This window comes from Malaclemys terrapin, chromosome 7 (genome assembly GCF_027887155.1).
Source record: "Malaclemys terrapin pileata isolate rMalTer1 chromosome 7, rMalTer1.hap1, whole genome shotgun sequence".
Taxonomy (NCBI): Eukaryota; Metazoa; Chordata; order Testudines; family Emydidae; genus Malaclemys; species Malaclemys terrapin.
The window spans coordinates 79,725,580-79,941,942 of record NC_071511.1 but is presented as its reverse complement, the minus strand read 5'-3'; the positions used below and the strand labels follow the sequence as shown (position 1 = coordinate 79,941,942).

At 40.9% G+C, this 216,363-nt stretch overlaps 1 protein-coding gene across 3 annotated transcripts; it reads right to left on the bottom strand.

Moving 5' to 3' along the window:
• Positions 1-48,306: 48,306 nt before the first annotated feature.
• Positions 48,307-197,158, bottom strand: ARID5B (AT-rich interaction domain 5B). Of its 3 annotated transcripts, none has more exons than XM_054035073.1 (10): positions 197,115-197,158; positions 196,483-196,737; positions 178,287-178,512; positions 128,554-128,784; positions 91,986-92,098; positions 84,415-84,619; positions 81,811-81,863; positions 72,269-72,366; positions 58,687-58,885; positions 48,307-54,304 (listed from the first exon to the last, which is right to left on the bottom strand). In XM_054035073.1, exons 1-10 carry the CDS (start codon positions 197,133-197,135, stop codon positions 52,142-52,144), a joined length of 3,564 nt encoding a protein of 1,187 aa, XP_053891048.1. In that variant the 5' UTR covers positions 197,136-197,158; the 3' UTR covers positions 48,307-52,141. The 3 variants fall into 3 exon arrangements, with proteins under 3 accessions (XP_053891048.1, XP_053891049.1, XP_053891050.1); XM_054035074.1 differs by lacking the exon at positions 197,115-197,158 and adding an exon at positions 196,869-196,895; XM_054035075.1 differs by lacking the exons at positions 128,554-128,784; positions 178,287-178,512; positions 196,483-196,737; positions 197,115-197,158 and adding an exon at positions 93,484-93,585.
• Positions 197,159-216,363: the final 19,205 nt, after the last annotated feature.

The window sequence follows — 216,363 nt, the reverse complement described above, 5'->3', positions numbered from 1 at the left end:
TCTAGTAATCAGAAGAGATGATAAAAATATCCACTAGCTAATGTTAATTGCAGTACTAATACCCTGGTATATCCATTATGTAGATACTTATAAACTAAGTTGGACATCATAACCTGACATTCATCTTGTTTGTACAGGCATGTGCTAGTGCTATATTTCCCATGATGTCCTACTGCTTTCTTTATTCTGAGGGTATCCTGTAAATAACACTGAGCAAACAAAGATTTAAAATAAGTATGCTTCTGAACCTGGCCTTCGAGACTTGTTTGATGACTTTATTAGTGAACCACTGTCTTTATTAAAACTGTTACATTGTTTTCTTGGATGGAAAGTAAAAAATTACAGTTCTGTTCACTAAATGAAACCCTTCATGTAGCTCTGCTAATTTAAAGCAAAGTGCACTATGCAAATAGGGTGTACTTTTTTCCTATTATAAAAGAAATGTAAAACTGTTACAAGGAGTTAAATATTTTAAAATTAAAATGTCTGAGTGATTTGAGTTAATGGAGAAAAAAGCCCATCATTCTCTCTCTCTCTCTCTCTCTCTCTCATATGAAGAAGCAGTGTTTTCCAGAAATTGCCATATTTTTTCCCGAAATGACTTTATTTCCAGAATCGCTGATCAGAGGGTGGGTGGGGCATACAGGGTCACACCTCTAAGATTTCCTCTTGTAGACACCTGACTACTCCCCATAGCATAGGGCAGAGGTGATGCATGGGTGGGGCATGCAGGGTTATATGACCTCCCAGATTTCTGTCTGGAGACACCTGACTCCTCCCCAGGGTGCAAGGCAGAGGCTCGCTGCTGTTGAGACTTGCCACCAACTTCTCCCCTCCTCACACAGACCTTGGCTCAGCAAAACCACCACCAAGCTTCCCTTGGGCAGATAGGGCACTTGGCAGAGGGGCACCAGGCTCCCTCGCCACACTGCAGAGCAGACAACACTCACGCCTGTTCTCGCAGCATCCATAGCACTTCTCCACTGCTCACCTCCCCTACACACAGCTGCCTCCTGCCCCCTCCTTCCAGCACACAGCTGGCTCTAGGCTCTCAGTGCCCAGCATCTGTCCTCCACCTCCCCTGCACAGCTGGCTCCTGCCCCAGCACACAGCTGTCCTGGTTCTAGCCCTCAGGGCCTAGCATCTGTCCCCCATCCCCTGCACACAGCTGGCTCTAAAACTGACAATTTCCATTGTAAAAAGAAAATGTTAAGTGTCTATAAACATTGTAATGTAGGCTACTGCATTTTCGTGCTGTAAAGGATTCATATTGCTCATGTTTGTCAATACATGAATTTTTTGTATTAATGTAATACATATCCGAAATACCCAAAATATACAGCTTTGAAAATCCAAAATTCTTCAAGTGATTGTTCATGTCCATTCCAAGCAGATGTGTGCACACCGCGCACATGCCAGCCAGAAGATTTTCCCTTAGCAGCGTCCGTAGGGTCGGCCTGGGCGCCCCCTAGAGTGACGCCTCGGCGCCCAATATAGGGGCCTGGTGACCCCACAACCCCTCAGTTCCTTTTTACCACCAGTGATGGCTGGCTGGAACTTTGCTGCGCTCTTGCAGCAAGCCTAGCCGTGTCTCAGTTCGTGTATATAGTTCTGATTCTCAGTTTTATAGTTAGTGTTAGTGTAAGTTAGTTAGTTAGCAGTTGGGGGGGCTTCCCCCTCCCTCCAAACTCAACCCCTGTCCCCTCCTAGGGCATGCCCGGGTCCCCAGGGTTTAAACTCTGTGCGGTCTGCAGGAAGTTTATGCCGAAGAGTGACCCACACTCTTCCTGCTTGAGGTGCCTCAGAGAGAGCCACCAGAGAGACCGGTGCCATATCTGTAAGGGATTCCATCCCAGGACTCTCAAAGATAGAGAGCAGAGACTTAGAGTTCTCTTGATGGAGGTGGCCCTGCGGCCGCACGTGAACCCCGAACCCACCGACTCGGCACTGAGCACCTCATCTTTGGTGCTCAGTGCTCCAGCACCGCTAGTAAGAGAGAAGGCCCAATCTAAGGATTCCATGCCCCAGCATCGGAGAGACTCGGGACATAGGAAGTCGGCCTCCATGCAGCACCGCTCACCATCCCCGGTGCCCACAAAAAAGAGGAGGCTGATAAGGGGCCGGTCACCCCACCAGGACCTTAAAAGGCTGGCGGTGTCCACAAGTGTGGTTGGACAAGTTGCACCACTGGCACCTCCTCCCAAGGTCACGCTGACTCCTGCCCCGTTGGGGTCCAGTCAAGTCCGGACCGATCCAGGTCCCCGGACCATTGCGAGGATGTGCGCCTCCCATCGACGTTGGAGGCATTCGAGGCAGCTTCAGACCTGATGAGCCTGCCGGTGCCGGCCTCCCTGGGTAGGAGGGAAGAGCCGCCAGTAACTTCCCGACCCCCGATCCAATCAAGGGGCAAGCCGACCATGATGGCACCACAGACCCCGCCTCGCGCCGTTCCAGCACTGCTGGCGCAGAAGGAAGTGCCTCCCTGGCCTCGTGGTACCACTCGCCGGTGACCATGGGTACTGCCCCCCCTTAGTCTTCATACTCAGAGACCTTGGAGTCGGAAGGGGAATCCTATCGCTCCAGTAAATCAAGGAGCTGGCGGTCAGCTTCACAGAGAAGTCAACAACCTTACCCGGCACCATGGCAGCAGTAGTGGCAGCCGCCTTCCCAGTGGTCTTTCTGGACTCCCAGGGCGTATCATGAGACCCAAGAGTAGGTGCACGGTCCATGCTCCAGGTCCGCGTCGGTAGCTCCGGCGCAATAGCCTCTACCAGCGGCACCACCATCCGAGAGGGGTGTGCCACCTATTCAACAGGATCTGGCACTGCCTCGTCAGATGCCAGCACCGATGGGGGCCACGTCTTCGATGCCGCAGGCACCGCCCCGCACGCCTCATTCGGCGTCGACCCCGGTACCGGTCGTGGTGCCACTCCTTCCATCTGCACTGGCCACGCAGATGTCACAGGACCCACATTTTCTCCCATCCTCCTCCTCTGAACCACACCTCATAACACAAGGTGAACTGAATGACCTTGTCAGGGATTTGGAACTACCCAAGAGTAAGGCAGAGCTGTTGGGCTCCAGACTACAGCAGTGGAATCTCCTAGCAGGTGATGTTAGCGTTTCCATGTTCCGTGAAGGTCAAAAGGATCTTGTCCCATTCTTCTTCATGGAAGGTGATCTTGTAGCCTGCAACAACATTGATGGTGTGATGGCAGCCCTCAACATCGTTCACGATCCAGATGAGTGGAGACTGTTCGTTGATTCATCCAAGATGAGTCTTAAAGCTGTTTTACTGCATAATGGCAATGTTTTGCCATCAATTCCAGTTGGTCATGCAGTCCATATGAAGGAAACCTATGACAACATGAAACAACTTTTGAGGTGCATAAACTATGACCAACATCAGTGGCAGCTTTGTGGCGATTTGAAGGTTGTTGCTCTCTTGCTTGGTCTGCAGACTGGATACACAACGTACTGCTGTTTTCTCTGCGAATGGGATAGTCGTGCGAGAGATTCCCACTACATCAAGAAAGATTGGCCACTCCAACAGTCATTGGAGACTGGGAGGAAAAGTGTTCAGCATCCACTACTTGTTGAATCAAGGAAGATTTTGTTACCACCCTTACACATCAAGCTGGGTCTGATGAAGAACTTTGTCAAGGCCATTGACAAAACACAAGCAGCTTTCAAGTACCTCCATGGAAAATTTCCAAGGTTAAGTGAAGCTAAGATAAAGGAAGGTGTCTTTGTTGCTCCTCAGATTCGTGAACTTCTTTGAGATGATGGATTTGACCATGCACTGCGTGGCAAGGAAAAGACTGCATGGAAAGCCTTCCAGTTAGTGGCAATAAATTTTCTCGGAAACAACAAGGCAGACAACTACAGGTTGTTAGTGGAAAACCTCCTCAAGGCATACAAAAGCCTTGGTTCTTCTTCGAGTGCTTGCTCATATCCATTCCATTAGGTGTGTGCGCGCCGCGTGCACGATCGTCGGAAGATTTTCTACCCTAGCAACACCGGTGGGTCGGCTGTGGAGCCCCCTAGAGTGGCGCCTTCATGGCGCTGAATATATACCCCAGCCGACCCGGCGCCCCTCAGTTCCTTCTTACCGCCCCTGACGGTCGTTGGAACTGTGGAGCGCTGCTTAGCTGTTCTCCACTCTCCCTAGCTTAGTTTGTTGTATCACAGTTATAGTTATAGTTCTAGTGTTTATAGTTAAATAGTTAAATAGTTTAAAAGTTGTTCTAGTTGTTCTAAGTAGTTCAGGGGATTAAGGGGGTCGTCTCCCCCTTTCTCCCCCGGCCGCGGGGCCGGGCTCATGCCCAACGCTCCCGGCTTCAAGCAGTGCGCCTCCTGCGCTAAGCCTATGCCCACGAGCGACCCGCACGACTCCTGTCTGAAGTGCCTGGGAGAGTCCCATCAAACAGACAAGTGCAAGATCTGTAAGGCCTTCAGACCAAGGACCAAGAAGGAGCGGGACTTTCGGCTCCGGCAACTCCTGATGGAGGCGGCACTTAGTCCGGACGCTCCATCTACAAGTCAGGCCCCGGCACCTAGCACCTCGGTGCGCAGTGCCCCGGCGGCACCGGCTATGACGACCACGCGAGTGGCGTCAGACAAGCCTCCCCGGCACCGGACCTCGTCGGCACCGCAAGCAGTGCCTCGGCGCCGGTCATTATCCCCGGGGCATAAAAAAGCCCATAAGACGGGGACATCCGTGCCGAAGACGCCGGCTCCCCCAGTGCCGGGGGTAGAGCCGCGTCCGCCGGTGGAGCACCGGAAACAGGTGCCTCCAGCACCGTCGACTCCGGCGCCGAGGCCGTTGAGTCCGGTGCAGATAGCGTCTCCACCGAGACCGGCGGTGATACAGTGCCTCCCGTCGACTCCAGAGACCTTCGCGGCGGCGAGAGACTTAATAGCTCTCACGGAGCCGGCACCGCCTCAACCACCGGCACCGACTGCACCGTTGACTCGCCCGGTCCAGTCGAGGGGGAAACCTGCCTTGATGCGCCCTCCATCGCAAGGGCTGGAACCTCGGCACCGATCCAGGTCCCGAAGCAGGTCCCCACGCCGCTCGCAGTCCCGGCACCAAATATCGCCTCGGCACCGGTCGTACTCGCGGCCAAGATCATCTTCGCGGCACCGCTCTACGTCTCGGCACCGCTATGATCGTCGGCACCGATCAACGTCGAGACGTAGTTCTCGGCACCGCTACGGTCGACGCTCGACATCGAGAGGCCGCTCCCGGCACCGGGCATACTCCAGGTCCTCGTCGAGGTCCAGATCCGACTCCCGGCACCGACGAGGTCATCGGCACCGGTCGCGGTCCCGGCACCGATCGCCGGCACCGCGTAGAGATAGATCATCTCCGGACCGGCACCGTGCGGCACCGCAGCCAATGGGAATCGTCTCGACGCTCTCGGCACCGCCGTGGCCATCGAGATCGGTGTCCCACTCCTCGGAGGACCTCTCGAGATCGGCATACCCCCCTCAGGGGCAAGCCGAGGAACAGGACTTGGGACATTGGCAGGACACGACAGGGGACCATTCTCATGGCCCATCTCACTGGTCGTTTTGGACCCCGTGGGCGTACCATCAGGCAGTGGCGGGCACATCGTGCACAGGCCCACCTCCAATAGATCTTCGGGCTCACCAGGATCTTCTGCGCAGGATGGCCCGTAACATGGACCTGCAGGCGGAGGAGATAGTGGAGGTGCACGACCCGATCGTGAATATCCTTGGAGCGGATGCCCCATCGAGGGTGGCGTTACCCCTGATCCGCACGATTCAAACGAATGCGGATACGATATGGCAAGCTCCTGCCTCTATCCCACCCACAGCGAGAGGGGTGGAAAAGGAAATACTTTGTCCCGTCTAAGGACTACGGGTACTTGTATACCCACCCCCAACCGTGTTCACTGGTGGTGGAATCAGTGAACGCACGAGAGCGCCACGGCCAGCAGGCTGCAGCGCCTAAATCAAAAGAGGCTAAGCGGCTCGATTTGTTTGGCCGTAAGGTTTACTCAGCCGGAGGGCTGCAACTTAGAGCGGCGAACCAACAGGCGCTACTGAGCCGCTACAATTTTAACTCCTGGAACTCTATGGCGAAGTTTAAGGAGTTGATTCCCCAGGAGTCCAGGGAAGAGTTTGGAGCCATGGTAGAGGAGGGCAAGAAGGTGGCTCGGACCTCCTTGCAGGCCTCCTTGGACATAGCAGACTCAGCTGCGAGGACCCTGGCTTCGGGTATCGCTATGCGCAGGATCTCCTGGCTTCAGGTTTCGGGTTTGCCTCCGGAGCTGCAGCAAACCCTACAGGATCTGCCCTTTGAGGGACATGGATTGTTCTCAGACAAGACGGACTCTCGCCTGCAGAGCCTCAAGGACTCGAGAACAATCATGCGCTCCCTGGGGATGCATGTTGTGGGCCCTCAGCGCAGACCATTTAGGCCGCAGCCTCAGCGCTTCTACCCCCCCCGCCTCGTCAGAGACAAGACTCGGCCCGGAGGCGAGGGCGAGGTGGTAGGAGAAGATGGGCTGGCCCTCAACCCGGTCAGAACCAGGGGCCACCAAGACCACCTTCAGGTCCTAGACAGAACTTTTGAAGGTGCGGTCGAGGACGGCGCCCCAGTCATCCCCCAGGATCCAGCCCCCTCCTTTCAGGATCGTCTCTCCCACTTCCACCGCGCTTGGTCCCTTATAACTTCGGACTGTTGGGTCCTCCGCACGGTGGAGAGGGGATACGCTATCCAGTTTTCTTCTATCCCCCCCTCCCACCCCCCTTCCCCGTCCCTCTTCAGGGACCCTTCTCACGAGCAACTTCTTATACAGGAGGTTTCTACGCTCCTGGCCATGGGGGCCATAGAGGAGGTTCCAATAGAGTTAAGGGGCAGGGGATTTTATTCCCGTTACTTCCTGATCCCCAAGTCCAAAGGAGGTCTGCGGCCCATCTTGGACTTGCGCGGACTCAACAAATTCGTAGTAAAGTTGAAGTTCCGCATGGTCTCTTTGGGGGCCATTATCCCTTCCCTCGATCCTGGAGACTGGTTCGCCGCCCTCGACATGAAAGACGCATACTTTCACATCTCAATTTACCCACCTCACAGACGCTTCCTGCGATTCGTGGTAAACGCGGTGCACTACCAATTTGCAGTCCTTCCCTTCGGCCTATCCTCGGCCCCAAGAGTGTTCACGAAATGTATGGCTGTCGTGGCAGCGTACCTTCGTCGGCAAGGGATACAGGTGTTCCCGTACCTAGACGACTGGCTGGTACGCGGTCGCACCAAGGAGCAAGTTCAAGCTCACGTCCACATAATAGTGCACACATTCAACGAGTTGGGCATCCTACTCAACAAGGACAAATCCACTCTAGAACCTACCCAGAGAATAGAATTCATAGGCGCAGTTCTAGACTCCAGACGTGCACAAGCCATCCTGCCAGACAACCGCTTTGGCACCATCACGAGCCTCATTCAAGGGCTCCAGGCGTTCCCAACTACCACGGTGAGGTCGTGCCTTACCCTGCTGGGTCACATGGCTTCCTGCACGTACGTAACCAGGCATGCCAGACTTCGGCTTCGCCCACTCCAGACCTGGGTGTCGTCAATATATCGACCACATCGGGACAGCCTGAACATGGTGGTCACGGTCCCGATCTCGGTCCTGACCTCCCTCACCTGGTGGCTAGATCACAATGTGGTCTGCGAGGGGATGCCATTTCACGCCCCACAACCCTCTCTGCATCTGGTCACAGACGCTTCATCTCTGGGTTGGGGCGCCCATCTCAACGAACACCATACCCAGGGCCTGTGGACTGCACCCCAGCTAGCCCTGCACATCAATGTTCGGGAACTGATGGCGGTGCGTCTGGCGTGCCAGGCATTTCTCAACCTCCTACGTGGCCGATGTGTGTTAGTTCTCATCGACAACACCACGGCCATGTTTTACATCAACAAGCAAGGAGGAGCACGTTCGTCAATTCTATGCCAAGAGGCCATTCGCCTGTGGGACTTCTGCATCGCCCACTCAATCCATCTCACGGCATCGTTCCTCCCTGGAGTCCAGAACACTCTAGCGGACCGACTCAGCAGGTCCTTCCAGAAGCACGAGTGGTCTATCCGTCCGGACATCATACATTCCATCTTCCAAAAGTGGGGGTTTCCCCAGATAGACCTGTTTGCATCTCGAGACAACAGGAAGTGCCACGTGTTCTGCTCCCTACAAGGTCGAGCTCCGGGCTCCCTCTCGGATGCGTTTCTCCTTCCCTGGAAAGACCACCTGTTTTATGCCTTCCCTCCATTTCCTCTGGTCCACAAGGTACTGCTCAAATTGCGCAGAGACCAGGCACAGGTAATTCTGGTCGCTCCAGCGTGGCCGAGACAACATTGGTACACCACACTGTTGGAACTCTCGGTTCAGACACCGATCCCGCTTCCGTTGTGTCCGGATCTCATCTCTCAGGACCACGGCCGCCTGCGTCACCCCGACCTGCAATCACTCCACCTCACGGCGTGGCTGCTCCATGGTTCACCCAGGCAGAGCAGCAATGCTCGCACTCTGTCCAACAGATTCTGCTGAGCAGTAGGAAGCCCTCAACACGCACCACGTACCTGGCCAAGTGGAAGCGGTTCTCCTGTTGGTGCGAACAACGAGCCATGTCCCCGTTGCAGGCACCCATTCCTCTCATTTTGGAATATCTCCTCTCCCTAAAACAGCAGGGGTTGGCGATATCTTCAATTAGAGTTCACCTGGCCGCTATATCGGCCTTTCACCCAGGGGAACTCGCGTCCTCGGTATTCTCTAACCCGATGGTCGTTAGATTCCTCAAGGGCTTAGACCGGATGTACCCACAACAACGTCAGCCCGTTCAGACGTGGGACCTCAACCTGGTTCTCTCCAAGCTCACAGGTCCTCCATTCGAGCCACTGGCCACCTGTTCACTTTTGTACCTATCCTGGAAGACAGCCTTCCTTGTAGCCATCACCTCAGCAAGGCGCGTTTCTGAACTCAGGGCGCTTACATCCGAGCCCCCTTATACAGTTTTCCATAAGGATAAAGTGCAGCTTCGTCCACATCCTGCCTTTCTCCCTAAGGTGGTTTCTCCTTTTCATATCAACCAGGACATCTTTCTCCCGGTCTTTCATCCCAAACCACATGCCACTCGCCAGGATCAACGTTTGCATTCCCTGGACGTACGAAGGGCCCTGGCCTTCTATATTGACCGCACAAAGCACTTTAGAAAGACGACGCAACTCTTCGTTGCAGTGGCCGACCGAATGAAAGGCTCACCGGTCTCCTCACAACGCCTATCCTCCTGGATTACGTCTTGCATCCGGACTTGCTATGACCTGGCAGGTGTCTCAGCACCGCACCTCACCGCTCACTCCACGAGGGCCCAGGCTTCCTCGACGGCTTTCCTGGCACAAGTTCCGATCCAGGACATTTGTAGAGCAGCGGTTTGGTCATCAGTCCACACATTTACAGCTCACTATGCACTAGTGCAGCAGTCCAGAGACGATGATGCTTTCGGATCAGCGGTTTTGCACACAGCAATGTCTCACTCCGACCCCACCACCTAAGTTGGGCTTGGGAGTCACCTAATGGAATGGATATGAGCAAGCACTCGAAGAAGAAAAGACGGTTACTCACCGTTGTAACTGTTGTTCTTCGAGATGTGTTGCTCATATCCATTCCAAACCCGCCCCCCGTCCCCACTGTCGGAGTAGCCGGCAAGAAGGAACTGAGGGGGCGCCGGGTCGGCTGGGGTATATATTCAGCGCCATGAAGGCGCCACTCTAGGGGGCTCCACAGCCGACCCACCGGTGTTGCTAGGGTAGAAAATCTTCCGACGATCGTGCACGTGGCGCGCACACACCTAATGGAATGGATATGAGCAACACATCTCGAAGAACAACAGTTACAACGGTGAGTAACCGTCTTTTTCAACATGTCACTAAAGATACATTTTTTGCACTCTCATCTAGATTTTTTTTCCATCGAACTGCGGAGCAGTGAGCGACGAGCACGGCGAGCGATTTCACCAGGACATTGCAACAATGGAGAAACGCTATCAGGGCAAATGGAGCCCATCAATGCTTGCAGACTATTGCTGGACAGTGACAAGAGATGCTCCATTTATTGAATACAAGAGACAAGCCAAGAAGCGCCGAGTAGACACTGAATAGGACTAAACTATGTACATAATAGTTTTTTGCCTTTTGTTTCATAATAAATTTGATTTATATAACCCTTTTGCTGATTTTTCAAGTGTTACATAAACAGGACAGGTGAAATATTATCATGTAAAGCAACCATAAACACATGAAAAGACCTAGGTTTACAATTTATGATTAAAACTCTACTATCTACACAATATACATAGTTAAGTTTTTACATTTTATGTCTATCTTAGAAACAGTAGCCAATCAGTTGTTTTAATTGTCATATTTGAATTCAGCACATCAAAATACATAATAAATAGCACATTTTCTCTCTGAAGCAGATGACTTCTCAAAAATTGTAGACCAGTGAAATCAGTCCAATTCTTTGTGGCTGTGGCTGACAGGATGAAGGGACTCCCTGTCTCGTCTCAGCGTATCTTCTCATGGATCACATCCATGAGTGCTACGATCGGGCGAGGGTGCCCGCCCTGCCGATTACAGCCCACTCCACCAGGGCGCAGACCTCTTCTATGGCATTCCTGGCTCAGATCCCGACCCAAGAGATATGCAGGGCGGCCAGGTGGTCCTCAATTCCAGGGCCAGCTCCAGGCACCAGCTTGCCAAGCAGGAGCCTGGGGCAGCCTCTCCGGCGAAGGGCGGCACGTCCAACTATTCGGCGGCAATTCAGCGGACGGTCCTGCTCGGAGTGAAGGACCTCCCATCGAATTGCCGCCACAGATCGCGATTGCGGCTTTTTTTTGCACGCTTGGGGTGGCAAAAACCCTAGAACCGGTCCTGCTTAATTCATACATTCACGTCGCACTATGCCATCACGCACCAGGCCAGAGCTGACTCAGCCTTCGGTCGTGCAGTGCTTCAATCTGTAGTGGACTCTGACCCCACCGCCTGAACTCAGTCTTGGGAGTCACCTTCTTGGAATGGACATGAACAACACATCTCGAAGAACAACAGTTATGAGAAGGTGCATAACCGTTTTTTACTCTGTTTCCATTGCTGGAAAACACTGGCCCTATTCATATGGCATCGGCATCATATTCTATGGATGCAGTTGTAGGTCCATAAGCCATTTCAAGGCCTCCTCTGTGATGTGAATATCATCTAGTTGAGCTGGGGCTCTGCATTTTGATGGTTTGGACGGTCTTACCACAGTTGCACAAAGGGGAGTCTTTGATTTTCCATTTACGCAGCAAGTAGCTGCATCTTCCGTGGTTTGTTCAGATGCAGTTCAATGTGGTCCAAAGTCTGAGTGGCTAAAACTGGATGGATGGCTTGCTGGGTCAGTAACAATGTGCTTATTTGGAATGGTAGATGTGGTCCAGACACTTTGCGTTTCCCTGGCCTGATCCAGACACATGACGAGGTCCCATGTGGTCCATAGTGGTTTGTGATTTCAGGTGGCATTGGGGTATGTTATCCATAACCTGCTGAGAAGCTCTGAGTAGTCTTCAGCGTGTTTAAGTTCATGCTATATCTCGATGGGTAGCTGGAGGTTTGATGTTTGCTAATCCAGAAAGTCATGGGACAGGTATTGATTTTTAAAGTTCCCATGATGATTTATATGGTCTGATGCAGCTGCCTATCCACAGTTGAGTACGGCAGCTTCTTCTCCACACTGGTGCACTGTACCGAATACACCAGGGCCAAGGCTGATGTTCATAGCACCAAAGCAGTTGATCCCTAGCTTGTTCCTGCTCAGTTTTGAATAATGTTGTACTCCTGGGGGAATTCTGCGCCAAAAAATCAAAAATTCTGCAACAAAAAATTGAATATTCTCCACACGATATTATCAAATTCTGCATATTTTATTTGTCAAAATAATACAATATATTCACAGCAGTTTCAATTATTATTGGTCATTTATTTCACAATACAGTAACTCCCCCCTTAACGTCCTCTCTCACTTAACATTGTTTCGATCTCATGTCCCTGCTCAATTACAGAATATGCTCCATTTAAAGTTGTGCAATGCTTCATTATAACATTTGGCTTCCTGCTTTGTCCACAGCTGGCAGCCCCCCCCACACACACACACACACAGTGCTCCCACCTGCCGGCAGACCCCACAGATCAGCACCTTCGACCCACGGCAATCAATTGGCTTGCGGCATTCAGGGGGGAGGACTCGGCATGCCTCCCCCCTCCCTCCCCTGCCTCCTGCCTGTGGCAATCAGCTGGCTTGCAGTGTTCAGGAGGCTGGGGGAGCCTGCGCACCATGTCCTCCCCCATCCCCTCCTGAATGCTGCAAGCCAGCTGAGGACATGGCATACGGAGTAAAGGGGGAGGGGAGGAAGAAGAGGCGGGTTAAGGGTGGGGGCTTGGGGGAAGGGGTGGAGTGGGCGGGCTGAGGATTGAGCCCCCAGCCCCTGGTGCTTACAGAGTAGGGGAAGCTGCCGCTGCTGCAGCACAATGTGCGTTTCCTAGCCTATAGGACCTTCAGCCTCCTTGCCTGCCTCATTGTCTCCAGTGCCAGTGGGCTGTGCCTGTGTGGGGTAAGGCAGGGGCACCTCCCAACTATAGTACTGTACTGTATGGCAAAAAAAAAAATGTCCCTGGAACCTAACTCCCCCCCGCCCCCCATTTACATTCATTCTTATAGGGAAATTGGATTCGCTTACATCGTTTCACTTAGTCGCATTTTTCAGGAACACAACTACAACGTTAAGTGAGGAGTTACTGTACTTGTCAGCAAATATGTCTGTAACAATACAGACGACAAAGATTCCGGAATTTTTTTTTTACAAATAGATCCCTTACTAGGCATATTAATACATAACTCTGAGTAATAATTCATTTAAACTACACTAAAGAACCGTATTTCCCGCACCCCTCAGAAGTAGTGCAAAGGCTTAGGAGAGTCAGGGGTAATGGAGGAGCTGAGGGAGAGGGAAGTAATTGCTGGGAAGAAGCCTGGGTGTGAACAGTATGGAACATGTTTTTTGAGGGGTGGGGAGGGATTCTTAGGGAGCTTTCCCCGTGCAGACCCTGGCTGACCCCTAGCCTCTCTCATTCAGTGAGGCACATCTTCCCCGTCACCATGTGTCTTTGCACCCCCAGTCCACATGTGTCCCTCTACACCCACTCAGACATCCACTTCCCCCATCCCCATGTGGCCCTGCATCCCCTCCCACTGTATCCATATGTCTCTGTGCCCCCACTCAGCCACACCCTGTTCCTATGTGGTCCTGCACTCCTGCCCCATCGCCAGGTGGCCCTGCACCTCCCTCTTGCGGCCCGCAATCAGATTACCCTGATGGGCCGCAGGTTGCCCACCACTGCTTTAGAGGCTACTTTTTGGAGGCGGTCATGAAAGATTAGTGTGCCTTCAAGAATGAGACCGAGATATGTTGTCTTTGGGTCATAATGCACAGTTTCACCACAAAACTTGACGGCGTGTTTTGTATCATTTCTGTTGTCAAGGCAGAAAGTGAAGACTACCTATTTGCTCAGATTTGGTCTCAGCTGCCTCTTTTGGAAGGCACTCCTCCATGATTTTAAGATCAGATGTAAGGGTCACTTCAAGTTCTTTAAAGCTATGGGCCTGAGTTGCCAAATCATCTACATATGCAAACTTCTGCTCTAGAATATCATTAATAATTGCAAAGTAAGGCAATACAATTGAGTGATTTAATGAATCATGTTGCAACTAAAGTTGCTGCAGTTTGCTTTAAGGGAACATATCAAAATAAGATGATCACTTACTATAACCATTACCAAAATTGTTATATTGAGTTCTCCCATCTGTGTATTGTATAGTCACATAATCTGTCTGCAAGACATCAAAATAAATTGCTTCTCAAGGAGAAAACATCTTTCAATATTTTTATGTATAGATAGTTTTCTACATGTTCTTTATGTACATCCCGAAGACACCACCATAGTAACTTGTGAAATGTCTTTTATACTGTAAATGCAGTGTAGTTGTAGCTGTGTTGGTATTAGAGGATATTAGAGAGACAAGGTGGGTGAGAAAATATCTTTTATTGGACCAACTTCTATTGGTGAGAGAGAAGCAGCAGGTTTCGACTTAGTGGGTCTAGTGAAGACCCACTAAATTGACGGCAGAGCACTCTCTGATTGACTCCAGTACTCCAGCTTCATGAGAAGAGTAAGGTAAATTGACAGGAGAGCGTCTCCCGTCGACGCAGCACTGTGAAGATGCCGTCATAAGTCGGCCTAAGCTATGTCAATTCCAGCTACGTTGTTCACATAGCTGGAGTAGCGTAACTTAGGTTGACTTACCCCGGTAGTGAAGACAAGCCCTAAGTTTGGAGTTTATTAATACAAACTTGAAAGCAATTTAATTGCCAGACGTACATAATGCAAATCCATCAACTTTGAGATTTGATTGCCAATGTACTCAAATGCCAGTTTCTTTTTCTTACTGAACAATGAAGACATTGGACATTTTTCCCTATAAGACCAATTTCTTTCCTTTCCCTCTTTAAAAAAAAAATTGTAAGGCCAGTCCCTCAGCTAGTATAAAGTGTGTAGCTCCACCAAAATTAATAGAACTAAACTGATTTTTGTTAGTTGAGAATCTGTCCCATAAGTTCTTCAAGTGCTTACTCATGTCCATTCTATGCTGGGTGTGAGTATGTGCATGCACCATTGCCGAAGATTTTTCCCTTAGTGGGAAATCCCACCAGGCGCTTCTAAAGAGAATTGCAACTAACCTGGGTCTAGAAGTTGAGGAGCTCAAGGAATCATTGACATTCTGGCTGCAGGAGCACCATCTAAGGTAGGCCTACCCATTAATGAAGCTGTAATGGGTCCAGTCAGAGCCCTGTGGCAGACCCCATCTTCTCTCCCTCCCACTTTGAAGAGGGGTGAAAAGAAATATTATGTACCAGCCAAAGGGTACCTATCCTCTCATCCTGCTCTTGGGTCCCTAGTTGTATTGACAGCCAGTGAGTGGGATAGCCAGGGCCAAGCAAGTGCTACCCCAAAACAAAAGGACACATAAACTTGATCTGTTTGGGAGAAAAAATTATTCAACGGGTAGACTACAGCTGCATATCTCAAACCAGCAAACCCTTCTGGGGAGATACGATTACAACTTGTAGGACTCCCTGTCAAAATTTAAAGACTTGTTGCCTCAGGACTTCTCTGCCCTTTTAGAGGAGGGAAAGAATATTGCCAGAGCCTGAACGATGGCCTCTGCATTGGCCATGAGGCGATGCTCTTGGCTGCAGTCCTCTGGACTACCTCAGGAGATCCAGCAGTCGATTCAGGACATCCCCTTTGAAGGTTCCTCATTGTTTTTGGAGAAAATGGACACACAGCTTCATGGCCTGAAGGACTCAAGGGCTACCCTCCAGTCCCTTTGAGGAAGCATTTCAGGCCTCAACAGCTGGCCTGCTGCTCGGCTCCACCACCAAGGAGGACCTATTCAAGAGAAGGAACAGAGGTTATAAACACCATCAACTGCTTACATTCACCTCAGCCTCCCTGCTGGGGTCATATAGGTAGAGCCCTGCAAATCCATGGATATCCATGGACCATTTTTGCAGACCATTTTGAATCCGTGCAGGCCTCTAAATATAGGATCTCAAAGGTGGGGAAGCAGCAATTTCATCGTTCCATCCCCACAGTGGGCGGTAGGTCAGTTTTCTCTCATGAGATGACAATTCGCTTTCTTAAAGGGTTAGAGAGGCTTTACCATCAGGTTCGCAAACTGATTCCACCGTGGGATTTAAACTCAGTCCTACTGAAACTCACAAGCGCTCCCTTTGAGATGCTAGCTTTGTGCCCTCTGTTGCTTCTCTTCTGGAAGGTCGTCTTCCTGATAGTGATTACCTCAGCTAGAAGGGTCTCTGAAATCAGCATCCTTAAGTCAGAACACAGTACACGGTGTTCTTCAATGACAAGGTTCACCTGCGCCCCCATCTGGCCTTCCTGCCAAAGGTGGTCTTGCAGTTCCATAGCAACCAAGCCATTTTCCTGCCAGTTTTCTTCCCGAAGCCACACAAGAATTCAGAAGAGCGGCGGCTTGACTCATTGGATGTTAGGCACACACTCACCTTCTACATTGAGAGGACTAAACCGTTCTGCAGGTCCACGCAACTCTTTGTGGCAATAGCAGACAAGATGAAAGGCCTCCTGGTTTCAGCCCAGAGAAGCTCATCCTGGATAACCTCCTGCATTCAGGCATGCTATGCGCAGGCAAACATTCCACCTCTGGCCATCTTGACCACTCATTCCACAAGAGCCCAGGTCTCTCTTCAGCAGCGTTTCTGGCCCAGGTCCGGATCCAAGACATCTGCAGGGCCGCAACCTGGTCGTCAGTACATTCCTTCTCCTCTCACTATGCCTTCACTAAGGCTACGAGTCTGTCACAGAGGTCACGTATTCTGCGACTTTCTGGGACCTCCGTGACTTCTGCAGTGACCAGTGGAGCTGGACCAGGGGCCACCTGAGCAGCTTGGGCAGCCCGTGGGCCAGCTGCACTGGCCACTGCTGAGGCAGTGTCAGGTGACCTTGCCACCCTCCCACCCCCAGCAGCAGCAAGAGTTTGGGTGTGGGAGGGGGCTCAGGGCTGGGGTAGGGGGTTGGGGTGCGGGAGGGGGTGAGGGATCTGAGCGGCGACATGTCCCTCCCTTGGCTCCTAGGTGAAGGTGTGGCCAGGTAGCCCTGTACACTGCCTCCACCTACAGGCGCCACCCCCGCAGCTCTCATTGGCCATGGTTCGTGGCCAATGGGAGCTGTGGAGCCAGCACTCAGGGCGGAGGCAGCGTGCAGAGCCTTCCTGGACGTGCCTCCACCTAGGAGGCGATGGACATGTTACCACTTCCAGGGAGCCACGCGGAGCAAGGTAGGGAGCCTGCCAGCCCCACCAACCCTCCCCCCACAGCAGCAGCGGGAGTCCTGGGCTGTGTGCCACCATCCACCCCACCCCCTTGAGCACCTGTGGCACCTCTGGGCCGCCCCCCTCCAGAGCACCCAAGATTTAGTCAGGGGTATGTCATGGACAGGTCACGAGGCCATGAATTTTTGAATAGGCTTGATATGATGTCCGCTTTAAGACAGCTGGGTTGCAAACCATGTGTCCATGAACTCTGAGCCCCTTATACCGGCACATAAGCACACAGCACCAGAGGGTGCTAGAGCAGCCCGACAGATACCAGTGAGGGAAAAATTCTGGGCAACGGATCATGCAATGCGTGCACACCTAATGCAGAATGGACATGAGCAATACATCTTGAAAAACAACAGTTATGGAAAGATTAGTAACTGTTTGTTTTTTTTCCCCCTTATTTGTGGAGGTCTGGTATCTTCTTTTCCTTTGCTTGTTAATTCTGTTTATCTGGAGATGCTAAACACTGCCGTTGTAGGAGTTTCCTTTTTAAATGGCAAAGTATCAGTTCTGTGCAAACTATATTTTTTTTGTGTGCTGCTTCAGAGGGTTAAATTGTTGCTGACTGCTAGCTTTAAGATATTGCTACAAGGAGTTATGTCCCTGGTGAGCATGGGAAATTGTTTTTCTGGCCTTACTTGAGGTTTCCATTAAGTATGATTCATTGGCATGGAATGTCTTGGAGCTGTGGAGAAGAACCAGTAAGATGAGGAAATCAGTACTCTTAGGTTTGAACTAGCCTCAGTAGGCTCTGTAAACAACTGGTGCTTTGATAGTCATAAGGCAACAGTAGCCAATTGGAGTTATAGGGCATCTGTTCCTCTGTGTAGTTCATCTGGGGCATGAGTGAAGAGCCAGCTTCTCATGATCAAGCAAAAGCAATACAGTAGAACCTCAGAGTTAAACACCAGAGTCACGAACTGACTGGTCAACCACACACCTCATTTGGAACTGGAAGCATGCAATCAGGCAGCAAAAAAAGCAAATTCAGTACAGTACTGGGTTAAACGTAAACTACTAAAAAATATACAGGGAAGGTTTAAAAAAAAAAGATTCGACAAGGTAAGGAAACTGTTTCTGTACTTGTTTCATTTAAATTAAGATGTTTAAAAGCAGCATTTTTCTTCTGCATAATAAATTTCAAAGCTGTATTAAGTCAATATTCAGTTGTAAACTTCTGAAAGAACAACCATAACTTTTTGTTCAGAGTTCCGAATAACCTCCATTCTCGAGGTGTTTGTAACTCTGAGGTTCTACTGTACACAATATTCATGAAGGACTTCTAGATTCTTGTAACAGGATCAAACTCTTTGTGTGTGGGGGAGGGGAAATAAAGTCTGAACCAGTAGCTCATCAAGGATTATTTTTTGTAGGGGGGCATCATTGTGGTACGTGCTGTACAAATGCATAGCAAGAGACAGTCCCTGCCTTGAAAAACTTACCACAGAATCTGCTTTCAGTCTTGAAACTAGCTCATTGCCCATCTTGCTATATTGGACTCAGTGTTGTGGCACTTTACCTTTGCATTACTTCATGCAATTGAAGACCCCTAGTTCTGGAACCTGACCACAGGAGTCAGGTCTCAAATTAATTTAAAGTAGGATTGGTGTACAGGATTAAAACATGAGTTCCTGCTGGCTGCAAAATTTGCCTGTGCACCAGTAATGACAGTTCTGTGCATCCACCACAAGTCGGTCCTAAAAACTATTCAAATCTAGTCTGTAGCATAAGGATTAATTAGAATGGGAATAAAAAGGTGTGAAAATACTGGACAACCGAGTATTTTGATCCATCTACTATAATGAACTAAATTAGGAAGGGATTTAAAATATATGCACACTACTCCCTTATCTCTTATAACATAAAGTGGGTTAGCCATTAGATCAGGTATTGCTCCTTCATCAGCAAAATAAAAGCCATATTAATGTCCCATAACAAGGGGTTTCCAAACTCTGATCCTTGGTGTTGTGATGGTCTGCAGAGAGCTAGCTAGTCATAGGATATTTGCTCCTTACTTCCAGCTGCTAAAGTGCTTTAAAAGACAACTAAAAATGCGGTAAATATATTGGTATTACTTTTCCATAACTGGTTGAGTTGCCACAAGGATGTTAGGTGATGGTGAGCAGGAAAGAAGATAGTACACAGAATCACAATTGAGAGGGGAGGAAGCCTAAGAAAAGCTCAGCAGTAAAATTAGTGCAAATTCTGATTATTGAAGAACGCCTAACAAACTTAAGATCTTCCAAAATCTAAGCACCAAGAACTGAGTGACAGCATGTCTGATTTAATTCTGGAAAGCTGAAAATTCTAGTAGGTAGGAGGACTTGAAATAACTCTTATTTCTCTGTAGGACACAGTAAGTGGAGGCAAGAGTCTGAAGATAACTGTCGATCAACCTCACCACCCTCTTCTGTGACAAGCACATCTATCCTTGATCCATTCCCTTTACACTTTGGCCATTATTGTTAAGTCTAACTTGGCCCATTGTAGCCGACAGTGCTGGTCATCCGTCTCTGAAAGGCCACCCAATTTGTCTGACAACAACATTTACCTTTAAGAGAAACATGACTGAGTGCACGTCATGCTGGAACAGGGGTGGGCAAACAGGCCTGTGGGCCAGATCCAGCATGCCAGCCATTTTAATCTGGCCCTTGAGCTCCCACTGGGGAGTGGGGCCTGGGGCTTGCCCCGCTCCGGCGCTCCAGCCAGGGAGCAGGGTCAGGGGCCACTCCACACGGCTCCCAGAAGCAGTGGCATGACCCCCCTCCAGTTCCTACATGTTGGGGCAGCCGGGGGCTCTGCTCTGCATGCTGTCCCCACCCCATGTGCCACCCCTACCGCCCCCATTGGCCGGCAACTTCAGCCAATGGGAGCTGCAGGGGCGGTTTCTGCGGACAGGGCAGCGTGCAAAGCCGCCTGGCCTCACCTCCATGTGGGAGCCGGAGAAGGGACATGCCGCTGCTTCCAGGAGACGTTTTAAGTAAGTGTCCCCCGGAGCCTGCACTCCTGAGCCTCTCCCCCTGCCCCAGCCCTGATCCCCCTCTTGCCCTCCAAACCCCTTGATCCCAGCCCAGAGCACCCTCCTGCACCCCAAATACCCAGGGCTGGTGCAAGGAAGTTTCGCGCCCTAGGCAAAACTTCCACCTTGCGCCCCCCCCCAGTGGCAGCTAACCCAACCCCCCGCCCAGGGAGCCCGCCCCCGCCCCCCCTGCAGCAGCTACCCCCCCTCTGCGGCAGCTAACCCCACCCGGGGAGCCCCCCTCTGCAGCAGCTAACCCCACCTGGGGAGACCCCCGCCGAGGCAGCTAACCCCGCCTGGGGAGTCTCACCCCGCCTGGGGAGTCCGCCCCAGCTCACCTCTGCTCCGCCTGCTCCGCTGAGCATGCCAGCGCTGCTCTAGTGCGGGGGGCTGTGTGCTCAGCAGAGGAGGCAGAGTGGAGGTGATCTGGGGCGGGGAGCAGTTCCCCTGTGCACCCCCCCCTTACTGCGGGTGGCCCTCCCCCGCCCCCCCGGCCCAGCTCAGCTCACCTCCACTCCACCTCCTCGCCTGAGCGGGCTTTTAGGCGCCCCCAACCACTAGGCAGCTGCCTAGTTTGCCTAAATGGTTGCACCGGCCCTGCAAACACCTCATCCCCAGCCCCATGCCATAGCCCGCACTCCCAGCCGGAGCCCTCACCCCACCACACCCCACTCCCTCGCCCCAGCCCAGAGCCCCCTCCCGCACCCTGAACTCCTCAGTTCTGACCCTGCCCCGGAGCCCGCACCTCCAACCAACCTCTCACCCCCTCCCACCCCCCAACCCCAATTTTGTGAGCATTCGTGGCCCGCCATACACTTTCTATACCCAGATGTTGCCCTCTGGCTAAAAAAATTGCCCACCCCTATACTGGAGGTTAATGGATAATAATGGTATGGACCCTAATTCTCAAAATGGCCTCACTGTCCCCTTTTTACAGGTCTAATTTTGCTCTCACAATTAATTGTGGGCACAAGTGATACCACAGACCTCTAGCATTTCGATTTTTTAAGTACTGGCAGTTGCATGTACTATGAACAGTGGGTGCAAAATTTTGTCTTTGGAAGCAGAGACTGCTTTTAAAAATCAGGGCACAGTTAAGTCCTATTGCTTGGGTCTGCTCAAACTGGGAGTGATTAGACAACGACAACTTAGAATGTCATCAGAGTTTGTTGCAATATTTTTTTCCATGCAAGAGATGTAAAATAGTAATTCTACTCAATAAACAAGTTGTCAAATGTGATTAGTTAATGGACTATAATCATGTAATAGTATAAAGGTAAGGAATTGGTAAATACTAAGTGAAAAATATATATTTAAATAAAAGCCATAGGGAAGGGAGGAATTGAAATGTCACTTTAAAAATTCCCATGGCAGGAGAGATCTCACTATTGATGCTGAAAACGGGCTATTTACAATTTGTATGATTAGCTGTAGATCATGAATTAAAAGAAAACATGATTAATTTAAAAAGCATGATTATTAAAGATGCATTGATTATTAATATGATACACTTAGATCCGTCTGGGCATCAGGTTAACACACGGTTCCTTAACCATAAGTAGGGCTTCCCATGTAAACTGATATTTAGTGGTAAAAGCCTGTCAAAATTAAGGTCAAGATTTACTGGCAAGTATTAAGCTCCAAAAGCCTGAAATTTTATCTCCATATTTCTAGCCATCAGCTTTGTAATTCTCCATATCATTCTTAGTCAATTTCATATTAAGAAACAGGACAGGGCTGAGGGACAGAAATGGGGCTCTTCAGTTAAATATTTATTTGCCAAAAGCCTAATTTTTTTGGCCAGTAAATACTAACAAGGCCTAAATGTAATTAGTGTGAATGTTTATTATAGTTCAAAGAGTTAATTAGCTTGTTTCTTTTATCAAATAATAAACATATCTTCCTCATAGTACAACCAGGCCTTGTGGTTTCTGAGAAACCTCAAGCAATCCTGCAGTGGCATCTGCTGAAAGTTGAAATCCCTGCAGAGAGAAGTCTTATAAAATATTGCAGGGAAACTTACATCAGAATGTATCATTTCTGGCAAGGAATAATTTCTCAAGAAACTCCACACTTTTTAGCTGCCCCAACTATAGAAGTTTAATTCTCCATTTGGGAGTTACAGGGGGGGAAAAAACTTTAAAAAGGGTTATTGGCTGCCACACAGTCATAAAGAATTACCATGACTTAAACACATTTTCGTTTATGTAAATCCAGGACATTACTTGGCTGCATCTGGAAGTATTCTAAGCTGCTTCATTCTTCTTTCTGTGTAGCCTCATTTAGTTAGTATTAGGCTCCAAAATAAGATGAGATTAAAAAGTAAAGTTTAACAGGAAATAGGGCCGAAATTTTTAAAGATATCTAGGCATCATTCTGCTGAGTGTTGCAAGGCCTAGGTGACGTAGGTGCTTAAATCACTTCTGAAAATAAAACTTAGGCTTTGCAACACTGAACAGAGTAATACTTGAGATACTATGGTGACTGGCATCATGGAACGCCGTACACACATAAAACATAGAGATTTAGGTTCAAAATCTGTTCAGCCACTTCCACTTGTAGAACCAAATCTTGCAGTCTCTAGGCAAAACTCTTACAGATATCTTAAAGATCATCTCCCCAAACCCTATGGAAGAGTACTCTTCACTTTCCCCAGGGTGCATGCATTTCAGTGCTTCAGAGCACATGATAGAATTTGTGGGTAAGCTCTGTCTTAATCAGTAAGTGCTATTTAGGGAAACAATGTATGGACTCAAAATTATTTGACCTCAAATTACATCTCGACCAATCCAGTTGTAAAAGTAGTTAAAAGCTGGCTCTAAATGAAAAACAGATGCTGTTTCAGAGTAGAACTATCAACCGTCAATAAATAGAAAACAAAACAGAACAAAACCTCAAGATGAAGCCACTAGAAAGTAGGACCTATAGTTCAGTTTTATCTGAATAACTTCTGTCTCCTACAGTGAACAGAAGCCGAAGTTTGAGGAAAATGCAAGAATTGCCAGTCCAGTGACTTTGAGATTCATTTTATGGTGGTGCACATGGGGGCCATAGGGTGCAAGTAAGTGCTAGGAATGCTATATAGAACTTGAACTGCTTTTGCATATGTGGGTGTAGTAAAATGAAAAGTGATCATCTGTGTGCATCTCACTCCATCATTCTTAGTTTCCAAAAACAAAGCCCACTGCTGAGAAACATTTAATATCCTTTTATTGAGTAGGTTTGTACAACACCCTGATCCCACACTCCTACCTTAGAGGTCCATTCCTTTACCACTGAAGTGGATGGGACTTTGGACTTTTAGACAGCCACACGTGAAGAGGGTGGTTGTGGTGGCCGTTTTAGACTGGCTTTGCAGATCAGATCTGGTCTGATTTTGTCGACAAGTTAAATGGATTTGGCTGATCTCAATGTGTTTGCTAAAGAAAAAACATCTCACAATTTATAATTGGTAAAACTTATTTTGGGGAGACCCACCTGTGGGATAGCACTTGACTGAGTCACTATATCGGACTGTGTGGGAAAACTTTCTATCCATTGCTCTATCTAATATTGTTGACTTCATGCTTTCTTAAAAAGTAAATTGAAGCAAATTGGCTGATCTGCTTTCACTAATTTTTTCCTCCCCACTTATTATTCAACTGAGAGCATATTTTTATAATCAAGTTATAAAATCCTTCAACCAAGGGTTTATAATGGAAAAGCAGACTGACCCTTAGCTATAGTGGAACTCAACAGTGCCTGCTCTTTAAATTTGGCTATTGTGTGATGCTTTCTTGAAAGAATTAAAATATGAAGTGTTTTAGAAAACACTTCATGAAATATTTTTCCAAAGGCTTTTTGTTTGTTCAAGGAAGGCCGATGTACACAATGCCATCTTGTGGCCAAATGGTTCTGTGTGTCTGCTGTTCAGAAAGGGAGCGAAAACATTTCAGGCTGTTCCCATGGAAGTGGAGTATGTATACTTTAACGCTGCACAATGTGAGTGCGTGCCAGACAAGATTAGAAACAAATGTTTATAGTCTTTATATTTGAAGCGCTGTACATAAGAGGACAGATTTCATGTTCATCATTATGCAAAAATTAGACAAACCTAGAACCTTTTATCACCATTAGCAGGCCTCAACTTTGGCTATTTGGAACTGTAGATCTCAGGCACAAACCTCCCCAGCTATTGACTTTGAAAATCCAAAACCAGAATGAGCTCCCCTCCCCCGCCCCTCTGAAAATCAAAAGCCCTGCCATTTCTGTAGCTTTATCTAGCCTCTAGATTAATTTCTCAGAATTTAAAGTGATGTGAGTTTAGGACTAGATTAAGGGGGAAATACAAATGCAAACCATGCTCGCTTGCGTCATTTTTGCGACATCCAACATTAAGGTATCTTAAAGCAGCCTGATTTTCAGAAGTTGCTGTGTACCCACTCGTGGAAAAACAGAAACCTCTCAGCTGTCTTAGATTGGGCTCCCAAAAACAGAGGCATCCAAAATCATTAACCACTTTTGAAAATTGATGCCTCCAATCTACAAATGAGACCTCAAAAGGCCTGTGGAGATCAGCTAGAACAAAACCTCTAAATCCAGTTCAGGTTTTGATACCAAATTAATTCTAAGCAATCATCTCTGTAGTGCTCTAAACAAAAATCCTGCATCCGGCTATCCCTGGATTTTGGAGAAGTTGAGATGCACACCTGAAACTTTGGCCATGTTCATTTTACTGTGCAGATGATGGAACGAAACTGTGCATGTCCACCATCAGCTGAGCTGAGACATATGGTCATATCTCTTCACTTGAAATTTGGGAATGTTAATATGTCTTTTTAAGAAAATAATTGCTGAAAGAGTGACATGCTTTATACATTGGAGAACAACCAGACGCTTGGCAAGTCATATAAACGTTTGAGAAGGGTTAGAAAACACATCGCTGCATTTCTACTTCCATCTCTTGTGGCTAAACACTTCAGTACAGACGAACATGCACTAATGACATCTCAGTCTGTGAAAAGTAACACTGCTGTGGAACAGATGCTTAGAGAAGCAAAAAAAAAAAAAAAAAAAACCACACACACACAAAAAACCCCAAAACAAAATACAGTTTTAGATCTGGAATCTCTGGGAATTACTATTCTGCATTTAAAACCAAAATACACTTTGCTTCCCAAGAAATCTGTGCAGCACATTTTAAAAACCTATTGGTGATGAGCACCAGCACAAGGTGCTGACCTCCTGTAGCACCCATTGAAGTCAGTGGCATTGGGTTCGCACTGACTTAGCTAAAAAAAGAACAGAAGCTTCTTACATATTACAGTACAGCTTTTAAAATGTTGTGTTTTTTAAATGTGTGTGTTAAGTCATACGGGCCTGCTGCAGATCTACAGCATGAGTGTCATTGACTGACAACTGTCAGTCAAAGGTGTGATTCCCCAGTCTTCAACATTCAATTCCGGCAGATCTTTCGGGATTTCTTTCACCTGTTCCATCCCATGCTGGGATGGGCGTGTGCTATCTCTTCTTCTTCAAACTACTCTGCAGCTATGGGTGGACAGCACAGCCTCATCGCAGGTCTGATCCAAAGCCTATCAGAGTCAGTGGAGAGACTCCCATTGCTTTCAGTGGGCTCTGGATCAGAGTCTGTTACTTTCCTGGCTACTGCTGGGAATGAAAACTAAGCAGGAGATAGTAGAGTGCAGCCAACTAAGGATTCATGGCTGACTCACCAAAGCTTTTCCAATGCCTTTGCTGCTGGAAGCTGAAATGGTTTAAACTCTCTAGATGGAGATCTCCACTGATCTGAGGGAGGGAGCAGGAGTGGGCATAGAGGACGCCCTCTTGCTGGGCAGCAGAAGGACTAGAATATGGGGACATCTATAGCTGTTCTCATTGCTCTAAGGATTAAAATGACTCGCATTCTGCCATGCTGTATAGTATTGTTCTCACTTCCTTGCTTGTAATGTATCCCTAAAGGTAGTTGTGCAACTACTGGCAATATATACTCTTGGAAACCTACCATAGGTGCCATTTAAAAATATCAACATTTGCCACTCGGTAGTGATTGTTTTTTACATTAGAAATTCAAATCTTGTCTAGGCTGCTTTTCCTCCAAGACTGTAGATGTCTGGAAAATAAGTAAGATTATGACTTCAACAAGGGAATAAAACCTGAGCAATTGAGAAGAGAAACAATATTTATGCAGGATGCTTAGTACTCGTTTAGGTTTTTTTTACTGGCTTAACTCAAACACCTAACAAACTGTTGAGAGAAAAACGTTTCTAGTGAAAGATTCAACTCCCCACCCTTTTAGCTGAGGACTAACAACTTCCACTCCATTTTTCTGGTCTTCTAAGGAAAGACCTTCTAAGGTCTGCAGCAAAAACAGAGAAGACAAGATTTGATACTTGCAGTTAAAGTAAAAACCAAGCCGCATCTCCAGCTGTTCTCCATATATATATATAGCTTTTTTGGGGGGAGGGGGCGAAGGGATGAAAGGAAGAGAAGGTTTAACTTATTTCAGGTTCTCTCTATACATCAGATGGAATGAAAAAACGGCACACAGAATTTTTCCTGCTTTGCAGGTAATCTTTAACAAAAAATGTTAATAGCTGTTGTTATCTATGTAACTGAACTCTTATATTGTAGCTCTGTAATTTGGTGTCTATCAGCCTTCTTTAATGTATAATTTAATGCTTATATAACTACTCTGTTTTGGTACAACACTCAAAATTACAACTAGAAAAATTTGTATGCTACTTTAACTACTTTTTATGGAAAGTATTACTTTCATCTTACTTTAAAGTCTTGGAGCCTGGGGAAGAACGTTATGGACCACAAAATCTTGCAGGGTAGTTAATTTCTGTCTGAGATGGTTTCTCTGCTATTTTAAAAAGTGCCATCAAGAGCATTACTATTTCCTTTGGTTAGCTGCCAGCTGAATAGTATGTGATTGAAACACATTCTTGTGCTTTCATTAACGCAACCAAAATAGCAAACATTGGAGCTAAAAGTTGAACTAACTCTACAGTACATGTAAATGAGGTCACATCATAACCCTGTCTCCTTATGCATTAAGTTAATATCATGATTTGAATGAGTGATTCAGTCAATCAGTGTAAGGAAAATTTGATCTATATTTAAAAAAATGCATTGGGCTGATTTTACATTCCTATGCCACTGAGCAACTCACGGCAGGGTAAAAAAATACCAACAGTTCTCATGAACACATTCTATCACATTAACCAGCTTTGACAAGCTTGTTGATACATCTGTCTATATCCCATCTTTTGTGTTCTAATGCTCCTCATTTGCTCTGCTAATTTCATCTGCCTTCATTCTCCCTTTGTCGCCTCCCATTCATGATTGTCCCTTTTTCACTCCACTTCCGAGGACTAGAACAGCCCAATCTCTCATAGGGCACTTAGCCACTCATGTACCTCCTTCATGTTCCTTATGAAAATTCACTGCGTTTGGCCTAGTTTTCCACCACTCAACTCCATTGTGGCACTCCCAGTGGCTGACCAAAATCAAGCAAACATCCAAGAATTCAATTAAAACCTTAGCAATTTCCCCCTCGCTGGTCTGCTTTTGAAATGCCCTTGGCGACAGGCAACTATTGGGGCTACAAATTGTTTCTTGTGGCCAAATCTGGGCAATTCAGACAGTCCATGTCCCTTTGCTGCCACCTGGTGGCCTTTCAAATGAGTAGACACAGAGGCACATGCACACCTGGACCAATCCTCCTTTGCTGGCCAGCCGAAGCCACACAGCACATGCACCCTTGAAACCAGAGCCCCCCCTGGCCAGGGCAAAGTGGGGCTTCCCTTGGCTCTGATATGTATGTAGTCAGGCAGGGAGAATGACAACGGACATCTTGGTGTTGGATATAAACCCAGAAGTGGCCCACTTGTGAGTGAGTAGCTGCTGCCACCATGATGCCTCCCTGGGGTGTACAGGTACAGCAGCTCCCAGCGCCTGCTGTATCCAGCCAGTACCTTTTCTCCCCTCCCCCTGGAGATACTACTGCTGCTGCCACCAATCTGTGCCCTCCCTACCCCCACTGCATGTCTGGCTGGCAGAACCTCACCCCCTCAACCCCTACCCCTGGCTGCCCCATGTGGTGATGGCTGTGGATAGTTTTGGCAAGCTCCAGATTGGGTCTGGTGTAAAAACCAAGCACAGCTATGGTGAGTGAGGGAGAGAGGCTGCAGCCCCTAGCCCTGGGGATGCCTTCTCCTCTGTGATCTGGGGGGCAGGGAGGCAGTGCAGAGGGCCTGGGGAGGGACCGGGCTTGGTATTTGCTGCGGTGAAGTGATGGCAGCCTAAAATCAGCATGTGCATGCATACGCTCTCTCTCTCTCTCACAAACAGCTTTCCAATAATTCTTCACTACACACATTACTTTGTCACCGCATTAATTCCCCCTTCCCCCAGACACACACATTGCCCTTATTCATTGTAATGTCGGTATCAACTAAATTGTGACTTCTTCAGGGCTAGGGACCTTACTATTACAAGTATGACATCAGTGGTTTTCAACCAGGGGTCGGGGGCACCCTGGGCAGGGTGCGGGGGCAGCAAGCAAGTTTCAGTCGATCCGCCCGGCATGGCCAGTGTTAGACTCTCTACAGCCCAGGAAAGGAAGCCGAAGCCCCACCATACAGGACTGCAGCCTGGGGCCCTGAGCCCTACCACCCCGGGCTGAAGTTGAAGCTTGAGCAACTTAGCATTGTGGGGGCCCCTGTGGGGTGGGGCCCCAGGCAGTTGCCCAGCTTGCTACCCCTTAATGCCAGCCCTGGCTTTTATATTCAGTTGTGACCCAGCTGGGCCATGGAGTTTTTATAGCATGTTGCGGGAGCCTCAGAAAGCAAAAGGTTGAGAACCCCTGCATTACATCATAGACAGTGCATGGTTCAGGCTAGGTGAGTGCTCATAAATGCCTCTTGATGCCTTGAAAAGCACTGACTGGCTTCCTTCCTAGAAAAGAAATCTTTATACAGTGACTGTAATAATCAATCTTGCTGCATTTATATCAGCCCCAAAAGGTGGCACGGAAGCAAATATGTGCTGGCGAGATGCCCCTGGGGAAATCCACCCAGTGCAGAAGGCTGGCATGAGGTCCCTGCATCACTTCAGTTCTCAAAATGAAGCATTTCTGGGCCACAAACGGTGCGTAGACCTTGTGCTGGTCCACAACACAGGGGTGAATCTCACCCTCAAGTTGTTCCTGCTCTGAACATCATCTTTTTATCATGGCACTGTTTATTTTAAATGATCTGTGTTGAAAAATATTTCCCTGCATTCAGGAAAAGTAAGCAGTGTGCAAATCAGCAAAAATGTCTTTCATTTCTACTCTGTAGCAACCTGCATGGAACTTGGAGGCAGGAACACAGGTTGCAAGAGAGAAGCGTTTGGAGGCGGCACAGGCGTCAGGAGGAAGTCAGTCTGTTTGCACTGAATGCTAGCTGCAGTTCCAGCACCTCTGTAAATAGGTCTCTTACTAAAGAACCAGTTTAGTTTTAGAAACATGGTGTCCTCATGGTATTACCCAGCAAGTGGTACAAGAAACATGGTGGCACTGGTTAATCTAGTGAAAGCCACAGCAAGGAGAGAATGGTCATCAGGAAAACAAAGCATCACCTAGAAAGAGAGAAAATAGGCAGTATGGAAGGAATCACACCACCAGGAATGCTAACAATGGATTTCCAGACACACAGAAACCTTGCACAAGCATGGAGGAGGAGGAAGGAAGAATTGATTCTGTATACAGAGCTGATCATGGGGATAAAGATGAAAAAAATGAAGGTAAAGCTTTTTTCACTATCTCGCTGGGGAAAAGGATGAGTGAGAGAGACATTGTTGTCAGGAATAATGCCTGAAACACTGGGACAGCTGACAAGGGTGTTTGAGTATAGTGACCCCAGACAGAAAGAGACTTCAGAGAGCTGCTGTTAGTTTTACCCAAAATGAAGAAAAAGAAGAGGGAATAGATAAATTAGAGCTGAGAATTCCGGTAACTTTGGAGACATCAAAGATTTCTAATTAGAGACAGCATAATTTGTGAGACATGTGGTTACAGGAGAGAGCAAGAGCAATAGATCTAGCCCTAGAGAAATGCCTCTAAATAGCAAGGGCAGCTGAACCATCATGGGAAAGCTTCAGAACAATGATACCCAGTGCACTTCAGTTTACCTGTGAAATTAACCTGCCTGCCTGCATAGAATTAAATCAAAAGGAGGCTGTGGGGAGGGGGCGCAAACAGGAAATGAAACTGACCAGGATAAAGTGTAGTCCATAGGGGTCCTTGAAGAAACAGTGGGGAAGCTATTGATTGGGGAATAATTCCTACTTGGCTTCAACTAGTAGAACAAGGTTTACTTTTCCTGTCCTTGAGCCCAGGATCAAAGGAGATACTAAAACCTAAAGCGATGTTGGCCTAGGGAAGAAGTGGGTGATGGTTGAGTGAGTTGCTGGGGGCTACCCAGAGAGTGTAACTGTGCCCTGGCAGGGATGCAAGGAGACCCAGAGAGCATGCTGCAGCAGAGCAGGTGCTCTCGCCCAACGCAGAGGTGGAGGTAACTGGGCTGACTAGAACTCACCAAAGCTTGCAAGGAAAGGTTAAGATTTAGGTTAGCAGAAATATGCATATGGGCCTGTTGTTTTGTTTTTCCATCATAGCTGCAGGGCCTGCTGCACAGCAGCCCATTCACTGGCTTTCATTTGGGGGAGCTGCATTTCACTTCTCCAACAGCTCTGCATTCCCTCTACTGCTGTACATAGTCCAGTTACTCAGGTCTAATGCAGATGGAGTATGTCTACCTGTTAGGGCTGTCGATTAAGCGCAGTTAACTCACGCAATTAACCCAAAAAAATTAATCGCGATTAATCGCAGTTTTAATCGCACTGTTAATCAACTGAAATTTATGAAATATTTTTGGATGTTTTTCTATATTTTCAAATATATTGGTTTTAATTACAACACAGAATACAGAGTATACAGTGCTCACTTTATATTATTATTTTAGTACAAATAGTGCACTGTAAAAATGATAAAATAAATAGTATTTTTCAATTCATCTCATACAAGTACCGTAGTGCAATCTCTTTATTGTAAAAGTGCAACTTACAAATGTAGATTTTTGTTGTTACATAACTGCACTCAAAAACAAAACAATGTAAAACTTTAGAGCCTGCAAGTCCACTCAGTCCTACTTCTTGTTCAGCCAATCTCCAAGACAAACAAGTTTGTTTACATTTACAGGAGATAATGCTGCCCATTTCTTATTTATGTAAGGGGACTATTGTCCCCCTTACTAAAACTCAGTGGGGGTGTTTTGGTTGGCTAGCTCCCAGTACTAAAAGGGGAGGGGTCGGTGGGTAATCAGGACCCTGAGACTGACAGTCCCCAGGAACAATGGGGAGAGGCCAATGCTCCAGGTCAGCCTGATTGACAGGGCGGGCAGGCTAATCAGGGAGTCAGGAAGCTGGTGGGGGTCCTGTCCTCCGTGTGAGCTGGAACTGCCTGGGTCAGACAGAGTGGGGCCGAGCTAAGGAGAAAGCAGGGGCCCAAGCTGAGCTGGGGAGCAGAGCTGTGCCAGATCCAGAGGGCAAGAGGCACAGCCCAGAGAGAGCAGACCCTGTGCTTGGAGCAGGGCTGGAGCAACCAGAGGCAGCAGGACCAGAGAAGCAGCCCAGGGAGCTGGAGGCAGAGCAGCAGCAGCAGCAGTGCTGAGGCAGAGTGAAGCTGGAGCTGAGTCAGAGTGGTGGAGCTGGGGCTGGAGCAGTCTGGAGCCAGGGGTGGTGAGCAGCTGGGGAGAGCCAAGGGGGGACCCTGGGCAAAGGGTCCAGTGCAGAAAGACACCCCCAGCCAAGGGTCCTTGCAGGCCAGACTGGGAGGGGGATCTTAACCTGATGGGGGGCTGACGCTGGGAAGAAGGGTTCCACCACCCAAAGCCGGAGGTGTGTGGCCACCACCAGAGCAAGTGTCCAACCCGCAGCATCCCTGCAGCACAGCCAGGGCCTGACAAGGAGCCTGGGACCTACAAGGAACAGCCTGTGAACTGCACTGATGTTCCAGAGACACTGTTTGTAATGTTCCCTGCCACAGAGTGGGGTGATGTGTTTTCCTTTAACCTTTCCCATTTTTCCTTATTCCTTTTTAAACTAATTGCTGATTAAATAAATTATATTTGCTTTAAATCGTATGTAATGATCAGTGGATCAGGGAAGTGTCCAGTGCAGAGAGAGTACCCTGGAGTGGGGACAGCCTAGCCCCTGTCCTAGGTGACCACAGCAAGGTTGGGGGTCGAGCCCCCCCAGGAATCCTGGGCCCAGCCCTGTTGGAGTTACAAGGACTCTGCCAGACAGGAGAGTGGAAGGGAAGTCCTCAAGGGCAGGGAGGCCTCTGGGTAAAGGAAGTGGGAGCGAGGACTCAGATCCTTCCGCTAGCCCATTTCACCAGGGCAGTGCAGAAGCCAGGAAAGTTCCGCACAATAGTGGGACCATTCCCCCACTTATATTTACAATGCCACCAGAAAGTGAGAACAGGCATTCACATGGGACTTTTGTAGCCAGCATTGTAAGGTATTTACATGCCAGATATGCTAAACATTCGTATGCCCCTTCATGCTTCGGCCACCATTCCAGAGGTTATGCTTCCATGCTGATGATGCTCATTAAAAAACGAATGCACTAATTAAATTTCTGACTGAACTCCTTGGGGGAGAATTGTATGTCTCTGGCTCTATTTTACCCACATTCTGCCATATATTTCATGTTGTAGCAGTCTTGGATGATGACTCAGCACATGTTGTTCATTTTAAGAACACTTCCGGTGCAGATTTGACAAAATGCAAAGAAGGTACCAATGTGAGATTTCGAAAAATAGCTAAAGCACTTGACCTGAGGTTTAAGAATCTGAAGTGTCTTCCAAAATCTGAGCGGGACGACGTATGGAGCTTGCTTTCAGAAGTCTTAAAAGAGCAACACTCTGATGTGGAAACTACAGAACCCGAACCACCAAAAAAGAAAATCCTCCTTCTGCTGGTGGCATCTGACTCAGATGATGAAAATGAACATGCGTCGGTCTGCACTGCTTTGGACTGTTATCGAGCAGAACCCGTCATCAGCATGGACTCATGTCCTCTGGAATGGTAGTTGAAGCAGGAAGGGGCATATTAATCTTTAGCGCATCTGGCATGTAAATATCTTGCGACGCCAGCTATAACAGTGCCATGCAAACACCTGTTCTCTCAGACATGGTGAACAAGAAGTGGACAGCATTATCTCCTGAAAATGTAAACAAACTTGTTTGTCTGAGCGATTGGCTGAACAAGAAATAGGACTAAGTGGACTTGTAGTCTCAAGTTTTATATTGTTTTATTTTTGAATGCAGTTATTTTTTTTGTACATAATTCTACATTTGTAAGTTCAACTTTCATGATAAAGAGATTGCACTACAGTACTTGTATTAGGTGAATCGAAAAATACTATTTCTTTTGTGTTTTACAGTGCAAATATTTGTAATAAAAATAAATATAAAGTGAGCACTGTACACTTTGTATTCTGTATTATAATTGAAAGAATATATTTGAACATGTAGAAAACATCCAAAAATATTTAAATAAATGGTATTCTATTATTGTCTAACAGGGCGATTAATCACAATTAATATTTTAATAGCGCGATTAATTTTTTTAATTGCTTGACAGCCCTACTATCTATCTATCTATCTACATTTAACTAAAACAAAATATTATTCATAATGAAAAACATTCAGAACTACCAATGGAAATGGATGCTATGCATCAACAGTGTTTCTTTAGGCTACTTTCTTTGGTGGTAGGAGACTTGCTTATTTGTTTAATTTAAAACTGGTCTGAAATTTGGCATATAAATGACGATTGGCTTAACTAGCTTTAATTTGGGACCAGAGCCTCAGCAGGTGTAAATTGACATAGGATCATTGATCTCAAAGACCTCTGTGTATCTACTACTATTGACCTCAATGAGGCCATGCCAATTTAGGCCAGCTGAGTATCTGGGCCTTGGTGTTTTTAGAATGTTTTGTTGTTATGCATTAAGCAAGAAAAGTATTGATTTTGATGATACCTGTCCCGTGAACTGAATTGAACCTCCAACTCATTTCACATAGATAGGCTAGGAGGTGGTAAAGACTTCCAGTCACTATTGACCTGGGCCAAGGTTAGCCTTGTGACCTATGCTTGCAGCTTGCTCCATGCATGTCAATTTCATGAAGTCAATGGCTCCACAGAGCACCTGGGACTACCTATGTCACGGGTCAGCAATGTTCGGCACGCGGCTCTTTCCCTCACTCTACCTCTATGGAACACACATAATGTAGTGAATGTACTGTGGTAAGCTTCCCCACGCTGTCCCACTGTTAAACTTCAGCTCTCATGGATACGGGCTGGTTTTTGAGGCAAGAGGCTAGTCTGCCTCATATTCCTTGGCCTCTCTGTAGAGCCTGTCACCAAGGCTGCCAGTGTGGGAGGACAGCTGGGGAACAGGTTGCTCAAGGGATTGAGTCCCACATTGAGAACCACATAGGTCAGGGCTCAGCAGCGTTCGGCACGCGGCTCGCTAGGGTAAGCACCCTGGCGGGCCGGGCCAGTTTTATTTACCTGCTGACGCGGCAGGTTCGGCCGATCGCGGCCCCCACTGGCTGCGTTTCGCTGTCCTGGGCCAATGGGGGCGGTGAGAAGCCGCGGCCAGCATATCGCTCGCCCGCGCCGCTTCTCGCCACCCCCACTGGCCCGGGATTAACCGCGGCCAGTGGGGGCCGCAATCGGCCAAACCTACCGCGTCAGCAGGTAAATAAAACTGGCCCGGCCCGCCAGGGTGCTTACCCTAGCGAGCCGCGTGCCGAACGTTGCTGAGCCCTGAACTATGTGGTTCTCAATGTGGGACTCAATCCCTTGAGCAACCTGTTCCCCAGCTGTCCTCCCACACTGGCAGCCTTGGTGACAGGCTCTACAGAGAGGCCAAGGAATATGAGGCAGACTAGCCTCTTGCCTCAAAAACCAGCCCGTATCCATGAGAGCTGAAGTTTAACAGTGGGACAGCGTGGGGAAGCTTACCACAGTACATTCACTACATTATGTGTGTTCCATAGAGGTAGAGTGAGGGAAATCTGGCACCTTTCACAAAGAGCTAAGTTAAATTGAAAGAAACAATGTTGAAACAGCAACCCAGTAAAAACCATGTAGATTTGTGTGTGTCTTTGTGTTCTGATGAGCATTAAAACTCCCTTGTAGAGAGAATATTGCAATACAAATGACTCACATGCATCACCTGACACTGTAAACACATCATAACTGTTCTATTAACATTGTGTGGTGGCCAATAGACCTGACACAAACCAGTGGAAGGTACTTTGGTTTTCTAGGTAATGACTGGATCTCAGTCACATGGGCCATTGTGAATTCAGTGGACATTATGGGTCTGTTGTTTTGTTTGTATTAGACCAGATTACATGCTATACATTTTAAAACAAGGCATTGGCCTTGTTTGGCCAGCCCTAGGCAAGCCTAAGTCATCCACTAAATATTCTGCCTCTTGTTTTGTAACCAAATATTTTGTAAATCTGAGCAGAAGATTTACAAAATCTTTTTGTGCTGTTTGTTCTGGCCTACTTGGAATGGGGGGAAGGGGTGTATTGAAACCCTTGCCTCTTACTTATGAGGTCAAGTGTTTTAATCACGAGCAAAAAATCGCCTGCTGTAGTCCTCAGCTCTGTGTGTGTGTGTGTGTGTGTGTGTGTGAGTGTCTGCCAAATATAATTAGAAACAAATGGCTTTATTTCTCATTTTACAGCTCTGTGGACATTTATAAAAGCAGCTTTTTTGCAAGCCAAAGAAGCCCCCCAAAACTGTAATCAGTGTGTACTGTCTGTCACCACATACGGTTATAGGTGCCAGGCTGCTGATTTCATGGCATTAGGTGGCACTAGTGCTGAGCACCCCATTCCCTGTGCTAGAGCTGCTGCAGGCACAAGGCAAGGAGCAGCCGAATCTTGCCCCTGGCGAAGTCAACAGCAGGACTCCTGCTGATGCCAGTGGTGTAGGATCAGCCCTCAGAGCAACGCTAGTCCTGCTATTAGAGTTGCAAGTAACAAATTAATTCACTTATTTATTTTCTGTCCCTGTGACCAGAAATAGCTGGGGGCAAAAGATGTTCTCCTACCCCCATGCCAGAGATCGCTGCTGGTGGAGGGTGTTCCCTCCTGTCCTCTGACAGGAGATAGATGTGGAAGGGTGTTCGCTCCAGCCCTAGGACAGGGGGAGGAGGAAGAAGCCATGCTCAGGCCTGAGAGGTTGTGTGGAGCACAGTTGGGTTGGTGAACAGAGGCGAAGAAGAAGGAACACACCCTCTACATGCAGGGAACAGCAGCAGGAGGAACAGGGGCAGAGGGGGAGGGAGATAGCAGTTGCTGGGTTTATGATGGCCAAAATTCTCCATGCCCAGGGATAACTTCTTATAGTTAAATATTGCAAGAGCACCTAGCGGCCTTAATCGGGCCAGGTCTCCATTGTGCTAGGTGCTGTACAGATAAATAGCAAGTGGAAGTCCCTGCCCTGGAGCATTTAGAACTGGTGAGACAAACTAGTTGGCCAGACGAGAAGGGGAGGGATGTGGTGAGGGTTAACACAAAGTAGCAAAACTGCAATTCTGAGCTGATGGAGTGCTGCACTGCAGACAAAAGACATCTTCCCACACAATGCAGCTACTGCAGATATTAAGAGCCTTCCTGCCTTTGGGAGGAACAACAATCTAAGCCCTAATCTGGTCTGTAACACACTGCTACTGACTCTGGCGCATCCTGGTTAATGGTGCAGAGCCTCTTGCTTTAATGCACTGCTCATTCATTGTTGGGTTGTACTCTAAAATGTCACTGTCAAGTACTTGATTGTTTTTCCTTACACCACTGTGTTTGTAATCCCCTGGTGGAATAAAGAATGCTTCACTCTACAAAGAATGTCCATTCCCAATTTACTCACATTGATTTCCCCCATCCCTTGTGCTTGTATTTCTAAAAACGCTTGAGGCAATATCATCCAGTGGAATATGGTCTATGACGACTCCGAGAGACAGGAACTCCATTGTTCTCATCCCATTTCCATATACGAGACACGGTTTGACTATAGACAAGTCACCTAATGCACCCATGCCTCAATTTCCCCATCTACAGCCTGGGAACAGTGCTGTAATGCTGGTTGCTGTGCCTCACAGTGTCTCATTAATGTTTCTAGAATGCTAAACTTCATTGAAATTCATTGGGTTTGGGTGTTTACTAGAGCTCTAATTAGCTGCCAAGTTATTTCAGCTGCCAGGCCCTTTCATGCACTAACCATAACGAAGTTGACTAGTTTCAGAGTAGCAGTCATGTTAGTCTGTATCAACAAAAACAACGCGGAATCCTTGTGGCACCTTAGAGACTAACAAATGTATTTGGGCATAAGCTTTCATGGACTAGAACCCACTTCATCAGATCTATGGAGTGGAAAATACAGGAGCAGGTACAAATACATGAAAAGATGGGAGTTGCCTTACCAAGTGGCCTGTCTCCTAGTTGACTAGTTTTCTTACCCTGATGAGGAACGATCCAAGAGGAGAAGGGAATGGGTAACTTTGTAAATGTTCTCACCAAGTACTGTATTGGGTATGGAAAGCAGAGCAGAAGGGCACTAGGCTGGGACTCAGAAGTCATAGGGTCAATTCCAAACTCCACCACGGAGTTCCAAGTTACTTAATCCCAGACTTCTAAAGGTATTTGAGCACCTGCAAATCTGGTTGTTAGCTGCCTGAATACCTGTGATGATCTTACTCCTTGTGCCTCAGTTCTCCATCCCCAAAATGGGGATAATGGTACTTCTCTACTTTACAAGGGTGTGGAAAGACTGACCACATAAAGACTGAGTGGTGCTCAGATGCTATGGTAAAAGGCAGCAGCAAGAGAGTCCAGGTGAGGAAAATGCACAGGAATGGGGAAGGTGACAGCACTGGAAAGGAGTGACTTAGTGGGAGGCTTGCACAGAGAAATGGGAAGGGAAAGTGCTAGTGGTAGAGAAAGCTGGAAGGAGACTCAAAGAGGGAGAAGAATCTGTCTGTTGTCCACAGAAGGGGAGTGAAGATATAAAGAGACACAGTAAGAAGAAAGTTGATTAAGTAGGTGGCAGTACCTGTGCCTAATATCAGTCCTGTGAAGGGTTAATGTATCTTTGTGGTTTCCTTTCTTAGTGGTGTATCTGTATGTGCTCCAAACCGGCCTCCTTTCTTCATGTCAGAGTCTGAAATACACAACTGATATGCGTTCTTAGCCAAAAGAAATGTTTAAGCTAAATTGTTGTTTCAACGCAGCTTACTTTCCTTACACAGCCAAGAAGGTTTTTTTTTTTATATAGTTTTAGGGCAAGATACTCAGCTGATGTAAAGATGATGCAACTCTCTTGGAGCTATGCTGACTTTGATTTCTTTTCATTCCTTTTTTCATATTTATTTAGGAAAATAAAAACAAGATTTCACTTCCTTCCACCTGTGGCCTCTCCTCCCAGTTGCAAACTTTAATAGTTTCCCTTCTTGTGTTATGGACGGCACTCAACTCATCCTCACTCTGTTTAATTTACATTCTTACTGATGCACTAGCAACATTAGTGTCCATGCTTCTCTGGGAATAGGTTCATTAATCACTCTTCGTTAGTGCTGTGGCAGCAGAGCACTAAACACTGGAGGCCCTAAATAAATAGGTGGTATTGTTTGCTTTTCCATCTCACGGGGATAGAGTAATAAAAAATATTTCAAATTCCCAACCTTGCTATTTTTAGACAGAATAAATTTGGCACTTAAGTACTGAACATCATCCCTTTTATTGACTTGATACCAGACATCAGGTTTCACTGTATAAATATCAGTACAAAATGCATTTGATGGGTGGGATTAGTTTCAGACCATCACTGCCAAGTGACTTAGTTTAGTCACAGAAACCTCATTGCCATCTGTGGTATTTGAGGAATTTCAAAGAAAAGTGGGAACAATTTCCAAAAATGCTCCCAGAGAGGTGCTCCATGAGTCAGAGGACTGGAGGCAGTGGAGAAATGAACATCAGCTCACTAGTCAGAAGGTCTGCCTGTGATTTGCTGGGTGAATGGGGGCTAGTCAGTTCACCTCTCAGCCTCAGTTTCCCTATTTGTAAATAGAGATAATGATCTCCCTCTACCTTATAGGTAAGATTAATTCATTTGTATTTATAAGGCCCTATATAAATTCCAACATAAAATGCTGTTAATTTTGCACAGTCATATAAGTGGTCTGAGGGGATATTACTTTAAGAACATTAGTTTTAAGTAAACCTTAGAAAAGCAGAATAAAATCTGCACTTTTCCGAAAAGGCACCCAAGTAGCTGAGCCCCACAGAGAGCCTGGCATCTTCCCTTTGCACGCATTCTCAGATGTGCACCACAGAATATCATCATTTGTTTCATACATCGACGTCTCTGATGCCACATGTGATTTGTCATGGCATGGACTTTTACTTTTTTCAAGCTAGTGCTCAGACTTCAGGCTGTGGGTGGATGAGATATGTCTGGGGACCATACTAAGGCAGCATCTAAGGGCACTGAGCTAGCTGGCTGGCACGTGCAATCAGACCCTGAGCATTGTACGTGGGTGCAAGGATCTGAGAGCTGGCAGTACCTTGGCAGTACCTTGCAGGATGGGACCCTTTGTAAAGACAGAGGAATGATTGCCTTGAGTCTGCTAAGTGCCTAATCAAGGATTTGTAAAATTCATGTGTAAATGGCCATAAAGGCAGCTGGAAAGCAGCCCAGCCACTGTGTGATTAAGAGGAAGATATTCTAGTTTTGCAGTAATTGATAAAATGAAACGGTTATGGATGGATAACAAATGTTATATTTTTCTTATTTTCTCTGTGTGGGAAAAACAAAGGTGGTTTGGCAGTTGCTTCATTAATTTTTTAGCACTAGTATTGTTGTATCGTCACCTACCTCTTACGTACTTTTCACCCATAGATCTCAGAGTCTACACAGGAGATTAAGTATTATCACCATTCCATAGATAGGGAAACCAAAGCACAGATGCGAGGTGACTTGGCCAAAGTAACACAGCAATGTCATCAGCAGAGACAGGTCTCTTGATTCCCAGTCTAGTGCCCTATTATCTGGACCACACTGCCAGAACAATGTGAAATCTTCAAGTTGGACTTCTTGGGTTTCTCAGGACCCTTTAGAGGGGATCCCATCACCACCAGGTGCACATGGTAAGGGAAGTGCATCTATCTACCAAGGAATCTCATGAGGCTTGCAGGGGCATCCCTCCTGTAGGCCCTATGCTTGTGAGACCATAGGAGATTGGGCATTATGTGGAAGAACACATCTCACGGGTGTTGCTGCAGTCAAATGCCTGAAGAGAACCTGGGGCAGGGTTAGTTGGATAGCTCAGTGGTTTGAGCATTGGCCTGCTAAACCCAGGGTTGTGAGCTCAATCCTTGAGGAGGCCACTTGGGGATCTGGGGCAAAATCAGTACTTGGTCCTGCTAGTGAAGGCAGGGGGCTGGACACAATGACCTTTCAAGGTCCCTTCCAGTTCTAGGAGATGGGATATCTCCTATAATTATTATACTACTGGTGAGGTGTCACAGGGCTGGAGTACTAGCCCTTCTCCAGCTTCTGCAGCTAACAGCCTATATGGTTTGCTACAGTGGGACTCCCCTTTGATAATCTCCAGCAGGTGCATCAGGTGGAGATGACAGACAGAAGACTTCAACCTTCACAGAGGCCAGGCACCTTGTTTAAAAGGCACTTCAGCTCAGCTGAATGAAATGCTTTTGATAGCTAGTGGAAAATGCATGGCCTGTTACTGCAGCTCTATTTTAGTGTAGTTTGACTAGATTGTAAGCTATTTGGGACAGGGACCATCTCTTTGTGTGTCTGTACAGCACCTAGCACAATAGGCCTGATCCTGAGTGCAGTCTGGGATTGTCCTTGTTCTTCTGAACCAGTTTAAAAAAACTTTACTGCAGGGAGGAGCGTTTAACTTAATTTCCAATTAACTTCTGAAATGGCTAATTCTTTTTCAAGATGTCTATAAAAAGATCATCAGCCAAAGCAGTTGCAGGCCCAGTCCTTTTATATGCCAGAAAGAAGGGTCAAATTATTCAGCCAAAAAATATATATATATAGCCAAGGGACACTGGTTATAATAGCATTGAGCTCCCCATACAGGGGCTTTCCCACCACATTTCCAAGTCTCATTCCTCAGGTAAAACACTAGATGGAGTATGTAACATTTTTAACATTAAAAATACTTCCATTAATGCAGGATAAACAGAGCTAGGAGAAAACAAGCACTAGGGGAATGCATATAAAAGTCAGGTATTATGATATCATAGGCCTAATTTTCACTGGCATTCATTTTGAGTCAGCTCTAAGGTATGTGGGAAGGTATCTTTGCCTCTCAGCTACTGAATGGGAGCAAAGCTACTCTGCAGCAGATTCTTCAGCCTCAGTGGATGTGCGTAGTCACAGACCCAAGAATATATTAGAAAACAGTAGGGAGAGTTTGTTCTCATCATTTGGGTAGCATCCTCATTGTTCTTAAAAATTCAGCACCTAAGGTGCTCTTCAGAGCAGAGGGACAATATCAAGGCTACACATAGTGACATTGACTGGCTCATAATACAAGTGCTGTTAGTGTCTCTTCCCCCCAGCATTCCATTCTTTGATACCTCTGATTCAGTTTCCCAAAAGCTGTCTAAGAACTCTCCCCCTGTAAAGGTTCTCAGTCCCTCCCCACTATGCAAAGGTAAAAGTGGAGCATGGAAAGGGGCAAAAAAGGGCCTTCAGCCAGGGATGGCCTGGAATTTACTGGAGGTGGTTTTTACGGGCCCAATATAAGGCATTTTCCATTTTTGAAAATGGTTTTGTTAATGGACACCACATTACAGTTTGTTTTATTAACATATTCATTTACATATTGTGGTTACATAAAGCCAGAGCTTAATTTAGGGTTGTACAAATACAAAGTAAAACTGCAGTGGGAATAATATGAGTATATGTAATTATAATACTGAAGATCAGAATGTCTGCATACATTTTGGTGCAGTATTTTCTCAAGGAAGTTATACATGTCATGACTCATATTTCAGTGTTCAACATTATATAAACAAAAGTTGAAAACATCTGATTATAGGCAAATGACAATAATGCAAAGCTGTGGGCTTGAAGCATTAAGCAATAAAAGCATGCGGAGTTGCAGACTACCAGTCCAGGTCCATCTGGGCATGCAGCAGTCTGTAGCAGAAGACCAACTCCGATGTAGTGGATAGATCAAGGCTATTCCTCAGTTTTGAATGGATATATCCAAAGTTTGAAAAGATTTATTCTATGCTTGCTGCAATTGCTGGACTCTGATGCAAGTACTTTTCCCAGTTTAAACCAGGTTTAAGCTGATATTTACCAATGCCCTATCCTAAACTAGTTTTTCCTGGGAAATTGCCAACCCTACCTTCAACAAAGGAAATTTTTAAAAACTCACCTTTTCATTTGCTCTTTTTCTTTCTTTGCATTTTGCTTGCTTGAGGCTCCTCACACTCTAAGAATTAGAAACTGGGAATTAGCTAGTAGTTTCTTAAAGTAACTAAAGGGACAACAAAGATTGCATGTGATAAAATGACTGGGCATAGCAGGGTCTTACCAGTAGTGTTCTCACACATTTTTTGGATACTATTGCAATGTTCATAGGCACAAACTACCAGATGCTTTGTTAAAAAGGAAGAACCTGAGAGCTCTTAGAAATAGACTCTGATGCTATTCCAGGCAGTACTTTGGCCTATGCTGGAAACTGCAACTAGTGGTATAAGACCCTCCTATCCCAGGATCTCACCCCATACCTGGCAGGGTGTTGGTACTGGCTCATGGGGTAGAACTCTGCAGGACCAGTGCATGGCAGAGCATTTGTGCCTCTAGAAACTTACCCAGTTCCAGGTTGGGGGGGGGGGGGGATCATCAATGTGCGCTGGTCATTGATGCACTGAATAGACAATAATAAGGTTTCTAACACAATTATTCTTTATGTAAGATATCAAGCAGAAAGCCCACATCATTTAGAAAACAACCACCTCCCTGAATGCAATGCCCCTCATTCTAGCTCACCCTTCTGTGTGTGTGTGTGTGTTTTATCTGTGATTAGGTAGACAGCATCCTTCCCCGCAGCTTCTCTCTGGTGGGGCTGTTGAAAATGTCTAACCATTGCAGAGCCTTTTTATAACCTTCCAGTCTCCTCTGCCATGTGACCTCCTGATCAGCCTCAATAGCTGAGCACAGATCCCGATCAGCTGACTTCATTGCCAGGTAACCTCTCCCCTTGTAAACCAGTTCTTCTGAGTAGGTGCCCGCTTTCTGGCTTGGGTGTTTGTGTTTGAATAGAGGCCCACCACCAATATTTAACAACACTTGCTAACCTCGTGCCAATCTATGGAGGCAAAAGTACAAGAGAAAAGGCAAACAAACCCACATTCATAATGGAGTTTGCAGGCTGATAAAGCTACATACAGAGAGTTTAGTAGCTGAAACAGAATTCTTAAGCTGTACATAGGCAAAGTCCCTAGATAGTCACACTGTGCTGTCATGTCTGCATTAACTGGAAAATCCTGTTGCCACATGGATGTCCCTAACTGGGCCAGGCAGCCACAGGTCCGGGCAGTTAGACTTGTAGGTCAAGATTTTCAAAAATGAGAGTCTAATCGTAGGCTCCAAGGTAAGCCCCAGTTCTAAATATGTTCGACCTCGTTTGCTAAAGTGCTGAGTACCCATAACTCCCACTAATGCTGTGCAAGCAGCACATTAAAAAGCAAGCCAACGTACTTAGGAGTCTAAAGATGTATTCAGGAGCCTGACGTTGTACCCACATTTTTGAAAAGCTTTGGTAACATTTTCAAAAGCACCCAAGTCATTTAGGTGCTACACACCTTTGAGGCTCTTTTGAAAATGGGCCTTAAGAGCCTACGTCCGATTGATTTCAATGTGAAAAATCCCTTAGGCACTTAGGGCCAGGTTTTTAAAGGCATTTAGGTGCCTAAAGATGCAGATCGGTGCGTAAGAGCGTTTTCAAAAGCAGTTCGGTACCTAACGCCCATTGAAATGCAATGGGAAAGGAGCTCCAATGGCTCAGATGCTCAAAGGTTTATGTGCCTAAGGCTCACTGAGCGGTAAGTGCTCCAGTACCTTTAAGGAGCTGGGCCTAAGTGCATAATTTAGATTTGAAAATGGGACTTATGCTCCTAGATTATGTAGGTATTTTTTAAACTGCTACCCTATGACCATATGTCCTTAGGGAAATGTGCTTGAGTTAGACAATCCTGTGTAGGCACATGGGGAGCTAACACTGAGCAACCACCTGAAAACTTGGCGCCAAGTAAAGGTGAGAAAAAGTGCTGTGCCCTTGCAGTTTGAAACAGCTTTTAAAAACTTTTTTGTGTTGCATAACCAGCCCTAGTAGTAGCGCCTCCTGTCTGCCACTGAAGGTGAAATGGTGGCACCACAAGGGCCCATTCAGTCTGCCAACAGCCCAGTACAGTGATAGTTACAGTGGAGACGCTCTGTTTTAACTTCAGAAGGGTTGGGTTATTCTGTCAGCAGAATGCAGCAACTTCAAGGGGAAAAACGAAAAGGAGCAAACCAGAACCTGTGCCTGCTTTTGTCATTGTTCACTGTTAGCTGCAGTATGGAAACATTGTGCAGGAACCTTGAATAGTTCCTCTTGCTCTTTTTTTTCTAATCTCCTGCTAAATTTTAACCCTGTCATTACAGCAATCCAGAACAACATTAAGCACATTCTACAAAAAGTACTGACCCCGAAGAGAAGAATTAAAGCACCCTAATATTAATCCTCTTGTGTTCAATAGCACCTTCCATTTTTAGATTCACAAAGCAATTACCCATTAGTTACAGATGGGGAAACTGAAGCACAGCATGGTGAAGGGGCTGGCCCGTTATAATGCAACAAGTGGCGGAGTCCAGCTTTGTGCTGAAATCTCCTGCTGCCCAGTCTGCTCAAAGACGAGACATGCTGCCTTCAGTTTGAACATAAATATACATGGTTTTGCATCATTTACAAAGAAAAGATTTTGTTTTTCAAACTAAACTGCATCATTTAATTTGTAAGCCCTATGTAAACACATGCCTTGGCTGCACACAAGCTTGTGCCAGTTTACTTGAAGCAGTGTCTGCCCCTGCATGGGTGCTCTGATTGCATTTGCATTAATGTTCCGCTTAAACCTGTTCCTTAAATTACGTAAACTGGCCACACAGCCTTTTGCATTGGTTTAACGACATTGATACAAAAGTGCAACATTGTATGTAGACACGCCTTTAGTAATGCTCAGCTACTAACCCCTTGGTCCTGCTGGCTCCCTCAGCCTTCTGAATCAAGCCTGCATATTTTACTGATAAAAAAGGGTTCTAATAGTGTCAGCACTGCCTCGGCACCATAGTGGCAAAAATTCAAACTGCAGTCTATTATGCCGCAGGTACCACCAACAGCAGTGCCATAGACACCTGCACAGGTGTGCGCCTGTCCTGGCCAGTAGCGACAACGTATTTGAATATATAGCCATAGCAGTTGTGTGTATCCCAGCCATATACAGCATGTGACAAGTTCTACCTTTAGGCCAGATGGGCTACCCCAGTGATATAGTTTCAGTACATTTGAAACCCTTTCTATAAGGTCCCAGCACGGCACAGAAATGGGTCCATAGACTCACTGGGGGGAAGGGGAACCCCTCACTAATTGCACTGATGCATAAATTACCATATGTAACTGACTAAAAAGGGTTAAAAAAGATGAAAAAGGGACCTACGGCACATTGGACAGCCTGCTACATGATAGCTGTGGTGTGCAAACTGTTCCAGTCCTGCTCCCCAATCCACGGACTCTCTCCCCCTCCCCCAATTACTCCAGTGCCAAGGCTTCCTCAGCAGCAGAGTGTGGGCTGAAGGCAGAGCTGGGGGCACAGCACTGGGGATGGGGGAGGAGCTGAGGGCTAGAGGCTGAGTTGGACTGGGGGGGGGGGGCGTGGAGAGGGTAGTAGGCAGGTAGAGCTGGCCTGGGGAGGGCCAGAGAATGATGGGGGTGGCTGAATGGGATTGGGGTGGAGTTGATCGGGGGGGGGGGGAGAGCCTGGGTCACACTCTACTCCCCCACCCCCTCCATGGGGGCTGGCCCAGGCCCCACTACACCCCCCCACACACACTATTCCTCTGTGCTCCACAGTTTGGGGATGTGTGCTGCACTACAGTATCCACATACATCCCATTTTAACATTTGACGTGTAGCTGGTCAAATTACCCCATGCTCTCATTCTGCCCCAAGAGAGGTGATGGGCATCGAGCTAAAACACGACTGGGAGGCCTGCATTGTGTTCCCAGCACTACAGCAGCTTTACTATATGCTCTGGGACCAATCACCTAGACCCAGCATTTTCAATAGCACCTAAAGAAGTTAATGGGATTTGGATGCCTAATGCGTTTAGGCAGCTTTGACAATCCCAGACATTACGCCCACTGTGCCTCAGTTTCTCCAGCTACATAGCTAATCCATCTTTGTGTCTGTGTCATTCCTTAATATCTAAGCGATTTGCCAGGTGCTGTACAAGAGTGAAATTCACCCCCTCTGTGCAGGAGGCCTGAGTTGGCTTTGTGTGGGGGGGTGGGGGTGGGGAAGGAATGGAATGCCGTAAATCTGCAGGCAGGCCATAGGGCTGAACTGCAGCATTTACATGAGCCCCTTTAGTGCTGCGCCACGCACACCTCCTGTGGGGCTTATGGAGTGTGGAGCGCTTTGAAAAAGCCTTTGCAGCTCAGTCCAGCTCACCCCATATGTAAAAGACAAATGCTGCCTATATAAAACATTTCTCTGCATTGATGTCAGCTGTTAACGGTGCCTAGGAACTGATGCCTTGAGCCAGACCCTCACTTAGTAGCTACCAGGATAGTTCCATTGAGTTCAGTGCAACTGCACTGATCATCCAGACCCTCAGCCTTTCTGGTATTGTCTCTCATTTCCCTAATGGTTTTGGTTATTTTCCTTTAACCGCGAGGTATGTCTGGCAGCCTCATCTGGTGCTGCTATCAATGTAATCAGTATTTGTTCTGTTGTACTGATGATTGATGAGATACCATTCTCTCACTTTCTGTGCTGTACACGGAACTAGTTCCTTTGGGTGGGAGCTTATTTTGTTCAGATTGTCAGTAACTAACTCAGTGTTTGCAGCATGCTTTGCGCTCCTCAGCTGGAAGATGGCACATGAGTGCAATGCGTCATCATCATAATTGCCAATAGCTTTACCCTATCATACTGTAGGGAAGCCCTAGCATAAAGTGGCATCAGCTCTTGGGAATTCTGATGAGGTCACGCACACTTTTGCTTGGTGCTGGGAATTTATGGGTGTGGGGGGAGTTTCAGTGTAGTCTATGCATAGGCTGACATGCATCCTAGTTCTGAGGGCCCATGGAATCACTTAAGCTATTAATTGGGACTATGCACTGGCCCTAAGCATTGTGGTGAATTTGCCCTTAATGCTGAGGAGGTCTGGTATATGGCTGCAATGTAAATACATGCTGAAAATACACAGAAGTAAATGATGTTCCCCAGCTAGACAGGTTGGGAATGTAACAGGGTACTGGAATATTTGATTGAAAGGCAGTTTTCTTAAAGGGCCACCATGATTTTTGGAACCAGCTGGGAATATAACTAATGTGAGTTTTAGTTAGAGGTTGTTTACTGTCAGCTAAATTGCTAGCTAACATCTGACTCCAGAATCTTTATTGTTGGTTGAGCCAGAAAGAAGAGAGATTGATTTTCAAATGCCACCCTGAATCTGCAGTGCTAGCAGTTAGAAAAATCCCCTTCTAAAATGCAAATGTAATAAATGTATTATGGAAGTCACTGACTGAGCCTGAATGTTATCCAGTGAAGGACTATTTTTACAGGCAGTCTTCTGGCCATAGCCCCACTTTAATGAGAGAGAAGTGCAGCCATGGAGGAACATTGAAGATGCCTGTCTCTACCTCCTTTAGTAAACTGTAAACTTCCAGTTCTTTAATCTAATCATTAGCGGGAGGGGATATTTTTTTGAGAGAAGCCAATATAAAAGGGTTGAAAGGTCGGCTGGGATAATACGTAATCCGTTGTGATAAGAACTGTTTACAGAATTATTAATCAAACACAAACGGGAACAGATAGTAGCATTTTTTATTAAATATTACAGTGGATCAAAAAGTACAAAATATCTTTTGCCTGCTATGTGATTGGGAAACTATTGGCACATAATACAGTATCAAAAGCATTAATAAGTACAATTTGGAAAACATACAAAAATTGTGTGTTTATAGTTGGCTCAGCTTTATTTCTGGTAGTGTTTAAACTAATGCAAAGGTTACTCAATAACCTTTTAAATGGGATACTATATAATATTACTGGGCCATTTTGCTATATACAGATAATCACCTTACAGAGCATATAGGCTACATAACTTGAATCACAAAAAGTATACAATATTTACAACAAATGAAAGTTAAAAAAGTATAAACAGCTAGTAGATTATGCTGCCATTATTAGAACATATTTAAAACTGGGGGAGAGGGGAACAAGTGAAATATCAAACACATTTACAGCAAACACCTAGTAAGTGCTCATGATAATAGTTTCAATGTTGTCGGCCTCACATAAGTGAAATAATTCCCATTTCTCATTAAAATCATGACAATGGTAAAAGAAGACCAGCTGTGACCTGACTGACCACCACCACCACCACCACACACACACACACACACACACACAAAGTGACTATGCGGAACAATGAATTAAAGAAATTAACCGTTCTCTTTGAAGGCATACTGCACAAAATGTTTAATGACCTCATAGAAACTTCCATTAGATGCATAACATAGTAAGATACAGTACTTAAGGACTCATGCACCAATTCAATAAGTTGTAAAGTAAATACTTAGTTGCAACAAACTACTTTGTATGCCCTGATACAAATGGGAACTTATCTTGTCCAGTAACTAAATAAATAAGACAGATCTATTGTGAAATGCAATCATTACAGATTTTGACCCTTACTAGAAACATATTTTGTTGCAAAAGTCAGTTAGGTTCTGTTTTCATTTCTGTTTCCTAAAGTCAAACTCAGTCTGTAACTAGAAGTTACACGAATATTGTTTTTGTTGGGCTTTTATAGTTAATTGAATCTCACAACCTTCAGAATCTGTAATGAATCTTGAACATAGTGTATTTGAATTGCAACATTTCTTGGCACTGGTTCTTGGTAAATATATTTATGACTCTATTGCCAATTAGATTCCGCAGTTTCCCTTACAACCCTACCAATAACAATGGTTTTGATTGCACAAAGAAAGGCTTGTGCAATTTCATTCAATAATAAGGCCCCTTGAACTCAAACAATGCAAACAAAGCCCCATTTAAGACATTAAAAAAAAAAAAGTAGTTCTCAGCCAATGGAGAATTCAATGGTCTTTCTGAAAGATTTCCCAGATTTCTGGTAAGAGTTTTTAAACAAATAATGTACTACTTCTGTTGGGGAGTTATGCCACCATTTCTTTTTATTTGTCCTGATGTTTTGCCCAGTATATTATGAGCTTCCTCAGACTGAAACAGCGAGTCTCCTCATGGAATAAATGAAGGAAAAAAATCCCCCCTCCCCAACTCTGCACTGTGTTAACATTGTTTTAAAATGCTGTGATCAAATTCCAACATGTCATCAAAAGTGAAATAAGAGACTTGTTGTAAACAAATCCATGAATCCAGGATGTACAGAATATCATAAACAAGTAAGAGAAATGTTCAATTTTCTGATTAAATGGCAGGCACATACATATTTGTGTTTGCTGTAGGTTTATACATTTCCTCCCAACCCTCGATTCTTACATGATTTAGGCCTCATGCAACTTCACTAGAGATGCCTTCTCTACTATGGCCTGTGACCAAATGAGCTTGTGATTTTGTTTTCTGTACAGTATGTGGAATAGCAGAATAATCTGTATTGGCACATTTATGTTCTAGATTCTACTAGTCTGTTTACTGATCAATTAAATCTTGTTTTGCCACAGAAATATAAAGTATTTAATTGAAGAAAGTGGATCTTTAACAGTAGATAACTTCATAATTCTGGTTTCCACCTTTGGATATTAAATATGTCCCATTATATATTGTATTTGGCATTATATCCTGGGAAGGTCTAATAAGATGTGTGGCATGCAAGGTGTTTCTATTTTTATTTTTAACAGTTTTGATCATGCTGTATTTGAATAATAACTGAGATGGTTTAAATCATAACCCATTTTCACATTGTAAAATACCTCCAAGTTTAACCTCTGTCTCAATTTCTATATTTAGCTGCAGAGTGGTGATGGCTCTCAAGTGACCATATGCTTTGGAAGGTTCTTTCATTATGGAAACTCAAAACCTGTACTCATAGGCTTTTTATACTTACAAATTATTCCCAATGATTGGGGTTAGTTGTTCAGCATGAGTGCAGAGGGCTATCACAAAAGGTGTGCAGGCTTTAAGTCCCAGCTATGCAAATCACCACAGCTCCTTTGACTTCAGTGTAGCCATGCAGATTTTTGCCAGCTGAGAACCTAGCTCTCTGAATAGGGTTCACCTGATGTGCTAGCTGGGGTGAGTTTCACTTGATGTGAACTAGGAAGAAGGGGCTGGGTAAGTGAGCATCACCGCTTAACCCACTATTCAGACTACTGAACCTTGGGCTACTATTTAGTGGTATTCTTCTTTGTGGGGGGAGGCGCCTGTCCCCAACCCATCCCCATTTCGAGGCACAGGACTCTTAAAACCTTTTGATTAAAAAATAAAGGTTGGCTCCTGTTCTAATTTTTGACATTCTTGACATATTCTTATAACCCACAAATCCGTCTTCTGGACTCCATTGTTATTCAGCAGCTTGTTGCCAGTAAGATTTTGTTCTTTATTTCTCTGGTATGCAGGAGGGTTTCACAGCCTAGATAAGGTAGGTACAATTGTTAACAAATTCACAGACCAAAAGCTTCTGTGGCCAGTAAAGCAGTGTATGAGCCATTGTGACAACACCAGTGGGAGCGACAGGTGCTCAGCACCTATCAGGAACAGACCATAGAAAAAAAGAACTTTGTTTGCATCAATTGCATTGTTGTATAATCTACAGTATGTTTATAGCCTGAACCAATTGCTTCAGTTTGTAAACAATAATGTCACCACCAAAAAAGCTGCTCAAAAGTATAAGAACTGGAAAAATTACAAACACACACACACACACACACAGACAAAAATTAGGACAGCCACAGCTTTTAAAATAAGTTGCAGATAAAATGATACTGTTTAATTTAAAAAAAAAGAGCACAGGATATACTGGACAAATGAAACTATATAAATTATGTGACCAAATGTGACACTGATAGTTTTCAAAGCGGATATGTACAGTCAAATTAAACAGTGTTTACCTTTCTGTTCTGATAGTGTTAAAATGAAGAATCTATTGCAGTTTTACTATACATTGCATTGATTGAACCTTTGAAAATCAGGAAAGTTATCCCAAAAAAAGCACATCTATTGATTGTATGTATTCCCTGCCTCCTCCTCTTTTTCAGATTCATCGAGTCCTTGACTGAATGGAACTATCTAAGGACCCTAATCCTCCACTCCCTGAAAAAAAAAAAAAAAAAAAAAAAAAGCAAGTTTTTCCACTGGCTTCAAAGAGATCAGGATCTGTCCCTAAACTTCCATTGGTTTGCTCTGATCTTTGCTCTTGATATATGTAAGACCTTTCAAAAAACTAATATGCAAATGAAATGATTTGAGGAGTAGGTGTGGGAGCTGGAATTACAAACTGTAAAGTAGTTTTGTCTCAATCAGATTTGAAGCATTCAGCTACATGGGATGAGATTACTTACTGGTTAACAAAAATATTGATTTCTAATTCTGCAAGACATTATCACAGGGAAAGGAATGTAGCTAACAACATTTTTTCTCAGATACTTTAAAAAAAAGGGATTTACAGTTTTGTGCTCGGATGTACAGAAGACAGCTGGGAAGGTGGAAAGGCAGCTTGAGGATTTATAGCAGCTAAAGGATAAATGCTATTGTGCAAAAGGTCACCATATGAACTTCCTACAGGTGTTGCTGCAGCTAAGTGTCTATAGAGCTGCTGAGAATTTGCAGGGGATGTAAGAAATTGTCTTTGCACCATGAAGGAATGAAGAGCCAAAGGCTGCATTAGTGGAGAAAGCACAGTCTGATTTTTCAAGTACTGCAAAGGATGAGAGTATCCAGCTGGGATGCGATTGTTCAACCCCGCACACAGAGTTCCTGGGTACAAGCCTGTGAAGATAGGAGTTGAGAGGGGAAATTTGTGGCTTTCCAACGTGTTGCCAGAATGTAGACCATGAACTGATTTGCTGCCTTCACCCTCTCGGTCGGGAACTTTTTCCTTTGCAGGCGTCTCCTTTGGTAAGTGCAGAGGAGAGACAGCTCGGATTTTTTTTTCAGAAATGACTTTGTCCAAATCCTCTAGGTTCCGTTTCAAAGGCCGAGCTGCCCCAATGTTTTGGGGACTACTTTTGCGGCTTATAATTGGATGGACCATTCCTTCCATCTTTCTTAAATTCTCAAGTCTCTGATTCTGCTGTTTTCCGGACCTGTGAAGGGATTCACCATGTTTTTTAGGTGCTGACATGGTCATTGGAGAAACACGGCAAGCTTTGGGATTACAGTTTATGCTCAACCCCTGGCCGCCTGATGTATGGAACTGGGAAATACTTTTGCTTTCTTGCGGCACCATTGATGAATGCAGGAGACTGGACCCTGGAGTCTTTGCAGTCTGTTTGTGTACGCTCTTTGGGAGACTCAAATCCGTAGGCTGATCATCTGAAGAGGCTTCCACTGCAGTCTTTTTTTCTTGCTGATGCAAAGATGGGTGATAATTTAAATTAAGTTTTTCTTGGTGTTTGTGTTGAGTAAAAGTAGAAATATTTTCTGAATCTCTGAACATGTCTCGAGGGAGGTACTTTGATGTCTGTTCATTATTAAGATGGTGTTCTGTGTGCCTATAAAGGCTGTGCAGATGAGGAGATGAGTAAAAGTCTGCCAAGAAACTGGGCACATGGGAATGCTGCAGTGCCCTTTTCTCATTCATTTTATCTTTGCAGTCCTGGATATCTGGCTTCAGTACATAAGATTCAGCAAGAGAGTTAAGGTGATGTTTTGAAAAATCACAACGCTTGGGATCTGGTTTACTTAACGTGTCAGGCTTAAAAGCTTCATTAATAGATTTCCTTTCCTCTGAATTCTTGGTTTTAAAACTCTGCACATGTTGTATTACAGATGGTCTATTAACTGCCACAGAATCAGAATTGGGGGCATGGGGAGCCTGAGATATGCTTGCAGACAGTTCATCTCTGCTGTTTAATTTCTTTTTGCTAATCAAAGGTGGAGGTGACCCATAAGGATAACTACATGACAGAGTTGCCCCACTGACCTGTGATAGAAGTTTTTTCTTTGCCAGTGGTGACATGATGCCTGGATTACCCTTTGAATAGATTAGTGGTGTGTAACTAAAACTGGGATCATCATTAATGGAACCTGGCAGTTCCTTTTCTTTGAACATGTCAAAATTCTGTACCACAAGAACTTTGGGCGTTTGCTTTAGTGCGTTGTGTATGTCTTCGTTACCTAACTGATCCAATTTCACTGTGCAGTTTGCAATATAATCAGCCATCTCTGGCAATTTATCGTCTTCCATGTCGGTTTGACTTGGTAACTGTACTTGGATTGCAGGGAAATTATTAAAAGGCAGTTCTTGGGGTTCACTTTCTAAACTGCCTGTAAAACTGTGTCCTCTTTGTTCTTGCTTTGTGTCATCAAGGGCATCTGTTGGGGTGTGCAAGTGTTTGTTGACTTTTGGCTCCAACATGGCATCCTCTTCAGGAGGCACTGAAGCACTTGAAAAAGAGACCGAGTGCTGTACTTCCTCCTTGGGCTTTTCACTGTTGGAGCTGCTTTCCATCAAGTCTATCTTTTCCAGAGATACTGGCCCTGTTGCCTCTGGCAGAAGAGGCTGGGACCCTTCCAGGGGCTTCTTCATCTCCTCCACTGCAGGATGCTCAGATAAACTTTTCTGGTCTGAAGAGTCTTGATCCTTCTCTTGTTCTGATGAAACCTAATAAAATGTTTCAATAGACAGTAATAAGAATGCAGTGTATGTTGACAGATTGCTTATAAAAGCAAATACAGTACACAGAAGCGACTTTTGGAAATATTCTTGTCAATCATCTTGTTGAAATCTGAAAGCTTTAATACGACGTATCAGATTTTAAACAAAGCAATCGAAGTCCCCAAAATACTGGGAAATATACTCATACCCACATTAATGACACAATTAAAATAGCAAAGGCTTGTAACCAGACTATAAATAATTGGATCATCTGATGATTTGACCAGATAGTTTAATACTAAGGTTGTCCTCTTTCTAAATCATTTTCCTAAATAGATAATTACACTTTTCCCAACACAATTGAGAAGAATATAAAATATTCTCAGTATTCAATCCCACCTATGAAAAATATAGACCAGTCCAAGTTGGCTTTCCTTATTGTGTCTATATTGTAGATATAATTCCTCCAGTTTGGCTATCTTGAAATTCAGTGATTGCAGAACAGATGAGCCACATTTGGTTCTACTTTAAAATGTTAAAAATTCAAGAAACAGAATATTAGAAATCAATGCTATAGACTGAGAAATCACTGGTATAGCTTAACTGGGGCATGCTTTTTTTATTAATGGATTAAAATGAAGTTGTCAACATTCAGTGAGTGTGTGTGTGCGCCATTATAAATATAGCTTTTATAAGTTATAGTCAATGAGACTGCAGCTCTTTATGCTTCTCCATTAATAAAGCTTGTGTGCACAATTCACACTATTCATTCCATTATGTAGACGAATGAACTGTGACCCTGAAGGTCATTATAACGTTCCATCTGTGATACAGCTGACTGACAACCCTTTTCAAAATTGCTGTCATTCTCCTCTGACATGCCTTGGTAGAAGAGAGTCAGAAAACAGCAGCATTGTGTGAGCCTATTCTTCTTATTATTTTTTCCTTCTTTCTTAGTTGTAAAGATAAGCGGAATCAAGAAAGTTATTATCCAAATGCTGCATTATGGTCTATCATGTCAGGGAGGGATATAAAAGTATGTAATGAATCACAACCATCTTAAAGATTTATTTCTTCACAGCTGCTTTTAAATATTCCTCTGTGTTGGGTTTTCCTATTAGTTACAGTGTCTGTTAGTCTTCATAAGTACTATTTTTTTTTAAAAACTAATAGCTGCCTTTTTCAGTTCAAATACCATCATTAGTCCTTCACAAAGTACTATCACTGGTCTCCTGAGATTATACAATTACAGGAAAATACCAGACAGATGAGCAAAGCAAGGGGGAAAGGCAAATCAAATGTAATAATTGTACATTCTGCTCTTTGTTTTTGTTAAGCAACAGTTTGAATGAAGTTTTAGCTATTTTAAAGACATGCACAGTGTAAGCTAATAACAGTTTTTTCTAGTTCGTTACATTGAGCAATGTCATTCTGACTCCAATAGAATAAAGGAGTACAAAACTGAGTAATCAACTAAAGACTCTACTCTCCCAGTGACATCCCTGTTCATGTTTATATCTGGGTGAGTGGTGAATGTGTATTAGGAAGGACTGTATTCTTACATCTCTTCTTTACTTTTATAACTAATCCTGGCACAGATCATCCCCTTCTATGGAAAGCCAGCTTCCTTGGTGGTGGGTTTTGACCCCAAACCCCAGATGTGTTGGATCCTTGAGGATTTTCAGATGGCCAGAGCCATTTAGTCAGAGGCCATGTGCTTCTGCACCTGTTCAAGCTCCAATGACCTCTGACTGCCTAGCAGTGAGGTTCCTTTGCAGACATGCTACCAGGGCCTTTCCTGGCTGTGACTGCCCCCACAGGTGGGTTCACTGGAACCAATATAGCCTTCAGCTGTACTCTATTTTCTGATTAATGTTCCTGGGGACCGAGAGAGAGATGGTGTGCATATTCTCACCCCAGCTCTTGCCCAATCCTCCCATCCCAGCCTGGACTCTAATCCCACCACACTCAAATGTAGCTCCTCAGGAGCTGAACATACAGCTGAGCTCCTCTTTCTCATGGACACTGTAAAGTGCTGCAGCTGTGGATACTTCCATGCTAGAAAGCCCCCCAATGTAGGTGGTTATATAGTGCTTGTGCAGCTGTCCTGACCCTGCACCAATCCCAGGAGCACAGTCCATTATGTCATCAACCCAGAAGGCCCAGTATAGCGGCTGGTCCCTGGGTAATGTTTTCAGGGGAGGAAGAGTTCCCCCTGCATCGCTCAAGGTGGATGGATGGTTTATTGACAACTAGGGAAGCTAAGTGGGCTGTACAGGCTTGGCGTTCCAGATCTGAATAGAGAGCTTCTTTAGGGGAGTTCAATTCCATGAGCTATTGCCATCACTGAACACCCACCCATAGAACAGGTGCATATACCCTCCACTCCAAGTTACGCACTGGGCCCAGCCATCCTGTGGATAACTTGGCCCAGTAACATAGCCATTGCCTCATAAAGAGGGACAGGATTTGGCCCTTAGTATTAAAAATATCCACGTTACAGTCAGACAGCAGAGAATAATTCTGATACAGGAGGTAAAAGTTTACTGTAGGAAACCACTAACATTGTGCATTACAGTGTCTATGGCTCTAATTCTTACACATTTCCGATAAACACTGCTAAGAACTCTTCCTGAAACTCGCATACAGAAATAACTGCAGTTTAAGCAGCAGGAAGTTTGAGATACAAAACAACAAAAGCAAGGAAATTCAAAGTTAAGACTGACACTCCATCCCTGGCTCGTTATGTTGTGCTTAGCTGCTGCAGTACATATGGTATGTAACATAACTCACTGATCTGAGACCACGGCAATAAATAACCAGGCACAAAGGGATGACTGAGGAAAGGAATGCTAGCCTTAACTTCGCATTTCCTTGCTTTTGGCAATTTGTGTCGCAACCTTGCAGTTACTTAAGCAGGTTTTTGTGTGCTCTTTTCTTTATATATTTGTAATTAGTAGTGGAGATTTTTACAATGTTTCTTCCTTTAAAATTGAAATTCAAGGAAAAGTCACTGTGAAGTGTCAACTTTAAAGACTCTGTTGATCAAGTCAGTATAAAACACATAATCAGGCAGTCTCTTATGGGTCCATTGTAAACCTGACTTTGGGGTTTTTTGACAGGATTATAAAAATTCACTATACTTGAAACTTAGCATACAAGGCCTCAGCCGGGTACATATTTAGCTGCTTTGCTATTTTTAAGCCATAGAAAGAAGGATTTTTGGTAGTCATGTCAAACTAGATTTTCAGACTGGTCTAAATCCAGTACATCTGTACATGCCAGACAGCAATTGCATCAAAGGGACTGCTGAGCTGTGTTGGCTACACAATGCATGTCTTAAAAATTCTTTAAATACTTATTTCCAAGAAGGGTTGTAATGGCTCCAAATGTAGCAATTGTGATTTCCAAATAAAGGAGGACACAGTATAGTTTGTATGCCATAGACAACAACAGCTTGATTAGGTCAATGGCATAGGGTGTACAATATTGTATGTGAGAGGGGGAGTAGGATTTTCAAAATGTCTAAGTGATGTCAATGGGACTTGTGCTCCTATGTCACTTACATACTTTTGAAAATCTCACCCACCGTGTGCAATACTAAAAACTCTTATGTATATGACTTAAAACAGATGAAAGTGTGTTCTACTGACTCCTGGGGGCTGGCCTGTTGCAGGCTCTGGTCCTGTAGGCTACTCCATGAGGGCTGATCTCTGGGTCTGCATGGAGCCCTACTTAAGTGAATAGGGCTCTGCATAGGTGTAGGGGTCAGTCCTTTTCAGAGAGCTTGCAGGACAGGGGACTATGGCAAAACTCCCATTGACTTCACTGGGAAATCTGTCAAGAGTAAGGACTGTGACCCTTGAATTTTAGATTTCAACCCAAAGGGGATATTTAGTCTTGTTAATAATCCAGGAAAAATGAGTTTTTGATGGAAATGTGAATACATCCATAAGTGTGGAAGTGCCATTACAAAGTCTGCATTTGCCAAAAGTTACCACAATATTACCAGAGGTATTTCAGTTCCCCCTACCCTATATTTAGAGTAGGAAATCACTGTGGAAACTGCGTGGTTTCCTGTTGGCTAGTGTTGACTTTTTAATGGTGACCACTGTATAATACAATGAGCAGAAACTGTATTTCCTACATCCAGTCTTGGTATTTTGCCATCATTTCTATGCAACATGGAACTTGCTGGTTGCTGTTTATAGCCCAGCACAATCATAACACTCAGAATGCCATCACAATTGGATTTCAGCTACTGAGCAAAGGAAGGCCAACTAATTTTGGAATTGTCAGGTTTAAATGATTTATTTTATCATTGGGTTTTATGTTATTAAAGCAGTACATTGTTAATTGAAAAGTTAAAAAGCAGGAAATTAACTAACCTCAGATGCATCGTGGGGTTTCTGTGCATTATCTTTTTCTTTCTTGCTCTTTTGGTTTTCATTTTTGATGCGTTTTGTTCCAGACACTTTTGTTTTAGTTTCGCTCTCCTGGGAACTGTTATCCTGTTTTCGAGGTTTCACTGGAGGCAATGGCTTATCTTCCTCTCCTTTAATAAATCTTTCATATGGCAGGATTAATCTAAAGGATTAAGGAACAAATAATTGATCAGTTTTTGCAGTTCTAATAAAGAAAAAATGTAGCGGCTCTGAGCAGTTTATTTAATAAACCTAATTTTTCTACAGCATAAACACAATTCTGTAACCTTGCCCTCAATATTTATCCCACATATGATAAAGCAACGTATTTGGCAAGATTCTCAGCTGGTGCCAATCTGGTTCCCCTGATGCTCACAGAGCATGTTGGTTATGGAGCTGAGGATCTGTCCCACAGTGTTTTCAACTAGTTTAAAAGTCAATCATATCTTTCTTTTGGCGGCCTACTCCTAAACACATATGCCAGTAAATTGGTACAGAGCTAAGGCAACCTAATATATTTCCAGCCTGGTGGTGAACATAAAAGTTGTAAATTTGCGTTTAGACTGAAAACTTGGTAGAGAGCAGAGGAGACATTATTTCACCCAACCTCCAACGGAGAGTGTAGAACAATTTGACTAGCACAGAGCTGCCTTTTCTGGCAAATCCATGAAGGGAAAGGTAGGTTGGTCCCTGGTCTGGAGGATGTTCCTTTGCTCTTCTGTCAAAGGGCAAGAGGGGTGGGGTTGCTGCTAGGAGAAGAGTGGCCGGGGGAGCATGGCAAAGAAAATCACAAGGGATTTAAAAAATAAAGAATTTTAATTGCAGAACTTTCTTCAACAAAGTGTGTGAATTCACTTTTTAAAAAAGAAAAACCTCAAACAGTTTGAGTTTTCCTTTCACAGTGTAGCTCTTGATCTAAAAGGAAAAATAACTGATGTAATTAAAAGGGATGGATTGCATTACAATCTCAGTTTCAACTTCAGTGATTAAAGTTTCTATAATGCATTTGGTATGATTAATGACTCACTGTGGGATTAATACAAGACTCAGACTTTAAAAATATGAACTTTAATACAGTAAACATAATTTGTTTAAAAAAAAGACAAGTTGACTCAATGAAGAAAATGTACTTTGCTTATAAACAACATAAATCTGTACAAATGCTGGGAATCCTTAATTATCTTTAATCTAAGACTCCAAGGCAGAAAACTCTTTGGTTCAGATATATGTTTGTTATCCTACAATCAGTTTCTAACCATGCAATTTTGATTTAAATACTTAGATGCTGAAACACAGTTTGGGCTTAAGAGAGCAGAAATTAGATTGTGATCTTAACGTTTCACATTTTAATAAAATACAACATAATTTGTTAAAATATAAACCTAATTTATGCCATATTAGAAACAAAATTTAGTAACTGAGCATGCTCTGACATGGTATGTGCAAAGAGGCGTGAATAATATTTTCTAGCCCTGAATTTGGCAGTGCTCCAGTAATGAAGCTAAGCAGAGCCCACAGGGAATATTCATCTTCAGATCCCATTACAAACTGAGTTTAAACATGTTCCAGCTGCTAAAACTGGAAACTGCTCCTTATATGCAGCCTTAGCAAAATAATATATTGTTGCCAAATACCTGCTTCCCACTGTAATATTACAGTTAATGTTTATATAATAAAAAGCATAACTAAGCAGAATAAGAAAAAATAATCTTGTTCATACTTGAGGCTGGTAAATTTCATTTGTAAAGCACAAATATTCATGAAACACTTAATATCTCCCTCTGCTGCATGCAGTATTTGGGACTTTACTATAGAGACAAGTTTTGGTTTCATACTGGGCAATATTTATATCTTGCTGCCATGTGTTAAATATTTAAAGTCACTTTTAATAAAAACACATTTTATTGCTATAATTGTTCGCACTGAGATAGGATTGTTTGACTTTGTTTTGTTTCCATGGGAACATGTCGTCCATTTGCAATCTACATATACCATCAGTAAATGTTTCAATAGCTGTTCATTGCTCTAAATGAGATGAAGATGATACTGTACCACTAGTGGTCCTTTTAATAAAAGATACTATGTGATTAACCTTCTGGTTAAGGCAGAAATCAGCACAAGGATGGGCCTGACAAGATTAATCACTGTTAGCATTCTTTCCATTGAGTCTTTTGTGGCACTTTCTGACAAAGGTTCCTCCTCTTTGTTGCCATATAGAGCACCAGGACTCATTAGGTTTGGTGCTAATTAGGAACCACAGCTTAAATTTCCTTTTCTAATCTTAAGAGTTCATGTGGGAGGACAACATTTTCATTTCAGTTATTTTTCACTGAGTTCAGCAGTTGGCACTAAGACAGCAGTAAAAAATACATTTCACATAGCTGGTCAAAGGCCTAGAGCCAGCAGCAGGAAATCTGGAATTAAATGTTTCTTGTATCGGGAAAGAGGCATGACTAAGGTAAAACTGAATCAAAACACAAGGATGGCTTATTCTAGAGGTCCCCCTCCCACTTTTTTAAATAAAGCCCAATGTGCTGCTGTTTCTCTATCGCACAGAGATCATTTTTAAGCGCGCACATACATTCACATAGACACAAAGCAAAAAGGAAGCATACATGAATATGCACTGTGAGGCTCTAGAGAAGCCTAACACCATGAACAATTGCTGCTTCGTATAGAGATTTCCGTTTGTTACAATTTGCACTGAATGTTTTTTCAGTTATCCTGTCATGGTACAACACGATTACCCACAGGATATGATCTTATCATTTGATTATTAGAAGTTTTTATAGTACCAGAGTAATAAAGCTAATACAGCTTTCAGAACATTTAAACAACCAGCTAATATACCATTAAAATACACTCTACTTATCCAATTTAAGGTCAACGTTGCCCAACACAGGAAAAATGTGGTTATCTATTATACAAATAGTTTAGCAGAATGCAACATGCCTGGAACTAGCTCAAGATTTTTGTCAAATATTTGCAGCACAGCTAAGATTTAATCAATCTTTAAGCATGTAAAGGTAAAGACATATTAAAAATATGGCTACCTAGAATGCATTAAACTTTGAAAACAACAGCTAAATTTTCAGCTGCTTTGAAATGTAGCCCTTTCTCCCATGACAGGGCTAGGGGAACGTAACAATGTATTCATAAGAAAAATTAAAAGAATATTTTGTGGTCTAAAGAATATTTACTCCTAAAGACTGCAAACAGCCCAAATAAAAGGGCCTTTATCATGATCAAGATTCCAATATTAAGATTAATAAAATGTATTATTTATAAGGCAATTAACATAAATAGAATATGTAAGCAGTAGTGTATTAAAAAAATCTTTCCAAAGGCAGCAGATTTTTAGCAGCATGAGTTTTTTTTCCCTTGGAATAATACAAGAATAACATTTTCCAGCCAAGAGCAGAAACAGTAGGGGAGTCTTTGCTATCACAGAGCTTCTTATTAAATTCAGTCACTGTGAAAACCGAGACTTTAAAAAATAATAATAATAAAGACAACTTAAAATCAATACAAGTTAGATTAACAAATCAGTGCTATACTAATCCTGATTTATTACAATCAGCAATATTAAGTTTAATCACGTATAAACTGCTAGTCTAAAAATATTCTGCTTTACTGAGTCTTGAATTAAATAATGGTGCAGAGTGTACCAAGTTTTTAGATCTGCATCATCTGATATTATGAAAAATTCAATGTACTGCTCTGCAGCAGATGTCAGAGGTCAGCAAATCTATTACAGTAATGTAAGTAATCTGGCTTTCTGCCAACTATAAAAAAAAAACCCGAAAAGAAACACAGAGGCAGATAATTTTATATTTATAAATTCTAAAATCCTCCAGGGACTGCATCTTTTTCCCAACAAAAAGCAGAATTCACATCAGAGAAATGTATTTCACAGTATAACAAACATGTCTTCATCACTGGCATTTCATAAAAAGAAAAAAGAAAGAAAAAGCCCTTAATCTTTATAAATCAACATTTTTTCCAGCTACAGGAAAAAACAATGCAAAATTTAATCTGAACCAGTAACCACTAATGTTTCATGTATTGATTAATGCACACACAGAATGAATGAGCTTTTTAGCTAAACTCTGCTTCATAGGACATGAGAGAGTGTCTATTTATAGGAATAGTAATAATAATTAATAAAATGGTTAGAATAATGTAAAGGGTCTGACAAACCCAGGAAGAGGAGGAAAATTAAAAGTTAAGGCTGCCAATTCTTTCTTTAACTCTCCCCACTGTGCTGGGGTACTACAGGGCTCTCTGATTAGGAAGTGACCATATGTACAGTACATGACGCTCTGTCCACAGGCTCCATAAGGTGAGTTATGGGCACAAAGGCAGCTTGGATGCGGAAGTCTAAACCCTTTCACTATTTTAACATAGCTCATGGCTGTGTTTAATTCTTTCATTTCTTTCTTTGTGAATGGCAGTACAGAAATTCCCCAATGTGTCTCCCTTTCATATCCTATTCTCTTCTCTAGTGCTCCAGACTCAACACAATGCAAAATGGAAACTCTGGATGTTTCTAGGGATGATTTAAAGGTCTGGTGACCAGGTTTTTTCCATTCTCAGCTAAGGGTTCAGAAGACTGACTGAAATTGAAAGGCAGAATATTTCAATCTGATAAATGAAACAACTTTTTTTTGACACAATGCATAATTAAACTGTGGAACTCATTGCCACTGAATATCATTGAGGCCAAGAGCTTAGTATGATTAAAAAAGGATTAGCCATTTATATGGATAGTGGCAATGTCTACAGTTACAGCAGATAAGGTTTAAAAATACAGTGAAGGGATATAAACCCTTGTATTTCATTCAAGGAATAAAGAAACTCACACTGACAGGGGTTTGGAAGAAACTTCTATTTCCATCATTGTCCACTATGGAGTTTCTTGCATCTCCCTCTGAAGCACCTGATCCTAGCCATGCCTAGAGACCAAATAAACTGGACCACCTGTTTGATTCAATGTAGCAATTGCTATGTTCCTAAAATAACAGCCCCATCACATAAACAACAGCAGCTGGGTAGGGCCACCTGACACCTCTTGGGCAAGAACCTGAGATTGGAGTTCAGAAGGTAGATTAAAAATGGGAGGAGTGAGTCTTACCCACTCACGGTTCTCTACAATAAATTCAGTACATTTATGCTATGGTGATAGGCAGGAGCGCCGCCAGCTTTTCTGCTGCCCTAGGCAGCAGAAGGTCCTTCCCCGAAATGCCGCCCCCAACAGAGGCGGCGGAAGGTCCCGCTGCCGAAATACTGCCGAGGTCGCCACCTCCCAAATTGTAGCACCTGAGGTGACCGCCTAGGTCGCCTACTGGGTTGCGCCGGCCCTGGTGATAGGCATATTAGAAATGCCAAAATTTATATTACAGCCCCTGAATCACCCTGGCCTGATTTTGTTCCCTAGGAAGTTCATGGCAAAACTTGAAGGGGAGCAGGAATGAGCCACTGTGATCTCAATGGGACGTGTTTCTTGCTTTTTTAATACGCTGCTGTTGAAATGAAAACCCATAATTTCTCAAAGCCATATGGCCTGACTTTAGAAGCAGCACTATCACTAAAGGCATAAGATCATGCCACCACTTTCGCTAGAGGCTTTGTCATGGGATATAGTGCTCAGCTGTTTGAATGGGTAGGAAAACTGGACCAAGAACACAGCTCCTAATGACCAAGGCAAATATACAGTAGAGGAAGGGGCAGAAGAGAAGTTCAAAACCAGAGGCCTGAGCTCTGAATCCAAAAGAGGAAAATGAAGTGTGCTGGGGAACCAATAATGTATTCCAAAAAGCTAATTTCATTTGTACTGTCCAGGGGTTCCAAAAGCAAGCGTTGCACTCTTTTGTGTAGAATACAATAGCAATCGCATCATTTGCATTTGTCTGAAGTACGAAATGGACATGTATTTTATCAGTACAGACAAAATTTGTTTGAGTTCAGTTTTGTTCCCAGAGAACTTTCCTGCCTTACAGAAATGGATCTTTCATCTTTTCATCAACAACTTGCCTTACAGCCCACTGTGAGTTCTGAGAGCTCTCACACCATTGAGAGGTGGGAACTGCCTGTGTGTAAGAGAGTTCAAAAACACTTTGCTTTAAATAAACTGGAAATTAGTGATATTACAAACACAGCTGTTGATTTAGCTGAGCAGTCTGAGGATGAAAGCTTAGGAACTCTCCATCCTATAAAGCAATAGGGAAAGATAAAGGACCAAATCCTCTCCCCAGTGACCAGCCCAACTAGATGGGCTGGAGGCAGGGGATGGGCACTGGGCCAGGGATGGGGAGAGAATCCTCCAGGCCATTCCAGAGAAGCTTCTTTAGTCTTTGCCTCTGTTGCAAACATCATCTTCTCCACCAAAAGCAGTAGTAGTAGTAGTGGATCCACACAATTGCTCACCCACCAGCCCTTTCTGAGCAACGCCTCCCCACCAAGGTGCAAGGAGCTTTGCAGAGGACAGCTTTGCGATGTGAGGTCTTTCCCCCCCGATGTGTTCAGTCCACAGCAAAGTCGGGTGCAGAAGAGGGGTGGCACTCAGAGGGAGTTGTTTCTGTATAGGGACTGCAGTGGGCCCTCACCCTTGTTTGGGGTGCCCAAGGGATTGGGAGAACAGCTCTTTGTGATCTCTCCTCACCATGCAAGTGACAAAGACAATCTGTCCTTAAGCATTGGAAGAGAATGTCCTACTATCAAAATACATTTACATGTAAACTGGCCAATAAGTCTCTAAAACTGCAAAACAAGTCTTGAGTAAGTTCTGCAAAAACACAATGTTCTGAGATATTTTGAATGGGCAGCTAAGAATCTGTTTTAATGGTAAACAATTACATTCTTCTGTCATCTGATACTTTATTTTTAAAAAATTTTGTGGAGGGGGGGGGACTATGCTTTCTGAATTTTCAATAGTTCCTTTGTTAAAGCATCTGTTACTCACATAATTGAAAAGATGTTTGTTCAGTGGCATGCTTGAGAGTACAGTTATTTAATCTTAATGATAAAGCCCCGAGGACAGAAAATCATAAGTAGAAACCTCTTGTTATTTATCAAAAAAGAAAAAGGGCTAACACACCTAATCTATCCTCAAATTTAAATTCATGCTTGATGGAAAACTATTGATACAATTCGCAACTTGCAAAGTTTTCTTAGAAGCTATGAACAGTTAGGGATAAAGAGCAGGGTGAAAAGCAAAATAAAACAACAAAGCTAGTATGACAAAGAAAAACTGCTGTTTGGCAAGGTTTTTGGGTCAAACAAAGAACTAGCTGTAGTTTACAGAATGACATAACACTTAATTAATTTTTGCCTGAGGATGTTTTCACACTCAGTGTAAACCAAAACCTTTTATTAATTACAACTTGTATTAAAGACAACCATAAGCATTTTTATATAGATGTTATAATAGGCTCCTATTTTTCTATCTAGGAGACTGGCTGCTGTTTCATACAGAACACTGTTGAAATGCCCACACTTTACAAAGTTATCTAAACGCTTTAAGAAAACCAAACAGTATTTGTGTGAAATGCTAGACTCTCTTGCATATTGAATTACTTTACAGTATCCTTAGGGTAGAAAGTCTTTATAGCTGTTAAAGAAAAACCTTTTAAGGGCCTTTTTTTGACCTGGCTTATGTTTTCATAACACAATGATGAGGTTTTTTACATTTTTATTTTATATAAGAGCTGCCATACTGGGTCAGACCATAGTCCATCTTGCCCAGTATCCTCTCTCTGGTAGTGGCCCATAGCCTTTTTGACCACTGCTGCATGTTGAGTGGGAGTTTTCCGAGAACTATCCATGGTGACTCCAAGATCTCGTTCTTCGGTTGGTAATAGCTAATTTAGAACCCACCATTGTATATGTATGCTGGGGAGAGGGGGGAAAGAGAAACGTACATGGAAAAATCAGTAGAATGGAGCTCTCCTACTTAGCTTTTGCAAACTTCTTTTGTCACCTAGATTTTTTGTTGTGCATAAGGATATATATTTAGTATGTGCTGCAGATCTCAGATATTATAGAGCCAAGTATGGTTTAAAAAACCAGATAAACTAACAGACTGTTTCTCAAAGTATGGGGCACACCTTCCCTGGTGGGTCAAGAAGAACTACCCAAAGGTGTACGAACAGACCTCTCAGTTGTTCTCCAATGTTTAAGCGTTCATTTCTTAAAAAAAGTTGTCACTAACTGTTATGGTTGTGCAGAAAACTTTCCAAATATGAAGCAACAATAGCTGATACCTGAGTTTGCGGAAAGTCTGAAACAATGACTCTGAGGTATGAATTGCCCCATTCATTTCAATGGGTGCTAATTCAGATGCCAATGAAATACTTGCAATGTCAACATTGTTAACTATTTCACTGCTCATCAAAGCATGTAAGGCAGAAGTATCGTATTACAAATATCAACTGCAGCATTTCCCAAGTTGTATGTGTGAACACTCTGTGGAGAGACTGCTATGGGGAAAACCTAAGGGCTGGCAGTCAGAACAAGGCCCTTACATTTTATTGCTCATATTTTACTTTTTTATTACCTTTTGTTTTGGGCTTTTAAATATATCAAAAAGTGCTTTTCTTTTAATCCTTATGAAAAATCCCTAATGCAACATCATGAGCACTGTAGAAACGGAGCCTCTTGTTTACCCAGGACAATGAAAGCTGTCAATCGTTCATTTTGTGCGAAAGCAAAAGAAACCCCAAACCCTATGTGTGAAAACCGCATCTGCGTTATTACTAATATCTGAGAACACACTGTGAAGAATATTGCTTTGCAGAAAAGTAGCCATTTCTGATTGTTCCATGTACCAATGATAAAAGATACAGATCCTGACAGTGAGCTGTGAGAAGTGTAAAGTTGTGTAGGTTGGGGAAGAAAGGCTCAATTTGAACCAGATAGTGTTAATAACACACTCAGACTGAGCATCTTTCTGTTATCACCCAAAGTAACTGCATTAAAGAATTCAAGAAAAAAAGTAATGACCAAAATAACAACAACTCGTAAGCTTTGTACAGTTCAAGTCATCTACATAGTAACAGCCCCACAATGGGAAAACATTAATGCTTTTTATATTGGTAATCATCATCTGTAACATGAGCAATTAAGAACAGTACTAATGGACTATGGCCAAGAGCCTGGTACTAATATTAAAAACTGACAGAGATGAATAGGTTTGGAAGCAAAACTAGGCTGACAAAGACATTTTTATGAAGTACTTGGGCCTATTTGATTTAAACCAATCAGAGGCAGGTTCAGACCAGTCAGGCCTACAGCGACAATAATGCATTCATTGGCATTATATGATTCCTGCAAGGCTTTAAATAAAAACATCCATTGATTCTATTCAGCAACCTGCACTTTCATTATGACACTCATTAATAAACCAAAAGTAGCCTAACTAATACACAAATAACACGTACTGAAACACTGGCAACCTTGCCTTGTTTTAAAATGAAAACATTTACTGGAAACATGAAGCATATTACATGAAAAATGAATCACTTGATAGTGCATACTAAATCTTTCTTCCTCTTCCAGAAAAACAAAGCAGACAGACTCAGTGTTAAAAGCAAGCTATCTTAGTCATAGTGATTACTATGTGCAATGCTGAGGTAACAGCATTAGAGATCTGTTCATTCCAAGCTGTTGGCTACACACACTCTCTCAAAGTTCTGTGAGCTGGCATCCATGCATCCTAATCCAGACTAAATTCTGCAGCTGTGACCCCCTCATAATGCTGACTTTAGATGAGGTGATATTGTTCCGAATGGCATTGGGTTTCAGGTGATGTTTTGGCCCTCTGCCTATGCATTGTTAGTTTTAAGCACCTACTGAAAGACAACTCTCCTCATCAGAGTGATCAGAAGATTCAGCTCTTCTCTTTAGAACAGTGGTGGGCAACCTGCGGCCCATCAGGGTAATGGGATTGAGGGGCGCGAGACATTTTGCTGACATTGACCATCTGCAGGCATGGCCCTCCACAGCTCCTGGTGGCCGCGATTCACTGTTCCCGGCCAATGGGAGCTGCGGGAATGGGAGCGCCATTTCTGGCCAATGGGAGCATCCCGCCGTGTCCTGCAGCTCCCACTGGCCAGGAATGGTGAACCGCGGCCACTGGGAGCTGCGGGGGGCCATGTCTTCGGATGGTCAACATCAGCCAAATGTCTTGTGGACCGCAATCAGATTACCCTGATGGGCCGCATGCAGCCCACGGGCTGCAGGTTACTTACCACTGCTCTAGAACCAGTTCAGAGCTTTGTGAATCTCCACCCAGCAGGAGAGAAGACTTCCTGAGAACACCTGGGAGCAGGCCTCCGGCCTGGGTAGACAGACTCATGTTAGCTCTGCTGTAGCTGGAGTGCTCAAAATAGCAGGGTAATGTTGTGACACTGGTGGCAGCTTGGATTAGCCACCTGAGTCCAAGCCCATCCCAACCCCTGGGCCCAAGCTCAGGTTGCTAGCCAAGTCACAACATCCACACTGTTGTATTTAGTGCACCAGTTTGAGCAGAGCTAGTGCAAGTCTGTCCCCCCGGGCTGGGAGACATGCTCCCAGCTGCATTGCAGAAATACCCCTCCTCCTCAGCATCAAGAAGGCGGGGCAATGCCAGACCAATGGGGGGGCAAGTACTATTTCACTCCACAGCTTACTAATGCTGTCACTCAAAGGTCATTCAAACTAAGCATTTTCAATATTTTAAAGCCAGTGTGTAAACTAGTACTAATTTTTTCATCTTAGCAAAAGCTAGTTAAGACAACATGACTGCCAGTGATTTCCAGTTTTAAAGAAGAACTGCAAGGCTAAACCAAACAACAGTGGTATCAGAAAAGTCAGGGAATCATGCATTCTGTCTCTAGTAAACAGGGAAAGGCCAGCAGACTTCAGAGAGTGGAAAACTAAATTATAAACCTGTACATTTTTCTGCTGAATGTCCCACACAGCCTGAATAGTGGGGTCATTCAGTGCTACTTCCAGGCTTAACTCAATTTCCAGTTATCTTTACAGCTCACCTTTAATTTAAAAAGAGTACATGTGTCCTGAATCAGAAATTCTGATCTATTTCTGTAGTGCAGCACTAGTTTTAGATTAAATGTCATCAGAGCACTTTGGCTATAATGAGCATTACATTTTCAGCTGCTGTAGTCAGACTTACCAACTGAAACAAACCTAGGCAACTTTGTTTGTCTTTTTCAGGATTAATACCCTTTTTCTGTGGTGATAAAAGTAGCTAATACTCTAAATCCAGAGATTAGCCCAGGCCTTCTCTTTTTGGATCAAGATTTGGTAAAGAATTTGAGTTTCATGCTTGAGGCTAACTGAAAACTAGGCTTCAGATTTAATGGTGCCAAATCTGACAAGATTTCAGCACCAAATGCCATCTTTTGATGGCATGCACATGAACTAGAAAACAGGCCTTTTCTGGTTTCAGGTCTAACCCAGAACCACAACTATAAGAAAGAATTTGATTTCGGGCATTCAAATCCAAGCCACATGAAATATGAAGACGTTTGGACCGTAGGAGTTCCACTTAAGGCCCATCTCAATGATAAACCAAAAAAAAAAAGAAGTATTTTCTTCTAATAACAACTCATTGAGATGTCTCAGGGGGAAGTATATTTGTCCTTTGGTAGCCTAGTGAATGCTTGTGAATCCAAGGAGTGTCAAGAATCTAGTTCATTTTGCTATTAGTGCACTGGGTTGGAAATACACAAGGACTGACATATTTTGCAGCATATCCTCATTGAAGTACTCAAGATGTCACATGAAAAGCATATCTGTGTATCAAGAGCAGAATATATGGTTTTATATGCAAAATAATAAACTACTAACATGAAAGGGGAAGAAAAGAAAGGGGTATTCCTGGCCTCACATTTGTGTCTGGCTCATTCATCTCTCCACAACTACAATGGACTCTCTCTTAGCAAGCCTCTCCTTTCCATTTTTACAATTTCATACTAAAGCCCGGTAGGCCTCTATGTCTTCTGGGCCCAGCCCAACTGTAATGTTTAAATCTCATGTGCTTCTCGGGATTCCCTGTCAAATAAACAATATGCTATAAAATACATCTGGTGAGGGGAGTCCCAGCCTGCTGGATTTGAACAGATCATCTGGCCCAGGCACAACAGAAAGACAAGGAGCCTGTTGAGAGTGCAGTGATGGAGAGGCGGAGCCTAATGTCAGTCCTGATTAGCACACAATCTGATCAGTCAATTAGGCATATAAAACATTTGTTCATTCCCCTTTCATGTTAGTGGTTTATTATTTTACAAATACAGCCCTAGAGAATATCCTTCTCTTGATGCATAGAGATTTACTCATGTGACTTCTTGGGCACTCAGATGAGGTTACACTACAAAGTGTGGAAATCTGAATTTGTCCCTGTGCACTGATAGCCAAGCAAAACATCTAACCCTGTTGATCCTGCCTGTTTGGGTTGGACTCCAGAAAGTTTCTAACTCTAACTTTTGTGATGGCTGTGAAGTAGCTTCTTCATAATAGACCAAAGGGCCTTATGTTGGGGGTACTGATGTTGGAATTTAAGATTAGCAATTTCCCCCATAGCTATGGTATTGTATCCAGCAACATGTCCAATATCTAATGCTCTACAGGCAGGTGCAGAACTCACACTCATATAGCTTAATTGTGCAATGCTTTGCGTGGGCAAAAACAAATGCTTTCCTCCTGACCTCCACAGGCAGCCACTTTATAACCTGGAACATGAGGTCAGATTTCCCTTATTTGAACTTGAATACACACACACACACACACACGATTAATAGTAACTGTATAAAAAAAGCAACAAAGAGTCCTGTGGCACCTTATAGACTAACAGATGTATGGGAGCATAAGCTTTCGTGGGTGAATACCCACTTCGTCAGTCGCATGACGAATAAAAAAAGAACGTCTTTCAAAAAATTCTAGTTACAGTGTTTTATTTAATGTGTGTTGGCTTCCTAAACCCTGGAAGTTATCATCTACATTGGAAGAACAAGAAATCTGCAATTCTAACCAGCAACACTGGCTGCAGAGAAAAACAGAGTGTTGGCAGCAGCTTCTATGCAGGGAGGAGAGAAGAAAGTACCGAGGAATAGAAATGCAATGCTTTGCATGACCTGCAATATTAACAGCATCCAACAACGCGGGCCACTCCATTATTTTGGATCGCCTAATTTGTATTCCTGAAAATTTCTGAATACAAATGGTAGACTCAATTAGTTGTCATTTTGTATTTTCTCTTTAATATGTTTTGTTCAATTTTGCAGTTTTTCTACTAGAAATGCTATGGTAAAATGTAGGTATGAAGCAAAAAGCAATCAGATGCATGTTTTGTTAGTTTTGCCATTGGAGACACACACACTCTGGTTTAAATTACAGTGGATTATAGGACTACATTGTTGGAGGAATATTTACTATGCCTTTAAGAGAGCTCTCTCTCTCTCTCTCTCTCTAATTCTTTACAAAATGGTTTGAAGGCTCTCCAAATTAATTTTTTCTTTATTAAACAAGAATTTCATATTAGTTATCTTACCTTTCATAATGTCTGCGAGTACATGTAGCAGCACTTGTGCTTCCAGGGTTACCACCTAATTCATCATAAATATGTTTCCATTGTCGACGGGCTGTTATCTGTAAAAATGGCAATGGAAAATTTAATCTTGCATCTTTACAGATTCTACAGCATTTGAGTTCACAGCAACAAATGCATGTGTGGTACTTTAGAACCGCATGCAATACAAATACCATAAAAGCCCTTGCAGAATGTATAGTGTTCCTATGCTTTTTTAGTAAGATTACATTATATTAATCTGTTTTCTTTTTTCTAAAATGGAGTTTTACCACTAGTTCATTGTCAAATCACTAGCAATTCAGTCTTGCAATAAAGAATCTCAATCAATATAGGGTCATTACCATCAGAAGTTATGCAGACAAATCCCATGGTACATTATGAAAATGAACCTAGAACTAACCACAAATAATGATTATGTAGTTATTTTAACTGAATTAGAGAAAATAAATCTGTTGCAAAATCCAAATCCACCACAGACTCCCTAAATCCACAAAAGCATAGTCTGTAACTCTATATGTTACAAGCTGTTTATTTTTATCCATTTATGTCAGTAAAATATATAGATCAAATGGTAATGAAATCTTAACTTACTCCAATATTAATATCTGAGCTATGTATTTTATTGGACTAAGTCGATGAAAATAAACATCTTGTAGCATATTGAGTTGCATTCCATGGTTTTGTTTTTTGTACAAAAATTAGGATTCTGCAGAATAACAGATGGAAGACCTGGCAAAAGAATTGTTTCTGAATACCACTTCATTATTTTATATATTCTGCTATATTTAAAACAGGAAGAAAAACAGGAATAGGACAAACATAATAGATCACTCTCTTCTGCATGCAGCTCATAAAGAGGGCCAGTGGGAAATTGTGGGGAAAAGATTGAAACAATTGTGGGGGAATTTTGTCATTTGCTTTGGAATGCTGTGGAGCTTAATATATTCAGACCCAGAGGCTTCTTCAAAGTTACCCACAGAGCTGTCAATAGAGTTCACTTAGGAGCTAAAGGCAGCAATCAGAACAAAACAAATATCATAACTTGCAATCTGGGGCCTATAATTTTAATCTAAAGAAGAAGAGATTAGTATGGTAGTTAAATATTACAGGCTAAACGGTGCCTTCTTCTGCTTTGCATAAAAGGAAAACCCTTCCTTTGCAGAAAATATGCTCTGAAAGCAAAAGGATAGCTGGAGATATGTTATTTGGTAATGTTATAATTTCTGTGAAGGTTCCTGACGTTTATCATTTGTCTAGTTCTCATTAGAAATAACTGTCACCTACTTCTAGCTGCAGGTAAAATTAAAATGCTATGGTACTTTATTCATCAGTAGCTTGAGCTTGTCACAGAAACTTCTGTGAAAGTATTTAATGCATATATTGGGGAAAATTCAATATTTAGCTGCAATCTTCATCCAACCTTTTTGTTTTACATAAAGAAATGACTGCATTCACTCTTTTCATTTCCTTCTTCCTTAACCCACACAAAGCCTGCAAGCAAGAGGGGAATAAGATGTGATATATCGCAATTAAGGGACAAATTTTGGCTAAATGGATGATTTAAATAGGAGTCATACCCTCAACTGAGGTCACAGTTTGGTCCCAAGTGTATTTTGTTCAGATTCTTAAATCACCTCACCACCGTAGTATCTATTTATTACTACTGTCTGTCATCACCATGGGGTTAAACTCACAGCTCAAAATGTTGAAGTCATAAATTGAACCCCATAGTGATGTGAGCACGTGAGCATGAATGGATTCTTCTTCCGCAATTAACTGTTTGTTAAGGGCTTGCTCTTACTTCCGGTGAACTCAACAGGAGTTTTGCCATTGGCGTCAATAAGAGCAGGATCTGACTTGATGGGGTAAATGCTTGGCTCTGATAAAGCTGTTTTGCACCACTTGAGCAGCACAAAACAACCTTAAATCCAGCCAAGCTGTTAGCTCTGGATTCTCCTGCTATAGAGGAATCTCTGGATAGTGTTGCAAAGGAGTGTGCTGTGGACGAGTTGGAGGACAGTGATCCCAGGGTACTGCAGTGGCACCGTGGGGGTTGTTGCAGGTGGCTGTAAATTAGAGCAGCCAATAGGCCTCCAGCAGCCCCAGGGATCAGTGGAATGCAAAGGTGTAAAAAACCTCCATTGACCCCATCTTCTGTCCTGAGCCAAGCACAGCTGAGCTGAATCAAAGGATTCAGCGGGGGCAATGCTTGTTTGGCTGAGAATATTTACACTACTTATAAGTTATACGTTAAAGCAGAAGGTAAGAGTCAGCAACAAAAAGATTACAGGTTCCATTTTCAAAAATGCCTAAGTGACTTAGAAGCCTAAGTTCCATTTTCAAAAGTGATTTGGGCACTTAGGAGTATAAGTCTCATTGGAAGACAATGGTAATTAGGCTCCTAAATCACTTTGTCACCTTTGAAAATTTAACCCTAAAACTGAAATGTAACAATTTCTTTAAATTAGTATAATATGCTTTATAGATTTCTGTCTCATCTATACTAATAAAAATATTATTATTTACATAATATGTTCATTAAATTATTTATTTCTACTACAAATTCAACCTGCTGTAAGGGTCAGTACGCCACTGAAATCAATGGGGTTGGGCCTTCTTATGTCAGGGCTAAATTTAACATGCTGATATAGTGAACACAGCATGGCACTGAGTACCTCTTGTGCTTGAAAGTCTAGTTTTTATGATTAATGCAATACAAAAAGGCCCAAAAATGTGATTATAATTTCCTTAATCAACCTGAACAAAATACTATAGTGTGAAAACTTTACAAAACAGAAGCTATAGCTACTGTCATTCAGGGTATGATCATTCAAATTTAACGTTAATATTGACCAGGTCAACATCAAAGCTTACTTTGGTCCTTTTCCTTTAATTGACATCACTCGCATCTGCCTTCAGTGATGGACATCCTAGTGTAACATGGGAAAGGCGCTGTTTGGTACTGGTTTTTCCACTGTCGTTATCCAGCTACAGTATATACTACACAACAATTAGTTAAGCTAGGTCAATACAAATAGTGTCCTGACTTGGAAAAAGTGTTAAATGTATTCTTGAGTAAGGGCATGTCTACATTAGGGCATTATTTAAAGTGTATTAAACCCATGTGGATGCTCTCATTCTGAAGGGAAGTGTTGACAGTTTTTGAAGGGGATTCGCGAAAGCTAACTAAGGCTACTGGATGAGAGTATCCACATGGGGGTTTGATGGGCTTTAACTCGTGCATTAAATTCACACCTTTCGTTAATTTGGCTTAACTTTCCTGAGTGCCATTTGTATAGGCCTACTCTAATACTGAATGCTTCAAAGGCTGAAACTACCCTGGTGGGTGAAATTTCTTGTTTATCCTTTTTCTATGCTTCTATCAGTGTTCTTGATAAACTTTGCTCCTAAGGCCAGAATGCTTGGAATACCCAAATCCCTACTCTACATTTCAAGGAAGTTGCATCACGTGTCACCCTCACCTTCACCTGCAGTGGCTTTTCTCACCAGTGCTGTATTTAGTTCCAAAGTGCTTTTCAAAACTCTCCAGACATTTGCTCCATTCTACCATTCCAAGCTCATTTACAACAATGTGGCTCTATTCATTATAATGTGCCTTTATGTATTTAAGTTAAAAAACTATTTTCCAAAATATATTCTGTGTGTCCTCTTTTTGAATGCTTGAGTTTCTTACATAAATGGCCTGATATACGCATGCAAGGTCGTGCATGTGGAAAGATGTAAGCGTGTCCTGAAAGGTGCTGAGTCTATTGTGTGTGGCTGTATACCTTCCATGCTGAGCACCTTACAGGACTGAACACACAGAGGGCTACTTTTCAGGCACTTCAGACCTAATCTCTGTGGTAATCGTAGAAAACATTTTAGGAAATCCTAGGGCAGTAAAGAAAATGAACTCTTTGCAGTATCCTATCTGCAGTACCTACTGCTAGCTGCCTAACACAAAGGCAGTATGTTTGGCATACATTTACTATGAAACATACAAAAATAATGTTAGTTCTTGTGCTCCATTCCAGGACCTCTAGCTTTTCAAAACTTCATGACATAATTCCTGGCCAACAGAATTTAAAATTAAACAAGAGATGGGTCTATGCAGATGCGTGAAGTCAGATTCAGATATCATAAGAACAAAGACAAACAATGATCAGTTACACATTACTATTACTATTAAAATTAAAAGCAACAACATTATATATATAAAAGGAGAGGACTGCTTATAGAAAAGCTTTTAACTGATGCTTCTGCTTTAAAACATTTAAAAAGTCTTTTACACAATAATCCCCATCACCAGCTCTCGCTCTTTCACAAAGTTTAGCATTTGTTTATTTCATGCTGCATACCTAACAATGATTTAACGGCCATGATGCTGACCTCATGTTTGTATGGCACTTTTCCTCCAAGCAGTATCTCAAAGGCCTTTAGATACTGATTTTGCACAAAACATATACATATATATATATATGGCTTTGCATCCCACTGCTGTATAGGCATCTTTGGGGTGAAAACTGGCAATGGTTTAATAGCATATAGCAATACTACGCGAACAGTTAGGGCACAGAGTAAAGAAGAGTATCACAGCTAATTCAGAACAGAATAATTAATTATGTACATTGGATTTTAGCCAGAATACCAGTGACTGATGCCTTAGGATCTTGGGTAACATTTTCAGAAGCTCCTAGGCTACTTAAGCTGGGTCCCATTTTCAAAAGCAATTTAGATGCCTACATCCCATCTGGATGTTAGTACATCCAGCACCACGGTGTCTCCTTTAAATATGCTGACATAATGCTCTAATGCTGACTCAGAGAGAAAGGTGTCACTTCCTGATTCACCAAAAATAGCTCCTTCAACACTGTAATTTCCCTGGAAGTCTCCCATCTAAGAACTGCTCCAGCCTGACCCTGATTAGCTTAGGAAGAGTGGCAAGATCCCAGTCCAAGGTAGTACAGCTGCAGTGACATTTAATTCACTAGAAATGGAATCATTTTATCTTGCTCTCAGGGGTGTTGTGAGGCTTTAATTCATTTATGTTTGTAAAGTGCTTTAAGGTCGTGAGGTGGGAAGCACTATGCAAACTACTGTATTACAGTAAAAGCTTTGTTACTGAGCATGTTGGAGGAATGGGGGGGTACCGGTTAGTCAAAAATTCTGATTAACTAAGAGTTATACTTACCAATGAAGGGAGGGAGTTTTGGTGCAAGAGGGGACTCAGGGCTGGGGGGTGGGGTGCAGGAGGATTTCGGGGTGCTAGATCCAGGTGGCACTCACCTGAGGCGGCTCCCCGCAAGCAGCAGCATGTCCCTCGGCTCCTAGGTGGAGCCTCATGCCAGCGCTCGGGGTGGGGGCAGCACACGGAACCACCGTGGCCATTCCTCCACCTAGCAGCAGCAGGGACATGTCGCCACTTCCAGGGAGCCACGTGGAGCCAGGTAGGAAGTCTGCCAGCTCCGCTCCAACCGGACTTTTTATGAGATATCAGAAATGCCGGTTTCTAGAGCTTTCCTTTTGGTAAAGTGCCAGATAACACAGCTTTTACTGTATTACTATGGTAGATGTCGATTTCAGCAGCTAAGCTAAATGCTTGCTTGAAGGGAAGTGGCTCCAAAGAGATGGCTCCATTTTGTGAGGAACTAGCCAAGCCTTTGTTTTTTATTTAGCCTGCACTATGAGCCAGTGAGAGTTATATGGCACTGCTAATTCTGTGACTGTGATATTACAAAAATGTTCTGACCCTTCACTACAAATAAGAAACTGAGAATCTTTAGTAGAAGCACAAATATAGATAACACATTTGGACTGATAATGACCTGATACTAGCAAAATACATGGTGTTATGCTGGTTTTACACCAGTGAGAGATCATAATCAGGCGCAATGGGCTTACACTGATGTTAAATGAATGTGAGAGCCAAACCACATCAGTTAACTTCAGCCCATTATACTATCTCTGCTTTACCAATAAATGCGTGTAACCACTTTTAGGACTCTTTAAAAGAGTTTGCATGCTGGGATAGGGAGGGTGGGATGGGGAACGTAAAATCTGCCAGCTTTAATTATTCCACTGAATGTGAGAATGTAAACTTTACAGCTATTTCAATTAAAAAGTATCTGCACATTCTAGTCAACAGCAGTCAGACAACTTGCCATTGTAAATGCAAATGGGTAATTTTAATTACACCTATATTTGCTTTCCGTTTGTAAAATGCATGCTACCTTAAACGACGCCCATGTTCTATAGCTATATATTTCTAAGTGTTCTTTTCTTTATGACAAGAAAACCCCTATTTCTAGACAAAAGAAAGTTTCCAATAGGAATATCACTAGCTCTTATTGCCCCCAAACAGAAAGGTGAACAGAAGCTACTTGCAGCACAGAAAGCCACGGAGAATAATTCTTTCATCCACCCTCCACAATCATTTACTCCGAAGGCTCCATTTGGCTTGATTTGTAGAAAGTGTTGAACACTCAGAGCTCCCATTGACTACAGGGGAGGGAGCACATGCTTAATACCATTTGGGTCATAGATTTCTTCCTATGTGTGTGATTGTGCCAAAACTGGAGATGTAAATGGCTAGCCTGAAATAATCCCACTATCTCAAACTCACACCAGAAGTTTGGGAACATTTAAAGGTGACAAACAAAAATAAATAAATTCAAGTGGACTACTTAATAATCAGAATACAGGATAGATTTAATTGAGATCTACTTATACTTTATTTAAGAACAAATTCTGCTACTCTTTAAATTGAATAGGTCCCTGCCATGCAGATAGTCCTATCAGTGTCCATGGAGTTATTTGCATACTAGAATACTCTGTGTGCACATAGGTGGCAGAATCTGGTCCTTAATAAATTGCACGATCACTAATTTTGCTTGGGAATGAGTAGGTCTATCCATGATTCTGGAATAAATATTTCCGTCCATCCCATTCTAGCCCCATGGGGCCTTTTTTATCTCTCATCAATGCAAACAATAGAACAATTAATTACACTTTGCTAAATTCCATGGTGATGAGTAGTGTGTGAATGGGTCAGAAAATGAGTGAAAGTGGATGAAAGGGACAAAACACTCTAACAGTCTCCAGTTTAGCATTCAGGATTACGAGTGTACTGTAGACGCTGAGGAGTTGGACAGAGGAAGAGGTGTAGTAGGCAGGGCCGGCTCCAGGCACCAGCTCAGCAAGCAGGTGCTTGGGGTGGCCAAAGGGAGGGGGCAGCACGTCGGGCTCTTCAGCGACAGGTCACTCGGTCCCTCTCGGAGGGAAGGACCGGCCGCCGAATTGCTGCCGAAGAAGAAAGTGGCGCAGTGGAGCTGCTGCCGATCGCGATCACGGCTTCCCCCCCCCCCCCCCCCCCCGCCCCGCCGCTTGAGGCGGCAAAAACCCTGGAGCTAGCCCTGGTAGTAGGAAATGCAGCTAAAGCAGCATCACCCACTACATACAAAATTTAATTTATACCCAAACCATCCTCATCTGTCCCAGAGCAAGACAGTTCTTCAGTTCTGCTATAAGAAAGTATAAGTCTCACTGATTTCAAAAAGCGTGGATCAGGCCCACTGGCTTCAATCAGAGTTATTCTAGATTATGCCAGAGCTAAATCAAATATCAGAATATCAAACTGGTGTAAAAATTATATTCATTTTGCACATCCAGTTCCTAACTACCCTACTTTTGTGCTTACACATCTTTTGTGATCAGCACACACTACCATTTAAGTTTCGGTTGAATAATCCCAATGAGCCTGCTTTCCTGGAAATGAGGAATGCCCCCATCATTTGAAGACATCTATTAATGAAAAAGAACAAGAGGTTTGAGAGAGGGATGTACTGCCACTAATTTATATTGAACAGTGATACGCCTCATATTTCCCCTCAGACCCTCATTCCCTTTGCCCCTTTCCATTACTGATGATAATCTCACTATTTTACCTGTCACCCAGGCTCACACTCTTGGGTGTCCTAGTCAACGCCTTCCCTCCGCTCCACACATTCAGAATTTCCCCAAATCCTGCCAGTCTACCTTGTTTAATATGCCTAAATCCATCCTTTCCTCTCTCATTCTGGCACTAAAACCCAGATTTATGTCTTGCTTATCCTACTGCAAACTCCTCCACGCTGGCCTTCCCTGCTTCTATCCTCATTCCCTGCAAGTATATCCAAAACATTGCTGTGAAAATTATCTGCCTCCCTGAGCATTCTGAACATGTCACTCTCGTATTTAAATCCCTTCACTGCCTTCTCTTGTGTTCTGGATCAGGTTCAAGTTTTCAGTCCTTACCTTCAGCGCATTTTACAACTTGGTGCAATTACTCATAGTTCATAATTACTCTAGATGCATATCTATGGTAGCTATTTGTGCATATATATATACAGGAACATACACACATATGGGTGTATTTAATAAAGATGTTACATGTAGATTAATGAAAGGCAGCTAAATCATAAAAGCCAAATCAGACATTTCTATTATGAACACTAGATACTTGGTTTCACAAAATCTCCACCACACCCACCCCAGTATAGCGATGATATTAATTAATAGAACAATATGCTTTATTGTGTGGAAAGAAAGAGTGTTTAATACATTTTGGCTCAAATCAGTTTGAGTTTCTTGATTTTGTGTTTCTTGTCATTTCTCAACAGTACAGATACATCCCAGATTACTTCGTAAACAAAGCAAAAATAATTTCCCCCAACCAACTGCAGCAGGAACTGCACAACTTAATCAGATCATTGTGTGCAAAGAAAATATTTCCAATGACGACATCTTCCTATGTCAATTGGTTTTTATTACAGATGTCATCTCTATGTGCGGTATTAATGCAGCTCTTTCTTCTCATTTCAAGATTTTAATTTAAGTTTGTTGCTCTAATATTTTATTAGTTCAAAATACATGCTCTAAAATCCATGGCCATCAAATTTTCCTGTGAGCTAAAAATAAACTGCTCTTGTCAGATATGGTTAGTTGATAAAAAGTGTCAGAGACTTTTCTGAATTACTTTGATAACTTCCTGTTTACGTGGTACTGACCCTTGTCTAATAAAGGTCTTTTACACTAGCAAAAAGGAGAAGATACTGCAACATACTATCCCTTAATGGCAATACTGATTACTTTTGAAAGCCTTTAATACATTTCCCATATTAGACATGAACAGATGTCAGAGATGTTGCCAAGTGAAATTTCTTTTATGCAATCTTGGCTTGTTGTACAATAATAGCCCTTTCTCAACATGGGAAAAAATTACAGACCCAACTAATTTCCTTGACAGGGAAGAGTTACATATGTTTTCCACTTGTAGTTTTTACGACAAGTTTAAAATTTTGCCAAACCTGGAACTAATTGGGACCATTTCCAAAAATGGCCCAATAAACCCACAATGTGTACAGCTATTCTAAAATGCAGTAAATGATTGTTTGCTTTTACATTTTTTTCTAACAGGGGAAAGTTAGATTGCACAATTATTCCATTTAAGTTACTTAAACACTTACTGTTTCATATCCTCCCAGTTTTTGAGCAGCTTGAAACATAGTCCAAAGGTTAACTGTTAGAGGGACAATAAGTATTTAGATAAGCATTCCATTAACCAACTTATTTCAAAGAAATGTAAATTAAACAATTATTTGAAAGAAAAATAGAAAAAATGTTCACAAACTCTGAAAAAGCTTTTGAGAAACAATTTACAAAAGGTATTTACATAATTTGAAGAGTAAATGTTACTCCTAACTATATATTTTAAAAAATTACATGTGAAGGAACACATTTAGGAATGAAAATTACATTTAGACAGATTTACGGAGTTTATTCTACTTTTCTAATAAGAAACACAGTATAATAGCTGCATTTTACAAGTTTCCATAACTCTGGCAGTAAAAACTAGCACAAAGACTATTATTTTTTAAAAAAGTTTGAGTTATCAGTAAGAGCTGCAGCCCACGTGATATAGAGCAACCATTCACTAAACAACGCTATCTTATATCTACTGCAGCTCAGATAAGGGCCTCCATAATCAATAAACCATAGGGCCGTGTGAGAATGCACTAATGGAGGGAGAATGCACACACATCGTATTTGTCCTAGCACATCAGCACACATGTACAATAGACAGCCATAATTTGGTTGCAAGTGCTGGCAAGCTCAAAGGTGGGAGACAAGATAGAATTACCACTATATTTATTACTTCAGAGTTGTGGTGGCCCTGCCTTGCCTTTTGTGCACTATCAAGCACTGGCAGGGCTACATGGTGGTGGAGGTGGTGGAAGTGGTGAAAGGGGACAGAGGAAACACCTTCAATACGGCCTAGCAAGAGCCACTCTTCTTTGCACTCCCCCTCCTGCATAATGCCTCCTTCCACATGACTGCCTTCCATCTGTCCCGAGCTGAGCAGGGCCATAATGTGATGTGTTAGTTCTTTCATTTATTTATGTGGTTTTAATTGACAGAAGGGTAAATGATGGTGATCCTGTATTAAAGACCTATGCAGGATTTCAGCAACACATAGTGACTCCCAGTGGCATTCATACAAATATTTCAAGCCAGAGTCAGCAATAATGCAGCAGATCAAAGAGGACAGAATTTGTTCACCCACAGGGGAATTCTCTGTTGTAGTGTACATACTGGTTCTCCCCTCTAACCTATTTATATTGACAATATTTACACATATCATGTCAGACAAATATAGAGCCCAGTCCTACAAACACTTACACACGTGAGTAAATGTACTCACAAGAGTACATTTACTCACGTGCTTAAGTGCTTGCAGGACTAGGCCCATCTACTGTAATGTATGTCAAGCAACCCTATACAGTTCAGCTAAATATTATTGTATGATCCTACCACAGACCTGGGTATTTTGGAAATAATGGCCTTTCTTATCATTTGAACTGACAATATCTCCTGGTTTGGGGCGTGTGGGATAAAATGAAAATAAAAAAGCACTCTTCCACATAAAATGCTCAGAAAGTCTCATTGAATCCTGTGCTATTTCAAAGCTATCGAGAGCTTTGCTTAGGCCTTGATTTAATCTGAATCAATGCATAATGCAACAAAGCTGTTCATAGTACATTAATTTTACTTCTATTTCAAGCAGCCAAAACATTGTAATCACTCAGAGTTATATAAGTTTATAATGGCTGCTAGAGGTCTGTTGCAATCAGTGCCAATTGCTATTAGGTATGTAAATTGTTATGTAAAACATACAGGTTTGACATTCTTCATCAAAATAACACATGGTTTTAATCTTTGGAGATACGTTCGAGTAAATAATATTTCAAACCATGGATTTCTCCCTTTAAAGTAATTTAAGTACCATTCAATCTATATATACATAGATATACATACGTACTGTATATATAATGTGTGTGTGTGTATATATACATATACATATACACACATTTATATTTAGACACACACACACATAGACACACACACACACACATATCCCAGGTATAGCTTTTGTTGTAAACTCTGAAACAGCCCTACTTACTATGCAATATTTATGCAGAATTTAGTTACAACTGCATCTTCTCCACCTACAATTGCTTTACAAATTGTGTCACTAAAAACTGTACATGCCAAAGCAATTCTAAACATTGTATTCTGTATTAAACAGATACAGACTATTTTTATAGTCTATGAAGTCAGTAATTTATTGCCTATAAACAAATTTTTAGGCTTAAAAATATGATCCCTTTTGTGCCTTTCTTGACCCCCTTTAAATGTCTCCCTTTAATATCTGTCTTTTCATAAAGAACATCTGGGCACAATAAATGTACGTCACATTATTAACTCAGAAGAAAGGCATTACAGATACTGCAGATTTACAAAACAGAAAACTAGAGAGTTTTCAGTATGCCTATTTCTAGTCATAATCAGTGGATTTAAACCTATAAATATCCTGCAGCAACTGCCCCAGAAGGAAGAGATGCAAATCTAGAAGTAAGAGACAGTAAAATGTCTGGACTGGAAAATGTGTAAATATAAACACAGTCACAAAACCGAAAAGGTTTTAAAATAGTCTCAGTGTATGAATGTTTTCTACAAAGAAGCCAAACAGTTCTCAAACGTCAACAAAATTTGATAAAAATTATACTTACTCTGCTTAAAACCTAAATAGGGTATTCGTTCAATGGGTGTTTTCCTTTCTTTCATGTATTTATAAAGTGCCACAAGGAAAGCCTGCTCATCAGCTCTGCACTCTTCACCCACAGCAACCTTTGATTTATCTTCACTTGAGCCTTTTTTACAGTTGCTGTTGTTACTTTTGGATTTGGGCAAAGCTGACTTAGCCTCACATTTTACCTGGAAAATGAAAAGATGTCATATCAGATCTGGGTCATTGGCTGACCTTTAATTTGCATTTAAAAGATGAACAAACTGCTCCCACACCCTTGCTTAACAAGTGTGTTCTTTAACATGAAGGCCAAACCACACAACTGAGTTGAGGGTGGTAGGAGGAAACTATTTATAGAGCTATTGCCTTGCTCTGAATCTTAGTCACAACATTTTAAAATGGCCACATATTTAAAAAACTGTTGTAATCCAACAGCAATGTTCTTTCCAGATCTGTATTTTTATTACCATCCATCACTATTCCACAGAGAGCTGCCAGCCCTCACAGACAATCAAACAACAGCAAGATGAATAACCACCGTCCTTTAGGGCTTGATGCTGTGTGCTCCTGGGAGATAGTGAGCACCCTCAACTCTCACTGATTCCAGGGGGAGGTGCGGGTCTCAGTACTGCACCGGAATGCCTAGCACCTGACAGCATCATGCTCATAAAGGCCACAACTTTTTTTGTGGCCCATCAAAATATTAGGCCAAATCCTACAGGCCTTACCCAGTCAAAAGTCCCATTCCCAGCAATGGCAGGTCTATATGATTTTGGACCTAAGTCAACAGGGCTTAAGAATGTGCTCAAAATTAAATACTTTGTTTAATCAGGGGGCCATTTAATGTGAGCCATTTTCTCCCTTTTCCCATGTATACCATCAGCAGCCTCCAGACACACACAATTCCCAAAACTGCCCATTTTCCTGCTGATACAGCCAATGATATTAGTGTGCCAATAAGGGAGTAAACAATATGAAACCATGTTAATTCTCCAGTATTGGAAACAAGAAAAACAAGAGAAGAATTAGACTAATCCTGCAGTCCTTATGCAGATATGATATTGCACCCGATAAATTAAATTTCAATCCGCTAATAGTTTATGTCTCTAGATAATGAAGAGTACAATGAACATTAAAAACTATTTTTGGAAGTTAGCCAACCGGGGTTATTTTATAATGTGTGATCAATACTTTTCCAGTGAATACTGGTAATAAAAAATACTCTGATAGAGGGGGTGATGATGGTTATATGATTTATTTTGGAAACTAACTGTTCCTTCTACACATGTACGCATTACAAGAGACTGTCCGATGTTTCCATAACCCGGGTGGAACTCTTCCTTGTGTCTTCAGAAAGGGATAAGGGATATTATAAACAAATTATTTAATTTCAGTGCCTGGAGGGAACAGCATGGACCAGTAGCACAAACATTGGACTGAGAGTCAGGAACCCTTGGATTTTAATGATTGACTGGCACTGATTCACTCTGTTGCTGTGAGTTGCCAGGGTTAAGTTATTTAATCTTGCTGTGACTCAGTTTCCCCTCCTGTAAAATGGGAAATTTACACACACATCTGTGTTTTGGGAATAAGTACTTTGAAGCTGAAGCGTGTTAGGCAAGTGCCATGTAGAAATAGAAAATAAACCAGAGAAGAGTCAAATTATCAAACATTTTAGTTATGTCAAATGAAGTTATCTTACAAACACTTCTGCATTTTTCTACCATTTTAAAAAAAGCACAGGCAGGTCTCTTTTCCAAAGCATTAAAACAATGATTGAGGGCAGGATGCTTTCTTCTTCTTATGTGGGCTGAGGATGGCTGAACTGGGAGCATGAAGGAAGGAAAAAGTGGCAGTTTCCCAACATTGTCCCTGTCTTCTTGGAGAAACCTCTCTGTGCAAACTCAAGGGAATAGCCTTTTGGAGTCTTACGTCTCCACAACAAAGAATCATTGGGATTAGAAAATGGGGTTTCCCTTAGAAGATTTATTTATTTATTTATTTAATCCATCCATCCATCCATCCATCCAGGTGCTTTCCCTGTATCGCTAAATATTCTCTGGTCTGATGTTAGGAAATATTCTTCCTATGATTAAATATATTGTGTTTTACCTTTTAGTCATATTTATTGTTATTGATGAGACTTCTCTAAAGATCAAAGCCGCATTGAGAGCACAGTGAAACTAATGGAAGTCTTTTCATTAACTTCAATGGGCTTTAGATCAGGCCCTTATTTATTTATTTTTTTTTGGAATGCTAATTCCCTGTTTTTTTCCTACTCTGGTTACCTGGAAAATTATTTAAAGGAACACCCTTACAAAGTTGATATTCTATTATCATTATCAATGCTATGCAGCAGGCTAAGTTACATCTTCCAGTATAATAATTTCAATAATTATTAGGGTTTTTTAATTGAGCCATAAATTTGTTGCAGGATAAAACTTGGAATAAACATTCTCAGACTGGGAGCATTTTTAATTTTCAAAACACACCTGCTAGAAAAAGTCCATCGGCCCATTTTCAATATGTTTTATTTTAAAATAGGGTGATACAAGTAAGTACACATAAAATATAAGTCAGAAGAAGCCTTATTCAGACAAAAGCAAATTAATGGTAAGGGAAGTTATTCTCTAGTAGACAAGAGGGGATAAAGAAAATAGGATGAAAAAAAGAAATTGGAAGTGGGGAATCTGTATGTAATACACAGCTTCCTCCACCTCACTACACAGAGCAGTGAGGTCAAAGTGTTTGCAGAACTCAAAGGAGCCAAAAATGCCAAGGAAGGGCACATAAACAGTCTCAGATTTGATGATCCCTTAAGAAAGGCTGCAGTGTTTCACTCTCAATGTTCCAGGCACAAACCTAGTTTCTGGAACTTCACCTCCATGAGACAGACAATATGAATTAATGATCATTGAATAATTAGGATCCACAGAGCCAAATTCTGTTCTTGATTAAACTGGTATAAATCCAGCATAACTCCACTAAAGTCACTGGAGTTACTCCATGTTTACACTGTCATAACCAAGATCAGAAACTGACCCAAAATTCTTATCCCTCTAAACCAATGGTTTTCAACCTGTGGCCCAACCTGTGGCCCTGGGGCTCCCCAGACTATGTCTAAGATTTCCAAAGGGGTCCATATAATTTTTAGGGGTCCGCAAATGAAAAAAGGTTGAAAACCAGTATTCTAAACACAATCTTGGATCCAGTTAGTAAGTGTTTGCGAAGTGTTGGCTACTTTTTTTTTTTTTTTTTTAACTTCCCAGAAGGTATAAAGATATGGACAAAGACAACAAACGGGGGTGGGGGGGAACCCTACTTGGCCACATTCTCTGCAGCATTCTTCTCAGTGGGCCTTACTGATTCTCTTATAAAGCCAAATTTATACATTTCTTCTGTAAGAGTTTAACTTCTTTTCATTATAGCCACCCCGGACAGTCTCCCCATATCTCTTTCTAAAAAAACTGAGACATTTCCTTATACCACATTTATACCAGGTGAGTGAAGGTGGAATCCCCACACACATACTTTGATGTATCCCCTTCACTATATTTGAGACCAGACTTCACCTGGATCCAGTAAACTATCAGTTACTTTCCAGATCCCTGGGAAACTTATCCCAACCCAGTTGAATTGATAATGGTTGGCCCTGGGAAAATCATTTAGCTTTCACGTGTGTTCAGAGAACTCTAAACTCCTTCCCTGATCATTCAATTTTATAGTGAAGACTGGGATTTTCAAAGAGACTTTCAATTGGAATTGGGTGCCCAATTCCCATAGGCCCCTTTGAAAAATCCCAACCCAAAATAAAGCTTGATTCCCCTGTGGCAAAAATGACAGTCCACTGCCAACAGGACGAGGCTGAGAATAGAGAAAGTGGGTATAAGGAATGGGGAGGTATTTCTAGGACAACTCTGGAAATGTCTATCCATGTCTTTATTATATGCTCTAGCACTGGATGTATCTCACTCATGGCAAGGAGATCTTCCAATTATTGACAATGGGGACAACGCTCATGGATAAAACCTTACACTCATTTTGTTCTGACAGAGTCCACATACACACCTCACAGTTCCCTAAAGAACCAGATTAAAGTATTTTAATTAGATAACGTTGGAGATCTAAGAATAACTCTTTAGGTCTGATAGTGTGCCAGACCACCTGTGACTTTAGGAAGAGCATATGCTGATAACATAAACGTATTTCCCAGCCCTTGCCACACAAAAGAAGTGAGAAACTGATTTCAGTATTTGCACTAGGGGATGTTGTAATGAGTACATTCATTTAGGGAACAATTTCCATGTTTAACTAATTAATCCTTCTACCTCTTGGAACTGGCAGATCAGACCATTTTAACAAATCTTATAACCCATCTTTATAGACGTTGAATGGGAACTTCTATGGCAGCACAACGCCAAGAAAACAGGCTGGTTTAGTTTCAGATGTGGTTAGGTTCGCACTATACCCAAAAATTGTGGAAATCTGTTCAGTAAGGATGACATATGAAATATTAAAGCCTCAGGATTCTTGGGAAAGTTTAGGCCACTGTTCATAAAAGAGAGAGTTTGAGATATTTCTTCCCACCTGGGATGAAATCCTGGCTCCATTGAAGTTATACGAGAAAACTTCAGCGAGGGCAGGATTTTACCCCTTGTATCTTTCAATCCAAGGATACTCCTAATTGGTGTAAGGTGGACAAAAAGGGCAGCACAAAGATCAAATGCAAGAGCAGGCACATTGCCTGGTGGAGGTGTGGGTTTCCCAGTACAGAACTCTCAAACCCTGGACTGTTGATATAGTGCTGTAATTCAGTTTTTAAAAGGCTGCCTGAACTGGAATTTATTCAGAACTGAAACCAAATCAAATGCCTTTGTGTGTCAAGTAATAGAAAAAGTCCACACTCTTGTTTGCTCATAGTTAAGATAAACAAGCTTAATGAAAACTAGAGCCGTAATGGCTTTGAAAGCTTTTTAATCACTCAGTGACAGCTAAGAACATGAAGTTTAGCAAGTGGTTATTACTATGTGGTCTGAGCTAGTCTTGTACATAATCCTGACAGGATCAAAACCTCAATGTTCAAAATCCCAGCACTTTTCCCATTTACCTCACCTGTGGGGGCTCCAGATACAGGAGAGCTGACAGGCCACTACCTCCCTCAGCAAAAGCCGTCTTCCATAGGAAACTGTCCGTTTGCTAATAACAGCAGTCAACAATGGGATGCCCTGCATCAGTGTAGAAAATGGTGTAACTACTAGTTACAGGTAAGTGTAGGTGAGACAAAACCATTTCCAACACCATTACCAAAAACAATATTGTGACTGACACTGAAAGCGGTTTTGTCCCATCCACACTAGCAGTTAAACCATTTTCAACACTGGTTTAGGTGGACCCGTTGACAGCTATAGTTAGATATGGGCAAATTTCATAGGACAGAAGGGGGGGGAAATCTTCAGGGGAACCCAACCGGGATCCAAATGTGACATCTGTGTTACCCAAGCATCCGACAGTAATGGTGAGAAACTGGGATGTTTTCAACCGTCTCCACAAAGAAGACACAAAGTGCTAGGCAAAGACTCAAACAGCTTAAAGTTCAAAAAGCCTGTGTTTGAGTCACTCTGATTTGCTGGGCACGCATCCAGTGTTGAATAAAACATACACTCAGTCCTACAACACATATTCATGTGAAGAGTCCCAGTGAAGTCAGTGGGACTACAGGCACGTATAAGATTTTCAGCATCAGGGCCTATATCATTAACACTGTTATTTTTATAATGAAATACAATTGGACAGGATAATGACTATTACTAATGTCTGCACAGTGACAAGCACAGTGTGGCTAGATAAACAGGTAGATATTTCTTCTTATATGAAATATTCTGACGTTTGATGAGTAAAAGCGTCCACATTGATAGAATAGTGATAATCAGATAAGGTGGGTTTTAAAAAATTACCTACATTCACATTGTATACAGTATAGACCATAATTACTTGTATGGTGCTACCTTCTGTTGTGCTTAGAAAATGCAGTCCATGATGTGCTTTGCAGTACAGTGCTGAAACCCACAAAGCATGGGGAATTTAGCCAAATTGGAATATTTGCATTGCAGGCTTTGCAAATTTGTATATATCTAAAGCTACAAAGTTCTGACAAAGTCCTAGAATATTTTTAAGGGTCCTGAAAGTCAAAACATCAGGATCCAGTTCCTTTTAATTGATGTCTGGGCATAACAGGGCACACAAAGGAGAGTAATGCTGATTTAAGGACAGAGTTTCATCATTAACTTTGGATTTCTTTGCTGTCATCAATTTATGACATTATTTTAACATAACTGAAAGCTGGGGAGTAGGGTTTACCTTCCTATGGGTAACAGAGAATACAACACTTTCACTTAACCTCTTTAACCCTGTAATCTCCCCAGGACATGAAGCATGTAAAACAAAAAAGAATTTGGATGGCTCTGTAGAGGTTCACTGTATTGCCCAAAGAGAGATTCACAACAATGGAAATTCCTTTCAGATGCACATCCATAGAATTTGCTGAAATGTAAAATTCAAGGAGTTGGCATGGAAATTAAATCTACGCACAACTACTTGGTCAATATTTAGAGTATCATAGTGACAGAATTCGTGCTGCAATAGGTACGAGCCTATTGGTATGTCCCTCTCTAACTTTCTGTCTTTGCATCTTACAACTTGGCCCTGACAATTTGCTCTCAAATTTAACTTGCCATAAATGTCTTGAAGGAGCCTTTAGTGCAAATTATTTTTTTTAAGAGAAAACCAAACTCATATTTAAACCACACAAACACACACACACCGAACAAAATACAAAGTAAATTAATCTACAGAAAATTAGTTTTAAAATAATGTTAGCAGATGGACTGAAACCCACAAAAGCCTAAGAGTTAAGCCTAAAATTACAGACTGACAATACAACCTTCACTCATGATGTGTAGCTAGGTACCGCAGCCAATACAGTTCACTATGTAAGAACACATACTATTCAAAGACCCCTGGAATGTCTAGGCACAACAGCATGTGTTAAAGATCCAGTCCAGACTTTTTGCTTTCATTCTGAATTTCCTCCTTTGCCTTCCTTTTAAATCAGAACCTTAACATTCCTCCTCTAATGTACTTTTTTTGCTTCTTGGAAATCATTCAGACTCTGTTTATCTTCAAATGTATATTTAGAATTACACTGTAATGGTTGAGAATGGCCCTACTAGTTTATTTTTAATATGAAGATACTGTCACAAACTATTTTGTGTGTCACAGAAAACTAGCACTAGATGCCATAAAAGCTTAATTACTGCCCTTTTCCCAGTCAGCCCATAGCCTTAGATTTTGAATAATTAGGTTCTGGGTGATTATTGCTGTTAGTAACTTCTAAAGTGGAGGCAGTCTAAAGTAAAAAATACAACTTCTTGAAAAGAATCTGCACTTATTTATATGAAAAAATTATACTCTAAATTTGAAACAGTCTATTAGACAACAAAGAGGACTGTATCTTAAAAAAAAGTGTAGTTAAGAGAATACTGCTAAAAGATTTACCTTGGCAACAGCTTTGCTTTCAGAATTATTGTTGGAATCTTTAACACCATTTAATGAATCTCTTCTCTGTGGGCATGGCTTCTTTTTGCGTGGTCTGCCTTTAAGATTTGGCGCTGAAAATTAATTGAGAACAATTTGAGGATATTCTCTTATACAGGATTTTTAACAGCTGAAAGCATAATAAATCATTCCAATAAAATCAGTCACAGATATGTACACATCTATCTATAAAAAAGCTCATTATGAGGTTCTCATCCTCTATGGGTTACATCTTGATATACTGTACTATACATTTCTATATCATATCTCTCAAGGTGTATATGTTATATTTTAACATATCTAATTAATATAAAGTCAAGCATTTGGCTCCAAAGAACACTTCCAGAAAGTGCAAGTATTTCTGCATGGTATCAGAAGAACAAAATAGAACATTGATACAGAACTTTGCATTAATCAGCATGATGAATCTATTTTATCCAAAGTGTAAGTACTAAGTGGTGTTTTAAATATTTGAAAATATCGGTCCTTCAGAAGAGTTTTGAAATCTTAAAATTCCCAACAAATATAATGAGTTTTAATACAATATGTTATTCCTATCAAAGTTCTTTCATTAAGAAAAAACCCCAAACTATTTCTAGAAGTACAAAAGTATTAACATAATTGATTGATGGTTTCATAAAACATAATTGTTAGATACAATACATCTAAATTAAAATTAATGACTTCCAGTTTTATCCAATACTTAAGATGTTTTGGTAAGATAGCTGTGAAATACCATACTGAATAAAGCCTGGCCATTCTGAGCTATATTTAGAAAACTAGTATATAGGTCATACAAGAGAAAAAAATATCAAACTTCTCTTTCAATTGTTATAGCACAAGACCACTTATAACCCACATACAGAAATAAAAGGCAAAGCAGATGCTTTGTTCAATATTAAAAACGTCCTGCATATGCTTTCAAATTTAAATCAGTCTAAGTCACTAGACAACTCCAGTAACATTAAAAATGATAAACAATCATTAACTAATGACTATACTGGAGAAGATAATTTGCTTTAAACCTTTAATTTCTAGGTAACCATTGTTTTCATTACTTCAAGGGATGATTATAACAATGTCAGAAATCTAAACACCACAAACCTCTTGAGTGTCTTCTAATTGTTTCTAATCTTACATTTGTTACACAGTAAGCCAGTGATTTCAGGACATTTTACATTTTAATCAGGTTGCAAACACAATAAAGGGTGCTACTTTGATTGTATACTTTGAACAACAGTGTCATTTTTGGTCTGTTTAGGAAAAAAAAAAAAGATAGCAGTCCTAGGTTTAAAACAAGAAGTCCAAAAAACATCCTTTTTTTGTTTCAGTACTGACACACTGTAAAACATCCTCTGAAGCACATTCTGCTTATTGAAAAGTACCAGAGAAAGCAATGCTGAAATTGTCCTCCGAGGCTAACATGCAAAATCAAACAAAAAGATAAAGAAATTATTACCCATTCCAGTCGACAAACATCTGTCAGATTTATATCTGTACTCATAAATGCTACAGCATGTGACTGCACACTACATCCCTGGAAGTCTCGACTTGGTGTGGATGTCAGTCTTACACAAAATGAGCTCTAAGAGTATTTGCTCTGTGCTTACAAATCCCCTCCCCCAGCTACTCCATTACTCATATAAACACAGATGAGTGACTAGCACAGAGTGTGGGATGAACTCGCTGGACTTCAGCTTTTGCTGCCAGGCTGCCAGTTAGTGCCTTACTATCCCACCTTATTTATAACTGTAGCTTGTGTTTTCATCTTAATTGTTTTGCTGATCCTGACTTCTTGTATACTGTTGGGACGTCATATTGAGTTCTACAAATCCTAAGCTACACATAGCCTTGAGCCAAGGTGTTAATATCTTGTTTAAAAGACACTGTGTAAAAAAAATGTTTCCTCAATTTATAACAACTTGACACAAGTACTAAAATGTTAATGACCACTGTAGAATTAATGGACCAAATTAATCCCTGGCACAATTCTATTGAAGTAATTAGAATTACAGGGATGAATTTTAGCCCAATATACTTTTATTTGAACCACTTTTTATTTATTTATTTAATTATTTGGAAAGAAAGAAGCAGGACTAGTTCAAGGCTTGATGTCTTTCAAAGACATTTTTTATCCTGAGTTTTGGCGTTGTACTTTGTTTCATACTAAAACTCCTAATGTTTTGTTAAAAGCTTTAAAAGCAAAAAAAAGCATTTGTTACTAAACTTCCAGGTATACTGAGCTTGCATATAAATACAGTTTGAATTGGAAGATTAAATGGCAGGAGTTAAACAAAACTGTTATAAAATCAGGGTTCTTTTGCATTGTTTCAGTTGCTACGGAGTCACAGCAGAAAAATGGCTCTTTCTAGAATGCTCTAGAACTATCTCACATATGACATACTAGCATTTTACTTCTAATTCAAATACACAAGTAACAGAAAATCTTCAATATAAATGAATACTGACAATAGCCTTTCATTCTGATGGCTTAGGAGAAGGCATTTGCCTCTAAGATCCACTCCATTAAAGAAAATATTTGAAATATTTCCATTCACACTTGAAACATATACATTAACATTTGCTCCCAAATCCATTACAGATAAAGATATTGTTCTAACACTGTTTAAATTTCAAATATATCCATTTTGTGCTCTTGAGCAGTGATAATTGACTGAAGCTGAGCGAATAATTCATAACAAATCATGTATTTGACTAATTTAGCCTCCTTTTCAGCTTATGGCATGTTCATGAGCAAACTGCTATTTCCTTGAAGATGTTTATTCATAGTTATTTCTACTGCAGTTTTTAAAAATACTCTGCAGTTTGATTATGAACAGTTTTCTGAGAGAATTGGATATTCAAGATGTGTTGGCTGGTTGTGACTGATCAGATAATTCACACAATTTTTTTTCCTGATCCCTGACTGGATGAGAAATTTTGGCATGAATACTCACGTATATATGTGAATGGAAAATTTGGTTTCTGGGAATACTCGCGCACATGGTTTTGAAATTTACTTTCTGCAAATATTTATGCCAGTGAGATCTGATAACTTGAGTGGTCACAGAAAGTCAACACGAGCAAAACAAATGAAAGTGAAACTTTGAACAAATAGTTAAAGAAAACTGATGGCACTTATTTGTGACCATTCTAGTCAATGTGACCGGCCTTCTGTCCAAAAATGAATCTGGGAGGCTTGAAATACTATCAGTTTAAATAAAACCCATTTTTGCTGTAAACTTTACAACATATTCCTCTTTATCTACCTGGCTGTGTGTTATTCTCTCCTCTAGCTAAGGGAAGGGAGCAAACCCAGACACTGAAATGCCACTCGAACCCTTGGCAGAGTGCAGCGCACACGCATCAGCATGGTGTAATATATCTTAAGGGTTGAAAGGTGCTTGGAACCTCTCAGGAAGTGCACACCACAATGAACCCTGAACACACAGCCCAAATCCAAAGGCTTCAGTTTCAGCTCTGAACGTCACTGTACTAAGTTGTGAGATTTTCAAATTGGGATCTAGGCAGATTCTTTCTTAAAGCTACGGTGACCGGATAGCAAGTGTGAAAAATCGGGACGGGGGTGGGGGGTTATAGGTGCCTATATAAGACAAAGCCCCAAATATCAGGACTGTCCCTATAAAATTGGGACATCTGGTCACCCTACTTAAAGCCCTTAGCTTCTGCACACTTGGAATCCAATTCAAACTTCAGTTACAAATAAAATGTATTCCATCAGGTCATTCTCATCCCCATCAACAAGTTACCACACAGTTTGGAACAATGCCATACCACTGGAGATCTCTGCTACACAGGGTCAGGCATTAGGATAATAGCTGGGCTGAAGTTCAGGATGCATGTGCCTTGACAGTGCTGTGTGGTAAAACTTGCATAGCACCTGCTCACAATATGAAAGGTTCAAACCTGCTTGTCTGGGCCTTGATTCAGCAAGGTACTTAAAGGCATATGCTTCTTTTATGCATGTGAGTACCCCCCACTGAAGTCAATGAAATTACTCATGTGCTTAAAAGTGGACCCTGGTCTTCAAGATTAAAGTTTATTTCAAGTTTAGTAGTTCATCAAGAGGATTAAATTCACTTACAAAACGTGTATCTATAAAAAGAAGTTACCTTCACAGTTACAATTGTGACTCAGACAGGAATCTAAAACAGAGCAGGGAAAGACTGCACTGGAGAATGCTACTTCAACTGCCAAGGTCTGCCAGACATTTCAGGTATGTCCAGGTAAAACACACCCACCTGTGCTGCAAAATGTAGCAGGCATGAGCTAACATTCCATAGATTTCACTGGTATGCTAATGGGCAATGGCCACAGATGAAGTAAAGTACCCATGGCAAAAGTCTTAACACCTTAGATCTATTACTTTCACATGCATTTAATAATTTTGCTGGCCACTTTTGCTAAATTAACAGAGAGAAAGGGGGCCTAATTCATCACTCTGTTATGCCATTTTGCAGCAGTGTGATTTCATAAACTGAGTGGAGAACCAGACCATTGTTTCTTAAAATCTGATTTTCTCCCTCACAACCCATCTGCTCTTCCTACTTGGTCATGCAATGAAGTCATAACACTGGCCAGAAGTCTGATACCATGGACACAGGATTATGACTACACTACAGAATCAAGCAAGAGGTGCAGATGAAGAAAGGTCTAATTCAAACACAAATATTTGTAATAGTAAAACAATAAAAGGGAAGTATAACAAATTACTGATAAAGTAAATGGTATATGTATAGTATGAATGATCTTGTTTTTCAGTTCACTACTTCCTGGTAGTAAAGTCCTGTATTCCTGATTAGATGAAAAAGCATGAAATGGAAATAGCATGAATGTCAACAGTTACACAAGCCATAATGACAACCATCCCTTGACAACTCTCCCCATACAGGAAAATAGCTTATTGCCACTTTAGCTGTAAATTCTCAGGAGAAATTATTTATAGGGATCTGCTCAGAGATGGGAACACTTTTTTACTGTGTGTGAGGCGGGATGAGATTTGGCAGCACAGTAAAAATCATACACACAGATTGCGAGAGAGTATTTCACACAGTTTTGATATCAGAGGTCAGTGCCTATGGGAAGATCATGGATACTTAACTCACGTGATCAAAAATTTTGCCACATGGCAGGAAACAAAAAGACAGCAAGTCATTCATTGACTCTGGGGTGGGGAAGCAGAGAATGTGGACTACTTATCTCCTTGCCATTGAGTGGAGAGGGAATGCACTCCAGGGGACATTCATCTCCACTTATCGCTTTCTCCTTCCTTTGGAGTTAATGTTAGGACGGGAGATAGCTTTCATTCCCACCAGAGTCTCTACTGGGGTCCTGCCAGTAGAGGCTCCTGACGAGAAGCTCTCTATAGTCACATCCCCCATCTTCCGGAGCCATACCCATCCACTTTTTGTGCTGCACTGGCAAACTCCTTCCATAATGACAATCAAACAAAAGAAACATTGCACAATTCAGCTCTTGGTAAGTTTATCAGTGCAAAAGGAAACGTTATGTTCATAAATTTCTGACACTTTTTTCCTCTGTCCAAAATGCACACAAAACCATGTTTTAAAAAGAAAATTAGGAGTTAGTCCTTATCACGACCAACTAGCTCTTGGTATCTTGAAAATAAGATTTAAACATTCTGTCCTTCTAGCTAGCCCACCTTCTTCCAGACTTTGGCTGAACATTATATAGCTTTAGAAAATAAATCACAACAAATGCCACAAGAGTTTTTATTACATAGACAGACTACAATTGCCCCATATTATATGTGGCACAACAAAAGAGGGCCAAATTATCTGATGGTGTAAACTGGCATAGCTTCATTGACTTCACCTAAAAATTTGGCCCAGTGTCTGTTAGGCCCAAAGCTGACTTTTAATAGAACTGCCACAGACTGTCATGATACACATCAAAGCTCCAAAGTTCCTGTTACCGTGAGTGAAATATATGTGGCCCTGTGCTCTGCCTCCTTCCACATCCTTATGAGGGTGCAGTGCATAGGGGAGCAAAATGGTAGAAAAAAATATATGTTGGAGCCTCCACATGGAGGACAGTGCTACAGGCTGCTTCCTCCACATGGTTACCTCTCTCCCTCCCACTATTCAGAAAAAGGAGACCTGGTAAGGGTGTAAGAGAAGCCACACTTAGTAGCATGTTCTCAGGAGAACTATAGGAAAAGGGGGGCATCAAGTTAAGGCTGATCAAAGCAGCATGATAATTCCGGTGTGCCCTGGGACCTTTACTCCCCCCTGCCCAGAAGGCCACAGATTGGGCCAACACCCGATAACACACTTCCTGGCCCTGCTGTACTGTAGTAGCTGATGGGAACTGTGGCGGGAAAGTCCCTTTGCATGTCTGGCCAGGAAACTGCAGGATCAGAGGCGGAGCCACAGATCCCCTACCTCCATTGGCCCAACCCACTGTAATACTGCAAGTTCATCAGACTAAAAGAAGAAAGCATCAGGTTCATACCTCACAGAGCCATGGGCTTCATTGTGTTAATTTGTTCCTCTCCATGCATGTTTGCACATAAGGGAAAGTACCAGCCATGGATTTTAAGAATTATTAAATAGCATATTTGAACTTTGGAACTATTATAATGTATTCAGTAAATGCTATGCACCAAAGGACTGTTTCTCTCTGTATACTGAGGCAACAGAGCTATGATACGATTATGTACTACATTTATGTACTGTTAAAAGTCTGAGCCTTATACAAACCAGACTAGTACACACCTAAGCTCTCAATCTTTCATTTCATTTTCATTTCCCCAAGATACTGGAGGGATCTCATGGCACCGTGTGGGTACAGCCGCGCTGGAATGTAGGTACAGACAAAGGGATGGCAGCATGCCATGTTGGCCTGACTGGGTTTTGTAGGATAGTGTTACAGTTTAAAATATTTTTGGACACTGATTATAATCACAAGTCCAACTAGTTGAATCCTCGTGATAATACTGTTCTCTGGATTCATGTATTTTGACTGACATAAAAGACGTGTTGTTATAGGGAGGGTGAGAAAAAGCGGCTTTTGCTCAGTTGAGATCCAGCAACACTGGCATTGTGTCAAAATTGGTGCTGCAGCCAAGAGTCTTTAATGAGAGTGGAATGTATTACCTCATTTGTCATACCTGGATCACTTACGCATGCTAAGTCCAAAATAACCTTGGACTTTGCTGGCTGCTCAACAAACCATGTAAGTAAACAGTCCTGTAGTAATGCCTAAAACATGTACCCTTTCTTGATCACTCTACATTACTTATTCTAGCGAATGTCTAAGCAATTGTAATGCCCATGATCAAAGTCCCAGACTTTTTCAGGGCTCTCTGATCTGCATAACTATTTCCTGATATGACTTCTCATCCTGGCCTCTAGGTCTTAACTGTTTCTCAGAAACACTTAAAAAGAACAAAAAAGCCTATCACCATTTCCTTAAAAGAGGAGTGTGCTGGGGTAGCTGTTCTGCATTTCTGCTTCTAACTTGTAGTGCCATACTGCTTCCTGTGGCTTGCGGAATTTATTTCCTTGTTATTGTTTTGTGGAAGGATTGGGATGGAGCAGAGGCAACGGTACTTTTGCCTACAGCAAAGATGATTAGCCATACCAATATAGAAACCAAGTGACTTTGTAATAATATTGAGGGCCACAGTCAAATAAGGGGAGGAGGAAGATTTGGACATCAAGCATGGGACTGAAGGGGTGATTTAAAACTGAACCTTGCAAAGTTCTCAGATGCACTCAAGCCTTGAATCCCAGAAACCCCCAGGGCTGATCAAGCATACCTGAAGGGGGCAGACAGTCACACACAGATTAGCCTGGCAAAACCTAGCTCTTCGCTGAAGAATATTATTACATGTTGCACCTTTTAAAACATAATTACTAGAAAGCCAACCACCTTACTAAAGAAGGATCCCTACCATTCACCCCTCATACAAGGGAGCTTCTAGCATCCTACAGTATCTGGAAGATAAGAATGAACATATCGCTGTATTTAGGTGAAGTCTCAAAAGCTAGCCTAGGATTAGATTATCTCTGATGCTATTTTGGACTCATAGCTGCCTCCTTGACTTCCTCCTCTTCTTGGCCTTCTCTTTTTATATCTCTCACCTCATCCCCAGTCCCTGTTCCACATCCCAAGTTACAGGTTTTGCATTTAATTTTTGAAAAGTCCATGTATTAGCTCCTGCCTCCTGGAAGCAGCACCCACTGCACACAGATTGATAAAAGCATAGCTTCTGATGAGCTGAGCCCATGTCAGGAGGAGAGGGCAAGCAGTCAGCACACAGCATGGCGTTGTGCAGATGGGGGTGAAATGAAAGTGGACCACAACACAAGGCAAAGGCTCAAATGTCAGGCTCAGGTGGAAAATCAGACCCTAGTTTAGAAAAATCTCAATCATTTTGATTTGGGGAAACTTTTCTATAAACCAAGATACAGGGCCTCATCCTGCCCCCCACCCCACCCGCCATGGAAATCAATGGCAAACTCCTACTGATTTCAGTGGGAGCCAGACTAGGCTCCTACCTTTTTCAATATAGAGATTAATATTAACCCTTCTAACACAACCTTCAGAACAATATTTCCCTTTATAACAGGATAACTGCTATTGCTATAAACACTAGTCCATATTTATATATCTGTACACACACACACACACTCAAGATAGACATATTCTGAGTCTCCAAAAGTTTTTAATACTAAAGTATTATTTTCATGTTTTTCTAATCCAAGGACTTGCTCATTCTTTTCTGTAATTTATATACACTGTGGACTTATAATGGAACATGTCAGAATAAATCTAAAAACTATTGTGGACTCGATATCCTTGAGAGAGGCACTAAACATCTGAACAATTTTCTAACTCATAAGTATACAGAGTGTACTTGTGTAACCATGTCTAAAGGTTTTGTTTTGGAAATGAGATATTCTATTCTCAATGTGGAGAAAATCAATTTGCTGCCTCTCTAAAGAAAACATTCCTCATTTGGAAATAAGTGGAACAGACACTTTTTAGTGGGGATTAATATGGAGACATTTGACTTGTTGCAGATTGAATTTGGGTTTCCCTTTCCCCCTCCCCAGACTACGACTTAAAAAAAAGCAAAGACCACCATTGTGTGGATGACTATTTTAATTATTTTGTTAAAAACAGAAACACTGGATGTATTGCACATATCATACTAGATAATTAAGGGCCTGATTTTGCAGAAGACTGAATGTTTTCAAATTCCACTGAACACAATACAAATTGAAGGCACTGAACCGTGCAGGATCAGGCGCTTGGACTAATTTTCTTCTCTGCTATATGGCTAGAGTTCAAAACTTTTGCTATAAAGGCTTCTTGCTTACTTTTCGCTATGTTAGCATTTAAGAAAAGGGTGAGTTTTTGGAATATTCACAACAAGAAGATGGACATTAAAGGTTAAGGCCCTGATTCAACAAAGCACTGAAGCACACACCTAACTAGTATATAGGTAGTTCTATTGGACTTCACTTGGACTAGTCACCATGCTTAAAGTTAAGCACATGTTTAACAGCCTTGCTGAATTGAATCCTACATCCAGTCCAATAGGATTACATTTGTGAGGAAGGGGAGCAGGATTTAGCCCACAAAGAAGAAGCTATCAGACTTAATTATAAAGTAGGGCATGTCTGGACTGTGGTAGAGTATCTGACCCTTGTTCATTAAAGTTTTTCTTTCCCCCAATGTGAAACTGACTTTTAGCCTCCACACCCACAAACTTCAATGGACACTTCTGTATGTTGCCTCCAATTACAGTGGACTCTGAACTCGGTATCAGACAAAACTGTATGCAGATCACAGTACTTGCAAAAGAAAATCTGACTCTTTAGAATATTCTGTGTTAAAAACCAGGGCAAAAGGGTGAACAGGAACAACTGATTATGTAATAGCCAAGACAAAGGGACTGCAAACACAGCAGCGACAAGTGACAGTGCACTGCAAACCCATGTAAATCAACTAATCTCATCCAAACTGGGCAAAACACACCATGTACCAATAGCAACTAACTTCTCATTAGGAACCTTTACAAAATAAAAGACAAACAAGAACATACAGCACATGTTAAGGAGGTTTTCCTGGCAGCATTTCCTTCTATTCCTGACAAAAACTAGCATTCATTAAACTGCTCTCTAGCAGAGTCAGCACTACTCAATGAAGACATGACCTACTTACCTTGATAATAAGATAGCTACATACCCAATCATTCCCACACAGATAGAAAGATTAGACAGATTGGATGAGCTGACAGACAGGTAAGAAATGGGCATTGTATAAGAACCTAAATAGATACATAGAGATTCACACAAGAGGAGTAAAAAGGAATGTTTCTAGGAACCTTGGTTTTGGGATTGATAGTGAGAGCTATGAAGCCATGAACACCTTACTGCTCGCATGTGGAAATGACAAATAAGTTATTTAAGACAATTATTTCATTACCCATTTGTATCACATCACTGTGGCAAGTAAAACTGCTTTACTTTAAACATAAGAATGCTATGGGTTCAGTTTCTCCCTTTCCTTTTCTCAGCACCCTACCACTGCACTGGGATGTCATTATAATTTGCTAGAGACACTCACATTGGATGAGGACGCAAGCAGCGAGATTAGCAGGAACTATGGTGTGTACTCCATTCTTGAGATCTATATGTAACTTCCATTAGAATGAATAGGGCGAAAGGAGATCAGGTGGAAAATGCACCCAGACAGCAAAGGTGGGATTTTCCAAAGCGCTCAGCCTTGGCCTAACCCTGCCCCTATTGAAGTCATTGGGTTACTGGTGAACATTATACTCTAGGTGCACAGTATCACCACTGTGCAACATTGTGATCAACTGAAAAATTATTATTGGGGCCACAATGATCACAATTTTTCTCTAGCTGCTTTACAAGCCGAGTTCTAAACAATGTGTCATTTATGTGAGTTCATGCTGGTGGCACCAACATTCTGCCTTCTTTTCAGCAATTTTCCAGACCCACATTTCTTTCCAGTAATCTTTCTATATCTAGATATGTATATGACCCTCTTACGATAGCAGTGGTTCTCAACCAGGGGTATACGTAACCCTGGGGGTACATCAACTCATCTAGATATTTGCCTAGCTTTACAACAGGCTGCATAAAAGCTCTAGCTAAGTCAGTACAAACTAAAATTTCATACAGACAATGACTTGTTTATACTGCTCTATATACTATATGCTGAAATATAAGTACAGTATTTATATCCCAACTGATTTATTTTATAATTATATGGTAAAATTAGAAAGTAAGCAATTTTTCCATAATAGTGTGCTGTGACCCTTTTGTATTTTTATGTCTGATTTTGTAAACAAGTAGTTTTTAAGTGAGGTGAAACTTGGGGTATACAAGACGAATCAGACTCCTGAAAGGGGTACAGGAATCTGGAAAGGTTGAGAACCACTGTCCGATAGTATCCCTATACCTAACAAGTATTCTGAGTTAGAAATAACAATCCCTCACCCTCTCTTTGTATCGTCCCATCCAGTAGGAGATGGATCTTCATTGGTTTATAGGAGTTTTGTTTGTCTGTATGTGGGTAAGTGAATGAGTGAGTCTGCACATTGCGTGTGCTCATAGTTGATATATTTATTTTATATACGTCAAAGAAATTAGTTTTGTATTTTCAGTTCAGAAAGCAGAGGACCACAGTCATTCTTATCTCTTGCAGGAATGATTTCAATAGTCCAGGTCCAGCTCCTGTTACAGTTTGTGTCCCATTCTCATAAGCCTCCCTTGGCAGTTTTATTGAGCCCCTGTAGCATAGCTGTCATGAGAGGCCATGGTCACAGAATGAGAAATTATCTTTCAGGTAGCTAGAGCTTCGAATAGCATAACAGAGACCTTGAATTGGGTCTGCGTTCCTGAGGATTCAGAGTTGGAGCAGGGCAGAGCACTGGGGTGATGTGTCCACAGTGACCTGAGTTACTCAGCAAATAGGAAACGGTATTTTTCACCAGCTGGAGCTTTTTTCAGCGAGTGCAAGAATGGAAATAGTAACCCTAGTCCTCACCATAGCACCTGAGAGGTTTGTGGTTTTAAATATAACAGCCCTGATGGTAATCTCATTTACACTAGTGCAAACACACTGAGTTCAGCTTAATAATTGCCAATTTACACAGGTGTAAATCAGATCAGAATCAGACCCATCTTAAGCACGTAAACAAAACCCTAGACACAGTGAAATATTATTCTTTACATGTTAGTAACATAGAGCAAGTTTTAACATTAACTGTGAAGATGGTTGCGTAATGTTCTTTTGCAGTCAGTGTTGGTTCTTAGGGAATTATCTGGGTGGATTAAACAGAAACACTATTAAACAGTTTACACATTTCCATGTGTTTCTGATGTCTAACTATAGCCCTTGTTTGTCTCCATCTACAGAACTGTTTTATACCACATGGTATGCATATTTCAGCATCCAGCATTATTAACTCACGACCAACTGTCAGTTGATCATTATCTAACACATGGGGTCTCCAAAAAATCCTTATTTGGGCAAAATCAGCCTTCTCAACCACTCTGCCTATATTTTCCCTCAGAAGAACTTTATTTGGATTATTATTTGCTGTCAATGGAAACTCAGAGGTTACATATGTAGAAATTTGCAGACAGGGAAATAAATCCTCACTGAGTTTAAACACTTAGTTGATATTAAAACCATCTCCAGCTTTGTTAGTTTAAAGAAAACTCTCAGTTGCCCTCTAGTGTTACATGAATGTCATGCAGAATAGCAGCAAGAGAGGGGAAAATATACACAAATGGTACAATCATGTTAAAAATATGCAGGGATGAACATTTTCAAGAATATTTCAAGATCACAGAACTTATCCTAATTTAATATGACGTGATTTACTGTACTGATAATATTTCTTATAAAGAATGAGGGGGAAGTTCTAACTTTGTGGAAATTACAATTTTTTCTTTGAAACACAATGCTTGGATTATATTTACCACTATAATTGCAGTGTATGGCACAGTGATTTTATGAGTTAGAACCTCTGAAAAGAAATCACAATACCTACTGCATTCTATATACCATAGTTCATTCATAACTAAAAATAGACTGGTGTATAACCTGATTCAGCTATTATATGAACCTAGGGAACACGTGAGTCTGTAGAATTCCCTAGCACAGAAGAGAAGTTGAGTTTGCAAAAGAATCAGTTTGTTTCTGAAAATGGACAACATATGTAAAGATTTAATATACAAAACCAGGTGTATATATAGTATATATCTTCATATGTACCCATTTTCATCCTATACAAAGCAAAAATACCATATACAGCCTGAAACTATAAATTTAATAATAGATTACCAAATTAAGTCTGCACAATCACTTCATTAAAAAAAAACATTTCAATGTAAAATACAGCTGTAGGGGTTTGGACAATTTCCTGCATAACAGGCCCATCCCTGAAATGTAAATAACACCGGTATTAAAACAAACCAATAAGGGTACATCAGGAAAAAAAGAGTACATGAAAACATAAATGCACTTTCCAGCCTATCCTGCCAAATCTTTATTTAATTTGAGTGCTGCTTTGATAAATCACTATTGCTTCAGTCAGGTTTTTTTTTTTTTAAATGTCCTGTTATTCTTAACACAACTCCAGGGCTGATTAAATCTTAACATTTGAAATATAACAAACCAACAGAGTTTTGCAATTAGAATTATTCACTTATTTCCTGTGTATCATCAGCATTCCTGAAAGAATGTTGCTATAACATTAAACAACAGTGTGATCTTTAGAAATACATGATTTGCTTGTTCTGTTTTTTTCCAATACAATTGTGCAACTTTAAAATCCTCTTCTTTCCCAATTCCTTTCTCTCAAGCGTATGCCCTTGATAGTGACTTATAATGTTTATAAAAAACAAGTTTGAGGATTTTTTTTTTTAAAACTTAAAATCCACTACAATATTACTCAATGGTTACAGATTTAAAAAAGATAAATATAGCTCTATTTGGGAATGGAAATCCATAAAAAGTTAATTATAAGGATTTCTCTTTTCAGTTTGACAAGACAGAAATGCCACAAGAAGTACATATGGCAATTCAAAAAATATAATCAGGGAAAAGGCAAAATGAACATTTGAAAGACGAATAGTTTAGATTTGCATAATCTGATATTTATGTAGCACATTCTTTCCAAATGGATTGCAGTGTTCTTCAATTTTTAATCGCTCTCAGCATACAGATTATAGGTATAGGAATCACTTTTTCCATCAATAAAGTGCAGCCACCTCTGGGGTAAAATGGGGAATTTGTTTAACAGCATACAGCAACACTACACAACCACGTTAGGACAGGCAAAATTACATGCCTGAAACTAGAGTGGGAATTCAGGTATGTATCCAGGCCCTGATCATAAATGAATTCTGTATGGGTCACGGGTGGAGCTCTGCACACTTTGCAGAGCCTCAGTGGAATTGACTAAAGGATCCAGGTTCCTCAGGGTAAAGCTGGTCTCTTACCATGTATTTACAAACTGGTGGATAGTTCCTAGGGGCCTCAATTTCCACCAAGGCCCCTAAGTATTACTGCAATAATACGTATATAATTACCTTATTCTAAATTCCAATTTGGCCAGACACAAGGGTTAATACCCCACGCCTTGTGAAAGATGCCATGGGATTTTTAATGACCACAATGGGTAAGAACCTCACGTTAACATATCATCTGGAAGGACCTCAGCACAGTGTTTTAACACCATCCTGGGACAATGATTCTGTTCTGACAGAAGGAATCACAGTACCCGCAAATTAACCAACTATGTATCTGGGTTTTCCCACAAAGTCTCCCATCCAAGTGCTTATATAGCCTGATGCTGCTTAGCTTAGGAGACACGACAAAAGTCACAGCTTAGAGAGAATAAACACCAGCAGTGTCTATGTAGCTACTTTTCACTAGCTTCAAACAGCTCGAGCCAATCCATAAGAAATGAGCACCAGACTTCCATGTATCGTATTAAGAAGATATGGACTTCTGCTGAGATGAATATCAAGATTCATCAACTCAAGAGGTAAATATTGACTGAGGCAAGCAAAGGTCAATACTGGTCAATATTTACTCAAGACACATTAAATCTAGACAATGTTACATACATTCTGAATGGCTATCAGAAATCTCTTCAAGTCTTCATTATGGCTAAGGATTTCAAAAGTGTAACCACGTTTCCTTTTAAATCAACATTCTAAATGAAGAAGAAGTTAGAGACAGGAGCGCCACCGGCGGAAGGTCCCGCCGCGGAAATACCGCTGCAGTCGCTGCCCTTCAAATCGCAGTGCCCAAGTCGCTGCCCTTCAAATCGACCGCCTAGGTCGCCTAATGGGTTGCGCTGGCCCTGGTTAGAGAGAGACTATTATTCATCTAGTGCAAAGTGAATTATAGCTTTCACTGACCACAGCTGTAGCCAGAGCAGAGGCACATACAGTATTTACATATGCTATCTGTCTGGTTTGCATTCCAAATGTCAGTATTACTGACCTCTGAGGATATGAACAATAAAAATTTACTGATTCATCACACAACATTATTTCAGACAACTAGGATTTTCTTCTTGGGTAGGAATGTACCCTGCTCCCCTCCCAAATATACATAAATTCAGGCTGAAACTTTATCTCAGGGTTCTGCTTCCCATGAGCAAACTACTTTGAGGATGCTGTCAATCAAAAGCTTTGGGGGAAGTTAGTTATAGCCTTATTATTTACTGTTGCAAGTATATTAGTCCTAATATTTATCTAAGGTTTCAAGCTTACTCTCTCATTTCTGAAAAATTGAAACCTGGCCATTTTTGTTTGAAGCCACAGTGTACTCAACTAGCCTACCACGGAGTAGGAATGTTTAAAATAGAAATTCCAAATAATTTATAATGATTAGATTAGATTTTCAGAGGCGCTTGAGGAAACTCTTCACCCAAATCCCATAGAATTTCAATCGGATTTGGGATCCTACCTCCCTTAGGCACCTTTGAAAATGCCAGCCAAAGTAAACAACAAATGAGTAGTTCCTCCTTCTCTTTCATTCATCCAGATTCAAGTACCAAAACATAGTAATGAACACCCATTTTCAACTTTGTGTCTATTCAAATGTAGTATACGGTAGATCCTATGACCACTGATGTCAATGTGCTTTGGATCAAACACTAATTGTTTTATTCCATTCACATTCTTATTTTGTTTTGTATTCATCCCACTCTTCTCTCTCTAGTACCTTTCCTCTCTATTGGTGAATGGGGTGATTTTACTTTGCTGTGAAATCAAAATGAAATCAGCTATACCCCACACCTTTGTTCAGGGCTGATCTACACTACAAAGTTAGGTTGGCTTAACTAGATCACGCAGAGCTATGAAAAATTTCAAACTCTGTGTGATGGTATGTGCTACAATGTTATGGGTTGCACCGCTGCAGCTGTGCCTCTGTAGTGTTTCTAGTGTAGATATAGCCACAGTGAGTAACAACAGTGTTCTGTCATTCTGAATCTTCTTCTTCAGGCTTGGTGAGACCAAAAAAATTCTGGAAAGGTGAGACTCCAAATGTGCACAGTTCTAAACTTCAGTGATGGTGTAAGCTTAGATGTATAAGATTCACTGTTTCTTATAAAGCAACTTTAAGTCTTAGCAAAGAACTAAAACATATCTGCTTCTGAAATAATATGGAATCCATAAAGTGGACCTGAAGTTTAAATTCAAATATACATTTTTTAAAAATCCAGAAAATGCTTTTCTAAACCAGGAGATAGATCTGCAACTTAAAACTTGCAGTAATATCATATTTTAGAACTTTAATAAATAATGATTTTACCTTGATTACAAAATAATATCCTGCCATGAAACCCCAGAGAGTAGAGGTAGGAAATCATTTGACAAAAATTAATGTCACACTTTTCATAGAACTAAGCATTATAATTATTAGTGAAATACACTTTTCAAACTTGTTAACACAAAATTAACAATTACATACATCACTTAATTTTATAAGTGCGTATCTCTTGAAGAACCCACTAGCTAACCAGGCCTAGTTCAGTTTTAATATATACATGCAGTACTTGTAGCATGGAGGGGATATAACTATGTCAGTGCTGGCACTGTAAACCCTGAAATGGCAAGTGCTATTAAACTGAGATGTAATCATGTTGAAAGGGAAACATTGACAAACAGCAGACAATTGAGAAGAAAATACAGTGTGCTTGTGTTCTACTACATGTGCTTCAAAACCTTATATAACTATTCATTGTCTATTTCATCTGGCTATGGTCCCGGTTTGCTCTATTCTATGCTATACTAATTTTACAATAATAAACTATTACACAAGCTTTATGCAATCATGCATAGGAAACAGTTGTGGAAGACATTACATTTGATTATCTTTCTACCAAAGACACCATCTTGAAATTAAACAATAGCCTGGTAGAAATGTATAGGAGTTAAAAGGAAAAAAAGAAATGGATCTTTACTAAAAATTAGAAATAATGTTAAATCTCAGAAGTGCAGCCTTTAAAAACAGAGATCTCCCCCGTCCAAAATTCACACTCCAAACCCTCCATGAATATACTACGGATAAATACCTCTAAACTGACAATATTACTTGAGAGTCAGCATTGTACTATACCATATTGAGTTGATGACAATTAGTGATGTTGGAAATGTAAATATTTGTTATACACCACCTTTAGGTAAAAATGAAGCAAGGCAGTTTACAAAGAGAAAAGGAATGTGTGAAATAGTTTGGGTTTAAAAAAATTATTTATTTATTTATTTATTTATGCTTCGGCATGAATCAACATGAACTGATGAGATGCCTAGGTTAACAGTTGTCTGTACCAACAAACCTTTGGACAGTTGCTAGACGGTTACTGCAAATAGAAAAAATGTAACAAAGGAAGTTATAGATATGCAAAGATAAGGTCCAAAACAGCGATTTCAGGTACTGCATTTGCCTATGGAATTATCTTGGAATCTTCTACTAAACCTGGAAATGAACATTAATCACACTGGCTCAGAATTGTTATATTTAGTCATGGAACGGTGCCAAAAAAACAATACTGATCTATAGTATCACTGACATATTTACATCTAATATCTCATCAACCATTAAAGCCAGAAATAAATGTCTTTTACCATTGGAAAGTGTGGAATTCTCACATCTCCCAGATATAAACGATTTAGTTCTGGCCAAACTTAAAAATCATAGTATTTTGATTACCATCTTGCTTCCACCACATACTTCGATTACAACATTTTAGCAGCTAATCTCTCAAACCACTAAATCTAGTAAACCAATATTTTATATGGGCCCCAGGGGCACTACCACAATGCAAATAGCCACAATTCTTGCCAAAAGCTGAGATTCAGCTTTCAGAGGACATAGGGTCTTATTCTGCACCACTGAAACCAATGGAACTTTTGCATTGACATCAGTGAGAGCAGGATCAGATCCAGGTAGCCTTAATGCCACATTTTGCTCTAAATTACATTGGTGTAAATCCAGAATTACTTCATAGACTCCTGTAGAGCGCCTTTTGATTTACATGAGAGAATCTGATATCAGAATCTCAAATCAGCCATAGTTTGTATTCCCCTGAGCTGCCACTGTGCCTTGTGGGAGTTGTTATTTCAGTACCTCATGCCCCAGGTCTCCTCTGTGGGTAGGGCTCCTTTGCCAAACTAACTCTCCCATGATGTACCATGTCAGCTCACCAACAGGGGAGACTGTGGAATATCATGGAAGATGTAGTCTAGTCAGGCAAACCAGCCCACCTGAACTACAAGCTCCCATGAGGCCCCACAGCAGCCAGGTGAACACAGATTATTGTTGAAATGACTGAACATGAAACCTTTCAATGCAGTTGGACAAACTAAACTATTTTGATTTGGTCCAACCCAATCCCAAATGAAATGTTTCATTTCAGTTTTACTGATGAAAAATAGAAGCATTTCAGCAAAACTGAAATGCCCTGTGGAAAAATTTGTTTTTGGGGAAATAGCATTTTCCATAAAAGCATTTTGGTGGGAAATTTCCAAGCAGCTCAACTTTCAAGGTTCATGAAATAGGAGTAGCTAAACTCATGTCAGAATTAAAACAGAGGGGGTGGGGGGGAAATACCTACTGGTAAGTGGAGAATCAGAAAATGAAAGGAGGACGGTAGGGAAGGTCAAAGTCCCATAGCGTGGTTTATTTATGTGTTTAGACTTGGGTCTAAAGAGCCCCCCGAAACCACCAGAATTTTGAAGTGTTGAAGGCTGTCCAGCTGCAGGTGGGATGTGGCACGTAGGGTGCTACAAAGCCTCCCCCCCACAACTGACGAGGTCTTTTGTTTTGTTTACTAACAGACTCAGGCCTCATTTCATGGTGTGTAGATGAAATCCTATATCTTGTTTAGACTGTCTTTTTATTTGGATGAAAAGACGAATTGGATATTTGTTATCTCAAGACCTCCCCATTTCCATGAACATTAACTTTTGGACCCAAATATGCAGCACAGCCTTAATGACTTTCCTTAACTCACCTGAAATGGGAGCTCACATTTCTATTCATTCATCTCAGCCCCTCTTGCTCTCCAGAATATTTTTTGCTGGTTGCTAGGCAGCTATTGTTGAAAATATGCATGAGGTATTAATTGACTGAGCACTTAAAAATTCTTTAAAATTGAGAACATCACCATACCTAAAATAGGACATTTCCTTAGATCAGACAACTCCAGATACAATGTTGGGAATGTTGATGGCTGCAGTGTGTCAGGGGCTGGATGAGTCTCGAGAATTATTCTCACACAGTACACGTCGCAGAAACAAACAAACCAAAAAAATTAATAACCTCATTCTATAACAGAGCCTTATTCAACAGATAAATTGCTTCATGTCTTGTTAATCTTTTTGCTTATTGTAACTTTGTTTACAATGTTCCATACTTTTCCTCTGACATGTGCATTTCATATTTTCATTTTTTAAGCCACAGATGACTTTGGGCTCCTCTGTTATTACAGTTAATTTTAGAACTTGCTGAACATATCAGCCAATTATCTTCTAAACCCAAAATGGAACCAGCAAGTATTCTTATTTGCTTCACTTCAAAGAGATACTGTAGCCTCATTGCTGATGCCAAGTGCTCTGTGCTTCTTACCAGTAAATGCACATTTCATTTTATAGAGTTTTTTTTTTCCAAAAAAACATTCCAATGTCATGATCAAGCTCGAAAGACAGTAAACACAGACTTCCATAAATTGACTCTAACTTCTAAACTAAACAACTGAAACGATTTGCAGCTAGGTAGGTTTTTTAGTTTTTATTTTATAATAAACCCCTCTCTGTCATAACTAAACATACACAACAGACATCCAACATAATTACAGAAAGTGTTTCATAATTACCACCACCAAAAAACCTTAAAGAGCTATAATTTTTGATAAATCAGTCAATTGATTGTAGTCCATTCTGATACAATCTAATAAGGATAACTACATTGCTGATACTTGAATGTGTTATTCTGCTACAAAAGGTTGAGGGAAGAGCTTAATTATTTTATTAAAGATATTCTTTCTGCTTTTCAAACTTTGATTTTTCACCCATAACTATTATAAAATAGGCCATGGGCCTGTTTTGGTACATTTCAATAGAGCCAGTACAGTTAGGGCTGCAAGATCATGACGTACATTCCATGTTGTGCTTAATTTTACCATTGAAATGAGAAGCAAAACCATCAATGCTTACTTAAAGTACACATACCACATTATAGTAAGGAATAGTTTTCACCGTTATAGGAACTTTTATTTATTCCCACCTTCCCTGCTTCTTTCACTGTAGCCTACTGTAATAGCAAGTCTGAAATGAAACCCACTTTGGGCTCCAACAATGCTGAAAGCTTCCTTATAGCAGTACCCTGTCATTGTGACAACAGCTGTTGTTTGTGTATGTCGTCCTCATTGACATGGTTATTACAATTGCCCCTTTCAGTTTCTTTCTTACCCTTTCTGTGGGTTGAAGCCACCAGTTTAAAATCAAATTCCTCCTCTTCTTGTACTCAGGTGTTGCTATTAACTGTTTGAAAGACTGTGTTAATTAACACAATCTTTCAAACTATTATGCAAAAAGTTCAGGTAACTAGAGATACGCCTAAAGGATGTATAAAGAGTCACATTAAGTCTGTATGTGATTTTGGCGCATGTTATTAGTTAACATATTTAAATGAGATGCTATCAAGTCAGCTTTTAAAATCCTGCCACAATTAAAACACAATAGGGCAGCTACAACACTTCCTATGTAGGGCTAATGTATTAGGCACTATCTGTGAAAATAAAACCCAACAACTATGCTTCAAATGTACAGATCGCTAGTACAAATTGAAAGGTATGTGTATATGTCTGAAGAAGGACAGAGCTCAGTAAGTTTTCCAAACTCCACCAAACATTGGACCACACCTGAATTTGTCTAGCTTCAGCCACTAGATCTTGTTAAAAGAACAGGAGTACTTGTGGCACCTTAGAGATTAACAAATTTATTAGAGCATAAGCTTTCGTGGACTACAGCCCACTTCTTCGGATGCTGTAGTCCACGAAAGCTTATGCTCTAATAAATTTGTTAGTCTCTAAGGTGCCACAAGTACTCCTGTTCTTTTTGCGGATACAGACTAACATGGCTGCTCCTCTAGATCTTGTTATGCCTTTGCCTGTTAAACTAAAGAGCCCCCTACTATCAGAAATCTTCTCCTCATGTCGCTACTTATAGACTGTAGCGTGCAAGTCACCGCTTAACATTCTCTTGGATAAACTAATACATTGAGCTTCTTTAATGTCTCACTTTAAGGCAAGTTTTCCAGACATCAAATCATTCTTTTAGGTCTTGTCTTAGCCCTTTCAAATTTTTCAACATCAGGTTTAGAGTGGAACCAGAACTGCACACAGTGTTCCAGTAGTGCTTCTCTAATACTATATACAGTGCTCATACCACCGGCTCAGTTTCTACTTGATATTCCCCTGCTTATACATCTAAGGATCATGTTTGCTGTCTTAGCTCCTGCATCACACAGTTGGTTATCCATCATTATCCCTATGTCCCATTCACAACAATAAAGACCAACATAGCTGCCCTGACTCACATGCAGGATGTTTGACCAATTGGAATTAGTTAAAGGACTAAGATAAAGTTACACTTATTAAAGGCCAAAAAATCATGCTTCCATTGAAGTTAATGTCAAAACTTCCATTGTTTCATTGGCATTTGGTCCTTAGTGTACAGACAGCCCTTAAAGTTTCACTGTAAAAGTTCTAATGGCTATTATAAAGCTCAGAGAAGCCAAACACCTTATTTTTTCTGCAAAAGGTAATTACTTTTTGATTTTTGTCTAGTTAATAAAATATATTCACTACTCATCCATAGAATCCAAATATGAGAAGGAACGTGTATCCACTGACTATTACTGGGAAGAGGTCGTGGTCAGAAATGCTCAGGTCTAGTTCAGGTAATGTCAGGGGAATAAAAAATAGGCTGTTGAGAGGTTCTTTTGTTTTTCGCTTGAATTATGAACCAGTCTCCATACTCCTCTCTGATCGGTTTATAACGAGTGAGTTTGGAGACTAAGGGCCTGATCCAAAGCCCACTGATGACAGTGTAAAGACTCCCGTTGAACTCAGTAGGCTAAGGATCACGTCCTTATATCCTAGTGCCTAATATCAGAGAGCAGATCATATCACAATTTTTTCAAGTGGTACATGGGTATTTTGCAAATCCTTTAAAAACTACAATCATGTCAACATGACATTTAAAAATCTGCAGAAATCTCAGTCTCTCTCCAGATCATATTACTAGGATATTTTAAAATATAAAAACTACTCAAATTTGCTATTAATTTTCTTCCTCTCTTAATATTGCTGGCATATTTAAAATATAAACTACTGAAATTTGCTATTAATTTTTTTTCCTTTGACTTCTCTCTACATTGCATCATCTCCCAATTACTGTGATTTTGCTGAGTATGCCAGTTTCTTAAAGGCCCAGCTATAAAATGTATGGACTAATTGTTGAGCAGAACTGAAGAGCTATTAAAACTGCAATAGTACAGCACTTCCAGTGGTAGTCTATTATTTCTACATGATTGGTTTTGTACAGCTCTAACTCATGCACTGAAACTCTTAGATAAATTAACTCCTTCATTTTGACATAAGTATCACAGAGAAAATTCAACATGAATGTACATTTTTCTTCAGATATTTTATATGTAGTATAGATAATTTTAATGCATGTTACTGAAGATTACATATTATTTGAATTGAGAGCAGTTTGCTGTTTTATAAAGACTATAATAAATTGATTCTGATTTCAAAATTATCCCATGTTCCTATTTCATGTTTCTCTGTCATATACATGTTGGAGTATGTGTACAGAACTTTATGAACTATAATAAACAACTCAGGCATTTCTAAATAGCTATATAAGAGTGGGTCTTAAATGTACACATTTTAAAGATTATTTTGCGAACACCAAGCTCTTTTCCCAGCTGTTTTACATTTTGAATTTCCCAATAAATGAATAACATACTAAAAAAGCAAACAAGATCTGACATTATTTAGTCTAAGTTTCTAAAATGGCGTAACATCTGTAGCTAAAAACAATTTTGAATAACTATATTTAACTATCATCAGTATTCAATTATTCAAAACTAGTTTTCTTTACAGTCCAGCTATGTGGCTTAACAATGTGGTATTCAAATGTTTCTTTTAATTGTTTCGTCCTTCCAACAACCACAATACAGCAAAATGAAAAAAAAAAATCTCATATCTCTTTTATATATATTAATGTGACAAACTCATGATCTCAGTTAAGTGCCACAACTGTTCATTAACACGCATCACAGTCACACAGTCAGTTCTGCAAGCTTTGATACCATGCCAAAATGAGGGGCTCAGCAAATGGCACTTTGACCTTTTCACTACTAACTTCAGTCTTTATTAAAATCTCTGAAACTTCAGGTCTGTTTCTTGCTTTACCATCTTTTATCTGCTTTATAAATACCTAATATTCACTCATTAAACAGAAAAATTTGCTACATTCTTATGTAATGCTAGATTCCCTTTCCACTCACAAGTGGCTTGTGAAATGCCTTTGATTAAAAAAAACTAAAGAATTCTAAATGTGCATTGCAGGCTCATTTCCAGAGCACTCAAGCATGTTGTCCAATTTTGAAAATCTATCAGGATACATGTAAATTTATCCAAGTTTCATAAGAGTCAATTTTCCCTGTTGAATTTTAAGTAACAATACATGAAATGCTCTCTCTCGCTCTTTTAAATTATGTTTGCATTGCTGAAGTCTTCAGCTTGACCATTTGTGTTGGGACAGAGACTGATTTTTTCCCCCAGCAGGGCATCCGTTGCCAACAATAGAGTCACCAAAACCACTAGCACCAAGGAGTTAAATGTTATCCCATGAGAGACAAATAGAGGCTTTGATCATTTTATGGTCATCAAACAAAGATAGTGGGGAAAATCATGCAAATTATTTTGGCTAACAGTAACTAACTAATTACAGGTAAGAAAAATCAGAACATGTTCACGAGTCATTCATGTGTTTTCATTCTTTGTGAACTTGCTGGCACACCCTGGCTGCTTCATTTCTTGCTTTAAATAAGTAAGCACTGGAAAATATGTATAGTATTTGGAACTACAGGGAATGACATATTAATTCAAAGGTTCCTTTGTATAAGTTTTCATTTTCCATATTTGAAAAGTAGCTTTAAGGAAACTCAAGACCTGCCTACAACCTTTAATTTATACCACCCTTCACCCAAAGATTATCTAGACTGTATAAGCTACTTTTTCAAGTTACACAATGACAAGGCTTAAAAAACTGAAGTATCATCATTAAGCAATTCAGAAGCCTTGGCTGCTCCTATTAGCAGTACCATTAGGGAACCCAGAAAGCCCTATGCTAAAAAAGACTTAAACAAGGTAATGGGTATCAATTCCAACTCCTTGAAATGTGTACATGAACTTTGGTATCAGGAAAACTATTTGCTCTTAGACGCATTACTGCAGTCTGATTAAAATAATGACAAATACTTTGGAATTTCCATCTGAAGCCAAAATGAAATTATTCAAGTGCACTCCAGAAGGAATAAAGCTTTTTTAGTACCTTCAAATGAACAGGTAAGTTTACAAATGGCCTATACATAAAACAGCATTAACTAAAATTACATTTGTTTTTATTGAAAAAGAGCCTCAAGTGCTGACATGTAATGTATGACATGTGATACATAATAATTCTTTTAAACCAGTTCTGACATAATATCTCCCAAGGCATAATAACCACAAATGACTGTTTTAGTTAAGAAACTAGCCAGAAGCAAAATAGATCCATGTAAAAGTAGCTTTAACCATAAGTACCTCAACAATATTTTATGTCACTTTGTAAAAAGTTAAAGGAGTCCCATAATAATTAACAACAAAAACTTCATGTTCTTTACTATTGTGTGGTGATTGTGAAAGGTTATTTCATAGCCCCACGGCTGCCAATGCTGTAAATTATGCAGGCACCATGAAGCATTAAGAAGAAATAATAGCAATTTAAACTAAGGCTGACGTAATTCATGATAAACAGTCATTGGAAAATATTACAATGTTGTCTTTTTTTGAGTGGGTTTAATCAGAAGAATGTGACCATATTCTGACATAAACCACGTCTCGTTTCCATTGTACTGGCCTTTGGAATGTTGGCACTGAGACTGGCTGCAAAGTTCTCTTCTATTCACAATAATTACTGATTCCAAGGCTTGAACACCTGAGGGAATGTAACAATGTAAATTTGGTATTCTGATTGATTGAAAACTCTTCCAAGACAAAGCTCAAGAGCTCTGGCATGCATGGTGGTCCAAGGGAGAGACTGGAATTGGAGAAACTTTAAACAAGGATGCCCTAAAGAATACATATCAAAAAGATGGTTCCAAAACTGCCAACATATCCAAATGACTTTGTTTTCACATTCACCATGAGCTTAACAGAATCTCTGTTTTACTACCCTGAAAACATGGCTCTTAATATGGTTTTGTTAGTTAAATCACAAAAGCAGCAACACACTGAAAATCAAATATGAGAATCAGTAATTTTAAAAAATTGTATCTAAACCCATTTAATTAATAGAAACCAATATATGGCTACACATAATACTTATGTGATAAATTACATATATTACACAAATTTGTGTACCTCACCAGTACTCTGCCCACTAATCTTTCTTTGCTGGAACTATTTCTGACATTATCATTGTCCTAAATCTAAGCAGATAATGCTTTTAAACCACATCACACTATCATGTATTCCCTAAGAAAAGAGAGAAGTATGATGGTTTTATGGTTATGGCATTGGACTGGAACTCCAGAGACCTAAATTCTTATGCTGCTGAGTCACAGACTTCCTCAGTAAAACCATTGCAAAATAAAACATGTTATGTTACAGCACGTGATCATATAATCAGTCTAATTAGAAAGGAATAAACAGGCAGGGCAGAGTTAAGGTTGCATGTGAAACTTTAACTTGGGAGTTTTTTGATTTTTATGTGCTTAACATGGCAACCTTAATGCTTCTTCACTATAGTATTTTAAAATGGAATTTCTAAGCATGTACATGTATGGGTTTTTTGTTTGTTTGTTATTTGCAAGAAAGAAAGATGGAGGTGGGTGGGAGAGGAAGCTCAAATGCTATCTCCTTAAAAGATCTATAGGAGGGAGTCCTTCTTCTCCACACCCCAGAAGCTGCACAGTTTTACCTTTCAAACTGACAAGAGATTGAGGGAATGGTTCCTGTAAAGCACTGAATGAGGAGCCCTGCCTGACTGACAACACACTGTGCACGATCAGTGAGGCCAAGTGAGCACTGAATGTGCAAAGGCTCTTACAGAGCTCTGTCTCATTCAATGCACAGTTTACAAGTGTGCTTTGGATTATGCTAGTTTTCATGCCGTGGACTGATGCACATATATTATAAAGTGTGCATACCTCAATGCACATTTATTAGATACTGGATGCCCAGGGAATGAAGCAGAGGTTGAGGATGTACAGTGCTGCCTACTGTACTCTGAATACTGGTTGAAGAGCTTAAAAAAAAGCCAGTGAGATTTCACATAGCATTCACCCCTCCAATAGGCTTTACTGGGGGGGAGGGCATGAGCATATAAACCTAAAAGAATTAATTGCCCTGTAAAAAGTGACTACAGTAGATATTCTCTAACAAGGAAATTTTAGATTCTGGTTTTGTTCAGTAAAAATGAATTTATGGAGTATGTGTAGAGCTCAAAAATATTGTTGCTATTGAAAAATGTACTTAGCAAAAAAAAGGAAAGAAAAATATTTTGCTTCTTTTGAGTTTATATGGATCACAAAATAATAGAAATGTAGAGCTGGAAAGGACCTTGAGAAGTCATCTAGTCCAAGTTTATCTCACTTTACAACATATTACATACTTCACTTAACAATTCACTGCAAACAATTCTGCTTTCAGTTAATCTGGTGTAAATCTTGTGTAACATCCACTGACGTGGATGGAGTTATTCCAGATTTACACCACTGTGAGAAGGAATAGACCCATTACCAGTGCTTTTTCCTTCAAGTATACAAATATTTTACCCTTTACAATGAGTGACATAATGCAAAACTTGCAAATATTTATTTTTAGATGTGGAGAAAAAAGCAATTAGAGCTAAAACTGTTAAGAATGAAGAAATCACTTAACAGAAGCAATTAAGCTGGGCATATAAACAGCTCTGCCTTCAGATATTTTATTCAAATGCTGCAGAGCATACTAGGAAATATCACTTGTTTAAAAAACTGGAAGTATTATTTCACAACTGAAAAATCAATCATTATAAACAACATCTGGGGATCATTAATAACTTACTCTACAGTTGGATTAACAAAATTAAAAAAAAAAAAGATCTGACCAAGAATTCAAAACATTTCCAGATTTTCTCTTTAAAACTAAAGGCTTATGTTTACAGAGATGAGAAATTTTATATATATGTAGATATATATCTATATCTATACACACACACACACACTACATAGAACTCTGTTACGCATTAATCATTACTACCCCTCTAGCTATGTCCTGTTTTTTGTTTTGAGAAAGTTAAAAATTACAATATTTAGCTAAGCCACTCTACCCAGAGCCCTGGAAAAGATTTGCATATTTTTCAGACTGCTGAAGATGAAACTGTAAAGCTGCATCTGAAGAGGTCCCAGTATCCATACAAAGGCTTTCATATACTCGTATCATATTTTTAAGAACACATATAAATGCTAAAATGTTCTAGCCTTATCACTGGGCTACTAGCAACTTTCTCTCTGTAGTACTATACTTGTGTTAAAATACAGTACTGGACAGCATACCCTGGGAACATTAAAAATGGTGGTAGAAAAAACTAAATAGATTCTAAATAACAGTAAAGAATATATTTTTCAAAATCTGTGGAGTAAGTTTTTCTCACTACGTGCCTTGAAAACAAAATGAATTTTCTTCTTAAGGGGTTGCAGGCTCAATCTGGCAAGTTGCTGAGCACTCTGGTCCCACTCCAACAAAGCATTTACACATATGCATATCTTTAAGCACAAGAGCTGTTAGGTTTACACTAATTCCTGTTATACAAGTCATAGGAACAGACCAGAAGCTTCAATCCCAGCAGGCCAGGTTACACCCAGTATTACAGGGCATGAGCAGGAGAGGCAGAAATGGCTTACGGTTCTCCACAATGTACACCTTTTAGACCAGTGGGTTCAAGCCCACTGGCCGTATCATCAGCTGCTTTTTCTGACAGGGACCTGTGTGGTGCATAGGAAGGGTAGATTCCTGAGTGTGGCCTTTCCACAGCCTAGATCCACTGTGACTACACAGCAAAGATATTGGGCCTGATTCTGATCTCACTGAATGCCTAAAGTCAATGGAAAGACTACTTCCATACATTCCATTCCATACAGGGGGGTGTATATCAGGCCTTCACACTGTGGTAAATCAGGAATAGCTTCACTCAAGTAAATAAAAGTTACTAGCGTAAAACTGGGTAAGATCAGAATCAAGACCATTATATTTTCCCCTTCCCTGGATGCATGGAGAAAACTGAAAGGTATTACTTCACCCACCTTCTCTCCCTACACCAGGCACTCACACTGGAATGTTATAAGGGGGATATCCATGGGTGTGGGCAAGTACATTTTTTAAAAGAGAAGAACAGAACATTGAAGCACTTCTTTTAAAAGAGTAAAATAATGCAACATGGACGAGTCTAGGGAGCACTTAAGCACGAAAGAAGATGCCATCTGTTGAACTTGTCAAATCTACCAACACATTCTGGTGCTGGATACAATCCCCATAAGGCACAGAATTTGGGGCATGTTGAGGAAACTCTTGCTTTAGATCACAGTTAACACCAACTAATTAAGCTTCAGTAGAACTCTTCTGATAGAGTCCAAACGTTGGTGTGGTAAAGCATCCTTCCCTAGACAAATCTTCCAGATAATGAATGCTGACCATTCAGGAGAGCTGCTACTCACTGATACAGACTAGATCCAGACTGAACCAAGAATAATTCCATAGAAAGCAATTACTGATTAATACTGAGAACAACAAAATTAATTTAGACGTAAGAGATAAATACAGAGTGAAGGGGACCACAAAAAGAAAGGAAAAGACCCCCAGATACCTTTCCTGAGGAGGGAATAGCTTTTTTTATGATAGGAGGAAGGATAGTCCTGAGATTAAAATATAGTCCTGGGCATAAAGAGATTTTAGCTCTAGATCTTCCATTGAAATAAGTTACAGTGCATGTAAAGTAGCCAAATGCCAATAACTTCAATATTTTACTTTATAAAAATATGTTTTAGTCCAAATTGAGACCTACATACTACGGTTGGGTTAAAAGGAAGCCGCTTTTGAGTTACAGGAATAAAGAAGTGCCAACAACACGGAAGTTCTCTATATTTTATTGGAACTGTGCATATTTTTAAAGTAATTTTATATGCCAGTTTTTTCTACACAGTTGATTTTATCTATGAGTCACAAAACTCTGGACGTGGAGACATATATTGAAAGCAATGACCAAATTTCAGTTACACTAGTACTAACGGCACCACTGCAATTTCTATAGTAGTCTGCTTTCATCCTGCTCAATCTTTATGGGACATTAGCTAGCCCCACAGTACTCTCTACTTTACAGCCCAATCCTGGAGACCTCTCATCTCAGCCACAATTTACCTGGCCAAAGAAGACCAGCTAGATACCATTATTTTTTAGACCAAAGGGCATCCTTTCATTACCCCATAAGCCCAGGAGGGTGACCATAATGCCTTATACAGTGATCCTAACTTTGCTAATCTAGGAAGTGAGAGACTCTGCTTTCCACATTGTTTTAGGGAGAGATGTGGATTTTTTTTAAGGAGATGATTATTCCTATTGTAATTGATATACTGTTGGTTTTTAAGGAGGAGGGAGGGTACTGTAATGACTGTACATGTCATTTTCCAATTAACTATTTTTTTTTTGTGCATTGCTCTTTCTATGTAAAAGGAAACAGTTTCATTTTTCAGGGGAAAAAATGATATTAATAGTATAACTGGATACAGCTCTTTCACTTTTTGGTATGAACTGTTTAGTAAAAGAATGTCCTTTACAGACACTAATAAAACTTTTAACTTTCTTTGGGGGGTGATCAGGTGTTTATTGTAGCCCAGGGACCTAACAGCTTTTTTACTGGTATATTGGGCCCAACGTGCTATAAAAGTAATCCAGAATGATTTAAAATTTACCAAGCATATTTGAAAAATAAAGAAGAAATATGTAATCCAGCTTTCTCTCACACTCTACTTATATTTAGAGAAAGCACACTCACAAAACCAAGACAAGTCTCCCTGTTAACCTCTAATCGCCATAATACTGTATGTTATTATTCATCATACTGTTGTGATGAAACATTCTGCACCAGCTTCTCAGCTGGTGAGGTCCAGGGATCTGTACTGATCTAAGCAGCTGAACCTCTGGCCTTTAAGGCCTGTGCCCAAACATTCTTATTTTCTTGCTTACTGTTTGCTGCTTGTACCTGAAGCCAATTTGATATCTCGTTCATTACAAGCAACAGAAGAAACATTTGAAGACAAAGTTTCCAGAAGCTAGAGGCCTCCTTTGCATGCAAATGTGCACATTGTGTGCACATCTACTGCAAGCACCCATACAAACAGGTAATTAGACATCTACTCATCTGCACAGACAAGACCTGATCCTCCTCTCACTGTCATCACTGTGCATCAGCAGTAGCTCCAGGTGTGTCTTCATGACAGGAGAATGAAGCCTATCCTTACCTGATGTGCACAGACAATTGTAATAACTGCATGTACAACTCTAGGTGCACATTTGCACCACACATTTCTGCACACTGACCCGCAACTCCCATTTTCAAAAAAGCAGCTGTTGATGTCTGTACAGACAGTTGTACCTCTGGCTAGTCCACTGGAATTGATCATGAAAATCAGGGCCGCCCCGAGGATTCAGGGGGCCTGGGGCAAAGCAATTTCAGGGGCCCCTGCCATAAAAAAAAAGTTGCAATACTATAGAATACTATATTCTTGTGAGGGCCCCTGCAGGGCCCGGGGCAAATTGCCCCATTTGCCCACCCCTCTGGGCGGCCCTGTGAAAATTAATGGGGGCCCTTACTTTTTTGTTCATTTCTCTTCCGCCTAGCAATAAAAGTATATGACAAGGCTTTACAAAAGTTACTCAATAATAGCAACCAAAAAAATGAATCATATGCAGTGTGTACTTTACTGATGGTTTTCTGTTTAAGAGAAATTACTCGCTGGCCCATAAGTAATCTTTTCAGGGAGTTTTTTTACATACCAATTGATGTGGGCGTTTAGAGGGAAGTGAATACGTGTATGGAGTCTAATCATGCATGCATGAAAATACAATGGGATCGAGATGGAGAACCAATTGCCCTTGATCCTTTTTCTCTGGGCTATTTGCCCCTTATGGAAGGATGGGGAAGAGGGAGGATGTCAGGGATTCTGACCCTGGCCTGCCTTCTGACTGGCTGCGTGAATGCCTATTTTCAGAACAACCTTTCTGTTGGCCATCTAGAACCATAGTGGACCTAAAAGTAGTCACAGATAGGGATCATGCCTCTTATTTCTGCCCCATACTGGACAATGGTGCTCCTGCCTTTTGGCCCAAGTTCAAAATTTCTCAGTTCTTTTGTTTGTAACCACTATTGCAGCTCGTTTTCTGTATGGGTGAAGCTTGTCTGCAAGGGTATCTAACTGAGCTTCCCTGGGGTGCAGGAGACATGCTCTTTAACCACGGCTGTTTCCATTCACTTTGGGTATCTAGATATGTGAACTCAGTTTAATGCCTTCTGTTTCCTGTACACATGCAAGCTCACAACTTTTAAGCCTGTTTGCCTTTGAGAGGGAGATCCTTCAAGCCAGTTAGATAAGTTAGTAAGTATTTACCACCAGCAAGGGTGAAATTTCCCGGCTTCCTTATCACAGCAATCTTTTCCCTGGTAAATTTAAGAGAAATTAAGGGCTGGATACGAGTGGGTCCAGTCTCTCCACTGGAGAGCTGTGCCCCTTATACATGCATCAGCAATCAGACTGTGAAGCCAGTTGGCTAAGCGGCGCCTTGGTAGGGTATATCTACACTGCAATTAAACACCGGCGTCAGCTGACCCAGGCTCAGGGGGCTCAGGCTACAGGGCTGTAAATCTGCCATGTAGATGTTCGGGCTCAGGTTGGAGCTTTGGCTCTGGGACCCCATGAGAGGAGAGGACTCCCAGGGCTCAGGCTGTAGCCCAGTCTTTGGGACCTGGCAACGGGGGAGGGTCCCATAGCACAAGTTCCAGCCCAACCCTAACATCTACATCACAATTTTACAGCCCCGCAGCCTGATCCCAATGTGCCAGCACAGGTGTTTAATAACAGTGTAGACTTACCCATAGTGTCTTTGGGAAAAGATATGGAGAAGAAGAAAGGGATGTGCTTATACCCAGACTCAGCTTGCAATGCCTGCAGGCATTCATTGCAGTAATTTATCTTAATTCACCTGAGGCCATACCCTGGTGGCAATCCTGCAGGAAGCTCTGTGTGAATGTAGGGGCCCACCCATGTGGAATTCCTCACAGGATCTGGGTCTAAAATCATGCACAGATATTCTTCTTCCACCCATGTCTGTGATGATTGACAGACACAGTCTAGCTGCCCTTGCGACTTACAGAACAATTTCCCACCTTTCTTTTTTTCATGAAAAACACTGAGACAAGATTTTTTTCTCCCGTGTTGCTGTTTTTTTCCCCCTTCACTGAACAGAAAAAAGGATAGGAAAAAAAGGTCATACACAGCAGAACAAAATGTTCTTGCTAAAAATGCATAATAAAAACTGGGAGAAAGCTTTATAGAAGAACATTTCTCTCTACTAAAATGGTCTAACATGTACAGCAGCTCCTATACTGTGGTGAATGGAGTTCTTTGTCTAGGTGTTTTTGGTATCTCACTTGTTACACACACACTATCTAACACAAGGTGCTGCAGTTCCCAGAATAAGTGTAAGATTTTACTGAGTAGCACAATAAGTAAAGTAGCTCTTTCACCCACATCAGAAACAGAATGGGTAAGAGCGTTCTCATAAGGAGCTGTGAGTGTAAAATACCCTCTTAAAGATTTTCATTTCCTTTGTAATTAATATAGATATTTTAGGAATGGGAGAAATATACATCTGTACTTTTTCCTTGGCCTTTTGCACCCTTTTCCTCACATTATCTTTCCCAGTGTAAGAAACATCCAAGGTCATCAAATTAAATGTGTCTGGATTTTTTTAACAAACACCTTTTAAGAATTTTATTCACATTTATATAATCTAGTCTCCTCCTCAGATTTGACTGATAAATACCAGTGCCTTAGCTTAGAGTAATCCATTTATCTACAGTACCACCCTGCCTCTGTTTAGATTTAGCAGTCATTACTTTACACATGTGACATCAATCTACATGATATCAGTGTAAACAGTTTGTATAACAAAGTGTTGCACATTTTATTGTCCTGCCAGAAAAAAAAAAAAAAAGGCACTTTGTGTACTGCATGCAACCAAGATAATCTAACTAACACTATTCATTTTACAACGCAGACACAGAATTATATGTAGCCCAGTTTGCAACATCCTAACACAGCAGGTCTTGCAAATTTTACCACATCATTAGTTTTGTAAATATATTTACAAAGACTGCCACTTTTTCTTTTAGTTATTTTTAAAAAACCTGCTGGTTAAATTAAACTGAATTTCAAATACACCTAATTAATTTGGGGGAAAAGATTTCTTTGGCTCCGGTTTGATAATCAGATAATTGTCTTGCAAAGGTCAAGAGAATGGCATAACTTTCAGAGGCTGAACAAAGGCACTAGCTGTAGTTCACCAAATGTGGTTCCTGTATCCCTCCAGTTCTCTGTGATTCACCTATTACTAATATTCCATGATATACTTACATTATAGATCCAACTATTTCAACAAAGCTGTAATCAAGGAATGACCCTGATTAAAATACAGTGCAGAAAAAAGATGGCACGCTCACCAAACGCCATAAAGCCTAAAATAACTTTCCTAATGTAAGAAGGAACGTCAATTAAACCCAAACTTTATATTCCTTTCTGGATATCTCAGTATAAATAAAAATGAAGAAGATGACACTATTGTGCCATTGGACGAGATTTTAAGATATTTAATTAATTTTATTTTTCCCCAATACCAACCAATATCTCAGTTCAATAGTTTAATAAAACTCTATGACATTTTATTGAAAGTGAATGACATGTAGGGCCCAATCCCTTACTCATGTAATCACGAACTTCAGTGCTGCCATTCATGGAAGAAAGAATTTCTCCCATGAGTTAATGACTGCAGGATCAGGCCCTACAAGTGGGCATCCTTTGTCTTATAATAAAGCAGTTCTGTACTGCATATATGAAACACCCAATTCCAGTCACAGAGGTGGGTTTACAGCTTCAGAGTAACAATGTCAACTTTGAAGGAAGAAGGCTCTAGCAGGTAGATGCTGGGAAACAAAACAGAGGGAAATTTTCTCCCTATTGAGATTTCCTGAAAAACGTGATTATGACCTAAATGGATAAACATAAATTTTCTTTCTAAAAGAGGCAGACGCTTTCTTGCAGAGATTTATGAATTTCATGTGTCAAAGGTATAGATGCTTAATGCTATAAACAATACTTTTTGCCATCCGCTGCAGTATTCATCCATCTGGTGCTATGGCTAATAAAATTTGATTCTGTCACCACAGGTAAGCTGTTCTGGAAATAACCCTGGACCAGTTACTGAAGTTACCCAGCATGTACATAGAGCATGTACTCTGCCACAAATTCAGCTGTGTATCCTCTGGCACTTTGGTTAATCTGACAAAAGTGTTAGTCATCTGGCAGTCTTAATGGGCCAGATCTTACAAACCTTTCTTATGGCTTGAACGTGCAAAATTCTGAGTGCCTCCTAGGAACTGCTGAGCATCTTCTGCTCCTGCTGAATCAAGGGAACAACTCACAGGAAGGATTTAGCACTTTTAGAATCAAACTCTTAGCTTCGGCAACACACCCATTGAAGTTACCATGACTGTCATTCTAGGTTTAGACCAATACATAGTGTATGGTTGCTATTTCTTCTATGCTCTGTTAGAAACAAATAGTGTGGCCCACGGGTTTGAGCACCTAGTTAGAAGTCAGGTGCTCCTGAGTTCTAGTTCTAACCTTTTTCTTTCATATGGAACACTGAAAGCAACAGTGTGTCTACAAACCTTGGGCAAGTTACTTGGTCTCCCCCTGTAAAACAGAGATGATAATAATACAATTGACTACCTCCGGGGCTGGAGTGAGGATTAATTAATGTCTGTAAAGCACTCTGTAAACTTAAAGAGCTGTAGCATGGGTACGCATTATTATTATTATTATGAGCACTGTGATCTGAGATATGCAATAGCTGGTTTACAATGGGACACCCAGAAAGTCTTCTCTATTTTGCATTACTTAGCATGTTGCAGCAATGATTCCTTTAAAAAAAAAAAACTTCATAAAACTAGAGTCCTGAAGGGAAAGCTAAAGTATAGGTTAACTGTCAAGGTAGGTAATTTCAAATCCTAACAAGTGTCCCTTTAATTTACACTGAATAATTGTGCTATGTACTCCACCCTAATAACATCAATCTTGGGTGTGATAAATAGAAGTTATAATATGGAGACTGCAAGTAGATAAAAGCCCATTACCATAGCCTTCCATCTCAGAAATAGTGAGGGGGCAGCACATTTGGTACTTAGCACTTCAAATGTAAATACTATTTCTCTTCTTTAAAGGATTCGCTCTGTTATCATTTTTCACTTGGAAACATAAACTCTTAAATGGGGGAAAATGCTTTTTCTTGTCATACAAAGTAGGTAGCTGTAAAATGACTTACCAAACTCATCACATACGCTTTCATTTTCTATGAGAGTTGGGTGATCAAATGTATCCCGACAGTAAAGGATTTGGGGGTTCTTGCTGATTACTGCAATGCCACCAAGGGCTAAAACGAACTGGTCTGTTAGTATTGAAGATGGCTTGTCTTGAACACGCTTTAGCATGGAACGATATCGACAGTACTGTGGATAACTGAGGATTAGCAGATTTGAATCTTCGTCATCCTCACCTGGAAGAAAAATATATAAATTACATTTAATATTACACGAGGGGTAATGCAACCCCCTCCCCCCCCCCAAAAAAAACCAACAAAAACCAAATAAGGGAATGTATCAGTCACTTCTGGGGCACAATCCAGCTCCATTGAAGTCAATGGCAAAAGTCTCATTGATTTAAATGGGAGCAGGATTAGGCCTCTGCCCTTCAAAGTTCTATCTTCTGTAGGAAAGTATTTTTCAAACACAGAGAGGGCCATACAATAATACAGACAATGATACATTCAGACACCTTTTTTTCTTACAGATTTAGGTCCGGACTCTAATACTGTTACTCACAATGAGTCTGACCTTACACCACTGGAATAAGATACTACTCGGCTTAAGTGAGGGTGGCAAAATCTGCCCTTCGCTATTCTGAAAGTGATCTCACATTTCAAGTAGTTTGTTGTAAATGCTTTAATAGAGATATTTCATGACCATTTGTACTAAATTCCTAATATAGTCTTATTAAACTAGTCTTTACACCATTTAAAGTCTTTTTAAAGACAATTAATTGATCACTATGGATCTTCTTGCACCCTCCTTCGAAATATCTAGTATTAGCCAGTGACAAGATACTGAACTAGACAGTCCATTGGTCTGATCCAGTCTGGCAATGCCTGTGATCCTAAGCAATCCCACCAGATGGAAATAACTTTCCTCACATGAACTGTAAAGGTAGTAGCTCAATAAAACACATGTATAGTACAATCAGTCAAATGAACTTCTCCATAGCTTCTTAATTGCAGATCCAAAGTGGAAAACATCCAAAATTGAGCGTTTTCCATTCTGTTATGTTTTAAACAACATTAAGCATCAAGGTACCTGATTTAGAAATATCACAATAACATTTGAACATCTGGTAACCAGTGGGAAATGTAATAGCAAATGATAGAACATGTGAAGCAACAGAAAGCATTGTTATGACCTTTTCAGGCCACTACCCAGCTGTATTTCTATTCATGTTCACTTGGATCCCGCTAATCAACGTGAGGACCTATCTTTCTATGCATATCTATTGAGATGAGCTATAGTTTGTAGTTTACACTTTCTAGTCTACTGCTTCATTACTGAGTAAGCTAGCCGGTATTTCTGTCACCGACCAGATAATTAAATATTTAATCGCACTACCAGTACCCACATAACCTTTCTTCTTCTTAAGTGAAGAGTATACTTCAAATGTTGGAAAGAACAGTAGGTGAAATCCTGGTCCCACTGAAATCAAAGGTAAAACTCCCAATGAGAGGATTTTATTCTTCATGTCTACAGGTAATGCTAATTTTGATTAAGATTCTAAAGCAGAATACAGAACTCTTTAAAAAGTATGAAATGAGTGTTTTGAGTGGTTATATGGAAAAAATATATACTAACATACTTTAGACTTTCTCCAAAACTCTACTGTTGATGAAAGCATTATTTGAAAAATCAACATTAAATGTTAAGCTGAAAGTAGTAGTTTTACAACAGATTTTGAAAACAATCACTTTTCTAAGCACTGAGCCTTTTCCTCTCCCCCTGAGGCAACAGAGGAAACCAAAGCCATTCCTTTGTCTACATGCATGGGTAATACCTTTTGGTACACACCATCTGAATGACTGTTCTAAGAAAGGTAGACTTATACCTTTTGGTCAGTCAGGATGTGGTCATGATCTTTTTATTTACCCCGTGAGCCTATGCAACAACATGATTGTGAAAATAGCACCTTGCTCTATGTGTCTTTTCTCTTCATTCCTAAGAGCTCCTAAATCAGGATCAGGGGCCAGAATCTTCAAGGGACAGCAAGCACATGATCTGTCCTTGAGGTATAATGAAAGTTTAATGTAGGCCTGCTACTGCTGCTCTATCTCTTCATAGAAAATATTGGTGAATTGAATCTGTTGATCAGACAGCACTTTTCTTATGCCAGGATGTGGTCAGCCTTTGTAACAAGGTGTATATAAATATGCCTCCCATAAGTCTTTGTAGCAAACCATTTGTTTCCACTAAAATGTATGATAAGTCACTACACAGAATTCTGTACGCTATTCTGGGCTTGATGAATGACATTTTAACTCAAGCTGATACCATCAATTAAAGCCAAATCACCATTTACAGAGCTGTTATTGTACATATTTGTTGCTTTAGCTATTTTTTTGCTTCTTATGCAATTCGTAAGCACATAAACAAACGTGTATGGAAAGCGAACCATGCAATAACTGTCGCTAAGAATGCTTTGTAATGCATTTTCCCTTCCCTATTCACAACAGGTTCAACAGATAAATCTAAGAATGAATAAAGAATGGATAAACTGCACATTTGTTTAGCGAAAGACAAACAGTGTTCCTAGAACAAAGATTTTCTTTCAACCACACCCACAGGAGAAAAGAAAATCGAAGTAGCTCTAACCCTAACAAAATAGGCCCCAGAGAAAAAAAAAGGAGTTTTCTTCCAACAAAATCTAGTAGGTGTCATCTGATTGCATTAGTGTATTTGGCTGTACTTGTCTGTATAAAATAATCAGAACGAATTTGCTCCTACTATAAACTGATATTTAGACTGTGATAATCACTTACCCTTAAAATAAGGAAAAATAATTTTATTTAAAAAATATTTCATTAAGTTCTTATTGAACAGAAGACGTTAAATTACTGAAGCTAATTTTAGTTTCAATAAGGAGAATTGTACATAGTAAAAGATTATACCTACAGTACATTGCTTGTAAGGCTTAACTGAAATTACTCTAATCCTATGCTTATATCATAATTACATATTTAATAACCTCTTTCAATGTCAATTTTTCATTTATTTATATATTTCAAGTTCAAAACAGATTTCTGTAGAGAAATGGTAATTACAATGTGCAGTTCTACCCATGCTTTGCAAATACTAATACTAACTATATATGTATAGATTTAATCCATATAGTTTCTTTGAAGCGGTGGGGCAGCTTTGGCATGATCTGGCATTCATGTTGAATTGCATGTTGTTCAAGTTGTCTTTGTAAGAACTTCAGGGAACACCAAAAACAATGAATCTATGCAGCATTGACTTTCCAAATGAGTACAGCCATTTTTGATCTTTCAGATCAAAAATTACTTACAGAAAGAAAAGAGATAGACAGAAACTTGCTTTTTGTTTGCTTGTTTCAGAAACATCAGACTATAATGGTTATTGCTAACCACCATAATCTACTTCTAACATCAGTAAGCTTTTTTCTTTCTTTAGAAAGACCTTCACACCAGGATTTTATAGAGCTTGATGGAAAAAGTATGCATGTTCCTTCCTGCACCTAATTGCCTCAACTGCAAAATCTGCCAAGTATTTTGCCCTTTAGTTCTTTTAATCGTATTAGTGTGAATGTATTTTGATGCCAATAGAAACAAACATTTAAAGATTTTTGCTTAAAAGATTCCAAATATGTATTAGGCCTATGTTAGAAACACAAATTCTCCATTTCCTCCCTGAGTAGATGTAGTTATTTTTCAAAAGAAATACGAATTTGCTCTTCTCATAGGACAATGTCTAGTTTCAACCCAATTTAAGCAAAATCATGTCAATATTCACTGCTCTCACAATGATTTATGCTACCTTCTGTTACTTTATTATATTAGACATTCCTTTCTCTAAGCTTTATACTTTCACTGTGCTCCTAGCAACCAAGCGAAGGCTGAGCACCAACTTTATGTACATGGCACAACTCCAGATTTCACTGTTATTGATAATTATATTGAAGTTTCAATTTAATTGCTACTCTGTTGTGACACAGAATATTTTTCATAATAAGACATTTCTCATTTTCTGTCCATTCATTTCTGATATTACTGAAAATGGATTTTTATTCCAGAAAACATAAGCAGAACAATGATACAGATAAGAGTACATACATCTGTTACTATCATTACCAACACTGTAATGTGAAGCAAAAAAAAATTGTGAATATAATTTCTCGGAAGGTAATTTTCCTTTCAGTCTAAGTGCTCTTAGTCATCTTACAGTTACTCAATGATTTCCTGTTCTAATTACAAGACATTATACAGAAAGACGTTTGTAAAAGGAAAATGTGCTAGTGCATAAGACTCAATAGCTTGAATTGGCTGGTAGTATTTAAAATTCCAAACTTGTGCATCAACTTTATCAATTCTCTGTTCCAGCTTTGTGCAATGTATCCTACCACAAATCTAAATATCTCCCCCCAAGGCAGTTAAGTTAGCACAAATGTATACATCAAAGAGGAAAATACACTCGCAGTTAAACTGCTGAAAAAAAAATATCAGTTATTTTTTTCTCACTGAAGCTGTTAAATTGGAGGCAAGCCAAGGCAAGGAGTGGAAAATATTAAAAAGAAAAAAGCTTGATTAAAAAGAGACAGAGAGATTCAGTCCTAAATCTAAATGAATATGCCACAAAGTATTTCATAAAAACATACAGTGACGTAAATTACACATCAGTATTGTACTGTTGTGGTTATTTTGAGAAATGGTTTGTACTGTAAGTCAGCTGGTAAAGCCCCACCCTTAATGATTTTGTAATTCTCTATACAGCAATCAACTGAAGCAGTCATGAAATTGCCAAGAAGGAAAACAGACAGAGCTGTAGAGTCTGTAATAAAAAGATAATGTACTTTTAACATAACAGAACTAGAAGATTGGTTTTATTAACTAAAAAACTACTAAAAGGTCCCAGGCTTGCCATTTGTTGTGATAAATGTTAACACAGATCTTCATAAGATAAGCAATGAAAGTATTAGGGGAACTAAATAAAGTGGGACGATGCATTGGTGTATGGGTTGCAAATTGAACAAGGCAGTTATTTTGAATGCACAGCAAAAATAAAGAAAGATGCACGGCTTTGACCATCAAACTTTTTTCCTGAACAATCTGCAAAGGAAACTAGGAAGAGCACTAACACAGCTGCTTTCTTTCATTGCAGATTGTTACGAAGAAAGCCTCATGGATGACATGCCTATCTTAATTTATTTACCATTTTCTGCATACATTGTTTTGGCTACATTGCCAACAAGAAGCAGAGAATCAGTAATGGATGAAAAAGTGAGAGATTTTTAATGATAAAGAATGGACAGTGCTAGCCATGTCAATGACTGGGACTAGGGTTTTCAATGGGAGTTGAGTGTAGGGTGGTCAGACAGCAAGTGTGAAAAATCGGGACGGGGATGATAGGAGCCTGTACAAGAAAGACCCAAAAATCGGGACTGTCCCTATAAAATCGGGACATCTGGTCACCCTGGTTGAGTGCCTGACTCCCTTAGGCGCCTTTCAAAATCCCAGTCTCCATCCCCACAGCCCTGCAGCGAGACTGGAGTCTTAGCCCAAAGTCACTAGCTGTCACCAAGGCCAGTTAAAATGACAAGTCTCCACCTGGGGTACCTGGACCTGCAAAGTGGATGCATCCATCCACCTGATTCTCCTTTCTGGTACTGTCAGTAGGTGACACAGTAGCCAGCCTGGCCCCCTATGCAAAGGCGAAGGCCCATATTTGTGCAGAAAGTGGCTATCTTACATGCATCTGCCATCTGAGAAGATGATAAAGCTTTACCCCATGAGTGCTAATGAACCACAGAGCTGCGACCCTTGAGAGAAGGACACTATCCTCCTATCTTTACCCCCCTGTAAAATCAGTATACACGTGTATGAGAAATGGAGACACGTGTGGCTGTTTCAACAAAAACCAATGACTGTAGACCATAAAGGAAGTAAAAACAAATATACACCATGAACATGTCCACTACAATAAAATCCAAGAGCCGTAACACAGCTGTCCAACTGGCATAAACAAACTATACACGTAATTATTAAAAACAGTAGAACTGTGAGAAGGGAGGGAGAAGAAAGAGTCGGTACCTGGTGTGCAGAGTTTTAAACAGACTAACTAGGTGAATAAGGACCACCATTCCGCGCCAGCCCCTTCTACCACCATCCAGTCACAACTTCCTTGTCCATTGTCAGGTGTGTGCAATTGATGCAGTTTCAATATCAATAACATGCTAAATCTCTGAGTAGTCCAGTGGGGCATAGGACATTTCTCTTAGCCAAAGAGCCCTTGCTGGTGAGTTATTGTTGGCTGGGTTGGGAGAATTAATCAGCACCACACTGCTGTTCTTTCTGGTAGTCATAAAGTGAATGGGTGCAATAGGGACCATTTCCCTTTGTCCCAAGAAATAGCTGTAACTTCAACTTCATCACCACAGGCTTCAATCAGCTATGCTATGAGGGCGGAGCATCTTCTGCATTCTATAGCCCAGCATTCTATAGTGATCTCCCCCGCCCCACCCCACCCCAAAGAAGGGGGAGCACATTGAAGAGAACTCTTATTTTCCAGCCTAACATTTCATTTCTGCTGTCTTCATTTGTTCTTGTAAAACTACTTAGTATGCCTTGGCTAGGTAATTAATTACAACACTTTTTAAATATTAATGTTTGAATTATCGTATTTAATTCATGAAGAAATGCAAATAAAATAATTAGTTAACCCTGCTAGATGAACCTGCAAATCTTTGTTTTCAGGATTAAATAAATTTGGGTAAATTATCCACACAACAGGGATACTGCTTTGTTGACAGGACTTTTAGGAAGAAAAGGCACCCATGTTTACATGTTCCTGTTTTATGCAACTCCCCTCTGTTTGAATGCTAATACAATCAAGAACAAAGGCAATGTATTATAATATATGGAATAATGTGATTATTAATATGTTTACTAGATAATGGCAACATTAACAAGTTGTCCATTACAATCATTTCCCATGGATATTTAGCTGTCCTATTTTATTTTTAAATTGATAACTTCAAATAGAAAAGATATATGGCCAATATACAGAATGAAATGCATACAAAAATCTTTCTGGATGTGTCAGATGTTTTTCCCCCCAGAAGGAGAACAGGGGACTAATTCACAGAGTCTTATGTCGTTTCCACAACCCTTCTGTTTTCTGTAAGAACATCACCAGTTCCGAGAGTTCCTAAAATTAGTTTAACATCTGAAAGAAAGACAACACTTACAAATCTACTGGAGACAAACTACTGTTCAATCCCACGGCAATGCAGTCATATAAAACCCCCAGAACTATCTAATATGTACTTAAAGCCTGGGGCTGAAGAACATTATTTTACCGCTAGTGATTTGGATCTGATCTGTTCTAGTCCTACTTAACAGAGTCAAAATTGAGTATGTTGATCAATGACTGACAGTGGATCCACATAATCAAATCTTCCATAATATTTATCTTGTTAAATCATTTTGAATTCAAATAATAAATTCAATTTTTGTAGAAGATGAGAGAGATTTAATACTGAAAAAGAGAATTATCTATACAAGTTTCCAACCAGGCAGTCTCATCATTTTTTATACCATGAACTAATATTAAGCTAATCAAAACCGCAGCTCCTGAGCTCCCATCCCCTCCCCCCCAAATCTTTTGTATATCTTGGGAAGCAGGTTATGAGGTGCTTCTAGCATTTGAAGAGGACTCACTGACAAGCATAATAATATTCAGCTCTTATATACACTTTTCATTCATAGCCCTCAAAGTGCTTTACAAAGACGAGTAAATACCATTATCCCCATTATATAAATAGAGAAACTGAGAGAGGGCTTAAATAAAATGTATCCAAGGTCACAAATTCTAGTAAAATGACAGAGCCAGTAAGAGAATTCAAGGAAGAAAATCTAGTCAATGGACATTTTGCCATTGACTTGAATGGGGCCAAGATTTTCTCCCCAGTTTTTCCCAATTCCTAGTCCAATGCACTATCCACCATTCAGCTAACATGCTTCCAAGAAAGACCAAAGAAATTGGCAAAATTCATCTTGGGCATAACCAAACAACTCTATCAGGTTGTTCTTGTCTATTCCACAGGCGAATTAGGCTGAGAAAATGAGAGCTGGCTCAAAACTCTCCACACTTTCCATGTCAGACAATTGCCAGCAACTCCCTCGAAGCTCACAAATCACACACTGAGAACCAGAGTTTTCTTTCTTAAGGAAAACAAAGTCTGTTTGAAAATTATTTTCTGTGTCCTATCTCACCTTCACTTTACAGAATTATATTTTGTGTCTTCTTGGTGATCTCCTCTCTGGCCTGGGAGAGGCTATTTTCCTTCTCTCTTGTCTGATATTTTTCAGACCCTAGTTTTCATCTCCCAGTCAGTGGTTGGTAACTGCCACACAGCAGAAGCTGGGGGTGCAGAAAATTTAGCTCTTGCAAAGGGTATAGCCAAGTTCAGAAGTGGGCTCTGATGTGCTCTCTCTCCTATCACCCCCCCTCCCAAGAGATTAGAGTGGTATGACCCAACCCAAACAAAAGTGAAACTAAAGATTTGTTCTCTCTCTATTTTTAAAGCTATAGGACTAGTGTTGGGAATGGGTCAACCCAAATCCTCAAGGTGATGGATCATTTCAGGGAATCACACACTGTGATACAAAAGGTTTTGTCATCTGTCTTATAAGACCTCTAAAGAGAATGTAGATGGGGGAAAGGGAGAGTGAAAATAGACCCAAGCAAAGGCTCGCTGTTCTCTTTAGCACATTGAATGTTCTGTAATATGGAACATTCGAGTTGTATGTACATCAGCTTTGAAAGAAATGTTTATCCTGGTTGTCTTGGTTACTGATAAGACACTTCAATTAGACTGATAATGAAAAGAATGAATAAAAAAGGGGGTAAAATATAATTTGGGAATATGACGAGGCTAAGAAGAGGAATCAAGTAACATCAAACAATCTGACTGTAATCTAAATGGACTGTAATCTAAATGTCTTTATTTTTCTGTATTTGCTTTTAAACAATCTAATGCCCTAATATGGCAGCTGCTTCAGTTTTAGCAAACAAACAGTAAAAATCCTTTTTAATAATGAAGGAAAAATAATATATTTTGCTTTAACTGAATTCAAACACCATTTCATTTTTTTCCTACCATGGGATCTGCACAGTGAACAGCCAGATAATAAGTGTTATCATTCACTCAGACATAACTGAACCAGCACTTTGTAGTTAAATGCAATTCACAAAGTGCAGTTTAACTGCACCATTTTCAACAGTCACTGAACACCATCCAACGCACCAGTGAAGCGCAGTTAAATGCAGACCCTGATTCTGCAAACACTTAAGCAGGTGAGTAACTTTACTCATGTTAATAGTTCCATTAACTTCAATGGGACTACTCATGTGCTTAAAGTTGTACTTATGCTTTAAGTGTTTTCAAAACTGGGGCCATACATTATATTTAAAAAAATAAAAACAAAAACAAAAAAACTATGTTTTGGTCTCCTTCCATCCAGGATGCAACATAGCATCTTCATTGCCCTGCCCTGCCAAAGCAACTTTAATTTTGAGGCTGTAACTCAGTGTCATGTGGCTTAGTAGCAGGGCTTTGGGAGGAAAATGGAAAACCTAATGTTTTCAAACCACCTGTCTTTCAATGTCTAGGCATTCTGAGCATGCCCAGTGCTGTGGTATGCCCTTCACACTGTTTCACTAGATGCTACGGTTTTGGCTACCTACCTCAAGCTGAGGAAAAGGCACATGTAAACCCTTCTCTAATGCCAAAATCAGCATGTTTCTACAGAACCTCCTAAGCCAGTTATTTGATCAGTCACAACACATTTCTGCCACATCTGGGTGTCCCCAGGTACCCTGTCTTTGATGTCTGACCTGAGGAAACTGAGAAGATGAAGACCCACCTCCAGTTCCAAATTCCATTTAGAGGTCCCAACCCTTGATTAAATAGGTTATGTTGCCCTTATTCTGCCAGCCTGAAACAGTCTGTCTCTCTCTCCCGCGCGCGCACACACACACACACACACACACAAAGAGAGATATTTATGCACCATTAGTTAAAAGGGACTGTTATCACCACCTTTTCCTATAAGGCATAATGAAGTGCCTTCACTTTCCACTACCCCCAAAAGTATGAGTCAAAAGCCTTATCTTTGTTTTTCATGCATGAGCCCTTTCACTATCATTCTGAAAAGTCAGAGGAACTTTGGCCCCCTTGAAATAGCAAGTACAGTAGCTGCCACTCTCACAAAACACGTAATGAGGGGTGGAGGGTGGAAACAGTCCAGTGATTTAAACAGTTAAGCTTTGCTCTTGACATTTATGCCCTCTTTGAAACCCTTAATGAAATTACAACCCTGTTAATTCTTGCAGGGTATAATTTATTTAGTATACATAAAAACTGCCTTTTACACGATTTACAACACACAGGCAATATCTGGCTCTGTATAAAAATAACGAGCTCACTAGAGTGATTTCTCTGACACGTGGAGAAGTGAGAATAATTACATTTTACTGAGTGTGTCTCATTACATTGATTTACCTAAGATTTTCAAAGCTGCAAAAATATTATTTTCAATTTCATTTGTTTCTAGCAATTTTCTATGAAGATGATTAGTAAAAGCTTCAGCAATCTTCATCAATATGGACCAATATTGTACCCTTCTCATGTGGACATGTGACAGAGAGATAATAGGGTCTAGTAACACCACAGTCAGGCGTTTCTTTTCTATTTAATATTTCCTTGTGTGCCAAACATAATGTAACAGACAAGTGTTAGAGAGACATGCAGGGAGGAGTATGAATAGAGCTTTAAAAGAGATCCTTAATAGAGACGCAGTATGCTTAATCTTCAACAACATTCAGTAGCAATTTATTTGCAGCCATTTTCTCTGTTAACCTTTCACACTAGAACAGGTAAGATAGAGCACAAGACAATTTGTCAACTGCCAGATATGAACAAAAGAACCAACTTTAAGAAGCTCCAGTATTCTTTTATATTTGTTTTGCAACATTTTAATAACTTTTTTTGGAATCCAATCAAAGAAAAGAAAAAAAATCAAGCCAGGAAGCAAAAACTCTGTTAAAAATATTTTACAGATAAACTCTCGTTATCCTTTGCAGCATAATTACACATTTCTGCTCTTAGAGCCCATAGTGAAAAATGCATTTAATGCTGGGAAAATGAGATTGTTTTTAAAATAAGAATAATCACACATTTCCACTTGTTAATTATTTTCTTTAATTTGTTCTGTCCATCAACCAATCTCTATGCAGCAAGTGTCTGTTATCCACTACCACCTGGGAGCGTCTCTCCTCCTTCTCCATGACTGAGTGAAAATGAAGATGAGATGGAAGCGGAACATAAATTCATAGATCATAGGGCCAGAAGGAACCATTGTGATCATCTAGTCTGACTTCATGCCCCAAGGAATGCCTTATCTTGAAGGAAAACAATAAAAAGGAGAAACAGAGGAAAAAGATAACTAACATCTGCCCTCTCTTAGATAACACTGATTACTATTTTGAGAGAAAACTAAGTGATATCCAGGAAAGAGATGAGGGAGGGGGGAAAGGTACTGGACTGGGATTCAGGAGACCTGGGTTTGATTCTCAGCTGGGCTGAAGACTCCCACTGTGTGATCTGTGGTAAGTCACTCTGGAACACATTCTCATTTCTTTGGGGAAAGGAACTCTCCAGGCATCCACCAACAGGGTTAGGAAGGGGCAGCTCCTGCATCTGGATTCCTTCCTCTGCCAAGAAAGGGGGTGTATTGGGAGGAGCAGGGGGCATGCTGGGAGTGGGGTGGGGATGAGGTAGAGCAGATTTGTGCTACACCAATTCTCGACCATTAAAGCTTATCTTTGGTAAAAGAAGAGCCCTCAACCACATTATTAAAGGAATGTTTTTGCTGAATAAGCACAACCAGAGTGTCTGATGAGCAGGCAATGAAATACCAACAACTTGGCTGGAAATCTGATAAAGTGTTAAGAAAATTTATTAATTTTATTAAAAGTTAGAAAACTTCCTTCTAAATTTCCTTGGAAAATTTCGTGCAGGTTTTCCCACGTTATTGAACATTAGTCATCCCCTGAGAGAAGTGTGATGTACAAATGGAGAGAAATAAGCACCTGACAAGTCCGCTTGGATCAAGTCCTGATCTCATTGAAAAAACTAGCAAACCTCTCAGACTTCAATGAGACCAGGACTTGGCCCCTTCTGATTTGATTGTTAATGCCATCTTTAAGAGAAATGCAAGAATTCATGGTGAGAGAAGATGTGCAAGTGAAGAAAGAAACTGTTAGGTCAGCCCTAGAGGTAAAGACCACTGGTTAAGGGATATATGTCCTTATTGAAAGCCCATTGAAGTCAATGCAAAGACTCCCATTGACTTCAGTAGACTTTGAATCAGGCACATACTATACAATTTGCTATTCTCTAAAAATTCAGTTTTTTTGGGCTGGGAGTCTTATCAGAAAGTGTCCTTTTTCTAGACTGGAGGATGAACAGGGAGAGCTGGGATAGACTTCTTCTCCTACTCTTTAAGAACGGAGAGGTGTGCCCTTTCAAATGAGAAAGGATTCAAGGTGACAGGTATTAGCCAATCACTTCAGAAGACATGGAAAGCCTTTCAGAGATCTTTCAGGCCTCATATCCTAACTGAGGACTGATACAGTGTTACCCAGTGGCGCTGGAACACTTTCTGGAGTGGGGCTGCTGAGCTGTCCCCTTCTTACCCGTCTGTGTCCCTCACTGCCCCTGAGAGCTGGGGCCAGAAGCAGGGCCATGGCTCTGGGAGGAGGCAGCCGGGATCCTGCATGCGGGGCCAATGGCCGGGATGCTGCTGCTGAGCAGGACTCCGGGCCAGCAGCAGAGCCCCTAGGCAGTCGTGAGGCCGGCGGCCAGGACCCCGGGCGCTAAACCTGGGGGTGCTACAGCACCCCCCACACCGCTACTTCCCACGCCTATGGTTTTACCTCTCCTCTGCAGAGCACCCTGAAACAATTTCCCGGATTGGAGGAGAGGTTGTGGTGTCTAAACAGTCTGGAATGGCCCCACATACAGGTTTCCATACATTTTATATTCTTAGGCACAGAGAAAAAAGGATTTCAGGACTGGTTATGCCTGGAGGATGGCAGGCAGCAATTGTTAATCAGAACCCACATTAGGGTGAGATTCCTTCCACTTCTTTCTCTAGTCAAGTAGTTCCTCCAAGTCTTCAGCCAGGTAGGAAGCCTCTGGTGAAATATGACCAGGAGGGCCTGGTGGACAAGTCTATTGGCAAAGTGAGCATGAAGTCATACCCTATGTATGTTGAACTCATGCAACAGTGAGGTCTGGTCTCTGGCAGAGAGGAAGGCCAAGGAATAGACAATCCTTCCAAAATACTATCTATTAACCTGAAGTGTGTTATAATAATACATAGTGCTGTCTATATTCAAACCACTTAACGGACACTAACTAATCCTCAGAGCATCTCTGTGAAGTAGGTACATAGATAAATATTTTCTTAATTTTACACGAGATAACTGAGTCAGAGTAATTTGCCTAGGCCACAAAAGGAGTCAGTGACAGAGATGAGATTAGCTCTCAACAGTTCCTGGCTCCCACTCCCACTCAGACCTCTAAACTATAACTCTTTTACACATGTAACTTCAAACGCTTGAGATAAAAGGGGGGAGAAACCATGGAAAAATACTTTTTGTGAGGGAAGCTGCCACCAATGTGCTAGGACCAATTAGAGGCCGGGAAACAACTGAGGAGAACAAATAGGCAGCTCTCAAGGGATTGGCTATCATTTGTGTGACAGAGCCGAAGAACTGAACCTTGCACTCTACTGGATCCCAAAAATGAAGCCTCACACAACTAAAGTGATACAAGATAAGCATATTCAGATTCCGCGACTATAACTTCTCTTTTACGTGTTTGCTTTAAGTAGTGGTAGGCACTTATTGTGATAGGTATGCGTTATTGCTTTAAATGGGGCATTACAAAATTCTTGCTCTTTTTTATGTAACCATGAATGTTAATGAATTTATAAGATAAGCAGCTATTTTCCACAGTTATACTGCAATCTATTTCATTTGCAGCAGATATAACATGAAACATTGTTTTAGAAGAAACAAATAGAAAACAATCTACATCAACTCTGCCTGCTTCCCAGCTGCCACTTAGACTATTGGAAATGTTGCACCAAAATTACATTCCGGGTAAGACAAATAGCAAGAAGAACAGGAGTACTTGTGGCACCTTAGAGACTAACAAATTTATTAGAGCATAAGCTTTCGTGGGCTGTAGTCCACGAAAGCTTACGCTCTAATAAATTTGTTAGTCTCTAAGGTGCCACAAGTACTCCTGTTCTTTTTGCGGATACAGACTAACACGGCTACTACTCTGAAACAAATAGCAAGGACATTTAGAGACAAAGCCACCCTGCTATTCTTATTTCAACATTCAATGTTGTCAACTCTTGTGATTTTACTGCAAGTCCCTAGGTAGTCAGTGGGAGAGGGTTTGAAGCCCCAGCCTACTGGCATCATACGATTACCTGACAATCTCAGCACTCCCTCTCTCACTCTATTCTTTTTTTTAAAGTATGTTTCTATTCCTGGTGGTTGGGAGAACTGATTGAAAATGTGACCTCATGGAGCCGAAACCTGAAGAGCCTCCCCTCCCCACAAAACACCCCACCATTTCTTATTATTTCTAAATCTCCTGGTTTTTAAGCCACTCTCATGATTTTGGGAGGCTGACTCACGGTATTTGAATGGTGGGGGATGACAACAATGCATCACTGTCCCTCAGGCACTACAGCACACATTGCTGTCAAAGGGTCCCACAACTGCAAACAATGGTACTTAATCCTGGAACAACTATGTACCCAGAAGCAGATTGACTTGGGGGCCAGGGCCCTGACTACACCCTGAACTTGCCCTTGAAACCACGGAGTGCAGATGCACCAGCTGGTCATATAGCTTAGTAGACCAGGTATCAGTGAGTCTGCACGGTGTCTGGCTCCTACTCAGCAGTGAGGAAAATGAGGAGACTCTTCCATCATCCCCTTCCCTTCCTACCCAGCGCACCAACGCAGAGAATTTTCCCAATAATCTTTGGAACCTGAGTTAAACATTTTCTTTGAAAGTTCTTTTTTTTAATATGCCTTTTTCACCATCATGCTTTTCCTATTCATTCCAATTTGCCCTCTGCTGCAGGTTCAGCTCAGCCTACAATCATCAATTTGTTCACAAACATTACCACAGGTTACAACACCTCAGAATGTTGCAATGCTAATTCTTCTCCTGGTCTAGATCATGAATGCAAGGTGGTTCCAATGCCCACCTCAGCTCCCCCCCCACAATGCTTGCCTCCTAGAAGCCCTATTTTTCTGTAACATCCTACACATTTCAGGCTTTAATGTAATTCAGACAGGAGAGTTGATTTATGCAACTTTCATTTACATCATGGAAAACTGGTAATCTGGCTTCAGCAAAACTGGGTCCATTATTATTATTGTAAGTAGTAGCAAATATTTATTTTATGATAGTGACAAATCAGGATTAGGACCCCATTATGCTAGGTGTGTACAAACACACAATCTCTATTATGTTCCTTTTCTTATGAAAGGAGCTACATGAATATTGACACCCAAAAGATCCCCGTAGAACTGAAAAGATGTATATACAAGAGCAGTAACAGCAATGGCCCTGTGTTTCTTTATCCAGAAACTCTCCAGTCAGTGTATTTCTGACTCTTACTATGCAGTTAAGTGAACCAGGGCCCTTGAAAGAAGCGGGTGTGATGTGCCAGTCCCCATAATGTTAACTAATCACTTGTTCTGAAGTAATCATAATTTTTGCTACTATAATATTCAAGGACTAATTTTCAGTAACTGTAGCCAACACAAAACATTACTAATTTATCACAGAAAAACTATTTATGCTGTGCATTATCAATCTCAAATGGTGATGTTTAAGTATAGGTTTGATAAACTGTACACTGTGTAATGCAGCTGCTTTGCATTTTGAATCCTTTATTTATAGAACAAGTCAAATTAATAACTCAGAAATGTTGTTTCAGGCAAAGTAATGGACATACAATAAAACTATTCATTTCCTAAAAGGTCACTCTAGGAGAAGCATACATTGTTTAGAAGCGCACCAACAATGCTATTATTCCACAGAATAGTGAAAATGTATAATAAGCAGTTAGTGCATATATTTGCGTTGGAGACCCTGGGCTAATTTAAAGTACAATTTCAAGGCAATCAATCATACTCTAAAATTACTTCATTTTCCAAACTGTTTACACTTTTAAAGTTACAAATCCACTTTCTGCTATTTCAACTCACGATTTACAGCTACAGATTTAGACTGCCTTGGCTTGCTGCCAAACTCTAGTCATGAGGGAACTAATGATATGAACAGATCAGTGTTTTATAATGGAGAAAAGCGCATGTAAATTTCCAGTATGTCTGCAAGTAATCAAGGCATGCTGACTATAAATGAGGCAGTCTGAAATTTATTTTAGGAGAAATATCTTAAAGCTTCACTTTTTATCTTGGCCAAAAAAAAAAAAAAAATCTCTTAAAAGGAACTTCAAGATTACTCAAAATTATTCTAAGTAAACTGTTATACAAACAATATGTTAAAGAATAGTACAATAGCTAATTTCCTTTAGTGGGTCTATCTTAAACTGATCATATCCTTATCATGGCAAGCTGGAACATTAAATTCTCTAGTTCATGGAATCAAAACACAAGAGTGCTTCATATTACATTTTACAAAAATGAGCCATTCCCTACAAACAAGGTCAGATTTCTGGAATGCCAGAGGTCTACATGTAAGTGGGCTGGGGAGGAGGGGAGGATCCATTTATTCCTCGCTCTAAAAATAGTGGGAAACTCTACTAGCAATTTAAATGTGTTTTAGTAGCCAAAACACTTGAAAGAAAACATGAAGTCCCTCGGGTGATGATACCTAAATTAAATATGATCTTTATTGTTTCATTACAGTGGTGTAGCCAAATAATGACTTTGTGTTATTGTACAAATAATGCAGGATCCTCATTTTCTAGTGGAAATAATTACTCTATTCTATCATATTCTGCTTGCCGTCAAAATGTCCTCCTTTGTTGTCACTGGGCTGTGGCTCCATATTAGGCTTAGAGCTGGATTTAGCAAAGGTCGTTTCTTCAAAAGCCAAAGCAAGCAGGCATATTCTAACCAAACAGTGGCTTTAAGAGTGAAGCTAGAAATATTCTGACATGAAATTCAATCCACTACGATGGATATTTCTGTTATAGCTTTATTACATGCCTAACCTCAATAGTATAATTGTATGGAGCCAGAAACAATAAGCTGGCATTGCTTTGTTATAGCATCCAATAGATTAAAGATACCTGTAATCATAAATCAACATACTTATTTGACATACCGTCATGAACTAGAAAATACAAGAAAAAATAAAATAAACTAGCTACATGAGAATCTCATTTTGCTTTCTGGGGACTAAAGCTTTTTACTGGCATTGATTCCCAGCAACATTATGGTTGGCAAAGCCTTTCTCCTTTCTAGGTAAAATATCAAGCACAAATATAAACTATTTCAGTGCCAAAGATTAAAAGGCAATTTCTCCATTAAGAGTTCACTTGTAGACTTTCAATACAATGGTCTGTGCTATATAAAGGAATCCCACAACTCTAGATTATAATGGATACGTTTGCATTACAATGGCTCAGGAATTTTCAACATGACTAGGGTAACTCAGTTTTGGAAGGTGGGCTTGGAATTGGAGAGGGCCTGATCCAAGCCCATTGAAGTCAACGGGAAGACTCATTCTGCGGTCTTTGGATCAGACTCAGAATACCTAGCAGCACTATTGATATTCAAAGTAATGTTTGTGATTTTGGGGGGATATGTGTCAAGACCCTCCTTGCCTCAGAAGTGGGGTCAATCTGAGTATTTTTTCCCAGGCTTGTGAAATATTTTGCAACTAACCTGCCCCTTATCCCCCCCAAAAAATAATATAGCACCTCCTGGCCAACCTTTCTCTGACTCTCATCCACTATACTTACGCCCCACTATGCATTAATGTGAAGGAGCAACACAGTTTTATCACCAAAGAGGTCAGAGAATTGGGAATGTCCCTCTTTTCATGGACTGTCCTCGCTGGCTTTGCAGAAGACTCTATTGGCTCCTCGTTTTTGTCAACTCCAGTAGATTGGCTAGCTCAGGGTGCCACTGGCCAGCTGAGCTGGGTGAAACTGACATGCTTGAGCATATATGCACCTCAGTTAACTCAGATACTAATAGTACTAAAGCCACAGCAGCATGGGTTGCAGCATGGGCCAGTCACTCGAGTATAGTCCCGCCTGGAAACATACTCAGGCATCTAGTTCATGCTGCAATCCATGCTCCTGTGGCTTCAGTAGTCCCCAAGCTAGCTAGATTAAAGATAGCTCAGGTATGTCTACATGAGCTGCGGTCACACCCACAGCTGCAGCGTAGACAAGTACTAAATCTCTTTATGTGCAGCACCTACCACCATCATGGTAAGTTTCTTTTATTTGTGGCCAACTCTCATATCAGATACTTATGATGGAAAAGAGCAACAGTTCATTATGTTTCCTCTTCTCTTTGCCTCAACTTCCCCCCCCTTAAATAAAACTAAAAAAGCAAAACCAAAAACCTTTTGTAGGAAAGTGCTTGAAACAACATTAACACAAAGCTCAGTTTGAGACATGTAACACCCAGCAGAGTTTAACTGCTTGAACCATGTGTGTTCAATGTCTCAAATGTGAAGGGACAGAGTCAACTTGAAATATTTTTTTTGAAAGCCACTAATGATTTTTAAAAGTGTTTGAAAAGTTTCTGGGAGAGCCCCTTTAATCAGCATGCGCTGACTTTTTAAAACAAAATAATCCCCTTCTTTCAAAAGGTGACACAAAAGATTACTAATTTATCACAGACAGACTATTTATGCTGTGCAGTATCAATCTCATATGGTGATGTTAGGTGATATAGAATCTCCTCCTGCTCCCATTGATTCCCACCACCATGCAGGGGTCCAAGGAGGGATGAAGGTGGCTCCCCGGCTCCCTTCCCAGGCCTCCAATGCTCCTTAGTCCAGAGAAAGAGCCTAGAAGAGAAGAACAAGGCCCTTCTTGACCCCGGGTTTCAGTTATTCTATGGCTCTCTGTAGGGGTTCAGTTAGTGAAGGGAGGCTCCCTGGCCCTTGCAAACTGAAGGCGGTTTCCTCAGCCAATTCCGGCCTCCTGTTCTTCCATAGCTCTTGCAGAGGCCCTGAGTAAAGACAGCACGAATCACTACCCTAACCTCAGAAGCAGCAGCAACTCCGCTGATGCATTACTCATAAAACACCTTCCTGCAGAGCCCAGGGAAGAGTGCATATGTGAGCTCCCCACAGTGGCAGGGCATGGAAGTGATGTAACAGATCATCACAGAAGCAGTGAGACTGCCATACACAAAGTGCCATGAAATGCACCATATAAACTAACTGGAAAAAGATTCCCCCTTCTGCTGACGTCTGTCATTTATAATTATCTTAGGTGTTACTTGTACCAATAATGGGTAAAATACAGCTCAGACGGAAAAGTGATTGATTCTCAGGTTGACAGAATCAATTTAACCTTTCATCATTAACCCCTTCACCTCTGATTTTTTGTAAAAATTTGGGACAGGGATAAAAGATGTTGGGTGGAGACTAGCAGGGGAGGCATTAAGGAAGACATTCAAACACGGAAAACGAAGGCAATGGAGGGTGAAAAGTAGCAGCAGCACAGGAGGACAGAGGTGGAGTGCCAGGAGGAGAAGAGGAGATGAAGTGAAATTGGAGTGATGGAAAAGGGTGGGGCGATGACTCAAGGAAGGCAACTAAGGAACAATGGGATCTCTGAAACATTTATTTTACAGTCACTTATTTTCACTGGCTGTGCTCAATCTTGAAACCAATGAAAATTTTGCAGTTGACTTCAAAAGGAACAGAATCAGGTTCTCTATTTGCTACAAAGCCTTTCTTTGTATAGCTACCAATTTTTTGTGTCTGGGTTAAAGGGTTCATGTAGTTTTTTCCACAGAATATTCATTTATATTAGGCTTAGTTTCCAGCAGCAGTTTAACATGAAGTAATTGGGATCTTCAAGTAGCAGTTGGGGAGATACTATCCTCAAAAAAAGGAAGACAATATCAAAAACATGATTTGCAGCAAGATGGTGAGATCAATCAAATCATAATGGCTGCCAGTGAAGAGGGAGGCAACTTAGTTGAACTCATTTCTTGAGTGGGCAGAGACCAGGGAAATCTAAGAAACATTCCTGGGGTTCTTAAGAACATAAATAAAAATGAATATGACACTAGGGATATGGAAAAGAAAATATTTTGTAGCCAGCTTGATACAGACCAGGAAAGTGGAAGAAGCTGTTCAAGAAGAATCTTCCTTTGGTGGCTGAGATTTGTTAAAACGGAACTGTTCAGGATGCTAGAAGTGTAAAACCAATAGATATAACTACTTCCAGAAGAAGCTGGAACAGACAATTGGCACATGGTGATTCAAAACTATATAGCATTCACAGTTACTGAATGACTGATACTATCTTGCAATAGACAGTATGCAATAAAATGTAATACTCTTGTTCCTTGGGTTGTTTAGTTCAGCACCACAGTCAGAGACAGGATATAGCACTTGATGAACCACTGACCTAGTATGTGGCAATTTTCTATATACTTCAACAACTTTATGTTCAATGACTGGTGATTGTTTTAAGTCATTTGACCAGGGTTTAGTCATTTAGTCAAATGCCAGAATGGAAGGGTCATTTGACCCAACAATTCATTTGATGAAATGACTGAAACATATCTGCACAAACATGTTCATAGTCTCTAAAGAGTTAAGGACAGAAAATAAGCCTGGCCCTTTAACCAGGAGATTTTTCAGAGTGGGATTTTCCAAAATTGGCTGAAGTCTGCTCCCACGGAAGTCAATGGTAAGACATCTACTCCCCTTATGGCAATGGTAAAGCTTCTATTGAATTTAATAGGAACAGAATTAGGCCATCACTGAGGAATTTGCAAATCTCATCTTACATCTTTTTATTTTACTTTTCCCCACTATTGAAAAGATAACCCGCAAGGGATTTCTTAAAATGTGCTTGTGCCCTTTGCTTCTCTGTGTTGTATGAAGAAGGGCTGAAAGTTTGTTGTTGTTGCAGTGTTTTTTAAAACATTCTTTTTCTACTTGCTTTTTTTAACCCTTGCAGGTCTCAGATCACGCATATTGGTAGTTCTGACACCTTAACTGAAGGGTGTTGAATCTTAACAAATACATGCTTTTGCCTGAGTGTCCATTAGGCTTCAGAATTCAACAGGCATTAACAAAAAACATCTTTAATGATCTCAAAAAAAAAAAAACCCTTCTCAAATGCTCAATTTTTACTATCTTATAATTTCATTATTTCTCCAGTTGCCATAGAGAAGGTAGACAAGCCCATGACTTCCAAAATAAAGAACAAAAAGGGGCATAGAATTGGAGGGGATGAGGAACAGCTTTTTTTTTTTTTTGGTCAAAAACCTTGTAGGCCTTTTTTATACATCTTAAAGAAGCAAACAAGGGCACCAGCCCATCTTTTCCCCCATTGTGGATCACCTTTTCTGTTCACAAGTTTTGCTTAGAATTTCCCAAAGATACAAGTCAATTTTATAAAACAATTTTAGAGGGTTTTTTTAAAAAAGCATTTGGTGTAACCTCAGTCTATGTCAAAGTGTGGCTATTAAAAGCATAAAGATTCATTTTCAGGCACTTTTCTGACTCATATGGAACAAATAGCTCTCAAATAATTCATCTAGAAGAAGGAGTCCAAAGCCCTGCTCCACTATTCTTCACTCCAATTTAGAATTACTGTACAATTCCGACACACAATGTCATAATACAATAAACAGAACTGAAAAGGGGAAAAGAAAACAATTTTTTCTACAAGTGAAGTTCGGTGCTTTTGCCTATTAAAGTAACCAAATATGTTTCTCTCAAAAACCAAAGCCAAAAGGCAGCATGCCAAACACAGTTAACAGATAAATCACTGTTCTTGAAGGGTTTTTTTTTTTTTTTTTTTTTTTTTTCCTGACAACAAACTTGCAACAAGCAAACAGAACACCCACTACACATCTTGTCAATCTAGTCACATAAAATAGAAAGGGGAAAATGCCTATTTTTGAAGATCAATGTACTGTCTGGAAAAAACTTCTAAAGTTCTAATCTCTCTGTCAAAGGTCAAAGTTTTCATAACTATAGTCTTCAGCTATTGTAAAGCTCTCTATCTATAATTTGTAATTTAAGTTAATTTATCACCAAAGGCCATTGTAAACTAGCTGGGAGTTTGTAAACAAGAATGAATATCAGGTTTCATTTTTGTGTCCCTTTCAAACTGGAAGACAGTTTCCTGTTTCAACATCAAAATAGTATTGCTTCTATAAACCTCCTCCGGTCTCCTTGCCAGCAGTTTCCATTTAATTAAACTGACAGCAAAACAGGGCCCTCACTAATGTGATCCAGACCAGTTTTCCTTCAATGTAAATTCTCAGGCATGAAATTACATCTGAAACAGACACAATAATCCTTCTATATCTTAGACGCAAGTTTAATCTACACTAAAATAACATTTCCTTTGTCTATATTGAAATCTGTTTTAGAATTCAATGATCTTGAAGGTCAGGGAATTATTCAACCTGAATGCACTTTACAGTCAATTTAGATTTTTCTTTTTGCCCATAATTTATTCATTCATTGTTGGCTTGTGGGTCCAGGGTAGCAGTGCACAATGATCCAGTATGTCAGAATCCAGATTCAGGACCTAACTCAAACTTTTATTGCCCAGAAATGGAATACGCTGATAGATAAAGTTGACTGTTGCTTGGGGCAACATAGCTTTCCTAAGACACTGCCTTCAGGAAGCGAAAGCACCATTGGCACAGACCCTATAGTTTTAAAGGAAGACCTTGGATCAGAGGTCTTCTTGTCTTCTCCAAGAAAATGTTTTTAAATGATCCTATGAAATAACAGCATTTTGCAACAGTCCAGTGACTCTGGTCACTAGTAATGCAATACGCAATCCCCCAGTGCCCAGAAAGGCTAGCACATGCAAAAGAACATTTACTTACCCTACAGTAATGGTGGTTCTTTGAGATGATGTCTGCATGGATCTCACTGGAGGTGAGCCTGCACTTTGTGTGTGCGAGTCCAGATTCTTTTGAACAGCAGTGTCCACTGGAGCCGCGCATGCCCCCTGTGCCCCCTCAGGCTCCTGTGCAAAGGTATAAGGGGCTGAGCTTTCCCCCGGCTCCCTTACAACATGAAGCTCAGGAGACTGAGCTACAGGGATGGGGGGCAGGTCGTGGGATCCGCACTGACTGCAACATCTGGAATAACCACTGCTGCTGTAGGGTAAGTAACCATTCTGTCTTTGAATATTGGTCAGTGTGGATCTCACTCTAGGTGACTGGCAAGCAGCATCCCCTCAGAATGGTGGGAATGAGGAGTATCCACTGCACCAGTCATACAGTGATTGTAGTACTGTTCTCCTGAACTTAGCATCTGACCTAGAAGCTAAATCCAAGACATAGTGTTTTACAAAGGTCAGTGGGTTACTCCACATCCTGCCAGTCTAACTGCTTCATTACATTGACAAGGTCAAGCCAAAGTTCTGGAGATATCTAATGTGCATAATTTCCTTTATCCTAATGCTGCATGATTTGGGAAGAAGATATGTAGGTAGGTTGATTGGTTTAAATGAAGTTCTGAGACCACTTTGGAGATGAATTTCAGGTGAGGTCTTAGTACAACCTTGTCTCTATGTAATGTTGAATAGCAGGGCTCAGACATAAGTGTCTGAAGGTCTCTCACTCTTCTGGTTGAAGGAGGTGGTGTAAGGAGGAAGACCTTTTTCAGAATGAGGTGGTGTAAGGAGAGATCTGTGAGAGGTTCAAAGGGAGACTCCATGAGTCTTAGCGGGACTAGGTTGAGGTCCCACACAAGAGAAAGTTTTCTGATTCGGGGTCCTCTGGGAAAGTAGGTAACAGCCATTTGAGGAACTTTGATACGCCAAGCGAACTGTACCAGAGCATGGCAAGGTGAGAATGCTGCAAGGTGGACTTTACTAGAACTGAATGAAAAGCTAGCCTGCTTCGAGAGCAACAGAGAGATGAGGATCTTCAGTACTTAGGCCTGAACTAGGTCCAGGCCATGTTAGGCTGCCCATATTGAAAATCCCTTCCAATTAGATAAATACATCTGGTTGATGTTTTCCTGCTCTGTAACAGAATTTCTGGAATCTTCAGGAAGCAATTCTTGTCTGTGATACTCAACCAGCCAATAGCAACACATCGGTGGCAGTGACTTTGGGTCTGGATGGAGTATCAACTATGGTGCGATGAGAACAGGTCTGGGAAGTCTGGAAGCTGGATTGGTGGCTGAATGGACCTCTGTAGCAGATCTGTCAGCCAGAACTACCTCTGCCAGGAGGGAGCTATGAGAATGACTGTGTCTTTGTCTCTTCTGATTTGGAAAACACATGTGGGATCAGGGGAATTAGTGGAAAGAGGTACCTCGGAGGCTTTGGGATCACTGCAGAAGGAAGACATCTGGTAGTGAGCCTGGGCTCATGCATCCTCTAGAACAGATGTTCTGTCACCTGGTGTTGACACTGGTGGCAAAAAAACCTATCCCAGAGCTCCCCCAATGCAGAAATATTGGCTCTATGAAGGACCTCGACAGTAGCCACTTGTGAGGGGGCCACAATTGCCTGCTCAGGAAGTCTGCCAAGTTGTTGGTGACCGCTGAGAGGTGAGGAGGTTATCCTGTGTCAATGGTACCAATACTAGAACTGGTTGGCTTCCAGATAGATGGGGGGATGAGCATGCATCTTGTTGCTTGTTCATCTAGTGATGTCTCATGCCTATGTTGTCTGTCAGGCTCTGCAGTGTGGAGTTCTGAAGAACAGATAGGAAGCCCATTCAGGCTAGCCGGTGGCTCTGAGCTTTGCGATGTTGACATGGAGCTTTAGGTCTTCTGGGGACCAGATCCCTGGCAAGTGTAGGTGGTCCAGGTGAGCTTCCCAATCTTTCCCTGGCACATCCATGATTAAGAGTTGTTCTCATGGAGGGGCACAAAATGGTATCCTTCCACACACATTTGTGGGCTCCTCCCACCATCCCAGTTCTGCAATGATGTAAGATGGGACTATGACTTTCTGACACATTTAGTGTTTCACTGGGAAACAGGCTGATGACTTCAATGCTGACCAGATTAGTTTCGGCTCTGTCAGCATCCTCTGACTTCTTTCCACTACCCAAACCCAAGGTATGATATGTGTTTGAGGGACTGCTGGCCAACACTGATTTTTCTAGCTTTGCTCTGGTAGTGACCATCATTTCTGGGTCCAAAGTTACCCACATGGGCTGCTCCAAGAGATGCATCTTGAACTGAGTCTCCCTGGATTTTTGGGTCCTGGAGGAAAAGGACTTGCACACAGAACATTTGTGGCTCTCCCCTGGGCAGAAGGGACATCAGCTGTGTCTGTCCTTCGTGGGGGTTCAGTCCATTGCACGATGGACAGGATTTGAACCCCTTCAGGTTTTGGAATTCACCACAAGGTTGGTGCAAAGTTCCAAACCCTGCTATACAGGGAAAGGGTCAGTGAGTGTTTCCTTTTTTCTTTTCTTTTTTTGGAATGTTCTTTGATGTTTTAGGAGTGTGAAGATAAGATTTCATCACAAATTTGGTTGAAGAAAACAGTTTTTAGAGTCTCTTAAGAGAGTAACAGGTTGGACACTTGCTGGGTTCCATTTCACTGCCATGCAGTAAGAGGAAACTGCAGGAGGGTCGTGGCTGCCCCGCCCCCTATGCTCTCCCATGGGAGCAGGAGCTATCAGAAGGCATGGCCGTGACAGAGACTGCTATTCAAAAGAGTTCCATCTCGCACACACAAGGCACATGCACACCTACAATGGGATCCCTGCTGACACATACTCAACACAGAAAAATGTTGTGATTGCAGCCTTATTTTTTTATAATCACAAAAGGCCCAATCCTATATGAGGTTGAGGCCCTCCTGTGAAGTGCGGAGTGCTCTTAACTCCCATTAACTTTGTAGCATTCTGCACCTCACATGAAGAATTCGGCATCTTGCAGCATCAGGCCCAAGAGTAAGTATTGCTTATAAGTGTGCATGCATCGTTTGTAAGCAAGTAATCTCATAAGCAATCTGTGTGACAGAACCACCTCAGAAAAGGAAGAAAACAGAACCACAGAATAGAAAATTCCTCAAAATGTAAACTGCCTAGTCATGCATTTTGCAAAACCTTGGTATGTGTCGAACCAAAACATCACTATTGTCACGAACTTTTCAATGCTTTACATGTTCAGAATTATTACATGCCTGATCAGGTATGCGATACAACCTTTGACATGCTCACTCAAAATATTTACATGGCTGGGGCACATCAGGCAATATAATTTCCAAGCACTGTTATAGTAGTCTCTCTTCAAATAAGAGAATTAATTGTATTGTTTTCCTAGAAAGTAGAAAGTGAAGTGCTTATTTAAGAAAAACAAGCATACACCAAATAGTCTGACAGTCTTGGTGAGAATGGAACATTTCATTTACACAGCAGAAGACGATAGTGATGGCAGGATTAGAAATCATTTCAGACCTCTCAGGCAATCAGACTACAGTTTCATTGTGCACGCGAGGGTGTCTTGTTTTACAGAGAATGCTAAACAAACGTGCTATGGGTAAAAATATGAAAACCATCTATTATTGATCCACATAGTGTGGTTATAAAATGTAAGGGGAAAGAACATGCAATATATAATAGCAGCAGTTCTTTGTCTCTGCTCTTTAAAGAGAAGCTCCTCTTGCATCCTGAAAGAGGAAGCAAAGGAGTGGTGCTGTTCATATACATACCTGATTTTGATACTTAAGAAGGATCTGACTGGCTAGAAATGAGGTAATGATTTATAATATTAATTTATATGTAGATTTGTGGATGACTCATCAGATAAGTGTCATCTCCCAAGAAAGCAAAAGAACTACAAATGAAATGCCTGCTGTAACGGAGAAAATACTTCCATTGCATTTGTGCAAGTATGTTGGACACCTGGTAACACACATATGTATTCCTGTCCGCATGTGCTGCATCGCTCTCTGTCTCTCTCTCACACACCCTTCTACTGACATATCCATGACACACAGAAAGTTGGCCTCATTTCCTGCATATTTCATATAGATCTAAACGTACACAGAGCATACTGTCAATGGCTGCATTTTATCATGTCATGCTCACCTCTGCTCTCCTGTCATATACTCCTGAGATATTAAATAGGCCTAACCCAATAAATTACAAGTATGACGGATTGCCCCCTCAATGTGGAGGAAGGTATGCACAACAGCCTCTTCTCCTTTCGCCTCCCCGCCCCTCCAATTATAACCCCATTTGTGCAATTCATATTATAAACAAGAAATTAGTTTATTAACAACAAAAGGTGAATTTTAAGTGGTTAAAGAGATAGCAAACAGAACAAAGCAGATTACTAAGCAAATAAAACAAAACACACATACTAAGCTTGTTTCACTAAAGAAATTGGTTACAAATAGTAATTTCTCACCCTAAATACTGTCACAGGTAGATTACAGAAAGTCGTGAAAAGCAGCTGCATGGGCCTGCAGCTTGCGACTTCAGGTATTTCCACTCACAGACTGGAGGCCCTCCCAGCCTGGGTTCAACCCTTCTCCCCTCTGTTCAGTTCTTGCTATCAGGTGTTTTAAAAGATATATTATGAAACCCGCCTCCTCCCTCAATGCGGAGGAAGGTATGCACAGCCTCTTAACCCCCCCAATTATGAATTGCACAAATTGGGTTATATTATAAACAAAAAATAAGTTTATTAACTACAAAAGGTGGATTTTAAGTGAATATAAGAGATAACAGACAGAACAAAGCAGATTACTAAGCAAATAAAATGAAACACGCAAGCTAAATTCAATATACTTAAGAAACAGGTTACAAAATGTAATTTCTTACCATAAATGTTATTTTAGGCAGGTTGCAAAGTTTCTGTGGTTTAGAGTTCCAATTATATATTTTTTTCAGACTGGACCCCTGGCTAAGTCTAGACTCCCCCCTTGGCTTCCCTTCAGGTGTCTTTAGCAGTCTTTCTTCTTGGGTAGACAGGCCCTGGAGAGGAGGAGTCGGATTTCATAATATACCTTTGGGTCTGCACTCCAAGGGAGGTGAACACCTGAGTGCTGGGTCAAGTCCCTTAAACTGAGTCTTCCCAGATCTGATCTCAGTGTCTCTGTCGTTCTGCAGTTGGGTGTGGCCCTGCCTGTGTGTGTGCTGGAGGAGGCTTAACAGCCTGGCAGGTTAAAGGGGGCCTAGGCTGGCAGAACAGGCAGGCTCAGTGGTATCTCAGCACATCAGGTGGAGTCCTAAGCGGTGGGGGGGGAGGGGCAACCTGTCACAGCAAGTACACATGAATTCCATGTTATCTCAACAGAACCAAATCCTGGACCATTCACATCCGCTCCACATGAGTCGAGAAACAAATCCTAAAAAAATGGAATAAAAATTGAGCAACAGAAGTTTTTCTTTACTCCAATGTAGCGAAGCAGAGATGGTGGAGTAAGCAATCCTCAGCCCCGTTACATGCCCCAGAGCCTTCTCATCAATGTAGCTGGATCCAATTACTGCAAGATCAGAGATGAGAGACATGGTCCAATGTAGGGTTTGACCCTGGAAGTTTTGCACTGAGCATAATCCCAACAACCATGCCCTTTGAATGACCATTTTCCTGCCTCTGAGCTGCAGTGCATGGAACCATCGCAGGGGCTACTTCTGTAGCATGGAGATGAAAACAAAGAGCCCCGGTACAGCAAAAATAGATTTGTTCCACTGTGTTTGGTCCTGACATGGCTATGGAAAGACAATGGCCATGTAGCACATCTGTACCAGTGCAGGATTATGTCCCACAATACACTTGAAGTGCTTCCTCTACTCTAGTTTTAAATGTTAAAGAATAACAATAGGGAAGAGGGCACTGACCTCTTGAAAAATGGAAGGACTGAATAGGTTGAAAGTTAAATGATGGTTCATAAGATTAAATTAGAATTGTGCTTCCTTTTGTGTTAAAGTGTGTTGTAGCAGGGCAGGAGAAAGAATTGCTCCAATTTTCCTTTGTTTCTCGGATTACTCATCCTTTAATACATACAGGGTCTGATCCTGCTCCCATTATAAAGTTACTGGAAGTTTTGCTATTGAATTCAAAGGGAGCAGGCCTAGGCCCAATGACATAGCTTGGGGGCTCCATATAACTGTATTAAGAATCACTATTAAAAAAAGCACCTCCAAGTTTTATTGAAATGAAAGTTGGTACGTCTCCTTCCTCTGTCACATGGAATAGTCAGAGATTTCCTATGGGTAGAAAATTACCAGGATCAGAGTATTTAGCCAACTGTATGACTGAATTGGCTGAACATCTGTAAGCATCCAATCCTAAAGCCCTAACTCAAGTCAACAAATCCACTGAAATAATGGGACTTACGCATGAATAAAAACTATAGGATCTGACCCTTGATGCTTTACAATAGCACAAGGACAATATACAAATCATTCAGGAAGAAACATGACAAATGCTTAAAAATTTTAATAGAACATTCCCTTTGGAAGTGAAGCCTTTTTTAGCCAAACCACTGAGTAATTTTATTTTAGTGACTCATACAAATGGATTCTGGATTACAGTTTTAAAACTGGATATTTTCTCCTCTACTTTAGGTTCACCTCACAATGTTTTAACGAAAAAAATATAGCAATAAGAATATGAGTCTGGGTTTATGTTCACCAACAGCCTTTAAATAGGGATATTCTAAATCTGTAAGGCTTAGCGATTCTAAATAGTTGGACATTCAAAATATATAATTCTGAACATACAACTCCCCCTAAAGAGAGGCTGGGCAAGGCTCATAAAACTATAAAAAGATACTTTGTCCCTTAGAACTGAGAACAGCTAATCATTAGCCACCCGTTTATAGTGTCTACCTGTTTAGTACATTATTTCAACATTTTTCTTCAGATGCACTAGCCATTATTTCTCCCATATGGATAATGAAACATATCCTCTGCCCATCGGCAAAATTATTTTAGAGCCAAAAACATGTGTTGGTAGAAAAAAAGCAAAGCTTGTAGTCCATTATTATTGGGCATCTGGAATTGCACACATTTTTTTGAAAGAATTTCCTTCTAGTTTGATACATGTGACAGTAAAATGTGTACCCAAAAGCTACACAACAGGAATAAATTAAAGAAAGCATTTCCAAAATATCATTTGCATTATATTATAGTATTCTTGAAAAAAAAAAAAAACTGGGGGGGAGGTGTACTGATGTTTTGAAATACTCTACGTTCTTTTGCCTTGTAACATGGATACGTAAACAAGGTGTATGACTGGTAATTTTCTAATGAAAAAATATTCAAGAGCTACAGTGAAGCTATTTAAAGAATAGATATTCAACTGGTGAGGCCAGATAATAGTATAAATATGAACGTATATTCACACTGACAGATTAATTATTTTTAGTTTCTGCTTTGAATTACCAAAATTATTTGGTTGATGCTTAATACTATCCCAACTACATTGTTATGGAACAGGAACAAAGTTCAATGGGACTTTTGCACCACTTTTTTTCATTCTATGTGTCACTAATGGAATTAGAAAATTCAAAATACAGACCTGATTCTGCATTGACCAGAGTTGTGGGAAATCACCACCTCAAAAGAGGCATTTAGCACTTCACTGGATCAGCCCCTATAGTTGCATAAAAATTGGATAGCAATGGTAATTGTTTGGTACTTCCAAAAGGCTTATCTGGGATCATTTTGGTAGCATTTTTTCCTTCAGCATGCACTTCTGGATATCTCTTATGTGGAATTTCCAGATCCGTAACTAGGAGCTTGTAAAGCTGATGTGCAGAAGCTTGGAGAGCAAGGTGGTGGGAAAACATTTTAGATTCTTTTGGGTTTAAACTGATCTTTATAGAACACAAAAATTTAATTGTGGAAAGCTTTTACTAGAAAATAATGGATATGAAAGAAAACAGAAGGCCCTGGTTATAAGATAATTTTATGGAAAAAAACCTATTGTAACAATAAGCACACGTGCCTACATGAGTTTCCAACAAGAGCTCACCTATAGCTTGTTTGAAATATCAAGTTACAGTCATCAGTAATCAATGAAAAACAAAGAACCAATGATCTCATGACCTCGCAATAGCACCAACATTTTCCACTGTGTTTGCTCCGTTAAAAAGGGAAGCTATAGCATATAATGCATAATTTGGAGCGATCCAAATAGAGCTTTATTTAATTGATTAAATCAGAGAACTAGCCATCTCCAAGTATCCTGGCCTCTCTGGAGGTCACTGGCAATGGGCCTCCCTCCATTATTTATGTATGGGTGGTTATTCAGTAATATTTTCCTTCCTCTGCCCTGTTTAAAGCAGTTATTAAAGACAATAGGCCCAGCACACATATTAAGGGACTGATCCAGTTCCCATTGAGGGCAATGGGAGCTGGATCAAGCCTTAAATGAGTAAAACAGAAAAAACATGAAGAAAGAGCGTGCATGTGTGTGGGAGAACTAAGCACAACCCCCTTCCCATCACAATTATTGCACACACAACTGAAGGGAGAATGGAGATAAAGCCTGAGTGTTCACGTTGGCCAAACTTGGGGTCAATCTGGTATGCAAGGGAACAAAAGAGAGCCTGTGAATCAACATGCCGGTAGGAATGCCTGTTTGAGCAAGAAGCTGGGACTGTGAATCTTCACGGCATCAGGTAGCATTAAAGAATGTGGAGAAGGGTGAGGTCTTGCGGTGCCAATGGATCTGGTAGAGGCACTGATTTATGCTGCCATATAATTTCTGAATTTGGAAACTTTTGCAGTGGTTTGCATATACTCTGAAATTTGCCTTAAGTCAAGGACCCACACACAGGGACCAGCAAAAACTTGTTGCTCAACAAAGGTGGCCTTCTAGTGAAGGTGGAGCACAAATTGAACTCAGTACATTTGGGGCTATTTTGGTGTGGGGGTTTCTTTAGATAGTATGTTGTTTAATAAAGATATTAAGGATACCAGTATACGATTCACTGTACCTACTGTTATTATTTCAGTCAGAACTGAGGCCTTGTATGGGGTACTATACAAACATATAAGACAACAAGAATCCTACAAATCAGCTTAGGGTGGAATTTGTACATACTTTGGAAGGGACGTCATACAACTGTAAATAATTTGGGGTGGATTTTTACCCGTACATCAGCAGCAATCAATTGCAATCACATGATTACATGTTATATTTACGTACAAAAACAATACCTAGCTCAGCCCCAGTTCAGCAAGGTATTTTAGAACGTGCCTAAACTATATATATGTGAATCCTCACTGGGCCTACTCCTGTGCTTAAAGTTAGGCGTGCGCTTAAGTATCTTGCTGACTTGGGCCCCCAATAGCTCTAATTTTCAATATATAAATGAATGGGTTTTATCATGCACAAATCTGATACTATAACTGTGAAACCTCCCTTTTACCAGAAATGCTGGTTATTCCCACATTCCCTAGTATTTAAAACATGCTTATAAAATGCATCAATCTCTACTTTAGATAAAACTGTGACCAGAACATTTGGGTATTGATTGTTTTGTTTTGCAATAACAAAGAGTGAAAAGGTGGGTAGAGTGCTAAGGAAAGCAGCAGCCACACTGTCGCATTCTACCTATTTCCCTTTGCTAGAAGAACAGGACATAAGGGAGCTCAAAGGAGAACTGGAGGTCACATTTTCTATTTTAATTATATTTTGGATTTGTTATAGCATCCTTATGTTATACAACACACCTGGATCTATTCTACTCTAGATACACATGCATAAAGTCCCTTGGCACAAATGGAATTCATGAGCATGTGTTGAGAGAACTTCCCCCCTAAAACTGTAGAACTGTGAACAAGGTTATAAATATATCCCAAGGTTCTGGTAACTTTTAGAAACCACTTTAACCACTTTCTCATGGTTTATTATGATATCAGCAAATCCCCCTCTCTGTATTTATAGCCTTGTAATTCACAATTATTCTGGGCCCATCAATGTTTCTGGCATCTGAGCATAGAACTGATGTTATTAGTTCATGTATTATGGTACTGTCCATGAATGCTAAACATATTCCAACACAGATTCCTGGAATTCATTCATCAAATATTTTATACTACTGTTCTTTTAATGATTCATTTATCCTTAGTAATATTTGTATTCTGGAATGTGGTGTCTCTAGCCGACAGCACAATGCTCTGCTGAATTATCTTTTTCTTTCACAGCATAACAAAATAGAGCACAGTCAAACTGAAGATGGCCTTTAGTTCATTGTCAGAATAATACTGCTTACCAAGCATATCCAGACACATTTCTTAAACCACATGCAATGCTCTGACTGCAAACGTGATCATAAAGTCATTAACCAGCATCTTAAAATGAGGGTGTGATATACATATTTAAATGTTCAGGAAAGCCAAATGTATGCTTTTGTAAAAGCATATTCCATTTCAGCTTCGGCTTATATCAATTATGCAACATTGCACAGATGTGAGAATTCACCTTTATTTTTCATGAGCTACTAAAATACACTCCTTTTAAAATAATATACATTATCTATCACTAACAGAAGCTTTTTTATGGTATTAAGTATTTGTCCTTCACAAAATAAGAGTCAGCTAGATGTACGGGCTGAACATTCACAATATTGAGGATTTATTTTTACTAGCAAATTATCATTAGCAATAAAATTAAGGAGGAACTCATTTTACATGGTACAGCTTTCACTAAAGGAAGTAAATAAAGGTTATGCAACAATGAAGCCATCCAGAAATTAGAATCCATGGCATTGTATATATTTTTAAACACACACACAATTCAGATTTATCCATCTACTAGGTTAAACAAAACTATCAATTACTTCCACCTCCTGCAAACATCATCAAAGCAAGTGATGACAAATATAATCCAAATTAATTTAAAGAGATTATGAAGTCACAACACATTTAACAGGGCTAAATGCTCAGAGTCCACTGTTCTCTTGAGGGGTGTGTGTATATAACTCCCATTAACATTAATAAGAGCTATGCAGACACTAAGGCAGATCTCTGCTCCTCACATCCAAGGGGGAGGCAGGTTTGCCAGCTGACTACCACACAATCTATCATTGAGGAGTTGCTATTGGCAGAGTGAGGGGTCCCCCACCCATTCGTGCCCAAAGGCTAACACCAGTTAGCTAGTTCCTACTGGACTTTCCTCCTTCCAGTTGGACGAGTCGGAGTTCATGGGAAATGATTCAATTGTCACATGCTTATCAAACCATAGAGAGATTCTCAGTTCTTCTTCTGCTTTTCCCACCTGTCACTCACTCATCTTTTCCTGCCTGCCTAAGTGAAGATGTGCTTAGCAAAGATGATGCTCAGCCCTTATGCACTGTCCCGGCATTTGCTGCTGACATTCGCACATGTATGATGGGTGTCATGATCAGTGGCTTTATAACGTCACATGCTTGGTGTGTACCTCAAATTTTGTCCCTGTTTTCTCTCTCTCTAGGAGCAGACTGGCCCATAAAGGGGAGACAAGGAGGAAACTAAAGAAAAAACAAGTACTGGCAAGTGACCTCCTCAGGTTGCACATGAACAAGGGAGGTTTATATTGCCAAGCATCCATGAAATAAGATTATGCCCTCTACAAGAGATTGAAGACTGAACTCGTTTTACACAAGGAGCTTGGTTGATCCTTTCCTGAAATAGGAAATGGTGGTGCCCAGAGGAAGGGGGGGGGGGAAAGGGGGTCAACCTCTTTTGACTGGTTGTTCAAGCTCCTATATGGAGCACCAGTTTTTCAGGAGGAATGATACGTGTCTTGTGTAGAGGCTATGGCAAGCATGTTGGATTTAACTTTGAAGATCTAATTAGATCACCTTGCCAAGGGCTAACAACCTGATATTGTTTATGTTTTCCACATTCAACATGTCTCGATCACACACTGTGGCAAGCCACCCGTGACAGACCCTCCTCATTCCTTAATCTGTGATGAGCCACAGGTGAGAAGAAAAGCAAGTAAATGATTTCAATCTAAATTGTATCTTAGGAAACAATTAAATAGTCCTTCAACAGCAGAGCAAACAGAGACTAGACAGACGTTTTGGGAGACATGAAGATGATAGGTTCACCCTGGCAGAATTGTACATATGTAAGCAAAAGACATTTAAAACCAATCTACTTTTCCTCACCAAAGGGCAGTGAAGTTCTCTGGGCACAGGAGTAATTCACGTATAGCTATTGGTTCTGAAGAGCAATGTGGAGGTGAGGTTCTGAATAAGCTGTGTCTGGCTCTTCTCCTTACCCCCACAAAAGGAATTACATGATCTGGTCACAAAGTCATCAGAGGGCACATAAGAGTTTCAGCATCTTAGCAAGGCAGCATAGGTCACAATCTGGACCGATTTGTGAGCTGTACTGAGACAGTTTCATAACTTGATTAACAGAGGTTTGGAGTCAAAGATGACAGCAAGACTCCAAGTTCTGGACTCCGGCAGAGCAGAATTACTACAGAGGAAAACAGCCAGGCAGAAAGAAAAAGATGTTAGCAGGGTCCAATCAACAACAATGCTATTTTTATAGGTCTTCATTTTAGGGACATTAGCACTCAGCCACATTTGGCTATGTGAATGGAAGTGATACAATGCAGGAAAAGGTGTCCCTTGGATCTATAAGGGCCAGCAGTTCTAAATGACAGCTAGAGACTCATAGAATCATAAGACTGGAAGGGACCTTGAGAGGTCATCTAGTCCAGTCCCCTACACTCATGGCAGGACTGTGTATTATCTAGACCATTCCTGACAGATGTTTGTCTAACCTGCTCTTTAAAATCTCCAATGATGGAGATTCCACAACCTCCCCAGGCAATTTATTCCGGTGCTTAACCAACCTGACAGGAAGTTTTTCCTAATGTCCAGCGTAAACCTCCCTTACTGCAATTTAAGCCCATTGCTTCTTGTCCTATCCTCAGAGGCTAAGAAGAACAATTTTTCTCCCTCCTCCTTGTAACCACCTTTTATGTACTTGAAAACTGTTATCATATCCCCTCTCAGTCTTCTCTTCTCCAGACTAAACAAACCCAATTTTTTCAATCTTCCCTCATAGGTCATGTTTTCTAGACCTTTAATCATTTTTGTTGCTCTTCCCTGGACTTTCTCCAGTTTGTCCACACCTTTCCAGAAATGTGGTGCCCAGAACTGGAAACAATACTCCAGAATTAGAGGAGAGAATGCTGATCACATCCTTGAATAGTACTAAGCAAAGGAAAGAAAAGAGACACAAAACTGTAGAAGACCCAATTTCATCCCTGTGGGATCCAGAAAGAGTATGGGCAGTGGTGACAACTGTGGTACTGGGCCCTGAGTAAGGGCAAAGGTTCCCAGACAGAGAGTCTGGGTGAGGCACTGTGATGCTCTAGTTGTTATGCACAGCCATTTGGACCCATCAGACACAGAGCGAAGCAAATCTCTTGCAAGCTCCTTAAGCACTGAGTGATCACTGATCATCAGAAACTGGCTGGCTGGAAAGAAAGCACCCTAAAAACCCAAGAGAAACTCAGACATTAAAATAGGTAAGATTCAAACCATATAAGTGCTGCATCAGAAGGCAGAACACAAGTTTTCAGTTACTGGAACAAAATCTCCTGGTTAGTGAGATTTAAATGTAAGATCCAGCAAAGATCATAAGGGGAAAAAAATCCTGGATAGCCAACATATTCAGGTCCAGGGAAGCTTAATCTTGGTGCTAAGAAATAAACAAAAACCAGACTAAAGCTTGTCTAACACTTTTAAAGGGACATGGTCACATAATAGCTGGCGCTTTTTTTTTTTTTTTTTTTTTTTTTTTTTTACTGTTTTATTGTAATACTTTCTTAAGAGTTTGAGAATTCTTGTAATGATTTGGGACTAATCCTGCTCATTGAAGTCAATGGCAAAACTCTTATTACTGGAGCAAACTGGCATTGTTTCAGGTTTACACTAGTGTAACTGAGAGTACAATTTGGCCCAGTGGGACCAGAATTTGACTTCATTGACTTCAATGGGACCAGAATTTGTCTCTGTCTTTTCCCACTTAGCAACGTTGATTTTCCTTAATGTTTGGAATGGAACTGAAATGAAAATGGCTGTACTCAACACTAACAAAGTGTCCTGTCATACTGATACGTAACTGAAAATGCTGACACAATGATAACTGATATCAGCACATTCTGAGAATAATATCAGGGGGTAGCCGTGTTAGTCTGTATCTACAAAAACAACAAGGAGTCTGGTGGCACCTTAAAGACTAACAGATTTATTTGGGCATAAGCTTTCGTGAGTAAAAACCTCACTTCTTCGGATGCAGTGAGGTTTTTACTCACGAAAGCTTATGCCCAAATAAATCTGTTAGTCTTTAAGGTGCCACCAGACTCCTTGTTGTTTCTGAGAATAATGTTAGTTTACTGTTGCTGTAGGAATCAACACAGGAAAAACACACATCGTTCCTGTAGGGTCTACAAAACGAGTAGTTATTTGGTGTTTGGTTAAATTTCTTGGTGAAGAAATGGCAATTAAATTACAAACCAAGCTAGTTGGTATCCAGAGGATTTTATCCCCCAGTTTATAACAACGTTAAAGTAGGTCAAAGTGTGAGATTAGAACCAGACAATGCCTCTTTAATAAGGTAAGTTGTGTTGTGTTAAAACTCTCTTCTCAATAACTTGTGACCACAAATAGAAAAGAGGCTCCAGACAAACCAATGATAACAGAAGGGCTTCCGTAGCCAAGCCTGGCAACACCATAAGCTTCAAATGTAACAAATTGTGTGGTCCCGGGAGAAAAGAAGAAATTAACAGCACTTAAATCACCCAAACACTCCTTGGGCAACCAAGTCACCCAGGGAATTGAAAGATCAGGTGGCCAAACATAACCTCCAGAAAACCCCATCAATGTCCTCAGACTGTTGCTGAAGAAAGTTCAGAGGGGAAAACCAGTGGCTGAGCAGACTGGGGAAAGGGAAAATGAGGGGGAGAAAAGGACCACTAATGGAGAGCTAGGCAATTGTCTGAGAAAGGCAATAGTCACAGAGCTATGAAGATATGCCAACCCCAAGAACAGCACTGCCTCTCGGCATTTCAGGGGCACCAGGGATTCTAAATAAATCAACAAGTCTACAGATCCTGGTTAATCTTAACTTAAGGGTACAAAACTGCAGTTAAAAAAATTGGTCCATTGGACACAAAAAAAGATACAAGAACCCAGGAGGTTGCAAGGTTAAATCCGTGTACAAGTCTTAAATGCTGTGTGAACTCAGTAGCCATTGGGTTCAGTGGGAATTTCCTCAGTATCTTGCAGGATTGGGGCCTTGCTGTGTGACTTTGGTCAAGTTAACTGTCCATTTTGTGCCCTTAGCATCCCAATTCTAAAAAGGAGTAAAAAATACTAAACATTAGAAATTGTATGTCAATTCCCTAGATATGACCAAAAAAAAGCCTAACCTTCAAAGTAACTCCATATAGCAATCACTAGAGTACTGCACATCAACCTGCATCTATTGTTATTTATAATGCAGTAGTGCTCAAAATGTGCTAGAAGTTGTAGGAACGCATATCAGGAGACAGCCCTCTTCCCAAAGAGCCATCTTTCTTTTATCAAACTCCTCAGAGCACCACAGACAAGCCAAGGTAATCACCCTTATCCACTGAAGAGTAGATGCATTGATAAGGCCACGTAAAACAGAGTAATAAGAGATCACCTAGATCCCCAAGAGAGACAAAATAAGGAGAGCTGGGACAGAGGTGGCAGCGAGTATCAAAGGGAAAATGAAGTCATGTGGATGGGATGCTCAGACAAGGTTAACCAAGATCAAGATGGTGATTGATAAGAATGAGAGAGACAGGAAGCCATGGGGAAGACAGAGAAAAAAAAAACTATACTGAATGGGAGACATTTAGTTGATCAGAAAATTAGCACATTGAGTAAAGCCAGAAGATTCAGAAGTCAAAAGAATGTGATAAAGGACGAACAAGAGAATTGATGTCAGTTCTAAAGTCATCAAGAACTGTAAGTCTGGATGTCCCGATAACCAAAATCAACTCATAATATTCACTGAGAGAAATCATAGCTGTTCTCCAGTAATTGGTAAGTGAAAGCATACAGACCATGCCCTGGCCCTGCTCTCACCAGGACACAGAGGCCAGGTGGAGCTGGGCACCACAGCAGTGCTCCATGCCACCCTGGCACTACTCAGATTCTGAGAAGTCTGCATCCTCACCAGGGTAGCTGCTCCATTCTTCCTTTCAAACCCATTGTGATGTGCTGAGGATGTTCAGAGCTACCACATGTGGCAGTAAGGGAGCTCACATGGAATCATGGCCACTCTTTGCAAATTAAAAGATGGGTCAATAAAAGGCAAGGCGAGTGATTCGCCACCATGCTACGCCAGCTTTATGCCAGTGTAACTCCATGGTCATCAGACCCAAAGTGTTCACAAGAAAAGATTGTCAGAGAATTGACAGAAAATCAGAGGGGGGAGGAAATCTGACATTGCCCCTTATCCTCCATCAAGAGAGGGAAGGGCTGCTGAAAGATGAGCCTCACTTAAAGTAGTGATCAATGCTCCTGGATTTTTAAAGGAACAGCAAGGATATTAATATTTTCCACATAAATATGTATTAACCTCAGGAATGTATTATCTACAGGCAGTGAAGCTTTATTATGTAAACTCAATTCAGTTTCAACATCACTGTTTTGGAGTTCAACGCTAAAGAGCCAAAATAATGGGCACAAGTTGCAGTAGAAACAGAACCTGACGACTCCTCCAAACAACGTCACGGGATGCAGACTTCGAGGAGCTCACAGTATGGCAACCTGAGTCGCAATTTTTGGCATGATAAAAAGCCAAACACCGTGCATACAATCTTAACAACAGGTATGGGTCCAGATCCCACAGCTTTGTCCTGAAACACTCAAGAGAACTGATCAATCTATCCTAACTGATCTATTAACCCAAGAAGGACAAGAGTCAATAAAGCCACCCCTGCGTCAGCAGTCAAACCGTCCCACCCCCACTCCCTAAAAATCTAAAAACCCTGCATGCTCCAATCAGCCAGAGCAGAAGAGGTGGGAAAACAGGTCATTTCTCAACTAAACACAGGCAGTGCCACAGTACAGTAGAACCCTAACCAACGGTGCCGTGCCCCTGAGCACTAAATTCAGTCATTTCCCCCCTCAGTCTCGTCTCTCAATTTCAGCTCCAACTCCTTTATCTTTTATTTCTTTTTCCAAAGACACACTTAGAGATGAACCCATTCATAACTGCCTATCCACAGACAGTTTGTGGCAGCATAATTGACAATGAGTCTGCTGCAAAAATGAAAATGCCGTTTTAATAACCTGAGCCTAAAATACATTCTGTTGTATGCCTCAAAGGGTTTCAATAAAAAGTCAACCTGTAGAGACATATTTTCTTGGCTTAAACAACAATCCAAAGCATATAAATGTAGTCCAACTATAATGACATATTTATAGGCCAATAAAGCTTACATTGCAGCTTTCATACTTCACTTAAAGGAACTCTGTAAGAAGCAGTGTTATATAAAATAATTTGAATTTTTTTTTTAACTATAGCCCAAGGAATACAAATTTGTAACTTACCCATGTTTAACTGATAGTGTTTACACTGCTTAATTGCTAAAAGAAAAAAATTGTAAAATGAAATGACTCCTCATCTGGCTATTTCCAATTGATTTACCAAATATGGGTATTGAAGTCCATTTATTAAAAATAACCCCAAGCTCCTAAATAATTCTAAAGACAAAAATAAATAACTAGAAGCCATAGTGAATGATTTTGTCAGGCCAATTCTTCTGGAAAAATAGGTTCTCATGTTTATTATGAATAATACATTACTCAACTATTCTATTTTTATATACTGCATTGTTGTTATTCCTTATTTGTATCAACATTTGAAATAAATAGTCAGAAAAATATAAATAGACTTAAGACATTAATTACTCACATTTGATGCTGACATATTTGTAAAAAGAGAGAGAATGTATAAAATACATACCCTGAACGGCAGGGATATAATTTTTGGAATCATTTTTCAGGCTGAAAACTTAACCTCAGAAATATGAGATTTTTATATATTTAATGCACTTCCTAAGGAAAAGACCTACATAATTTAAAAGGGATGAAAACAATAAGTTTCTATAGAAATGTAATCTGTTTCTCCAGAAATTACCTTTAAAACCTATTAAATTTAATGGAAAATTATATGGGGTTTTTTGAGTCATCCTTTAGAATTCCTTAGCAGGGATATAATTTTCTATTAAATTTTAGAGGAAGGTCAAATATATCCTATAGGAAAGTAATCATTTTTATTCAACTACATAGGATTTTTTCATAAAGGAAATGCGAATTTCCACAAGGAAAATGGTTTCAGGCAATCACATTGTTTATCTAGGTCCTGCCAACAAAAGAATCAGAAATTTGCTAGCCTACAATCAGCATTAAACATTGGTAGAGCTCATGAATCATTTTCCTAATTAGTTCAGGCAAGGGTTTGTTTCTAAGAAGTAGACTACAGACTACATCCCCTAAAGACCAGTCTAAGGCCTGGTCTACACTATGAGTTTAGGTCGAATTTAGCAGCTTTAAATCGAATTAAGCCTGGACACGTCCACGCGATGAAGCTCTTTTTTTCGACTTAAAGGGCCCTTTAAACCGGTTTCTTTACTTCACCTCCGACGAAGGGATTAGCGCTAAAATCGGCCTTTGCGGGTCGGATTTGGGGTAGTGTGGACAGAATTCGACGTTATTGGCCTCTGGGAGCTATCCCACAGTGCTTCATTGTGACCACTCTGGACAGCACTCTCAACTCAGATGCACTGACCAGGTAGACAGGAAAAGCCCCGCGAACTTTTGAATTTCATTTCCTGTTTGTCCAGCGTGGAGAGCACAGGTGACCACGCAAAGCTCATCAGCACAGGTAACCATGATGGAGTCCCAGGATCGCAAAAGAGCTCCAGCATGGACAGAACGGGAGGTACGGGATCTGCTCGCCATATGGGGAGAAGAATCAGTGCTAGCTGAACTCCATAGCAATAAACGAAATGGCAAAATATTAGAAAAGGTCTCCAAGGCCAAGAAGGACAGAGGCCATAACAGGGACACACAGCAGTGCTGCGTGAAAATTAAGGAGCTAAGGCAAGCCTACCACAAAGCCAGAGAGGCAAATGGAAAATCCGGGGCAGAGCTGCAAACATGCCGCTTCTACGTGGAGCTGCATGCCATGCTAGGGGGTGCAGCCACCACTACCCCAACCGTGTGCTTTGATTCCATCAATGGAGAATCATGCAACAGGGAAGCGGCTTTAGGGTACAAGGAAGATGATGATGAAGACAATGAAGATAGCTCACAGCAAGGAAGCGGAGAAACCAGTTTCCCCAACAGCCAGGATATGTTTATCACCCTGGACCTGGAACCAGTAACCCCCGAACTCACCCAAGGCGTGCTCCCAGATCCTGAGGGCACACAAGGGACCTCTGGTGAGTGTATCTTTGTAAATATTACACATGGTTTAAAAGCAAGCGTGTTTAATGATTAATTATTAATTTGCCCTGGCAATCACGGCCAGTACAGCTACTGGAAAAGTCTGTTAACGTGTACGGGGATGGAGCAGAAATCCTCCAAGGACATCTCCAGAAAGCTCTCCTTCATGTAGTCCCAAAGCCTTTGCAAAAGGTTTCTGGGGAGGGTTGCATTATCCCGTCTGCCATGGTAGGACACTTTACCACGCAAGGTCAGTAGCACGTAGTCTGGAATCATTGCATAACAAAGCATGGCAGCGTATGGTCCCGGTGTTTGCTGGCATGCAGACAACATCCATTCCTTATCTCTCTTTGTTATCTTCAGGAGAGTGATATCATTCATGGTCACCTGGTTGAAATGGGGTGATTTTATTAAGGGGACATTCAGAGGTGCCTGTTCCTGCTCGGCTGAACAGAAATGTTCCCCGCTGTTAGCCACGTGGTGGGGGGAGGGGTGAAGTGATCATCCCAGAGAATTGGGTGTGGGGGCGTAGTTGGGTTTGTGCTGCATGTTAACCCGGAAACCACAGCCCCTCCTTTTACATTGCAAACCCATTTTAAATGGCCAACCCAGCGGCTGCTTAGTACGGGAAATGAGGGCGCTACTGTTTGAAACCATTCCCACGTGTTAAGAAGGTTAAAAAAGCCAAAAGACTGTGGTTTACCATGGCTGCCTGCAAGCCGAAATCTGTTGCCTGGCACTGCATGAGTAATCTCTCACACCAAACGGGCAGGCCCTCAATATAAGAGGAAAAATGTGACCTTGTAACGAAAGCACATGTGCTGTGTAATGTGAACAGCAAAATTTAACGTGAAAGAGTGTACCCATTGTTCTCTAAAATGTGTCTTTTTTAACCACCTCTCCCTTCTCCTCCACCAGCTGCAAATGTTTCTCCTTCACAGAGGCTAGTGAAGATTAGAAGGAGAAAACGGCGGACTCGGGATGATATGTTCTCAGAGCTACAGATGTCCTCCCACGCTGACAGAGCACAGCAGAATGCGTGGAGACAGTCAATGTCAGAGTGCAAAAACGCACAATATGAATGAGAGGAGAGGTGGTGGGCTGAATCGCGGGCTGAAGAGAGCAAGTAGCGGGCTGAAGAGAATAGGTGGCGTCAGCTTGCTGACAGAAGGCAAGAGTCGATGTTCCGGCTGCTGGAGCATCAAACTGATATGCTCCAGCATATGGTTGAGCTGCAGGAAAGGCAGCAGGAGCAGAGACCGCCGCTACAGCCCCTGTGTAACCAACAGCCCTCCTCCCCAAGTTCATAGCCTCCTCACCCAGACGCTGAAGAACACAGTGGGGGGGGGGCTCTGGCCACCCAGTCACTCCACCCCAGATGAGTGCCCGAGCATCAGAAGGCTGGCCTTCAATAAGTGTTAAAGTTTTAAACTGCAGTGTGTCGTTTTCCTTCCCTCCTCCCCCACCCCTCCCGGGCTACCTTGGCAGTTATCCCCCTAGTTGTGTGATGAATTAATAAAGAATGCATGAATGTGAAGTAACAATGACTTTATTGCCTCTGCAAGCGGTGCTCGAAGGGGGGGAGGGGAGGGTGGTTAGTTTACAGGGAAGTAGAGTGAACCGGGGGGGAAGGTGGAGGGTTCATCAAGGAGAAATAAACAGAAATTTCACACTGTAGCCTGGCCAGTCACAAAACTGGTTTTCAAAGCTTCTCTGATGCACACCGCACCCTGCTGTACTCTTCTAACCACCCTGGTGTCTGACTGCACATAATCAGCAGCCAGGCGATTTGCCTCAACCTCCCACCCTGCCATAAATGTCTCCCCCTTACTCTCACAGATATTGTGGAGCACACAGCAAGCAGCAATAACAATTGGAATATTGGCTTCGCTGAGGTCTATCCGAGTCAGTAAACTGCGCCAGCGCACTTTTAAACATCCAAATGCACATTACATCCCCATTCAGCACTTGCTCAGCCTATAGTTGAACAGGTCCTGACTACTGTCCAGGCTGCCTGTGTACGGCTTCATGAGCCATGGCATTAAGGGGTAGGCTGTGTCCCCAAGGATAACGATAGGCATTTCAACATCCCCAATGGTTATTTTCTGATCCGGGAAGAAAGTCCCTTCCTCCAGCGTTTGAAACAGACCAGAGTTCCCGAAGACGTGAGCATCATGTACCTTTCTCAGCCATCCCATGTTGATGTTAGTGAAACGTCCCTTGTGATCCACCAGGGCTTGCAGCAGCATTGAAAAGTACCCCTTGCGATTTATGTACTCAGTGGCTTGGTGCTCCGGTGCCAAGATAGGGATATGGGTTCCGTTTATCGCAGGTCTTTGATTGCATTGGCTACTTGGATCACAGCAGCCCCCACAGTAGATTTGCCCACTCCAAATTGATTCCCGACTGACCGGTAGCTGTCTGGCGTTGCAAGCTTCCACAGGGCTATTGCCACTTGCTTCTCAACTGTGAGAGCTGCTCTCATCCTGGTATTCTGGCGCTTCAGGGCAGGGGAAAGCAAGTCACAAAGTTCCATGAAAGTGCCCTTACACGTGCGAAAGTTTCGCAGCCACTGGGAATCGTCCCACACCTGCAACACGATGCGGTCCCACCCGTCTGTGTTTGTTTCCCGGGCCAGAATCGGCGTTCCACGGCATGAACCTGCCCCAGTAATACCATGATTTGCACATTGCTGGGGCCTGTACTTTGTGAGAGATCTATGTCCATGTCAATTTCCTCATCACTCTCGTCGCCGCGCTGCAATCGCTGCAATTGCCTCCTCGCCTGGTTTTGCTTTGGCATGTTCTGGCTCTGCATATACTCCAAGACAATGCGCGTGGTGTTCATAGTGCTCATAATTGCCGCGGAGATCTGAGCGGGCTCCATGATCCCAGTGCTATGGCGTCCGGGCTGAAAAAAGGTGCGAAACTATTGTCTGACAGAGGGAGGGAGGGGCGAGTGACGACATGGCTTACAGGTACAGGGAATTAAAATCAACAAGGGTGGCTGTGCATCAGGGAGAAACACAAACAATTGTCACACAGAATGGCCCCCCCAAAGATTGAACTCAAAACCCTGGGTTTAGCAGGCCGTTGATTTCATGGAGGGAGGAGGAAGCAAATGAATACAGAACAAATCTGGTCCATCTATTTTTTTACATTTTAAGTTGGCAGCAGACGGTGCAGCATGACTGATAGCCATCGGCATCTTCTGGGTGCTTGGCAGAAGATGCTGTACTACGACTGCTAGTCATCATCGTCAAGACGGTTCAATAGGACTGCCGGCAGGACTGAGTCTCCAGGACACAAAACATGTCTGCCCAGGTGCCTCTGATCGAACTCACTGAGGAGTATGATGATGATGGATATCAATCGTAATACACCATCTACTGCCAAAAGGCAAGGAGCTGCTGCTGTATAGCAATGCAGCCACATGTCTACCAGCACCCAGATAGCTGATATAGGCTACCAGTCATACTGCACCATCTACTGCCAAAAGGCAATTAGCTGCTGCTATGTAGCAATGCAGTACCACGTCTGCCGGCATCCAGATGACATATGGTGATGGTGAGCTGAGCTGAGCTGAGCAGGCTCCAAGCTTGCTGTGGAATGTTGTCTGCCCAGGTAACCCAGGTAAAAAGGTGCGAATCGATTGTCTGCCGTTGGTCTGATGGAGGGGGAGGAGCCTGACGACATGTACCCAGAACCCCCCATGACACTGTTTTTGCATCATCAGGCATTGGGATCTCAACTCAGAATTCCAATGGGCGGCGGAGACTGCGGGAACTGTGGGATAGCTACCCACAGTGCAACGCTCTGGAAGTCGACGCTAGCCTCGGTACTGTGGACGCAGTCCGCCGACTTAATGCACTTAGAGCATTTTCTGTGGGGACACACACAATCGACTGTATAAAACTGATTTCTATAAAACCGGCTTCTATAAATTCGACCTAATTTCGTAGTGTAGACATACCCTAACACTAGCAAACTGACCATCAATTTGCTCTACATCATCTATAGAAAAGTTTTATAACACCATTTTAAGACAAGAAAAATCTTGCCCACAGTGATTTGAGAGACCATGCTTGGACCCCTACTAGCCATGATTGCAGCTAGCAAATTTCTAACCACAGTGTGCACTGTTTTGTTGGCATGATGCAGAGTGTCGGAAGAGTGTACTGTACACTCACTAAAGGTGCCATTTTGACAAAAGAGAAGTTACAGCACAGGCAGGTCAACAGCTCAAGATTTCCTACTCTAACTGGACTTATCTGCATTACAAATTTTATTATGTTGACCTATGATTGCGATGAGTCTATTTAGATGACATAATGCTCTCCATGAATGACCAGTTAGTGCAGATGAGAGCAAATTTTGTTCAGCATCCTTTCAACTAATACTGATTAAATCCTGATCCCATGTCAAACCAAATGGCAGGGTTAGTTCCCTGGTACTGCCAAACATAGCTGTTTCCTTAGCAAGAAAACCATAGTTCCTCCACATTATTTACTGAATAGGAAAACTACAGTAGAACCTCAGAGTTATGAACACTAGAGTTACTAACTGGTCAATCACACATCTCATTTGGAACTGGAAGTATGCAATCAGGCAGCAGCAGAGAAAGAAAGAAATACAGTACAGTATTGTGCTAAACAAACTACTGAAAAATAAAAGGAAAGTTAAATTTTTTTTGGTCAAGCTAAGGAAACTGTTTCTGTGCTTGTTTCATTTAAATTAAGAGGTTAAAAGCAGCATTTTTCTTTCACATAGTAAAGTTTCAAAGCTGTATTAAGCCAGTGTTCAGTTGTAAACTTTAGAAAGAACCACCATGATGTTTTGTTCAGAGTTACGAACAACCTTCATTCCCGAGGTGTTCGTAACTCTGAGGTTCTACTGTACATTTAATCCATTTAATGTTAATATTACATTTAAATAAACCAAGCAGTAACAGGATTTCTTGTCTATCTTTCAGCAGTTGGACCCATTCTCAAAAGCAACCTGCCCAATGGTTAAATGTCTTCTTGTGCCTGTGGGTTTCAAACCAATCATAACCAGTCACAGAGAGAAACTTTTTTTAAAAATTGAGTCAACCTTTTTTTTTTTTTTTGTATAGGCAGTGGCAAAGCAGCCTGATTCATGAACTAAAAGAAAGCCGCATGCAATGCTCTCAGTGTTGGGTTTTCACAATTACATTGTTATAGTTCAGATACCGTATGCATTTTTAGTGTAACCCCTCTTTTCAAAGGCTTAACATGCAGCTCTGAACTGTGTGTGCTAGCTTTCAAGATAATTTTCTTTGGCTCTTGAGTCAATAATACTGGTTGTATAAACTTCCCACAAAAGATTTGTTTGTTTGTTTGTTCGTCAAAAACAAAACAAGAGAACATTAAACCCCAAAATCTCTGTCTCAGAAGCATTCAGATTCTTTTGATACAACAAACGGATGCAAGGAAATGTACAAGAAAAACACCAATGTAATATGAGATTGTCTAATTACTGCATCTAGTTACAAAGAAGAAGAAACCACAAACAAAAGTTTTGCAAGTGTTTTACTGTAGATATTGATTAAAAATATCAACTTTCAATCATAATGAAACATCATCCTGACTAGCTGATGAAGTAAAATAAGACTGACAAGACTGACCTCACCATTTGCTTAGATGGGAAATGAGAGACTCAACTCTGTTGTAAGGTAAGTTCTATAAGGCAGATCCTCAGCTAGTGTAGGTAGACATAGCTCCATTGTAGTCCAGGGAGCTATGCTGCTTACACAACTGAGAACTTGGCCCACTATCTTCAATTCATGAAGATGAGAAAAAAATTCTGCACGTGGAGTTGGCAGAGTATCAGCCTTAACTTTTGATTTCTTACCTTTCATCCATTTATGTGCTAATCTTGAAGCTATCTAAGCTTAGCTTTTAAAAAAAATGTACTACAGGAAATAAATTTCACTGAAACACATGTTGAAATATATTTTCCTGTCAGCCAATGTGTATGCCAGTCTGCCAATAAAGCTAATGGGAGTTAGGCATGTTTACCAACAGAAGACCAGCTGCCTCAGACGTCATCCTACAGCCCTTGCATAAGAATGTGTCCCATTAAAGGAAATGGGAGTTGTAGGTGCACAACTTCTACAAAGTTTTTAGTCCCAAATTCTGAACCCACTTAGGCCCCAATTCTGCAAGGTGAGACATGTGGGCAGATCCTGCATTCACATCCCATTGATGTACTGAAGTTAAAGGAGAGCCAGGCAGTGCAGGAGACTGTCCATGTGAACCAACTTGTAGGACTGAGACCTTACGTGCATATGGGGAGAAAGAAGCATCCCAAAAACTGTAAACCTGCTTGCAGAGATCCAAAACATTAGAGAGCCCATGCAGCAGAGAAGCTGTCCATATGAGTTCCCATGCCTCTCCATTTTTGCAGAGAGGGAAAAGTGAGAAAGAAAAGATCCACTGCACCATGAAACCAAATGATGGTACAAATGAGTGTAAGTACGATTAATTACAACGTAGGCTAAATGTTAACGATAAACTTTAAAGTAAAATGTATTAGACTATGGAACAGTATCCCAAAGGGAGTTGTGAAAACCTCATTTCTTAAGACAATTAACACTGTATTGGACAAAGACTGGAGAAGCACTAGTGATAGGCAACAACCCTATGTTGGCAAGAATATAGGCAGTATGATCTAATAGGTCTTTGACCTCTCTCTTTCCTCTATGATTCTAATTGCATAGAGAGAAGCCATCAGATTCAATCCGATATGATGTATAGCATATACTTGACCCCAATGCCTACATAGTTTCTGTGGGAAACCCTTGCAAATTACCATTGCTTGCAGCTTCAGGTTTTGAGCCTTAGTGTTTACAGTCTTAGAGTCAATGACAGTTTTGTCTGAATAAGCACTGCATGATTGGGCTTGTTCCCTTTAGAAATACAGTCACAGATAGGCAAACAGCAATTTTAGAAAAGGAAACTATATTTACCAAGATCAGCCTTTTCCTTTAGAATGTCTTTGAAGTTCAGGCCACTGTTGAGTGTGGACTGCCTGTATCTCATCAAGGCTTCCTTCTGCCCATTCTTGCCCAGTTCCATGTGTATGACTGGGTCAGCCCGGAGACCACACTTCCACTTGGAGAAATCTGAATGTGCCCATTTTGCCAAGTCTTCAAGCTTCACAGTCACCTTCTCTGAAACGGCAATAACTTCATCCTGCAAGATGTAGTCAAACGAGAACAGAGCGTGTCATGTGTGGCTTATGATGAATGATAAGTTTGTAGCACTGCCTCTTTGACATGTTTTTGGAAAAGTTTATCTTGCTCTTAGCAGATTACTTTTTCTGTGATACAGAATATCCAATAACTCATGCAATTTGCATGCCATTTTAGTGTCACTGTTAGTTGTTTATTTGAAGCAAATATTTATGTGATAAAAAATGTCCAAGAACATCAGGGCAGTAGTCCTAAAATGCATTTTAAATGTGGATTGCCAAAGTGCATTCTGTATATCCCAAAGGCTCGGATGAAAGCTTGCTTTTTAGGTGCAATTAGCTGCAAATGTAAAAACTCATGGCTGGATGACTAATGGTTATAGCTAGTCCTCAAATAAATGGTCTAAGTAAATCTTAGATTCTTGGAACTCTGACTCACCAGAAAATTCCTGTGTTTATGGTACATTTTCCCTTGGCTTATACACAAATATTGAATTTAACTTTTGTCCTAAAAATTAAATAAAACTGTGATGTAATCCCAAAAGAAATACTGCATAAATGTTAAGTGTTTCCCACCAAAAGAAACTCGCATATTCTCATGTTTCTTAAAACTTTTTCAAGAACAGAAAATAACTATTTTTCCCTCCTCTTAAGCATACATTCTATGAAAAAAGCAATTTAACCTTAGTTTAGCCTGCTGAACATATACTTGAATTAAACATCTCTAATTGCTACATTTTTATCCTTCCAGGAAACAATCAACTCTTCTCAGTCATGATGAATAAGCAGAATGTTTTATAGCTGCCTACTGTAAGCAGGGTTTAAGAAGGCTTCAGAAAAAGAAAAACCTAACCCCCAACTCCTACCAAGATAAACTTGAGATCTTTAAGTTAAATATTTGAAACAGTTGATGTTTTAACTTGAACTGACTTACACCACACCTTTCACACCACACATTTCTAAATAAAACACAGGTAGCATAGTCACTTTAAAAATATTAGAAAGAATTATGGTTTTCTCCAAAATAAACACAACTATTTAGGAATGGAGAAGAGAGAGAGAGAGAGAGAAATTCTTGCAGTTATTAAATAAACAGAAATGCATGGTTGGTTCTGTATTTTTTGCTTAACACATTCCTCAGGAAATAAAATATTGCTCAATAGCAAAAAAAAAAGAAAAAGAAAAAAAGGGGTGGGTGGGAAGTGTGGGTAAGTTTTGTGATAAGTTACACACAACATGAAACCTCCACAGTAGCTTTGGTAAATCGTAGATCTGATATTTCACTCTTCCTTGTATAACACAAAGATGTTTTATAAGCAGTCATCTTCTATTACTTTTAGTGCAATAACAAATATTTACTCAAAAATGAACCTCATACTTGTATGCTAAGTAAATTTTAGTAATGGAATCTTTTCCTTTATCACTGTGCTGAATATGAACTTCCATTGAACAACAAACAATCAAGACAATGTTTTAACTTTCCGCTTATGACAAATGTTATTACTTTGTAAACAATGCTGCATACTACACAGTACATTTTCAATGGATGGTTTCACCCAATTTCATTACACCATCCATTTGAAATAAAAGATCTGTAGTTGCTATGCATTTTATAGCTATTACATGGTGATTATTAAATGTCAGAGTGAAAAAATTGAGTCTGCATGAAGACAGACTTAACAGCTTCTGGATGGGGTCTTCTGTATAGGATGTTGAATGGAATCATTAAGTATCACAATTTCTAATACTGAGTACTTAGAAACATTCTATTTAGCAGCATCTTTCATAGAAATCTGACTTCCAGATTAGATAGATATGTTTTTGGTTAAAGTGTTATTTTCAAAATAACTTTTAAGGCCAAATGATTATGATTTCAATTACCAGTTTCTTCATATCCTTTCCAAGAAGTGGTATGACTAACTTTGGCTGGCATACAAAGTTAGCCAAGCAAACAATCTATTAACTAAAAGAAAAGTTACAATCACTGTTACATCTTCAATGAATAAACCTGTTTGAGACTACAACCTTCACATACACGGTACATACAGAAGCCATAAATCCAAGAATATTGGTTGATAAACAACCCGTATGTTTTACTAACAATTCAGCAGCAAACCCACTTTGCAATACAGTCGTATACCAGGATTTAGCTGGAAATTTGATAAGGAAGCAGAAAAATATGGAAGATGTAAGTATCAGGAAACACAAAAGAGCACAAATTATGCCTTCACATTTAAAGTTTTGTGTGACAGCAAAATGACCACACAGCAACAACCATGACCAAAGTGTTTTATACTTAGTTTTGCCTACATCAGTGTGAATGGCTAGGAAAAGAATCTTTGCAAAAATTGTCATGTGATCATATTAGCAATTTGCAAAATGAGTATTATGATCATAAATACTGTTGTGGCAGCTAATGTAATACAAAAGGTACGCACAGAAAGGCACTTTGAATCAGATTAGCATATAAACCAAGTATATGAATACAAACCATAACAAAAAATTAGCCAGTTACTGTGGTAACGGATGCAATTAAGGATGTCTCATTTTCTAAACATTTTATAGATAGGTGAGGAGGAGAAATAGATCAAAATGCAACTAAGTACATTGGGTGGAATTTTCAAAAGTATCTAAATGACTTAGGAACAAAAATCTCTTTGAAAGTCAGTGGGACTTATGCTCCTAAATCATTTAGCTTCTTTTGCCTATAAAATAATTGTTTACGGCATTAATTACAAAGAAATTATTTAGTGTGAGATTTTCAGAAATGTTCTATGTTGGCCTAACTCTGCTCCCACCAAAGTCAATAGTAAACTGATTATGGTGGGAGCAGATTTAGACCAATGATGAATGCTTTTGGCATGAATTCAGGGAAGTACCTAAGTGCACATGAAATTTTAAACACTTAGGATGGGATTTTCAAAAATGCCGAAGGGAGAAAGGCACAAAAGTCCCACTGAAGTGCCTTAGATTTTTGAAAATCTCACCCATAAGCAGACCCATTGACCTCCAGGAGACTACTCACATACTTAAAGTTAAGCATGTACATAAGTATCTTCTTGAATCAGGACCTACACTGTGAATGTCATACGCCAATAGCCAAGGCCATAACATCCCACAGTAGAATCAGTAGAAAGGGGACAAAGGGACTCGGAAAGTCCTCCGGGTTCAACTTGTTGTTTCCTCCGAATACTTCCTTAGGGGATTAGTATCAAATGGATTGCATCATACTCCTGAATTTGTTGGGAACAAGGTGAAAATGGTTCAGAATTGCAGCCAATTGCATCTCAAGACCCTGATTCTACAGTCTCTATGAAGCAGAAACTCCCATTGCCTTCAAAACCTCCTCTGACTTCAATAGGAGTTTTGTCTCAGGTTAAGGATACTGGAGTCAGAATTTGCTGGGGGCCTAGAGGAAAGCATGGCAGAAGTAGGCAGACTAGGTAGAATGTTTCTGGTTCCCAGAGGAGTCAGAACACCAGCAGCCATTGGTAACCCCATCTAACAGATGTGACGTGATTACTCCAGGAAAGGTCTCCTGGTGCTTGTCATTGTGTATAGGGTGCTGGCCTTCCCATGACCCCAGCGTGTCCAAAACACACCTCCTCTGACAATGCTAATGCCCTCACAACTACACTTGGGGACCTATGGATATAGCATTCAGAGTACCTCTAGTGCTGAAGGTGGAGGCGCTGCCCAGTGCATAGGCACTGGAGCAGCTATAATCTGTCCCGTTGTATTATTAATACATAAACACTATAACCTAAATTCTGCAGTCTTTACTCAAGCCACATTCTCATTGAACTCATCTGGGAGTTTTGAACTATTCTGGGTGGCAGAATTTGTCTGTGCACTAATCCAAACCAATGCAGATCTCCATGTTGCTACATTATCCAACAGCACATTAAACTGGAACACAACCGTTCATGAACCAACAATTTATGTTCAGGTACTCCCTGACTTAGTGCATTCTTATTTGCCAAGCAGTTAATCTTAAAGTAAACCAAGGGAAACAACATCTAGATTGGTTCCTACACCATTTCACTGACTTCATTGCAAATATTTTTATATGGAAAAGGGCCGTTTGTGGACGAATAATTATTTTGTTCAGTGCCCTGTTAGAATAAAGATATCCTGACAAGTTTTTAGCAGGGGAAATCCAGATCCAAATATGAAAAATTTGGGCTTCTGATACTCTCAGTGTTTGAAGCCCTTCTCTGTTTGTCAAGAAACAAACAAGCAAAAAAGATATGTAATTCTCCATTGGGACAGCAATAGGGGTACGAAGCATGGTGGTTAAAAACAACTAAGCCTTGTCTACACTACAGCTATTCCCAATTCAACTGGCAGAGCTGTGCTGGCAGCGAGTTACAGATCTGACTTTTCCCATGTAGAGAAATCTTGTTTTGTGATGGCATCCTCCATGAGCATTGCAGAGTTTTCGAGTCTGGAGCCCTACATGTTGACGCAACAGCATCACCAGAGGTCTGACCTTTCCACATGTATCTTACTGGGGGTATTAACTTCAAAGCCTATTTGTGGCCATTAAACAAAACACAAATATCCATCTTGACCATTAAAATATAAGGATAAGGAGATATCTGGGTCCAGTTTCGGTTTTGAATCCAATACTCTTGCAAGGAAAAAACAAAACAAGATTCCTGGATTTTTTTTCTAAGTATTTAAAATCGTTTCTAAGATTCTGTTGTGCGTTTAAACAATATTTTGCATTCTCTTGATGTATCATTTGCAGGGCCGCCTTAGAAAAATGCTGCCTTGGGCAAACTTGTATTTTGGCACCCCTGGTTCCTGCTGCCTGCCCGGGCTCCCTCCCCTATCATCCCTGGTCCCCACTGCCTCCCCCATCGCCCTGGCTCCTGCTGCCTCACCAGCCATCTCCCGATCGCCCCTGGACCCCGCTGCCCACCCCCATTGCTCCAAGTTCCCTTCTGCGGGCTTGCACCCAAGGCCTACCCGGCTCCTTGCCTCTTAACCATGATGCCCTCTGAACCACAATGCCTTGGACAGTTGCCCACATCACCCACCTATAAAGCCAGCCCATACCATTTGTCATGAGAACATTCTATGAGGAAAATAAATTTGAATTAATTTTAAACTGAAAAATACAAAACCCCCTGTCTGTACATTTAAATGATTCCTTCCCAGTTTGGGATAATCTGACAAGACAAACAGTGGGTGTTCAATGAGCAACACAGTAATATTTGCACAGCTAATTAATGGCAAAAGATACCAGGCTATTTCATACTTTAAAGCACAAACCAAGTACATCTTTCCGTTTTGTGTAACCTCCTCTTAAATAAAAACATAATTTAGACATGCTCCCTCTTGCTGTACCTTTTTTTTTTTTTTTTTTTTACTCTGTTCACTGTGATTCAAAACCATTGAAAGTCACAAGAGTCTTTTTCATCGAGTTCAGTAGGCCCTGGATTAGTCCCTTTGCAAACTCATGTTGTTAGCCCATGTGCAATGCCAGCTAAGGGTCAGACTTTGTAACTCTTACTCATGATGGTGAGCACTTACTCACTCATACAAGTAGTCTCACTGACTTCAATCAAATGAATAAGTGCACACCAGAGTGAGTAAGAGCTACACAATTGAATGATTGGAACCACAGCTTCAGTTAGAGTGTTTAGAAATATATATCCTGGATGAGACGGTTGAAAAAGTGCTTAAGTCTGAGTTTCTCCACAGTGGTGTTATCGATATGTTCCACTGTGGTAAATAATTCAGGTTACAGTTTGATATAACTAACTGAATAAACTTAAGCCCTGATTCCTGCAATTGACTCCATGCAGCTAGATTCCTTTACTCATGTGGAGTTACTTCAATGGGAACCAACTCACGGTTCCATCCATAGCGTCAATTAGTTTGAAAAATATTAAGTCTCTCTCTCCTCTCAGGCAGATTAAACTAATATTAAGGGAAGAGCAAATTTACAACCCAGATCGACGACTTGGATATGCATATGTTTTAAAGTTTTCGAAAAGCACGTTTGGTTCAAAAGTCAGCTTATGAGTTTGTCCCGTAAACATTTTTAAAGCTGAGCCTTGTGTTTTGTGTCCATTACCAATGTGGAATTTCTTCCCAAAAAGGCAGTTTGGGCCACTGGTTCTAGTTCCAGCGCTATCTTTGACAGTGCAATTGCCCAAATTCACACTGTCTCCATCTCTTCATCTATTAGCTGGGGATACTAATCATGCGAATCCACCTTAGCAAAACACTTTGAGTTTTATGAATGAAAAGCCATATTGGTGAGAAGTGCCAGTGCTTGTGCTGTGCCCTGGGTGTGCCCAGTGCTGTGTGGGCCAAAGCTTCATTGTATCTAACACCCAGACCCTTTAGGGGTATTTCAAGTTGCAAAACAGATAATAATCAGAGTAACAAGTTCTAAATACTAAGGAATCAACATTTATCCTTAAAAACAAAATAGATTTTATTAACATTTCCACAAATTGATTAATGATTTTGGAGCCTCACATGCTGGGTGCTCAGTGTGAGACAGCTTAAAGGGGTCTGATTTTCAAAGGATGAGTGCTCATTACTTTCTAAAAACAAGAAAACCAAACCAACCAACCAAACACCAGGCTGCTTTAAGGTTTCCCAAACTGGGCATCTAAAAATGGAAGCTCCCCTAATCACTAGTCACTTTTTAAAATCTCGACCTTTGGTTTTACATGGCACCTTTCAGTATTTCAATACCCAAACCAACTACACATATTTCTGTTCTCTGGTGTTACGTTAAAATCCAAACTAGAAGGAATATCTTTTGCACAAGAAAATGAAAATAAACAGGACTATTTCTTCAAAGGAGTTGATTTCAGCATGATGCAAATAATGATAGTAGAATGCCCCTTGTGACATTACAGCACCTCCAGGGCTTTTCAAGGTACCAGGCACAACCAAATTATTAATCTCCTGAGGGCATGGATTCCCTCAGAAAACCAACAAATTCTGGAATCACTAACACAGCGAAGCCTTCTTAACTATTTGACATACATCGTTGTATACCTCTTTCTACAGACTCCCTGGTTATGAAGAAACCCTTAAAACAAGATGACAAATGAATAGAGATATTAAATAAATAAAAACCAGCTATGCAGTGACTTACGACTACCAAACCTTTAGAAGATTAAAGAAATCTGCTGTATACCATTTATGTCATCCATAATTATATCTCCATAGAAACATAAAAACCACCCAAGTTGATTACAGCATAAAAATATTCAACTCATATGAGATTAACTATGCTCTGAAGAGATATATTTATGAGATCTCCATTGCATGGTAAGACTTTAATGAAGGCAACATTTACAAATTTTTCCTGCTACAATGAAATTAGGTTTGTGATAGAAAGAGGTGAATTTCAACTCTGCTTGGGAATTAGATTTCTCTCTGCTGCCCCCTTAAGAATATTGACCAGCCAATGGGAATGTTTCCCCTGTCCACACAGTTATCTAAATCTTGAAATAACTGCCTACAAAAGGAGTCACTTTTTTCTTCTATTCCAATAAAATGTGGCATCTAGTCAGCCTATAATTGCAATACATCTTACAAGACTCCAGAGTGAAGTAAAATATTTGCCACTATCAAGCTGAGGTGTGGGGAGAGGGTGAGAAAAGACACTGATACAAATTATCCTTCTTGTATTCTGTTTTTAACCCAACTGAAGGTGTCAGATGATCATTTTCAGAGGAGAAGTTCAGTAAAAAGGGATGGTACCTCTTTGAGAGCCATTATGCTAAATATGTCATTATTGTCTAAGCAACCATCACAGTCTCCCGAAAGCACAAAACCCTATATTGCCTGACTCAGCAGATGGTTGGAATGCTTACATCCATGGAAAGTGAGCAGGTAGTTAGAACAGTTTAAAGCAGATTATTTTTTAAAAAGAAAAATTAATTCTTGGAAGGCAGATCGCCACCGGGCAGCTTGGTGTGACTATACAACTTTATTCTAAGCAGGCACACAGTGCATCACAGCTTCTCGTTCGCTGCCAATATCTAGTTTTTTTTTTTTTTTTTTTTTAAGAAGCAAAGGCAGCTTTTAAAAAATTATGGCAACTAAGATATCTCAAAACTTTGACATGCTGAGAATGTTTTCACTCCAGTGCTTCCAGGGGTCATTTAAAGAATTCTGGAGGTCAAGAGTGATTTGAACACCTGCTCGGCTGTCTACTGAATTACTGATCTAGTAACATCAAATATATGGCCTAGAGAAACAGGAGACATACTGTAAAAACTGTTGTTGATGATTATAGGAGACACTGTGTGCCATTTATCTGATCAGTATAATTTGCATGAGAAAAACATCTTCAGCCTTTTTATTGAAACCTTTACCACAGTAGATAGCTGGGGATGCATATTTTACAACCCAGTGCATTGTTGCCGAAAACACATTCACCCACAGGAGCACAAAACACAATTAGACTATTATGGACTACATTCACTAAGGATAATAGAACTATATATTTCATTTTGATATAAAGGGCTCTATTATCCTCTTTATTTACACCTCATGTAGTTTTGATTTTTGTGTAATTTAGATGGGAAATTGATACTGCACGACTCTCATGTAAATTATACAAAATTGTTGTTCTTGCCCCTGGAATTGGGTGCACATCTTAGACCACCTGGTAGCTGTTAGGACCACAGTGCATGTCCAAAAGGGCGGGACGGGGAGAAATGATCTTAAATGATCAAGTTAATTTCTAAACAAATGGAAATATCGAAGAAATTTGTGCATGCAGCTTTAACTTCAGCTACCAATGCTCAGCAGATTACTACAGGTCCCTGCATATGTACTTATATGTAATAACCATAGTGTCTGAGCACCTCATATATATTAATCATAACTTATCCTTGCAACATCCCTGTGAGCTAGAGAAGTATCATCCCCATTTCACGGAGAGGGAACTGAGGCACAGAGAAATTAAATGATTTACCCAAGGTCACACCTGAAGTCTGTGACAGAGCTGAACCCAGGTCTTCTGAGTCCCAGCCAATACCTTTAACCACAAAACCATCCTTCCTCCAATGACCTCACCAGTATTAAAGGGGCAAGGAACATTTTTATAGTAGAAAATCATTCTTAAACAACCTCTCCAATGTAGGAAGCATCTATCTTTTTCCCCTTCAAGCTTATTTACTGTGGTCATTGTAGGCAAATACTATTTAAGACAATAAGGCCATAAATCAGCTAGTGGGGTTTATGGCTCTATTCCTGAAGGGACCAAAATTAACAATCCTCATCTCAGAATATGAAGCTCCAAAGTGTGTCCTCATCCCATCTACCATTAATATGCAGGGACAACAGCAGCAGAGAACACTGGGCATTAGGAAGGCCACAGAAGAGGGCAAAGCTGCCTTACAGTAACCAAATAGATATCACATTAAACCTCTAGAGCACATGAAGGCTTGGGCTGTCATTTAATCAGTAAAATACTTTGCATTTCCACAACATCAAGATACATATTAAGCCCGACAGCAACTAAATGAGGTAGGTACCATTCCTCCCATTTTGCAGATGTGTTTAGCGAGGCACATAGAAGTTATGTGATTTGCCCAGGGTCACAAGGTACGTCAGTGACAGAGCCAGAGATGAACTGACTGACCAGTAGTGTGGTTTAACAAGCAGATAATGCTTTCAATTTCACTTTCCACCTTAAATTCCTCATTCAGCACATACTACCCAAACAACCCTCCCACTGCCTCTGGCACACAGTGATTCCAGCACATTCTCATGCATTTTGAAGGGCATCTGGGCAGACTGCTTTCTTGACTAAGCAACTAACTTGTCAGTTGCTCAGAAGAGGCAAGTGTGCTGGGAGTGAAGACCTACATATGCACCTCAAAATTACATTTATATGGCCACCGTTTTTCATTCAAGCACTTGAGGGCACTGTATAAAGTCTAACTGTAAATACATATAGCACAGGAAATTAAGTGACACAGGAGAATTTTAAAAGCTAGACTAAACCTTTAATCTATAATCCTTAGCCAATTTTAAAGGGCAACAAAGATTTTATTTAATACAGGTGACTGGTATTGCTCCCATTTCTCTAATCTGCACACTGGCATGTGTTTAGTTTACATATTTGTTTGCAACTTAATTATAATTCAAAAATGCAAAACCTGGGAGCATTAGGACCTATCATGTAGCTCTTAACCTACTGGGGTCCATAAACAAGGCAAAGACACAACATGAGGGATCTGAGTAGAGTAACATAATTAAAACGATGTGGGATTCTATTCCCTTGGCATTAATACATCTTTTGTACAATCTCCTCTTCATGATTCAGCATTTGTAAAAGGAATCACATAAAATGATAAGGAATGGAGTGTTACTGGCTCTTTGTGGGATAATAGTAAATTTGGTCTGGGAAGGGAAGGGGGGCTTCTAGAGGGATGAGTGCAAACACTTAGATTTCTGATTTCTATAGCAACTCCTGGGTTGTTGTTGTTGGTTTTTTTTTCTTCTGAACAGAGGTTCAAATTGAATTTATATCTGCCAGTGCAGATAGAAGTTATGACCAAGGAGAAAATAGGTTTCACTCAAAATATTTTCTCATCAGATGGCCTACAGATCTCAGATAGTTGTTTTAGTTTAGGCAAGTTGACAAGCATTTCATTGCTAATTTTGCCTAGTACTGTTACAGTTTGAAAAGCTTTCCTTGTAGATTACATAATTATATTTTTCGAAACAAAGAGTACATTGCATTAGCAGGTTTAAATTATGCAAGCCTATTCTTTTGTCTTTTGTTGTATTGTATTCTATTGTGCTGGTAAAACAATATGTGCTTTAATTAGCAAATATCTGTAAATAATTTACTTGCTTTTCATACAACGGAACAATGGAGCCAATTTTCACATACATCTACTGAGCATGTACAGTGGGTTTCTTGCCAGAATCTTCCATTGTTCAATATCTGTATCAATTTGCCCATCATTCTCAACCAACACTGTGCAGTGGAGAAAGAAACTAAAGTTTTTAGCCCACCAGTGGCAGTCCCATCACAATACACCCCAAAAGAGGCTAGTTTGTTCAGACAGAATAAAATATCTTGAAAATGAAAACAAACTCTATTATGTATAACCCTGGCACCGTCACACAGAAACATGGATGACTGCCAAATATTAATGTCACTTGATAAATGCCGTAAAATGCCAATGTCCTTCTGACCTTCTGACTACATTTTAACTACAAAATAAAAAGCTCAACTTGATATGACACTATCAATCACACATACGTCTAGTCTCTACAGGGTTAAAACAGGGTGTGAACCCACACACATAAACACAAAGAAAAATCTCTTAAATCAAATATGTATGATTGTTTTAAGACGTGAAGCATTGTTATTTTGAATATGAATGAAAGGGCCAGAATAAACATTTCAAGAATATTTCAATTATGCATTTCCCAGAACTACATCTCTGGGCAACTAATGCAAATACCGCTCCCATAATAGTAGAACTTCTTCATGAATAAAAGCACATAAGAACTTGAACCAGAACACTTTCTATATCATATGCATATTGTTTGAATATTATTAAAAATGCAAAACCTATGTATGCTTTACTCTCCTGAGCAATACAGTAATTATGATTAAGGGACAAGCAGCACAAAAAGAGCCAATTTATCTTACTTGTGCTTAGGAATACTATTGTGTAACTAAGCAACTAAAGACAAAATATAGTCTAATTAATTCACTCCTATGCTTATTTAAAAGACACAATTAGAACATTTTTATTTTCCAGCCTGCACACTATCTCAACATGCTTGAGGGTGTAGCATGTAAAGCCTATTATTCTCAAAAGACAAGAGTTTAATGTTTAGTGCCACTGATCAGGCTGGGAAAAGCAACTATGGAGCGCAGTGGGTGCATTTTACAGTCTGAATACACTGAGAAATGAAAGGTAAGGGGAAAAAAATCTGCTTTAGTGACCATAGACACCAGATTGCTGGCTAATGGCTAGCAACATGTGGCTTCACTGAGTACTGTCATTTCCCTCTTCTTTCTTTGCCAATGTATGTTACTGGTAGTGAGAGAGACAAAAATATAAAGCGTGGATATGCAATTACCAAAACCATGATCTTTTATGATGACTGTCATATCTCTAACATTGCTATTACAGTGTACCTGATTTCCAGCACTGATTTGAGCAACAATACATTTCAAAATCATGCTCATAGCATCAATTGCCAAGCACCCTTTAATAACTGTACTCTCCATATTTGTTGACTTTATTGATGTGGATAAACCTGGTGCAAGATACCCACTCTGAAGTCTAAGGAAGGACTCAATTCTAATTTCAACTAAGAGAACACCAATCCCTACATATCTTGAAAAAATCCATTAATACGCAAGCGACATAGCAGGTTTTCCAAGAAAGGTGGCAATACGTGACCATGCGTATGAGACTGCAATCAGTTGTTTAAGGCCCAGATTCTGCCACCCTTACTCACTTGAGTGGCACTTACTCATCTAAGTAATCCCATTGAAATCAAGGAGACTCTTTGAGGAGCATGTTACTGCTCAGCATCTGTAAAGGTGAAAGAATCTGACCCTCAATGAAAAAATTATAAACTTAAGAATGTAAGAACATAAGAATGGTCATACTGGGTCAGACCAAAGGTCCATCTAGCCCAGTCTTTCCACAGTGGCTAATGCCAGGTCCCCCAGAGGGAATGAACAAAACAGGTAATCATCAAGTGATTCATCCCCTGTCACTCATTCCCACCTTCTGGCAAACAGAGGCTAGGGACACCATCCCTGCCCATCCTGGCTAATAGCCATTGATACACCTATCCTCCATGAATTTATCTAGTTCTTTTTTGAACCCTGTTATAGTCTTGGCCTTCACAACATCCTCTGGCAAGGAGTTCCACAGGTTGACTTGCGTTGTGTGAAAAAAATACTTCCTTTTGTTTGTTTTAAATCTGCTGCCTATTAAGATTTGGAAACTTGTTGCTTTCCAAAACTTTCCCAAAAAAAGTCAGTCTTGTAATTATAAATTACACCTTTTTTTAAACAGAGTAAAATTTAAAAAAAAATTAGTCTGAAAATGCGAAATACTGTCTGATGTGTAATAACGGGGTGGTGGCATTGCTTCCCTTACTCATGTGAGCAACTCTTACTTATGCAGACTACTTGTGTTAGTAAGGGTTACTTGCATGAGTAAAGGTAGAAGATCAGATCATCATTTGGTAAGGTAGACTGAGTCAATGTTTGATCTCTAGTAAAACTAGATTTAGATAAATTCACTTAAAGTAGTTTATAACAAATGGTACCATATAAGTAGAAGTAAAATTAAAAACAATGTATTCAAAAAAGTGATATTTCAGACTAAGAAAATTAATATTTTAGTATGTACACTCCCTATCAAATACCATGCCTACATTTAATGAGCTCTGCTTTTCATATTTTTTAAGAATAGGCTTATTAATGCTGACAGCTTTAAAAACATGAAAATACAAGTTGTTAACAAGCATTCTACTCTAGAATAGCTTCTCCAAAAAGGTCAATAGTTTTATAGGGCCAAATTGGCCCTGCTGTGGCTTCTGTTGGAGAGGGTTAAATGAGCAGAAAATCTGCAGAAATCTTTAGCTACAATTCTGTTGGGTTTGTGGGGTATGGTTAAGCCAATGTGGCATCATCCCCAGTTTCACTAGACCCATGTGAGCACCACGCATTTGGAGCTACATGGTGCTAGGGTGTGTGTAGACTGAGCTTGGGCCAGTGCTATAGATTTGGTGGCAGGAAGGGTTTGGAGGGGGCAGAGTCAAGGATGCTTTCATGGCATCAGTTCCCTGCAAATCCATTGGGAACCTTCCCTCCCCTACCCCATGCCACATCAAATTACATTGATCCAGTCTGTACTGTTTTATACAAACTCCCACTTGACACACTCAACTGTCCTTAAGGCCCCAATCCAGCAAAGCACTTAAGCACCTGCTGAACTATTGTCATGTAATTAGTCCAACTGACTTCAAAAGGACTAGTCCTGTGCACAGTTAAGTGTGCGCTTAAGTGCTTTGCTGGATGGGGCCTAGAGGAGGTTGGCTGTGGGGCATTTCCAGAACTTCTGGCAACATGACTCCTTATGGGATCTCAAAAAGTAGTGTTGTGAATGCCCCCAGACCTGAAAGCTTTTCCTATGGACAGAGCTGGAGGACACCACCACCTTATACTATGCCAGAAGGCAAACCTCATCCATCCTGCCCAGGTGATGAGAGAAAATAGCGGTGTGGTACTTTCACCCAATGTCAGCCCTCCCACTGCTCTCACTGACATACATCAAGAGTGCACAGAGAGAACATCAGCATAAGCCTGACCTACAAGCTCTGTTCTGTTCTCATTTCCATGTCTCTAAATGGGGTTTCATGGGTGTAGCCAAAGAGGTTAATTTTGTGACATTAATACCTACACTTTCACCTAAGGAAGAGACTGATCCTGCATTTGTTACACATTCAAAATTCAATTTGAAGTCAGCTGAGTTTTGTTTGCTTGACTGTATGATGGAGCTCCACTGCCCCATCCAGCATGCTTAACTATAAGCATATGACTAGTTCTATTGGCATCAAGGGAACTGCAACATGCTTAAAATAGTGCCTGTGTATTAGCAAAATCCAGTTTTACCAGCACAGATGGTTAAATATAGATATGGCTGATGGATAAACGGGATGTAAAAAGCCTTTTGTATACACCCATCTCTGATTAGCTCAAATATTTGGCAATCAGATAAAACATGCCATCAGTAATTTCTGAGTAACAGAATCATTACACACCCACTTCGCTATTTCCTCTATGAGTAGCCACTGACTGAATATTACAATGGTAAGAAATTGTTCATTAGTAGTGCGGACACCACATTTCTAAAAGGCTGGTGCTACTAATCCTCAACCTAGTGAGGACATCTGCTCCTGACAATAATTATACCTCTGACTGGCTTGATCAACAGTTTAAGATCAGACCAGTTGCTCTGCTAATCAACAATTTTACTCACAGCAAGTGCCTCTGTTGACCTTTGACATCACAGAAAACCTTTGATACAGCAGATTTACAATACACATAAAATGTAACCTCACTTTATACCAGTTTTCTTAATGCAAGATAGGGAGTTTAAATCCATACATTTTCTTAAACCAAGAAGGATGTCTTCTGTATAGTTATAAATTATCTGTATTTCAAGAATAGCATTTCCATACACAGAAGACATATAAAGGGTTACAAAACATCTCTATTCTAAACACAGCCCTGCCTGTGCTTTAGGAATAGATGTTGCTGTCATTTACATAAAAGAATTATTACTCTGGTTTAGTGACTTAAAATAACTGTGCTATATACTAACACAGTATGTAAAATGTTTCCTTAAGTAACACATTGGCAATTAGTATGCAGCCTTTTGTCTTTTAGCTGCACGTTTATGAACAGATTTATCATTCAAAATTATTAAAATCAATGATAAAAATCATGTCAATGTATATAAACAAGTTAATGGAGTAAGTGAAAACAAAGTACATTTCTTAATGGGAGTGTTATGTTGCCCTCTCTAGGCCCTGGCTCTAAATACTAGTTTCTGTAGGCGCTCTGCCAAAGAAGTATCTCTGTGAGCTGTTGCTATTTCTTGCTGCTGCTGCTACTTTGCTAATGAATGACTAAGTTAGGCCAGGGGGGAAATGACATCACTGGGGTGTAAAATAGTACTGCGTTAGGAAACTTTCTACCTGCTTTACATTTGTCATAATTATTCTATACAATGCAATAATCATTTGCATAATTCCAAGGCATGCCATTATCTCAATCGAAAATTGTTTTCATATGGTTGAATAATTCAGAATGACATCAGTTAAAGCCCTAATGAAATATACAAGTATAATCATACAGCTAATTACTATCAGTGTTTGCATTTTTAAAAAATCAAATCATGCATAATATTATGAATGTACATGCAGCTGAGAATTACTGCATAGAGGAACATTCTTACATGTAATGGTAGGATTAATTTTCTCTGATGTTCATACCACAGTAACATGAGCTGATCATTAAAGCATATTAAAATGATTTGTGTCCCATGTCCCACCCCCTCTCATCCAAAACTCTTTCATTTAAAACACTCACACACACAGGAGTATGGCTTCTAAATATTCACCACCAGCAATTTTAGAACATCCATCCTTCACTGTCATTTTTTTATCCTTAAGAAGAGGGTTCTCAATTTAAATTGCGAACACAGAAATTAAAATAGGTAAGTGGTAAACTGAGAAGAGGATTAAAAGAAATGTTTCAAATACATTTTCAAAAGAAGTTACCACAAAATATCTAATAAAATTCAGAAAGATTTCCTGTCTGGTTTAGCACAATGTCTATCACACTTGTAGTCTTTTCTGGATATTTAATCCTCCCCTTTTCCAGATCACAGCCCATGTTGAAGTAATAAATTTGAAAAGCAAATAATAAGTAGTAGTGAGGGGGAGGGGAAGAGCGACAGCTGCACAGGAAAGTTGGACAGGGGGAGGGGGCAGAGGCACTTTCAGTAGAAGAGAGGTCAACCTGTTAATGTTTTTCAATACCCTCTCCATGCTCCAAAATGTCTTAATTATTGACATCAGAAAAGATGGGCAATTTAAAAAAAAGTAAGACAGCAGAACTACATATTTATTTCAGAAGAAGCAATTTATAAGGGAATGTTTGAAAGGTTACAGTAATTAAGTAGCATGTAATAGAAATGGGTAACTCGATACTTCGGGGTGGAGGGGGGAGCTTGAGAAAAACTACAATTAACTCCATCAGACTATAGACTGTTGAAGGAATTGGCAGCTCAGATTGTATAGGGGTTTATAGTAGAAATAAGGAAGGCTTCCCGTCATCCCCCCCCCCCGCTTGCGCTTTAGGCAGCTGAAATATTATTGCAGCCACATCTGGCTATTTCTGAGCGCTTTTGAACTGGCCATCTCTCCGCATAAACATAGCGCCGTTTGTACACCACACTGAAATAGTTCCTCAATAACACAGTGCAGTCAGCTGACTAGAGTAGCCAGCAAAATTGCGGTCATACATGAAATTACAGAGCTAGAAGAATACATTGTAAACGCAATCTGGGCTCCAGACCTTAGCTTTGGACTTATGGGGTACTTCTAATCAAACTTTCCAGGATGAAATTGACAATGGGTTCTCCCTATTAGAAGTAACTCAGGGAGACTGTAAAACGAAACAGCTTGACTTCAGCATTAGCCTTTAACTCATTCCCTTCCACCCACCCGCCGGTCTTTCTGGAAAATGTCCACTTTTTTCATAGTAATTTTAAACTAGAACATCTAGTGAAATGCACCAGAAAAGAGAGAGCGTTGTTAATGCTTAACGTGTTTGTGCTGGTTACATGACTGCTTTGAAATACGCCCAGGCATATCTGCAAGTTATTTGAATGTATTATTCCAGTACCTGTCATTTATCACTTTATTCAACACGTCTTTGCCAGCTCAATAGCTTTTGATCTCACTCAGCCTCCATTTCGTAATTTCCGCCCTCTTAAACATATCAAATACTAAAAAAATGTTAACAATATCTAAATCCACCAAATCCCCCACTCCTCAACCAGCCACTGAAATCGGGGGAGGGAGACACAAAACACCAAAGCATGTGACGTTCACACAGCAGCAGCAAAAAGTGGAAAAAATCATTTAAAAAATCCTTAAATCCCCCCCCCCAAGTTATTTGATTGTGGCTTTTTTAAGAGCATCTTCCTCCCCCACCCCCCAGAGCTGCCATCGAAACTCTTACAATGGCAAACAGCTCAAGTCCCTGTTTGTGGCACTACCCCTTTAAAAGAGCCTTACGTTGCCTGCAGAAGGGAACATTTCAATCCTGTCCTTTAATAAACATTGGGGGGGGGGGGAGGAAAAATCTGCAGAGATACACATAGACGTGCACACACAGAGAGAGATATGTTTACCACCTCGCCATGGTCACTATTTCTGCCCTGGGGAGTATCTTCTGGGAGGAAATAAAGTTTGGAGCTGGATAAAAGTTGCCGGGTAGTCCTCTCTTCCCACAACAGCTGGAGCTCCGCTATGCAAATCGGATCCTCTGGCTTACATCTTACAAAGAAAAAGTCGCCAAGGGACAAAATTCTTGGTCTGCCTTCAAGGTGGAACTGAAAAGCCTTGTAGAAAATGTAAGGACCGTGCAAACCACACGGAGAGCCGACCCACTGCAGGGAATTAAAAAAAAATCAAGTCAATAAAATAAATATAATCATCATAATAAATAAGAGAGACAATCGTATATAGATCTCAGACACACACACACACAGCGAGAGAGAGAGGCTTAAGGTGGGAATACCATCATCTAAAATAAGGAGTCTGGCAGTACCCAGCAAAGAATCCCCCCACGGGAAAAATAATCATCATCACTGTGATAATAATAATCTGTGCCTATGTATGATCAGTGAAGGAATTTTAAAAGGGGGAGAATGCCATTTGGGGGTGCAGAGGGGGAAAGTTTACTGGAAAGTTTGTGGGCGGGTGCCGGGGGGTGGGGGGCCGGGACTGGGGGGCCAGGGCAGAGAAGCGGAGGAGAGACGAATACCTGGACTGAGTTGGGCTCCATCTCGACGTTCTGAATTGATTGAACTCAACATTCTCTCCAAACTTGTTGGCTTGAATGGATTGCATCAGGTCCTGGCAGGGTAAAGCTCTCTCGTCCAGCAGGCAGCTCGAACCCTCAATATAAAACCCGAACCTCGCCTCCCCAGCTCACCCAAAATGACCAGAAAAGCAGTCCAATATTTCTCCTAGCCCCCAATTTCCCAGAGGTGTGGAAACGACGAGTTTTTTCACCCAATTGCTGCCTGATCAAATTGGCAACATGGGACGGGGCTGAGTCAAAGCATAGGACAAGGGCGGATGGATCAAGGCAAAATTGAGATCTAAAACCTGAAAAAAATATTGCAAAGCTGGAGCCCGTGTGGGGACTTGAATTTATTCCTCCAAAGCCCCAATGATGATGGATAGGATCATCGTTTCATTTTTGATAGGCAGAAAAGCTGCCCTGTTCAGCTGCGGATCTGACAGGACCTGCTTGTATATGTCTAATATAAAGAACATTTCCTGCAGAGATTCTGGGGCGCAGCTCGTCTTTCTAATTCTCTTTAGCAGATTTGCCTTTATTAGACATGTAGATTTGTTTGATAGTTAAATTACGCTCCCTCACTGCCATATTTTCAAGGAACTTAATCTGTTACATTAGCTGCTTGATGCCTGTTTTCTGTGGGAAAGGGAAGAAAGTGGGTTATCGATTATATAAACATATAAATATTAATGCATTTGTTCGCTTTGGAAAAAGAAGACGAGACTAATGAACACACACGCACACACACACACAATCACTGGATTTTGCAAACAATATTGAACGGACAGCTACTGCATATAGGGAATGGAACAATAAACGATGCATGATAAATCAATAAATGGGAGCAGTGGGTCTTCTCGGAATATGAATTCAGGCTGCTCCCAGATCTGCGTGTGCATTCTTTAATTTTGATGTATATACATTAGTACGTGTTTACAATGCTGATCTCTGCCAAGGGCGATCTCAAATCATAATGTGTTTATATAACCAAGTGCTGCAGAAATACTGACTTTAACACACACACAGGAGAGAGCTAGAGCGCTACCTCAGTAATAGTTTGGAACCGGGAGGAGGGGGAGGAGAGAGGAAAAAATCCATTTGGAAACTAGTTAAATACAACTAGAAATTAAGCTGTTTAAAACCGGGGGCATGAACCGTGAGACAATAAAGGCTTTAAATGTGTATATTTATTGTTCTGGAGCCCTGAAGCATTACGAGGTTTGCATGCAGGGTTATTATGCAAACATTGAGAAACTTAAGAGCGACAGAACAAGGAAAAGGCACAGTGAGCAATGAAATCAAATGGCAAAGCCCAGCACCAATCCAGCAGCCTATGTTTTCACCAGCAGCCTTTAGATGCATTTTCGCAGTGTTGATGTAAAATGGTGCATTCTCGCTTTCTCTCTTCTAATGTTATTATATTGGCACCGATCCTACCAAAGTAGGTCTGGCATGTTAAAAAGTAAACATGTAATATATGGGAAATAAGGTCTGTACAGTATGACAGTTGAAACCTGATCTGTGATAAAATTACAGGATGTTGAAATTACTAGTAAGCTATTTTTAACGCTTTCGCAACATTTCACCTCTAGTCACAGCGTCTAGTTGAAACAGGATTACTCTAATGAAAATTATATTCACATGGTTGAAGTTAATAGTATGGGGGGGGGGACTAGGGGTGATAAATGTGGATTCTCAGTGACTTGAGGTTTAGAGCATAGATTTTTTTTACATTTTCAAAATGCATGCGCTCATTTCAGTGAGATTAGAGTACTTAACAATATCTAAACCACATTTAAAAAAACATGGTGAAGTAATAAAAGCAAGATCTAGCTTGTTTCTAGACACAGAGAGAGAAACGAAAGAAAATGGCAGATCCTCAAATTACAATAAGAAATAAAAGCCCCTGCCAAAGAACTGAAAGCTGTCGAAAACTATTTTAATAATTTAACGTAATATTACAACTCTGCGAGATGTAGGAGGCTATATAACCATTGACACTGTTCTCTTCCATTCTTCAGCATAGCCACGTTAGATGATCTGTGGGCATCACTCTTTAATGAGCTTTTCATCGAAATTTCATCTGATCATCTGTAGTGTAGAATATGGGGTTACTGAATTAGAATATGGGGTTACTGAATTAAATGACACTTCACTGTTGCTTTCCTTTACCATGCAGTAAGTATAGTATACATTTAATTAAATTAACCTACTTTAGCCATCTTTAAATAGTATGCCTATAGGTGGCCAGAGGGCATTTAAAGATTGCTTTAACATTAGAGGTGACTGATACGTGTGTTAGGCTGTGCACTGTTCTGGTAAGCATCGAGTGTAGTTGAAGTAAGCTTGTTTTAAAGAACTTGGGTTGCAGTATTTTGACAAGATCATATTTAAGATTGACTGAGTCAGTTTCCTGTATAAGCAATGCAGCAGCATTTATGCAGGAAACCTCAATAGAAAGCCTCCGGGCATTCCTCTATTGTATATTAACCTTTCCCCCCCTCTAATGCACAACGTTTTACAACAGCTGAGCAACTTCTGTTTTGTTTGAAGCTGTGGTCTCCAAGTGTCTATAAGATACTTTATCTAATTGGAAACACTGTATCACTGTCTGTTAAAGGTAGGAGCTCCACAGTACTGCATGCTGCGTAATCCTTGCAGGGAGAAAAAAAAAAAATCCGTGATAAGGTTTTTCTGATGTTAACAATTGCAGTGCAATGCCTTGTATAGTTCTGAAAACCTGCAGTCCTGTAACTAGATTCGTGCTGCGGAGCTCCAACCCCCCAGGCATAATGATAGCCTCCCCCACCCCAAGAAACTACCTCAAATAAAATCTTGCGTCCAGTTCTGTGAATGGCTTTTAAGAGTGTATCTTAAAAATCATGGTATAAATCCACCTCTACTTTACCTTCCCTTAATGTGATGCTTGCTACACACCTGTAAATTATCTCCTCTGCAAATATCCATACAAAGAAAGTTTCAATTAAGATAAGTAGATTGTATTGAAACTGTTCTTTGAAGTAATGTAGTTAATAGCCTGTTTGATTTCTGCTTGTGAAAGAGTAATAACGTGTATTCAAGGCTCCATCAATCACAGAGCAGATGTAAGGCTTCAGACACTGACACCCAGGGGAAAAGAAGCAAACTCCTGCAGTGCAGGGTCTCTCTACTAATGTAAAGTAAATACTCATAAACAGATTGAATGGTGTAGGAAGACAATCCATTCAGGACAGTTATAATCATGAAAGCAATTGCTTTATTTATCTATCAAAGCCTGTAGCCAGGCTTTTCTGAATATAAAAGAGAAGTGAAATAAGCAGTTTTTGGTGTTTATAGTCCCAGCCATTTCTAGTCTGTTTCCTGGTCTGAGATTCAGTCACCTGCAGCCACATGCCTCTATTATTGATTTTCCTATATATCTAAAAAAAAAAAAAATTAAAAAGTCCCGTGTCACCTTTTTAGCTGGTTTCTTGGAGAAGGGGGGGGGAGGATATCAAGAGGGGGGAATGTTATTCAGTGTGTCTGTGAACCGCTTCATAAAGGAACTGGTGGATTAAGTTAGTTGCAAAACCAGCAGTGAAACAATTAGGGGACCTTCATCTGTAATAAACACTGTCATAAAAAGTACAGTGTGCAGAAATTGGACCTTCCTTGGAAAGTGCAAGTGTCCCGCCCTACTTTCTTTCTCCCCACTTTTTTTTTTATTTTGCAAGAGAACTGAAGCATTTTTGACCTTGACTTCAATAATACTTCATGTTTTAGTACTTTAGTCAGCGGTTTATCTACTAATTGCTACACACTACCGCATGTGGCTTGAATCTGCAATTGCAGCCTTCTTTTATTGGTGAGCGAATGCCTTGATAAAGCCTGGAGATTCAAGCTGGCTGTGTACCCCCACCCCTTCTTCTCCCGCCCCCCCCCCCCTCTCGCTGCTAGGAGCCGCTTATTTTTCCAGCGACACAAGAGATCTGAACAGAAAGAAAGCAAGTTGTCCCGTAATCTCCTTCCACATGTCACACACGTCAGTGGGTCCGATCGGGGGGAATACAAAGAGAAAACATGTTGGGGGTAGCCAGGGCCTTTCGCAGACTTAATGCAGTGATTGTAATCCTACTGGCATGGCTCCTTTCGCGTGTGCGGGGCTGGGTTATAAGGAGGCGCTAAACCATTGTTCAGACCCGGAGAATCTGTTCCTCAGCAGTAGCCAGCGATACTTCTCTGAAATGATCTTCGATCTGAAGCGCTTCTCCCTCCCCCCCAAGGCAATCTGAGCAGATGCTTGAACTGGGGAATTTGTAAGCTTGATCACAGCTGATAATAGGATGTGTTTTACAAGCCAATCCCTCTCCGCAGCAATTATATTCCAGCCCTGGAAGAAAAAAAAATCAAACCGCTGTCCTTATTAATGACTATTATTACGGCAGGAGTATTTACATCATGATCCAGCATAACCCAGGGTTATGCTAATGAGAGGCAGCAACAAGTCTATTGGTTAAGGGGAAGAAATCAGACAGGTTACAGTATTTTGGTCATTGCTTTTCTTGCGACTCCTAGCGCTCAGAGTTTGTGTAGCAGCGGGGCTGTGTTTTGGTTGGTTTGTGGTTTTGATCTCGTTTTATTATAAAGCTTATTTGTTATCCAGTAAACTGCTATTTTCAGACACTTACAGCTGCATGGAAACATAGCCTTTAGTGGCTGTTAATCGATCCAAAAGAGGGGTTTAAGATTTTTTTATTAAACTCTTTTTCACGGCAAGCTTTTAGGGGGGCAGAGGATATCTTTTACTATGTCTTCATACAGCCCCTAGAACAATGAGGTTCTGATCCTAACTGAGGATTGTGTGTGTCACTGCCATACAAATAATAGAAAATATACACTTCTCATATTGCCAGCTTTGGAGGGCAGGAATGTCTTTATCTTTGTGTTTTGTAGGGGAACCGAGCTCACTGTTGATGTGTATTAATAATAAACTTTTCTATAATTCCAGTTGGCTGGTTTTGAATTAACCAGCATGGGGAAGAGGTCTTTCTGCTTTATACTCTGTGTGTGGCTTTTGTTTCCTGGCCAGGGATGCCTTTTAAAATTTAAAGTTTAAATATAAAGCTTTTTAAGAGGAGAATTCTGCTCTCCAAAGTGCACATGATGCTCCCCTTGAAGTCCATGAGTACCTTTGTGTGCACATCTATAGGCAAAACTTGCCCTAGTGGTTCTGATGTGGCAAGCACTTATACACATGCTAAACTTCAGTGTCATAATGCCATTGGCTTTAATGAAACTATTCACATGCATTAAGTTAAGCACATGCCTAAGTGCTTGCAGGATCAGAGCCTGGGTGAGGGCAAATGTATGATGCTTTTGATTCTATTTGGTTTAGAAATAAGTGTTCCATGTTTAAAATCATATGTTGTGCACATGTAGTACATTGCTTTGATACAATGTAGTGTAACGTTTTATTTGTGCCAATAACTAGAACCCTAGGCATCTCAGTCTTGGATTGCAGGGTACTGCAGGAGTTGATGGGGGTGATTTTTGTTCATGGCTCTCATCCATCCAACTCTGACCTGAATTAATTCCTTAGCATGGTGCTAGAGGGCTCTATTCTGTTGGAAGTCCCATTCTTTGAAAACTGAGGTTCTGCTCACTTGTGGTCAGTAAACTATAGAAGTTAGTGATGGAGGGAGGCACAAAGAATGGGCTAAGGACCAAGGATGTTCTGGGGCTGCTTTCTATGTGTAATTTGAAGGCATGGATGATGCTGATCATTTCCAGGTTGTTGGTGGTGATGGAAAAATAAGGAACAATTTCTACATATCAAAGAAGATAAAAGAAAAAAATAGGTGTGTGTGCCTGGGCTTTCAACTAAAAGGTGTAATATTATGTGAAAGGTAGCTGCAGCCCTTGGGTTCCAGGTATGTTGCCAATATGATCACAACAGTTATGCACCTATTAGATCATCCAGTTCATACTTCCCCAATGTAGCATATACTGCCTAAGTAAATTCCCTTTGTGGTATTAAATCAAGACACTGAAAATTCCCAAAGCTCTACTTGTAAAAGGAGGTGGTTGCCTCAGGTGTCTTGGACTGATTCCAAGTTGGGCAAGTTGGTATTATGCGTACCTAAATTCCCCTGTAATTTCAGTTGGATACAATATTATTAATTCCCTGTCCAGCTTTTTGTAGTGTTGCCGTGCCCTCATTCCAGCTGCTGATCAGTTAGGAAAGTTTGGTTTCCAGGAATAGGTCTGGGAGAGAAATGAACTGACAGTGACACAAGATACTGTATTCTCATCAATTTAGTTAAAGTAGGCACATCTTTAAGCAGAGCTATTTGATGACAAAAGCAAAGCGCACCTTCTAACTCATAGATCTAACATACTGGAACTCTGGTAAACAGTTCTGTGTTCAGATGGTCATCCCGAAAGTTTCTCTACCCAACTACTTCAACAGATTTGTAACTCCATGTTCTAACTCATCTGCATGACTGTCACTCACAATCATCACCCTTCAGTTCCCTGACCCAGGCATCAGGAAATGCCACATGAGGTGAGGGCCAAAATGACAGGCTTTGTCCCATGCAGGTTTATCTCCAGCTGTTTGACAAAATAAAGGGAAGTCCCCTGGAATGTAATGATTATCTCTTTTAAAGATAATCACAATCCTTGTTTGGAAATAGGCCTTTCCAATGCAAGGAGTCTGGCCTTTGATCTATTGGCTGGTAAGGAGGATCTCCTGTGATGACTGAGGGCCCTTTGCCAAACTTGCTCTCTCCACAAGCCCCCCAAGATTCAGGGAAGGAAGGAAAGTCTTCAAGCAAATGCACTGGATTGGGATTCAGGAGACCTGAGTTTAGTTCTCAGACCTGCCACACACTTCCAGTGTGACTGGGGCAATCACTTCATTTCTCTCTGCTATTGGTAAAATGGGGATACTATTCCCCATCCTCACAGGAGGGGTTGAGAGGATGCATTAATTAATGATTGTGATGCACTCAGATACTAACGTACCGGAGTCTAAATAAGTATCCACACAGATAGCAGCAGTGGCTATATTAACTTGACCAGAACTTTGCAACCTTTTCTCCTATATATGGACTTTGCCAACGTGATTCCTGTCATTCTCATGGCTAGGCTAGATTGTTGTAATGAGTTCTGCATGGGGCTGCACCCTGAAACCACTTGAAAACTTCATATGGTGCAAAATGACATTGGTCACTTCAGTGGTGCTTCTCACAGGGAGCACGTTGCACTTGTTCCATGAGCTGCACTGGATCCCAGTTCATTCACCAGGGAAATTCAAAGAGTTGGTTTTAACCTACGAAGTTCTGAATTGTTTGGTTCCTGCACATTTCTATGACCCCGTCTATCCTTATACCATGCATCTGGTGCTCAGGCTAACAGCCTTTTGGTTTAAATAGGAGGGGGCTGGAGGCCGGGCACTGTCAGTGAGAGTTCCTTGAACATGGTTCTTGTTTCCCCTGTTGTTTTTCTAGAGACCAAGACTTTCAGGTCACACTGGAGAGCTTTTTCATTTTCCCAGATTGTTAGGTTACTTGGAGGAAGAGTTGAGTGGATAGGGAAAGTGATAGGAAAGCTTGGAAGTGGGGATTTATTTGGGGGGGGGGGTTAGTTTTGGATGGGCACATTTCATGCTTTCATTTCTATTCCATATAGCTATCTCTTATGCGGACCTTACATGGACAAAGTGGGAGAACACCTCTCACTCTCATTTGAATTGCATGTAGCTGATACTTTTTCTGCTAGAATCTGGTGCTTGTTACTAGTGAGGGTTGCCATCTTAAAGGGGGCGAGGACATTTCTTAAAGGGGAAGGAGATAATACAAGTGAGAGAGATGTTGTTTTTAAATACCTTTGAGGAAATGGGTGTGTATGTTAATTTTGCCCACAGCAAACTTCTAGCCAGTGTAACTTGCATTTCTGCACATTTTTACCCTAGGTCTTGCTGACCTTGGAAGATTTATTGGGGTTATATTCTCACACAGATAAATTAGTCTTGGACAATTGTTAAAAGGTATTTGGCACAAACAGGTTTTTATTTGGTTATTTGTTTTACTTCAGGCAGGTTGATCTTCTTGTTCCCAGCAATATTTCAAAAATCCAAAATAATTTGTGAGCACTGCAAGAAAACCCCAACTCTCCATCCATGTTTGAGTTCTTCTGACTCTTTTGCATTATCTAAGTATAGGAATACAGTAAGTCTAGAAACTTGTTCTACATTCTGGTCTGTTGGATTGAGTCTCCTTCAAGCCTCTCTTGCTGTGGAGCATCTGCCAAAGATCAAAGCCAAGGACCAGCCTCTACATCTCCAGATTTTGGGAAAGTTCAGCTCCAAAATTCACAGCTGATCCCGTTTCTATAAAAGGTTAATCCAAAATAACATCTCCAAACACCTTCAAATGTGGGGTTGACCCAAATGTTATAGGAGTTTTATCTTTCAGGATGCAGACCCTTAATGGCAGATTTAACACCAAAAGGGTAATGTACTGCATTGTATTCTAATTTAACATATACAAATAGTCATACCTTACATGAATGCATGCACTCATGGATGAAAAATGTGAATACCCAGTATCAGATTATTTTGCAATAGCATTTCCCCCCATAGATCCTTTTCTTTTCATTGTGTCAGACTAAAAATCTGTCTTTTTAGAAATCAAAAACATTGAGAGCATTGGCAAATTGAGTTTTTGGAAGGCCCCCTTAAAGGGATACCATCAACTTGAAAAATTACACACTTCTCTGAAAATGCAATATTTGCTAGCAGTGATACACTCATGTGTGATACTCCTCAAGTAGTCCCATTGATTTAAATAATAGTTATTAGTAACACCTAAATAACTGTAACTGAAAGAAGTAAGTGACAACATATGTCTGTCTTCTCCTAGTTTGTTTAGGGCCAGATTGTGGCTCAACTGGCACTGAGGCTACACCTTTCCAGCCCATCAGTACCTGCATTACCAGTAGCAATGTGAACAGGGTGGAGGATCTTCACAGATGGGAAGGAATGGGTGGACTGAAGTGGGAGTGGAGAGGGTTTTGGCTCCGCCATCCCAAAATGTAAGTAGCATAGCTGTGCCAGGATACTGGGGAACATATGCTGTGTTGAGTTGAGACCCAGGGCAGTTGACTCCTACCCTGGAGCAGCAGGGGAACTGGGAGGGAGGTTGCGATTTTCTGAGCTGATAGTGACAGTGTCTTTTTAACCAACTCTATTTGTTCTTATGACTGTAGACATCCTGTTTAAGTTTAAAATGTATTTAACATTTCAAATGTGATATCAATAGCATCTGTCATGGTGCAATAGAACATTTATTCCCAGTAACAAGAGAATATATATTCATCATTGCTCTGTTGGCATAAGTTATATAGACTTTTTTTTCTAAACTCCATACACTTAAAATAGTTTGTTTATAGCAGGAATTTAAATTCCATGTATAATCAGAAGTTGGATTTTGTCCTGCAGGCACGGGCTAAATTTCTTTGTATGAATATTTTGTAACTTTCTCTGGCCAAAAGAAATTTGCAAACTGTTGTAATGTTTCTGCACTTTCCTTTGCACATTCCAGGCTTTTACTTAAGCTTCTCATAAAAGGCTATTTTCAAAGGGGTGGGGGGAGGGGAGGGAGAGAGAAACTACAGTGCAATGAGTCAATAAAGTAATGCAAAACCATAAAACATAGCAATGATAACGGAAGATCTGTAGATTACATGAAGGAAATAAGATAGGGTACAGACAGCGTAGTAGCTGGAACTGAATACATAAAAGCCAAAATAAGACTGTTTATTAAAAACAGTCAAAGTTGAACCAAAAAACATTTAAAGTGTAAATTTATTAAATAGCTTTATTTTCATGGCTTACAATTAAAAATATTTGTGGTTAGGAGTGGTAGGAGACAGGAAACAATTTTAAATGGAAGTCTTCTAAGCCCATTTTTATACTTAGAATGAAACCCAGCCGAGATACAATCCTAAGCCTTGTATGTTTGCATGTGTGGAGAGAGCAGGCTTGTTGCTTTATTTCATTTATTTATTTTCTGGTTAGAGAATTGCTCTCCCAGGGATTTAAATTGTGGAGGAGCTTTGGGGAAAGTGCTCAGTTTGTTAGATCAAGGAACAATCAAGCTCCTGAGAGCACCAGGCCGGAGAGAAGGGCATGATCCAAACCACACATTTACTTCACTGGGCTTTGGGCCAGGCGCTGTGTCATGGAATTCTTCAGATCACAGTATCAAGCACTGAAAATTCATGAGTCAGGCTCCCCCAAAATATGATTCATTGTTTTTCCATGTCATGACTTTTAAGCCAGACAAGTACATTTAGCATTCTTTTTATTTACCCTCTCGTTTTTGAGCCTTTAGGCATCATGTTTTCCAGCTTTTCTCTGCAACCAGGAAGATTAAAAATTTACTTTACTAAAAACCATGAATGCTGGGATTCTCATATACAGTTACATGACTCCCAGAGCTGAACATTGTGACACTCAAGCTTAAATAACGAGAAGTTGGCAACATAGCAGTGTACATGAAAGTTTCTAGAACTGGCAGAGTTGTTGGATGTTCAAATTTAACATAGCCCATAACAATAGATATGTCACCATTCTGAATATGGGAAACCCTTAATATGGGCTGGACCCTCAACAGTTTAACAAACTGTTTACTTAGCCCTGTGCAAAAAATTAAGCTGGGGTAATCTCTCCATGCTAAATGAAGACCAGTTTCCTACAATAGCACAGGAAGATCACTCGGCTAAAATAAAATTCATGAGGTTTCCACCTGACCAGCTATTAACCAAGGTACACATTTGAGATGTTATTAATGTGGGTTGATGAGTGTTGCTCCAGAGAGACCCATTATGGGCAAAAACACAAGTGACATCAGAGCCATAACTCATAAAAATCAAGTCCCTAAATTACTTGCGAGAGATACGTGAAAATACAAGTGGGGTTTCAAATGGTATCAAATAACTTTCTGTCATACCTTATTAATACCACAACAGCTCATAGAAGCAGCAATATTATCTAAAATGTCATTAATAGTTATATAATTATGTTCATGTAATTATATTAACATTATTTTGTTCATACAGCCTGAAAAAATGTGATTAGACAGCAGTTCTGAAACGGTGATATTCAATCAGGTATGACTTGTATACCGGCTCAGAGCACAGACTGCTAGTTATGTCAAATTATGCCTTGTTATGTGTGGCATTAGTGTGGACGACTGTGAAAAAGAGACAGAGCGAAGGCCACTGAGTTCATTTTATCTTGAGCGGCATGAGATGAATTGTCATTTCAAAGCCATCACTTTATCCAATAAGCTATCCGAAGCTTTTTCTGTTTCTATAACTACAGAAAACATGCTAATTTCCCTACTGAAAAGAGTTGCTTTTTCACAAAACCCAGCATCAAACCTCGTCCATGGAAACAATAATAAATGCAACCAAAAGTTTTTTATTCATAGCTCACAGAAAGGAAGCACGGCTGTTATGGCTTTAAATATCCTGGCGTTTTCTAAATGATGCACAGGAAATATGCACACCAACCATTTCACATTCATCTCCTGTCAAATAATTTACCTCAAACTGTTTTAGTGTGTGTGTGTGTGTGTGTGTGTGTGTGTGTGTATATATATATATATATATTCCTCTGCCATAGGGACAGCTTGGAGTTGTAAATATCATCATAAGAATCCCATGACATATTTACTTAAGTCAGCGGTCTGAACAAGTTGCTATTCTCACTATGCCAGGTTGCAATCAATGTAAGTAAACAAATTGTCTTCTTTCCACTTAATTTTAGCCATAGAGTTTTTATTCAGAGCAAAAAGAATACTCAGTTTTTATGAATTAGGTTGACCACAGAGGGAAGCATCAGTTACGATGATCAGATGTCCCTAAGTAGAAAGGCACAGTTCTAGAAATCGGAACAATTCTGGGAGGGAAATATGGGATTCTTTGCTGGTGGAGTTATGATCCAAGCATGGGTTTTCTCTTTCTCACCTGGCCCCCACATGGAGAGCCTGGGAAGGGAAGGGAGTTCTCATTTGCTTATTCATTTGGAATGTTTTTGCCACCATTTTGTGTGCCTTTGGTGACATTTTCATTTACCCCTTCATTTTGGACAGAACTTTCCCTTTAAATTCCCATTTTTGCTTATATCCTCACATCTGAGCTTGTGGTCATTACGGGTGATTCACTCCTGCTTTCGAATCTGCCTGTAGAGTCCTAGGAAATGGACCTGTTGCTGAAAAAGGTTGTCAGCAGGGGGGTCGCCTTGGACTAGTTCTGGAAAGAAATTAAATACCAGTGTAGAGAGGACAGGCATGTCTTCAGGCACCAGTATAGATAGTAAGAATGAGACTTGCTTCCATCAAGATTTCCATTGTACAAAGGCTTGCAAGAACCTACTGCTTGCAATGTCTTCATGTGCAGTACTTGTACAATACCTTGCATTTACACATAAAAGGGATTTTACAAACAGTGTCTGTAATAGATGTTTGTCACACCTATGAGCTCAGATCTGGCTGATTTGGTGCAATCTTCTACAGTGCTTTATCCCCAGTGAGAACAGGGAGACACAAATGTTGCAGCTGCAGAATGTAAGCTGGTCCTCAATATCATTCCACAATGCAATGCTTCACATATGGAAATTATTCAAAAATCTCCTGTTCCCAGTAATGGTGTTGGATGCTAGAGCTGGTGACATTTTATGTGTTAAAACCATTATTTTTGCCAAAAAATTGAGATTTGGGTCAACTGAAACAATTTGTGAGTTTGTGTTGATTTTGAAAAACTGTTTTTGGTTGGCAAAAGAAGGAAAAATCAGAAGTGTTTAAGTAGTTCATTTCCGCATTTACAAAATGAAATATTTTGACTCTTCATTTTGGAAAGACTTTTTTTTAAAAAATTTCCCTACATTTTAATAAAAAAATTTAAACTCAGAATTGAACAAAATGTTTCTGTTTGGAATGTCACTGGAGCCGTGTTGGTCCCAGGATATTAGAGAGACATGGTGGGTGAGGTAATATCTTTCATTGGACCAGCTTCTGTTGGTGAAAGAGACAAGCTTTTGAGCAACACAGAGCGTGTCTCTCTCACCATCAGAAGCTGGTCCTCCCCCACCTTGTTTCTTTTTGAGTCAGCTGAAATTTTTCAACCTTTTTAGTTAACCACAAATTTCAAAACATTTGAGTTTCATGTTGACCCAAAGCATTTTTTTCTTTTAGATTTTTCATTTTGGTAGATAAACAGAAAAAGTGGTTGTTTGCACAGCTTTACAGGGCATTTTGAGTCACATGCTTCTGTGTCACAGATTATACTATACAGCAGGCACAATGGCTGTAGAATTGATCCCACTTGGCCACCAGTCGGGTTTGAACTTGACCGGCAGTACTAAAGCCTGATCCAAAGTCCATTGAAATCAATGGAAATCCTCCTATTGACGTCAATGGGCTTTGGATCAGGCCCTAAAAGCATGAGCCTTTACTACTTGAGCTGAAGGACTGAGTTCTCCAGCTGGCCACTGTAGAAAACTCTTTCGGAGAACAGTCAGTGTGGGACAAAGAACCACCACTCCTGTTGCAAGTATCAGCTATCAGGAGTTCCTTGTATGGAAGCACCAGAACTAATCAGCTGTGATTTATGACAAATATCCACCTACTTTGAGAGTTGACCAGTGCACTCTGTATATTTTCTGTAAGCCTCTGTTGTGGCTTTTATTTGTTCATATGCGCACCCAAGTACTTGGGCACACTGTGTCTGAGGCTTTAATAGTCAACATAAGTGCTATCTAAGGGAACAGCTCAGCTTATGCCCACTAAATAGCACTTAGTCACTCAAGTAGTCCATTTGACTTTAGTGAGCCTACTCACATGAATATGCATAATGGTTGTAAAATTAGGGCTTTAACAAACAGATTGTTCCAGTTCTCAAAAGGAGGTAGATGGAGGGGTTTTGGATCTCTGTAGGCTCCTATATAAGCTATAGCATGTAAGATATTCTATTTAACGCACACATTTTCCCCTTTTCCCAAAGTTAATCTGTGTCTATTCTTAGAAAGCCACTGGGTTTCAAACATGGCTTTCCCCTTTGCCATGGTGAGAATGGATATCCCCCTGGCATGGGCAGAGCCAAACACCCACTGTAATACAGTATGGTAGACAGTAGGTCCATCAAGAGTCTGATGCCTCTTTCTTACAAACAGGTGACCTTGGTTGAATCAGTCAACACCAGCAGGATGATAGTGTTCAACCATGGTTGAGGGGGGGAGCTTTGTTTGACAACCAATGTCAAATATGGTTCTGTTTGTAATAAGAGACAAGGCCTAAATGTCTTACAGTTTACAGGCCTCATGGGCTGTTATGGTGAAGATTTTTTTCCATAAGAAAGGACACTCAGTTGGAATCAAATACCACTTAAATATTAAACACATGACTAACCTTACTGTTTGGAGTAAATTAATTAAATCAAAAATAGGAACATATGGGACCCCCCTCCCCCATCTGCCCTTTTAAACTATACAGTGTCAGTGCTGAGAGACGAAACAAGAAAAGTCAAACATGTACTCCTAATAGGAATCACAATTTTCATAGGGAAATCCCAAGAGAAGATATGGGGAAGGTGGAGGAGTTCAGGGCTTTCCATATGAGAACAATCTTGTGCTGCTCTCAGTTTATACTTATCTTGTACTCAAAACCATCTCCAGGAGATCATATTTAATACAAAGATATAGTGAATTTTATGTTATTGCTGGACAAATACCCTGTGGTTGGTTGCAACTGATCTGATCATGTGTTCCTTTTATTCTTAGCAAAAACTTTAGAGTCACTTTCTATCTATGGTACGTCAATTACCTCCATTTGTCTGGCATGCGAGTACCCCCTGTGAGGTAAGGCAGTGCTATTATTCTCCTTTTACAGACGAGGAACAGAGGCAAAGTGACTTGCCCAAGGTCCCTAGGTGCAGGGAAATGAACCCAGGCCTCTTCAGTCCCAGGATAGTGCTCTAACCACTGAACTTTATGGAAGTTTTGTTTGAAAAAGGACTTCAGGATGTGGCCCAGAATGAAAGGGTAACTAAAACAAAGTCAAATATAGGTTCATCACCTGCCCCTGCCCCCTCCCCCCCCAATCTCCAGGTTATATCCTGCATGTGCTGGGGAACAGACTCAATAATCTAATAGCTCTTTTCTATCCCTGAGTACTATGATCCCAAATGTTGGCAGAATGATTGATTGACATTGCTGTGCCTTTCACTAAACCTTAGTTAGAACCAGGTTGACATGCCTGGCTATTTTAAATAGATTTTTAAACACATCATTTACCTAATAAATACCAGAGACTGTGCAGAAATAATTTTCCATTCTACTGGTTCATGTAAGCTTGTCAAATTAAACCACTGGAAGTGAAATGAAATTGATTTGTAAATCCAGCTCTGCTAAATGTACTACGCTCTCCAACTACAGTTTGTATGGGACATGTAAACCTCTTATACCAAAGAAAGAATCTTCTGCTTTCTCTCTTGTAACACATTTCTGTTCTTACTGAAGAAGACTTTAGGCACTTTCCTAGGGACAGAAGGGTCTTTGAACTCTAACCACTATGGAGCCGAGCCTTTGGGGAATGATGGACTCTTTGTAATCTTCTGGAGAAACAGATGCTCTGGCTCGTCTTGATTATACCTAACCTGATTTCAACTGCCCTGGATATCCTGCAATGATACAGTTGCATAATCCTATGTGCATACATTTAAAAGGAATGGCTAGAGGAGGTTCTCAAAGGGCAATGTTGAATGAGATCCCACCAGAAGAAACCTTGTTCATTTTGGGAACCCAGTGGAAAGGCATCTTTGAGTCAGTAATGTCTACACAAGAAAAGTCATAGGAAAGATTTAGGGCACAATTTTTAAAAATGACTAGTGATTTTTGAGTGATTCACCTGAGATATCTTAAAGGGGTCTGACTTTCATAAGGTGCTGAGTACTCACTGTCTGAAAATTAACCCCTCTTAAAACATCTCAAGTTCACCACCTAACAGTTGAGGTACCCAACTCACTAGGCACTATGGAAAAATCTTAGTCTAGACGTACTTGAAATGTTATGATAAAGGTGGGTGGCTCCCTGCAAGCATGTCTCTGATCTATGGGCAGTCATAGACCTCAGAGAAGCTGATGAGCTTGTTAGCCCCCTTTCATTCAGGCTCAATGCAGGAAAAATTAAATAGGGGTATAGTTGGTGGAGCTGTGTGTTTGTGTCAGAAGCAGTAAGAAAGACAGGAGACAGGAAGAGAACCACATGTAGTGTGGCCTTGAAAGAAAGCCCAGAGAGAGGTTTTTGGGTAGAGTGCTAGCTAGAAAGACAGGCTTGGAATTATGAGCAAGGAAACTGACTCCTGTTGCTTCATCCCCTACTGTGTTCAGAGAAACGGGACATTGTGCAATTTATTTACAAGGAAAATAGATTTTCTTAAAGAAATGCCTGACTCCATCATCAGTTTCTCTTCCTAGCAGGAGCAACCTGCAAGACCCTGAATATTGGTTAATCTCTTGGGTTAAAAAGGGTAACAAACTTTCTTCCAGTGAAGATAAAATGAACTTTAATGGCAAATCAGCATGTTCTCTGTTAAGGTCTTTTGTCTCAGAGTATGTTCCAGTCCCGGAGAAAGATGATCTTGTTTTGGACTACATAAATATACATTATAATTAATTATTATGTTGTCTTTCTAGTATGGCATCTGTATCTTACCTTTTACATTGCATTACTCAATCTAGTGGACCAGAATCATCCCCGGTATAACTACACTCTCCTAATCTCTGAAGCCAATGCAATTATGCTAGGGAGGAGCTTGGCCAAATATTTTTAAAATTGCCCTCACTTTCTGGAATACTGATATGCTTCCGTGTCTCATGGAGGAAAGAAATTCCATAGACAACCTCCATTAATTTCAATACATTCATTGTTTAAAAAAAAATAAAATAAAAATGAATCCAACTTTTCAGGGTGAAATATATTTGTCTAAGATTAATTTTCATAATTCTTTACCTTGTTAAATTTAATCCAGACCAAATTTGTCCTTGCAAACTATACAGCTTGACATGTGGTGTCACAAATATTATGGAAGACCGTTATCCCAACAGATGGCCTGATCTCATACTCATTGAAGTAAATGGTAAAATTCCCACTGATTTGAATGTGTGTTGGGCCAAATTCACAGTCAGCAAGGTTCTTCTGGCACCTATCAACTCTTTTTCAATCTACTTTCTGCTTTCTAATGGGAACGGTACAGTACATTTAATTTGATTTCACTTTGTATCATTTATCCGAGTGGGACTGGATTCAGTTAGATTTTGGATTATTTTATTTGAAACTAATATACTCCAGAACTGCCATCAGCATTTAGAAATCAAGAGTTTGCAAAATGTTGGATTTACAGCTCTTCTATGGCTTAAGAGGCAAAATCCTTAGTGTAGAGGCGGACCAGCAAAAAAGGTCCTTTGGCAGGATAGCTTACTCCCTTTGGAGAACTGGTTTAAGCTATTGGCAAAATAACTCTCTGAAGAGAGGGCTTTCTGGTATATTTCCACCAGTATCTCTCTACTGGCAAACCCCTTCAAATGCCGATAAGGGCCTCTGGATGGGCATAGTTTAACTACCACCATTTAGTGTACTTTGGAAGTGGGGCTTGTCTTGAGGAGCTTTTGAGTGTTATATTTAATTAAGGTTCCGATTAAAAGTTCTGCTTAAAGATAACAAACCTTGTTGTTTAGAAAAGCATAGGGGATTCCCCCAGAGCCCTGACCAACATTCCTTCACCTATTGTAGAACATTATTGATTAATCAAAGGAAATGCTCACAGCCGTTGCTTGATAGATAACGGCTTTGGCATTTGCCTGCGTCTAAGTATTTACTACTTTATTGATATGTTATTTATTTCTTTGTTAAGTAGTGTTGGATGTTTAATTATGTGAAACAAAAGTGCAAATACAGTGGCTAAAAGCTACAGGAAGATCTGCACAGAGCTAAAAATCCAACAATAAGCTTTAAAAAAAGTCATATTTTAACAAAACATGTTGAGAAACTGTAAAGGCACCAATGTATTCTCTTGTTATCTAGATACTGATGCCTCTGTGCCACATTCATACTGATTTGAAATCTGTCTGCAAAGCAAAGGAGTAAACCTACTTATCTGAGGTTTTTAATAACGTTTACAAGAAAGGCATCTCCATATTAACCTGGGCAGCTGAGCAGTTAAAATAAGTCAAACAGAAACGTTAGCAAACTTATTATTTGCTCATAGCAACAGATCCCCAAACATTAGCTCCCAACACACCTCATCTTTCCCCAAACCCAGATTTTGGTTACCCTCCAACAAACTGTGTAAGACCTTACTCCAGGAGAGAGCTGGTCAAAAAGTTTCTGTTGAAACTGTTTTTCAATGGAAAATTGGGTTTTTGATTAAACACTTCATTTTGCAAAGAGTGTCTGCTTTCCACAGAAAATGTCTAGGTTTAATTAAAAACCAAAAAACAATTTGGTGAAAACGGGTGTTGGACCAAACATTGTTGGTTTTGGTTTTTCGACTAAAAAAAAAATCAAAATTTTCTGAAAAAAGAAGAACAGGAGTACTTGTGGCACCTTAGAGACTAACAAATTTATTAGAGCATAAGCTTTCGTGGACTACAGCCCACTTCCGAAGAAGTGGGATGTAGTCCACGAAAGCTTATGCTCTAATAAATTTGTTAGTCTCTAAGGTGCCACAAGTACTCCTGTTCTTCTTTTTGCGGATACAGACTAACACGGCTGCTACTCTGAAAATTTTCTGAGGAACTGTAAGCCCTTATGGGCAGGGGCCATCTACTGTTAGACACTGTACAAACACAGTGGGGCCCCATTCTTGGCTGGCCCTTAGGCCCTGACATAAACATGGTTATTAAATGGAAAAAATACCAAGCAGGTTCCGATGAAGGCAGGGAAGCAGGTTCTAAAGCTGAGGGCCCTTCATGGAGACTGCTCAGTTTAAAAGAGAGGAGTCTGGCAGGAAAGCAGAGTCCAGCGTGAATGCATCAACTCAGCTGATCTGAATTATGGCAGAAGGGCAGAAAGATAAAGCGATCTCTCAATAAGGTAGCTCCTAAGACACTGAGGTTTTGTCTAGACTAGAAAAAGCAGTTGAGTTTAGGTCAGATTTAACTAATA

Excerpts from the sequence above, each read along its gene's own strand:
- ARID5B (XM_054035073.1), bottom strand. The coding sequence starts at position 197,135 with ATGGAGCCCAACTCAGTCCAG. Across the intron at positions 58,886-72,268 it reads ACTCGCAGACATTATGAAAG|ATTAATCCTGCCATATGAAA; the intron begins GTAAGATAACTA and ends TTAATCCTTTAG. Across the intron at positions 54,305-58,686 it reads AACCCCACGATGCATCTGAG|GTTTCATCAGAACAAGAGAA; the intron begins GTTAGTTAATTT and ends ACATTTTATTAG.